Source organism: Macaca fascicularis, chromosome 13 (assembly GCF_037993035.2).
Source record: "Macaca fascicularis isolate 582-1 chromosome 13, T2T-MFA8v1.1".
Lineage (NCBI taxonomy): Eukaryota > Metazoa > Chordata > Mammalia > Primates > Cercopithecidae > Macaca > Macaca fascicularis.
In genome coordinates this window covers 118232551-118486998 of record NC_088387.1, presented here as the reverse complement: position 1 = coordinate 118486998, position 254448 = coordinate 118232551, and the positions used below count along the sequence as shown (strand labels likewise).

Here is a 254448-nt window from a genome sequence, read left to right as displayed (position 1 = left end):
CACAACACGACAGCACCTTCCTCAGAGCAGCCCAGGAGAAGAGCTGAAGAGAGAAACCGCAGCCTTTCCTCAGCTCACCTGGACATGTCCTGCCATCTGCATCCATTTGCATTGCCATAAAGGAAAACCCAAGGTTGGGCAGCAGATCAAGAAAGAGGTTTATTTGGCTCACAGTTCTGCAGGCAGCACTGGAAGCATGGTGCCAGCATCTGCTCCTGGTGAGGCCTCAGGCTGTGTCCACCCTCAGTGGAGCGGGAGGGAGAGCCGGCACTCACAGAGATCACATGGGGAGAGGGAAGCCACAAAGAGAGAGAGGGAGGTGCGGGGCTGTTCTGCATAATCAATCAGTTTAGGGAAGGAACAGAATGAGAACTCACTCACTGGGATGAAGACTGAGGACGGCACCCAAGACACTCATCAGGGTTCTGCCCCCAACCCAAATACCACCTATTAGGCCCCACCACCACTGAGGGTCACATTTCAACATGAAATCTGGAGAGGCCCAACAGCAAACCACAGCACGTGCCTTCCTTCTGCGGTGCTCCACCAGCTTGCCGCGAGGCACTGGGTGCAGCCCCTGCGTGGGGGCGAATACATACCAGCGGGTGGGGACCACTGGGGGTCAGTTCAGAAGCTGCCCGCCACAGTACCTCAGTTGTTTTTTTTTGTGTGTTTCAGAATCCCAATAAAAATAACAAATATCTTCATTTTTAAAATAGAACACACGAACACGCACATTCCATCCCAGCTGGTACTGTGGGGCGAGAGGGAGCCGTGGAGCCGGCTCCCAGGGCCTGGTGTATTTGTGCACATCCTGCGAGGGAGGCCCCGGCGGCCCTTTGTTCTAGGTTATCTATTCTGGTTGTTTGCAGAGTGAAATGCCTTGGAAGATAAAGGTAATGTCTCCCTTCCTTGTCTCCCCACCGGAGAAAAGGGCAGGTTTGCCTGCAGCCTTGGAAAATAGAGCGTCTCGTTCTGCGACAACGGGCAGGCATGGTTACTGTCCAGCATAATAAAGACGATGTCTCCCTCCAGGAAAGAGTGCAGGCATGTGTACTACCTGCTAGAGAAGAACCGGGTGCCCTAGGCTCAAGGGTCCTCCCTGTAACAGACCCACTGCATGTGCAGGTGCTGTCTGCCTTCTTCCTGAACCCCTGAAGGGGGTGGAGCCCAGGATACTGGTGCAGAAATGCCAATACCCTGGCCACAGCTGTTGATGTAAGTAACAAAGTCCTTTGTCTCTGACCCAGAAGTCTCATGTCTTCAGCCAGCACCCATGTACCTGGGGCTGTAAGTAGGGTAAAATCTTAGACCCTTCACAGTTCTTGACAGGAATTTCTTGATATCTCCTTGAATTTAATTCTCGTCTCACTGGAAGGACATAGCAAACACGTTTATTCCGGACCTGAGCGGTCCCTGGTTTGGTTGGACGGGAAGAGGAGCGCCTTGTCTCAGGAAACAGGTTCCAGGGAATGATATATAGCCAGAGAAGCAGGTGCCGCTGCCTCGCCTGCTGGAAGGGAGCCCGTCAGAGCGGCCAGGCTTTTGCTTCATTGGCGCAGACTCTGTGTTGAGAGATGGAGTCTTCCTACTGGTGCGTATATCCTTCTGGTACTTACAAGTTACTGCAGCCATTAGCTCACCCCTCTATCTGCTCACCCATGCATTCATTTACTAAGCAGTCAGTTTGAACATTTCTCCGTTTCTGACTCTGTCAGACCCATGGTTTTCTGTGTGGCAGTTCCACCGATGCCTGGAGTGTAGCTGAGGAATTGGGGGATGCTGCTGTGTGTGTGTGTTTGGGGGGCAGGCTGTGTGTGGGGAGAGCCGTCACTGAGCAGGTCATCTCACTGAATGAGCAAGTCCTCAGTGGTCCCGCTTCTGGTCTCACAGGCTGTGCTCTGCTGTCCATCATCCCCGTGAGGATGCAGAGCCGCTCCCTCAGCCCCTGCACCCCTCATCCCTCTATTGCCTCCAAACTCGCTGGTTCACTGAGGTGGCCTTGAAATATAGGGCCCCAGACAGGCTGCAGGGGTTGTGCATGTGATGACATGGGACCATGTGAATATAATTTGTAATATGTTCAACGCGACACACACATATGTCTAAGAAGTTAAAATCCTCCTCCTTTTCTTCAACTTTGCTCTAGTTGAGGGTCAGTCTTTCTAGGCCTTTTCCAAGAGCATGCACACACACACACACACACACACACACATACACACACGTGATTAAACGGACCTGGAGAATGGGTCGGGGGTGGGCATTCTTTCTCACCCTGCCTTCTTCATCAGCAACCTGTCTTGGGGCAATTCCCATGCTGTCTGTGGGGCCTGCCTGCTCCTCCCATCCTGAGGCAGAGTATTCCAGAGTGTGGCCCCTGGGGGTCACTCACCCATCCTCTCCTGATGCCCCTGGGGGTCACTAATGCATCCTCCACTGATGGACGCTAGTGTTGTCTCAGCCTTCACTCTTGCAACCCAGCTGCGGTCAGGCTCCCTGAATGCGCCTTGACGTGTGCCAGTGAGACCTTATCCGTGGGGGAGAAACAGACCTGGGAGTTGAACGGCGGCACTTACACATTTGATAACAGATCCAAGGCCAAGTCTGGACCTGGGAGTTACAGGCAGGAGAGGAGAGGCCAGGCTCTGCTGATGACGGTGCAGTGGGCAGGTGTGCGGGCAATGGGCAGTGGGCATCCTGGGGGCAGCAGCTCCAGGGAGCCCGGCAGCCCTGCCAGCCTCTCCCACTCCTCTGCTAGTGACGAGTCGGGGCCCTCAGGATGGGTGGAGGAGAGCTCTTTGGCCTAGAGAGGTTTGTCCTCTTTTCCATTTCTACCCCCCATCAAGGAGCAGAGGTGATTATTTTAATGGATGAGTCGTATTCATTATGTGGAGTGGCTTCTTCCTGACACGTCTCCCAGTCAAACAGGAAAGCATATCTCCCATCTGTCTTTAATGAGGCTTTCACATGCTCACGGCTGCTCTGCCTAGGCTGGGGGAGCCTAGACGCTCCTGACGCTGGCAAAGCTCTCGTGCACACATAGGGTGTCGGCTCTGTGCATGGGAGGCTGGCCGGCTCTTCCTCACCTGCACGGCGGCATCCACTGCCCACAACGCCTCCCTGGCTGCCCCAGGGCCACCAGTCCTGGAGGAACAGCTGGTCTTTGGGATCCTGCAGGGTCTGGGGTGCTGCCCACAGAGTGGGTGGAGACCCTGCTTCCATGTGCGGACTCCTGGCTGCAGGGAAGGCCTGCCAGCTGGGCTTCCACTCCCATAGGGCTGCGCGCAGCATCTTTGTCCAAGTGTGCACAGGGCCGTGGGCTGTCCACCACCCCCCATTCTCTGCTCCAGTACCACCCCCTGTACTCCGGCAAATCCACTCGGGCAGACGGCCGCCTCTTCCGCCAGCGCACCACACCACCCGCTGTGTCCCAGGGTGGGACACGCCTTCAGGTGACAGTGTGATCTTCACGAAGTTACTGAAACGTCCTAAGCCTCGGTTTCCTCATTGGTTGAGTGAATGATTTTCATACCTCCCACTGCGGCCTTGTGAGGATTACACGACACGATGTGTGCAGAGCGGTCGGCATGGCAGAGTTCTGGGTGTTGAGTGCTGAGTATCTGGCCCCGTAGAGAAGCCCGGGTACAAGGCAGCGGTGAACATAGCCCAGGACAGTATGTCCTCACCACAGACGGGTTCAGAGAAACGGCAACACACGTCATAGACAGGTTCTTGGAAATGGCAGGCTTAGGTGAAGTGGCGTCTAATGAAACCACTTCCACAATGGGCGCATTGAGGAGCAAGACCGAAGTGCCTAGGGCGTCATTCTGGTCACAGGGTCATCACCAGACTTTGAAAAAAGACCCCAAACAGTTTTAATATGAAATACTGAAGTAAATGTGGTCTACACATACATTTAAGAAAGATTAATAGAAATAAGATCCGTGTTACCCAGTGGTTCTGGTTCAGGGGTGTGGGTGGCCCAAGCCTGAGCTGGCAGCTCAGGGTGCAGGGTAGGCTCCAGCCCTGGGGAGGACGCTGTCCCATCGCAGGGCAGCACACCTGCACTCACACAGGGACCACGCAGACATGCCAGGGACTCACGTGCGCGTGTGTGGACACGGAGGAAACCAGAGTGCCCAGAGACACGGGGAGACCGAGCAGACGCCACAGACGGTGGCCCTGGCTGGGAATCGGTGTTTTTCCTCGTCTGAGCTACAATGAAGCAAGGTTGGTGAAACCAGATTTGAGGGCCTGCTGCCCGTAGCTTCCCCAGCCACAGCTGCTCAGCACCACCTAAGGCATCTTCCAAATTCCCTCTGTCACGAACTGGACGTGATGCATTAGTGCCCTGAAAGGCACGGAGCCGTCTGTGGGTCTTCGTCCCTTTCTCCCCTCTTATGCCCGATTCTGCCAGAAAACAAGAGCCATTTGGCACTGGCCGCACAGTGCCCTCAATTGGAAGGGCAGAGGGCAGGGCTGGCTGAGAGGGCAGAGCAAGCCAGGACACCTCCTGGAGGAGGGAACCCTCTCTGGGTTCTGCAGTTTAGGGAATTAGCAAAGCCCTGCTCCAGGTTCCTGCGGGAGCTCCCACTGCTCGTCCTGGGGGCTGGAGTGGCATCCACGGGGCTGTCACGGCAGCCAGGATTCCCTGTCTGTGACTGGCCACTGGGCTCATGGCCCCTGAATTGACCCAGGCACCCTGCCTTGCCAGGGCCAATGCTGAGCACCTTCTGCTGGCTAGCGGGTAAGAGGAACTGCACAGCATGGTTCCTGCTGGGTGGAAGCTTGGCTAGGCCTGGGCAAGGGAGGCAGATGCAGCTCCAGCCCCAGCAGCACCTTGAAGCCCCTCGGCCTGGTGAACGTGAGGGCCCTGGGAGCTGCCTGCCCTGTAGTTCTGTGGGGTCCGCAGTGCGTGAACCTCCCTTCCAGATGCTCTGCTCCTGCGGCGTCCCGCACCTGTCTAGGGTTTAGTTTCCTCCCCATACAGGCGAGGAGCTTGCACACAAACACCTCTGTGCCTCCACACTACCCTTCACATGTGGGTACCCACTGCCACGCAGTCCCCACCCACAGCCCCTCCACCGGCCTTCATGGAGGGGAGTCTATGTTAACAGCAGGCACAGTGAAGGCGCGCGGGGCCTTTCTTTGTCCCTGGTTAATTCAGCAGTGTAGGATTATGCTTGCTTTAAAGCAAACGTGAGGGGCCATAAACGGCGTGAAGTCAGAACCATTGCCCTGATTTAATTCCCATAACTTTCGAGGAGGGGACCTATTGTGTAGACTGCAGAATCTGATCTGCAAAGTAGGAGGGAAACGGTTTGGTTCAGGAGAGAGCCGGGATTTATTAGGTGCTGCATTGAGGCATGACCGGAAAGCTGGCACGCACGGATTTCTCAGCGCCCTCTCTCAAGCGTGGGCGGAGATGGATGAGCGGGAGACGCAGCCTGGGGCTGCCTGGCGCTGGCTGCGGGTCCGCGGCTCCATACTGCCATCTAGTGGGACAGGAGGGCGAGGACGGCGGCGCCCACACAGGCGCGGGGAGGTTTTGCAGAGCCAAGGAGGGCGCTCAGGCCGCGGATGCTTGCAGGAATTCTTTTGGATGAGGGGTGTGTGTGTGTGCGCGCGCGCGTGTGTGCATGCGCGTGTGTGTGCGCACATGTGTGTGCATGCATGTGTGTGTGCGCACATGTGTGTGCATGCGCGTGTGTGTGCGCACATGTGTGTGCATGCGCGTGTGTGTGCGCACATGTGTGTGCATGCGCGTGTGTGTGCATGAGGTAGGCGGGGAGACGAGTTAGAGGCATAGAAAGAACAAAGAGCAGGCGGGAGCAGGAGGCAGAGGCCGAGGTGTCAGACTCTTCAGAAAGCACCCGGCCTCGTTGCGCGTGAGTTCTCATCCTCAGTGACACCCACAGTTTGCCCCTGTGGTGACAGCAGCCACATAGACCTGACGACCAAAAGAGCAGTCAGGAGAAAGGTCACTCTGGCCGTTGATGGCAAAGACGAGCTCCAGGTGGAGGCTGGGCCCACCCCATGCAGAGCTCCATCAGCCCGGGAGGCGGGAACCATGCCCGGCGTTTCGTCAGGGGCAGACCCAGGTCCCTGACAGATGCCTCGTGGGTCTCAATCGTCCTTATTCACGGGCAGCCATTCATCTGGACGTTCCTCCTCTTTTAGGCCTGAAACTGCTCTCGCACTCTGCCCACGCTGTAGAAGGCAACTCAAGGTCACTGGCATGGACATCGTGCCTCTCGCTTCCCCCTGTGCACCCATCGGGGTCTGTGGCCGGTGAGGGCTGAGTCACCAGACACAACCCGGCTCAGTTCAGCAGTTCTGAACCAAGAACCCACACGTTTCTTAGTTGCAAGCAGAAAAATCGCAGTCTGGCTAATTTAAGCACAAAGGGAATTTGTTGAAAGCGTTTTGGGAGCTCGCAGGAATTCTGGGAGGCCCGGAGCTCCGCCTCGGTGCATGTGGAAGGGAACAAAGCCCATGGATCATGCGGCCGACCACAGCCTGCAAGGGCCCCTCCGCTGCTGGCAGCAGAGGCAGTTGGTTGCTAGGCTGCCGGCTGTTGCTGTGGAAGTGACTGTGCTGCTGTGTTTGCATTTCTCTAGCTTCCTATGCAGAGCCTGGGGGCCGGTCTGTCTGGTACCTAGAGCTTGGGGCCATTTTGTGGGCCTGCACAGGTGTGCACTGCACAAATCCAGAGCCACTATTCACAGAGCTACAATCTGCACAATTATACATGGAAGCCTTGTGTGTGTCCATGCCTTAGATACAAAGGGGGCTGGGAAGCACATATTTTTCCATTTCTATGGGAAGAAAATGTGTTTCTTAAGGATGGAGCTACCCCAAACATTGTGTATCAGTTAGCTTTTGCTGTGTAACAAACCACCTCAAAACTTCGTGATTTTGTTTTGTTTTGTTTTTTTGGAGATGGAGTCTTGCTCTGTTTACCAGGCTGGAGTGCAGTGGCCTGATCTCAGCTCACTGCAACATCCTGGTTCAAGTGATTCTCCTGCCTCAGCCTCCCGAGTACCTGGGACTACAGATGCGTGCCACACGCCTGGCTAATTTTTTGTATTTTAGTAGAGATGGGGTTTCACTGTGTTGCCAAGGCTGGTCTTGAACTCCTGAGTTCAGGCAATTGGCCTGGCTTGGCATCCCAAAACGCTAGGATTACAGGTGTGAGCCACCACGCCTGGCCAAAACTTTGTGATTTTAAATAATCATCATCCATTTAACCATTAATCTTAACTCTGTAGTCAGCAATTTGGACTGAGCTAAGCTGGGCAGTTCTTGTGGTCCTGGCTGGGCTCACTCTGGTGTCTCTGGCTATCTGGTGGGGTGGCTGGTCTCCAGTGCCTCAGCTGGGAGGCCTGACTGCAGCCTGCAGATTCTCACCTCAAGTAACTGGCCTGAGCATGTCTGCAGGCTGGGAGCATTTTGGTGCCGCTTCAAAAAGCAAGAGTGGGTGCACACGGGGCCCCCTGAAGCCTCAGCTTCAGAGCTGGAGCATCACTCTGTCTCCTTCTGTGCCCAAAGTCGGTCATGAGGTGAGCCCAGGGGGTCAGGAAATAGACTCTGCCCAGGATGGAAGAAGCTGTGGAGTTCCACTGCACAGGGGTGTGAGGGACTGTGGCCACGTCTGCAGTTTGCCACTTGTGTGAAGGAAGTTCAGATGTGGCCAGAATCAGGACAGACATCCATTGTGGCAGGATTTGGGGAGAAGAGGGAAGGGCTTTCAGGTGATCGGCAAGGGCTGGGCATGTGTTAAACTGAAGGCCTGGTGGCCCAAGTGGACCTGCCTCCTGCCAGCTACGATCCAGCCCTTGCCTCTTTCCCTGAAGGTGTGCCAGGCACTGTGAGCTGGGGTAGGTCCTTTTGCTAAAAAAATTCCATCAGGGTTAGTTGGGAGATTGTGGCACCAGTGGGTGTCAAGAAGACAGTTTCTGGCATTGCTCTTGGGCTCAAGTACCACGAGGGTGCTGCCAGGCCATACCAAGATGCTCTGCTCATCCTTGATGACCTCAAGGTCACCTCATTTCCCTCATCCCGTGGGCCATGGTGGTGTGTGGCAGAGCTGAGGGAAGACTCTGGTGACGGCCAAGCCTATTCCAACATATCCTGTGTATCTTTCCCACTCCTGCTACCCCTGCGCTGCAGCCCTCAGTCTTATTTTAAGCCTTTCTCATCCCTCATCCCCCATCAGGCTTTCCTGCCTGGGTTCATCATCTATGGGTGTGTAACGAATTATCCCACGATTAATAGATCTTAGGTTGCATAGTTTCTGTGGCCCAGTAACTTGGGAGCAGCTTGGCTGGGTGGTTCTCTCTCAAGGAGCCTCAAGAGATTACACTCAAGACATTTGCTGGTGCCACAGTCTCATCTGAAGGCTTGACTGGGCCAGAGGACCAGCTTCCGAGGTGGTCGGCTCATGTGCCTGCGAGTTACTGCTGCTGTTGGCAGGAGGGCTTGGATCCTGCCACGTGGGCCTCTCTAGAGGGCTGCTGAATGACCCTATGACAAGGCAGCTGGCTTCCCTCCATGTGAGTGATCCAAAAATCCTTGATGGGAGAAGCTGCAAAGTCACACTGCAAAGAGGTGTGGGCGTGAGGAGAGGTGGTGGACTGTGGCTGTGGCTGCATCCCCCACACGGGAGGAAAAGCAATGGCTGCAGTGGCTTTGATGGCGCAGCCTCGGAACCACACTCTGTCATTTCTGTAAGGCCCTGCTGGTTGCACTGGGTGGCCCTGCTCAGCATGGGAGGGCTTTACCACCGTGTGAGTGCCAGGAGGTGAGGATGGTGGGGCCATCTAGGAGGTTGCCCAAGCTCGATCCTTAGCATTGTGCTTTTTCTAGATGAAAGCTAGTTCATTCGACCCACATATTCAGGTTATTGTCTGATGGAAGCTGAAGAGCTCGAGACACACTCCCTGAGCACTTGTCATGAGCCAGACACTGCCAGCAGCTCTGGGGTGACACAGTCAGTGCGTGTGACTCTCAGTGAACCCTCGGGTGCGCAGCAAACGTGACTGTCTTTTCTGTGTGATGCCATTCAGCTGAGTGGAAGAAACGTATTCTCAGTCAGTTCTGGACTTCATGCCCCGTTTCCCTGGGGTCGTGTCACAGACAGGGCATTTGCAGCTCTGCCTGGAAGGCACAGAAAGAGGACCGCATGACTGTTTTCAGGCAAAGGTTGCCATGGATAAGAAGCACTTTGCATTGGCTGTGTAATGTGGAACAGCAAGCTAGCACGAGTTAGAGGCTTAAAGCAGCATCCGTGACCTCCGTGGTCAGTGCCTGAGGCGCTCCCTGGACCTTCTCTCAGCCTGCGGTCGAGGTGTCCGTGGGCTGCTCTCCTCCCTCTGCGGACAGGATCTGCTTCCTCATGCACTCCCCAGGTCACTGGTGGGGTCAGCTCTGTGCTGGCTGCTGGCCTCTCTGCAGGGCAGCTTGCGCCGACAGCCACTCCTTCAGGGCAATACAGGAGAGAAGGCGGGGGCGGTGGTGGGGGGGGGTCAAGACGTAAAGTCAGAAGCTTCCGAAACCTCACCCTGGGAAGTGACATCCATCACTTTGCTGTGTCCTATTCACTAGAAATGCTGTGTCCTATTCACTAGAAGTGCTGTGTCCTATTCACTAGAAATGCTGTGTCCTATTCACTAGAAGTGCTGTGTCCTATTCACTAGAAGTGCTGTGTCCTATTCACTAGAAATGCTGTGTCCTATTCACTAGAAGTGCTGTGTCCTATTCACTAGAAATGCTGTGTCCTATTCACTGGAAATGCTGTGTCCTATTCACTAGAAATGCTGTGTCCTATTCACTAGAAATGCTGTGTCCTATTCACTAGAAGTGAGCCACTGGGCTCCACCCACATTCGGGGAGAAGAATCGGGCATGGATGCAGGTGGACAGGGCCCAGCACCTTGAAGTCACCTTGCCCAGGCTGGCACGTGTGTCCCAAGAGTGTTGTATGAGGGTGGGCAACGTGGAAAACATGCACAGCTCATGTGACTATCAAAGGAATGACTAGTTTGTTTTTTGAGGCAGCGTCTCACTCTGCTGCCCAGGCTGCAGAGCAGTGGTGCGATAACAGCTCATTGTAGCCTTGAACTCCTGGGCTCCAGCGATCCTCCCACCTCAGCCTCCCAAGGAGCTGGGACTACAGCTGTGTGTCACCATGCTTGGCTAATTAAATTTTTTTTTCAGAGATGGGAGTCTCACTGTGTTGCCCAGGTTGGTCTCAAACCCCTGGGCTCAAGAGATCCTCCCGTCTCAGCCTTCCAAAGTGCTGGGATTATAAGCATGGCCCACTGTGCCCAGCCTTAGAATGACAAGTTTTAAGTATTTGCCTAATTAAAGGGACAGCATTAAGGAAACCACTAGCCTCTTGCAACTGGGGCCAGAAGACAAGCCCCGAGCCCTGCCCCTGAGTGCTGCCCCTGTGCTTCTGTGGGAGCGCTGCAAAGCCTGTCGCCCACTCCGGCGGGGCGTTGGGTGGCCTGCTATCAGCAGAGCCAGGGAGCTCCCACTGGAATGGGGCGGGGGGAAGAGGTGCGAGGTTGTTGTGCCTGAAGAGCGGACATTTCCCCAACATCAGGTCCCTACCTAGTGAGCGGGACATCCGCTTCAGCCAGGGGCTGCACAGGGGTTGGAGGAGCCCATCCAGGAAGCCCGCACCTGGAAGGCGGGGGGCATGTGTGGTTTTGTATGCCACGGGTCAGCCATCACTGCAGGCTGATCTCCTTGCCTCCTGGGAGCCCGGCGAGGCCATGGATGGCAGCATCCCTCTGAGGGCGCTCCAGCTCTTTCCAGGAGAATCCTCATGTCTTGGCAGGACCAAGGCGGGAATGTTGAAGCCCCTACAGAGCTCCAAGAACAGCCTCATGTCTGGCTCAGGCCCCTGCTCCAGGACCACCTCTCTGCCAGCTCTTGTTCTCCTCCCACCCCACAGATGGGTCCACAGGACGTCTGCTGTGCCACAGTGGAAATTTCTGTAGCTGTGCAGCCCAGCCTGTCGCCAGTGCTGCATGTGGCTGTTGGGTACTAGAAACTTAGCTCATGAGACAGAGTATCCAAATTTTAACTTCACTAAATTAAATTGATTTTAGTGTTAGAGTAGTATTGAATTTAGCATAGCTAGTGGCTGCCATGTCAGATGGGGCAGCTAGCGGCAGAGCCCTGTGCCCAACCTCTGGCTAAGGCCTAGCAGCCCCAGCATCGCCCTGGAGCTTAGAGAAATCTCAAGCCTCAGGCCATGTCTCAGATCTTCAGCCTCAGAATCTGCGCTTTAACCAGCTCCTAGGTGATTTGGAAGCGCATTAGATTGTAGGAGCCAGCTCGGTGTAGAGGGCAGAGGTCAGGGTGTGGAGGGCAGGGGTCAGGGTGCCATGGCTTTATCTGTGCCACAGCCTAGGCTTAGTGAAACCACAAGGAAAAAAATGGGCCCCTCTGTTCTCCGCACTGTGAGCTTTGTGACTGATCTGAGGCAGCGAGCGGGGCGCTGCGCTGCTGTGGCAGGGAGGTCACGGGTGACAAGAACTGCCAGGGACGAGGCCACATGCGTTAATTCATTAAAATACAGTCAGCTACGGAAGGCAGCGTAGGATGTGGTTCTGTTCTTAACGAATTTCATCTGGATGGGGAGACAGATGTGTAAACATGGACTCGAAGGCTGGGGGAGCTGAGATCAGACAACAGGCGCTGGACGCATCCTAACTACAGCTGGGCGGCGGGTTGGGGTTGGGGTTGGGGGTGGGGTTCCCGGAGGTGGCCTTGAGCCGGCCTTTCAAATGGCTTTGCTTTCCTCTGGGAAAGCTGGAGTTCAGGAGGAGAAGGCCAGGTCAGGCCCTGGGGAAAGAAAAGCCAGGAAGGACAGAAGGAGCCTGTGGGTGATGGGTCTCCCTGGGACTCAGGTTGTCTTCCTGGAGCCCCTGTGCCTGCCACCTGCTGGGCTGGCATTCTGCTTCCAGCTCAGCCCCTCCCTGCACAGGTGACCTCAGCCCCTCCCTGCACAGCTGACCCCAGCCCCACCCTGCACAGCTGACCCCAGCCCCACCCTGCACAGCTGACCTCAGCCCCTCCCTGCACAGGTGACCTCAGCCCCTCCCTGCACAGCTGACCTCAGCCCCTCCCTGCACAGGTGACCTCAGCCCCTCCCTGCACAGCTGACCTCCGGTGGCTTTCCTGCCTCCAGGGCTCCAGCTGATTCATCTGCGGAGTGGAGAGCTTGCCCGCAGGGTGGCTGTGGAGAAGCAAGGCAAAGTCTGTTACTGCACCTGGAAGCCAGGCTCAGATGTTTCTTTCTGCATGGAAAGTTCTTCCGTAGACAGTGGGACCTTGGAAGGGGGGGGGCGTGTGTTGTTTTGTATGCCACGGCCTAGCATCCACTTGGCAAGGTGTCCTTTCTTAAGCATTTGTGGGCTTCTTTAAATTCCATGACAATTTTGTGTGTGTTTGCTGTTTTCCGGGGTGGAGGGGCCCTCGCCAAACTCTCCCAAGGGCCCCTGTCTTCTCTAGTAGGTCAGGACCCACTGCTGGGTGTGTTTTCCGAATTAATAACGATGAGTGAATAGGTGACATCTAGAGATAAAATTTTAACTCAGGTTACTGGCCGGACCAGGAAGGTGGGGGTTTCAGGCCCAGGCCAGTGGCCGGAGGCAGCTTTGTTAGGGGCAGGGAAGGGCCCTGGGACCAGCAGGGACCAAGCCTGGCTTCGGGCCGTGTGCGAGTGTTTTGCAAAGGCCTGCTTAACTTCTCCAGTTAGGGACTGCTCCTCCTCTTACTTCCATCTCCCTGCAACCCTTGTGACATCATACAGGCACAGCCAATCTCTGGAAAGTTCCGTCTCTACCTCAGGCCTCTATACATTCTCTCTGAGCTGGCACTCAAGCACTATGGGACCTTGGCTGGCTTCTGGGGAGCAAGAGATCCATTTCTGAATACTGGATTTCTGACTCCTGGGTGAGTTGGAGTGTGGTTTTAAATACCTTGCTATCTTTAAGGTTGGCTTTGCCAAAAGAATAGGGTGACAGAGATGAATTTCAGTAATGCAATGAATGTTCGACACTTGGAAGGCGACAGAGGGTAGATGGTGGCAGATACCACTTTGTGCTGTCGAACTGTGTTGGTATCGGGTGTGGCACGAACACCCGGAGGGGCCCAGGGGCAGGTCAGGCTTCTGGGCCCCAGTCTCTGCTCTGCTTGGTTTCAAATCATGTGACTTTGGTCTTTTTTTAAAAAAAATCTAAAGAGGCTGGGCACGGTGGCTCATGCCTGTAATCCCAGCACTTTGGGAGGCTGAGGTGGGTGGATTGCTTGAGTTGAGGAGTTTGAGACCAACCTGGGCAACAAAAACACAAAAGTAGCCAGGCATGGTGGTGCGTGCCTGTGCTCCCAGCTACTTGGGAGGCTGATGTGGGAGAATTGCTTGAGCCCAGGATGGGGTTGGGGTGGAGGTTGCAATGAGCCAAGATCACGCCACTGTACTCCAGCCTGGATGACAGAGTGAGACCCTGTCTCAAAAAAAAAAAAAAAAAAAAAAAAAATCTAAAGAACTAAGGCCATGGTGAAGTAAACCTATATTCAAAAGAAGAGTCACAACGTGGAACTAAATGTAAACATATACCAACAGTTGGTGGTGGCCAGGGGTCTTGTGCTGTTGACCTCGGGCTGCTCAGAGTCCCTGCTCAAGCTCACTCTAGTTTTGTCCCAAACTTGAACAAACCGCTTCTATTATTTCACCATAAATCTCATACTTTTGGCCAAAGGCTTCTTCGGAACTTATCGACAGTGATGACAAAGTCTCTGAAGGTTTTCTTCTTTACGAGGGAGTGACTCTGCCATCAGCACAGCCTTCCCTGCTTGTCAGAGGAAGGGCTCTGTTTCCTGTGCTTCCTAGACTTGCCTGGTCATGCCTTTTCTTATTTTAAGGCTAATCCCAAAGGAAAAAACAGTGTGAGCACGACTTGACTGCATGAAATTTCATGATTCTGTTTTAGACAGTCACTGCCTCCTCGCCTTGCTGTAACTCATGATAACGCTCCTCATTTGCGGTGATTAAGTTGAAATTTGCAGGCAAAGCTTTAGCATGTTCCTCAAACATCAGAGCTGACCCTGGGTCTGGTCTCAGCCACAGCAGAAAATGTATTTAAGGGCTCCCTTGAGCAGGCAATGGGAGGGGTTGTAGCAGTGGGCTCAGCAGCAGCTGCCACAGGCCATCTGAGCGCTGTGAGCTGGTGAGCTGGTGGCCTCAGCTGAGGTTGCATGGCTCCCTCCTTTCTTGCCTAGACCTTGGCTATTTTATGAACAGAAACGGCAGAAATGTCACGGCCCTTTTCATAGCAGACACTGGTTGGGCCTGTGCTGTGGCCTGGAGGCCTCTATGGTTTGGATGTTTGTCCCCCAAAACCTCATGGTGAAATCTGATCCCCCATATTGGAGGTGGGGCCCAGTGGGAGGAGTCTGGGTCATGGGGGCGGATCCCTCGTGAATAGCTTGGTGCCCTTCTGGAGGTGTTGAGACGGTGCTTGCTCTGTTAGTCCGGTGAGAGCTGCTTGTTAGGAAGAGCCTGGCGCCCTGTCCCACGCTTCCTCTCCTGCCCTGTGGTGTCTGCAGGCCGGCTCCCCTCACCTCCCACCACGAGTGGAAGCAGCCTGAGGCCCTCGCTGGAAGCATACACTAGTGCCGTGCTGTCGGTACAGCCTGCAGAACCGTAAGCCAAGAAAACCCGTTTTCTTTGTGAGTTGTCCAGCCTCAGGCATTCCTTCACAGCAACACAAATAGGCTAAGACACTGGGAGAACACAGATAAATTTTGCAATATTTGGGGAGATGAAGCTGCCTTTACTGTTGTTATAAATAAAGTTTCAGTGCCGCAAAAGAAACAGCACTTGAATATAATTTTTTTTTTTCTTCTCAGCGAGACAATGTACTTCTATAGAAGGGTGTGCCCTCACAGATGGAGCAGTGGTGAGCGCACACCTGGACAAGGGAGGGGAAGGGGTTCTTACTCCTGATCACGTGGCCCCTGCTGCTGTGGGATTCCCCTGTTGGCTAGGGTTAGACAGCACAGGCTAAACTAATTCTGACTGGCTAATTTAAAGAGAGTGATGGGGTGAGTGGCTTGGTGGGATAAATGGTTATGGCAGAGCAGGAAATCGGAATGAGTCAGGGTGGAGAATGAGTCGGGGCCGAGCAGGTGATCAAAAAAGTTGCTTTAGGAGGAAGTTAAGTTTAAAAGTAGAAGGCAAAGAATTGAACATACTGACATATTGATTCTTTGAAGAGAAATTTAGAACTCATATCAACACTGGTTTTTTTCCCATAATACAGTGAGAGGGCCTGTGGATTCAGACAGCACAGGCCTGGGGTCCAACTCATCTGCATTCACAGCCCGTCCCGCTCCCTGTTCATTAGCTGAATGCCGCTGGGCGAGAGCCTCCGCCCCGTCTCTGAGCTTCTTAGCAATGGGTATAATCGTGTGCGACTCGAAGGCTTGGAGTACGGGAGACACCAGAACAAATACGGAGCTATAGAGTTGATGCTTAGAGACATCAGTTCTCTTCCTTCTGCTCCTGGCTCATAGTACACATGTTTTGAAAACCATGCCAGGGATCTGACCTTAACACACCCAAGCATTTAGCTGCAGGGTCATTGGCAGAAAAGCCTCAAGCGGGGATTCAGAGAAGGCTTTAATTAAACTTGGCCTGTGGGGGCTGCTGCCTGGGCTGGATCTGCTGTGAAACAAGAGCAGTTTGATGTTACTAGGAGAAATGCTTGGGGCCCAGGGCCATCTGCTGGAGGGAAAAGAATGGGTGTTTCCAGAGAAACAGACCAGCACGGGGGCTCTTCCCTGGGATTCGGGTTACGTGTCCTGGGCTTGTGAACCGGGCACAAAAGATGTTGCAAGTCTTTGCTTTGGGAAGCTGTCAAGGGTCATTGCCCCCTGAGCCCAAACCTCTTAGCACCTCCCCGACCACGCCTTTCACTTTGGTAGTGTCGATAGCTCTTCTTGGTTGTTGAGAAGTTTGGACGAAAAGCTTCAGGTGTGTGTTATAGTTTCATGTTGCTGTTATTACAGGTCCTTAGCGTCTTACAGAATGCAGATTTCTGATCTCATGGTCTCTCTGGCAGACCTCCAGGTAGGCTCATTGGATCCCTCTGCTCCGGGTTTCATGAGGCTGAAATCAAAATACAGTGGGCTGAGTTCCCCCCAGAGGCTCTGGGAGCATCCTCATCGGCCTTGCTGGGGTTGTGGGCAGAATCCAGCTCCCCGAGGTTCCCTGTCCTTGCTGGCAGCGGGAGGACCCACCCTGACCTCCCAAGGCCTCTCTTACATCTCTGCCCATGAGCCCTGAGCTTCAGAGCGCGGCCATGATGTGGCTTCTCTCTTTCGAAGCCTGATTCATAGTCAGACTTGGGCTCTTTCTGACTTCCCTTTCTGCTCCACGGTTCTCTGTTTCCAGCCAGAGAAAGTCACCTGCTTTTAAGGCGTTGTGTGATGACGCTGGGCCCACCCAGATCACCCAGAATTACCCAGGCCCATCTTAGCATCTGTGGCTTCACTGTGTCTGCAAATTCTGCTTTGCATATATGGCGAGAAATACACAGGTCTCAGGATTAGGGAGCGCGATTCCGGAGCACATCCTGCTCACCACGGGCGGAAGTGTTCACTCCAAGGCCCTGCACGCAGGTTATTTGCAATCAGCACATTCCTAGTCGCAAGTCGATGCTTTAGGAATTAATGGCTGATGAGATGTAGGGACTGATTTCAAGGCACCACCTGCAGCAGAACCTATGTTACAGCACGAAGAACCCCTGATATTCTTTATATATATATATTTTTTATTTTACAAATGTATTGGGCACATGTGAAAGTGTGTTATGTGTGTATGATGGATGGTGATCAGCCCAGGGCATTTAGGGTGTGCCTTACCTGAGTACAATCCATTCTTGTAGCTTGCAGTTACCCTACTCTTGAAAGAGAATAGTTCATGACACATAAAACTGATATGAAATCCAAATTTCAGTGTCCATAAATAAAGTTTCGCTGGAACACAGCCGCCCTTGTTCACTTATGTAACGTCTGAAGCTGCTTTGTGCTGCAGTGGCGAGGGGATGTAGACCTGCAAAGCGTTTATTACCGGGGGGCCTGGCAAGGCTGCAACTCCCAGTGTGGTGGAAGAGCACTAGCTTCGGAGTCAGAGGAAGACATGAGTTCACTTTCTGTGGGGAGTATGGAAACATGGTGCCTACACTGTAAGGTGGTTTTAGAGGCAGAAATACCATCGTACCCAGCAATCCCATTACTGTGTATATACCCAAAGGCATATAAATCATTCTATTATAAAGACACATGCAGACACCTGTTCACTGCAGTACTATCCATGATAGCAAAAACATAGAACCAACCTAAATGCTCATCAGTGATAGACGGATAAAGAAAACATGGTACATATACACCATGGAATACTACGCAGCCATAAAAAGAACGAGATCATGTCCTTTGTAGGAACATGAATGGAGCTGGAAGCCATTATCCTCAGCAAACTAACACAGGAACAGAAAACCAAACACTGCCTGTTCTCACTTATAAGTGGGAGCCGAACAAGAGCACATGGTCATGTTACGGGGAACACCACACGCTGGGGCCTGTCGGAGGATGGGAGGAGGGAGAGCAACAGGAAGAATAGCTAATGGGTGCTGGGCTTAATACCTAGGTGATGGGATGATTGTCATGTGTGTCCGTGTGAAGAGACCACCAAACAGGCTTTGGGTGAGCAATAAAGCTTTTTAATCACCTGGGTGCAGGCGGGCTGAGTCCGAAGAGAGAGTCAGCGAAGGGAGATGTGGGTGGGGCCGTTTTACAGGAGTTGGGTAGGTAAAGGAAAATTCCAGTCAAAGGGGGGTTGTTCTCTGGCGGGCAGGAGTGGAGGTCACAAGGTGCTCAGTGCGGGAACTTTTTGAGCCAGGATGAGCCTGGCACAAGATAATGTTATCGCTTAAGGCAAGGACCGGCCATTTTCACTTCTTTTGTGGTGATGTCATCAGTTAAGGCGGGGCAGGGCATTTTCACTTCGTTTGTGATTCTTCAGTTATTTCAGGCCATCTGGGCATATACGATGGCTTGACTTGGGCTCAGAGGCCTGACAATGACCTGTGCAGCAAACCACCATGGCACATGTTTACCTATGGAACAAACCTGCACACCCTGCACATGTACCCCTGAACTTAAAATAAAAGTTGGAAAAAAAGACTATGTCAGAAACAATATCTGCCTGGCGCAGGTGGGTCGTCAATGGTAATTAGCCCAATAGATGGTTTTACAGTGTGATTGAGGGTTTCCTACTTTGATGAATGGCTATTGAAGATTTCTAGGATTACTGCTAAAAATTGGTGTTACTTCTAAGGTCATTAATAAGAAAGGATATTGAAATAATGGATCCTTTTCTATAACATGCACAAGGATATGCTTTGTAAAACCACACACCTGCGCTGTCTGATAGAACTTTCTGTAATGATGGAAAATCTCTTCTGTGCCGTTCAGTACAGTGGCCATCAGCCACATGTAACTTCCTAGCATGTCAAATGTGGCTCACATGACTGAAAGAACTGGATTTTGAATGTCATTAGATTTAAATTTAAATACCACGTATGGCAAGTGGTTCCTGTGTCAGTGTGACCAGGGAACACATAGACAACCACTGCCGGCACCAAACCGCGTGAGGCTCGTGCCCAGCACCGCGTGGTGGGGCATCTCTCTTAGTTAAAGGTCTGTCTTTTTTGCCTAAAGACAAAGTAGTAGAAAAGGATATGAGTGGCTGCAGAGCAAACGGTGGCTGAATTTTATACCCCTGCCACCACTTTGCCACCCTGCAGCTTCTATTAAATGGAGGCAGTTTATTCAACCGGAGGTGAATGTGCCTTTGAAACTTATCTCTATGGTGCCTCCTCTGCAGGATTTTACAAGGGTCTGTTTGTGTTGCTTTTATCTCAAGGTGACACATTTTAAGCACTTTTGAGTAGCAGAGTCTCAACTGCAAATGGAGCTTGGCCAAGAGAATAATAAAAACAGTTTAAGGATATACTTCTTGGAAGCTGCTGCAAAGGTCCCTTTGCAACTCCCGTTCTCTAGAGAAGCTTGCAGGCACAGGGGTCAGTGAGCGGACATCGACTCGTGGGAAGCCTAGGGACAAAGGCTATGGAGAATTTTTCACCCCAATTTAAATTCATTTCTGCCAATTAAGGCAGATGTTTCTGGCCAGGTGTTGTGACTCATGCCTGTAACCCCAGCATTTTGGGAGGCTCAGGTGGGAGGATCGCTTCAAAATACGAGTTCAAGACCTGCCTGGGCAACATAATGAGACCCTGTCGCTACAAAAAATGTAAAACTGTGGTTTGGTGTGGTGGTGCCAGCTGTAATCCCAGCTACTCAGAGGCTGAGGTGGCAGGATCACTTGAGCCCGGGAGTTTGAGGCTGCAGTGAGCTATGATCGTGTCACTGCACTCCAACCTGGGCAACAAAGGAAGACTGTGTCTCCAAAAAAAAAAAAAAAAAAAAAAAAAACCCAAAAAACAACCAAAATCCCCGCAAACCAGATGTTTCCAAATGCTAGATTTCATCTGAAAAAACAAACTTAGTCTTGAAAACTGTTATGACTTTTGAGGTACCACAAACGGCACCTCAAATATATATAAATATATACTTATATATGAAAATATTTGTAATGAGGTTGAGGAGTGTGTCCACCCCGTTTGAATAACAGGTTTCATGAGTCAGCCTGCCTGCTGACCTGGGTGGCGCCTGTGGCAGCGGGACGGATCCTGGAAAGGTCCTGTCTGCTTGGCGGCATCGGCTGTAGATGGCATCACTACACTGACTAACGTTTTCTGAAGATGAGCTTTTAACTTATTTATTTCCCAAAGAGAAACATTTCCAGAGGGAGCATTCTTTTCCTTTTTTTTTTTTTTTTTTTTGAAGTACTGAGTTGAAGTGTTTTTTATTTTATTTTATTATAAGTTCTGGGATACATGTGCAGATGTGCATGTTTGCTACATAGGTAAATGTGTGCCACGGTGGTTTGCTGCACAGATGAACCCATCAGCTAGGTATTCATCCCCACATGCATTAGCTGTTTGTCCTGATGCTCTTCCTCCCCGCAGCCTGCTGATAGGCCTGAGTGTGTGATGTTCCCCTCCCTGTGTCCGTGTGTTCTCATTGTTCAGCTTCCACTTATGAGTGAGAACATGTGGTGTGTGGTTTTCTGTTCCTGCATTAGTTTGCTGAGGATAATGGCTTCCAGATCCACCCATGTTCCTGCAAAGGACATGATCTCATTCCTTTTTATGGCTGCATGCTATTCCATGGTGTATATGTACCACATTTTCTTTATCCAGTCTATCATTGATGGGCATTTGGGTTGATTCCGTGTCTTTGCTATTGTGAATAGTGCTGCAATGAACATAACGCGTGCATTTATCTTTATAGTAGAACTATTTATATTCCTTTGGGTATATACCCAGTCATGGGATTCTGGGTCAAATTGAAGTGTTTTACTAAGTTGAGTGTGAGCTTCAGTGGGGTGGGGCTACACAGAATGAAGCGTGGAGGCTGTTGGTACCTTGAGGAAGGGTGTAAATGCTTTTCTCTTCTTTTGATCTCTTTCTCTGTTGAATTTACAGCCTCTCCTACATGTGTGTGAGACGGAATGCTCTGTGTAGGTTATCGGAGGCACACCAAAGGAAAAGATGAAAGACTGTACACGCCAAAGGCCAGCCTGCACCTCCGGTGCCCTCTGCTTCCCAGGGAAGCTGGTCAATACAGACGGAGTGGGTCATGCCCCATGTTACCAGGAGCCCTGGCTTCACACATCACATGGGGATGGCTGGGAGGGAACATTACATTATTGACTTAGGCAGAATGCTTGAGCGCTCTGTACTGGGGCATAGTGAGCTTGCTGGAGCTGATGGGGAAAATGTTAAGCTGTTTCTAGAGAACCGTTGGTGTCTCCAGTGTTCCGTAATGACTCAGCGTATCACGTCGTCGGCAAGCCTCTGCTGTGTGCCCGTGACCGGCCTGGCGCTGCGTGATTTTGCATGGAACAGAGGACGATGATGAAGAGCTGTGTGCAGGGGGAGCCCGGGGCCTCGATGAGACCCACAGGCCAAAGCCAGACTGCTTAGTCTATAAGCTGCCCATGCTGCAGCCTCAGCATCTACACCCTTCAACCCACAGCCTCCCCACTGTGCTCAGCCAGGCTAGTGCTGGGACACAGCAAACAGTGCACCGCACAGTAGCATCACTCAGCCGTGATGAGTGGGCTGCAATGTTGCTAAGAGCTCTGTGAAGAAGCGATTTTAATTCCAGCCAGTCTGTAGGTTGTGTGTGTGTGTGTGGCAGTTTAGCGCTGTTTTAAATTCTGCATTGCATGGTGGGGGCGACTGTGGTGGGTGGGCTCTGCACTGTAATCTTTTTGGAGTTTTTCCAGCACAGTCCAGTAAAATTCTCTTTGATGACAGGCCTGTTCCAGACCTGTGCTGCTCAGCAGGGAGACCGCAGGCCTAGGGAGCACACGAAATATGGCCAGAGCAAAGGAGGAACTGGATTTGGAGTTGTATATAATTTCAAGTAACTGAAGTTTAAATTTGTTAAATACCCAGGTGTGGCCAGTGGCTTCCAGGTTGGACAATGTGGGTCCCAGCAAAGACACCATGAGCCCCTGTGGTTCCCTGGGCCACCGGCCTCCGTGGCCGCACCCATGGTCTCCCCTGCCTGGTTGTCTGTCCTTCCCTGCACTGCCCGGCCTGGCGTCCACTCCTAAAGGGAGGTTCCTGAGCCCGCAGAGCTCACTGAGTGTGTGTCTTCAGTTCCCCACTGCACCTCGAGGGCCCCTCTGTCACTGCATTCCCTGGGATGGTCACCACTCGTCTGTCCCCTCCACTGCACCACGAGCCACCGAAGAGCATGTGCACGCTCAGCCCTAGGCACGGCGTCTGCGCATCCGGGAGCTCTGCACACGCTGCTGAACGAATGAGCACAGAAGCAGGTGGAGTTTGTTGAACCAACACTCCCGTGACACTCGTCGTGCTCCAGTGCTCTTCTAGGGGCTTTCCGCTGTCAGTCACGTTTGGATACATCGCGGTTGGCCACATGGTTCACTTTGCAGCTGCGGGCTTTGACAATTTACTTGATCTCTCAAAGATGCTTTCCTTTTCACTTGTAGAATGTGAATGATTCCAAAATCGCAGGTTGTTCTGACGATTGAAATGAGATAAACTATGAACAGTGCACGACATTCCTGTGAACTCACGGTAAATGTTAGGGGGTTCACTAGGGACACACCAGTGAACAAAACAAAACTTACTGCTGGCGTGGAGTGTGCATCTAATCTGGAAAGGTAGTATATATATGTGTGTGTGTGTGTGTATATGTATGTATGTGTATATATATGTATGTGCATATATAGTATGTGTGTATATATGTATATGTATATATGTGTGTATATATGTACATGTGTATATATGTATATGTATGTGTGTATATATGTGTGTGTGTGTGTGTATATTTTTTTTTGAGACGGAGTTTCGCCCTTGTTGCCCAGGCTGGAGTGCAATGGCATGATCTTGGCTCACCGCAACCTCTGCCTTCCGGGTTCAAGCGATTCTCCTGCCTCAGCCTCCCAAGTAGCTGGGATTACAGGCATGCACCACCATGCCTAGCTATTCTTTGTATTTTTAGTAGAGACAGGGTTTCTCTATATCAGTCAGGCTGGTCTCAAACTCCTGACCTTGGGTGATCTGCCTGCCTAGGCCTCCCAAAGTGCTGGGATTGCAGGCGTGAGCCACTGCGTCTGGACGATAGTAAATACTATGGAGAAGCAGTAGCATGTGTGCTCGTGTTATGTGGGAACAAAGGCGGGCCGGGTAAGGCGTGTTGGGATGCCTGGGGGTGTGAGGGCTGACCTGTAAACAGGAGGTCAGGGCAGTGTTGCTGAGGAGGTGATTGTCAGGCAAAAGCTTGGAGGGAGGCAAGGAGCAGACACACAGCTGTGTGGGGAAGAGCGTTCCTGGCAGAGGGAACCACCTTTGCAAAGTCACAGAGGCAGGACAGAGGGGAAAGGGCCCTAGGTGAGGGAGGTGCTTGGGGCACAGGTGAGGAGAGCAGCTTTCATTCTGAGTGAACGGGGAATGACTTTTGTTTTTGAAAGCTTGTTCTGGGACTGGGCTAAGGAAAGCTTGTAGACAGGCAGGGGCACATATGTTGGGGATATTTCTTTACCCAGGAGAGAGACGGTGCCAGTGTCTCTCCTCTCTCTCCCTCTCTGCCTCTGTGAATGTGTAATATGCATAATGTGCATGACTTTTTTTTTTTGAGATGGAGTCTTGCTTTGTCACCCAGGCTGGAGTGCAGTGGTGCAATCTTAGCTCACTGCAACCTCCGCCTCCTGGGTTCAAGTGATTCTCCTGCCTCAGCCTCCCAAGTAGCTGGGATTACAGGCACCTGCCACCATGCCTGGTTGATTTTTTAATTTTAGTAGAGACAGAGTTTTGCCATTTTGGCCAGGGTGGTCTTGAACTCTTGACCTCAGGTGATCTGCCCACCTTGCTCTCCCAAAGTGTTGGGATTATAGGCATGAATCACTGCACCTGGCCATGTGTATGACTTTGATTGTGAAAGATTTCAAACATACCCGTGGTGGGTAAAAATACCAGATGGTCCCTGAATGTTCCCACTGTCCAGCGGTAACAATGGTCACCAGCACACGGCCCATTTCGCTTCACCTTTGCCCTCATATACTTCCTTCCTTCTCAGACAGTTTAGAAGATAATTCCGGACAGGCACAGTGGCTCACACCTATAATCCCAGCACTTTGGGAGGCCAAGGAGGGTGGATCACCTAAGGTCAGGAGTTTGAGACGAACTTGGCCACCTGGTGAAACCTCATCTTTACTAAAAATACAAAAATTATGGCCAGGCGCAGTGGCTCACGCCTGTAATCCCAGCACTTTGGGAGGCCGAGGCGGGTGGATCACGAGGTCAGGAGATGGAGACCATCCTGGCTAATGTGGTGAAACCCAGTCTCTACTAAAAATACAAAAAAATTAGCCAGGCATGGTGGTGAGCACCTGTAATCTCAGCTACTCGGGAGTCTGAGGCAGGAGAATTGCTTGAACCCAGAAGGTGGAGGTTGCAGTGAGCTGAGATCATGCTGCTGCTCTCTAGCCTGGATGACAGAGCAAGACGCCATCTCAAAAAACCACCCCCAAAACAAAAATTAGCCAGGCGTGGTGGTGGGCACCTGTAATCCCAGCTACATGGGAGACTGAGGCAGGAGAATCGCTTGAACCCGAGAGGTGGAGGTTGCATTGAGCGGAGATTGCACCACTGCACTCCAGCCTGGGCGACAGAGGGAGACTCCATCTCAAAAATAAAAATAAATAAATAAATAAATAAATAGACAAATCAATAACAAAGATAATTCCATGTTCTGGGTCCAACGGGCAGGTGGACAGGATGCTGCACAGACTGTGGGTGTGAGGAAGGGATCTGAAGGTGCCGCCAAGGCTTTTGCTGGAGCGACCAGGAGGTTGGAGCTGCTCCTCCCAGAGGTGGGAGACTGCGATGGGGCAGGCTGAGGGAGAGCCAGAGCTGAGGCTTGAACCTGTCGGCTTTGAGATTTGATTCAACATTGAAGGGGAGATGTTTTTGCAATGGGAGAGGCTGAGGGAGAGCCAGAGCTGAAGCTTGGACCTGTCGGCTTTGAGATTTGATTCAACATCCAAGGGGAGATGTTTTGAGTTGGCAGATGAAAATTCATGTTGGGAATGCGCTCTGCGTTTGGGGATAATTGGTGTGTGGATGATCTTAGGAGCCATGACTCTGGTTGACATCACCAGGGGATGAGGGCATAGGAGGAGGAGACTCCAGTGAGCTCAGGGGCTTCAGCACCAAGACTCGGGGAAGAACCAGCGAATCAGGATGTCAAGAGCACCTTCCACCCGCAAGTGTGGCCAAATCACCCTGGAGGGGCTGTTCCCGTTCATGCTCCTCACCACAGACTATGGAAGTGCCTGTTTGCTTTAAAAAAGTGTCCGTTTCATAGGCATAATGGTATTTTAGAATTAATTATATTCCTGTAATTTCAAGGAAGAGCTGACTTCTCACGTCCGTGGACTGTTTGTATTCTTTCTTTTGTGAATGAGTATAATTCTTAGTGAGGTGTTTTTGTGTAGTTTTTGTCTTTCACCATGAGGGGTAGAACAAAGGGCCAGGAACAAAGACCACCTCTTGGCTTAGGGGTGGGGAGGCCCTGGGGTCAGGCCAGACTCTCCCCGCCTCCCTCACGGTCTCTTTCCATTTCTCCAAATCTCTGCTTTCTCAACCTCAACACGAGGGTGCTGGGGAGTTGGGCTAAGTCCCATGTTAGGATCCGCCATGATCACTTGGCCCTGAATCTCCCTCGCTGGACCCGTCTCTGTGGCTCAGTCTCTGCCGGCTCCAGAGCGTGGCCTGGCCTGCGCGTCGGTGGACGTCTGTTCCCGCGTGGGGGTGCTCTTGTGGGCGGGTGGGCTCTGCTGTTTCCCACGTCTCGCCAGGGCCTGCCACCCAGGGTCTCAATACGTGTGTTTTGAATGGCTTCAAAGACTATTAAAAGCAAGTTATTCTTTTCAAAATTAAATGATCTCTCCCTTTTAAACAATAAAAGAAAACTTTGCATTTTGTGGCGATAGGGTTTGTATAGTTAGTGATATTTTATTTTTAAATGTTTTAGAAGGAAGCCATGCTCTAATTCCTTCCCCGTTTCAGTGTGTTTATGCAAAGTCCCTTTTTAGCTCAACCTCATTGTGCAGAGGGCACCTGTCAGGTCCAGTTGACAGTACGTCCAGTTCGGTCACTGCCTGACTTTTGAATGTCTCAAACCTTAGCGTCAGGAGCCTAGACGGGGCCTCACTCACTCCCACAGCCCCGAGGTTGACCGAGCTGCCCTCTCCTTTCCAGGAAGCATGGCTGATGCTCCGAAGGAGGGAAGACTGACCCGGTTTCTGGACTTCACCCAGCTGACGGACATGGCATCTGAGTCCGTAGGAGGAAAAGTAAGTGGGTCTCTCATGGCCAGAACAAGGGTTTAAGGCATCTGTGCTAAGGGCACAACTGAACAGTGCAGAGAACCTCATGCAAGAATCAACAAGAATCAGTCTGAAGGGTTGGCCTGCCCAAGGAAACCCGTTAGCGAGAAAGACTTCCAAAGAATGTATCTTAAATTGGTGACAATTCTCAGCAAGGACAACACTGCCTTAGGTTTTGTGTGTTTCACTAGAGGACAGACTGTGGTCCTCTGCTCTGGATAGGCTGACAGTCCTCTAGCTCTAGTTAGATCGGAGCTCCTCTAGATCGAATTAGATCGGAGGTCCTCTGGCTCGAGTTAGATCGGAGGTCCTCTGGCTCGAGTTAGATCGGAGGTCCCCTGGATTGAGTCAGATCGGAGGTCCTCTGGATTGAGTCAGATCGGAGGTCCTCTGGATTGAGTCAGATCGGAGGTCCTCTGGCTCGAGTCAGATCGGAGGTCCTCTGGCTCGAGTCAGATCGGAGGTCCTCTGGCTCGAGTCAGATCGGAGGTCCTCTGGCTCTAGTTAGATCGATGGTCCTCTGGCTCCAGTTAGATCGGATGTCCCCTGGCTCTAGTTAGATCAGTGATCCTCTGGCTCTAGTTAGATCGGAGGTCCTCTGGATTGAGTTAGATCGGTGGTCCTCTGACTCTAATTAGATCGGAGGTCCTCTGGCTCTAGTTAGATCGATGGTCCTCTGGCTCCAGTTAGATAGGATGTCCCCTGGCTCTAGTTAGATCGGATGTCCCCTGGCTCCAGTTAGATCAGTGGTCCTCTGGCTCTAGTTAGATCAGAGGTGCTCTGGGTCTAGTTAAATTGGAGGTCCTCTAGCTCTAGTGTGTAATGAGGGTCACCTGGATAACTCATTAAACATAATGTGCAGAGGTGCTGGGGTACAGGCTGCGCTCAGAAGTAGTGTGTCTGGTACAGAAAGGGAAGGCCCTGTGCCTGCCCCCAGGAAGCTTACACTCTAACAGGGAGACAGATGTAAGTCCAGACCAGCCCTGTGACTGGCACAAGGCCAGGGTGCTGGGGGAGCATGTGGACTCCAGCCATGGGCAGCCTGGGGGGATTGGGGTGGGAGGGGTGGGGAAGGGCCACTTGAGTGCTACTGGAGGTGACTCACTGGAGAGCAGCTGGCGGGCAGGGATGAGGTGCAGGGTGGTTCGGGCAGAGGTGTCTGTGAGGAGAGCAAGGGAGCCCACATGCTCCAGGTGGCTCAGTGTTTCAAGAACACGCCGGGCGTTTGTGAGGAGAGTTGGGAGCATGAGTCTGGAGAGGTAGGAGAGGCCCCATGTGCCCTGGGAAGGCTTCTGAGAGATCTGGAACAGGGGGACCCTGATATGTCCACCTACCTGCCATTTGAACCCTGGCACAGGTCAACCCCCGCACATCAGGTCTCCCCTCCGCTCTGCCACCCAAACAGCCGGCAGCTCTGAAACAGCTTGTCCTTCCTGCCTTTTGAACTCCTGGGCTGGAGTCAGAGCCTGGGGCAGGGTGCCCTCCAGGCTGCAGCGGCCATGGAGTCCTGGGTTGGGTGGGTGACCACCACAGCCTGTTTTGCTCAGGAAAATCTAGTTTACCTTGTTTTCTGGGTGTACAATTAGTATCACCAGCCTCACTCTCAAAATGATCCTGCTTTGGTGGACGAATGACCCGGACAGCCCACCTGCAGCGTGACCTATGGTGGCCCTTGTGGGAGAACACAGAGGCACCAACTGCATATGTGACCCAGAGCTTTTTCGGTCATTGCTCTGTTTGTAAAAGTACCACAAAACCTCTGGTTCATGAAAAAAAGAAAGTTGGTTTATTTGCTTCCTGAGTGTAAGAAGTTAGTGATCTTACCTCCAGGTGGTAAAGGAGAATCAGGAAAAAGGGTGGGAGGAGAAGATGAAGGAGGAGGCAGGCAATGAAATGGAAACATTTAAAGGCCTCGTGGCTTAACTGCAGATTCTGTGGCTTCCCCTAGGTGATTTCATGTTTTCTTTTTACTTCGTCTCATAATGTTTCACTAGGGAATGAAACAAAATGGTTTCAGATTCATGGTTACTTTATCTTGACTTCTTTCTTTCTTTGTCTAGATTTTATTTGCAACAGATGACTTTTTTGCTCCTGCAGAAAACCTCATAAAGGTATTGTAAATTGGCAACGTAAAGGGTTGATGCAGAGAAATCCACGCAGCCGTGTTGATTAAAATCTGTCTGTAGATTTGGGATGGAGTCACGTGATGTGCACTGGCCAATTAGCATATTAGAACGTTAGAAAGACATGCAAATCAGCGTGAACTCCCGCCAAAACACAGCAGAGACAGGGACTGCAAAGAATTCAGGACTGCATTGCTTCATGGGGAAAATTGTGAGGTCCTCAAATATTGCTCTTCTGGCTAAGGTGAATTTCGTCGTCTGTGCTGGGAAGAAAACAGATCTATGTCTTGAGTTTTCTGGGAAATGTTTTACCTGCCTAATTATAACAGTGCAGGACAGCTTATTAAAAAAAATAGAGAAAATGCTGACGAACATAGGGAAGAAATGGCAGCTCTGCTGTAGTCCTTCTCCTCTGTCATACCCAGTGTGGAGATGCGAGTTCTTCTGCGCGGAGAGACAAACACAGGTGCACATCGAGTTAGTGCCCACGTACAGCATGCGTGACTGTGGCTGGCGCCTCCGGGCCTCCACCGTGGGCAGCGGCCATCTGGTTACCCTGGTGAAGTGGTTGCTCTCTGTCTGGGCAGGACCTGGCTGGGTCCAGAGCAAGCTGATCTATGGCCCTGAGAGGGCACCTTATAGTGTTAACTTACAAAGGAGAAAGTGAAAATAAAACGAGAAAGGGAAATGTGAATCGAACTTTTTCTAGGTCATGCAGTTACTAAATGCCAAAGCTCTTACCATTTTACCACAGGTCCGATCTTTGAAATACTGAAATGCATGCCTGCCTTGACCTAATTGTTCCACAGATTTACATCGTTTGCACAAGTGGGCAAAAAATAGGTAGAAAACATTCATTCTGGTATTGTTTGGAGAGGAGATAACCAATCTAAATGTTCACTGATTGACAGGGAACTCAAGAAATTATAGCTTTTCCAGATATGGACTATTATGTGGCTACTAGAATGAGTTCAGCCTGGCACCGTGGCTCACACCTGTAATCCCAGCACTTTGGGAGGCCAAGGCAGGAGGATCACTTGAGCCTAGGAGTTTGGGACCAGCCTGGGCAACAAAGCAAGACCCCATTTCTGAAAATAAAAAAAATTATCCAGGCATGTCTGTGTGTACCCGTAGTCCCCACTACTCAGAAGGCTGAGCTGGGAAGATTGCTTGAGCCCACGAGATTGAGGCTGCAGTGAGCTGTCATCAAGCCACTGCACTCCAGCCTAGGTGACAGAGTAAGACCCTGTCTCAAAAAAATAAAAAATAAAAAATAAAAAAAAGCAGGCTCTCCATTCACTGGCAACAAGAGAGATCCATGTATATTTTATGAGCATAAAACAGAGTTTGAAGGTGCATACATCAAACAGTGAGATGTGATTATCTGTGAAGACAGAGGTGGGCTTGGAAGTGGTGTGGGAGAGAGAGGGTGGGGCACTCTTTCTTATATTTTATACTTGAGCATATGTATATGTGCACACATATAAACACACACACATACATATGTGTATGTATAGTCACACCATAAAATCACGAGAGAGATATATATATTTCTCCTTTTTGGAAAAAATAACATTACAGATAAATGTAAAGTTCATCTTTCACATTCAACTTGAGTGCCAGTCCACCCCCTCCCTTTCCACCATTATCACTGTTGTAGGATGGGAGAATGCATTAGTCTGTCGGGGCTGCTAACACAAAATACCGCAGATGCTACCGTGGTAGCTTAAACACAGTGATTTCTTGAAGTTCTGGGGGCTGGAAGTCTGAGACCGAGCCTGAGACAGCGGCGGCTCCAGCATCTGCTGAGGGCCCTCTTGGGATGGCCACCTGCCGGTGATAACCTCAGGTGACAAAAGAGAGGCGAAGCGGGTCACCTCCCACCTCCTCCCGATGGGCAATCATCCCATCATGGGGGCTCCACCCTTGTGACCTCATCACCTCCCAAAGTCCTCATCTCCGAATAGCATCACTTTGGGGATTAAGCTTCAACATACAAATTTTGGTGGGGGACAAACGTTCAGTCCGTTGCAGAGAATTCTAATGTATTTTATACACTTAAATACACATATATTCATAAATATATATTTTATGTTTTAAAATTTATATACATACTTTCACAAAGCACTTAACATTCTGCACTTTGTTTGGTGGGGGTGGGGCAGGATCTGGCTCTGATCAGGCTGTCAGGCTGGGGTGCAGTGGTGCGGTCATGGCTCACTGCAGCCTCGACTTCCTGGGCACAAGTGGTCCTCCTGCCTCACTGGGACTTCAGGCATGTGCCACCGTGCCCAGCTAACTTTTAAATGTTATGTAGAGATGAGATCTCTAGCTCCCGGGCTCAAGCAATCCTCCTGCCTCGGCCTCCCAAATGACTGGATTACAGGTGTGAGCCACTGTGCCCGGCCCTAAACTTGCTTTTCTCACTGCGTGTTTGTGAATTCCATCTGTGCTGATGTGTGTACACCTAGGCCACCCTCTTAGCTGCTGAACAACAACTGCCCATGTCATCGTGGCCCAATTTATGGCCCCCTTTCCCTGTTGATACACATTTAAGTTGATGACATTTTGCAGGTATTGAAAACATCCTCATACAAGTGTGTGTGCACATGTGTGGGTTATACCTGGGACTGGTGCTTGGTTTTTCTCTTTTGTTAAGAACACATCTGTCATCACGTGGCATGAGCCACTTTTACAACAGTGGTTCCTGCCACTGGTTCAGTAGCGTGTGTCTCCAACTTCCCTCACACCTTCAGTGTCAGTCCAAACACAACAGCAGCAGTAGCAGCAACACACCCGAAACAATCAACCTACCACCAAAACTAAACACCAGCAAGTTTGGGGCCTTGGACGTCTGGAGTTTAAGTGGGAGGTGTACCTTCTTTTCTCCTTCTGGGTTCAGAGCAGAATTTTGCACTTCTTGATGAGTAATGGAAAGGCTGCAGTGTGCGCTATTTTATTTTATTTTATTTTCTGAGACTGAGTCTCACTCCCTTGCCCAGGCTGGAGTGCCTTGACGCAATCTCAGCTCACTGCAACCCCCACCTCCCTGGGTTCAAGCAATTCTCCTGCCTCAGCCTCCCGAGTAGCTGAGATTACAGGCATGTGCCACCACGCCCACCTAATTTTTTTTTTTCTTTTATTTATTAGAGATGGAGTTTCACCATGTTGGCCAGGCTGATCTCGAGCTCCCGACCTCGTGATCCGCCTGCCTCAGCCTCCCAAAGTGCTGGGATTACAGGCATGAGTCACCGCGCCTGGCCAGTGTGTGCTATCTTTAAGATGTGATTTGATTGGCCGGGTGAAACATGATGAAACCCCATCTCTACTAAAATACAAATATTAGCCGGGCGCTTGTAGTCCCGCTACTTGGGAGGCTGAGGCAGGGGAAATGTTTGAACCCAGGAAGTGGACGTACCATGTGTCAGGCACACTTAAGGCTGACAATAGCTGGAGGAGGTAGATAGCACGATGGCTATTTGCCTTTGACAGAGGAGGAGCACTGAGGCACAGGAGGGTGGGTACCGTTGGCCATGGGGCCCCTGCCTGGGAGGCTGGGCGAGTTGGCACACCAGGGAGTCTGGCAGGATCCCTGGTTAGCATCTTATGCAGCAGCTCTCATCAGAGCATTCCTCCACCCCGGGCCCTGCTACGTCTAGTCCCTTCCTCTGCTCCTGCCTGGGGAGCTTCCCTAAACAGTAACGTAAGATCCTCTTTGCACGACTTGATGGAAACAGGGAAAGTATCCCCACGCTGGGCCACCCACCAAGCACAACAACTTCTGAGCATCGACACTATTCCAGGGTCTTTCATGTCGGCTGTGTCAACTTCAGGACACTCCTGCAAGGATGCGTTTACTCTCCTCGTTCTGGAAGATGAAGAAGTGCGCTCAGCTGTCTAAGGAGACTTTGTGGGCCACCAGAGACCATGCATTCCTCAGGGGTTGCAGAGTGTGCTGTGTGGGTTCAGCTGGACCCTGAGTGTCCAGCCTGCTCTTCCTATGACTTTGGATGAATTCCTTATTGAAGAGTCTACCTGGCCTGCTTGGAAATCTGACCAGCCTCTCTCACTTTAATACCCATGTAGGTTGCTGTTGGCCCAGAGAGTGCCTGGCGATGTGGTTGTTCCTGCTGCTATCAGTGGTCAATTCTGTGTGCTGAGGCCCACAAAGAAGTAACATTTCTTTTTCTGGAGATGATAAAAGTGGAGGCATCCCTCAATCTGGAAGGGGCTAGCTGGGCATGAAGGTGGTGGCAGAGGCCCCCCTAGACCCCTTTGCATCGTTCCTCTGGCCCTGTGGGACAGAAGTGGACTTGTTGGAAGCCAGGAGATCACATGAATGCTAATGATTACCTTGTTGTGTATCTTTGCCCTAGAGTGACAGCCCGTGCTTTAAAGAGCGTGAATATACTGAGTTTGGGAAATGGATGGATGGCTGGGAGACCAGAAGGAAAAGGATTCCAGGTAATAACAATGGCTAGCTCATCGCAGTGCATCTGACCCTGCAAAATTAAAAACAGGGGCTGTTGCAAAGCCAGGGTCTGCTTTGGGTCAGCTTTAACATGGGGCCCTGGAATGCTCTGTAATCTTGGATGTCCTTATCTGAACATCAGGCTCTAAGTCAGGAAGGGGTGGCCTCAGCCCGGATCACTGATGTCCCACCAGGCACAAAGGGTGAGAAGCACTTTGTTGGGAAAATGAAAACCCTGGTGAGGTCTGCGGATGGAAAAAAGAGTGGTTCTCACTGAGCACTGTGGCAGACGTTAGGCAGCGCGCATCTTCTGGGTCCTTACTACAGTCTTCTGGAGTAGGTCTCCTTATCTCCGTTTTACCGCCATGGAAACAGATTCCTGGACTCAGCCCAGGGCACACTGCTAGCAAGATAAGCTGGGGACCGGGCCAGGGTCTGTTCTCAACACTGTACCCACTGTCTTTTATGATTTTATACAATTTTTGTTCACTGCTACTACTCAGTCTCAATCAAAATATACCTCTTGAAGTTGAAGAAAAGCAAACAAATCCAGGTATTAGGTTGGTAATTGGATTTTTACTTGCTACTCTCTCAAGTATTACAGAAATATTTGATATTTCTAGTTTTCTATCTTTCTACAGTACTTGAGGCAGTATTAGTTTCTAACAAATCTGGACATTTTAAGGTGGGTTTATATCTGGCAGCAAATAACCAAGAACTGCATAGTGGCAGACTTGACGTCAAGACTCTGAAGGCTTTGGTAGACGCAGGCAGGTGTCTGACCAGTGGTGGGGCTGGAGGCTGAAGGGTGCTATGGCAATTCCTGAACTTGAGATGACAACGAACACAGTGTCTGCAGGAGAACCAGCTCTGCTTACTACCTGCTGAGCTTGGTGAGGTGCTTTCTACATCACACTACCCAGTCTAAGCTTTATGGAAGCTAATGGCATCCCTAATTTACAGTTGAGAAAACGAGATTCTCTACTGTAAGAGGTGAGTAATTTGTCAAGGACAGTCATAGGAAATGATCCATTTGGAACCAGAGTCAGGTCTTCCTGGATCCCAGCCTATGGATGTTCTGGTCTGGCTAGAACTGAGGATTTCTGTTGGGAAATGGTGGTCACATGCGGCCAGGTTATGAGAGATCCTGCAGTCATATTAGCTAGGAACCGCCCCAAACAGGTTTTCCTGTGATGGGCAGAAGTGGCCCCCGCTGTGGGTCAGGTGTGTGTGGGGTGCGCTGCCTTGCATGCGGCATCTGCTGCGTCGGCCGTAACGAGGTTGCTCTTGTCCTCTGTGTTGCTCAGGTCACGACTGGTGCGTCCTCAGGTTGGGGATCCAAGGAGTCATCCGGGCCTTCGACGTGGACGTTTCTTATTTCACGGGAGATTACGCTCCTCGAATGTCAATTCAAGCAGCAAACTTGGAAGAAGGTGCCTTAGGAACCACTGTCCCCAAAATGAGAATTATGAGGTCACATGGCTCCTCTGGCCAGCCACACCCCCACAATTGCTCCCTTTCCGTACGACCCAGACAGCTTCAGGAACTTGACTAAGGCTACTTTACTGTAACGGAGCTGTAGGATTAGGACTCCTAATAGAGCGCTCTGTGGTTTTTGATTTGTGGCTTAACAGTGTTAACAGCCGGATATAGATTTTATCATTCCCATGATCCTTCAGCTTCACGCAGAGGCAGGCCATCATCCCTGGAACGTGGGTGAGCAGGTTGCTGGGTGGGTGGGAGGGAGTGGGTTGTGCCTCAGATGACCCGGGGGATGTGGAGCCAGGTCTGGGACAGCTGTGGGGTGAGCAGCACCAGCCGTGCTTTGGGCTGTCCCGGTGTGTGTGATGGGGCAGCTGCTATGGCATTTTTGGCAAGGGTTTCTATCTGCATCTGGGAATGCTGGGCCTATGAATCCCGCAGGCTTTATAAATGAGACACATTCTGTGAAAGGGCCATGTACATAGAACAGACCCCAGGTGCCGAAGAAACCAAGAAACCAAAGAAAGAAGCCGACAAGTCCAATTTGTTGGTAATGAGTGTTTTATTGGGGGAACTTACGAACAGAAGCGTGGCCTTGGGCGGCAGCAAGATGGTAAATCTCTGCACTGTTACTCCCGAGACCCAGGGCTCACAGGCTGTAGGGAAAGGGTCTGTGTGCTCCAGTGGGACAACTGAAGGCAGCCTCCGGAACAGGGAAGAGTGCTGTGTGCGTCACAGCCTCTAATTTGTGCGATAACATCAAGGTTGACATGTTCTGGACTAAGGACAGTAAATCAAGTTGGAATCAGGACATGTTCACAGGATTGAGGCTAATCAGACATCAACATGGCAGATTTGCATCCAAGATGGAGCCACTTTGTCTCCACAGACCTGTATTTTTATTCCTTTGATATCATCTGATGTTGACTTTAGCATTAATTTTTTAAAAATATGTACAATTATGTGTGTGTTTATATACATGTACTTAGGGAAGATAAGTCAGTGTGGGTTGGCAAGTTTACAGTGAACGTGCTATGTGCACAGTACTGCATGAGGCTCTGTGGACATGAACGGGCCCTGCTCCCCGAAGATGGCTGGGGCACCTGAACAGGAAATGATGCTATGAGAGATGCTACTCTGAAAGCGGAAATGACCAATGACAAATGAGTAAGATTGTTTCGGCAAGCCCCTCAATTGCCTGTGAGTGCTTCTATTTCTGAATTGCCACATAATTAATCCTAAGGATGCCACTGAGAGAGGTCGTGTTCCTGGAATTGACCTTGTCACAGTCCAACTTTGAAAACTCTAGTGATGTGATAAACTTGTTGAAGTTTGAGCTAACTTGGAGATGACATTTACTATTTGACAAGCAAATGCAGTATCAAACATCTTGTACTATTTTTTGAAATGACTGTTAATATATTAAATATTGAGGAACTTCAACAAGTGTGTCCATTACTTTGATCATTTGATACTTTGAAATATCTTTAGTGTTATTTGCAAAGTGAGAATTACCATACAAACCACCGAGAGAGTAGATTCCCTTTGATTTTGAACCCTAATCTTAATCCCGAATGGTCATTCCGACTACAGAAAAACTACCAGAAATCCCAGAAAGAGGAATCAGGACAGGAGCCGCAGCCACTCCCGAGGAGTTTGAAGCCATTGCTGAGGTACATCTCCCCCAGATGAATTGGGTCTTGTCACCAATTATTAGGATAGTAGGGGAACTGCTCTGCACACCTGGCTGTGCAAGGCGATTCTTTGGGACACCCAACCCTGGTGCTCCCAACATCATTTGCTGACCCACTGTGGCCTTACAAATGTCTCAGTGGTTCATTCAGCCTGGGAGGAGTGAGCATCATGGCCCATGAGGGACATGGAGCCCTGCTTCTCAAAGGGTTCCACCAGCACCCACCTGCAAATGGCTGCTGGCCCCGATGAGCACACGTGTGGAAACTGATAGTAAGCCTTTAAACATTTTTTATACCAACTTGATGAAGTAACTTTTGTGTGTGGAGAATTTAATAAAAGAAACAATTGGGAAAAAACAAAACAAAACAGGGCTTGCGTTTTGGTACATTCTTGTTTTTTTACATTTATTTAGTAATTAGTTTGTATTGTTTTTTACAGAAATGTTGATCCATAACAGATAGGAAAGTAAATAGCAGCAAACTAAATAGGGCCATTAGTTTGAGAAGTGCTAATCTAGAGAAAATGGTTGCAAGGTTCAGGCCAACAGATTTCCCCAGATGTCATGGTGCATGGCAATAACCTTGGTTTTTATTTGAATGTTCACGTCACCACTCCTCTGCATGAAGACATTTGGAGGGGTCTGAGATCTTGTCCTTCATTCACAGGCCTCTGCCACCATCACCCACTGGCTATTTTGATCAGTGTGAAAACAAAACAGGCCTTTATTCTGTTTTTTATTAAACATGGGGCTTGATATGTACTGTTTATATTAAAGTGTTTCATTAGGTATCCATCATTAATTTTTATTCCAAAGTATCTCCACACCTTAAGTCCCACAGAGGCAATAGGATGACAGAATATATTGTTTTCAAGAGTAATTGCTGACATTTCTATATTTATTGCTAGCTAAAATCTGATGACTGGAGTTACTTGGTTCCCATGACAGAGCTTAAGCCAGGAAACCCTGCTTCTGGCCACAACTATTTTCTTGTCAATTCCCAGCAGAGATGGACTCATATCAGACTCAACATTTTCCCAGGTAATCATGACATGAACTTATCTCCAGTTCCATGGCTTCTTTACTTTATGTTGATATGTTTATAAAATATAAAATTACTTGGTAATTGATCTCTCCAGCATTTCAGGATTGTAATTTCCCCTTTTTAATGCTCCAGAAAATTCTTGTTTTAATCCACAAATCAATAGGTAGTTATTGAAAAATGATCAAGTAAATTAGGATGTGGTAGAACTAAGTTATATTAGATTAGATAGATCCTAACTAGATTTCACAAGTATGTTATATTAGCAGCTGAAGTGGTATGTACAAATGACTCATTTTATTTTTTAATAGCTTTACTGTGATTAACATGCAATTCACCCATTTGAAGTGTACAATCAGTGCTGTATAGCATATGCACAGACACATGCAATCATCACCATACCTTTAGAACATTTTTATCTCCTCAAAAAGAAACCCCATATCCTTTAGCTATCACCCCTCATCTTCCCTATCCCGAAGCAACCACTAATTTACTTTGTCTTGATAGTTTTGACTATTTTGGACATTTCATATAAATAGGAATTATATAATACTGGTCTTTTGTGTCTGACTTCTTCCACTTAGTATAATGTTTTCAAGATTCATCCATGTTGTAAAATGTGTTAACACTTCATTTCTTTTTGTGTAAGCCTAATATTCCATTGTATGGATAGACAGGTTGAGCATCTCAAATCTGAAGGCCCAAAATTTGAAATGTTCCAAAATCCAAAACTTTTTGAGTGCTGGCATGATGCTCAAAGGAAATGCTTACTGGAGTATTTCAGATTTTGGATTTGGAACACTCTACCAGTAAGTATAATGCAAATATTTAAAAAAAACTGAAATCCAAACACTTCTGGTCTCAAGCATTGCAGATAAGGGATACTCAACCACTACCGCATTTTGTTTATCCGTTCATTAGTTGACAGACACTTTTTTCCATCTCCTGGCTATTTTGAACAATGTTGCTGTAAACATTTGTGTACAAGATTTTGTGTGGACATATGCTTTCTTTTGTTGAGTGTATGCCTAAGATTGGACTTTCTGGGTCATATGATAACTCTGTGTTTAACTGAAGAATTACTAGGCTTTTCCAAAAGTGCTGCATATTTTACATTCTTTTTTTTTTTTTTTTTTTTTTTTGAGACGGAGTCTCGTTCTGTCACCCAGGCTGGAGGGCAGTGGCGCCATCTCGGTTCACTGCAAGCTCCGCTTCCCGGGTTCACGCCATTCTCCTGCCTCAGCCTCCCGAGTAGCTGGGACTACAGGCGCTGCCACCGCACCCGGCTAATTTTTTGCATTTTTAGTAGAGATGGGGATTCAGCATGTTAGCCAGGATGGTCTCGATCTCCTGACCTCATGATTGCCCGCCTTGGCCTCCCAAAGTGCTGGGATTACAGGCGTGAGTCACCGCGCCTGGCCGTATTTTACATTCTTACCAGCCACGTAAAGGAGTGCTGATTTCTCTCTATCTTTCCCAACACTCTCTTACTTTTTGTTTTATAGTCGTCCTAGCGGATGTGAGGTGGTGTCTCACTGTGGTTTTGATTTGCATTTCCCTGATGACTAATGAGGATGAGCATCTTTTCATATGCTTCCTGGCCATTCATGTATTTTATTTGGAAACATTTCTCTTCAGATCTCTATTCACTTGTCTTAAACAAATTTCAACAGGTTTTTGGGGGAACAGTTGATGTTTGGTTACATGGGTAAGTTCTTTAGTGGTGATTTCTGAGATTTTGGTGCACCCATCACCAGAGCAGTGTACACTGTAACCAATGTGTAGTATTTTATCCCTCACATCCTACCCTTCCCCACATTGTATCATGCTTATGTCTTTGCATCCTAATAGCTTAGCTCCCACTTGTAACTGAGAACATATGATGTTTGGTTTTCCGTTCCTGAACTGTTTCATTTAGAATAATGGTCTCCAACTCCATCCAGGTTGCTGTGAATGCCATTATTTCATTCCTTTTTATGGCTGCATAGTATTCCATGGTGTATGTATATATACCACATTTTCTTTTTAAAAATATTTTCAATTATGGGTACATAGTAGGTATATATATATTTATGGGGTACATAATACATAAAACATAAACGTTTTAATACAGGCATGCAATGCATAATATTCACATCATGGAGAATGGAGTATCCATCCCCAATCCATTGTGTATATATACCACTTTTAAAATCTATTCCTCCATTAATGGGCACTTAGTTTGATTTCATATTTTGGCTGTGACATTGTAAACAGTGTCACAGTAAACTTGGAAGTGCAGATATCTCTTCAATATATTGATTTACTTTCTTTTGGATATATACACAGTAGTGAGATTGCTGGATGAATCTATTGTTGTTCTATTTTTAGTTTTCTTCAGGAGTTTTCATAGTTTTCCATAGTGAGTGTACTAATTTACATTCTCGCCAATAATGTACATGGGCTTTACTTTCTCCACATCCTCGCTAGCATCCACTATTCCCCGTCTTTTAAAATAAAAGCTGTATTACTCTGCTCTCACGTTGCTATAAAGACACTACCTGAGACTGGGTAACTTACAAACAAAAGAGGTTTAACTGACTCACAGTTCTACATGACTGGGGAGGCCTCAGGAAACTTACAATCATGGCAGAAAGAGAAGCGGAAGCAAGGCATGTCTTACATGGCAGCAGGATTGAGAGAGAGAGAGAGAGAGAGAGAAAGGGAGAAGTGCCACCTTTAAACATCAGATCTCATGAGAACTCCCTATCACAAGAACAGCATGGGGAAAACACCCATCATCCAATCACCTCTCACCAGGTCCCTCCCTTGACATGTGGGGATTACAATTAGAGATGAGGTTTGAGTGGGGATACAGAGCCAGACCATATCAAAAGCCACTTCAACTGAGGTGGGATGACATTTCATTGTGTTTTTGAGTTGCATTTTTCTGATGATTAGAGATGTTGAACATTTAAAAAATATACCTGTTGTCCATTTGTATATCTTCTTTTGAGAAATATCTATTCAGATCTTTTGCCTATTTATAAATTATTATTATTTTTGCTACTGAGTTGTTAGCTATTGAGTTGTCCTTATATATTCTTTCTGTTAATCCCTTCTTATGTGGATAGTTTGCAAATATACATTTTTCCCATTCTATGGGTTGTCACTTCACTTTGTTATTTCCTTTGCTATACAGCAGTCTTTTAGCTTGACGTAATCCCATTTGTCTGTTTTTCCTGTTGTTGCCTTTGAGGTCTTACATACAGATATTTGCCAAGACCAGTGTCCTAGAGCATTTTTTCAAATGTTTTCTTCTAGAATTTCCTTTTACTTTCTTTTTTTTTTTTTTTTTTTTTTTTGAGACAGAGTCTCACTCTGTTACCCAGGCTGGAGTGCAGTGGCGTGATCTCGGCTCACCAGCAAGCTCTGCCTCCTGGGTTCACCCGCCATTCTCCTGCCTCAGCCTCCTGAGTAGCTGGAACTACAGGTGCCCACCACCACACCTGGCTAATTTTTTGTATTTTTAGTAGAGACGGGGTTTCACCATGTTAGCCAGGATGGTCTCGATCTCCTGACCTCGTGATCTGCCCACCTCGTCCTCCCAAAGTGCTGGGATTACAGGCATGAGCCACTGCGCCCAGCCTCTTCTAGAATTTTCATAGTTTCAGGTCTTAGATTTAAGTTTTTAATCTATTTTGACTTTATTTTGCATATGGTGAGAGATAGGGGACTAGTTTCATTCTTCTGCATGCAGTTATCTAGTTTCCCCAGCACCATTTACTGAAGAGACTGTTCCCTACTGCATGTTCTTGGTGCCTTTGTTGAAAATGAGTTGGCTGTAAATGTGTGGATTTATATCTGGGTTCTCTATTGTATGTCTATTTTTATGCCATTACTATGCTGATTTGGTTATATAGCTTCATAGTACATTTTGAAGTCAGTTAGTGTGATGCCTTCAGCTTTGTTCTTTTTGCTTTGGCTATTCAGCGTCTTTCATTTAAATTTTACTTTTTAAAAAAATATTTCTGAGAAGAATGTCATTGGTATTTTAATAGGGATTGAATTGAATCTGTAAATTTCTTTGGATAGTATTGTCATTTTAACAATATTAATTCTTTCAATCTAGGAGCATGGAACATCTTTCCATTTTTTCTGTGTCCTCTTCAATTTATTTCATCATTTTTAATAGTTTTCCTTGTATAGCTCTTTGACTTCTTAGGATAAATTGATTCCTCTGTACTTTATAGTTTTTGTAGCTATTGTATATGCAATTGCCTTCTTGTTTTATTTTGTAGATTGTTCACTGTTGGTGTGTATAAATGCTACTGATTTTTGTATGTTGAACTTGTATCCTGAAAATCTACTGAATTAGTTTATCAGTTGTAACAGTTTTTGGGTGGAGTCTTTAAGGTTTTTCTAAGATCATGTTTTCTGTGAAGAAGGCTAACTTGATTTATTTCTTTTCAATTTGGATGCCATTTATTTCTCTTGCATAGTTGCTCCAGCCAGGACTTCCAATATTATGTTATTAAAAGTGGTGAAAGTGGGCCTCTTTGTCTTGTTCCAGATCTCAGAGGAAAGGCTTTTATTTTTTATCCATTCAGTATGATGTTACCTGTGGGTTTGTCATATGTGGCTTTTGTTATTTTGAGGTACTTTTTTTTCTATACCCAATTTATTGAGTTTTTAAGTTTTTATCATGAAGTGATGTTGAATTTTATCAAATGCTTTCCAGCATTTATTGAAATGATCATATGGTTTTTGTTTTTGGTTCAGTTAGTGATGTATCATGTTTATTGATTAATGTATGTTGAGCCATCCTTGCCTTCCTTGAATGAATTCCACTTGCTCATGGTGAATGATCTGTTTACTGTGTTGTTAAATTCAGTTTGCTCGTATTTTGTTGGGTACTTTTGCATCTATGTCCATCAGTTATATTAACCTGTAGTTTTCTTTTTTTGTTGTTGTCTTTGTCTGGTTTTGGTATCAGGGTAATACTGGTCTTGTAAAATGAGTTTGGAAGTGTTCCTTCTGCTTCAATTTTCTTGAAGAGTTTGAGTAAAATTGGTATTAGTTATTCCTTTTATGTTTGATAGAATTCAGCGGTGAAGCCATCAGGTCCTGGAATTTTCTTTGATGGGAGACTTTTAAAATTTCAGCTTTGATCTCATCATTCATTATTGGTTTATTAAGGTTTTCTATTTCTTCATGGTTCAATCTTGGTAGATTGTATGTGTCCAGAAATGTGTTCATTTCTTCTAGGTTTTCCAATTTGTTGGTATATAGTTGTTCATAATAGTCTCTAATTAATCTTTGTAATTCTGTGGTCACATTTCCTTTTGGCTGAGTACAGTGGACTTTATTGATGGTACGTGACAGGGTATGGCTCCCTAGGCCCCTCTCTCTTCAGGAGGTCTGGCATGGAAACTGTGTCGGGGGAGATTCTTAGTATGGTAGGAGAGTGAGTGTGGCAGGGACTCCCTAGCAGCTGAGAACCTCTCTAATCCTCTTGTGATCTTGCTGGGGTTAGTGGTCCAGGGGCTCTTACTCTTTGGAGGTCATGTGGACCATGTTGTCAAATTCATTGTCATACCAGGAAATAAGCCTGACAAAGTGGTCATTGAGGGCAATGCCAGCCCCAGCATCAAAGGTGGAAGAGTGAATGTTAAAGTCAGAGGAGACAGCCTGGCACTCACGATAGCCCAGGATGCCCTTGAGGGGGCACTCCAATGCCTGCTTCACCACCTTCACCACCTTTTTGATGGTATCATATTTGTCAGGTTTCTCCAGGTGGCAAGTCAGGTCCAAAACGACAGAGAGGTGGGGATATGGAACACCATGCTAGTGAGCTTTCCATTCAGCTTGGGGATGACCTTTCCAACAGCTTTGGCAGTGCCAGTAGATGCAGAGATGCTGTTCTATAGAGCCCTGTGGCCATCCTGCCAACGTTTCCAAGAAAGGGCACCCATGGTCTTCTGGGTGGTAGTGATGGCATAGGCTGTGGTCATGAGTCCCTCCATGGTGCCAAAGTTGTCATGGATGACCTTGGCCAGAAGAGCTGAGCAGTACGTGGCATATGAGGCACTACTAAGGATCTTGAGGTTGTTTTCATACTTCTCATGATTCACACCCCACATAAACATAAGGGACATCAGCAGAGGGTACAGAGATGATGGCTCTTTTGGCTTACCCCTCTAAGTGAGCCCCAGCCTTCTCCATGGTAATGGAGATTCTAGTGGACCCAACAACAATCAGCACCGGTGTCATTTCACTTGATTTTGCGGGGATTCTTGCTCCTGGAAGTTAATGATGGGATTTCCATTGATGACAGGCTTCCATTCTGAGCCTTGATGATGTTATGGAACTTGCCATGGGTAGAAGCATACTGGAACATGTAGACCAGGTAGTTGAGGTCATCATTGATGATGTCAATATCCACTTTGCCAGAGCTAAAAGCAGTCTTGGTGATCAGGTGCTCAATACAGCCAAATTTGTTTATTCTGGCCTTCATTTTCATCTTGTTACCTCAGGGACACAGCTGGCACTGCATAAGAAAATGCAGGTGTCTGTCAAATGGAAAAGAGAAGAGAGTCAGTCTCATTTTTTATGTACCCTTTTCTATTTCTGATATTTTGGAGTCTTTTCTCTTTGTAATTAGTCTAGCTAAAGTTTCATCACTTTTGTTTCTTTTTAAAAAACCAGTTTTTTTGTTTTGTTGATTCTCTGTATTATTTTAGTCACCATTTATTTATCCTCTGATCTTTATTTTTTTTCTTCTACTAATTTTGGGTTTGGTTTATACTTGCTTTTCTAGTTTATTGAGATGCATTGTTAGATTAATTCAAAGTCTTTTTACTTCTTTGGTATAGGTATTTATTGCTGTAAACTTCCTTCTACTGCTTTTTTTGTATCCCATATATTTTTGTATGTTGTATTTCCATTTTCATTTGTTTCAAGCATTTTTAAAATTTCCTTCTTAATTACTGACCCATTTGTTGTTCAGGAGCATGTTGTTTAATTTACATGTGTTAATGTATTTTCCAACGTTTCTCTTATTATTGATTTCTAGTTTCATTCCATTGTGGTCAGAAAATATACTTGATATGTTTTTGTTTTTGTTTAGACTTTGTTTAGACTTGTTTTGTGGCCCAAGATATGGCCTATTCTAGAGAATGTTCCATGTACTGATGAGAAGAATGTATATTCTGCAGCAGTTGGGTAAAATGTTCTGTAATGTCAGGTCCATTAGATCTGGTGTGTAGTTCAACTTCACTGTTTCTTTGTCGATTTCCTGTCTGGACGATTTGTCCATTACTGAAAGTGAGGTGTTGAAGTCACCTACTATTATTGTATTGCAGTCTATTTATCCCTGTAGATCTATTAATGTTTGCTTTATGTAAGACTTGAAAGCTCTGGTGTTGGACATATAGATATTCATAATTGACCCATTTATCATTATACGGTGTCTTGTCTTTTTTTTTTTTTTTTAAACAGTCTTTGATTTGTAGTCTATTTTTTCTGATATAAGTGTAGCTACTCCTGCTCTTTTTTGGTCTCTGGTTGCATGAGACATCTTTTTCCATCCTTTCACTGTCAGCCTATTTGTGTCTTTATAGCTCAAGCAGGTTTCTTGTAGGCAGCATATAGTTGGGTCTTGTTTCTTAGTCCGTTAAGCAACAGTATGCCTTTGATTTGGAGCACTGAGTCCATTTAAACTCAGTATTGTCATCAGTAAGTAAGAGCTTACTGTCATTTTGTTGCTTGTTTTCTAATCCCCTCCCCTCCCTTCCCCTCCCCTCCCCTCTCCCCTCCCCTCCCCTCCCCTCCCTTCCCCTCCCCTCCCCTCTCCCCTCCCCTCCCCTTCCTTTCCTTTCTTTTCTTTCTGCCTTAGTGGTTAACTAATTTTCTCTGATAGTACATTTTAACTGACTTTTATTTTTAGCAAATCTATTATAGGTTTTTGCATTGTGGTTACCATGAGGCTTATAAAAATATCTATAGATATAACAAGTTATTTTAAAGAGATGCCAACTCATCTTAGATCACAAAGAAAAAAATAGAAATAAACAAAGAAACACTAAAAATCTCTACATTTTTAACTTTATCCCTCCTCCCACATTTTGACTTTATGTTGTCTCAGTTTGCATGTTTTTATATTGCCTATCTTTTAACACCTGTTAATGATATCAACAAAAATATTATTATTTTTGATAAGTTTGTCTTTTGGACTTCATACTAGAGTTATGAGTGAATTACACACTATAATTACAGTGTTGGGGTATTCCGAGTTTGTTAATGCACTTAATTTTACTAGTGGGTTTTATAAATTTAAATATTTTCTTTTTGCACATTAGTGTTTTTTTTCAAACTGAAGAACTTTAGCATTTCATTTAATACTGGTGGTGGTGAATTCTCTCAGCTCTTGTTTATCCAGGAAAGATTTTCTCTCTCTTTCATATTTGAAAGATAGCTTTTCTGGATACAATATTCTTGGATGGCAGTCTTTTTTTCTTTCAGCACTTTAAAATGTCATCCCACTTCTTCTTGGCCTGTATGGCTACCATTGAGAAGTCTGTTGACAGATGAATTGAAACTTCTTTATGTTATTTGCTTCTTTTCTCTTGCTGCTTTTAGGATTTTTTTTTATCCTTGACCTTTTTTTTTTTTCTTGAGACAGGGTCTCACTTTGTCACCCAGGCTGGAGTCTGATGGTATAATCACAGGTCACTGCAGTTTCAACCTCCTTTGGCTCAGATGATCCTGCCACATCAGCATCCCAAGTAGCTGGGACCACTGGTGTACACCACCATGCCTGGCTAATTTTTGTATTTTTTTTTTTTGTAGAAATAGGATTTTACCATGTTGCCCAGGCTGGTCTCAAAATCCTGGGCTCAAGCAATCCACCCATCTTGATCTCCCAAAGTGCTGGTTATAGGCATGAGTCATCATACCCACCCTGTCCTTGACCTTTAGGATTTTTGAAATGCCTTGGAGTAGTCTTATTTGGATACAATCTGTTTGGTATTCTCTGACCTTTCTGTATCAGGATATTTATGTCTTCATCAAGTTTTGAAAAGTTTTCTATTATTTCTTTGAATAAGCTTTCTACCCCTTTCTCTTGCTCAACTCCCTCCTGAACACCAATAATTCTTAGATTTGGTCTTTTGGGGTAATTTTTTTATATATTGTAAGCAATCTTAATTCTTTTTCATTTTTTTCTCCTCTGTGTATTTTTAAATTGCCCATTTTTGAGCTCACTGATTATTTCCTCTGCTTGCTTCATTGTACTCTTAAGAGCCTCTAATGAATTTTTCGGTTCAGCAAATGCATTTTTCCATTCAAAGGTTTCTGTTTGATTTAAGAAATTCTTTAAATCTCTTCATTAAATTTCTCTGATAAACTTCTAAGTTGCTTTTGTGTGTTATCTTTGAAGTCACTGAGTTTCCTTAAAACAGCTATTTTGAATTATTGATCACAGCGTTCATATATCACTGTCTTATTACGATCAGTCACTGGTTCCTTGCTTTGTCCATTTGGGGATGTCACAGTTCTTTGCTGTTGTTTCTTATGGATGTACATCAATGCCTGTGCATTGAAGCATTAGTTATTTATTCCAGCCTTTTCTGTCTGGTTTGTTTCAGTTTTTGTTGAATATGTTTGCTTAAACGTAGGGAGTGTGCAATATGTTAGCTTCCCTGGGCCACATTGGAAGAAGAATTGTCTTGGGCCACACATAAAATACACTATGATAGCTAATGAGCCAAAAAAAAAAAAACCGAAAAAATCTCATACTGTTTTTAAGAAAGTTTATGGATTTGTGTTGGGCCACATTCAAAGCCACCATGGGCCTCATAAGACCCACTGGCCATGTGTTGGACAAGCTTACCTTAGAGAATCTTTATAAATTTCCTGTTGATTTTATTTCCTGCTAGGTAGCTGCCTACTTTTCAGCACTAGATGGCACCTTAAGCCCAGGATTGCCTCATTTGTAGTAAACAATCAAATTACTGCCCATCAGAATAGGGGAGGTCCCAGAGAGCATATTCTAGTGGTGTGAGAAGGTTAGCTGGGTGTTTGTCCCCAGGGGACCCGTGGAACAAACCTCTTACAACATGGTGTTGCTGAACAGCAGCTCTGATTTGGTGTTCCCTCTGAGTTACAGGGTTTGCAGGGCTGGGGATGTCTCACCCTCAGTGTGACGCCTCCACCTTATGGACCATGAAACGGGTCACTGTGGCCCCAATATCCCAGTGGCCACGCCTAAGGTAGGACCCTGTCCCATGAGTCAGGGCTGGGTCAAATAAAGGAGCCCCTGCCTCTCAACCACACTCACCCAGGACTTAGCCTCAGCAACAGGCATATAGGGGCAGAATGAGAAGCCCTGATGTCCTGCCTGTCCTGGGAAGACACCCCGCAACTATGGGCTGCACTTGTTTGCAGTCTCCACTTTGCTGATCTGGGAGAGGGTGTGAAGGTGAGGTCTTGGTTCAGATACTGCAGACTCTCACTGCTCTTACTGAATTTTAGCAGATGTTCTTGAATAGATGTTGCTGAATTTTCCGTATGCCCTTAGGACCATTTCCAGAGACCTGAAGTGTTTTCCCATCCCCCAAACCCCTTACATTTCACCAACTCCACTGAGGAACAGGACAGCAAAGCTCCTCCTGCTGTCATGGCAGAAGTGGTTCTCTGGAACCTTATTTTAGGTGCAATGTTTCTCTGGTTATGATGCTTTAAAGTGAGACATGAAAATGGAAAGATCTAAACATGTTTACTAATATTAATTACTCACTGAAATCATCTGTTCTAAAAACAGTGCAAGACAATGAATGAGCAAAGCTTACAAGAGATTCAGGCCTTTTTCCCACTTGTTAATTTAACATACACTATGGAATAACTACTTTGAGCTACAGACTGAGCATTGGCCATATAATCATTTTCCTGACAATGTGTAGGTCAGAGCCAACAGAGTGCATGCTTCATGAAGAAAGGGCTGTGGGTCCAGATTGTCATTTTCGTATACCTGACACTTAGTACAGCATGGGGAACAGAGAAGCTCAATAACTATTAGTTGTTAGATTTAATTGACAGAGTCCTTGTCCTTATGAAGTGAATAACCCAGGGGGAGACAGATAAGAAAAATAACTTTGGGAGGCCAAGGTCAGGAGTTCGAGACCAGCCTGGCCAACATGGCGAAACCCCGTCTCTACTAAAAGTACAAAAATTAGCCAGGCGTGGTGGCGCATGCCTGTAATCCCAGCTACTGGGGAGACTGAAGCAGCAGAATCGCTTGAACCCGGGAGGCGGAGGTTGCAGTGAGCCGAGATCGTGCCACTGCACTCCAGCCTGGGTGACAAGAGCGAGACTCTGTCTCAAAAAGAAAAGAAAAGAAAGAAAAGAAAACAAAAAACTGCAAAATAGTGATACATATAACAAAAGTATTTTGGTAGAGCCATAAACATTTCTATTTGACTATTTCTGATCCACCAAAATAGCAACTTTATATGTCCAACCCAGTTTGTATAGGATTCATGAGTTGAAAGAGGGTCTAAAATAGCTTCTGACTGGGAACCCTGCTTTTCTGGGTTGAATATGAAGGACCCCTAAGCACATAAAAGCTCTTTCCTAATTGGTCAGCATTGACGACCTGAAGAGGAAAGATGGGCAATGCCTGCATGCAGATTTCATGTCCCAACTCTTAGTGGCATCTTTAATTGCTCCATGAGGATTCCACCTGGGATCCAGGTGTAAAGGGAAAGGAAGCTGTGGAAAACCAAGCTGATGTCACGGGGACACATTGGGTGGGAATGGGTTAGTTTAAATGAGATGTACTCAGAGGATGAAGAGTCATTTCTGGGATTCCTTGACAGTTGTGATTAAAAGCAACTTTGGATATTAACTCTGTAAAGAAGAATCTTATTTTTAAAAATGTGAAGTAGACTTTACTTTCAACAGATGAATATCTTCTATACCATTAAAGCCAATTATAATATTTAATGAACTAGAATGGCAGTGATACTCCTCTCACAGCCTAGCTCCTGCTGAATGACTCCTTCTAGGATGTTTTCTAGGGTTTTATGGCAATGAAGTTTTTGGTTTTATTTGTTGTAAATAGCAAGACTTCCATTGTTTTACCAAAAAATTTTCAGATCACTCATTTTCATCAAATTTGTAAAATAAAAACATATAGGGCTTGTTTTAGTACAGTATTTTGATTAAATTAATTTTCTATATTAAAAATGCTTGGTTTCCACCTTCTAGGAATTAATATTTGAAGAAACAAAACATTCATTCTACTAGAATCAGATGCTGTGAGTTGATTTTGGTAGCTATTTGCTGCTCTGCAGACCTAATTTCAGGCTGCTGTGGTTCTCAGTAGCAATTTGATTTTGTGAATATTATCTTTTGTATTCTCAATAACATTGCTAAGCAGCGTGGTGTTGTAAAAATAAAAACATAAGGTTCTCTTGTCTGAGTCTGTGAGAGTCAGCAAAGCTCATTTCTCGCACGAAATATTATTTGGATGGTGAATTTCCCAAATGCTGCTTGACCTTGGAGTTGTTTATTTAATTAAAAAAACTTTAATGCCTACCGTGTGCCCAGACCTCTTCTAGGTAGAGACGATACAAGAACGGTACAGAAGTGAACAACACAGATAACTGGTCTGGCCTCCGAGGATTTCGCCTTCTGGGTTTGAGAGACTGATTTTAGCAGGAACTTAGAAAGATAATTTCAGGCTGTAATTAGAGCTCTGGAGTAAATAAGCAAGGGGATATGATAAAATGTAACCTGGGGAGCAGGCAGTGGCTGGATGGAGCGGGGAGGAGATAACGTCAGAGGATGGAGGGAAGGCTTTTCTGAGGCCATGCCTTTAAGGTGAGGAACATAAGTAGTCTTTTGGAGAGCTGGGAAAGTTGTTCTGGTACAAGATAATATCAAATGTAAAGGCCCTGGGGCAGTGGGCTTGTTGTATTTGAGAAACAGCAGGTTGATGTGGCCAAAACCTACCAAGAGATGACACTGGAGAAGACAGGAGGGTCCTGTAGTTGATGATACACAAGCAGCCATTTTTACAAACAATAACTAAGGCACCTTTCCTTTTCAGATGGTGGAATTGCACGACTTAGAGTATTAGGTACTGGACAAAAAGACTGGACTGCAACTGACCCCAAAGAACATGCAGACCTAGTGGCCATCGCTTTTGGGGGTGTCTGTGTAGGATTTAGTAGTGCTAAGTTTGGGCACCCAAACAATATAATAGGTAAGATGATATTCTCGGAGCTGGCTTATTTAGGAAGTCTGGGTACCAGCATTAAATACCCCAATATGGTCAGAATGATTTAAAAGGAAAGGCACATCTCAAAGCATGGGAGTGGATGAGACTAATCTTCCATGTGTAGGATTTGATGCCTTTATGACATGAAATAAGTCAACATTACCAATTTCTCTACCTAATTTTGGCCTAAGTATCTGCTTTAAAAGGAAAAGTAAAATTTAACTAACGCTATGATTGTGAATTTACTGAAACATTAACTTTAATGAAAATAATTTATATAGCAATGCTCAGATGCATGAGATCTGTAATTTAATTACAGCATTGTATTTGTTCTCATAGTTAAAATCATGCAGTTTACCATTCAACAATGTTATTTTCTGTAGGAGTCGGTGGGGCAAAGTCTATGGCGGATGGTTGGGAAACGGCAAGAAGGCTGGACCGGCCACCGATATTAGAAGTAAGAAGTTAAAAATAACTATGGTGTAAAGTTTTTCTAAAAAGTATTTTTTGGAACTTTTTTCATTTAAATAAACTTTTGCATATTTTAGAAACCTCATATGCATTGTTCTAAATGCTAATTACTATGATTTACTTTTTCCAAATTTCCCACTGTTTTCATGACAATATCAGGGCAGAGACTCAGAAGGCCAAACATACCGGTCATTGCCAGCTACGCCAATGCATTTTTGGAACATTCCTCTGTTTCTTCAATAAAGAAACAAAAGGAGCTGCGATTTAATAATACAAAAGTTATGAATAAATATGTTGGGAGATCTGGGGAAGAACCACTAGTTTAGTAATGCTAAATATCTGTGTATCTCAGGATTACACCACTTATGTGAACTTGTGATGGACAGGGCGCCCTAGAGTCTATGCTGTTTAATTTGGCCAGTAACTAATTTGAGATAGAGAAACCAAGATGAAGTGAAACAAAAAATACAATGCCTTTCAATTTGCAAATCTCACTGAAAACTTGGTCAGAAAAGTGCTCTCCCCTTCTTAAATTGGATTTCATGTCACCTGATGCTTTGAGATATCAATGAACAAACTCTCCATTCTCAAAACTAAGGTTTGAATGTACATCATGTATCGGTATAGGTTTGACCAACAAAATATGTACCTTGAAAGGTCAAAACAAACTAATTAGAGAACCTATGGACTGGATTAGATAAAGATTGCTGCACGTTTAACATTTTGCAGGGATCTGTAATTGACACAGAAATTTAGAAAAACTTATCCGGGCCCCATGAACTCACAAATTGGCATGAGATATTTAAGAAATGATAGCAAAGAGGCAATTTACGTGACAGTGATCTACACATCAGGCCCCAGGAAACACTCTTCTATAGTAAGAAATAAAAGAAGCACGTCAACCTTTTTCACCTGTTGGTTTTCGGGACTGGTTTCTTGAATGACTCTAAGTTAGTTTACCATTTTCTTCTCTTCTGAATTCCAGAATGATGACAATGGCATTCTCTTGGTTCCGGGTTGTGAATGGGCAGTTTTCCGATTGGCACATCCTGGAGTAATAACGCGAATTGAAATTGACACAAAATATTTTAAAGGTAAATGCAAAGCCATAAAGTACCACCTTATAATTGGTGTGTTTATTCTAAAGATTGAGTTCTATGGAAGTGGGACTGAGGACACTGAGCTCTTGGTGTGGCTTCGCCACTTAAGCTGTGTAATTTTGAGCATGCTACTTTAACCCTTAGAACTCTATCTATCTATTATTTATTAATTTGAGATGGAGTCTTGCTGTGTCGCCCAGGCTGGAGTGCAGTGGTGCAATCTCGGCTCACTGCAACCTCCACCTCCAGGGTCTGAGCGATTCTTCTGCCTCAGTCTCCTGAGTAGCTGGGATTACAAGCACTCTACACAATACCCAGCTAATTTTTGTATTTTTAGTAGAGATGGGTTTTTGCCATGTTGGCTAGGCTGGTCTTGAACTCCTGACCTCATGTGATACGCCCATCTCAGCCTCCCAAAGTGGTGGGATTACAGGCATGAGACACTATGCCCAGCCAACCCTTTGAACTTTAGTAACCTCTCTATAAAATTCACATTTGGGCTGGATGACCCCCAAAGTCATACAAGATTCCATGACACTGTCCAGCTCTTTACTATAGAGGCTCTGCATCCCCCTTGGAAAGAGCCTGTGAGAAGCACAGGGATGGGAGGCACCTTTTTACAGAGAAGGGTCCTAAGCAGACTGACTGGGGAAGAGGAGTGACCATTTCTTCCCCAGGCTTCACTTTTAAGACAGTGATTTACACATTTTAAAAACTGTGCACCTCTATTTGTTAAAAAATATTTGGACAAACAACGCTGATATTCTGCATTTACTTTCTTATGAAATACATATGTGTATTATTAAGACAATTCAAAAGAAGTTGATACAATTTTATAATTGTTATGTGACATTTTATAAGTACTGGATTGAGCATTCCATGTTAGCCATTTTTGAATAAATAGTGGCAGTTTATATTCATGTTTTGGGTGAGTGGTTTTTAAATGTCTTGGGAATTATTGTGACTTTACTCAATTATTAACCATTATATCAAGTTCAAGGCCAGGCTCATCAACAGTAGTGCCTATAATTATTTCAGGAAGTCTTGGTAATTTTAACTTATTTTGGAAAGACGGCATTTTATCTATTTTTTCTTTTAACTATTATTTTAGGTTCAAGGGTAAATGTGCAGGTTTGTTATGTAGGTAAACCTGTGTCATGGGGTTTTGGTGTACAGATTATTTTGTCACCTTGGTATCAAGTATAGTACCCAATAAGTATTTTTTTCTGATCTCCCTCCTCCCACCCTCCACCTTCAATTAGGCCCCAGTGTCCATGTGCCGATGTGTTCCCATTATTTAGCTGCCACTTATGAAAACATATGGTATTTGGTTTTCTGTTCCTGTGTTAGTTTGCTAAGAATAATGGTCTCCAGCTGCATGCATCCATGTTGCTGCAAAGGACATTATCTCATTCTTTTTTATGGCTGCATAGTATTCCATGTTGTATATGTATCATGTTTTCTTTAGCCAGTCTACAATTGATGGACATTTAGGTTGATTCCATGTCTTTGCTATTGTGAACAGTGCTGCAGTGAACATACATGTACATGTCTTTATGGCAGAATGATTTATATTCCTTTGGTTATATACCAATAATGGGGTTGCTAAGTCAAATGGTAATTCTGTTTTTAGTTCTCTGAGGAATCGCCACAACATCTTCCATAATGGCCAAACTTACGCTCCCATCAGCAGTGTATACATGTTCCTTTTCTCCACCACCTTGTCAGCAACTGTTATTTTTTGATTTTTTCATAACAGCCATTCTGACTGGTGTGAGATTGTATCTCCCAGTGGTTTTGATGTGCATTTCTCTAATGATTAGTGATGTCGGCCATTTTTTCATATGCTTGTTGGCTGCATGTACGTCTTCTTTTGAGAAGCATCTGTTTATGTCCTTGGCCCACTTTTTAATGGGATTGTTTTTTGATTGTAAATTTGTTTAAATTCCTTATAGATTCTGGATATTTGACCTTTGTCAGAAGCATAGGATGCAAATATTTTCTCCCATTCCGTAGGTTGTCTCTTTACTCTGTTGACAGTTTATTTTGCTGTGCAGAAGCTCTTTAATCAGATCCCATTTGTCTTTTTTTTTTTTTTTTTTGCTTTTGTTGCAATTGCTTTTGGCATCTTCATCGTGAAATCTTTGCCAGTTCCTATGTCCAGAATGGTATTTCCTAAGTTATCTTCCAGGGTGTTTATAGTTTTGGGTTTTACATTTAAGTCTTTAATCCATCTTGATTTTTATATATGGTGTAAGGAAGGGGTCCTGTTTCAATCTTCTGCATATGGCTAGTCAGTTATCCCAGCACCATTTATTGAATTGGGAGTCATTTCCCCATTGCTTGTTTTTTTTAAGACTGCATTTTAGATCCGGTTATGTGGCCATGGTTTTTACTTTTCAATGTGGCTGACTGAGGGTCAGGTGAAATGGCAGTTCTGGATTTTCTTGTTCATACATACTTGCATTTTTTGTGGTATATTTAATCCACAGTTCTCTGCACGAATGGTTTAAAATAACTTACTTATTTTTGTGAGGGATGCTTTAGATAAAACTAGATAACAAACAGTATATCCACTTAAGCAGGCACCCAAAACTGCAACAGGTCATGAATCTACCACTGTCGATCATTCAGAATACCTCTGGTACATACAATATGATGACTGTAATGGAAATGAGGGATCATGGCGGTATCCACTTATAGCAATAATATAGTAAGTTATATCAAATACACAAAGCTTAATATACATTCGCATATGTATGTATATCAGACAAATAGAAATAGCAGCTCTAATGTTCTCTTCCTGCGTGTCCTTTGTGTCCGTATGTACCCCAGGGGCATGTTCGCCCACCCTGGAGACCACCGTTTTGAGAGATGGGCCACAAAGGGGGCATGTGAGCCACAGCCTCCTCTTTTCCAGGGTTCTTAATTAGCAGCTCCTACTCTGTCGATCCTAAAGAGCCCCAACAGAAGTTCTCTCTTCTCAAAGAGAGTGGGACCTTCCCCCCAAGGTCCTCTAACCCCACTGAGCACACGATTCCTATGATATTCCAAAGAGAGAAGAATCTCAGGACCATATACTCTCACCTGAAGATGACTCAGAAATTCCCAAATACATGTGTGTGGCTGGTGCCCAGCGCTAGCTAACATAAAACTCAGTATTTTCTTTTGATTGTCATGTTAAGAAATATGTCATAGGAAAATATTTTCCAGCTTCATAATAATTTCAGATGAGCCACATAGCAGTCTGCAAGTAATTAAATCTGCAATTGAGGAAGCTTATCAAATACATTCAGATTTCAAAGTGAGAACGCTATACATTCAAACTGAAATGCGCCAGCCCCTTCACATATGGTGGACTGCTTCTGAGTCTTCTGAAAAAGAAATGTCTATTTCATGAGGCAATCTGAGCATCACAAACCAGTTTGTTCCTTCTCTCACATACTTCATACCTTTGCTTTTGCTCAGGAAGAGCAGGGACTTATTCTTTGCTGGGTTTTTGATCTTATTAAAAAAGCATGATGTCCTATATGCCAAACTGAATGTAAATGAGGGCAGAAAATCATGCTGTGTTTTGCTCCAACAGGCAATGCTCCTGACAGCTGTAAAGTGGATGGATGCGTCCTGACCACTCAGGAAGAAGAAGACATGATCAAGCAAAAGTGGATTCTCCCGGCCCACAAGTGGAAACCACTGCTTCCAGTGACCAAGGTTCGTGTGGCATGTTATTAGGAGCCAGCACTCAGACTATGCTATTTCCCTAAGATTCTCTTTTGTAGGATTAGGATACACTCCAAGGTTTCTGCTCAGTTTAATGGTGAAATGAATGAGGCTTAAAACCCCTATCTGAAAACTTAAATAAGAAGAAAGGCTCTATTTCTCTCCACTTTAGTATTTCCAAATTTTGTTAGAACAAAATTGTTACGTGCTCAGAATACATACATGGAAACATGTCTCTGCATTATGTTTAACTTTGTAGAAGGGGCTACTAGCACATTTAAAGCTATAATGGACCTGCAGGTGGACGCTCTGAGATATTCCACAAGTGTCTTCTTTGATTTAGAAAGAGGGTCAGGCTGGAGGTGAGAGCTGCTCCCATGTAAAGATAGGGAATAATCTCTGGGAGAGACCAAGATGATCTCTTCTTTCATTTTCTTATCAATTTGCTTATGTATAATCAACTATGAGAAACAATTGGTGGGCATTTAGGTTGCCCATCAATTGTTTATTGGGGCCTGATTATTCATGTATTATTTGGGCATCCTATCCCTACTAGCAGATTTTCATGGAAAGCCAAATTATCATCAATTAATAACTTATTTTAAAGCCCCTTCGCTTAAGTCCAAGCCAAAGGTTTGCCTGGGGCGTGGGCTCATTCGGCCACACAAGCCCTGTTAACAGACTAGGACCTCTGCATCTGCTTGCTTTTCAGCTGTCTCCCAACCAAAGTCACCTGTTCGATAGCCTGACCCTGGAGCTCCAAGATGTCATCACTCACGCCAGGCTCACCATCGTCCCCGACGGGGGAGTGAGCCGCCTTCGGCTCCGGGGCTTCCCCAGCTCCATCTGCCTCCTGAGGCCCCGGGAGAAGCCCATGATGAAGTTCTCGGTGGGCTTCAAAGCAAACCCTTAACACACACAAAGTCCCGGTGTCAGACACACAGCAGGAATTTCCCAGTCATAGTCTTCTTTTCAAGTGTTTTGAACACCTGGTGATTTAATAAAGTGGTCATCTCATAAATGGATCTCTGTATTTAATGTTGCTATGAGGCATTTGGTAGCTTACATACTGGCTATGGCTGTGAATGGTGGTCTCTAAGGAACTACTTTTTTTTTTTTAGCATTATAAGATATTGATATTGATATTGATAGTATCAATATTCTGTACCTTCGGTGTGGACTTCCAGCTATAACATGTAGCCTACTGTCTTTGAAACTTTGTCAAGCTCATCAAAACCTTTGGGAAAATATATTTCTAGAATCACTCAAGAGGACTGGCCTATCTTTACCCAGAGTTGGAACGATTCTTCCAAAGATCCCCTCTCCCTTTGAATCATTCTTAACCACAGTGAGGGTGCGTTCTGAATGGCATACGCCTGACACTGCACACCAGTGGCTATAGCGCTGCCCCTCACAAGCTCCAGTGGCTCTGCACAGCTCCTCCTCTGGTGGAAAAGCTCAAATTCTCCACTCTGGGCCAGGAGTCCTAGAAGATTTTGGGTCTGAACCGGTCAAATTCAACCCAAGATCAAAGAAACAGAGGTTCAAAAATGTGAAGCAGCTCCCAGCACCCATCCAGTGTTGATTGTCAGTATGGTCCTGGTCCCTCCATAACGCCCCTCTCTACCGCTTCTACAGAGGAGGGCGGTGAGTGTAGGGGGAGGGGGCACAGTGGGCGTCCCAGGGAGCGCAGCACAATCATTCTGGCCTCCTCCTCCTCCTCCTCCTTTTCCTGGGCTCTGCCTTCACGCCAGTCACCTCCCCGGGCTCCGCGTTGCCCCCTCACCTGTCTCACCTGCTTGGTCTCCCCGTTACCCAATCATCTGTCCCTGCCCGGTGCCGCCCCTCACCTGCCCGGGCTCCCCGCTGCCCCCCTCCTGCCCCAGCCTCGCGCCCCTCGCCCTGGCGGCCAGGCGGTCACAATCGCCCAGGGTCGCGTCAACACGCAGCCTCCGCCCGCCTAGCAGCCCCGTCCAGTCCCCGTCCCGTCCCCGTCCCGCGCCCGCGGCTGGAGAGGACCTTCCGTCGGCGGTGCCTGGGCCTGGGCGCAGCTCTGCAGCCTCCCGGCCCCGGCGAGCGAGGAGCGGGGCGCGGCCATGGGCACCCGCGGGCCCTCCGCGCTGGTGGACACCACGCCCGCCAAGACCATCGTGGTGTACCGCAACGGGGACCCGTTCTACGTGGGCAAGAAGTTCGTGCTGTCGCGGCGCCGCGCGGCCACCTTCGAGGCGCTGCTGGAGCAGCTCACGGAGCAGGTGGACGTCCCGTTCGGCGTGCGCCGCCTCTTCACGCCCACGCGTGGGCACCGGGTGCTGGAGCTGGACGCGCTGCAGGCGGGCGGCAAGTACGTGGCGGCGGGCCGCGAGCGCTTCAAGGAGCTCGAGTAAGTGCGCCCGCGCCCCCCGCGCCCCCCGCGCCCCCCGCGCCCCCCGCGCCCCCCGCGCCCCCCGCGCCCCCCGCGCCCTCTTGGGTCTGAGCGTGGTCAGGGCCGTGCCCCCGAGGTGTCCTCTCCAGGCTTCCCTCCCGGCTCAGGCGCCCGTCTTTGGAGTGGGTCAAGCACCGCCGGAGTCAGGCCGCCCCAGGCCACGTGGTTTTCTGGGGGCGAAGCCGAGGCAGCCCTACCCCCAGGGCCCCTTCCTATGGGGCAGGGCAGGGCGAATCAGGACGGCTCCAGAGACTGCCCGGAGGGCGTGGGGGGGAGGGGCATGGGGCAGAAACGGGGGGGGGGGTGTGTGGAGAGGGGCGTAAGGGCGGGGGGAGGGACATGGGGGACGTGGGGGCAGAGCCTGGGAATGGGGCGGGTTGGGCAGTTCCCATTTGAAATCGCTCAGGGTGGCCCCTCTAACTCTGTGTTCATCACCTGGGCCTGCGTGCATTTTCAAGCTTGCCTTTAATTAATGAGACTATTGCCCTCCCTCGGTTTGTGTCTGTAATCCCGTTCTTGCAGCCTGTGTCTGCTTTCTGTGATCTCAGCTGCTTTTCTCTCCTGGTCCTTTATTTCCTTGTAGGTGTCCTTATTTTTTGACTGTGAACTACTCCTTTTGTATAGCTTTGTGTAGGGACATTCTTCGAGGGCTGAGATAAAAGTGAGATTGCCCAGAGAGGATTTCCATTTTCTTTCAAATGCTCCCAGTTCAAAAATGCTCTGAATTAAATCAGCATCTTGAGTTTTGTTTGTTGTTTTTTGAAAAAGTAGTAGGATTTAGTGTGAGGGCTGGTGTATAGTTCCAAATTCTTAGTGGTATTTGCAAAGATGAGAATTTACTATTCAGTTGTTTCTGAAGAAAAATCGTAAGTCACAGGCATCACAGTTGCTAAGAGGTAGAATCTGGATTAGCATATTTCAGAGTGAAATTTATTACTATGATAATCCTGTTATGTATGAGAATTCGTGGACAAAATTATATTCCTTTAGAGCCATGTAATTTGTGATTATTTTTTCTGGGCGAGGCAGATGATGTCAATATCTAGAACAGACATCTCACCCAGGATCCAGTGCTGAGTGTTGTTTTACAATTAAATAGTATATTTCTACAAAAACTGACTTTAAAGTCCTTTTTGATACACATATAATGAAAAGTATTTAACTTTATCCTAAGACATTTCCTTGTAAAACTGGCCTATGTTTTACATGTTAGCAAACGGGGAAGGAGACATACCAAGCGCCTGCCACGAAGCCTGGAGCATGCCTGGGAGATGTTCCTCTTTCCTCTTGCTGTGGGGCTAGGCGTTTTCCAGCAGACCCTGTTATACCTCCAGTTTTGTAGAGAGAGTCTCCAGTCTCCTAGTTTATTTAAAATGTTTTGGACATGTAGCAAAAGTATTGAGAAAAAATTGAGATGTTCTTCTTCCCAGTGCTTTTACTGTTTATGATTACTTTTTGGGAGGAAAGACATGTCACCCACTGCAGAGGGAGGGGAATTAGGGTCCGTGTGGCAGATAGCCTGGGTTATTTTGCGTTATCTATTATCCATGCATCTTCAGTACTGTAAAATAGATGAGCCGTGTCTGCATGTGAAGGTCAACACAGAGAGCACATGGGGTTCCTTTTCTTCAGTTTCTTTTAGGTCATTGAGTATGAAATTGGAATTCAGACTTTGGTGAGCAAAGCTCTGAAAAGTGTGGCTGGATTTTCACTGGTATTAGTAAAGTAAACTAGCTCTTGGAAATTTATATTCTGTAATTGCTAAACCATTGAGCAGTGCGATTAATTTTCACCGGAAGACAATATTCTAATTGTGTCACCAGCAAATGGACTTTGAAGTGAAGCCTGTTGATATGTTAGTGATCCGGGAGCTCCCCTCGTAATAGTGGTTTCGAGATGGTGCATTAAAAAGACAAACATCAACAAATCTATCCAATATCCAATCATTACTCAGACATTTCCTGGAATAAAATAATTTGAGACCCAAAGAACATAATTTTTTTCTTTATAAAACAAAATATTATAATATTTACTTTTCAAAACAATTTAAAGTGTCTAGGCTTTATAGCCTAGAATTAATATTTCTTTTGTGGAGAAAGTCATATTTACAACAAAATCTAAATCAGGGTGTTGCGTATGTGTGCACGCATGTGTGTGTGTGCGTGTATGTGTCTGTGTGTGTTTAGGGGCGGGACCCCAAAGAATTTGAATGCTTAGGAACATTACCCTGTTTACCTTAGAGCTGGTTGCTGAGACATGAGTGTGAATGTGCTATTTGAATCAAACCATCCTCATTCTTCCTCAACCCAGCTTTTTCTTCTCATCTCCCTGGCCACCCATTTGTACCTGGGAACTAGCAGATGACAGGAGAAAGAGGAAAAGTTGTGGTAGATGACAGGAATGCTGGCTTCAGAGCCTCAGAGCCAGAGACTGGTGGAATTTAATCCTGGCTTTCTCTACCTGAGTAATGTTTAACAAGTTAAATAACCTCTCCAAGACTTGGTGTCCTCATCAATAAAGCAGGCTTAACATCCATTCTGCGGTATGGTTGGGAGAATGGAATGAATGCCGTACGGTAAAGTGCCTGGCACTGGTTCTCATGGATGGTTTCTTCTCTTCCTTTGTTCTCTGGAAGTAGCCAGGAGGGAGCTTGCACCTGCTGGTCCCATCTCAGCTTCACAGACCCACTCCCTGCCCACCTCAAGGCACGCCAAGCCCACCCAGCAGGCTTCTCTAAGTGCCTGGGTTAAAGACCTCAGGTCATGGGCTCTCTGAGGAACTATTTGTCTTTTCTTTCTGTTTTTGTATGTTCTTGGGAGCGCAACATTGAAATAATAAATAGTATTTTGTGTTTTTGTAGGATCTTTTTATGTGTTTTTCTGTGTTAAATTTTATTTTTTGGTTCCATGTAATGAAAGTCAGATGTCTCATTTGGGAGATTAGTGTTCATAAACAAAGATGGAATTTGGGAATTTAGAACAAATTTAAAATATTTATTTGGAAAAGATGAAAACTAGACTAGCTAGTGAAGAGTGGCTACAAGGGCCTCCAGGCAAGTGGAGAGGCTCAGGCCGAACTCAGCCAGCAGCCATGTTTTGTTTGGTTCACACAATTTTCGAAGATTTGAGTTGGCTGCAGCATTTTATATTTGGGAGAATTCATGTAATAATATGAACTTTTGGTCTCCCTTGGAAAAAATAGAGGATTTGATTGTTCAGAGGACTTGGTTGTAGTTGCGCGCATCTCCACTATCTGGATGTGTGAGGCCCTGTCCACCCCAGAAGGGAAGGGACGCTCCCACTGGCCACAGCCCCCACCAGTCCCTGAGACCACCCTTGGCGAGTGTCATCATTTACTTGACCAGTTTCTGTGGGGATCTGCGTCTGTGACTCTTTATTGAACACTTAGTTATTTCTTCCCCTTCTATTTACCAGTATAAGTTGACCCTTCTCTAAATATTGCTAAGACTATCAAAAATAATAACAATCTCAAATACGTATTTTTTTTTAATCAGGAAGAAACCTTAGTATCACATATAAATTTAAAGGTATTATTTATTACCCTGAAAACATTTTATTTTTGAGGAACATGGAAGTCCCCGAAGTCCCCAACAGTAAAAAAACATTGCGTTAGTAGGGCTCAGACACATTTTATGCTGGTGACTCTTTTCCAGTTTGCAGTTTTGGCAAAAGGGGAACAGTGTTGAATTTCTGTGAACCAGGAGGGAGCAGTGGGGCTGCAGAGGAGCTGGAGGAGAGTCTGGGTTTCTGGTCCGACCTTAGCCTGTCATGGGAACACTGATGAGCTTGCAGTTCTGGGCCTTCAGCAACCTGGTTAAAAAATGCTGTTGAATTCGATGATTTCTCAGGTTTCTCTTTAATAAAATTACATGAGGGAAAGCAATGTCACTTAAGAGACACTTTCAAGGGGCAGTGCCAGTGGTACCCAGTGTGAAAACTGTCCTACAACAGCATTGCTATTGTATTCTGATGTGGATTCTAACACCGAGACAATTTTAGATTCTAGTTCCAAATTGCTGTGGGGTTGTATCTATTAAGCTGGAAAAGGACTCATTTCTAAAGAGTCTGGAACTTTCTGTGTAAATATCTTCCTTCTAATGATGTTTTCTTCTTTCTTCTTTTGCAGTTATATTCATATAGTTCCCCGAAAACCTGCAAAGATAAGGAAGTTGAAGGAAGTAAGTGTTCGCTTCTACCAACTAATAATGGAATAAATTGGCCAACTTGGTAAAAATGTAAATGTCGGCATAGAATAATGGAAGTTTTACAGAAGCAATGTTTAGAAGGGAATGCCTGCAGAGCTGTGTTGCTCTTGAAGTGAGAACATGCTGTGCAAGCTTTTCATACTTGTCAAAGCACTTAAGTAACCAAGTGGCGGAAGGCAGTGAAGAGAGGCTAAGATGTGCGGAGGGAGATAGTCATCTTTGAGGCACACTGTGCAATTAATTGAAGTTTTCATTTTCCTTTTGTTTTGGGGGGGTTTGAAAAGACAGGTCTCAGGAAAAGTTATTTAGAGTTATGCAATGTTGAAGCTAATTATAATGCTAAATTTAAAGATTTGTCCCAAGTTCTCAACATTTTTGTACTTGATAGACATTTATGAGGTCTACAGGACAGAACATTCCATCACACTGTTCTTATCACTTGATTCTTAGTAAAAATAACCATTTAATTTGTTTAAAGAGACATTCCTTTTTTATAAGCAATAAAAACCACAGTTTTAAGTCAGATAGTCTGTTGATATTTAGAATTCAACGTTTTTACTTAAAATGGACTTATTTTGTGGATTATTACACAAGTGAGTTATTTTGAGGGCATCTACTTCTCTGAGTTGCAATATTGCTGTTCTTAAATTTTCTCACCTGTAAAATGGAGATGATAATAGATACCTCAGAAGCTTTTTGTAAGGACTAAATGATAAAATACATAGAATGCGCCAGCACTAGTTAAGTGCTTCCCTCTACATCTGACAGAAGCTGCTCTTCTCTGTGTCTTTGGAGGGCCACCCAGAGCTCCATGCAGGACACGCCAGTAGCCCCAGCATTGTTCACAAGCACCAGCTTGCAGAATCGTTCTGCTGCTTTCTTGGAGTCTGCCCTTGAGGGCAGTTAAAATAAGTCAAATGTATTACTTTACTCACCTTAAATTGTAACTTGCCAAGGACGAGAGGGCAAGTTTCCAACTAGAAAGCAATTCTGGCAGTCACTGAATTTCAGGGCTACCTTAATAAAGAGCGTGGAAATGATTTGTGATCATCCTGACACCTTTTACCTGTTTTCCCCTCTCCATGTGGGGCTGGGAGTGGGATTAAGCAACAATTCTGAAATCACCCTTGAGAACACTTGTTAGAGTTTGAGTCTCAGTTCATCCTTTGCATATTTCAGTGATTTAAATAAGATATGACTTAAAAGGGAATATTTTAGGACAGGGAGGAAATTTCAGACTATCTTGTCAAAACTTCTTTTTTTCTAGTAGAGGAAGCCTTGGTCTACAGACATGAAATGCTGAGCAGGCGCACCAGGGTTTCCACACCCACGCTGGCCTTGTCCTCCTAGGGCAGGGATTAGGTTGCTGGGCACTCACTCTATGAGGCTATAGTTACCCAAAAAAGTTTAAAATTTTTTTTTTATTTTTGAATTTCCACTTTGTTCATTTCAAAAATGTGATTATAAACATAGTTCTCATTGAGAGAGGTGTCAAAAATACTGTGCAGAAAATCAAAACTACGGTGAGATACCATCTCACACCAGTCAGAATGGCTATTTAAAAATTATTTAATATTTTTTTCTTCAACTTTTATTTTAAGTTCAGGAGTGCATGTGCAGGATGTACAGGTTTGTTCCATAGGTAAACATGTGGCATGGTGGTTTGCTGCACAGATCATCCCATCACCTAGGTATGAATCCCAGCATCCTTTAGCTGCTCTTCCTGATGCTCTCCCTCCCCTCATTCCTCCTCTCTGACAGGCGCCAGTGTGTTTGTTCCCCTCCCTGTGTCCACGTATTCTTGTCATTCAGTTCCCACTTACAAGTGAGAACATGTGGTGATTGGTTTTCTGTTCCTGCATTAGTTTGCTGAGGATAATGGCTTCCAACTCCGTCCATGTCCCTGCATGAGTACTTGCGTGATGCTGAGGTTTGGGGTATAATTTATTCTGTCACCAAGGCAGGGAGCATAGTATCCAATAGTTAGTTTTTCAACCCTTGCCCCATTCCCTCCCTCCCCCATCTATTAATATTAGTCCCCAGTGTCTACTGTCATCACCTTTACACCCATGAGTACCTACTGTTTAGCTTATAGGTGGGAACATGGAGTATTTGGTTCTCTGTTCCTGTGTTAATTCACTTAGGACAATGGCTTCAGCTGCATCCATGTTCTTTTTTTATGGATGCATAGTATTCCATGGTGTATATGTACCACATTTTCTTTATCCAGGCCACCGCTAATGGGCACAAGGTTGATTCAGTGACTTTGCTACAGTCAATAGTGCTGCAATGAACGTATGAGTGCATGTGTCTTTTTGGTAGAATGTTTATTTTCTTTTTTGAATGGTAGTTCTGTTTTAAGTTCTTTGAGAGGCCTCCAATGGCCCTGCACAGTAGCTGAACTAATTACATTCCCAGCAATAGTGTATAAGCATTCCCTTTTCTCCGCAGTCTCACCAGCACCTTCTGTTTTTTAACTTTTTAAAAATAGCCATTCTGCTATTATTAAAAAGTCAAAAAACAACAGATGCTGGCAAGGTTGTGGAGAAAGAGAACGCTTTTACGCTGTTGGTGGTGGGGAGTGTAAATTAGTTCAACCATTGTGGAAGACAGCATGGTGACTGCTCAAAGACCTAGAGGCAGAAATAGCATGTGGCCCAGCAATCCCATTACTGGGTATATACCCAAGGGAATATAAATCATCCTGTCATAAAGATACAAGCACATGTATGTTCGCTGCAGCACTATTCACAATAGAAAAGACATGGAACCAACCTAAATGCCCATCAGTGACAGACTGGATAAAGAAAATGTGGTACATATACACCATGGAATACTATGCAGCCATAAAAAAGAATAAGACTATGTTCTTGTTTTTTTTTTTTTTTTTTCTATTATACTTTAAGTTCTAGGGTACATGTGCACAACGTGTAGGTTTGTTACATATGTATACTTGTGCCATGTTGGTGTGCTGCACCCATCAACTCGTCAGCACCCATCAACTCGTCATTTACATCAGGTATAACTCCCAATGCCATCCCTCCCCACTCCCCCTCCCCATAGTAGGCCCCGGTGTGTGATGTTCCCTTTCCAGAGTCCAAGTGATCTCATTGTTCAATTCCCAACTATGAGTGAGAACATGCAGTGTTTGGTTTTCTGTTCTTGCAATAGTTTGCTGAGAATGATGGTTTCTAGCTGCATCCATGTCCCTACAAAGGACATGAACTCATCTTTTTTTATGGCTGCATAGTATTCCATTGTGTATATGTGCTACATTTTCTTAATCCAGTCTGTCACTGATGGACATTTGGGTTGATTCCAAGTCTTTGCTATTGTGAATAGTGCCGCAATAAACATATGTGTGCATGTGTCTTTATAGCAGCATGATTTATAATCCTTTGGGTATATACCCAGTAATGGGATGGCTGGGTCATATAGTATTTTTAGTTCTAGATCCTTGAGGAATCGCCATACTGTTTTCCACAATGGTTGAACCAGTTTACAATCCCACCAACAGTGTAAAAGTGTTCCTATTTCTTCACATCCTCTCCAGCACTTGTTGTTTCCTGACTTTAATGATTGCCATTCTAACTGGTGTGAGATGGTATCTCATTGTGGTTTTGATTTGCATTTCTCTGATGGCCAGTGATGACGAGCATTTTTTCATGTGCCTGTTGGCTGTATGCGTGTCTTCTTTTGATAAATGTCTATTCATATCCTTTGCCCACTTTTTGATGGGGTTGTTTGTTTTTTTTCTCGTAAATTTGTTTGAGTTCTTTGTAGGTTCTGGATATTAGCCCTTTGTCAGATGAGTAGGTTGCAAAAATTTTCTCCCATTCTGTAGGTTGCCTGTTCACTCTGATGGTAGTTTCTTTTGCTGTGCAGAAGCTCTTTAGTTTAATTAGATCCCATTTGTCAATTATGGCTTTTGTTGCCGTTGCTTTTGGTGTCTTAGACATGAAGTCCTTGCCCATGCCTATGTCCTGAATGGTATTACCTAGGTTTTCTTCTAGGGTTTTTATGGTTTTAGGTTTAACATTTAAGTCTCTAATCCATCTTGAATTAATTTTTGTATAAGGAGTAAGGAAAGGATCCAGTTTCAGCTTTCTACTTATGGCTAGCCAATTTTCCCAGCACCATTTATTAAATAGGGAATCCTTTCCCCATTTCTTGTTTTTGTAAGGTTTGTCAAAGATCAGATGGCTGTAGATGTGTGGTATTATTTCTGAGGACTCTGTTCTGTTGCATTGGTCTATATCTCTGTTTTGGTACCAGTACCATGCTGTTTTGGTTACTGTAGCCTTGTAGTACAGTTTGAAGTCAGGTAGCGTGATGCCTCCAGCTTTGTTCTTTTGACTTAGGATTGTCTTGGCAATGTGGGGTCTTTTTTGGGTCCATATGAACTTTAAAGCAGTTTTTTCCAATTCTGTGAAGAAAGTCATTGGTAGCTTAATGGGGATGGCATTGAATCAAGACCCTGTTCTTTGCAGGGACATGGGTGGAGTTGGAAGCCATTATCCTCAGCAAAAATAATTTTTAAACTCTTTTGGGTAACTATAGCCTCATAGAATGAGTGCCCACAACCTAGTGCCTGCTGTAGGAAGACATGATTTTTAATGCCTGAAAACTATTCCACCATGTGAATTTATCATAATTATTTAGCCCATCCTCTTTGAGCAGACTTTTGCCTTTTTGCTATTTTAAACAGTGATATAATGTAACGGACCCTTTGTGGAGACACATTTGTTTACATAAATGATTATTTATAGAGAAGTAGAATTAACATGCATTATTTTAATCTCCTTACTTTTTACTTCTGGATTGGATTCCATAGTATTTCTGAAAACTGACATGGCTTCCGACAGTGCGTGAGATGCCCAACACCACCGTCTGGGGTCGTGGGGATGGAGCAGTATCATGTCAGTGTGCAGGGCCTGGAAGCGCCTGATGCTCATGATCCTGCCCCCATTTCTTTTTGTGGAAGTAGTCGCCTCTAAAAAGGGTTTGCAGTTATTATTGTTTGTTGTGTAAATGCTTGTCTTGGTGGGACAAGCGTTTGCTTGGACATAGGTCAATGGTGGAGCCAGCCACCATGAATGAGTTGGAACCACCTCCAAGAGCTTTGGCCGACACACGTGATTTACTCCAAGAACTCTGCTGTGCCTGGAGGGGACTGTAAGAGTAGCTGAGATTCAGAGCTGTGTCCTGCCGTCCCATACGAGAACACAGAGCTAACTGGTCACAGGACCTAATGGCATTAATACTACTTACTAAACCACAGTTTGCCTGCCTTGTGGCTTGTGGGGATGCACCTATGATCCCAGAGACAGTATAATACTTAATGAACTAAAAGACTTGTTGGCCAGGTGCTGTGGCTCACACCTGTAATCCCAGCACTTTGGGAGGCCAAGATGGGAGAATTACTTGAGCCCAGGAATTCTCAACCAGCAAGACCCTATCTCTACAAAAAGTAAAACAAACAAACAGTTATCCAGGCATGGTGGCATGTGGGAAGCTGAGGTGGGGGGATTGCTTGAGCCCAGGCGTTTGAGGATGCAGTGAGCTATGATTGCACAACTGCACTCCAGCCTGAGCAACAGAGTGAAATCCTGTCTCAGAAATAGAGACTTGTCTTTGCTTGTTTTCCTTGTATATTACGTTCCAGAAATAGAAATGCTTTGGTCAGATGCCAAGTGCTAGGACTTCATGGATTTCTTTGTGAGTCCCCCATGCTGCTGATTTTGTATGTGGCCATATTCACGTAGCCAGGGCTGAGATACCTGCACATCACACTGTGCATTGGAGTTGTGTCAGTCCTTGAATGCTTCATCATTGTGTTCAATGTCCAGAAGTTTCCTTTCTTTTAACGTGGAATGTTGTGTGGCTTACGTTCTCAGCATGTTTTCACACCTATAGTCTCATCTGCAAAAATGGAAAAATAGCAACCGTGTGAGTGAGGCAGAGCAGGCCTTAATACCTGCCATTTAAAAGATGAATAAATAGTTCAAGAAAGGTTAAGCACCATCTGCAGTTGGGTGGCTCGTTTGCAGTAGAGCTTGGACTAAAACCAAGCATTCTAGGAATGACTCCAGAATTTCTCCCACTCTTTTCCCAGGAAAAGACTCATGACTGCTTTTTGTACAACTTGCTAGTATTAAATGAATTTCTTCTATTTAATTCAAAGAATTAAGGCATCGTAGGAATTTTTTTTCTGATAGATGTTCAAGCACTTACATCACAGAAAGAGAACCCTGGTGTGCAGTGGCAGCGGAAGGCACCCCCCCAGTGTCTTGAGTGAAGGTGCAAAGCAGCTCCCCCAGGGAAAATGCAGGGAGCCAGCAGGATGGGGCACAGGGTTCTCCATGATCCATGCGACGGGCTGGGGGAGCTTCCGTAGGAAGAGCACCAGAATGAGAGCCTTCCCCCTCTGCTGCTCCACCTCTTTCTAGGGTGAGTTGAGAACAGCTGCATCCCAGGCACCCAGGGTCAGGGGAGCTGCCTGCCTCAGCCCTAAAAGCTCCTGGAGACCTTGTTGGAAGTTAAGGCCGTGTGCAGCCCTTCCTGCACCAGTTCCAGCTCGATAGGCCTTGGTCTATTCACACACTGGAGTTTAAGGATGTTTATAATAGCATTTTGTTTTTAAATTACAAAATGCTAGGGACAACCTGAATGTCCACCAATAGAGAAATGGCTAAATGATTCGTGTTATGTCATCCCGGGATTAGATCTGTAGGGATTGATCTAAAATGGTATCTGTCACAATGTGGGCAGGATTCAGTGAGATGATCTTTGTAAATCACTTTGCCTGGTGCTTCTGACATACAGCAAGAGCTCAATAAGTAGTTGGTGCTGTTATTATTCATAATGCCTTTAAATTGTAGTTCATCCTATCCAAATTTGAGATCCATGATTGCCTACAATTTGAATACCAGTGTAAACTGTTTTACAAATTAAATGTGGCATAAGCGTTTGCCAAGTCCAAAAATTCAATGTTTAAATGTTTTACTAAGTCATTTAGCCTTATCTTGTGATACAGTAATAATAAGCAGAAAGACCTAGCTTCTGTAAATTATTCTTTCCCAGAATTTCTGTTTTGGTCAAAATATATTAGTGGGAAAATTGAAGAAGCTTCCCAAGAGATTTTGATTTATGTAGAAATTTACTTAAAATTAATGAGAATACCATAATATACTTTTAATATTGTAATGGAAATGATTTTTAAAATACTTCAATATAATGAATTTGAAATTGCGTTTCATTAAATGGAGGGATAAGGACAATTAGATTAGAAACAAATGCTCTTGGGGTCTTGGCTTTCAATGACTGTGCCAGGTTGGTTTAATGAGAAAAGTGTCCTTGGTCTTACTTCAATGGAAGAACTTTTATTATAGTACGACATTGAGATTTCTGGTTTGTAATCTCAGGTTGTAGAGATTTAGGCAGATTTACTAGGAACAGATGAATCCCAATTCAATGTTTTTTCCCCCACGAAGAATGTGTTCCAATTCTACTCTTTCAGTGGGCCTATCCTGGACTAACAACAAGTGTACCATTCATTTAGACCACACTTTTGTCGTGGAAGAGAAGGACATGATTTACTGAGATGAATTTTTTAGATCACTGCAGCTACCAATGAATCTAACTCAAAGGTTGTTTTAAAATTAATTTCTTAATATATATTTTAATAAAGTGTTTTACATGATTTCCTGCCTTACCGAAAAGCCTGGATAATAAAATTTAACTTTGTCCAGGTGACTCAAGCTTAGGCTGCAGCACTTTGGGCTGGCTGAACCAATAGTCACTTCCACCATATTTCTTAGTGATCTTGCCAATGGCAAGACCACTGTTTGCCCTTTGCTGTTGACCTGTCAGGAGCACATTCTTTGGAAGCCTCTGCTTCCATTTTTAAAAAAGTACCCTATAATTCATGCTCACTGTAGAAAAATGAGAAAATATATGTAATTTAAAAGAAAAACATATTCATAATCCTATCATTCAGAGATTAACCACTGTTTTTCCATATGCTTTTGACATGGACACATTATACCTATACACACATGTATATACTTCTAGCTTTATAAATATATTTATTTAAGCAAAATGGGAGCATAATCTACTTTACTTTTCAAATTTGCTTTCTATTTAATGATGTATCGTGAAATCTCTACATGTCAAGAAATATATTCCTATAATACTTTTTAGTGGATTTAGAATATTGCATTAAGAGATGTAGAACATATGTTTTTGAAACCAGCCTTCTTTTGCTTGACATTTAGAGAACCTTTTTATATGTCCCACTAAACTGCTCTCCTGAGAGATTACACCAAGTTAAATCTGTGCCCACTGTGAGACTGGGTGTTTCCCACACCTCCCAAACACTGTGTGTTATCCTTAATTTTCCCAACACATTGCCGTGCTGGTGCCATAGCTTTGTGGAAATATCATGGGCTCTGTCATTTGGACAAATTAACTTCTCTGCTCAGTTAATGGGTATGGCTGTATCTATGAAATAGAGGTTAAATGTAATTATCCATGTATTCTGGTCATCACAACATCCTAAACTTTCCATCCATCCATCCATCCATCCATCCATCCATCCATCCATCCATCCATCCATCCATCCATCCAATTTAATCCTAATGCTTGTGTATTTGGAAGTGTTTGCTTTCCTGTGGCTGATTATGTCAGAGCAGGAACACAAAACCAAATAATATGTGTATGTCTACTAAGCCCAATGGTTCTTTCACTAAATATTTATTGAGCACTGGTTATGTACCAGGTACTATTTGAAGCAGTTATACAAAAAGGAAAAACATCCCTGCCCTCAAGGAGCTTGCATTTCAGGTGGTGAGACAGACAATAAACAAAATTCATACAATATAGAGTATGTGGGGGATATGAAATGTCATGCTGGGGGCTGTTCAATTTTAGATAGGATGACCAGGTAGTCTTCATTGAGAAGGTGACTTTTGAGTCCAGACTCAAAGAAGTGAGGGAGCTGCCTATTTAGATATCTTGGGCAAAAGCATCCTGAGAGGGAGAACTGATGGTGCAAAGGCCGCTGGTCTGTTGTTCAGGGAGTGACATGGACTTTGAGCGAGAGTGTTTGGGTACCATGTTGATAGCCATGAGTTAGGAGGCTGCTGCAGTGATCCAGGCGAGGGACAGTGGGGATTTATATCAATGTGGTGGCGCTGGTGATTATGAATTCATGCTGGGAGTCAGTGTGGGCAGAACAAAGTGAGTTCCAAGGACAGGGTCCTGGAGTGCTTAGAGGGCAGGGAGGTGAGAAGGAGCAGAGAGGGCTGGAGAAAGTCCAGGTGAGTGCAGGATGCTGGGTGATGAGAGTCAGGGTGGGCCATCTGTGTCAGATGCTGCTGACCAGATAAGGGAGATGAAGACTGAGATGGGACCACTGGATTTAGTAATATGGAGGTCATGGGCAGAAAAGAAGAGAAGAGAGATGGGAGATACAAACTGCCCTTTAATCGAATTTTGCTCTAAAGGAAAGAGAGAAATGTAGAGGTAACTGGAGGGGGAAACAGAGCCAAGAGAGTTTTTCTAAGAAGTGACATCATGTATGTGATGATGGGAGTAGCTATTGCAGAGGGAAAATTGATGATGTGGGACAAAATAGGGAGAATTACTTGAGAAATGGCCTTGGGTGGGTGAGGAAGATATTATAAAGAATAATAGTTGCTGTCTCTATAGGACTTGCCTATTCTGGACATTTTATGTAAATAAACTCAGACAACGTATGGCCTTTTGGATATGGTTTCTCTTAGCATAATATTTTCAAGGTTCATTCACATTGTAGCGGGTATCAGGGCTTCGTTCCTTTCTAAGGCAGAATTCCATTCTGTTGTATGGATCTACAGTATTTTGTTTACCCATCCATCAGGTGATGAACATTTGGACCTTGTTGGTCATAGCCCTGCTGATGGGGGTGAGGTGGTCCTCTTTCTCAGGAAAGAAGATGATTTATTTCCTTCTCTTCTGAAGCTCTTCTCTCTTCCTATTTTCTATGACTGTTGTTTCTTTTACTTGTGGGACTATTGTCATTTCCTGTCTTTTGAACACTGCTGTTTTGTAGAGTGCTCTCAAATTCATTTTCTCTTCGAGTTCAGGCCACCCCCACTCCATTCTCTCCATTACTTCCATAATCTTCCATGTGCCAAAGACCCCCTCTCAAAGTCAGGACCCACATCTCTAGGCCACTGTCACTTGGATGTCCCAAAGACATCTCAAACTCAGCATGTCCAAGTTTGAACTCATTGACCTCTGACCCCAAACCCAGTTGTTATTTTGTGTTTCCTATTCCAGAAGATGGAACTGTCCACCCAACTCCTAAAACCAGAAACCTGGGCATTTTTCTCAACCTTTACCTCTCCCAGCAACCCCCCGTCCCTTCCTGCCCACCCATGCCACCTCCTGATCGTCTCTTGAGTCCACTCACCTGCTGTCATCTTGGCTGCTCCTAGCCTTGTTGAGGCCGCCGAGTTTGGTCACCTGGAAGGAGTCCCGTGCCTTCCCCTGGTCTCCTTGCTTCCAAACTTGTCCCTTTGCCATGTGATCACGTTGCTCCCCTTGTTCACATACATTAAGGCACTCCTCTTGGCTCCAGGGAGGCGATGTCTGCACTACTTACCGTGATGTTTAAGGCCCTTCTTGATCTGGCCCCTGCATTCTTCTCCAGCCTCGCCTCTCACCGCTCCTCCCTCTGTGTCTGGGATCCAGTCCTTGATGGATTTTCAGTTTCCCAAAGGCCTCTCTCCATGCACCTATTCTCAAGCCAGAGTTCTGTGCATGCTGTTCCTCCTGCCCTGTTTAACTCAACTGACTGGTTTCTGCTTATAATTCAGGTCTCAACCTAAAGGCCTCTTCCTCCAGGGAGCCTCCTTTCTCCCCAGGGAGGGTCAGATGTTCCTCTCCTGTGCTTCCGTGGCACCCATGCTGGCCTCAGCAGAGCCCCTGGCACCTGGCGCTGTAATTGCTTGTTAACTTGTCCCTCTGTGCTCCCAGCCCTCTGAGGCCAGGAGTAGTGTTGGTCTTTTCCACCACTGCATTCTAACTCTTAGCACAGTTCCTACCATCAGAGGTGGGTCCTCTGTGAATGGGTCTTGAATAAATGAATGAAGCAGGGATTGAGTACTTACAGGAAGGCTGGTGACCGGCAGGATCTTAGGGGCAGGTATTCTCTCCTTGGTTGTTCTGTGGATTGGCCTAGATGAGGCCTTGCTTCTGAGTGGGGCTGACCAGGCCAATCGCAGGCTCCACAAACTGTCTGGCTGTCTGACTCTATGGGACGGCTTCTCTGGCTCTTAGAGTCAGCAATTTTGGAGGCCTGGAGAGCGTCAGTTCTCATTATATTTTTTAGCAGGGAGTGCCTCTGTGGGTGCATGATACATAAATAAGGTGTGTGGCTGTTTCTATCAATGAGATTCACATGGCCAGACCCCAGGTTGGTTCCAAGGAGTGAACCTCGCCTGTGTTCAGCTCTGGGACTTGGCTGTTGCTCTCTGGGAAAGTCCAGGGCCTTGTGGACTAGGGGGCAGCATAGGAAAGACGGGGGTCAGTTTTCATCGCCATGTAGTTAACACTGGGAACGAGCAGACCCTCACTGAGCACCCACTCTCAAACAAGCGCTGTGCTGGGTGGAGGCTTTTCCTATTGTGTCCGGAGTTGGTTCCTGCCAGTGGGTTCGTGGTCTCGCTGACTTCAAAAATGAAGCCGTGGACCTTTTGTGGTTAGTGTTACTTAAAGGTGGCATGGACTCAAAGAGTTTTACAATCCTCTTGCTAGCTACAGAGTGCTGATTGGTGCATTTTACAATCCTCTTGCTAACTACAGAGCACTGATTAGTGCACTTACGATCCTCTTGCTAGCTACAGAGTGCTGATTGATGCATTTTACAATCCTCTTGCTAGCTACAGAGCACTGATTGGTGCATTTTATAATCCTCTTGCTAGCCGCAGAGCACTGATTGGTGCATTTTACAATCCTCTTGTAAGACAGAAAAGTTATCCAAGTCCCCACTCGACCCAGGAAGTCCAGCTGGCTTCACCTCTCACTATCTCAGTGCCTTACAAAATCCTGCAGGCTTGGTGCAGCAGTTTTCATTTTCCAGGTGCTCTTTCCCACTGCATCCCAAGCCTCTGGCTGTCCACACTGGGTCTATTTCTGCTTCCTCATTCTGAGCTGGAGCTGCTGTATTTCTTTTTCGTGCATTTTCTGGTATGCTAAAGGGTCACAGTGAAGATTAGAGTTGACGTAGGTTGGAGGTCATGATAATGGGGATGGGGCAGCCGTGTCGGGCATCCCTCTGCCTCTAGAGCCCATCCCACAGGGGGTTGGATGGGGCTTTGACTGATGTCTTGGAATGTTGGTGGACACTCTCCGTGTTCTAAAGCATCAGGTGTAAAAACATGAGAGATGCTTCAGGTACCAAACCGGCCCCCACATCACCCTTAAACCTTATGTAAGGACTGTAAGTTAGTAAGTTTACTGAATGAAGAAACTATAGAAAGTAGTGAATGTTGTGGCATTTTCTCTCTCCTCCCTGTGGGTGCCTCATGCTCCTTCAAATCAGAGGTGAGGCTCCAGAGGATAGCTCAGAGTGCTGGGATGCTGTGGGAAGGACCAAGTCGGATGCTGCAGGGTAAAGCACCTCTTGAGAGGTTGAGGGTATGCTTGGGATGACCCAGCCCATGTGCCAGGGGTTTGGGTTTGCAGGTGAGTGTGGAGGTGGCAGCTGCTTCCATCATCCTCAAAGCACTTGAAGGATGGTGGGTTCTGTGCTGCCTCTGAAGACAGCATGGGGAGGCGGCAGCTGTGGAAACTGCACTTGTCCCCTCTGGGGAGCTGATGTGGCAAAGGTGTGTGCCTTTCCCTGGGAGGCAAGTGGATGCCTCAGAAGGTGGCCAGACTTGAGCTGTTTGAAAATCATTGCCAGCCATGGTAAAGGTCTGTGGGGATGTAGCAAAGGGTGTGGTTTGAAGCAAGAGTCAGCTGAGGAAGGTATCAGAAACATTCTGCATCAGGAACAGTCCAGCATGGAGTCTCTGTGAGGTTTTCAGAGGAACTCACTAAAGCCTGCATGCTCCCTGCCTCCCCAAAGAGCCACATTTGGACACCTGCCAAAGAAGAGGACATAGGAGGTCAGATGACAGTAGCTCCAGTTGTATTTGACACTCCCTTGTTCTGATGTCAAGATGAGGAGGAGGTTGGAGGCAGAGTAAAATACTATGAAACAATGAAATAACCATTCCCACATGCACCCTTCCCACATGCAGCTGGGTCAGGCTTGAGCTAAGGGGAGAAACTCTCAATGGGATATAGGATTAGGATTTAAATTGGACTGGGCAGGACATTCTCTGTGTCTGTTGAGACAATCAGATGACTTCCCATTTTTAGTTTGTTAATATTATGAATTACATGAATTGATTTTCAAACATGGAGCCAACCTTGCATTCCTGGGGCAAACCCCACTTGATCATAGAGTATTGTTTTTATATTTGTTGAATTTTATTTGCTAAAATTTTGTTTGGAAATTTTGTGTCTGTGTTCATAGAGGGATGTTGGTTTGTAGTTTTTTTCTCCTTGTAATGTCTTTCTCTGGTTTTGGTATCATTTCTTCCTTAAATGTTTGATGGAATTTACCAGTGATGCCATCCTGACCTGCAGTTGTCTTGGTGGAAAGGTATTTGGAAGAGCTTGTCTAGAATTGGCATTGTTTCTTCCTTAAATGTTTGATAGAATTTGCCAGTGGAGCTATCTGGGTCTAGAGTTGTCTTTGTGTGGAGAGTTTGAACTACAAATTCAACTCTGTAGTAAATATAGGGCTCTTCAGGTTATTTCTTCTTGAGTAAACTTTGCTAGATTTTGTCTTTTAATTTGTTCATTTCGTTTAAGTTGTTGAATCTATTGGCATGAAGTTGTTTATAACGTTCTCTTATTCTATGAATATCTGTAGACTCTGAAGTGATGTTGCCTCTCTCATTCCTGATATTATTTGTATTTTCTATTTTCCCTATATGTCCATCTACAGATTTATTAATTTTATTGAACTTCTCAAAGAGTCAGCTTTTGGCTTGTTGTTTTTCTCTATTTTTCCCCCCATTTTCTATTTCATTGCGTCTGTTCTAGTTTTTATTCTTCCTATTGTGTAGGGAGGCATGCATCTCTTTGGGGAATCTCTTCTCTCCCCCGCAACACTCTGTCCCCTTTCTCTTTGGGATGTCCTTTTCCTCCAGATGCCCTTCCTTCCCAGGGCTCAGGCTTTCATGAATGAGCCCTGCTGCTGTGTTGACAGACAGCTAACTTCCTTTCTCTGCATTTTTGTCAAAGGCATTTTGGAGACAGCATCTCAGCCCAAAGAGCAACCAGTGTTGGAGATTTCATTTTCAGTGTCAGGCTTAGAGGGAAGAGACTTTCAGTGGCGGATTGGCTGCTTCTACTGTGTCTCGCTTCCTCCCTTCTCACCTCCCTGCTAACTCCTCCATAGACCATCTTTGTCTTCCTAGGCTGGGCACAGAAACTGTCATCAGTATCTCTTCCCCATCCATAGGTCAACATTTGTCAGCAGCTTTGATCTTCTGTTGTAAGTATATGATCCAACTACCAGCAGAAAGGAGCAATTAACTTTGGCAAAATTTGTACTGATCAAGCGTAACTTGCATGGCCCTGCACTCGCCATACCTCTTCTATTCTTGGTGTTGTCTGCTCATAACTCTGATAGTTTTAATCTTCCCTCTTTCTTCCTTTTCTGTTATTTTATTTGTAGTGGCTATCATTAAAGCCTGTGCAGATAATGTAGGTGATTAACATCCAGCCAGAAGGAGTGGCTGTTCTCATTTGTTACTATTTTCTTTTTTTACAAAAGAGGTAATCGAAGGCTGTCTTCTGAATGTTGCTCACTCAAGAATACTTGTTGGTTGGTTAATTGCTTTGCATGTGCACTCCTCACTGTTTGAGAGGGGGGCTTAAGGTTGCTGGGGTGGTGATGATGGTGATGAGGAGAGAAACTTAGGGATGAGGAGCCGTTGGTAATTCAAAATACTTCAGAGAAGAGAAAGCATTTTTCAATTTGAAGAAATACATTCTGAAAAAATAAGATTTGAAATATAAAATTTCAAATTGCGTTCCATGTAGGAAGAGAAGTGAGGGGGCAAACACACTTGATCAGGAGCAGAGCTCTTGGCTTTAGCTTCCTGGCTGCTGCTGTGCTGACTTCAGAGAAGTCACTGCTCTCTGAGCCCCAGTCTTCTCATCAGAGGCATGGGATGCTGGCTTGGATGGTGCAGAGTTCCGCTAGCTCCAGCAACTTCCATTCAGGGTCTATCATCGTTCAAGTCAGGCACCATCCTAGAGGGACATCAAAGGGACTCAGACACGGACTTCCCCAGCCAGGGCATCCCAGTTAGGGGTGCAGGGCTTGGCGAGCTGGGACACCTGCTTCCTTCCCAACTTTCCAGAGGAGGCAAAATCCCAGCCTTTAAAATGATGATGGAACTTTACAAAGCACATGAAATCAGCGAAGTCAATCATAAAACCTGTGTTTTTTTTTTTTTTTTTTTTTTTAAGTAAAAGATTGCAACATTTTCTGAAAGATGGCAAACACCTCATTATCACCATGACCAAGAAGGCAGAGGTACCATTCCCCCCGACCATGTTTCAGCCACACTTGCCTGTTCTCCCACTTAGGAGCCCATGGTGCCACGTGAAACCAGAGACAGGGCTGTGGAAAGCATTGTTTGCCCAGGTTGACACATTTCTCCAGGAAGTGGTGAGGGACTGGTGGGAGGAGATTTCTGATGTCTGAGCACTCCTTACCTCAGTGTTCCAGAACGGCTAGCCTAGTAAGGCTCCTTGACATTTTGGGGAGATAGTAAAGCTGATTGTTTCTTTGACTCACAGCATCACAGAATGGGACTTGGAAGTGACCTTGGGGTGATCCAGTGCAAACTTTTTTCTTGACAAATGAGGCAAGAAACATAAAGACCACAGCACTTCCCTTGAGGTTTCCATGAATGGTGGCAGTTGTGTGTCTCTTTAAACTCCCAGGCTAAGCACCTACTGCAGGGTTGTTCAGCAGAGCCTTCTCTGTGAATTCATCCTGCACAGTGCTGAATATACGAGAGCTTCATCAGAATCATTTGCTTCAGATGAGATCCTCCTGTGGCGAAGTCTTTTCCTGATGCTAGATTCTCTCAGGTTTTTAATTGGATATTTTACGTGGAAGGGGCCATGGGGATGTTCTTGGAGGGTAGTCGGAGCAGCATTGGAGAAGTGGAGAGAGCAGGGACTTCGGAGCCCAAGATAAAACAACAACAAAGCCACAATAATTGCTGTTTGATATGGTTTTGTTATGTCCCCACCCAAATCTCATCTTGTAACTCCCACAGTTCCCATGTGCTGTGGGAGGAACTCCCACTATTGAATTGTAACTCCCACAATTCCCATGTGTCGTGCCAGTCCGAGGGATTGAATTATGGGGGCAGGTCTTTCCTGTGCTGTTCTCGTGATAGTGAATGAGTCTTACGAGATCTGATGGCTTAAAAAAAATGGGAGTTGCCCTGCACAAGCTCTCTTTGCCTGTCGCCATCTACGTAAGATGTGACTTGCTCCTCCTTGCCTTCTGCCATGATTGTGAGGCCTCCCCAGCCATGGGGAAATATAAGTCCAATTAAACCTCTTTCTTTTGTAAATTGCCGAGTCTCTGGTATGTCTTTATCAGCAGCGTGAAAACAAACTAATACACTGTTATCAACTGAATCCTCATTACAGTCATTTGCTAAGCACTTGACAATGCGTTATCTCATTTCAACAATTTTATGAGGTGTGCACTACTGCTGTTAGCACTGCATGCAGGAGGCAGCTGAGGCTCAGGGAGGTTATAAACTTGATCAAGGCCACACCACTAGTAAGTGGCAGAGCCAGTACTGGGATCCTGGATGATCCAAAGCACAGGCTCCTAAGTACTAGGCTACATGGGTAGGGATTCCAGTACTCATTTTGCTAAAAAGTAAAATAAAATGTTTTTTGATGGCTTATCATGGCCAGGACACTTAATAGCTGTGTGTTCTTGGGAAGATGATATAACCTCTCTGATTCTTTGTTACTGAGGTATTTTGCCTGGTTATGTTGAGGGTTAGGTATGAATGCAGGTAAAGAGTCTACTGCAATGCTTGATTCATGGTGGGTATTCAATAACCTGTGGTTGCTCCTTGGGGGAGACACACCTGTGGTCATCTTGAGTCTTCTATCTTTTAGATTTGGTTGAATTGCCTTGGTTGAAGAGGTCTAAAGCTCATGGCGTCCTTCAGCCTCTCAGGACAGATGAGTGGTGTGAGTCTTTGGCTCTGACAAGTGTGAATGAGGCTGTCATCACCATCAGACACATATGCTCAACATTGCTCGGGAGATTATTTTATGATGTACAGTGAAAAAAAGTCCAGAATCACATTATTTAATTGCTGGAGTTATTTAATTAGGCAGGTGATAGCAGGGTTAATGAATCGTTAACACCTCAAAAGAGCAATTAGCTCATTGTTTCCATAATTTTATGCAATGAAGCAGAAAGCTGGTTCTTAGGGTGGCTGTATTTTAACAGAATTTTGCAGAAGATAATTTCTGTTGTTTTGTTTTCAAACTAGGTCTGTAAATTCATGCTCGTTGTTGATACTCAGCATTAGTTTCTTTACCATGAGTATGCAGGTGTATATAATTTTATATATAGTATGATAATAGGGTAGAATGGATGCAGGTGGGCATTTCCACCTTCTTCCATGGCCTCTCTTTTCCTGGAATCCTTTTCAGAGCATCAGAGCTGTTTTTCCCTAGTCATGGTAGCATTCACTCATCCATTATTCATTTGGCTTCATGAAATAGTTATTGAATTCCTGTTGGGGTCACTCATCGTTCAGGCACTGGAGGTACTGGGTTGAACATGACAACCAGGGTTCCTGCTCTCAGAGGCTTCCATTCTACAAAGGAAAATGGAAACACATAAACAAACAAGAAAGCAGAGGCAGGATGAAGTGCTTGGATGAAAGTAACTGCAGGTGTGTGACTGGGCAGGGAGGGCCTCTCAGAGGAGCTGACGTCGAAGTGACTTCTTAATGTAAGAGGGGCAACCCAGGCAAAGATCCGTGAGGATGTTCCAGGCTCAGGTCCTGTGTGGGAGTGGGCTGGTGTTTCAGGAACTGCAAGATCGCAAGCGTGGCCAGAGTGCAGGGAGGCCAGGAGGGGTGCAGAGACAGGGCAGAGAGGCAGGCAGTGCCAGCTTGCGTGGCCTGAGGGTCAGTGTGAGGGGTAGGTAGGATAAGGGCGAGCCTCACTGAGGGGCGTCCGGCCGCCTTCTGATTTGTGTTTACAAAGGCTGCTTTGCTTGTCATGAGGGAAGGATTGTCTCGGGGCAGGGGAGAGATGGTGGAGGCGGCGAGGAGCCAAGAGTCTGCCGTGTGGCTTTGAAGGAGAGCTGACGGATGCACGGATGGCATAAAGGTTGAGAAGACTCGAGAACGTCTCCCAGATTTTGTAGTTGAACAAATGGGGCCAGGGTGGCACCATTTTCTGAGGTGGGGAAGCCTGGGTTCATCCACTGGCTACGGATAAAATCAGCAATTCTATTTGAGCCGTAACAAGATAGAGGTGCCTGAACAGCCCCCTTCCTCCCTTCTGTCTCTCTCTGTGTGTTTCGGTGTGTTTGTGTGTGTGGGAATCTCATATTTATTGGATTGAATATTTATTACTGTGTTATAGGTATTGTGCCTTTTATAAAATGTTACCTCATTATTATTCTCGTAAGAACTCTAACGCACGATGATCCCCATTCTAAAAACTCATCAGCTGCTGCTCAGAGAAGTGCAGTTGCTTCTCCAGACCACATGGATAGTAAGATGTAGAGCCGGGATTTGAATTCAGATTTGACTAGTTCCAAAGCCTGGGGTCTTCCCCGTCTGCCAGGCGGCTTCTGAGATTCACTGTGTTCTCACTGCCTCTCCGGCAGCTCTCTGTTCTGATGAAAGGCACCGTAGGATCCCAGGGAGGTGCCAGAGTGGCCTCTCTGCAGCAGCTGCGGCTGTCTTGGTTCCTCTCACCCTTCTCCCAAAGCCCCCATGAGACACACCTCCCTGGTCTCCTTCAGGGACAGAAGACCCAGAGTAACTTTTGTCCCTTCTCCTCTTTAAAACAAAGTTCTCACTGTTAATGAGGTGTGCAGCTCATTCTCTCTCTCACTGTGCATCTGGGGTGCATGGCTTGGGTGCTGTTCTTGGCCAAGGCACTTTTATAGATGACATTTACTCAACTTGGGGTGATGTAGTCGAGCTCCCGTAACATTAATAGGTTAAGTGGTTTGTCTCATGGTCTTGTGCTTGAGTTGTGAAACCCAGCCGGGGTCTGGGCCTCGAGGAGACAGAGTAGCAGGGCCCCAGGAGGACCCTCCCTGCTGGGCCAGGCAGGAAGAGTTATTACCACTGTGTCTGACTCAGGGAGCAGAGCCCCCCAGTTGTCGGCCTGGCATTGGAGTGGGCAAGTGGGCAGGCAGCAGGTCCCCGGCAGAGGTGAGGGTCAAGAGCTGGGTCCCCAGGCAGAGATGGGAAGTGAGGGAGGGACACGTTTGCCCAACCTGAACTCCTCATCGGGAGGGGACTCAGATGCCAGGGGACTCTGGAACCTCTTCTGTGCTAAGTTGGGTCTGGGTTGGGAAGGGAGAGGGGGCTGCGGCTTGGACAGGAGGGTGTGGATTAGCAGCGTTAGGTGTGGAAGGAGGCCCTGTTGACAGGTTCAGGCCACCCGAACTTCTGGGGGATGGGGTGCAGGTAGGGCCCGCACCATGGTGTCTGTGCTGGGAGTTTCCTGGGTGGGTGTGAAGTAGGTAGTAGGAAGGATGCTGAATGAATCCGGCTTAGTGCTGGGGTGATGATCGATTCTGATGTCAGCCTAGAGGTGGCTCCCCAGCGCTGGGCCTTGGAAGGGCAGTGAACATGGGCCCTGGAGGTAGAGAGGCTGTGGGGGCTGGAGCAGAGGCCCTCACTGTGCAGCAGAGGCTGCGGGAAGCACATGGACTGGCTGGGGGCCAGGGTGGCTGAAGGAGCATAACATGGAGGGTGTAGGGTGCAGAGAGTGACAAGGCTGGTCAGGTGGATCCCAGAGGGAGACGAGCAGAGAGTGATGAGGCGGCGGGTGGATCGCGGAGGGATGAGCAGAGAGTGAGGGGGCTGCGGATGGATCCCGGAGGGAGACGAGCAGAGAGTGAGGAGGCTGCCTGGTGGGTCGCGGAGGGAGATGAGCAGAGTGATGAGGCTGCCCGGTGGATCGCGGAGGGAGATGAGCAGAGTGATGAGGCTGCCCCGTGGATCGCGGAGGGAGATGAGCAGAGTGATGAGGCTGCCCCGTGGATCGCGGAGGGAGATGAGCAGAGTGATGAGGCTGCCCCGTGGATCGCGGAGGGAGACTGCACCCAGCGGTGTTGTCGCGAAGACGATGGTGTCCGTGGGAGGTGACAGAGTGGGACCCTGGCCAGGATCCGTTGCGTGGATGTTGCCATCGTCCAAGTGAGAGACGTCGGGGGTGGGGTTTGTGAGCCAGGCGCTGGGACTGCAGTGGAGGTGTGGGCAGAGGCAGACGGGTCTCAATCCAGGGGAAACCAGGGGTGGGAGGTGTGAAGGGACCCCACGCTTCTCATCCTGGTGGGCTGGGGATGTAGAGACGGAACACGGACAGGGGAGCAGCTCTTCAGAGGAAGGCCAGGCCTGAGGTGCTGGGGTGTCCTCCGGTGAGCCTTAGCCTTGTGGGAGGGACCAGGACCCGTCACTTGGCACGGGGTTGGGGGTTAACATCCCTTCCCAATCAGAGCTCCCCCCATTTGCTTTTCTGTACATTCTTAAACAGCAGGGCTGTGAGGATGACTGGCTTTGCTTATCTGGGACAGGTCTCAGTAGTTATTTTCCCCCATTGTGTCTTATCCGCAGTGGACCTGAGACTGATGCTGTCCCCAGGCCATAGTGGTTGGCCCGGCCTCTCAGGCTGCATTCACAGCAAACAGGAGAGAAGGCGGAGGGTCTCGCACCTCCTGGCCAGGACATTCTGGTTGGAGTCTTGTAATGAAATCAGAAGCGATATGTCCATTCTTGGGGCCCCATAACCTGACCAGCAGAGCTCCTTGGCATAGTAGGCCATCGACGCATGCTTCGTGGGGACCATGGGGAGCCTCACTCGCAGGGATGCACGGCCTTTTGTGGCACCTTTGCCCGTCAGCCCGGCCCCCGCACCCTGCACTTCCCTCCATGTGCACTGCAGAGCCCTCAGCCCCAGACCACCTCGCACTGTGCTTGCTGGGATCTTCTCCCCCAGCACCCGGTCTGCCTTTCTCTGCATCCCTCCTGGACCCGCCCTTGGGTGTTCTATTGACAAAGGGATTCCCCCCTTTTCTTATGTTTTGGGGCAGTGCTGTGCACACTGTTGAATTTAACGAGTGTTGGCTAATTTGAACTGAATTCTCAGGCGTATTTTTTCCTTTTTCAGATCAAACCGGTGGTGCATTGTGATATAAATGTGCCTTCCAAGTGGCAAACATATCATCGTATATCTCGACATATAAAGTGAGTACAATATTATGGGTGAAAAAAATCAAACTGTGTCATAGCTCCCTAAAAACAATACTTTCTATCCTGACAAATGCCCCTTAGCCCTCTTTCGCCCTGCCCTGCCGTGCCGTGCCGTGCCCGTCTCGTGCTCTCACTCCCTGACAGGTGATTTCTTTTTCCTAGACCGCTTTCTCTCTGATTTAGCTGTTCATGTGCTACCTTTTCTCTCTCCTCTTGAGCCCTGATTTTGGAAAAGAAAAACAATCCAATCACCATGCCATTGTTTGCAGAACAGTTCACCTGGGGATGCGAAGATAAGAGCATCCTACACACAGCTCAGTTTTAGGCTCTGAAGTTTTGTTTTGATATATATATATTTTTTTGAGACGGAGTCTCGCTCTGTAGCCCAGGCTGGAGTGCAGTGGCCGGATCTCAGCTCACTGCAAGCTCCGCCTCCCAGGTTTACGCCATTCTCCGGCCTCAGCCTCCCGAGTAGCTGGGACTACAGGCGGCCTGGCCCACCACCTCGCCCGGCTATTTTTTTGTATTTCTTAGTAGAGACGGGGTTTCACCGTGTTAGCCAGGATGGTCTCGATCTCCTGACCTCGTGATCCACCCGTCTCGGCCTCCCAAAGTGCTGGGATTACAGGCTTGAGCCACCGCGCCCGGCCTGTTTTGATATTTTTTTAAATGTAGCAGTTGCAGCTGCACATGTTGAAGGGAAATTTAAAAGCTGTTTCCCCCACCCCTTGACCTCTTGCTACCAAAAGGCCCTTGAGGGCGACAGCACATCCAAGTCAGGTGTTGCTACAGGAACGGAGTGCATTAGAGCCTCATTGGCCGCTGCCCTGGGATGCTGCTGGCAGTGCCAGGCACCGAGGTGCTCAGTGGGAAGCATTGAGGATAGTTGTGATCACTGTGTGCATCCATCTGCATTATGTTTTGGGGGTTGGAAAAAGACAACACACTTGACTCAAACTAAACGTTGGTTTACATCCTGGCTTTTGGTCTTCCCAGCTTGGGACCTGCGCCTGCTGCTTCGCTCTGAGGTTGAGTCTGTCTCCCACTGTGGAAAACAGGGCTGAAAATATCTGGGCCGCACACTGTGGTGAGGGTTAGCTTCAGGAATGTTTGCAGCCAGCCCCACAGTGCTTGTCACAGCGTAGCAGTTCTCTGCATGGCAGCTCTTCCCCTCATCCTTTTATTGGGATGTTTTAGTATTTTAGTGATTAAAGGCCCTGGCATGGACATCTTTCCATTTTACCATGTTCTGGTCTAAATGGAAGGAATTTCAGCGAGTTTCCAGAGAATGCTGAGCTCTTTATGTGGGGGTGCCAGCCTTGTGTGAGCCAGAGTCACCTCTACCACCTCCCCTCTCAGTCCTGAGAGGCAAGGGCTTGGAGGCTCATGAAACTGGAAACCCGCTGATTTACCCGACAGATCCCCAGGCTGGGAAGGAGGAAGATGAAGGAAGTGTGACCGTGAATTCGCCAAACTTGGCCCCTTGCACTTTTCCTTAAAATCTCAACGACCATTTATTTAAAAGACCTTACTTTAAGCTTCCGCACGGGGGCCACCTAAATACACAGATCTTTCCACACCACTTTTCATGTATCTAAGAGCTGTTCTGAAATAATAAGACACAGTATTTCTGAATTTTGTTAGTGATGTCTTTCCTGCAGAACGTACAGCAACCTCAGGGAACATCGTTGGTTTGTGGGTCCTTCTTGACGAAAACACCATTCCTAAAGCCACATTTCATGTGTGTGACCCAGGCCATCAATGATCCTCACTCATTTGACAGACATGATTATTTTTTTCAATGAGAAACCGTGCACTCCGGCAGCATTTGCCTATCCTTTGTCTTGGCGTGTTGGAAGTTCCACTAGATGGACCCAAATATCCATCTGAGTGCAGAGTCCTTCCTACCACACAAAAAAATACCTGATCGTGTACCTTGGAGTCCTTGTCACTATAAAAACACATAAACAATAGTTATGACGGCTTTCAGAGGCTTAGATGCTCAGGAGAGAAAGGCAGAGTGTGACCCTGGTCAAGAGGAGAGTTGGCGAGGGAGTGGCTTGTCGACCTGTGTTCTGCAGCAGCTGGATGCTGGAGAGAGAACCCAGGGGCTCCCCTGACGAGGTCACTGGGGAATTGAGCTGGTAGTGACTGCATGAGTTGGAAGTCACCGATTTGGAGGTCAAGGCTCAGATTGAAGCCCTGGTTCTGGCACTGACTGAGCCGTGTGGCCTGAGTCACTTCTCTTGCCTGGTGTTCTCTCTGATGTCCCTTGTCAGGGAGGGATTCACTCACTCATTCCACTTATACTGGTGTGGAAAACACCCTGAGTCGTGAATGAGCCTCGGGAGAAAAAGGGTTTAAAAGATCTTTTGTCGTTTATTTAGAAGTGAGCTGGCAAAAGTTGTCTGGGCCCTGGAGTGGTTTTACGTGGGGACTCCCTGCCCTTCACAGGGAGCCTGAGACCCCAGGGAGCAGGGGAAGAGAAGAGCCCACCCCAGGCCCCCTCTGTGGGGAGGAGGCACATTCGTGCCAGACAGAACTGGAGAAGAAGGGGCCGTTGGTCCTGGCCCCCATTGCGAGACTGATGTCAAAGATAGATACAGCTGGACATTAGTGAAAGCAGTGAAAACAGATTTTATTTAGTAACTACTGATAGTTGGGGAAAGAGCCGAGTTCCACTCTGATTTGTGTGGAAGCGATTTGGGCATTTTAAAGGAGCAATGAGAGATGGGAGCAAGCGGGGCCTCAGGAGAATCAGAGAAGTGGAAAAGTACAAAGAGTTGGCCAGTGAAGGTGGCCAGGCAGCTGGTCTGCAAGCTGGCAGTTCTAGAAGTTAGGATTCTGTCCTCCGCCAGAGACTGGGAGACAGGCCCTGCCCTGCCTGATGCTTGCAGTTCAAGGGAAGGATCTCAGGTGCGGGAAATGCGTCTGCATTGCAAGAGATGCAGATTTGTCAATGCTGTAAGAGGTCAGGTGCCTCTCTCAGGTGTTGGCTGGGATGAACAGTAAATGTTTCTGGCAGCCCTGGGTTTTCGCAGTTGGGTGTTTAGTGGTGGGGCTGGGGTCATCCTGTGGCCGTGGCTTGATGCTGCTGGGCACGGGCTAGAGTTTGGTTGTATCTTCAGCACAGGAATTGGGACAGAGTTGTCATAGGCCAGAGTTCTGCGAAACTCAGTCCCTCTTCTTGTTCATGAGGAAGAGCGGATCCATTCCTTGTAGAACCGCCACCACCTGTCATAAGGAGGACTTGAGGAGAAGGGTCCAGCCATTGCTTCCAGCTGCCATGTGTTCAGGGGGAGCTGAGAGACAGCCGAGGAGCACAACCCTCCCACGAGGGTGGTATGCATCAGGAGGTGAAGGCATGACCATCAGGACGGATACAAAGAAGCCAGAGGCCAGGCACAGTGGCTCAAGCCTGTAATCCCGGCACTTTGGGAGACTGAGGCAGAAGGATCACTGGAGCCTAGGAGTTTGAGACAATCCTGGGCAACATAGTGAGACCCCATCTCTTGGAAACAAACAAACAAACAAAGAAACTGAGCCCCTTAAGGAGCTCCCTAAACCATCCAGTAAGTGGAGGAAATTATTTAAAGGGAGATCCAAGTCAATCCTTTTCTGGAGGGTGTAAGCTGTGTTAGGTATTGTACCCGACTGCCACTGCTACTACTTGAGACAGTCACTACAGCAGTTACTACTGTTACTGCCTGAGACCGTCATTATGACTGAACGAAGGGACAAACGTAGAAATAATAAAAAACAAAAGGAACTGTTTTAACGAAAGGACCAGGGGAAGAGGAAGAGAGCTCCCTACTTCTAGTGAGCGAAGGCAGCCCCCTGACCGTCCACAGCCCTTCCTATTTATTGGGTAGAATGAGCAGGGAGGAGATAACGATTGGTCAGCTGCTTAATTGATCACAGGTTTATATTATTACTAACAGGCGTCAATGATGCCTAATCATAAGAAACACTTGTGCCTGGGTCGTGACTGTCCTCAGCGGTCCTTCTGGGTGCGTACAGTTTGTCAGTTTGCCAGCATTCTGCATTTATGAGAAACAGTTCGCTGCTTACTCGTATAGTCTCCAGTGGTATTCTGAGTTGATCATGACCCTCACTCTTTCAGCCTCCAACAAGTTATGTCTTGGGTGTGAGTCTTTGCTGTGACTGTCTCTTGACAAATTTCCTCTCGAGTGTCGACTACAAACAGGTGGCACTGAGGACTGACTCGTGCACGAACACCTCCCTGGCTTCCGTTCAGTAGTCTGAGGCTAGTCCGTTTTGTGGAGTCATTTTGCAAAGTTCTGACACTTCTGGAGTTAATGATGTAGCCGCTTGTCCTAAGTAGGAGACAGAATCTTCCAGTTCTGCAGGGGCTAGCTTTGCTGAGCCCCTTTATAACTTTATGGTGTATCGGTCACCACAGGCAAGGGTGCAGTGGGAGGAACAGATCACCCTACCAGGCTGGCTCCAGGCAGCAGGTCCTTCCAGAACCCGCTTAAGGCGGCTTCCCGTCCACGAGTGCTTGGTCCACAAGTCTCAGGACCAGGAGCTGGGGCAGCACTCACATTTCTGAGTCTCCTTTGCGAAGTTTCTCACATTTCGCCATTTGAAGGTTGGCACTGGCCACGTGACAGGAGCCATCCACTGGCTGGAAGCACTTTCTATGTCTTATGACCACACACACAACAGTAACCCTTATGAGCATAATTGGGTTGGTCATTGTCTGCACTGGTTGTGACAGAGGCTTGAAGGGCTAACCGGGAGTAGATCCCAAAGGGAGAAATGTAACATTAATCATCATCTTCTCACTGATTTTAGTCCTGTTTAACCAGCAATTCCCTTTGCCTGATTTCTTTGCCAAATAATTTCCTGTGATGTTGACATCATGGGGTGTTGAAGGAAGATGATGTCTAAAGGGAGTTTGGCCCTTACACTGAGCTCCTGTTTCATGAGAACAGAATGTGTCTTGCTACAGGGACATGGAGGATTCCCTGTGTCCCACAGACAGGCTATGTCTATTATACTGATTTCCCGTGAACTGTCATGTTCTTGAGCTCACGAGGCCATGTCATAGTCCCAGTCTTGGGGGCCTTGAAGTTACAGTTTGGTGCCACTCCAGAAGGGGACTGCTCTGGTCGTGTGTATGGGATGTTTCCTGTCAGGACCATGTCTATGAGTGTGATGAGGCCGTTATGAAGGAGGTCCCAGTTTCAGGACTGAGTAGGGTGGGGGCAGTGAGTGCAAACCCAGGAATTCACCTGTTAGTCTCATCGGCTGCTTGGTGATCCGAGAGGAGGAGGTAGTGATGACCGCACTAGGAAAGCACAAGCAGTGTGAGATGGAGGGAACCAGGGAGGGCCCAGTGGAAGGCTGGATGTGGTTCGGGGGACTGAGGAGTAGTTGATGCAATTGGGAGGAAGATACAGGAATCGTGGGAGAAGATTTAGTCTGTTGGGGAGTATGAAGAGGCAGGAGAATCTGTGGGCTCTTGTTCCATGATCTTGGAGAGAAGCCATGTCGTGGCATCACCCGCTTGTTCCACAGTTGTTGGGACAGTCGTCTGCTTCTGGCTGTCATCTGTGGCCTGAGGCTGTCAATAGAACTGTGGTTTGAGATCTCCATTTGGAATGCTTTCCAGTCAGCATCCTTATATATATTTTTCAGCCATGAGACATGGACAGAGGTTGAACACCTTGTAATTTGGCAGCAGTGAACAAAACAGCACGAGGCCTTTCTTGTGGGGTTCAAGGTTAGTTTCCTGATGGTGGCATTTCCAAAATACCAGATCTCACACTTTCAAACTGTGTAAAGGCTGATCAAGGAGTTTGAGGGGAAAGATGGCCTTGATTTGTTGATTGTAGGACTGTGTACTTAATTAACTCTCGATAGTGTCTGAGGATGTCAGACTGTGTTAAATTGGAATCTCCTGTTGGCCAGGACGTGTAGGGCATTCTCGTGGTCTTCCTGTAGTGGTTTCAAAGGGGGACCGTTTCTGAGGAGGATGGGGTGAGGATCCGGGAGTCATAAGAGGGATGGGTAACACCCATGGCCATAGACAACCCAGTTCTTCAGACAGCTTAGCCAGCTTGGACTCTGGACATGTGGGCTCTTCCTAAGATGCCTGATGACTGAGGCTGTGATGGCAATGGAGTCTTCGACTAATGTGTTGTATTTATAATTGCTTATGTAATTTTGCTAGTGAAATTTGATCTTTCATTAGAAGTTATAGAGGGGATACCCCAAGTGGGATAGATTACTTCCAGGAAAATGTTGGCAACTGACATTGTGGAGACATTTTGGCAGCAGAAAAGCCTCCAACCGTTTAGAAAACATGCAGATCAGTGTGGGGACACACTGGGGACGTACTGGCTGCTGGGCCTCTGGTAATTGGCTGAAGTGTATTTGACAGTGAAGGAAGGGTCCAGGGTAAGCTGTTCCCCTTCCTCAGCCCATGTTTAGAATTTTCCCAGGGGTATGTTTCTGGCAGAGGAAGTGAGGGGCAGCTGCTCGGTCCAGATAAAAGCTAAAGGGTTCAAGCCATTGTTTGTCCAGCATGTCCTGCATTTGTACCTTTCTGGGATGAGTCAGGTGTAAACACCAACAATGACTCTGGTGATAGATTTGAGTGGGCCGTGTGGATCTCCGGTGTTATTTCCTTGGGAGGCATCTTGAAGAAGTTGTTTCCTTCAAGGGAGGTGTCTGTTTGGGTTGCTGTAACAAAATATGTGAGACTGGGTAATTTATAAACAACAGAAATTTTTTGCCCACAGTTCTGGAGGCCGGGAAGTCCGAGACTGAGGTGCCAGCAGGCTTGGCATCTGGCGAGGGGTGCTCCCTGCTGCATAGATGTGCCTTCGTGCCGTGTCCTCACATGATGGACGGGGCAGACAAGCTCCCTGAGGTCTGTTTTATGAGGGCGCTAATCCCACTCATGAACCTAAGCTCCCTCACGATCAAATCACCTTTTAAAGGCCTCACCTCTTAATGCTTTTACATTGGGGATTTGGTTTCAACATGAACTGGGGGTTGAGGGGACACAGAATTCAGACCGTAGCAGAGGGTGAATCATCCCACCAGGGGCCCGGGACCTTGGAGTGCGAGCCAGGGCTGTGGTCCCAAGGCCTGGAAACCACGTGGGTTTCTCACGCGGTGGGGGAAGAGGCTCCTAGTTTGGCATATTTATTAGCCCACTTATTTTCCCAAGTCTCATCTGATTTCTTTATGCCGTATCCCTCAGTTTTAATAAGAGCAGTTTTTTGGGGTAACAACAGTGCCTCCAGAAGTTCTGCTGTTTGACTGGGGTGCTGGCCGCTGTCGTAAATCCCCCATTTCTGTGGCACACCAACATCAGGCACTGCCCCAAAGGCATGGCGGCTGTCAGCATAGATGTTCCACCATCATTCCTTCTGTCTTCATGCAAGCCCGAGTGAGAGTGATTCATTCAGCCACCTGGGCTGATTTAACACATGGCAGGGCTGGATAACCAAGAGGTTTGTGCTGGTTAGTGACGGCATATCCAGCCTGGAAGGACCCATCCTCCCTCCAGAGATAGGAGCCATCCACATAAAGAGTGAGATCTACTAGGGGCAGAGGGGTTTCTGATGAATCTAATCTAGGATGAGACAATCATCTCATGTTAATGACACGGGTGTCACTAACATCCACTAACTAACCATAGGTAAAGGAAGCAAGTGGCAGGGTTAAGGCTTTGATGGTGTAGTATGGTTACGTGAGGGGGAAAGCAGTAGATTTCATAAGAGAGAAGTTTAGCCTCAGAGGAATGCTGTGTTCTCGTTAAGTAGCAGGGTCTGTAGGGTCTGAACGGGATGAGGAATGTGTGTGTCCAATAGGCGACCCTGTTGCAAGTGAGACAGGCAGCCTGGACAAGACTGGTGGTTGCAGCCCTGGGTCACAGGCAGGGGACATGCCTCAATCCGAGCTCGGTGAAGCTCTCACAACCCAGGTTTTTATGTTTTGGGGAGAAGGCTCCAAGACATGATCCTCTCCTTCATGCACAAGGAAGGACAAAGGCAGGGAGTAATTGGGAAGTTCAAGGTGGGGGTGAAAGTAGAGAGCTCTTCAGGTTCTCACAAGTGTCTTTAGATAGGGAGTTTCTTACTGCTGGGTCGAGGGATGGCTCCCTCATCGTGGCCTAAAGAGAGGAGGCAATTGGAGAGAAATTAGGCATCCACATCCTACCACATCCCACAGGACCCCCACTTCCCCACGCCCAGTTGTTCTTTTGCTTCCAGGAAAGGAAAATGTTGAAGACTAGAAACTTGGTCTGTAGAGATTGTTTTTTCCTGTGACCAAGATATCATAGCTCAGATACCAGACACACGGAGAGGATAACTGAACTTTGTGTCTAGCCACTCCATGGCCCTTTTTGCTAACGCCCTAAGGAGGCATTCAACGTGCAGAAGGGAGCTGTTATCACTTTCAGAACATAGGAGGAGGTCATCCACAGTTAGATTACGGTTGAGTTTCCTGGGAATTTTGCCTCCTTCAGATTTGCACTTAGGGTGTGTGAGAAGTAGGTAGGGCCCTCAGTAAATCCTTGGGCCATAACGGTCCAGGAATATGGTTCATTTTCCCAGGTGAAGGTGACAAGCCTGGGGAATTCTCATGGTAGGGAATTCTAAAAAAGGCAGTGCACACATTGATGATGACTGTGAAATACTGTGTTAGAAGTGATCACGGCCAGGACAGTGTTAGCATTAGGCACCAAAGAAAGCCTGGGTTTGACAATTTTTTTATAGATCTCAGATCTCGGACCAGCTGATATATTTTTTTCCATTTGGCTTTTTAGTGGCCAGAATGCGAGTGTTGCATGGACTGGAAATATAGGGCAATACCTTTCAAGTCCCTCTGGTTTTAAATGATTGTTTGCAAATCTTGTGGAGGGGAATGGAAGGATCTATTTCTATCTTACAGGGTTCTGCATCTCAAATACATCTAATATCCATGGAGTTTCTTATCCACAAGGAAGGAGGAATCCTGCCTAACAGCTGATTGAAGTCCTTGGTTAAGTGAGTGCCAGGTGGAGGGAAGCAGAGGAACTTAGGGAAGTCGGACACAGTGTTGGGGAATATAGATGAGCGGGAAGGAGTCCCTGGGGACAGCGTGGATTCTAATACCCCGATTCAGGAGAAGATCCCTTCCCAGCAGATTTACAGGGTGGTAGGACTGAGAAGGAAATTGTGCTGCTTGAAGAGATCCCACAGAACTGTTTTGAGGCTGAGAAAGAGGTAAGTCACGAGACACAGGATGAAAACCCACCCCTGGTGAAGGTGGGGGACTCGGAGGAATGAAGAGGGAGAAGAGGAGACCGTAAGGGTAGGATGCGTTGCCCTGGACTGATGAGAAGTGTGGTGGAGTCCCCGTTCAGGTGGCAGAGTGACTTCTGTTGAGTTTAGTGGCAGTTAAGGGCATTGGACGTTTGTCTCCTGCAGGGCAGGCAGTGATTTTGTGACGGGCAGAGGACTCGGAATTCTTTCCTCCGCTGGAGGGCTGACCTGTTTCTCCCCACAAACCAGCAGATGTCCAGGCCCACAAGAGCCGGTGGTTTCTGAGCTTGCTGTGGGTCAAATGTTTCAGGTTTTTTCCTGATGATTTTAATTGCAGTGCATTGTGCATTGTGTATTTTCCAAATGGACGGGGTTGTTACGTGCCACGAATTCTGCAGTTCTCAATGAGAAAGTTTAGGATTAGACTGAACTGTTACTTAAATCACTCCAGTGTTTTTCAGGTTGTCTCAAAATCTTAGTTTAGAAAAACACAATAATAACCATTATGACAACTTAGTTTTTAAAAATAATGCCTCTTTATTACCCTTCTCAAATCAGAATGCCCATAACCTCCTTTTCCCTTCATTATAAGCCTGTGGAGCAGATAAGGCAGGCAGTCCTATTCCAGTTTCGGAAATGGAAGATAGAGGCCAAAAGACAGTAAGGCCCTTCGTCTGTTCATTTGATCCCTGATGCCTCCATCTCATCCGTGTACCCCTCGCCACCGCCCACCCAGAATTGACTGAGTGCCCCCAGGCGCCAGGCCCCGGGGAGATCGAGAGACTCAGATGCAGGCTTGTCCTCAGACAGCCCACAGTTCAGTCGGGGGAATGACAGGTCCAGTGATACAGCTGTTTAGTTCTGGAATCAGCCCTGGAGACCATGGCTTCTGCTTTCAAATGTGCAGAACTTTTCAATTCAACTCAGCTTGGAACTTGACCTGGTTCTTGGGAGCAAGCATTAGGCGACCTTCACCCCAGGGTGAGGGGAGGGTGCAGGCGACCAGTCTAGGATGTCACAATGTCCTCATGGCCCGTTTACTACCCGACTGCAGCGGGTCATGGCTATTTGAAGACAACGTGGCAACAGAAACAAAAACGACCCTGGCTTTCTTCCCACCTACCATCATCGATGTATTTCAGAGTGAAGCAGCACATTTCTGGTGCCTTCTACGTTGCTTTTCAACAGAGAAGACAGAAAACTGGGTGGAGGGAAGTGGATGCAGGGGAAGGAACACAGCGGGCATTAGGGTCGGGTGGAGCTGGGCTGGGTCGTTGGTTCTCCATGTGGCCTCCATGGGGCCCGGGGAAGCCCCTTAACCTCTCTGAGGCCCAGGTTCTTCATCTGTGTCACGGGGGAGCAGAACTTGCTCTACTGATTTGCTGGAAAGGTTAGAGACGACTCTATAAAGTGTGCACGGCCAGTGCTGAGCAAACGGCAGCTGTCATTGCCAACCCACCTGACCAAAACCCGTTCCTGGACCCATATGCTACTTCCCATTTTAAACAATCTGAAATATTTTCTATTTAAAATGTTTAAAATGTTTTATTTCCCCCCCCATTTACTATTAAAAATTAATTAGCAACACAGGAACAGGTGCATTGACAAAGTAATTTTATGCCTTTTGAACTTCTCTTCAGAGTTTTTATTTAAATAAACCATCTTATTTAATAGAGTGACTCGTGCCCATGGTGAATATATAGTTTTAAGAGATATACATTTAAAGTAAGTCTCCCAAAATAAAATTTTTAAAAAATAAAATTAATTTCAGCCTGCCAATACTGCTAATTTGTTAGAAAAATAAGTCGATAAGTAGTAAAATCTACATTTGAACTGATGCTATTTGTTAAGAAATAAATAATTTGGTGCACCATTGACAGTTCACATCAATGTGTTTCACATTAATGGCAGATTGGATAAATGCCTGATTTTTGAATATTCATTTTGAGCAATGAGATTGAAGTAAAGTAAAAAGAGAATTAATGTTTGTTTTTCCTCCCTTGTCAAAGGGTTTGATTTATATTACAGATAATTGTATGTGCAACTTCTCTATCAGATTGCAAGCTTTTGTTGGCAGAGAGTTGAGGAAAATTCAAAGTGTGAAGAAAGAGGAGAGATAATGAAATTAAATTGAGATGAACTATATGATGAGATGTATTCAGCATCCCACTCCAAGGGCAATAAATTTTTTCCACTGGTCTATCTGGAAAAAAAAAAAAAGTCTCTTGGTTTATATCACTAGTTCTCTAGTGATTCTCCCAGAGGGAACCAGCGTCACAGTTTCTGGTCTCTTCCTAGGATGCGCCGTGCGTGGTCAGGCGTTTATAGGTATATGTGTACTGCATGCACTGTTGTGTACCTTCATTTTTTTGTAACCACCCAATTTATCTTGGATTTTTTTTTTATCAGCATATATAAATTGTGCTTTCAAAAATGAGTACCAGGTATTCAAAAATTCACATGTACCAGTGTTTATTTACCAGTGATGGGATTTGATATGTGCCCATCTACAACCTACCACAGACTTTCAGGGAAACTGTTTTCTGGGTGTTTTAGATGGAGTTGTTCATTCAGCTACCTGGAAGATGGATCATCTCTGCCTGAACAACACGGGCCCCAAACCCAGCATGGTGATATTGGTCTAGGTTCATTCTTCAGCTCAACCAGCAAACTTTTAGAGATGTGTGAAGTCCATTTCTCCCTCTGAGCTTGCCATTTCCCAGTTTATAAATCAGAGATTATTGTTTCTTCTCTTTATCTTAAAAATTCAAAAAATTTTACAGGTTTTTGTATTTACAGGCTTATTATAAAAATGCGGAAATCTAGAAAAGCTTAAAGAATAAAATAAAAATCTGCAGTTATCCCATCCCTCAGAGACAACTGATACAGAAGTGCTGGGAAGGGAAGAGTGTGGCCCCTTTAAACGATACAGAACGGGGAAGGGAAGTGCTGGGGAGAGTAGGGCGTGGTCCCTGACTAGGGCTCCACCCAGGGGACCTGCGTGAGGACAGGCATTTTTGTTTCCCTGCCCAAATGTTGCATTTCCCAAGACCACCCTGGCCTGCCATGCCCGCATCCTGTGCCTATAAAAACTCGAGACCCTAGCAAGGCAGAGACAGAAATGGCTGGACGTCGGGAGGAGCACATCGGTGGAGGAACACACAAGTGGTGCGTCAAGAGGGACGCACCAACAGGCACCCGCACACCGGCAGGCCACCAAAGGCAGACCAGCACGGAGTTTGGCTGGGGCAGTTGGAGGAGCCTTGGGGTGCTGAGAGGCCTGATTCCAGGGAAAAACCATCTCCCTTTTGGCTCCCCCATCTGCTGAGAGCTACTTGCACTCATTGAAACCTTGCACTCATTCTCCAAGGGCACATATGGTCCAATTCTTCTGATACGCCAAGGCCGGAACCCAGGATACAAAGCCCTTTGTCTTTGCGACAAGGCAGGGGTCTAATTGAGCTGATTAACACAAGCCACCTACGGCTAAACTCAAAGAGCAGCCTGTAACACACCCTCCCTGGGGCTTCAGGAGCTGGAAACGTTTACCCCTAGACACTGCCATGGGGTCGGAGCCCCACAGCCTGCCCGTCTGTATGCCCCTCTAGAGGTTGGAGCAGTGGGGCACTGTAGAAGCGAGCCACATCCCATCGCACGCTCTGCGAGGGGGACAAGGGAACTTTCCTGTTTCACAACCACTATTAACCCTAAGGTACCTTCACTCCTAGTGCTCTTTCTGTAGCCCACTGTTGTGGTTTTTGTCTATGACATTAATTATATTTGACCCTTTTTCCCCTGTAGATATAAATTCTGCATAAACAAATTTTAATGGCTGTATACTTTATGGTGTGGCTGTGGCATAATTTATTTAACCAGTCTTCCATACTTAGACATTATATATTTTTGACTTCATACATAATTCTGTGAGAAAGACCTTCACCTCTAAATCTTTGTCCACTCTCCTGTGGGGTGGATTTCATGGTGCGGGATGAGTGGGTCAGTGGTTATTGATCCGTTATATTACATTGATCTATTTTGCCCAAGTGTTCTTCAGGAAGGCTGTGCTGATTTTCAGCTGCATCAGCAGTGGGTTGGTGTGCCTGTTTCTCAATACTCAGGATAAGACTCTAAATTAAATTTCTTAAAAATCGAGACAAAATATAGCAAGACCTTGTTTAAACATTTATTATTTTATTCCTCTTAGTAATCTATATTTAGAAAAACTCGCAGCCTAAACCAGTTAGGAAAACCAATAGTTGAAAACATTGTAGCAAATCTTTATTGTAATTGTAATAGCACATGGATAAACTCTGATATAACTTGCATAGAACATTTCTTTTTATGACTTCTTGTGGGCAGCATCTTAAATATGGAATAAGTTGGACTCTGGGTTGATTGGAAGCCTCTTTTGCCACAAAACCTTAGCAGAGAAAATAGATTCTCTTTATTGTGACAAACATATTCAATTAAGATTTATATTTACTCTAAAGAGAGATGTTTCTCAAATTCTAAGTAATTTGCATTTAAGGAAAAAGAAAAAATGGCAGTAACAGTAAATTATAATGTAAAAAAATTAACCAGAATTGCAAAGTTGAGCTTACTTATTGTTAAAGGATATCAAGGATATCATTTATTCTTTTTAGACTTAAACAATACATCTTGTATTTTACATTATTTTAATGGGAATTACAAGAGATTGAAACTGTTGCATGTGTCTTTGATTACGGCATAGTCTCATGAACACTACTAACTTTGTGTTGGGTTTTGAAAATCTTCTAAGCACTTCCTCTCCCTCAATACATAGAAACAATAAACTAACACCCCTAAGATTATACTGAAGTTGCCTTAAAACTCAGGAGTGAAATAAGCGGTTCCTATTAACTTTTCAAAGGAATACATGTTATTTTCTTTGGGAGATGATCTTGGCTCCCGAGAAAGGGAAAGCAGCTACATTATTTAAGGCAAAATTGTCTGCCTGTTTTCCAAATGGACACAATTTTCTTTCATTTTACCCATTATAGTAGTGGGAGACATGTTTTATAAAAAGTGGAGTTATGTTCTATTCATCTGGGCATTTTAGATTTTATAAAATGCCCACATTTTTATCAAGCTGCCCAGAATGTCACAACTGTGGAGTTGGAGCCCCACAGCCTGCCGGTCTGTATGCGCCCCCTAGAAGTTTGAGCAGTGGGGCACTGAAAAAGCGAGCCACACCCCCATCGCATGCTCTGCGAGGGGGACAAGGGAACTTTCCCGGTTTCACAACCACTGTTAACCTTAAGGCACCTTCACTTTCTGTAGCCCACTGTTGTGGTTTTCATCTACAACAAAACCATATATATACACACACACACACACCCCTGTCACCAGGCTCTGTGACATTCTGTACAGCTTGATAAAGTCCTCAATAGGGCATGATATGTAGTATTGGAGGCTGCTTAGTGCATCCCATTGTTTTTACAGTTCTTTAATTATATATATATTGAATTTTCAGTGTTTCCCCCTGAAACTTAACGTATTAATGGATGCTTTTCTTTTTATCCTTACAGTGTTTTTACAAATGGAAGATTATTTATTCCACCTGCAAAAATCATTATACCCAAATTTAGTCTGTCCGACTGGGACATCGTGCTGGCCACGATCGGAGAAAAAGTCTTCCCTCTAGGAGGCGTTCGGAAGTAAGGAGACTCTCGCCTATAGAGCAGCCAGGGGGCGGCAGCTTGTGTTTATTCTTTTCTATGAGAGTTTTCTGCCTGGACCAGCAAGGTCTAAAATGATTCACCATAAACTCTTAATTTTCATTCTTCAAGCAGATAGTATTTTTTCAATCTTGGTTTTATACTTACTTTTAACCAGCCTCATTCATTTATTCATTCAGCAAACCATTGAGCATCTACTGTGTGCTAGGGGTGGAGAATACAGCATTGCAAAAAGGAGTCTTGCTCCCTGAAACCCCTACTGAGTGGGCCAACCTTTCAAGTTGCTAGAATACTGCAGTTGGTGTGTGTGTCTGTATGTGTGTGTGTATATATATGTGTGTGTGTGTGTGTATATATATATATATATAATGAGGCCTCCTAGTTGGTCTGGAGGAGCCAGGCCTGTGGGAGCTGGTGTTTGGATTGAGTCTTGGCAGAGATGGGGGAAATGAATTTCATGGGACAGAAGAGCACGTGGGAGGGAGGTAGTGTGTGTAATGGCTTCTAGCATGGGCTTGGGGGTTCGACATGGAGCAAATCTCTCCGCTGTGGGTGTCTCTGTTACCTCGGGCACATTCCTAACTCCTCGATGCTTGTTTTGTCATCTGGAAAACTGGAAATAATAATACCTACTTCCAAGGGTCCTAATATGTGTAAAGTGCTTAGCATAACACTCAGTGCATAGTAGGCATGAAATGGGTTTGTGATTATGGTTGTGACCGTCGATGAGGCACAAACAAGCAGAGTGTGTTGAGGAAACACCACAGTGTCGTCACAGGAATTCAGCACTGTTGTGAGGGAAGCGGCCAGCCCCAAGGCCAGAACTTAGGTCCCATGAATACCTTACAGATCAGGCAAGGGGCTTGCTGTCTTGCAGCCAGTGGGTCCCATTTGTGTGAACGAAAGCTCACAGTGGTGGTCGTCCATCGTGATGATGGATTGAAGGTGGGAGGTGAGAGATGGGCTGCGAGCCAGGTGGCTGTGAGGATAATCTGGGTCGGCCTTCAGCTTTAACCACATGCACAGGCTGAAAGTGAAGAGATGGGAAAACTGTCCCATGCAAGTGGAAACCAAAAGAGAACAGGGGCAGCTGGACTTACCTCAGACAAAATTGACATCATGTGAAAAACTGCAGCAAGAGATAAAGAAGGTCACCACATTGTGTTAAAAGGGTCGGTCCATCAAGAATATACAACAGTTATAAATAGATATGCAACCATCACTGGAGCACCTAAATATATAATATGCAAGTATTACCAGAACTGAAGGGAGAAGTAGACAGCAATACAATAATAGGAGGCGACTTCAGTACCCCACTTTGAACAATGAATACATCATCCAGACAGAAAGTCAATAAGGAAACCGTGGGCTTGAATAACAGTATAAACCCAATGGACTTAACAGACTGCAGAACATTCTGTCCACCAGCGGCAGAATACACATTCTTCTCCCGTGTACACAGCGTTCTCCAGGATAAATCATATTAGGCCACAAATCAAGTCTTAGCAAATGTAAGATTGAAATCATATCGAGTATTTTTTCTGACCATAATGATACAAAACTAGAAATCAGTAACAGGAGGAAAATTGGAAAATTCACAAATACGTGGAAATTTAACAATGCATTCCTAAACAACCATTGGGTCAAGGAAGAAATCAAAAGGGAAATAAAAAAATATCTTGAGAGCAACAAAAATGAAAATAAATACTAGAACTTACGGGATTCAGCAAAACCAGTTCTAAGAGTGAATTTTATAAAGAAAATGCCTATATTGGTCAGGCGCGGTAGCTCACACCTGTAATCCCAGCACTTTGAGAGGCTGAGGCGGGTGGATCACCTGAGGTCAGGAGTTCAAGACCAGTCTGGCCAACATGGTGAAACCCTGTCTCTTCTAAAAATACAAAAAATTGCCAGGCATGGTGGCGGGCATCTGTAACCCCAGCTACTTGGGAGGCTAAGGCAGGAGAATCACTTGAATCTGGGAGGTGGAGGTTGCAGTGAGCTGAGATTGCGCCATTGCAATCCAGTCTGGGCAACAAGAGCAACACTCTCTCAAAAAAAAAAAAAAAAAAAAAAAAAAAAAACGAAAAATGCCTATATTAAGGAAAAAGAAAGATCTCAAACAATCTAACTTTACACCTCACTTTTATTAACAGAATGAAAGAGATCACATGATCATCTCAATAGATACAGAAAAGGCACTGGACAAAATTCAACCTTTCACGATCAAAGCTCTCAGCCAATTAGTATACAAAGAATATATCTCAACATGATAAAAGCCAAACACGACAAGCCCACAGTTAACATCATACTCAACGGTAAAATGCTGAAAGCTTTTCTTCTAAGAAACAGGATAAAGGTGCCCCACTTGTACCACTTACATTCAGCATAAGGCTGGAAGTCCTAACAAGAGGAACCAGATGAGAAAAAGAAACAAAAGGCATCCACATTGGAAAGGAAGAAGTCAAATAATCTGTTTGCAGATGATATGATTTTATATATAGAAAACCCGAGACTGTACCAAAAAACTGTTAGGATAGAAGAATTCAGTAAAGTTGCAGGTTACAAAACCAACATACAGAAATCACTTGTGTTTCCACATAATCTCAACAAGCTATCTGGAAAAGAAATTAAGAGAAAAATCCCATTTACCAAAGCACCAAAAAGAGTAAAATACTTAGGAATAAATTTAACCAAGCAAGTGAGAGCTCTCTACACTGAAAACTATAAAACATTGATGAAAGAACTTGAAAAAGATACAGTAGATGGAAAGATACCGTGTTCATGGATTGGAAGAGTTATTATTCCTCCAATATTGTACTGGAGCAACCGCACCAACGAGAGTTCTTTTCTGAGGTGGGGAGTCCTGCAGAGGAGCAGGTTTGGTTGTTGATAACAAGTTAAAGAATCAACTAAGACATGCCTGTGGGACCCGCAGGCCTGGGCTGCAGACGGAGACGGAAGCTGGAGTTTTCGAGTGGGGATGTGTGAACTCAGTAGTCGGTGGAGCTGTGTGTGGATGAGACCCCCGGGAGCTGGCCTGGAGAAGGTGGGCAGCTCAGGTGCCTGTGGGGTCTTCCATCAACTGCTTGTCACTTTGTGAGAATGTGGGGCTGTTGTGGTCAGAGTTTTCACAAGAAGGCAGAAACGTCAAACCATGTAAAACAAAGACAAGAATCCTCCTCTCATGGGTTCTTTTTATGCCCCTGTTCTGTCCGCAAGCAAGGTTTTGGGTATCCTATAAGGGCAGCTCTGTTTTCCTTGGCATCTCTCTGGCCTCAAGTTCGTGCCCTTGTGGTCCTGATGCTGGAATGGGTTTCCACCTCTATGTGGCCCTGCCCATTGGTGCCTCATCTGACCACGTGGCACTTGATCCTGCCTTTGCCCCGGATGCGGTTTCTTGAATTCTTTTTGCCTCGTGTTCTGTGGCTATGGACTCCTGGCCCTCTGCCTGTTCCCAGTCCTGGATCTGCCAACTAGCTGGGGGTGGAGTTCTTGGGGGTAGTTTGGAGTGGGAGATAAAGGGAAGCCACAGAGGGGCATGCAGAAGAGCTGCAGACTCCGGAGTGGAGGCAGCGGCCCGGGAAGGCACAACCTGGATGCCTGGGCTGGATTAGCTTCCAGCGAACACCACAGCTGAGGCCAGGGAGACGAGATCTAGAATGCGCTCTCTGCCTGCACTTAGCAGGTGGCCACCGGCACTGTGAGATGGAAGCCAGGTCCTGTGGGCAGGCTGGAGTGGTGGGTGAGAAAGCAGAGATGGGAGTGTAGGGGGTACATGTCTGTGAAACAGGGAGAGAAGGGTGATGCGGGATTGTGGCTTGAGGGGCTCAGAGCAATGACATGGTCACCGCTGAACACGAGGGGCCTGAGCACACCTCTCTCCCGAGGGAGAAGGTGGAGGAAGGAGGGGCATAGGAGCCAGACCCTGAGCAGGTGGAAGAGGGTGTGACCTGGAGGATGGGTGGATGCATAAGCCGTGCGAGGTGGGGGAGCCACCCTTCCTGCAAGGCAGGGGTGGAGGTGAGGATTGGTGCAAGTACGGAAAGCTTTAAGGTAGGAGGGAAGGAAGGTGGCAAATTAATGCCTAATGGACTCTAAAAAGGGAGAAGGCTGTGTCTTGCAAATGGACAGAAGGAGAATGGGGCAGCGGGAGGGACATGGAGTGGGAGGGTTGCCGAGCAGGGTTGAGGGCCCTGCTGGACTGCGCGCTGAAGATCTGTAGCGGAACCAGCCTGCAGTTACATGTACTTTGGGGCACTCAGAAGCTGGGGACGAGAGAGGAGAAGGCAGATGGGCGGTTGGTCCACGAGGTGAGGGCAGGGAGGGACAGGCAGGGATGGGGGCTCATGTCGCAGCAGGCGAAGCCATTGCTGGCGTGGACGTGAAGCCAGAGCCAGTTGGGTGGTGTCAGGCCCAGGGTCTGGCTGTTGGTGCAGATTAGAGAAAGGTGAAGTGGGAGAGTGGGAGGCCGGGAAGTCAAGAGGCTACAGAGGCAAGGTTGAGACATCCAGCTGGGGACGCTTCTGGGCAATAATGAGGTGTGAAGGACTGCCCTGGGATGGGCTGAGAAGGCACAGGGGAGATGAAGATCTTCCAGGCTGAAAAGTGGGAAAACGCCGTGCAGCAAGAAGAGTTAGGAGGAGCCTGCCGTGGGCAGCGATGGTCCCCTGATGGTAGCTGCTGTGGAGGAGGAGCAGAAACAGTTAATCCTGCCTTATGCTTTTGTCATTTAACTCTCCCATGGGGGTAGATTAAAAACATTCAAGAGTGATTTGCAGTCAACAGTTGTGATACCATCAATGAAAACTGATGTCCACTTTTGAGTAGGATGTAAACTGTTGAGCCGTTTAGAGCAGTGGAGCGATGAGTAACCTCATGGCAGTGGCGACGAGCAGGTGGAAGTTAGATGCTTGTGCACAAATCTGTACCGGGAATACCTCCATACTCCCAGAATGCAGCTATAAATATTAGTATATTATTCTCAAAGAAATAAGGCTCTGTGCAGTAGATAGACTTGTGTATAATTCTAGGAGAAGCCAGAAACGATAGCGGAAGAAATCTATTTTTTATTATTTACTTATTTTTTTTTTTAGACTTGCTCTGTTGCCCAGGCTGGAGTGCAATGGCACAATCTTGGCTCACTGCAACCTCAACCTCCCAGGTTCAAGTAATTCTCCTCTTTCAGCCTCCGGAGTACCTGGGATTACAGGCGCCTGCTACCATGCCTGGCTAATTTTTGTACTTTTAGTAGAGAGGAGTTTTCGCCATGTTGGCCAGGCTGCTCTTGAACTCCTGACCTCAGGTAATCTGCCCGCCTCGGCCTCCCAAAGTGCTGGGATTACCGGCATGAGCCACTGCACCCAGCCTTGGAATAAATCTTAAGTATCACATGCAAAATGATAGTAGTGAAAGTAGCAGAGAAAATTCTTGTATGGTAGAAGTAAGGAAGGGAATAGAATATTTAAAGAGTGAAAAAGACATTAGATCAATAAGCTCATTTTTTTTTCCTGGACTTAAATTAGTTTTTTATGGTTGGGTTTAGAAAAAGTGCAGAGCTTAGAAATAAAGGAAATGCTTAGAAAGTACAAATGTTAAGCTTGAAGGAGTGAAGCAATATGCACATTAACAGAGTTAAAAAAATCAATGTGCGTGTTACTTTTGAATGGGAACTACAGCTACTGTTTCTCATGCATTTGAGAAATTATTTATATTTCTCTGTATTTATCATCCTTTAGATAATGCCAATATGATTCAGCTGAGATTTCCGTCACACCTTTTCCTTGTGTGGGTTAGAAACTAAGCCTGTTCTTTTTTTAGGAGACTCTGTTGCCCGGGCTCAGTGCAGTGGCGCAGTCACAGCTCACTGCAGTCTTGACCTCCTGGGCTAAGAGGATCCTCCCACCTTAGCCTCCTGAGTAGTTGGGACTACAGGTATAAGCCACCATTCATGACTAATTTTTTTTTTTTTGGTAGTGATGAGGTCTTGCCATGTTGCCCAGGCTAATTATTTGTAGTGTATTAAAATTCCTTGATTTATTGGATAGTTTGAACTTTTGGCATAATGCATCCAAACAGCCCAGAGAAATACTTAAGTGAAATTCTGTAAGTCTCTATGTGAGACGATTGCTGATCTCGGTTGGGAAAAGGTGCTTGTAGAGGCTGTTGGCTGAACACCAGGGATGCAGCCGTGAGCAGAACAGGCTCGGTCCTCAGCCCCAGTGCAGCCCAGCAGAGAGGAAACATGTCACGTGAGCAGTCACGGCGAGGGCAGCATGTTCGTGAGAGGAAGCACACCGCTGGGGGAGCCCAGACTGAGAGACCTCCCAGAAGAGATGCGTGCTGTAAGAACTGGAGGACCTGGAGGAGTTGGGGCAGGCGGGTACCTTCTCACATCAGCACCCTGTGGGCCTCTTGTGCCTCACCTAGGCCAGGCCCTGGCCAGGGAAAGTGGGAGTGGGTGGGGACCAGCACGACCCACTCTAAGAAAGGAATGATGTTTAGCATGGAGTGGGGGCCATGGAGGGTGAAAGAGGGCAAGTTGCCTGAGGTCAACAGTTCTGAAAATTCTTCCCATGCCACCTGCTGGAAGGAAAAGGTGATGAGCTATTCTTGTGAATTTCTCTGAGACTGAAGTGGAATGATCTCCACTGTCCGTTTTCAGTTTCCCACTGTTCGTTGAGTGTATACTCTGCACCGCACACTATTCTAGGAGCTGGGAGGTGATAAAACATCTGCAAGAACATGCTCCTTGACACTCAGGATCGCACAGCCTTGCTGGGAGATGGATCCCCTAAGGGAAACAGTTGCACTGCAGTCAGAGGCAGTGCTGGGGCCTGGCCAGTGAGACAGAGGAGGACCTTGAGCTCCGTGAGAGTTCTCAGAGCAGAAGGCCCACGCAGCTGGGAGTTGAAGGAGGGTCTGTCCTGGGTTCTTAAGAAATGGGTAATGGAAGTAACAGAGGTGTTCTGGGGTGGGGGGACTGTGTGGACAATGGCCTGCCGTAGGAGCGAGGAGGCCTGAGGGCCCTGAGGGAAGCAGGGCCTGGCCGTAGTGAAACTTTTTGGAAAATGCTGGGAGACAGGTGTGGATACCCAGGGCTGCAGCACTTACAGATGGCCCTGGTGGCTACATGCAGAGTTTTACGATGTTTTAAGAGCTAATGATTAATGCCAGGGCGGGACATACATGTACACAGCACATGCACGTGTGTTCCCGTGGCCCACACCTGTGAGCTGGCCCCTGGCCCCTCTGAGACAGGGGCTTCCCGCCTCGGTTTCTGTGCAGGGCTCAGCATCAGTCATGGTGCCCTGTGTCATGGGCACAGCTGTCCCTTATCCACTAGCAGGTGTTTTGAACATCAGCATCCGTGATTTAGGTGACAGTCATTCTGGAGAGACCATGGTGACCCATGAACTTGAGTTTGCTGGTCTTGACTAGCCTGATTAGGAAAGAGAGAGGCCCCCACCCCAGAGGCAGTGAGAGGTCTGAGGGAGGCGAAGCGGACCATTGTCATGGAGCAGCCTGGCCACCACTGTTAGTGGCAGCTGCTTGCCCCAGTGGATGTCACTTCTGGCTCAGCACAGCGTGTCCTGTGCATCTTCCTGGCCCAGGCAGTAGCCCCATCCCAGCGTAGGTGCAAGGTGCAGGGCACACACTGGACACGCTGGGTGTGGCCTGACCTCGCCCATCTCAAAGTAGAAGTGAAGTCTTTGGCTGCACCACATACTGAACCTTTCTTTATTTGTTGATCGATTCAACAAATATTTATTGAGCGCTTGAGGGGTTTCCATCTAAGCCCTATGGGGATGGGGTGAGTATGGTCCTCGCAGGGCAGACGTTGTCTAGTGGAGAGACGACAGATGCACGCTCAGGAGCAGATCCCTGATGAATGCCCCACGAAGGGTGGCACAGAGGAATGAAGCAGGACCGGGCTTGGGGTGAGTGACTGGGCTGGTCAGGGCAGGCTTCTCTGAGGAGGTGACATTTGAGAACACATCTGAATGGCACAGAGAAGTAAAACACATCGTGATCTGGATGGAGATCGTCCCAATCAGAGGGACCCTCAGGCACACAGGCCCCGCAGTGGGAAGCCACCGGTGGCAGGGCAGTGCCTGGTGAGGGAGGGCGGGAGCTGCTGAGTCCGGGAGTGAAGACTGGCTTGTAGACCTCGCTGAGAGGCTTGGGCAGTGAGTGTGGTGGGAATCCATTGGCGGGTTCTGAGCAAGGAGTGTCGTCACCTGACTACGGGGTGGGATGGAAGACTTGTTTAGAGGCTCCTGCAGGTGATCCCGGGGAGACCACAGTGGCCGGGGCCAAGGCAGGCAGGCTCTGGCTGCGTTACTGTAGGTGATGGGGCTTGCTGATCAACCTCATGCAGGAAGAGTGAGCTAGAGGTGGGGGTAGGGTGGGGGTGGGGAGTGTGTGATGGGGGAGGCAACACGGGAGGGGAGAGGAGGGAGAAAGGAGGAAGACTCCCAGCCTTCTGATCAGAGCAGCTGGGTGACTGTCGGTACCATTCCTGAGAAGGGGAAGTGGGAGGAGGAACAGGTTTTGGGGGAGTTCAGAATGAATTTTTGGATGTGTCCAGTTGGCGAGGTATATTGGACGTCAGAGTGGGGATGTGCCAGGCTGGATATGTGAGTGTGAAGTCAGGGAAGAGGTCAGGCTGGAGAAACGACACACGGTCTGAGTGTTGTGGATGGTATTGGCGGTTGAGGTGCTGGGTGGGATGGAGTTAGTGTTGGAGGGGAGACCTGAAGACTGAGTCCTGGGTTCAGCTTCCTGATAAATAGCCCATCAACCTTGGACTGTGGTTATTTGTGGACTTGTCATCTCTTCTCCACTATATTTTAAGCCCCTTAAAGTTTGGGAACCTGTCTGATAAATATATATATAGTTTTTAGTCCCTTAATAGTGAGGAAACTAGCTGAACTAACAGCTGAGACTCATGGACTCGGAGTCCAGGGTTCTGGGTGCCCAGTGAGACCCTGCTTCCAGAGATTTTGAAGCCTTAGCTGAAAGTCAGGTCTGTCTTTTAATCACTACATGGTCTTGAAGCTCGTTAAACATAAATATTTTAAAATTCCTGTGAGATAGACTGTACCTTTATTTTGGGAAAACAGCCAAATTGGCTGTTTATTGGTAAAGGATTTAGAGATATTTACATTTCCTACTATATCCCCAATCTTTAAGGTTCATTAAAAATCATTTAATAGACATTTTTGTAATGTTTTCCAATTTACAAAACAATTTTGCAAATGGCTGTTTCATTTAGTCCTCAGATTTTCTGATACAAGTAATAATCGAAATACCTAGTGCTTAGCATTTTATGATGCAAAACACTTTGATTTATGTGCATGATCTCATTTGATATCCACATTCTTGCTATTCATTTCTGTGAGACTCACACTTCAGTAAAAGCCGCTGTTCTCTGTGTGTGTTCCCAGCTCACATTTGTATGTCTGTGTAGGTGTAATCTGAACATCACATACAGGCTCACATTTTCACATGGATGGATGTGTCATTTTCTATCTGGAACTTCCTTCCTGTCTTATCCCACTGAGGAATTTCTACTTACCCTTCACCCTGTGAGTAGACTTTGTACCTCTCTTAGAAGAAAATGAGGCCGAGATGAGTTTAGGGAAGAGTCCGAGGGGAGCATGCCTGAACCGTTTGTTCCTCCAGTGTGTGGGCGGCCAGGTGTCCTGTTGGCCCTGTAGGGTTTAAACCACAGTTTGGTGGCCATGGCTCTGTCTCACTCAGCAGGCACCTCCCGAGTCTTGCATTGAGCCACCCAGAGTCCTCTTCTTTGGTATCTGTGGTTCCATCCCTGAATGAAAAGAACACAACTTCCTAGAAGCAAACAAATGAACGTAAAAACAACCAGCTTCATTCCTGCAAGGCCCCTGCTGCTGGAAGGAAAACCTGAAATGCCTTTGGTTTATGCGGAGACATTCCAGTTGAGTTTTTTTCAGGTGCATTTTTTACCGTTACCCAGTTGCTGACAGCTCATTTTCCCCTCTACCCGCCTCCACCGCAAGCCATCAGCCCTACTCCTTGCCTTCCTCTGCCTGTTCCCGGCTCCATCATTCTCCTGGGCACCCAGAATCCCTGGACCCATGCTGGACACTGCACACATCTTCTCCCTCATCTGCCAGTCACCAAGCCTTGGAGATTCTGAGCTGATTGATTTCTGCGTGTTCGCTGTCCCCAGCCAAGAACATAAGCACAATTTTATGTCCCTTGGCTCCCCTCAGCATCCCCTATCTCATGGCTATGATCGAGAATTTGAAGTTTGGGTTATGATGACTATGTTTTATTTGATCTTAGCTTTTTTAAAAAAGACAAAGCAAATTGGTCCTTATATTTGGTCACCTTTACTTCACACCATTCTCATAGCAACTCCTGGATTCGCTGTCCCTCTTGTTTAACCACGTCTTCTAAAAATGTTCTTGGCGTGGGTCTCTGTGTGGCAAATCTCCTGAGGCCTTGTAAGCCTGAGGACATTTTTATCTCGTCCCTTGTGTTTACCTGAGGGTCTGGCTGGCTTTACTGTTCTTTCCTTCTAGATTCTGAAAATGTCAGCGTCTTTCCTGTCTGTGTTGCTGCCAAAAGGCCTCAGTCAGTCCTGTCCTGCCAGGCGGTGCGGCCAGGTCTTCCTCCCCAGCGCCTTGAGGATGCCGTCTGTGACCTTGGGTGTCACACCCAGGTGTCTGCCGGCGAGTTTTCCTGTACTTTCTGTTCTTTGACATCCGTGGACTCTTTTACCTGTGACTTGTCCTCTTTCCTCAATTCCGGGAAATTAGTTTTCATGATTTCTATACATATTTTCTCCTTCCACTCTTACTGTAACTTCCTTTTGGAATTCTTGTCGCTGGTGTTGGCACGTCTGCTCACCCTCATTTCTTAGCTCTTCTTTTGCGGATCCTGTTTCTTTCTTCCTCCCTCCTTTCCTCTAAGGGCATTCCTCAGTTTTACCTCCAAACAGCAGCTTGCACCTCCTCCATGTCCATTCTACGATTCACCCCTATTGTGATCTTTCTTTCCACGACTTGAGTTTCACATCAGTATTTCTACTTGCTTCTGTGTTATAGTTTCATATTCTTGTTTCATGCTGGGAATATCTGCCATCGCTTTGATGTTATTTTGCATATTTGTGTGTGAATTCTTGGTTCGTCTGTTCCCACCCTTCAGAGCCTTGCTGTTTGGCCCCCGGGAGCAGTCGCTTTGGGGACGCCCTCTCCTTAGGACCACCGTCAGTCCCCCACTTCCCTGGTGAGGCTTCTGCATGTTCCTGATTTACTCCTGGGGATTCTGGCACTGGCTGTCCAAGTCACCAGAGGGGACTGACTGTCCCCAGGTCCCGGCGGGAGGAGAACAGAATTCCAAGCATTGGGTTTATCATGGAAGCCTCCGTTCCAGGCGGGCCCCCAGGTGCAGCTCCGCCATGCCTCTCCCAGGTTCCCGTCTTGATGCCTCTAGGGTCAGTCTCAGGCAGCGGCTCTCGGGATGGGGTCCAGGAGCATCAGCAGTGTGTCAGCCAGGAGCTTGTTAGAAATGCCACACACAGGCCTTATCCAGGCCTCCTGAGCTGGGAGCTCTGCGGTGGGGCCCAGCACTCTGAAGCTAGCCTTCTGGGCAGCTCTGACGCCCAGCTCTGCGGAGGGATAGGTTCTGTAGATTCCTCCTTTCCATGCCCCCTGCATTTCTTCTCTTGTTCTGCCCCTGCATTTCCTGCCCTGATTCATTCCTTCATCTCAGGCTCTTGCAGAAGCTCTGAGCCTCCTCCCACAGGGGCAATTATTCCTCAGTCACGTCCTGGCCACAGCTGCCCGCTCACTAGTGCTAAAACATAGCCCTTATCCCCTCTTCCTTGGAAATCTTCATTCCGATGCAATTAATGATAAATGCTCCTCCCCGGAATTCAAGGCCCTTTGGAAACCGCCCCTGTCCTGCGCATTCACGGCTGTGCCTGCACCTCACCCTCAGTGACTGTCAGCTCCCCTCCCCACCCTGGCGTCTGACTTTGTGCACAGCACCCTCCTGCCGCGATGGCTTCATCCCGTCTGTAGTGATGAAATCCCACTCACCCTCCCGACCCCATTGCAAATTCCTCCAGCTCTGTGAAGCCTGCAACTGGGCTCAGCCTTTCTCCTCTTGGACCCCAACCGTTTGCACTTCTCTTGTCATATTTAGCTTTGTGGGCTTTTGTGTGCTTCTGTTTTATGGTTTCATATGACTTTGGGGAGGTAGAGACTTTCTTATGCTTATTTTTATCAATGCATTGCCTACCTCATCGTCATGCATATGGAGGCTCAGCATTGAATTAATGGAATCATTTCTAAATAAACTAGTGAAGGAGTACCTGCCGAAAAGGATTACTGAGTAAAAAGGAAACTAATATTAGTCTTTTGGTGCTTATACAAATGCATATTATTTGCTAATAAATCCTGGTTTGTTTTCCAAGTATTGTTCTAACAATATGGGCCAATTTGTATTAATTTTAGCTGTTATTAGTTAAAATTAATTGAACACTAACCAAGAGTGTAACATGTTCTCAAGAGCCTCTGAGCACTTGTATATAATTAAAAATATGCTTTAATTAAAAAATCTAAAAGTGGAAAGCAAGTCTAATCCTGGAAGAGCAGCTCCCGTCGGGTTTAATTGGCCCGTTTGGATACCACTTGCTTATGATGAGCACTGTTTGTCCAGCAGTCTGTGCACTAGTCGTAGTGTAGGCACAAATACTTGCTACTGGTCCTCAAGTCTCTATCCCATTTCTTCTTTCTGTTTTTACAGATTATTTACAATGAATGGGCATCTTTTGGGCGACTCAAAGGATTTGCAAGACAATCACTTTTATGTTGCTGCGGGACTGGAGACCTTCAAATATTTTCCTTACTGGAAGTCTCCAAGGGTGCCCAGTGAGGTCCAACAGTGAGCATGCTTTGTACCTTTCTTTGTTGAGTTTTGGGAAAAAATTAGCCTTTTCCCAAGTATCTCTCCCAAATAGGTCCAGTTCAGCTATTGGTTACTTTTCAGTAGTGAAATGTAATATTCTTATATATGATACAATTTTAGATTTTAAAAAATGAGGCGTGGGGGAACTGCTCTTGTATGATGTATTCACAAGGACAGCAAGATCTACACGGAGTCCACTGCTTTTCTCTGGGATACCAGGAGTCTTAGAGATCAAGAATTGAAATGTGCGATACCGCTTCAGAGCTAATGCTAGGCACAGTTAGGCCTGCCCATGATGCACCCAGCATGATACTTTGTTTTCTTAATTTGGCTTGCTTTCCCATATCTAAAATACACAATTTGTGCTGGATTTCCATCTCTCTTGGTGAAGAAAGCCATGATTTTTGTAGTAATCCTGAGCATGGCTAAGCGGGTGCCTCACTGTGTGTGTGTTTACGGACACAAGCAGTGACCAGGAGGGAGCTGAAGGGTGCTGAGACGGGTAGTTCCGAAGCCCATCTGTGGGATTCTTCATCCTTAATTGTTTAGCCCTGACGGGTGTGTTTGAAATGCATTTTGTGTAGGACACGACTTGAGGGCTTACTAGGAATCTTCCTGGAGCTAGCTCTTCATCAAGTTTTCAGTGATCATTATCTTGAGCAAAGAAAAAAAGCTGCCATTTTTCATCTAATTGTGGAGCAGGACAGATGGTTTGAACACCATGCAGGTGGCCAGCCTTCCTCTACCCTTTAGGTTTTGTGGCATGAGCGCCTTCTGCATTTGGAGAGCTTGAACCTCCACTGAGGGTGCAGCATCCGGGATGGCCTCCTCCCATTCTGGTTCACGTGCTGCTAGGGTTTGTACCTCAAGGCAGAGAAAGGCTCCTTTTGTCCTGTCTACCAAGGATGACCCCACAGCAGTTTGATATCCAGGCAGATGGTTAGATTAGAGTCCCACCTGCATGCCTGGCACACGTGGATGTTTCTTGATTTTATTGACTTAATTCGTGCTAACAGTCCTGATAGCACAGTGAGGAGGAACACCATGGGGCTGTGGAGCTGAGTCATTCTTTCTACCTGCCCCCCACGTGTTTCCCGTCTCTTAAAGTGTTTTGCTTTTTGCCACTGTCTGTTCATTGGGAATCCCTGACTGAGTCTGACTGGCTTAAATATCTTTCCCCTTCGCCAAAGTTGTTGAGCTTAAGGGTCAACAGGAGGCCACATGCAGTCGCTCAGAGACTGAAGTTCGTGTGACTTACACAGAATAGACCAAGGAGGTGCTCTGAATTTGCAGAGAATCCTGGGGTACAAGCATTTCCAAATTTGAGTAGCAGCTATTGGAGAAAGCCTCACTAAAGAGGAATTAGAAATGGGATGTGTGCACTTGCAAAGGCAGCCGGTGGACACGGACTCTTTGCTGTGGTAGAAGGAGGATGGGCCATCTGATCTCCAGGAAGGAAATTGAACAGATTCCTGGGGCATTTTCTGCTCCTGAGGCTGGGAAATCATTGTTGCCATGAGCCATGTCCTCTGTGGACAGCTTGCTCCTCCTCGTGGTTACTTCCCTCCTAAGGACAAGGCTGCAGACTGCATTTTATAGAGACAACTTAGGGCCGGGCTTTACATTTCAAGTTCAACATCTTTTGTCTTGCAGAAGATATGCGAATGTTGAAAAAAACTCACAGAGAAAGAAAAAAGTAAGTAACTTTTAAAAACAAGTAAGTAACTTGTTTCTGATTCTGGCGTCTTCTGGCATTAAGAAGGGCACAGTGCAGGGTGAGGGCCCAAGCTATAAACAGAGCTTTCTGGGCCAGCATCAGTGCCAGGCTTATAAAGAAAAATCAGGTGCACTTTTGAGAATGGTGTGAATAGGAGAGGAAGTTTATGTTTGGAACACAGAGTCCAGAGCTGAGAGGCACACACAGGTATTTTATAATGCAACCCAGCAGATGTGAAGACAAAAGTATATTTGAACTTTTATGGGACAGGGAGGAGAGTAACTGATTCAAGCTTGGCATGAGTGGCAGTGGGCTCTGGCGTGGGGGTGGGAGGAGGACATTCCAGGCAGATGTGACAGTAAGGCAGCAGTGGGAGAAGCAGCTCACTGCATGCACATGTGTGTGAATACATATGTGTGTGAATACATATGTGCATGTATGTACGGGTGCATGTATAAATACATGTGTGTGGAGGCATGTGTGTATGGATGCATATGTGTGTGTGAGTGCATATGAATACATATGTGTGAATGGATGCATATGTATGTGTACATGGATGCATGTGTATGTGTGGATGCATGTGTGTGCATATGAATACGTGTGTATAGGTGCACGTGCATGTATAGATGCATATGTGTATATGCATGTGTTATAGGTGCATGTGTATGTATGGATGCACATATGTATTTTTAAATACATAAGTGTTTATGGAGGCATGCATGTGTATGTATGAATGCATGTGTGTGTATGGAGGCATATGTGCATGTGTGCATTGGAGTACATGTGTGTATGAATGCACATGGATGTGCATATGTATGTGTAGGGACGTATATGTGTGTGCACATGACGTGTGTATACATATGGATGCATATGTGTGTATGCCTGTGTTAATGGATGCATATGTGTTGGCATATAAATATGTATGTTTAGAGGTGTATGTGTATGGATGCATATGTGTGCATGTGTGCATGAGTACATATGTGTATGTATAGATGCATGTGTGTGTATGGATGCATGTGTGTGCATATGACTACATGCGTGTGTACATATGGATGCATATGTGTGTGGATGTGTGTATGGATGCATATATGTTGTATGGATATGTTGCATGCATATGTTGTATGGATGTGTGTATGGATGCATATGTGTTGTATAAATATGTTTGGAGGTGTGTGTATGGATGCATATGTGTGCATATGTGCATGAGTACATATGTGTATGCATGGATGCATGTGTATGATGTGTGTGTGCACACATGCATATGAATACATATATGTGTATGTATGTATTCACATGCACATGTGTGTATGGATGCATATGCACGTGTACAGAGGCATATGTTTGTATGGATGCATGCATGGGTATTCATATGGTTACATCTGTGTATGTGGATGCACGTGTGTGTGTAGATACATTTATTTGTGTTTGTGGATGCCTGTGTACCTATGTGTATGGATGCATATGTGTGTGTGTGTGTGTGTGCTGATCACACAGTTTGAAGTTGCAGCATAAAACATGAGGAAGGATGACAAGGAGGTATCAGGATCCAGGACTAGGAAGGTTTGCAGAAGCTGGGTCCTAGAGGGGCTTACCAGTCCTTGTAACTGTTTACGTGATCCTCTATCCCTGATCATCCTACGAAAACTGACTTTTAGTGGTTCTTTTGACATTAATATTTATTCGACAAAGCTGTTGAACGTGTACTCTTTCCAGTGCCTGTCTGCCTGGCTCATTGGCTGAAGTCCCCTCCCTACTGTGACACGCTGGCTTTGAGGGTCCGTATTGTCGTTATCTGTTCTTTCCCAGTAACTTAACAGGTAGCCCTGGGCTTTGCTTTTCTGCTGTTGCAGCTCAGATTTCATGATTGCCATTTTTAATCACTCCTCTGCAGATAGGTTTGACTTTCTCACCCGTCAGCCACGGTGTGCACCTGGCAAGTGTCCAGCCCTGGGTGAGCCCAGCCTGCACTTTCTCTGCACTTGCACTAATGCAGTGTGGTGTTGCTGGAAATAACGACACTGCTGACCCGAGTGTTCACGCCGAGTTCACGACCACGGTCCTTATCCAACTTCATTCACTGATTAAGCCTGATGTTTTAAAAAATGTTTTTCTGAATATGTTTTGCCAGATTTTATTGGAGATTTCTGCATGTCTGCTCATGAGTGAGCTTAGCCTGTCTGACTTCTTTCTCATGTTGTCCTTCTCTGGCTTTTATTGCCAAGGCTTTTCTTCTGAATTGACTCTTGTTATTTTTTGTAGCTTCTTGAGTTGAATGATAGCCTTATTTATTTTGGATTTTCTTTCTCTAAGAAACACATTTTAATATTAGCTGTTTGTTGGATGGATGAATGAAGGATGATCATTGAGATTACAAAAATGATATGCCTTACTCTATTCATTGTCCCTTATATAAAGGTCTACACCTGTAAAGATGTGTTATCTTAAAACTCAGCATTAAATTTTTTGGCCTCATTTTGAAGAGTGGGTGTATTTCTAAGAATGAAAAGAATTCCACACACAGGACTTCTCTGAGGCTAGAATTTATGATGATTCACAGCAACTTAGCCATTTATGATAAATGTGTTTGTTTCTTTACTTGCTTGCCCCAGGTTTTCCATTTCTAACTTGTTAAACCTCTTTTATCTATTTTCTGTGTGAATTGCCACAACATCTTTTTGGAAAAGAAGGTACAAAATTAAAAAAAATACAGGAGTGCTCTTTCATTAAGATATTACCTTGTGGAATAGGGGGGCTGTTGGGACCCTTGGTGGTGTGCACATTCTAATGACATCAGCCAATCCAAGTATCAGCTTTCTTTAAAATTGGATGCTGGATTTTCTTTTAAATTTGCAAGCTTAAAAACAAGTATCTAGAATACAAAGCAGAAAGTCTTTCTTGATTCTTCAATGAACATATCGCAAACATGACCTGGAACTTGTGACCCACAGGATATCAGGCCTGAAAGGGGTACTTGTTGATTCATCTGGTCATCCATGAGGCCGTGGTGAGGTGTTGGCAGCCTGCTAAGCACACTCCGCTAGCACTAGAGACACAAAGATGAGTGGAGTGTAAGTTTCCACGATTGGAGAAGGCAGAGTGTCAATAAGCATGAGAGTAACCCTAGCAGACCTCATCCAGCCCTCCTGCTCAGTAACTTAAATCTTGGTAATTAAATCACCCCAGATTCCACCAGCACCAACCTCCCCACCTCCACAGTTGCAATAGATCATTGATGCTTCTCCTGTAAGCTGTTTAACTTCCACATCTGCCTATGTCTCCCCATCAACACTGCCCAATGGAGTCAGGAAGAAACACTTGATACCCATGGGGAAAAGCATTATGAGAGTGGGCAGGTAGGGGGTCAGGGGAGCTGGGCTCCCCAGGAAGACATTTTTATTTGCAGGGATCCAGATTTCAGCAAGGGAGTAAAATGGACCATATCCACTTGATACTTAATACTACTGATGGAATAAATTGTATGGACTGGAAAGGGAGCAAGATAGACAGGGAGGGGCTGGTCCTGAGCAACTGTGACATTCCCAGTGAGGTGACAGGTAGAGCAGAGCAGTGGGACTTGAGAGATGCTGTGTATCATTGATTCTGTGGAGGGCGTGTTCCCACATCCCAACATCCCTGGAACAGGTGCATCTGACGTCGACAGCGTCTCAGGACTCCTGTGGGCAGCCATGTTGCAGGTGCTGGTTGCTCATGGAGAAACTTGGCTGTAGCTGCTCATTTGTGTCTTCAATTGTGTACAGGGTTGATTCTGTACATGTTGGGTGTAAAATATCCTCAAAATGATTTTTCTATGAGATTTGAAACAAAAAGTTATTATATACGCCTAAAGGCCTAAATGTAGAACATCAAGTTGCAGATTTGCTATTGATTGAGTATATTCTTCAATTCCATTTATTCTTGCAGAGTGACAACCAGCTATTGTGTAGGACCTGAGACTGGGAGGTTGACACAAAAAGTTGCAGCTGCCAGTGTCAGTGAACTACGTGGTATAACAAGCCATCCCCAAACCCAGGGACTTCAGGCAACAAGGGTTTATGATTTCTCTTAGTCCTGTGGGTTGGCTGCACAAGTCTTGGGCGGGTTTCACCTTGGTTGCTTATGAGGCTGGGTTCAGCGGAAGTTTCGCTAGATTGGGATGTCCAAGCTGGCCTCACCAACACATCTGGCAGCTAGTGCTGGTTGTTGAGCATTTTGGTTCTCTTCCATGTGGCCTCTCATCTTCCAGCAGGATATCATAAACTAGCCTAGATTTCAGGAGGAGAAATAGGTTCTCCCTCAACAGAGGAGCAGAGAGGAGCCCATTCACTTTGCAAACCTGTGTGCCGCCTGAGAGGGGAGGGCTGTGTGGCCAGCAAGCAACTAGCCACACTCATGTGCGTTGTGTTCCTGAGAGTGGTGCAAAAGGATTGCCTCCCACTCTGCAGGGCAGAAAGCCCCAGCACCAGGATGTGCAGTTCAGGTGCCAGCGGCTTGGGGGCAATTCAGAGATGAGGGCGGGGCGTCCTTCCCACGCTGCGTGCAGAAGCACCGATGCCTTTGACTCGGAGTCAAAAAGTGGCTCAGAAGAGTCAGGCTCTGGATGTAAAATCTTGGAGGGTATTCAGGTGATTTGTTTCTGTTATTTTCTCATTTTTCTTTATGTACAAGCATGCTATGTCATAAAAATGGGTGTCTAAATGGTTCTAGAGGGGCTTTTTCAGTAAGTAGAAAATAGAACTTCTAGGAAATTAAAGCACGGGGACATGCTTTAAATAGTACTTCCTTTCTTTCTCAGTGGTACATAAAATAGCTATGTATTTTCAGTATGATTCACGGAATCTTGATTCAAAGAAGTGAGATGGAGAATAACAGACAGTAATGTGGCACCTCGAGATGACTGTGGAGGACGTGGGAGAAGTCAAGGCCGACCTCAGGATTCCAGGGATGGTGGGAGGATAGTGCATTCAGGAGCCGGGATTAGGTCCGCAGGAGGAAGAAACAGGACTTTGGGTTGCACGTTTGTGTGAGAAGTTGCTTTGCTCTTGACGAGCATATTTGTTACATGAGAGTGAAAGGAGGCATGAGAGGTGATATCCATGCGTAAAAGTGTTTCCGATGTCAAGCCGAATTCCTTGCATGTCCAGCAGAGGACACATCTGTTTCCGTGTTTGTCTGGGATTATCACTGTGGATTCTCTGTGGAGCAGAAGGATGGGCCTCCTTCGCATCTAACTGATGTCTGTGAAGTAGGTGACACCTCGTCTACGCGTGATGACATTTTTCCTTAGTAAACTAACTGCTGCCATCAAGGCAAAGCTGTAGTGTTTTAAGAGCAGGCATCTGGCCTCTGACCTCTGCACTTGGAATCTCAGCTGTACCTAACATTCGAGTGGTTTGACTGGACCTCGCCTCTGTGGGTCTTGGGGAAAGCTGACTCCCTCCTCTCTTCCCTCTTATTTTACTTTTCCTGGATCTCTGTCATCAGACTTCCTTCCAAGGCCATGAAGTTCTAAATTAAGCTGTTGGAGGTGCACTGTCCAGAATGTTTGAAAGATGTGAGAGCACAGCTCTTCACCTCTTGGTTCTCAGTTTCCATTTTGAATAGAAGAAAAGATGTTTATGTTAATTTAGCAAAAGAACTTGCATTTGTACTGTTAAAAATGCCCATTTCCCTATCAGTTGACCCAGCAATCCCATTACTGGCTATATACCCAAAGGATTATAAATCATTCTACTATAAAGGCACATGCACATATATGTTTATTGCAGCACTATTTACAATAGCAAAGACTTGGAACCAACACAAATGCCCATCAATGATAGACTGGATAAAGAAAATGTGGCACATGTTCACCATGGAATACTATGCAGTCATAAAAAAGAATGAGTTCATGTTCTTTGCAGGGACGTGGATGAAGCTGGAAACCATCATTCTCAGCAAACTAACACAGAAACAGAAAACCAAACACCGCGTGTTCTCACTCGTAAGTGGGAGTTGAACAATGAGAACACATGGGCATAGGGAGGGGAACATCACACACTGGGGCCTGTTGGGGGGTTGGGGGAAAGGGGAGGGAGAGCATTAGGACAAAGACCTAATGCATGTGGGGCTTAAAATCTAGATGACGTGTTGATAGGTGCAGCAAACCATCACAATACATGTAACAAACCTGCATGTTCAGCACGTGTGTCCCAGAACTTCAAGTAAAATTTTAAAAAGCCCATTTCCCAAGAAAATGGCAAAGAAAATCATGAATGCAGTTTTACTCATTAGCATATCTGAAATATACTTTGAAAATAGCCTTCATTATTCTATTGGTTCAGTTCACTTATTGCTTGATTCAAATATTTGAGCATTGGAAAATATGTCATTATGAGTCTGCCGGTGTCCTGTCTGGCACAATTAACTGGAGCTTTTAGTTCAATGAAAGTAATTGAATGAAGCTACTCTTATTATATAGCATTCGGTTTTACAGGAACTACATTTCCTGTGATTTTAATAGCTATTGCCTTCCAAAGAAGAAATGCTAATTTAATAAATGTTTAAAATTGCATTCACATATTAAAATGAATATTTTATAGTACAGGCTTCTGTGAAAAATCAGTAAATAGTTAATAAGCATTGTATTTATATCACATCTGCAATCAGAACATTAATATTAAATCCTCACTTGGGCATAGAGCACAAGCGTTGGTAGTGAACAATAATGAAAAGGAGATGAAGCATATAAATTAAAGAGGTGCGTGTGTGTGTGTGTGAAAACAGTTGCAGAGGCATGTGCAGTACCAGACTGAGACCCACACTTTAATAACCTGGCCTGAACAGTAAAGTTCACTGTGAAATGAGTGCTTTGGAATTGACATTTGCTGGCTAATAATGTCAAGGCTGGAGCAATATCTCACAACAGTCAAGGCTGCAATTGTTGTCATCTTTTAACAGCCTAAGGATGCAACAGCCAGGTTCAATGTTAGCTAATCTTCCACTTTAATAAATGTTCAAAGCAGGCCTGGTTCATTGATAGAAGACCTTGACCCACTTGGGATGGAGCTGGGACATTTGCATGGGAACTTTTTGCTGTTAGCATTTGTCATTTCCTACCTGAGGATGGACTGACTCTGAAATAGGTTGTTACTGTCCTTCAATTAGACAAACTGTCTGACTCATCCCAAATTACCCTGGGAGGCTGCGTTTTGTGTGCCTGAGCTAGACAATGTCTTACAATAGCATTAAAATATAGCTGGATTAATTGAAATAGGCTCTGGAGAAAAATAATAGTCTTTAAAGCACTATGGAGAAATAAAACCAACATGCCTCAGGTTCATTTTCTGAAAACATTTTCAATAGGGAGAAAGATGAATGAAGTTGAGAAGCGCTACTTGTCCACTTTGTAAGTAGAGCTCACATTGATTTTGGAGGGCTTGAGATTTGCGACAGAGAGAAATGTGGGTGTAAGATGTGAGGTTCGTGCTTCCTCATGAAAGCCATGGATTCCTGCTTGATCCATGTTTTCTTGCTTGATCCTTTTTTTTTTTTTTTTTTTTTAACCAAGTGCTGCTGTAGATCCATGTTGTTCTGACAAAAGCCATCTGGAGTACCGTGCACTTTGTCCTGCTCGGGAAGGAAGCTGTGTGTATTCATTCATTCTTACACTGCTATAAAGAAATATCTGAGATTGGGGAATTTATGAAGAAAAGAGATTTAATTGGCTGACGGTTCTGCAGGAAGCATGGGAATAGCATCTGCTTAGCTTCTGGGGAGGTCTCAGGGAGCTTCCAATCATGTCAGAAGGTGAAGGGAAGTAGGCATCTCACATGGCAAACACAGGAGCAAGAGAGAGTCGGGGGCGGGGGGAAGGTACCACACGCTTCACCTGATCTTGTGAGAACTCACTCACTGCTGTGAGGACAACATCAAGCTCTAAGGGGTCCACCCCCATGGCCCAAAGCCCTCCCACCAGGCCCCACCTCCAAGGATGGGGATCACAATTCAACATGAGATTTGAGCGGGGACAAACATCCAAATTATATCAGTGTGGGAATAAGACGACCCTTGAGTTGGGTCTTGGAGGATGTGTAGGAGAGTTCTCCAGGTGGCTGAGAGGAGGCAGCTGTTTTGGAGAGAGTAGGGCTTTGGGGGAACTGACAAGCTGCGTAACAGCAAGCGTGTGTGAGGCTGCCTGGGATGGGGATGGGGAGGCAGGCTGGGCCTGGGTGAAGGGCTGAGTGCTGGGGGAGGGTGGCAAGAGTTTGGACTTCATCCTGAGGGGACGTGGACCTTGAGTGCTCGGGTTACGTCTGCACACTACCCACTCATTCACCTGAGACAGCCCCTCCACACCCCTCCCGGGACCACCATTGATGCCCAACCTCTGCCAGTGTGTCCGGAGTCAAGTCTCACCCGCTCCACTCACTCACAGAGGTTCATTCTGGCGTTTGGATGAGCACTGGCCAACTGCCAGCCTGGCTCTGAGATCCCTCCCTGTCTGAAGTGTTGTGGTCCCCAGCACAGCCCCAGGGGGCAGGCACCGTCTCCATTCTATCGCACCTTGGAGGGACCTGAGACCACACAGCTGATGTGGCGGTCCCACGACCCAGTGCTGGTGAGTGCGGCTCGGGATGTCACCCAGCTCAGGAAGGCCCGCTGCCGGCCAGGCTCCTAGAATGGTCACGGATTTTTGTAAAAGGGAAATTTAATTAGCGCCGTAACTGAAGGCTCCTTGCCCTCGACCCTGGCTCATACCCAGGCTTTCGTTTCCTCGTCCAGCTCTGTAACTGAAGGCTCCTTGCCCTCGACCCTGGCTCATACCCAGGCTTTCGTTTCCTCGTCCAGCTCTGTGTCGTCAATGCAAGAGCACCCGCCAAGGTGGCTGTAGTCCCACCACTGCTGTGTGGGGTCTCTAGTCTCACAGCGCTTTACTGTTATCTGTTTTCTTCTCTCCCTGGAATATATGTCCTGCTGTTGACTGTTCCCGTTGTCTGACTGTAAGCACCATTTTCTCTGTAAAGCCATTTTTGGGCTTACTCCAGCATCCTTCACAGCCCACCCTTTAGAATGGACTCTGCTGTTTGGGCTGGACACAAAACCAAGTGAGGCACTTGCGCTTGGTGCTACCTGTGCGTTTCTCTCTGCTGTGCTCTCCGGGGTAGAACCGTGCCTGTGCGTTTCTTTCTCCTGCGCTCTCTGGGGTAGAACCGTGCTCTTTAGTCATATATTTTCCAGCTGGATACCTTGTAGACACTCAGTAGGCGATTACTGGGGGAATGAATGAATTCACCCACCAGAGCTCAGTGACTGTTGAGGATGCTATTGCTCAGATACGAGAAAACTGGAATAAAATTTGAATCCTGCTTTATTGCAACCTTTGCAGATGTTTAGTCTATTAGCGTGGTAGTTCACATGAGTAGACTACATTAGAATTGTAATGTTACCGGAGGAGGCATCGACTTCATCAGTTCTCGTCACTTACCTCTATTATATGCAACTAGGAAGATGTAGTCTCTGCTGTCCTCTGACCCAAGTATTGTGAACTGCTTTGAGACTCAGCGTTTAAACAACAGTCTAAACTGAGCAAAATTAAGAAAAGTAAGTGCAGTACTAGGATTGGGTGTGATTCAATGTGTAAGGTCCTCATGTAGTGTTTGGGGTTAGATTATGTTTTCCCTTTTCTGTGGAATTAAAATTTTGTTGCTTTCTTTCAGTGAGTTTTCCAACTCATATTGTAATTTATGCTGTTTAAGAAGTCAAGATCTTCCACTTAAATGAGGTTCATCAACAAGCTTTATTCTGAAGGTTGACTAGGACAGACTCAGGTTTGGACCAAAGTTTAGGGCAGGGAAGTTTGAGAGGGACGGGCATATTTGTGTGTCCTGTAGATGGCATTAGCTGGAAAGGACAGGGCACTGCTTTGTGGAGAAGGTGTGCCATGATTGTGAGGCCTCCCCTACCTTGTGGAACTGTGAGTCCATTAAACCTCTTTTTCTTCATAAATTACCCAGTCTCAGGTATTTCTTCATAGCAGTATGAAAATGGACTAACACATGGCCAACTCTAGATCTTTCTATAAAACAATGCAAGACAGGCCTGTATTCTTCAAAGATGCCAAGGTCATGAAAGACAGTCTGAGGAGCTGTTCCAGGTGAAAGGAGACTCAGGAGGTCTGACATCTAAATGTGGTGTGAATCCTGAACCGATCTTTTCTTGAGTGAAAGATGCTATAAAGCACATTTTTGGGACAATTATAAAAGTGGAATATGGATGGTAGAATAGATGAAAATACTATATCAGATGAATATCCTGAATTTGGCAATTGTCTGTGATTATGTGAGAGATGATGTTTCTGTTGTGAGGAAATACATCCTGAAGTATTAAATAGATCACATGTCTTCAGTATTAAGGACTAAAGTACTAAGAGGCAAAGGTGTATGATGTAAGACACCTTCTCCCAAATAGTTCAGAAAAAATATGTACTTAATATAGATATTGGCCTGCAGAATCTGTGTCTGTCAATGCCCTGCCTTTTCTTGTCTGAAGAAATGTCAGATTTTCAACTCTTTCAACCTCTTCTTTCCCTACTTTCTTTCCATCCTCCTGCTCAGTTCATTAAATTAGCAGAGATTTACTAAGCAACTGTTGTATGCTTGCTGAATTGAACACATGCACATATTGAGAGCTGACTTTTGGTTTAGCGCTGTGGTTAGTTATGTCAGGGTGTCATAGGAACACATCAAAGAGACCATTGAGGTAAGGCTTGAGCTGGGGTTTGGAGGATGAGCCATCATAAGAAGGTGAGGAAGGGAATTCCAGGTAGAAGGGAGCTATGGGGGCACAGGTATGGTGCAGGGAAGGATGGCTTGGACTAGGAAGGCAGGTGGGTCTTGGAGCATGAATGCCACTGTGCTGGGTTAAGGAGTTTGGATGTCTTCCCAAGGCTGTGCCTACCTCCTTAAGGGTTTCAATGGTGGGGAGTGATCAGGTGTGCTAGGATTATTCACCTGTTCAGTTAACAAATATTTACTGAGCATCTGCTATGTGCCAGGCATGGTTCTAGGCTCTGGGAATTCTTTTTTTTTTTTTTTTTTGAGATGGAGTCTCGCTCTGTCGCCCAGGCTGGAGTGCAGTGGCCGGATCTCAGCTCACTGCAAGCTCTGCCTCCCGGGTTTATGCCATTTTCCTGCCTCAGCCTCCCAAGTAGCTGGGACTACAGGCGCCCACCACCTCGCCCAGCTAGGGTTTTTTTTTTTGTATTTTTTAGTAGAGACGGGGTTTCACCGTGTTAGCCAGGATGGTCTCGATCTCCTGACCTCGTGATCCGCCCGTCTCGGCCTCCCAAAGTGCTGGGATTACAGCCTTGAGCCACCGCGCCCGGCCGGCTCTGGGAATTCTTTAATGGAGAAACAAACTGACATCCTTGCCCTTGGGTGGCTTCTAACCTTCTGCTGATGAAACAAAAACACAACAAACATCATCAATAAATTGTCTAGGGATTACATATACTGCTGTGATTAAAGTGTGAAGGGAAAGGGAAAGGACAGGACACCCCTCTTGGGAGTGACAGGGCAGAGGGACAATTTGAGCTAAGACTTGACAGGAGGCTGCACCTGTGCTGCTCCCAGTTTCACAGAAATAAGGTATTTGCAAAAACTCACATTTCCTGAGTATGCTTGGATAAGGTATGAGATGAGAAATAAATTGGTGTAATGACATGGTGCCCCTGTGTGCCTAGCCATCCTGCTGCATCCAAAGTTACTTTCGTTTTGGGCGACTTTCCAGGTCCGGGTGGAGGCTCTGCGATGTATTTCATTGCAGTGCCCCAGGATAGTGGGAGCTGGGTCATACCGTGGGCGGTTGTTTGCTGTGTGTTCTGTGTCACAATTTCTTCTGTGCCCTCATTATGAGGATGGGTCCTGTATTCTTGTCATTGTCCTTTGAGTGCTATTCCAGAGATAATGGGACACACACACAGGCGCGCGCGCGCACACGCACACACCCCCCCCACACACAGACACACACAGACACACACACACACACATACACACAGTGTCTTTATCTTAGAGGCCAAAGTTATGGAAAATGTGTCTCAACAACCAGAGTTCAGTGATACTAAAAAGAATCAACTAGACTTTCAGAATTCCAACCCCCAGACAAAATATAGGTACCATATACCGTTTTCTGTTTCCATGACCAGTTCTGCTAAGATCTCATTTCTTCTCCTTAAGAACATGATTTCAGCTCATAGGAAAACGCCTTAAAATAGGTAGAAACATTTTGTGTGGTTGCATGTATAAAGTTGGAGGGCTATTTTCATACCTTAATTTCCACAAAGATCAAAAACTTGGTAGTTTGCATCATATACAATATATTAATGGTACAAGGTAGGTGTTTTTAGTTTGACATTTCTCAAGTGACATAGAGAGCTTGGGAGAAATACCTATTTATATACTTCAGCCTGCATTCACTTCCAAATACTTGAGAAAAGATCAAAAAAAGAAAACCTAAAAAAGACATTTTTTATTATAAAGATAGTTTATGGGATATTTGTATTATAAAGATAGAATTGGAATGGTGCTAAGGGAATTACAGGCAGTTCTGACTTAGTTCGACTTAGGATTTTTGACTGTATGATGGTGCAGAAGCCTCAGGCGTTCCGTAGAAAGCCGTAGGATACTCGGAATGCTGGGCAGTGACGGCCTCAGCTCCCTGTCAGCCACGTGCCCTCTGCAGTGGACAGCGGTGCCAGATGACTTTTCCCGCCTCCAGGCCAGCGTAAGTGTCCGAGCACGTTTAAGGTAGGGCTGCGCCATGTTGTTCAGTGGGCTGGGTGTATTCAATGCATTTTCCACTTAAGACACTTTCACCTAAGGACATGTTCATCAGGATGTGACCACGTCCTAATTTGAGGAGCAGATATCTGCATGTCATCTTACTTTGTGTTCTAGTTGTGCTTTGTTGTTATTGTTTATAGATTAAAAAACATGTGAGTCCTCCTTTATTGCAACCCCAAAGTAAACCACCACAAGGCTAATTTTCATCACAGCTACTCTCATCCTGCTCAGAGGTTCCAGCAGGAACGGCTTCGTGATGCTTGTTGAATAGCAGTTTTCATTAGGCTTTAAAGAGTGTCTCCAAAAAACCAGAGGCGCCTCCTTTGACTTGTTTGTTCCTCTAAAGCAAGCCCTTATTTTGTCAAGTTTTAGGAAGGCCACCTACAGGTAGGAAGTGGATGAACCTTCTCTGCCTGCCAAGGCACTGGGAGGGAGGGAGAGAATTATTTTTGCTGCTTTTCAGAGAGGAGTGCAAGTCATAGAGTAGAAGAAGCTGCATTTGAAGTGAGGCTTCTTGGAGGTGCCTGAGTTTCCTCCTCCTGTTTCAATGAGGAGCCCGTGTTTTCCTGGCCACACTCAGAGAACCTGATCGGACTCCTTGTATCCCAGTGTTCCTAATGGATTTTCTCTTCTTCTTTTGTCCTGTAGGTGGATTCCAAAGGAAAAGAACCTTGTCACTATGATGACATACCCCCCAAAACACAGGATTCTGTTTATTATGCCAAAGAAGAAAAGAAGAAAACATTGGCAGAACCTTTAGTCCAAAGAGGAGCAGGTGACGTGCAATTTCATTCTACTGTAAGCAGTTTGGAACTTGACCAGGCTAAGAACATGGGATTTTTTTTTTTGTTAGAAAAATGTTATACTCCAGAAATATTATTTGACTTGTAACTATCTGCTTTATTAATAAAAGGTTCAGCTTGTAGGTAGGTCAGTAGTTGGCAGAGCAGAAAAACAAAATTTCACTGCTGAAGGCAATGGGATTCTCTAATTAGGGGGCCTCCAAGATAAATACAGTGTTAAAATAAGCTTACACCAGGACTGAGTATCTTCTTTCCTAAAGACTGATGACATAGAAAACAACAAATAAATCTATCTTTTGGGAGGAACATGAACATAAAAGCCACCTGGATTGTTTAGGTGTATTTTTTTTGAAGAGACATTTAAACGATGAATCTTCAGGGCTGGTTTTAAAATGAGATAATTTGGAAAGTGCTCCCACATCTGTTTTTACCACTCTGCGACCATTACTCACTCTCACTGAGCTCCTACTGGGTGCCCAGCTCCGAGTGAGGCACATTCAGGTCCCGTCTCATCGATGGGTGTGGTGGATACTTAGACTGTGAGTCGTGTGGCTGGTTGTGGAGGAGAAAGCAAGGTGGTGGGAGAGGTTTTCCTGCACTTCTCTGCAGCAGCTGAACATTTTTGGAAGTCGTTTTTCCTAAACACCCTTCCTCCCCTCTTGGCTTCTTTTCTTTTATTTTGAGATGATGCCTTGTTCTGTCGCCCAGGCTGGAGTGCAGTGGTGTGATCTCAGCTCACTGCAACCTCCGCCTCCTGGGTTCAAGTGATTTTTGTGCCTCAGCCTCCCAAGTAGCTGGGACTACAGGCACCTGCCACCACACCTGGCTAATTTTTGTATTTTTAGTAGAGACAGGGTTTTGTCATGCTGCCCAGGCTGGTCTTGAACTCTTGACCTCAAGTGATCCACCTGCCTCAGCCTCCCAAAGTGCTAGGATGATAGGCATGAGCCACTATGCCCAGCCCCCCCTTGGCTTCTGTTACCTCCTAACACCTCTCAGGTTTTGTCCTCTTTGCACTCTGATCTCTTGGCTCCCCCTGTTGCTCCTCTCTTTACTTCTCAGCTATAAATCTGGACATCCCCTAGAGCTTCCCCCTGGTCCTTTACCTTCCTGGCCCTTCCCACCCCACAATGGATGCATGGGCCATGGGGAGGCGAGGCAGGTGCCTGAGTACCCGGGCGGGAGTGTGGCCTACATGCTCATGCATGTAGGGTTAGGGTCATGGTTAGGGGTATGGGGTTATGAGGCTACGAGGCAGGTGTGTGAGCATGTAGGCAGGAGAGTGGACAGGCAGCTCTCAGACCAAAACCTGCTGAACCCACTCTACCCGACATATTACTATATATGAAGAGTAATAGAAAATTTGATCACTGTGTATAAAACCTCTTCCTTGGAGATGCACATCCCACACAAGCAGTTGGGGCTGCCCAGCACACAGGCCTTCCATCTGGGAGGCAGCCCGGTACTAGAATGTAGCTTTGGAGTTCAGATCCTAGCTGTGGCCCTCACTGAGCATGGAGCTATGGGCCAATTCCTTACTGACCACAGGCCTAGTAAGTTTGTTTGGTGATTGCCACGAGCTTTAAATATCAAATGCCTGGGACACAGTGGGTTCCCAGTGAATGTTATTTCCCCACCCCCCTCTTTCACCTTCTAACCTGTCACCCACAAGGGTAGGGACCCTTCTGGCTCAGTTCAGGACTCTGGGGACGGTTTTCCTGGGGATAAGGGCTGGGAACGGGGAGAAGGCCCAGAATGGGCCAGGTGAGGGGTGAGGTAGGTCCAGGACTCTTGGCTGAGAAATGAATGGGGCTGCGATTAGAGTTTCTGGTTTTGGACGATGGAGCTTGCCAGTGGCCACAGTTCTGCCTTCTCAGATGCTGAAGGAACCAGCTGGCCGACTTCTCTTTTTGGATTTGAAGGAACCGGCTGGCTGACTTCTTCTCTTTTTCTTCTGCTGTCACCTATTGCTTTCTTCAGGATGAGAATCAACTTTTCAAGAATCCTGGGCTTTTATAAGCATTTAATTCTTCCAGTTGTGTTGCTAATTAAAATGATTTCTAGCAATCCATTAAGCCGACTACCTCACAGTGCACAATTTTAGCACCTGGTTGTTCGAACCCTGTTGTTAAATAAGAAGCGATGAAGCTGCATTTCCTTTCTTTTTTTTTTTTAACTTTTTTGTTTTTTGAGATGCAGTTTGGCTCTTGACACCCCGGCTGGAGTGCAATGACGCGATCTCCGCTCACTGCAACCTCTGCCTTCCGGATTCAAGCAATTCTCCTGCCTCAGCTTGCTGAGTAGCTGGGATTAGAGGCGTCCACCACAAGTCTGGCTAGTTTTTGTAGTTTTAAATAGAGACGGGTTGGCCAGGTCAGTCTCGAACTCCTGACCTCAGGTGATCCACTCACCTCGGCCTCCCAAAGTGTTGGGATTACAGGCGTGAGCCACTGCACCTGACTGAAGCTGTGTTTTGTTAAAATTTACTCTATTACTTTGCTGTCCAGTGGGGTTACTTTGCATGTATTTATTTCTAACGGAATTAACTGGACACAGGCTTGGTGGACACAGGCTTTCCCTGTGCTTCATCTCGTGGTGGGCACAGTAATCGCATGACTTTCTGTGACTACTGACTACTACTGTGGTGGGCACAGTAATTGCATGACTTTCAGGGTCCGGGACCTTCATGGAGACAGAGACAAAAGCAGACGGGGCTAAAATCGAGGCCACCACACTGAACACTTTGGCAGATGCAAACAGGAAGGGTGAGAGGGAAACGGGGTGAGGCGGACAGGGTCTGGGACCCTGGGCCAGGTGACCTGCCCGAAGCTCCATGATGCCTGGCTTCATAACGTGGGTTTGGGTCAGGAAATACGCAGTGGACTCCAGCTTCTCCATGGGTTTCAAAGGTTTGTCCGTGTGATTTTCCCCCAGAAGGTGACGTGTATAAAGCACTGACTCCTAGCAAGGAAACCGAAGGGGCGCTGGACGTCAAAGAGGACCACCATGTGCAGCTGGAGGTGCCTGTGGACCAGGTGGGTATCGGGTCTGAGGTCCATGCCGCCTTCACTCCATCCCAACAGCTCCTGCCTGCCTCAGCGTCATCCTTAACCCTCTCCCTGCAAATTCTCTCTGGACTCTAGAATGTTCTGTGTTCCTCCTAGTTAGAGACTGCTCATCTCAGATCCTTTGTCAAGCATTTTCCTGTCTTCCCACCGCCCCCACAGCTTCTGCTGGAGAGACGCCTTTTAACACTTCACTGTGTGTGACTGCAAATTTGGCTTCATCATCATTTGATGATTGTGTCTGTCCCCTCACTAAGCTACTAACTCCGTAAGGAAAGCAGCTGGCTGCCTCACTCACCATTGGGCCTGTACCTTGCAGAATTCCTGGCATGGAGGAGGCCTTGGTAGTTTTTTGTGGAGTGATGACTGAATAATGGAATAAACAGTGTGATCGGACGGCATGATTGTGAAACCTTGAGCCTCTGTTTGCTTATCCACAGATGGGGATGCTGTCTCTGTGCAGGCCTGTGTGTGGCCCGAGTGTGCGACCAGCACTGGCGCATGGAGGACGCTGGGGCACTGTTCCCTCCTCCTGGCCTCAGGGAGGGGTGGGGAGCAGGGTTCTGAGAAGGGGGAGGGGTGGGGAGCAGGGTTCTGAGAAGGGGGAGGGGTGGGGAGCAGGGTTCTGAAAAGGGGTGGGGTCAGGCCAGGGTTCCAGCCCAGCTGTGCACCTGGGTGAGTCTCCAGCACTCGGGCAAATGGCAGTTTGTGCTCAATGATCTCCTAAAATGCACGCGTTGTCTTCACTACCCACCTGAAGGCCAAACATGCGTTCTCTCTTTTCTTGAGTTTTCATTTTTAAGAAATTATAATTTGTCTTCAAACTTTTTTTTATCTTTGGTTATAATAGCAGGTAATATATCCCCCTGGCATCCACCCCTCCCCCACCCTTTCCATCAGCAGAGGGAATTTGTAGATGGGCGGGGGTGCATGGCCTGTGTGCCTGCTGCCCGATAAGCTTTCATCCGTAGAGAGCAGTGAACTTTTACGTTAAAGTCTCGTCATTTTACCTCAATGTTAAGGAACAATTTTCTTATAATCTGTGCAAAAAAATGGCACCCAGATGTTAAAACATTAATGTTGAAATTCTGTTTCAAGTACTACATTTTTACAAAAGCAAAGTCGTCTTCCAGTGATAAGATTATATTTATTTTCAAAACTACTTTAAGAAGGTGGGCAAATGTGTACAATTGGAAACTCTGCCGGGCCCGGGACACTCACCTGGAATTCCTTTCTTAGGGAAATAGTCTAGAATTTACTCTGAACATGGCCAATTCCATTTTAGTAGAGCAGGCTGCTTCATCCTTCCCCAGGTGGTAAGTAGGCTGTGCAAACCCCAGGTCTTCAGCTGAGGCGCGAGAATCTTGGTTTGACTGAAATCACAAAGGATTGGGTCCATTTCTACTCTCTGAAATTCAGTTATTTTTAGAGAGTCTCAAAGAGTCAGTGCAAAAGGAGAGTATCTTTCCTTGGATTCTCAAATAGCAACTAGGGCAGTGCCCCCTGCACTGCGCCTCCCAGGGATGTGATGCATTTCCCTCCGGAGAAAGATGAGAATAAGTCACCAACCAAAGAGAAACCAAAATAATTGGGACTCATTAGGAGAAGGTCAATCTAAACTTGGGTAATCTGTGAATTGTTTAATTGGAAAAAATCTAAGGAAGCTTTAGGCTTTGGCACTTTTAGCTGTGTAGAGTAACTCAGACGGAGGCCACTTGGGTCCTTGGGGTGTTTGCTTTAATGAATAAATTAAAAGTAGAATTAGCCACTCTATTTGTAAGGATGTTTTGGCTCTAAAGAATGGGAAACTTGAAGAGAAGTGACTTCAACAATCAGGAATATTTCTCAGGCCACGTCACAGAAGGACTTGAGCCTTCTGTGTGGGAGAGGCTCTGGGGTTGGCCCCCTCGAGCCTCAGGGCGTGGCTGGGCACCCCATTCTTCCACTGCCTCCCTCCGCACCTTCGCCTTTGGCCTTGGGCTTGTCTCCTCGTGATCTCGAGGTGGCATGTCCGCTGTGGTTGGCACACTGAGACGTGGAGTGCTGGGGAAAGGAGAGAGACTGCACCGTTTAAACAGCGGGGAAAGGCTTTCCCAGGGACCCCTCTGAAAGCTGCCGCGTGTCTATGCCTGTCTTGTCCCTAGCCAGGGAGAGGTGATTGACCTCTGGTGGTTTAGAGGAATCAACCTTTACTTCTTGTGTCTGGAAAGGGGTTCAAGTTCCCCTGAAATGTATGAATAGTATTTGAAAAAAGTTTGAATTTTTGAATTTTTTTTTTTTTGAGATGGAGTTTTGCTCTTGTTGCCCAGGGTAGAGTTCAGTGGCACAATGTCAGCTCACTGCAACCTCTGCCTCCCAGTTCAAGTGATTCTCCTGCCTCAGCCTCCCACAAAGTTGGAATTACAGGCATGCGCCACCATGCCCGGGTAATTTTTTGTGTTTAGTAGAGATGGGGTTTCACCATATTGGTCAGGCTGGTCTCAAACTCCTGACCTCAGGTGATCCACCTGCTTCAGCCTCCCAAAGTGCTGGGATTACAGGCATGAAACACCACGCCTGGCCAAATGTGTTTTTTTTTTTTTTTCGGTGAGAAACAAGGTAGCGAGTGACTGTGAGCTCTGCAGCTGTGACTGTGGGCTAGGCAGCTGTGGCTGTGAGCTAGGCAGCTGTCAGGGTACAGGATAATATTTAATCTGTGCCATCTGCCCCTTCTTCATCATAGAAGGAGAGGTCCGTCCTCCCCTACCCATATCTCCCCTCCTCCCAGATGCTGGACCCTGTCCCGCTCAGAGCCTCTCAGGAACTCTGTGTCATCAACTGCTTAATAATTCTCTCTCTCTCCTTGGTGTCTTCAGCTTCTCCCATGCCCGAGTCCTTCTGGCTGGCATGTGAGCACGCTGAAAGCACTCGTGTTATGAGTAAAAACAACTCTGCCTTGGTCTCAGTCCTCTTTGAGCGTGTCTCTCTCCTTCACGCGTGGAGCTGATCTGCAGGGAGTGGCGTCTCCTCACTTTCTCCATCTTCTCCCCTCTTCTTTATCTCTTCAGGCTTCTGCCCACACTGGCACAAAACAGCTCTTCCGCCCCATGCCACCAGACCCAACATGTTCCCCAGTTCTCATCGCACAGGACCTTCACCACCCATTGGCGCTCCCGGCCACTCTCTTTGCTTGCAATGCTCTCTTCTTTGGCAAGGGAATCTTGTCAAACGAGACTCCTGACTTCCCTTTTCCCTCTGGCCACTCGTTGTCCTTCTGTTAGGCTTCTGGTCATCTCGCTGGCCATCAGATGCTGGCATTCAGCAAGGATGAGGGGTAGGGCATCTTCTCCTCTCACTCTGGACGTCCTCTCTATGTGATATAAAATTCTGTATCACCCCAGCGTCAGTGTCTGTGACCTCCAGGAATATATGCACATCTGCTGAATTAACACCTCCCATAGATGTCCTAAGACACTGAAGCTCAGCAGAGTGAGAACACAACTCACAGTCTCCTTCCCCTGTCCTCAAACCTTCTTCTCTTCCTGTATCCATGCATGAATGACACCCCCATCCATTCCGTAAGACCAAAGAGAAACTGAAGAGGTATTCCTGAGACTGACCTCTTCACCTCTCCCATATCCAGATCATCTTGGACTCTGTAGTCTTACCTCCTAAATGTGTCGGAATCTCTGCACCCCTCTCTGCCTGTGTTACCATCGCTCTGGTCCTACTTAGCATCCTCTTCTGGTTAGATTGCTGCTGTCACTCCTGCTTTTCAGGCACTGATCCCCAGCAACTCTGAAGCTCAGTGCTTCTTCCTGCAGCAGGGCTGTGCACATGCTACTCCATGCGCCAGGCATGTTTTCCCATCTGTTTTTATATATTAACTTTGTTTCATCTTTCAGATCTTACAGTAACAGTCAATTACCAGAGGATATTTTTGTTGCTCTCCCATGTATGTTAAATACTATTACAGTCTCTTTCTGTTCCATGTACCTCTCCTTGTAGCACCTGTCACGGTTCTTTTGTTTGTGTGACTGTTTAATTAATATGTCTTCCCTATAAGGCTCTCGACTTCTTGAGGGCCTTGTTTGTACTCACAATCACTCGTGTCTTCTGGCATTGTGGTGTTCAGTATGGCAGGTGTCCTCTATATACTTGCTGAATAAATGAATGAATCAGTGATTGACATCACCTCGACTATTCTTTAAAATAACATGTTTTTGATTGACATTATGTCGATTATTCTTTAAAATAATAAGTTGTTACAAAGCTTACTTTTTATGTGGTTTGAGCACTCCCTATAGAGTTTTATTCATTGTGACTGCTTTTCTACATAAGCTATAGGAAGATAATGCTCATGCAGGCTTGGTCTGAGTTTTCAGAGGGTCTGAGGTCTGGGCTGATGGGGTCGGCCATACTGAAGACATAGCCACACGTCTGCCTCACCACGGAACCCTGTTCTTGCACATTCAAGATCAGCTGGCAGGAGTCGTTGGGTCTTTATGGATCATTACTAATGGCAGTTCTTTTGCTCTGGTCACACAATGAGGATGCACTTCTCTAGCCACTTTGACTCAGGGTGGCCATGCCACCTGCCTTCCCTGATGACATGTGAGTGGTTCCAGGCAGGTGCATGAAGAGCCAGTGTGTGATTTCCCACACTGCATCTTCTCTTCCTTTGCAATCAGGAAGCAGGAGGCGCCGGGGCCTCCATCAGTGGGTTTTCTGAGTGGCTGTGGGGACGGGACGCCCCTGGCCGGCTGCAGTGCAGCACGCATACTTGGTTGGCTTGTTATTGCAGCCTCATCAGCCTGTCCTGACAGCTACAGAAATATAAAGGAAGTTTGTCCCAGAGAGTCTTTTCTTTGGCCACAGAACCACATTCTTCTCCCCAAGAGCAGAGAGAGGCTCCAGGACACAGATTAGGACAGATCCTTGTCTTCTGGCAGTGTGCCATGAAAACTAGGAAATAACCCTGGAGAGTGAGAACCCATTGCTGTATGAGGAGTGAGGGCAGGCAGGCTGTGGAGGGCGTCTGCTGACCAGGGAGCAGAGGGCCCTGGGTGGGGTCCTTACGGTGCCCCAAGAATTACAAAAGCACCTGCTGACCAGAGGCCTCTGGAGCACCCACGCCACTCCTTATAAGAAAGAGGTTTCTCCAGCAATTTTACCAAGCAGGTTGACATTTTGGTGGTGGAGCCAAACGCAAAAATGCGGAGTGGATGCCATTCTGTATTTGGAGAAACTGCAGTGACTTCCCCAGCTCTACCCGTAGAAGTGGTCTAGAAGGTCACACTATTTCACGTGCTCTCTGATTTTTTAAAGGAGTTCGACATAAGCAGTTGATAAAATGTGGTGTATTTTCTCCCCAGAGACAAGCTGAGATAGTTAAAGAAGATGAAGAGATACATGAGAACACCCCTGATTTTGAGGGCAACAAGGTGAGTTCATTTTATTTTGTGTTTAATGGCCTGGATCTAAGGCACCTAACACGCTGAACAGAGCTTACGTTTGGTGGTGAAAGGATCCGAGATCATGAGTCGGTTCCAAAGTACAAGCCAGCGTGGAATTGGAAGCGAGTGCATTTCCTAGGCAGCTGTGGACATGATCTCGTTTCCTGTGCCAGACAGTTACATGAGTCATTTTAATTGCATGTACACTTGTCCTAATTACTTTCCACTGTACTTCTAGTCACAGACCTAAAACCTTTTTCCCCAGGAAGTTTCAAGATGTACTTTTAGCAGGGAACGTCCAGGGAGGTGAAGGAAGGCAGCAGGTGTGCAGGTGGCTGTGTGGAGTGGACACCTGGGGCACCGACTGGCGTGGTTCGCAGTGTGGTGTCAGTAGCCAGTCCCTCCGGGGAGCACGAGGGTGAGGGTGTGCAGTGCTCGTGTGCAGATGGCGGTGGAAGCCAGCATGGGATGCTTGGCAGTGTGGATTCTCACTCGCTCTTCTTCCTCTTTGGATGTCCTGGAAACTTCCTCCATGCAGGGAGCGTGTGCCTGTGGTCCTCTATGAGATTATGCAACTTATTGTCCGCATAAAATACGTGGATCAGGAAAACAGAATTTACTTTAAATGCTCCATTTTTAGCTAAGAAGTAGACTTTGAGGACTTTGTTTTCAGAATTCTGTCTCTGGATCTTTATTTTTGTTTCAAGGTAATCTCTTGTTTTTAAGTTTGGCCACAGTCAGGAAGCTGTGTAAATTGATCATCACACAGGAGGCCGTGTAATGAGCTCCCGGATTCATTAAGTCTGAGAGATGCAATCTGAGTCTATCCTCCAGGGCTGTAAACAGGCGGGGACACTCGCCGCCCTGCCAGGAGTCACTTTTTTTTTTTTCTTGCTCTTAAGCTTGCCCTGCAGCTTCCTGGCTGCCACCTCGAAGAAAGGGGAGGAGTGACCCCTAGGAAGCTTGTGCGCGGGTGCTGGAGCCACGCAGGTCACCCCCGGTGCTTGACACAGCTTGGAACAGGTGTTTGTTGGAAAGGATATGGGTCCTTAGGAAGTTAGTTCAGGTTTTTTAGAAAACACCAAAGCAGCTTCTGATCTAAAACAGTCAAAGAGGATACACTTGTAAAACAGCTCATTCTTCCTTCCTTATATTCCTGGATAGTTGTGGAAAGGTATCCTGTCTGTATCTGGATGAGTAGGGAAGACTGTTAGATGAAGAGCAAAGACAGTTTTTTATTTCTTTGGCATCCTCTGTCAAGGATAAGGGTGTGTTCTGAGAGCAGGAATGAGAATGCAGATGTTTGTCTCAGCGCATTAGGCTAAGGGGGCAAACAAGCCACTGGCTTACCTTGCTTACCCTTCAGGAGAGGGTGCTGTTATGCAAATGGCATATTTCAATAGTGATATAACCTAGGCCCTCTGACTGCGGTGAGTTTATGCTCTCTCCTCAATGCCTTGTGCACACTGGTGGTTGAATTTGTCATCTGTGCTTCACTGACTTGTTATGGAAATCTACTCAGGCTGCTGAGGGGATCCATGCATATTAGTGACTTGCTAACAGCCAGTAGCAGATTTAATTTCTTAGAGTGAATCAAAATGTCTTTCTTAATGTAAGCACTATCACTGGAATTCAATGGCAAACCCAAGCACCTAGACCTTAGGTATCTGGGCCAAGGATCTAAGCTGCTGGGGAAAAAGGTGGTAGGGACAGCCAGAACTTGGCTCTTTTGCCCAAGCACTAATGACGGGAGACAGGACAGGGAGGGCTGGGGAGCACACGAAGGCATCCTGAGCTTCACCCTGCACCAGGCACTGTCCAGCCGTTCCCGTATACCTGGGCCCATCTCCACCGCACAGTCGCTCTCTAAGGAAGGCAGAATAAACAAGATTAAAAACAATGAGATGGGGAGTTTAGGTAGCTTGTCGGTGTCACGCAGGAGGTGATGGGGCTTGGATTGGAACCCTGTTTTGAGCGATTTCAAAGGCTGTGTTTTCTTCTTCCAGTGAACCATGTTGGTTATATGTAACTTCCCAGAAGAGGCATTTTCTGTATCAGGCTTCACACTGTGTCCCTCGTAGATACCGCTGCTTGGTTGGCATTACCTGCTGCTTCCAGGGGTGCAGGATGGCTCAAGTGTTTCAGTTCTAACAGCTCTGTCTTTGCTTCTAACATGACTGGAACAAAGCTTTGTTGATGTGAAGTAACCCATGGGGTTGAAGGTAATTGGCCCTAAAATTTGGCCCATGTTTTTGAGGGCTCAAGAAGAGCAAGCATTTTATATGCATTATAATAGCTGTAATAACAATTAAAAAGAAGCAGGACTCAATTAGCCCTTCCTGGCCAATAGGCCACCGTGAGCTAACCCTGCTCTCAATGAACTGTAGTTCACCTGGCATTGCATTTATACGTTCATGTGACAAATTAATCATATGACATTTATTTGATATTGATTATATTAAAATTTTTAGGCATAGGATTGCTGGCTTGACCTCCTCAAAGACCGAGGTTGTGCCCTGTCATCTTACGTGTCATTCAGTGTCTTATATACAGTAGGTGTATAATAAATATCTGTGGATTTGCTTTCAGTTGCCTATGATGAAGTTACTTAAATATGTAATCCTGGAGTAAAATGCTAATTACCTTGCAAAGTTGTAAGAAGACATATTATAAACTTTATTTATAAATATGTATTGTTCAGGCACAGCGGCTCACGCCTGTAATCCTAGCAATTTGGGCGGCTAAGGCAGGAGAATCGCTTGAGGCCAGGAGTTTGAGACCAGCCTGGGAAACATAGTGAGACCCTGTTTCTACAAAAAATTAGCAAAACAAAAAAAGGTAGCCAGATGCAGTGGTGTGCACCTGCAGTCCCAGGTCCTTGGGAGGCCGAGGTGAGAGGATCGCTTGAGCCCAGGAGGTTGAGGCTGCAGTGAGCTACAATTGTGCCACTCCACTCCAGCCTGGGTGACAGAGAGAGACCCTGTCTAGAAAGAAAAATAACTACTACTCCTAGATATAGAAAATATTTCTGATGTTTGATCACAAAGATGTGTTATTTTTGTGGTAAAATACAGATGATTTTTGTGATAACATATAAAAACACGATTTGCCATTTAACCATTTTCAATGTGCAGTTCAGTGGCATTAATCATGTTCTCCGTGTTGCACAGTCACGGCCACTGTCTAGTTGGACACCTTTTCATCTCCTCACACCGACACACTGTGCCAGCTCCCCGTCCTGCGCTAACTCCCTGTTCCATGCTTTGCCTAGCCCCAACGGTGTTGTCATTTGGAGCACTTAAAACAATCCCAGCCTGAAGGAGCTATTCAGATGCAAGTGTTATGATGGGATCCTCTTCGTGCTGCAGCCCAGGGTGCATGTATTTTACAATTATGTATGTCAATAGCATAGAAGTGGGAGCAATCAAAATCAAAAGCAAAAATAGAACTGTGCTTTTGGATGACACTTCCTCATCCTCAGAATACTTTAAACGTGTTAATTATACACACGACAATTCTGACCATACTGGGCACTGTAATAACATTTTTTCATCCTTAAAAATGGAATGTTATTAACATTAGAACACTGGGATTTTCTCCAGTTCTTTCTTTTTTATTTTTTTTGAGATGGAGTCTTGCTCTGTTGCCCAGGCTGGAGTGCAGTGGCGTGATCTCGGCTCACTGCAAGCTCCGCCTCCTGGGTTCACGCTATTCTCCTGCCTCAGCCTCCCGAGTAGCTGGGACTACAGGCGCCCACCACCACGCCTGGCCAATTTTTTTGTATTTTTAGTAGAGATGGGGTTTCATTGTGTTAGCCAGGATGGTCTCGATCTCCTGACCTCATGATCCACCCGCCTTGACTTGGCAAAGTGCTGGGATTACAGGCCTGAGCCACCTCGCCCAGCCTTCTCCAGTTCTTAGTGCTTGATTTGTTTGGACTCATTGGTTCTAAAACATCTTATGTGCAAGCAGCACTTTTTAATTTATGCTGCCTGCGAAGTTGTAAAGCAATGTGTAACGGTTTTGAAAAGGTTCGATCCCTTTCCGAAGCAATATGGAAAGTATGAATGGCAATGCCAAAAAAATATATCCATGGGCCATGTACACAGCGCTCTCTCCAAGGATGACATGAGCTTCCTATCCTTGAGAGTATCTCCGTGTGGTCTGTAGCCAGCTGTGAGGGATGCTTTAGAGAAGGGTTATGCATAGGAGTGGTCGGGCATCATGGCGCTCAGGTTTTTCTCTGATTCCTTGTTATCAACCTTTTTAATAGTATTTAGGTGTTTCCTACTTTTGAAAAAGCTGTCTAAAAATTTCATGGGTAATTTTGTGTATTCAATGAAGAGAGAGAGAGACAGGAAGAGGGAGCAGGAGATTGACTCTGATTTTGGGGTGATGATTTTCTCTTCCTCCAAGAGCATCCTGTGCACGTTCAGGCCTCTCTGGTGCTGTGCCCGATGCCTGCTGCGCCTCTGCCTTTCCAGCTCTCACCCACTTCCAGGGCTTGCTGCAGAGCCAGCCTCGTCCTTACAGCTCTCTGGATCCTTCTTCTCCAGGGAGCATCTCTTCCTCCGCTAACCTCCACTGGTATTTTGTTTGTCCTTTCTACGCCGTCCAAAGCACAATTTGGCTTTAGTTAGAGCTGTTTGTGTACGTCTACTGCCTCTTCTGAGTGATTCACATTTTCTGAAGGAAGAGTCTTGACTTAATTCATTTTGGTGTCATTTTAGTGCCTTTCATATCACCTTGCACACAGGAGACTCTGGAAGATATTAGGTGACCAGTGTGCGGCAGTGGAGGCAGCGTGGGGCATCGCAAGGCCTCTGGCCTGAGGCTGGAGTGTGGCCAAGCAGGAGCTGAGCGTGGCCCCAGTAGAGGGGACTAAAGATGAGGGTGGATATTCAGTGAGTCTCAAAAGGCTATGTCAGAAGAAGTAATTATCTCCAAAGCCTTAGTGTTTATCTACATGAAAATCAAACTTTTCTCTTTGGAAAATTTCATAAAGTCAAAAGCTAAACAAAATAAGGAAGAAAGTATTTGCAATACAAATCAAATGTTCTTGATTTACACAAGTCTCATAAATCATTAACACAAAGCCCAGTAAAAAGAAAGGCAAAGAAGACAAACAGGAAATTCACAAAGAGGAATACAGATTTCCAGAAGACATAAGGAAATATGTCCATATCATTCCTACTTAAACCAATGCAGATAATAAAAATGAGTTTTTTTTGTTGTTAAATCAAATTGACGATGTCCAGTGCTTAATAAATCCAGATTAGGGATTTGTTTTACAATATCCCTCCTGCAGGTAATTGAATACTATATTTTTATATTAATATAGATGCAGAAAAGCAGCAATGCTTCTTATTAGGGTTATGTATGAATCAATGCAGCCTTTGGAAAAGAGTTTTTTCTCTTTCTATTAAAATTAAACCTGTACTTTTCTTCAACCATTATTATCATAGCTAGGAATATCTTCTGCACATTTTTTAAACCATTATTATGATAGGAATATCTTATAAATATATTAATTAACAACTATTAATATTTGTTATATTAACATTCAATAAAGAGAGAGAGGACAGGAAGAGGGAGAGGGAGAAGGACTCTGATTTTGGGGTGATGATTTTCTCTTCCTCCAAGAGCATCCTGTGCACGTTATATTAATATACAAATATTAATATATTACAGTGTATTTATGACTATTAATAGAAACAAATGCAATGCTCATCCACAGGGTTGGTTGATTAGTGTTTTACCAATAGAATGGGATATAATACAGCTGTGAAAATAATTAGATAGACTCATACAGCTGAAGGATGGGAGCTCCAAGATGTTATATTAAGTAAAAAAAATCAAAGTGCAACAGAGGATACAGGTATGACATGCTGCCTTTTGCATAAGAATGATCAAAAAGACGTACATAAAAACAAAGAGTTTAGAATAGGAAACAAAATGGAAGGAAGTAGGAGGAACAGAGCCGCGAGTCGATAGTGAGGATGAGGCTTGAGGCTTTACACCAAGCTCCTGAATGATGTTTATGAGAAAGAATTTGACCTCCCCGAGAAGTTGAGTAGAGGCGGGGGAGATTAAGGATTTGTTTTACAACATCCTTCTTGCAATAGTTGATTCCTATATTTACTTTTTAATACTAGGATAAAGAAGATGCAAGGCTTTGTGAAGACATTGAAAGAAAGGTTTGTATCAACAACAAATACTGTAGTTTTGCGTTTTCTACTCTGAAGACAGACCTAACAGGAGAATCCACGGATCCCCAAATCTTGTCAGGTGCTTTTTAGGAATGTAACTTTTTTGCGTCTGTCATACACCGTAGCTCTGTTTTCCAGAGTTAGAAAACCAGCTTGGAGGAAAAGAAGCAAATCACGGCCTTTCACATAGGTGGATGGATCCTTGGGAAAGGCAAGTAAGAACCAGGAGTGGAAAGTGCTGTAGGGCGGTGCGTGGCTGGCGTCTGAAGGTGCAGCATTTATGACTGCCTGGAAAACCTGGAAAACATGTGTGAATTGTCTGCCAGCTACACCTGTAGTCACTCACTTAGGTTTTCCAGGCAGTCATAAAAGCTGCACCTTCAGACGCCAGCCATGAAGCTAAGGATGAATGCGCTTGCCTGGCGAGCACAAGGGAGTGGGGGACTCACAGCCCTGGGGAAAGCGGATGTGTAACTGGGCCGGGGACCCCACCTGGCAGCGGAAGGTGCTTCCCTCTAGAAGCGCTGCTCTCCCAGCAGGACTGAGTTCTCATCCTAAGTTGGTAGATGACTAAGTGATGATAGTGGTTTTTGTCTGAGTGTGTCAAGTTTCATTTATTTAGTCTTTAGTTTTCCTAGACTCCTCAGCACTCCGCAAAGGACGTGAGCCCTGAGTGATGACACTTGGGGAGGTCAACCTAACCGAAGCCAGCGTCTGCACACCTTGGGGACTTGAATCGGCTCCGCCTGGCTTTGGCTGCTGCAGTACCTGCCAGATGTGTGGCTTCGGGAACACTCCTTAAAACCTGATTGCCTCAGTTTCCTCCTCTATTCAAAGTTTATCTGTCCACTTGTTTATAACAAAATCAACCTCCAGGAGAGAATATGTGTAAAGTCTGCTTAGCGTTACTACTTTTATTCTTATTATTAGCAATAGCTGACTTGCAAAATATTCCTGACCATATTATGGGGGAGGGGAACACGTGTGAGTTGTGTCCTGCCCATGCACGGAGCCTGTGGTATGGGTGTGTCCCCATCGTGCAGTGAGACTCTCCTGCAGATGTGTCCCCCAGTGCACGGAGCCTTTCATGTGGGTGTGTCCTGCCCGGGCATGGAGCCTTTGGTGTGGGTGTGTCCTGCCCGGGCACGGAGCCTTTGGTGTGGGTGTGTCCTGCCCGGGCACGGAGCCTCTCGTGTGGGTGTGTCCTACCCAGGCACGGAGCCTTTGGTGTGGGTGTGTCCCCCCATTCACAGAGTCTCTCGTGTAGGTGTGTCCCGCCCGAGCCCGGAGCCTCTGGTATGGGTGTGTCCTGCCCATGCAGGGAGCCTCTGGTGCGGGTGTGTTCCGCCCATGTATGGAGCCTCTGTGTGGATGTACAGGCAGCCTTGTGGCTGGAAGACCACTAAATTCCTGTAATAGCTTTCCCACTAACTTGCTAGGTGTCCTTTGTTAAGTAACTTGATTGATTCAATCAACAATCATTTTACATGTTTATAGGTTTGCTTACTTTACTTTTCAAGAATCAATGAGACAATGGTTTGGAAAGTTCCTGAAAAGTATAGCATATCTATGTTGAAAATGTGTTTATATTATTTGTATTTGAGCTAGATAATGAAAGTTTTTGTTCCTCAGCTTGACATTAGACACTTGGTTTTCCCCACTCTTAACTCCCGTGTTAAAATCAGTGTAATCCATTCTGTTATGTGGCGTTCCATCCTCTGGAACTCGCTACAGCCAACCTAACCGCACATGATTGGGAATCAATAATGTGTGTTCATGGCGATGTCCCTGTAAGCATAAATCATATCTGTTTTGAATGCCAAGTAATTCTTTGGAGCATTTATCACTTGTTTGGCATACATGTTACTCTTTTAAAGGGAATATTTTACCAAACACAATGGAATGAAAAGAATGCGAATCTGGCCGCATGCAAACTGTGCGCAGATAGTTTCATTTCTCCGACCCTTGGTTTCCTTATCTGTGAAACAGATAATTTCCAACTTGCGAAGTGAGTGTAAAGATTAGAAGTATTTAAAAGTGCCTTACTCAGTGGTCTGGGGTTAAATGCTATCTACTGTTGTTGTTATTATTCTGTAATTTAATCATGACTCCAATGGAGGTCTAAAGTCTTTGAAAGTAGGAATGAGATTTTACTCATATTTGCACTTTTCTCAGCATCAGGCATGCGCAATGCCTTACAGTAGACTACATATATATATATATATATATATATGGAATCTCTCTCTGTCACCCAGGCTGGAGTGCAGTGGCACTATCTCGGCTCACTGCAAGCTCCGCCTCCCGGGTTCAAGCGATTCTCCTGCCTCAGCCTCCAAAGTAGCTGGGACTACAGGTGCCCACCACTACGCTGGCTAATTTTTAGTATTTTTAGTAGAGACGGGGTTTCACCGTGTTAGCCAGGATGGTCTCGATCTCCTGAGCTCATGATCTGCCCGCCTCGGCCTCCCAAAGTGCTGGGATTACAGGCATGAGCCACCGTGCCCAGCCTATTAATTATATTTTTAAATGAAATTTTCTCCTCTGATACCTCACACTAGTTTAAAACTTAATACTTTGTTAAACTGTAAACAATTTATGTTGGTTGTAGACTTATTAGAAAATGCAGATAAGGAAAAAATTAGAAAGTGAAAACCCTGAATTCCTCTGCTCAGAGTCTGTTCTCACTTTTGTGCATGTTCTTCAGGACTGTTTTCCATTTTAAGTTTCCTTTTTGTGTAGAGTATTAAGAAGGTCAGAACTTGTCAAATAATAGAAAATTCTATTTTAAGAAATACTATGAATCAGTATTGAGGATATTTTCAACATTTTAGGCTTTTTTCTCAGTCTACATCAGAATGTTGATTTTATTTATTTGAAATCGATTTAAATGTTTTTGAGCAGAGCTGCCATCACTTTAAAAACAGCAACAACAAAGCAACAGGCATCATGGACTTATGAGGAATTTTCCCAGAGCTGTGTTGCAAGTGTGGCTTCCTGGATGTCATCTGCTCTGAGTATTTGATCTCAAATCAGAATTTAAAAAGGAAATTTCAGTTTTTCTTCAGCAACAAATGTTCAATTTGATTTCTCATTGGCTATTTTTTTTGACACTAATGAGAAATAGATTTAAGAGAAGAAAAGTAAACAGACTGAATATTTTATCCACTAATAGATTTTAAAATGTAAACTACAATTTTAAATCATGAATCTAGGTGTTGAACTATTCTACTTCCATCCTGTATTGGGCACATAGTAACTTTCTGAAATATGACAGCAACAAAGAGCATTCAGAATACACCGGGTGTGCAGTTTGCTGTTTTCATTTTGTGTTTTTGCATCATAGATTGTAATATGAACATCTCGGTCACTTCCGACGGCCAAGCAGCACGACAGTATGCTGTAGTGACAAGTTCCAGGTGCAACGTGTATGAGAAGATAATTGTGACCTTTTTTTTCCCAAAGGCTTCAAAAATCAAGTATAATTTTGATCAACAATAAATGTGCTATTAGTTAAAAAAAAGTACCTAAGATTTTTAGTATTTATAGTCATCGATTTGTGAAATGGTCTATCACCTTTTAAAGGAGTACTTTGTAAGTTTCATGACAGTGTTATGCATGATCATATCAAAGCAAAGTCCTTTTAAATGCATATTGGAGGCAACATTCAAAGCCTGTTAACATCCTTTGTTAAATGTTTTTCTTCCTTTCTTCTGTTTCCCTTCCTTCCTTCTTTTCCTCTCTTCCTTCCCTCCCTTCCTCCCTCCCTGCCTTCCTCCCTGCCTTCCTCCCTTCCTCCCCCCAACCCTCTTCTCTCTCTCTTTCTTTTTCTGAGACAGGGTCTTCCTCTGTCACCTGCAAGCTCTGCTTCCCACGTTCAAAAGATCTCATGCTTCAGCTAACTGAGTAGCTGGGATTACAGGCATGGTACGCGTGCCACCACACACAGCTAACTTTTTTTTTTTTTTCGTAGTTTTAGTAGAGAGGGTTTCACCATGTTGGCCAGGTTGATCTCGAACTCCTGACCTCAAGTGATCCACCCACCTCGGCCTCCCAAAGTGCTGGGATTACAGACATGAGCCACTCTGCCTGGCCAAATTGTTTTCAATGTGATAGAAAAATAGTGGGTTTTGTCTGCCCTTGAAACATTTATATTTTAGCCTATTGGAGAAACAAGAGTGAAAAACTGCCAAGCACCACACAAAACTCCATGTGGAATCCAGAGACCCTTTTCCTGCCCTGATTTCCAGACTTCCTTTGAACTGAGGACTGGCTCCTATGCTTCTCTTGAAGAAATGGCTTACAGTAAATAGTACCAATTCTCATCATTGCTCAACTTTATACTGTATTTATTTATATTTATGACTTGATCCTTCATTCTTTTTCTAATGCCATGCCTCTAATTGTTCTGTGAGTCACCTCTTTCAAGAAGCAATTACCCATTCTGGTCATCTCTTAATGCTCTCAGCCTTCAGGAAGCGTGCTATTATATATAATCATGTCATTTCCAAATACTTTGCCTTTTTCCAATTATCCCCCAAGTGATTTTGTGTTTGCATTCAAGTTTTCAACAACTCTCCATTGGATGGTTAATTCTTTTCCTATTAAATGCTCATTTCTTTATGTATGGAGCACATCCTCTGCTTATATGTCTCCTCCCTCCCTGTCCAGGGGTACTCACTGCTCAAAATTTCTTAACTAACTAAGCCTGGGCCTTATAGGATTAAAGAAAGAGAGATTTGATCCTCTTGTAGCTTTTAGGCTTTGATATTTCATGTTGTTGAAAAGTAGGAAATTTTTGACTTTGGGTGGAGTCAGAATGACAAGAACATAAGAAAATAGAACACAGTGGGTAACTTTAGAACAGTAGTTATAGAACAGGAGTTATCTATGATCGATTAATGCTATGTGCTGCTGTGTGCTTGTTTTCCTACAACAAAAAGAGAATCATGTCTATTTTGCTTTTTAATCTTCTTGTCTTTATGACTGCACCCCAAATCATAGTGTGCTTAGAAATTCATTGAGGATTGAAATCCACCAGACTGACGAAGGGTCTTGAAGGAGACAGGTCTTCCCAAGGAGTCTCCTCGTGCTTCGGGTGCTCTGCGGAAGCTGAGAAACTGTGCGCCTTCTGCCAGTGTTTACCCAGAATGCCCCAGATGAGATCAGGTGAAAAAAGTGAGTAGTTGATGTGCTATTAGCTATTAGACAAGTGATAAAATAGTGCGGCCTCTTTAAATGATCAAAGTAGTGGTTTATATTGATTGACATAAACAATATTTAAATGATTTAACATGCTTAAGACATGCTAAGCTCAGAACATCAGCCGTTTTCCATCGCCTGCAGCTACTGATGAAAACACCGTTTCAGCGTCTTACCGAAGTGATGTGCATCCACAAATCCCTAACAGGCACCTCCTTTCCTTGTGTGCTTTCTCAGTCCACCAGCGGAGGGTTTTCATTTAATTAACATTGCCAGAAATGCCAATAAAATCAGGATCCAGCCTTGTCTCTGACTCAGGATTTTTGTGACAAAATGAAAATGGCATTGATTCATTAATTGATTTTTAAAATTCATTGCCTGCCCAGTATCTTTACTGTTTTTTCTCTTTATTATGTTGATACCACTCCATCACCACAGCTAAGTCTTTTATTGCTTCTTTAAGAGACAAGGTCAATAGTGATCAACATTGGAGTCTCAAAAATGAAGTGTAAGGTCATCAGTAATACTCAGTGGGGTTGTGGTGAAATATTAAGCAATGAAACTTTTAGAAAATTATGTGGTTCTAGGCCGGGCGCGGTGGCTCACGCCCATAATCCCAGCACTTTGGGAGGCCCAGGCGAGTGGATCACGAGGTAAGGAGATCGAGACCATCCTGGCTAACACTGTGAAACTCCGTCTCTACTAAAAATATAAAAAAAAATTAGACAGGCGTGGTGATGGGTGCCTGTAGTTCCAGCTACTCAGGAGGCTGAGGCAGGAGAATGGCATGAACCCAGGAGGCGGAGCTTGCAGTGAGCCGAGATCGCACCACTGCACTCCAGCCTGGGTGACAGAGCGAGACTCCATCTCAAAAAAAAAAAAAAAAAAAAATTATGTCGTTCTAGAAGTAGAAAACTTGGATCCCTCTATCCCTCTCTACATAGGAGATTCATTTGGACTCAAATAATAGAAGAAAGATTTTCACTTAAAAACAGAAAAGATGCTCTGGGCAATGCTCTTCATTAGTAAAACACAAGGTATTGCATTGGCGTTTTGTAAGGGACAGTCATGGATGAACCAGTCTGCCTTTTCATATGGTGGGCTCCATGGAAACACTTTCGTTGTATTCATGACAATTTTAGAAATCACAACTTGGGTCCTGAAGAAAGAAATGAAATGGTTCCAGTCTAGCCTGGAGAGGCAGCAAGCAAACAAAGACCAGCGGATGCAGGTCAGTTTTCGCCACCTTGCCTTCCATCTCGGAAGCTTCCCTACTTTCTTCCTGGTTGCTCGGCTGAGGACTCAAATTCTCATCCTCTTTCCCTCTCCCCAGTGGGCTTGGATTTGCTTCCCAGCTCTCCTGGGGGCCTCTCCAGCACTGTGGTGTTTGCAGTGGCCTGGGCGTCATGCCAAGGCTGGGCCAGCGCCCTTCCTCCCCTCCCACTGGCAGAATGTCTTCCCCTCCAAGCTGCCCTCTGGACAGACTGCGGGATCCAGGCAGTGCTCTCATGACACACCGCCTCAGGGCATTCTCTGCCCCTCTGATATGTTCTAACTTGTTTTTGACCTTGACAGTGAAAAGGAAAGGAGATGAGATGAAGTGGGTGTTCAGGAAGCACCCAATTCCTCATAGCCTTTGTTTGGTCATTCATTTATTAGTTCATTTTTTAAAAAATTCACCAGTTATCCACAATATTATCTGTTAAAGAAAATTGTTTTTAAGCAGATAGACAAAATTCTTACTTTGGGACATCTGCTATGACCTAGACAAAGAACAGCGATGGGATTTTGCTGTGAGCAAACTCTTAATTAAAAGTGTCAGTGTAGGTATCTCCCATGGGGTGAGAGGACATTAAAGTAGTTCCTAGAACTTGATGCCTGCCTTGTAATGCCTAAGCAGCAGGAATAGGCCCTGAAGAAAACAGAAACAGTCCCTGCTAGTTCAGCTGGATGGTCTCCTCTGAGCTGTGCATCCAGTCCCTGGCGTCTGGAGCTTCAGATTCCATTTCTTTTCTCCACGAGTGGCCCCTTGTCCCACTTCTGTTGGCCTCAGGTTGGTGGGTGTTTATTAAAATATGGCCATATAATGCACAAGCTATTGTAGTCACAAAAAGAAAGCATGTTATTGTATTTACTTGGTTTTCCCCATGAGTTACAGAGATGCTATCTGTAACTTTTAAAATATATGAATTATTTCAAATTATAATTGTACATATAGTCAATTTATGATGTTTCTGCAAGGTACCAAACAAGCTGGAGTTTAGGTTATGGTAACTTAGACATGGTTGTAAATACAAATTTTGGACACAAAAAGTAACATTTCAAATTTTCATTTCTGGGAAGGCTTAAAGAGAAATCCTTATTGGCTGCCTACACCACACTCTGTGAAGGTACTTTTAGGGGAATTTATTACTTGGTCACCCTAAATTGACAGCCATATTTTGGAGAAAAATGTGTCTTCTCCGATGAGTAATTTAAGGAAAGAAAATCAAACGTGAAGAGGAAAGGGGCTTGAAAGTCCACAGGCACTTTGAATTGACAAATGAGATTGTTCAGGGGCCTTTTTTCTTCATATCTTCAGGGAACCTGGCAGCTTTTCCCCAAGAGAAAGCCAGTGTGAGAAGCAGCTGGGATTTGTGATTCTGAACTGAGATTCACTGTTCAGATTGCGTGGAGATTCCATCCATAAGGCCATATAATTTCCGTTCATGGCAAGGCATTTGTTTCTTGTTTGTTCATCTTCAGGATTTGTCTTCATTGATCTTTGAAGGAGGGGCATCCATGGCGTTGCAAAAAAGAGTTCCATAAATACAAACTCACATTTTCTGCTTGTAAATAGAATAAGCAGAAAAAGACAGGCCTTAAAAAAAGTTGTAGAATACCCAAACACAAATTTACACCTTGACTTACACTTAAGAATACATTTCACAAATTGGTAAATATTGTAGGCACAGATTGCATGTGAACTTAACAAGCCGTCTGCATAGTTGGGATGGGCGAAAATGCTCCTAAACGTCCTTCGGTGCCGCCTTCTGCACCTGAAGCCTGTGCAGCGTTCTTGCCACATGACCTTGTCACTGCTGTCCAAATATGTGTCACATACTCCGTGCACCTGCAGCTGACAAATGCGCCTGTGCCAGAGGGGCTGGCTCCCGTCCCGCCGTCCGTCAGCAGAACGGACTGAGTCTGTGGGATCTTACAATTCTGAGCCAGAAACACCACTGGAAATTCTTCCTCTCCAGTGCTTTTGTATGAGTGGAGGGGAAATGGAAGCATCTCTTTGCTAATATCAATACTATAATTTAAAAATATTCAGTCATTTCTCTCTTACAATAGAAATGCTTTAAATGAATTCCAAATAGCAGGCATCCAGTGCCTATCAGGCATGCCACACTCTGTGCCGAGTTCAGACACAGTGAGACGCAGCAAGGTGTAGACCAGGTCACTGCATCTAGACTGCTGCTCTCCTCAGAGACAAGAGGCTGTGCAGAAAGGTGGTGGATGTGGGGGTAGAGGCCAGGTCATGGGCAAGGGGGCTTGAAGCATATTTTTAATGTAATCTTTCTATTTTTGCTTGTGATATATAAAAATCTCATGTAAACATATACTTGAAAAAGAGAGGAATATTTTCATAGACTTTGTTGATAATTGTGGATATTATTTGGTACCACACCAAAACTTGACAAGTGATAGTTTCTTAAAGGTTAGTTACAATGTGGAATCAGAACCCATATCAATGAACTTTTTATTCCCTGTTACATTAAAATCTATTATTATAGTCTGTACTTTGAATGCATTTTTACCCATGTAGTATTTTGCAACATGATGCTTTGGTCATTTGGAAAATATTGGTTCATTGAGTTATGCAAATGTTCAATGAGTTATGCAAATGTATGACACATTTAATTATACAATATTAAAAAAATCACATGCATTAATATTTTCATCAACATCTTTAGAAAAGACTTTTAGTATTGGGACACTGTCAAACACACATGCATGTTTTGAAAATTTGAAGTTTTTTGAATGCTCAAATTTGATTGCTCAACCCAAATACTCTCAGTTGCTTTTGTAAACATAACAGCCTCATTCTGAGAAAATGCCTGCCAACCACCCAAGAATTAGTAACTATAGTTTGTAGGTTACTTGTTATTTCAAGTGAAGTAGTTCCATGAAACAAGTGTCTAGTTCAGCTTGCAATGTGCACAATCACATAAGTGCTTTTTCTTGAGATAATTGTTGGCTTCAATGCATACCAGAAGTGCTTCATGAGTTCTTCTCATTTCCTTACACGGGATATTACAAAGGTCATGTGCTCAAGGTCAGTGTTGAATAACATTCATAATTTTCATTCCTTCATGAAGGACATTTGAGGTGACATTGGCATTTTCTTTTTTTTTTTTTTTTTTTTTTTTTTTTTTTTTTTTTTGAGACAGAGTCGCTCTGCCGCCCAGGCTGGAGTGCAGTGGCCGGATCTCAGCTCACTGCAAGCTCCGCCTCCTGGGTTCACGCCATTCTCCTGCCTCAGCCTCCCGAGTAGCTGGGACTACAGGCGCCCGCCACCGCGCCCGGCTAGTTTTCTGTATTTTTTAGTAGAGACGGGGTTTCACCGTGTTAGCCAGGATGGTCTCGATCTCCTGACCTCGTGATCCGCCCGTCTCGGCCTCCCAAAGTGCTGGGATTACAGGCTTGAGCCACCGCGCCCGGCCATACATTGGCATTTTCTCAAACGCTGCAAGTGTGTTGAAGTGAGTGATTTGGTGGCAGTGAGTACGGCTGGGAGCAGGGGCTTTGATTAGTCCTTAGGCGCCCATAGCTTTACCTGCCATTGTTTTTGTAGCATCAATGCAAATGCCACACAGGGAAAGAGGCAAATGACTCTTAGTACTATCATGAGCATAGTTTCGACCTCACTGATCCCTGGAAGGTTCTACAGAACCCCAGGAATGCATGACCACCTTTTGGGAAGTTGTGCATGAGATGAGGATAGTGGTGATAGCATTTACGTTCACAGAACAAAAACAGTTCACTTTCAGCAACGGTCTTGCATCCCAATAGGACTCATTGAAGGAGGAGTTCCTCAAGCTCCTGCTGATATCCTAGAGTACCAGGTTGTGGACAGAGGTATTGCAGAGCAGGGCGAGAGCAGGTCTGTGCTGCTCCTTGGCTGTGTGACCTAAGTACATAACCTGTCCCAGGCCATGGCTTTCTCAATCTTCTGCAAGGGTGACAGCACCCTGAAGGGCTACTGGGAGGGGTGCATAAGATGAATCCGTGGTGAGTGCCGGGCACAAAGGAGAACTCAGTCATCATTAACTGTTGTCATTGTTTGAGAAATGACAAGAGAAAATATTAGAAGTCGAACACAGTTCTTAATGTTTATGAATCAGAAATTAAGAAGAAAAACATCTCTAAAACTGTGACACAACAGTAGAAAAATGACAGCTGTATTTATATGTTTAGGACAAAAGGGATCAAATCCCTGTGGAAAGCTGTGTCCACTTAGCCTCAGAGTCTTGGCCTGGGTGCCTCCTGGCCCGGAGCCCAGCACACAGCCGGAGCTTGCGGGCTCCCTGTTAACTGCTCCTTGGCTTCTGCAGTGGGAGCTCATGACTCCTCTGAGGCGGAGCTGCCTCCCTTTCCCTGCAGTGTGCGTGCTGACCCAGCTCTGCTCAGTGCGTCTCCTTTTCTCATCACGGTTCTCCAGATATCCGTGCCTCCCTCAGGACTCCCGGGCGCCCAGCCCTGGGCTGACGGGACACTACTGGGTGTAGCCCACTTTGAGGTCCAGCTGTCCTTGTCAACCCTTCCTGGAAGGGGAGGCAGGAACTCTTGGGCTTCAGCTGAGCTTTTCCTACCTCAGTGTCCCCCCAACGTCATGTTCCTAAGTTCTTGATGGAAATGCTATGTGAGATCAACTCAGAAGAACTCCCCAGGAAAGATGTCATTTGTTTTTCCTGTGTGGAGATGAAGTGAGTGTGGTTTGTCCTTCATGGAAAGTCATGTTTAGTCCTCAAGCCCTTGATGCTGTTCAAGACACTTCGGTTGCATAGTTTGAATGCGATGATGTAGCCTGGATCTTAATCTGTGTGTTCTAGGATGGCCCTTTCCCACTCTTTCCAAATAAACTGCTGCCATGCCATCCCTTTCATCTCTCTTTAACCAATCCCAGTGTTGCTAGAAGTAAATAAAGGTTGTCCTTCAATGCCTGCTGGCAGTTTTTCTGAACTCTGGGGTGAAAGTCAGATACTGCACCTTTAAATGCAAACAGCGTAGGTTGGACTGTTTCAGCCTTGGAAGGACGTTGACATGGCCTCTTGCTGAGCGTTCCAGGTGTGGTTAACCTTTAAGTTAGATGGCTTCTTTGAGCCCCAGAGGTAAACAAGTTCCCCTTTGTTTTGCCCATTTAGGTTGCCATAGCAGAATACCATAGAGTTGGAGGCTTATAAACCACAGAAATGTATTCCCTCCAGTTTGGGAGGCTGGGAAGTCCGGGGTCAGGGTGCTGGGGCTCTGTCTGGGGAGGGCTTGTTTCCTGGCTAATAGATGATGGCTTCTTCCTGTGTCCTTATGTGGTGGAAGGGGCAAACCGGCTCTCTGGAGTCTCTTCTAGAAGGGACTGAGCCCCCCTCCATGATCTGATCACCTTCCAAAGGTCCAGCCTCCTAATATCATCACTTGAGGGGTTAAGATTTCAACACATACATTTTGGGGGAGCACGGACTGTTAGACCCTTCTTTCCTAAATGACCCATCTCCATTTTCCTCTCAAATGTCTTCGTTCCTCAACTCTCAAGGGTCCCTGGGCCTGTGTCTATGCTGCCTTGTTAGTGTCATGAGTCTTCCCTTCTCTCTTGGGACTTTGGTTCTACTCACCGGAAAGCAGAGGTGTCATCCACTTTGAAAAGCTGTTCCTGGCCTTTCCAGCATATGTACCTACCACCTTGTACCCCCGCCTATATTCATGTATTGACCTAAAGTAGTTACTGTCATTTGTTTTGTGACTAGTTCCATGTGAAGATTTCTTTCAGTTGCTTTTCCATGCCAATAATTGATATATAATAATTTTACTTTCTTCCTATTTTCTCATCAGCCCCTTGAGATGTGGCTCTACTCCCGATATCTCGTGTTGCCTTTCTTTCTCATAACCTTTCACCTTTAATGGTTGAATTCAGTGATGATTTCATTACTTACTCTATCCTTGTAACCTCTGGGTTTTTTTATTTGTTTGTTTTTGTACACTGCTTGTCCATCTGTTGGACTCAAACTCCTCCATTCCTCAGCGTGACAGACCCTTGTTCACATCTCAGTGCTGGCTTCTCCATCTTGGCTCCAGTCCTAAGCACAGACCTCACGTCCTGTCTTCGTGGGTTCTCCTCACAGCTTCACTTTGTAGGTGGGTTTACCCTGAAGACTCTGAACATAATCTCAGTTGTCTTGTCTGTCCCACTTCTGTTTCCAAATGCTATTTCAGTCCGTCTTCATTGAAACCTCTGCTGCCTTTGATTTTTGCAGAGCTTCTACAGCATGCAGTCTGACCTTAGGACTTTATGTGCCTCTGCATTTCCATTTCAAGATGCTGCTTCATCTCAAGTCCAGTGTGCTAAGCCAGCAGACACCATCGTCCTCTTCTCCATAAATCACTTCCTTGTTTTCTCAGCTGCTCAAGCCCTGGAGGCCTGAGCCTGATATTCAGTGCCTCCCATCACTGCACACCTGTTTCCAGCCAGCCATTCCGCAGGTTCCTCCTTCCAGTGCACCACATCCTCCCTCTCCCTTCTCATGGCCTCAGCACTGGCTGGTGCAGGTCAGCCCCGGCTTCACGCTCTTCTGACTCCATGTACCCTTGCATGCAGGTGACTCTTCCATGATTGCCTCTTTAATTGTGTCACTGCTCTGTTTGAAACCTTTATTGTCCCCACCTAAGTCTGATCTCTTCTGTGAAACTATCCAGACCACTCCAAACTTTGGTAGCTTCTGAAATCCTGAAAAACTTAGTCTGTATTAACATAATTGGAGGTATGTGTTTAAAATTTATTCATTATTCCCTCAGTGTGGCTGCAAGTTCTCTGAGTGCAGAGACCACACCTTGTATTTCCCTGGTAGCCGGTGATGCTGACCTGCAGAGCCCTGGTCATAGGGTAGGTGCTCAAAAGGTAATTGGTGATTGGCTGATAGTTGACATTTGCAGGAAATTTAAAACGAGGATCTGGATCTCTTTAGTTTTCAGCCTCTACAGTGGAAATTTTCCTCTATTTTTAGAAAAGAGGTCTATTTTCCTTTGTTCTTCCTTTGTGCCTAATGTGTTGAAGAACTATCTTCTATTCCACCTCATGCCTTGCCCATTATTTCATTTCCTGCTTTTAATTTCCTGGTTTCTGATTCTGAAGAGCTCCACTTTAAAGATGCCAGTCAATTCATAAAGGAAGGACCTAGTAGTCCTCCTTCTCAAATGTTTTTTAGAAACATTTTCTTGTCATGTTTATGCTTGATTTTTCTAGTTATTACATTATCATCAATATTTACTGAAATCTTATCATCTTACCAATAAATAATTTTGATAATCAAAAGTGCTTACTTTGATTTAAAAAGATCTCATTTCCTTTATACTATAGAAAAGGAAATGAATTCTCTGTTGAATGCATACATGATGTATAAGGAAGAGTGATTAGTTGTTATAACAGACATGGCCTTCACATAATTTCAGAGTACTTCCACCTGTGCTGCGCTAGTAACAAAGGAAGTCTTTACAGTGAACATTTTACTGTGACCAGCTCTTACCCCCATTCTGGCCTCCTAAACCGTGGTAATGCAGATTGAGAAAAAGTGCACCTTCTATTGAATTATTGGTGACATTTCCTTTCTAGAGCTATTTTGTCAAGACTAGATTTTTTACTTATACCTTAGAAATATAAACTAAAGTAGGAGATGAATGTGAACATTGATGTATGTGGAATTACCTTCTGTTTTTCCTTTATTGATAACCTGGATAACTGGAAATCAAGAAAATTGCCAGATATCCTCACCTAAGTGAAATGTTGCCTTCCCTCAGCCACAAGAATCATGTGCAGGGCCAATGACAACTGACACCTTTTACACGCTCTGTGCAGTCTCTAGAAGGCAGTGTGGTCAAGAGAAAGTGGAAGTTTCAGACAGGTAATTCAGAAACAGCATGAACGGTCCAGGTAATGTAGGGCGAACCACGGAGAGAGGTGCTATTCGAATCCAGCAGCTGCTCCCAGCTGGCACCCGGGAAAACCTGCCAGGTTGATGAGTCCGACCCCTCGTGGTGGAGAAAGGCTCAGAGTGTAATTGACAATGGATAGGATTGACAGTCGATAGGAGGAAACACCCAGCAACTTCATTCTCTCATCGCCATACTGAGTCGTGTGACAGAGGTGGATGTTTCTGGAGAATCTATTTCTTCAGTGGTAAATGAAGCAAAGTCAAAAGAAGGGCTTTATTAGTGCTGCCTCGCATCCGCTGCAGTGACCCTTGAAAAAACAGCAACAAATAATGTGTCACCTTGTGCCTGTATTTCCAGTCTAGTGCTTCTGTGAAATGTTTCGGAGAGTATTTTGTGACATTTTAAAAGAAGTAATTAGGTTTTTGCAAATACGTTTTTAGTGTTTAATTTTAGAGGTGGTGATTAGGACTTACAAATTGTTTACCACATGCTTCGGATGATGCTGCATGCCAAATTGAATGGTTTTAGTGAGAACAGCGCGATAAAATGCAAATGCGACAATGCCTCCCTTGCCTCATTTTTAAGCAACGATGTTTTGCAAAAGTGAAATTTTCATGTATCTGATGTCCCTGTGATTAATCTACAGTTACTTCATTTTTAGTTTTTGAGACAGGGTCTTGCTCTGTCAACCAGGCTGGAGTGCGGGTTGTACTGCACCCTCAGACTCCCCGGTAGCTGGTACTACCAGCCTGTGACACCATGCCTGGCAAATTTGTTGTTGTTATTGTTTTTTTTTTGTAGGGATTAGGTCTTGCCGCGTTGCCCAGGCTGGTCTTGAACTCCTGGGCTCAAGTGATCCTCCTGCCTTGGCCTCCCAAAGTGCTGAGTTTACAAGTGCGAGCCACCATGCCTGACCTTCAGTTCATTTGTAAAGCCCTGTTCCCTGATGAATCGGTCATGATTTTGCACTTCTTGACTCCCTTTGCTGCACTGTTTGATGCTTTCAAGGACGGCTGGCATCTGGGGTTTTGTCGTGTTCTAAATGGCTCCAGCCTGTTGTGCTTTCTGCAGTGTTTCGGTCTCTCTTCTCCCTGGAATCCCCACAGTTGCTATTGGTGTGCTTCTAGCAGCTTCCCTCACCCCTTTCTGACACGTGACATCTGTTCTGCAGCAGGGAGGGAAACAGCGAAGCTTGCCTGTGTTGTGTGAGTGCCCACATTGTATGAGTGCCTACAATGTGTAAGTAGAGACCCATCTCTTGAAATCCTCATTGACAAAGTGCATGAGCTTCAACACGTGGGCTTGTGATGTATCTTTGAGTTTCTTTTCTTTTCCTTTTTTTTTTTTTGAGACGGAGTCTCTCACTGTCACCCAGGCTGGAGTGCAGTGGCGTGATCTCGGCTCACTGCAACCTCCACTTCCTGGGTTCAAGTGACTCTCCTGCCTCAGCGTCCTGAGTAGCTGGGATTACAGGCACGCACCACCATGCCTAGCTAGTTTTTGTTTTGTATTTTTAGTAGAGACAGGGTTTCACCATATTGGTCAGGCTGGTCTCGAACTCCTGACCTTGTGATCCGCCCACCTCGGCCTCCCAAAGTGCTGGGATTACAGACGTGAGCCACCGCGCCCGGCCCATCTTTGAGTTTCTTTGTTGCTTGTGGCTGCTTTCTGGGCAGGTGATGCCTCCAGACATTGTGGTTTTCAGCTGGGTGAGGTGTTGCTACAGAGTGCTTGGTGAATTCCTGTACTGTGTTCTGGAGATGACTGGAGTTGGGTGGGTCTTGTATAGGCTCTGCTTGCCCCAGCCAGCACCTCGGTTGTCCAGCTCCAGAGTGTATTATCTTGGGACTTTTTTTCTTCAGAAAGCTATTTTTTTTTTTTTTTTGTAACAGCATGAGGATATAATTTACATCTGCTTGAACTTGAGGGGTTTTGGCAAATGTATGCAAATGTGTAATTGTGGTTAAGGAGAGCCAGGATCTTCCCTATCAGATTGGGCATCTCAGCCTTTCTGCACTTTCTCGTTTCCAAAATTTCCCCCTCACCGTTCTAGATGCTCAGCTGCTTACACAGTCATCTGCCGCCTTGAGCAGAAGGACTGTGGTTTTTGGCAGCTGCAGCAGGAGTGGGTGAGGTGTGCCCAGGCAGAGGGCTGGAGGCGCATAGCTCTCTGTAGAGTCTGTAAACAGTCGACTCCTCCTGTGTTGCTGTCTTCTGCTGGGAGTTTTCAAGGGCCTTCATAGGTGCTTTCAATACATGTAATAATTTTATTCCGTTTTATGATTCTCATATGCAGGAGAGTCATCCAGCCCACCACTTCATGCCACCCTTTCCTTCTTGGGCCATTTTATCTTCTTTTTAAAAATTGAGCTATACTTTATACACAGTAGAACTCATCCATCTCGGTGTCCAGTTCCAGGAGTTTTGGGAACACACAGTCATATAACTACCAGCATAGTCAAGGTATGGAACAGCCACCACCCCCAAATTCTCTTGGGCCCCTCTGTGGTCACCTGTGTATTCCCACGCCACCCCCATGCCCTGGCAGCCATTGGTCTGTTTTCTGTCCCCTGGTTTTACCCTTTCCACAATGTCATATGGCTGGAATTATGGAGCATACGCGCCTCTGTCACTTACTGTGGTTCACGGGGGGTTCACCCATCTGTGTGCACAACAGCTCATTCCTGTCAACCGCCGAGTAGTGTTCCATATTACGGTTGTACCAGGACTAGTTTATTCCTTCCCTGTTGAAGGACACTTGAGTCCAATTTTTGAATATTTAAAAAGAGCTGCTCTTCACCGATGTAAAGACTGTGTAATACCTAAGAGCGGGATCGCTGGGTCATGCAGTGAATGCAGTTTTCACTGTGTAAGAAGCTGGCAAACTTTTGCTAGGCAGCTGTATGTACAGTTTTGCACCTGTGCAGTGACTGGAAGTGAATAGAAGTTTCAGGTGATCTGCAGCCTCACCAGCAGTTTTCATTGGCAATTAAAATAACATTTTTATTTAGTAATTTGTCTTGGAGTTGCATTTCATTTGTGATTTTACTTTGTATTTCCTTAGTGACTAATAACATTGCTCATCTTTTCATATGCTTATTTGCCATTCATATATCATCTTTGGGGACCTGTTTGTTCAAATCTGTTGCCTCTGTTTTTATAATTGGATGGAACATGTCCATTTTATTGAGTTTTGAGAGTTCTGTTTGAAAATTCTTTTTTATTTTTATTTTTTTTGAGATTGGGTTTTGCTTTGTTACCAAGCCTGGACTGCAGTGGTGTGATCTCGGCTCACTGCAACCTCTGCCTCCCAGGTTCAAGCAATTCTCCTCCCTCAGCCTCCTGAGTAGCTGGGATTATAGGGGCACACCACCACACCCAGTTAATTTTTGTATTTTTAGTAGAGATGGGGTTTCACCACGTTGGCCAGGATGGTCTCGATCTCCTGACCTTGTGATCCGCCTGCCTCGGCCTCTCAAAGGAAAATTATTTGTCAGATGTTTTGCAAATGTTTTTTGCCAGTATGTGGCTTGTCTTCCCGTTCTCTTAACATTGTATTTGGAGAACAGAAGCTTTTAATTTTGAAGTCCAATTTCTCAATCTTTTCTCTCATGGATTCTGCCTTTCGTGTCCTTTCTAAAATTTCAATGCCTAACCCACAGTCTCAAAGATTTTCTACTGTTTTATTTTGGAAGTTTGGTTTTATGTTTTACATTTATGTCCAGGACCCATTTTGAGTTAATTTTTATATGTAGTGCAGTGTAGGAATGAGGATTTTAAAAAAATTTTGCATATGAATTTCTGATTGTCCTTGTACCTTTTGTTGAAAAGAACTACACTTTCTGCTTGAAAGTTACTTGCATTTTTTATAATCAGCTAACCATATATGTGTTGGTTTGTTTCTGGACTCTCTGTTTATCCCATTGATCTGTGTGTTTTTCCTTTCACCAATATGAAGCTTTCTTGATTACTGCAGTTTTGAAATCAGTTATGTGAAACCTCCAATTGTATTCTTCCTTTTCAACATTGTTTTGAGCTATTTCAGATCTTTTGCTTTTACAAATAAATCAATATTAGACGTGACTTGTCAATTTCTGTAGCAATCCTGCTAGTATTGATTGGGATTCCATTGATCTATAGATCAATTCAGGGAGAATCTACATGCTAATGATATTGGGTATAAAATACCATGAACATGGTCTATCTCTCCATTTATTCATGCCTATTTTTTAAATGAGTGTTTGGTAGCATTTAGTATCCTAACCTTTTAAAATCAGATTTGTGCATAAGTATATTGGTTTTGTAGCTATTGTACATGGCACTTAAAATTTATATTTCCTATTGTTTATTGCAAACATATAGAAAAACTATTGATGTTTTAATATTGACCTGAATCCTGAAATCTTGATTAGATAAGCTTATTGATGAGTTCTGGTCACTTTTTAAAATAAATTTCTTCTAGAAAAAACAGGATACATGTGCAGAACGTGCAGGTTTGTTCCATAGGTATAAATGTGCCATGGTGGTCTGCTGCACCTATCGACTTGTCCTCTAAGTTCCCTCCCTTTACCTCCCACCCCCAGCAGGCCCTGATGTGTGTTGTTCCCCTCTCTGTGTCCATGTGTTCTCGTTGTTCAGCTCCCACTTATGAGAACATGCGGTGCTTGGTTTTCTGTTCCTGTGTTAGTTTGCTGAGCATGATGGCTTCCAGCTTCATCTATGTCCCTGCAAAGGACATGATCTCATTCCTTTTTATGGCTGCATAGTATTCCATGGTGTATGTGTACCACAGTTTCTTTATCCACCTTATCATTGATGGGCATTTGGGTTTATTCCAAATCTTTGCTATTGTAATTAATGCTGCAATAAACATACATGTGCACATGTCGTTATAGTAGAATGGTTTATATTCCTTTGGGTATATACCCAATAATGGGATTGCTGCGTCAAATGATATTTCTGGTTCTAGATCCTTGAGGAATTGCCATACTGTCTTCCACAATGGTTGAGCTAATTTACATTCCCACCAACAGTGTAAAAGTGTTCTATTTCTCCACAACCTCACCAACATCCCTTGTTTGCTGACTTTTTAATAATTGCCATTTGGACTGGCGTGAGAGGATATCTCATTGTGGTTTTGATTTGCATTTCTGTGATCAGTGATGTTGAACTGTTTTTCATATATTTGTTAGCCACATAAATGTCGTCTTTTGAGAAGTGTCTGTTCATATCCTTTACCCACTTTTTGATGGGTTGTTTTTTTCTTGTAAATTTGTTTAAGTCCTTGTAAATTCTGGATATTAGACCTTTGTCAGACGAGAAGATTGCAAAAATTTTCTCCCATTCTGTAGGTTGCCTGTTCACTCTGATGAGTGTTTCTTTTGCTGTGCAGAAACTCTTTTAATTAGATCTCGTTTGTCAATTTTGGCTTTTGTTTCAATTGCTTTTGGTGTTTTAGTCATGAAGTCTTTGCCCATACCTGTGTCCTGAATGGTATTACCTAGGTTTTCTTCTAGGGTTTTTATGGTTTTGAGTTTTACATTTAAGTCTTTGATCCATCTTGAGTTAATTTTTGTGTAAGGTGTAATTTTTGTGTAAGGTGTTAATTTTTGTGTAAGGTGTGGAAGGGGTCCAGTTTCAGTTTTCTGCATATGGCTAGCCAGTTTTCCTACCACCATTTGCTGAATAGGAGATCCTTTCCCCATTTCTTGTTTTTGTCAGGTTTGTCAAAGATCAGATGGTTGCAGACATGTGGTGTTATTTCTGAGGTCTCTGTTCTGCTCTATTGGTCTATATGTCTGTTTTAGTACCAGTACCATGCTGTTTTGGTTACTGTGGCCTTGTAGTATAGTTTGAAGTCAGGTAGCATATGCCACCAGCTTTGTTCTTTTTGCCTAGGATTATCTTGGCTATACGGGGTTTTCTTCAATTCCATATGAAACTTAAAATAGTTTTTTTCTAATTTTGTGAAGAATGTCAATGGTAGTTTGATGAGAAGAGCATTGAATCTATAAATTACTTAGGGCAGTATGGCCATTTTCATGATACTGATTCTTCCTGTCCATGAGAATGGAATTTTTTCCATTTGTTTGCATCTTCTCTTATTTCCTTGAGAAGTTGTTTATAGTTCTCCTTGAAGAGGCCCTTCACATCCCTTGTAAGTTGTATTCCTAGGTATTTTATTATTTTTGTAGCGATTGTGAATGGGAGTTCATTTATGATTTGGCTGTCTGCTTGTATATTTTTGGTGTAAAGGAATCCTTGTGATTTTTGCACACTTATTTTGTATCTTGAGACTTTACTGAAGTTGCTTATCAGTTTATGGAGTTTTGGGGCTGAGATGATGGGGTTTTCTAAATATACAGTCATGTCATCTGCAGACAGACGCAATTTGACTTCCTCTTTTCCTATTTGAACCTACTTTATTTCTTTCTCTTGCCTGATTGTCCTGGACAGAACTTCCAATACTATGTTGAATAGGAGTGGTGAGAGAGGGCATCCTTGTCTTGTACAAGTTTTCAAAGGAAATGCTTCCAGCTTTTGTCCATTCAATATGATATTGGCTGTGGGTTTGTCATAAGTACCTCTTATTATTTTGAGATATGCTGCATCAATACCTAGTTTATTGAGAGTTTTTAACATGAAGTGATGTTGAATTTTATCAAAGGCCTTTTCTGCATCTATAGAGATAATCATATGGTTTTTATCTTTGATTTTGTTTATGCAATGGATTACATTTATTGATTTGTATACGTTGAACCAGCCTTGCATCCCAGGGTTGAAGCTGACTTGATGGTGGTGGATAAACTTTTTAATGTGTTGCTGGATTTGGCTTGGCAGTATTTTATTGAGGATTTTCACATCAATGTTCATCCCGGGTATTGGCCTGAAGTTTTCTTTTTTTGTTGTGTCTCTTCCCGGTTTTGGTATCAAAATGATGCTGGCTTCATAAAATGAGTGATGGACTCCCTCATTTTCAATTGTTTGGAATAGTTTCAGAAGGAATGGTACCAGCTCCTCTTTGTATTTCTGGTTGAATTCAGCTGTAAATCCATATGGTCCTGGGCTTTTTTTTTTTTTTTTGGTTGGTAAGCTATTAATTACTGTCTCAATTTCAGAACTTGTTATTGTCTATTCAGGGATTCAGTTTCTTCCTTGTTTAGTCTTCGGATCATGTATGTGTCTAGGAATTTATCAGTTTCTTCTAGATTTTCTAGCTTATTTGCATAGAGGTGTTTATGGTATTCTCTAATGGTAGTTTGTATTTCTGTGGGGTCAGTGGTAATATCTCCTTTATCATTTTTTTAATTGTGTCTATTTAATTCTTCTCTCTTGTCTTCTTTATTAGTATAGATAGTGTTCTATCTATTTGTTAAGTTTTTCAAAAAACCAGCTCCTGGATTCATTGATTTTTTGGAGAGTTTTTTTTTGTCTATATCTCCTTCAATTCTTCTCTGGTCTTAATTATTTCTTGTCTTCTGCTAGCTTTTGGATTGGTTTGTTCTTGCATCTCTAGCTCTTTTAACTGTGATGTTAGGGTATCGATTTGAGTTATTTCAAGCTTTCTGAAGTGAGCATTTAGTGCTATAAATTTCCCTCTTAACACTGCTGTAGCTGTGTCCCAGAGATTCTGGTACATTGTTTCTTTGTTCTCATTGGTTTCAAAGAACTTCTTGATTTCTGCCTCAATTTCATTATTTGTCCAGGAGTCATTCAGGAGCAGGTTGTTCAATTTCCATGTATTTGTGTGGTGTTGAGTGAGTTTCTTAATTCTGAGTTCTAATTTGATTGCACTGTAACCTAAGAGACTGTTTGTTATGATTTCAGTTCTTTTGCATTTGCTGAGGAGTGTTTTACATCCAATTATGTGGTTGATTTCAGAATAAGTCCTATGTGACACTGAGAAGAATATATATATATATATATATATATATATATATTTTTTTTTTTTTTCTTTTTTTTGAGATGGGGTCTTACTCTGTCACCCAGGCTGGAGTGCAGTGGCACAATCTCAGCTCACTGCAACCTCCGCCTCCTGGGTTCAAGCGATTCCCCTCCCTCAGCCTCCCAGGTAGTTGGGATTACAGGCATGTGCCACCACACCTGGCTAATTTTTTGTATTTTAATAGAGATGGGGTTTCACCATGTTGGCCAAGATGGTCTCAATCTCCTGACCTTATGATCCACCCACCTTGGCCACCCAAAGTGCTGGGATTACAGGCGTGAGCCACCGTGCCTGGCCGAAGAATGTATATTCTGCTGATTTGGGGTAGAGTGTTCTGTAGATGTCTGCTAGGTCCACTTGATCCAGAGTTGAGGTCAAGTCTTGAATATCCTTGTTAATTTTCTGTCTCGTTGATCTGTCTAATACTGACAATAGGGTGTTAAAATCTCCCATTATTATTTTGTGGGAGTCTAAGTCTCTTTGTAGGCCTCTAAGAACTTGTTTCCTGAATCTGGGTGCTCCTCTATTGGGTGCATATATATTCAGAATAGTTAACTCTCCGTGTTGAATTTTTTTTTTTTTTTTTTTTTTTTACCGTTACGTAATGCCTCTGGCTTTTGTGACCTTTGTTGGTTAGTCTGTTTTATCAGAGACTAGGATTGCAACCCCTACTTTTTTTTTTTTTTTTTTTGCTTTCCATTTGCTTGGTGAATTTTCCTCCATCCCTTTATTTTGAGCCTATGTGTGTCTTTGCACATGAGATAGGTCTTCTGAATACAACACACTGATGAGTCTTGACTCTTTATCCAAATTATCCAATGCCAGTCTGTGTCTTTTAATTAGGGCATTAGGCCATTTATATTTAAGGTTATTATTTATGTGTGAATTCGATCCTCTCATGATGCTAGCTGGTTATTTTGCAGAGTTGTTTATGTGGTTGCTTCATAGTGTCACTGGTCTGTGTACTTGTGTGTTTTTGTAGTGGGTGGTAATGTTTTTTCCTTTCCATATTTAGTGCTTTCTTTAGGAAATTCTCCTAGGTAACATCCTGAAGTGTGTTTTCCAGCTTGTTTCCATTTTCCCCACCTCTTTCTGGTACTCCAGGCAATTGTACGTTCAGTGTTTTGATGACGTCCCATATTTCCTGGAGGCTTTGTTCATCCCTTTTCATTCTTTTTTCTCTAGTCTTATCTGCATTCCTGATTTTAGCAAGGTGGTCTTCAAACCCTGATATCCTTTCTTCCACTTGGTCAGTTTGTCTATTGATACTTGTTTATGCTTCACAAAGTTCTTGTGCTGTGTTTTTCAGCTCCATCCTGTTGTTTATATTCCTCTCTAAACTGGTTATTGTAGTCAGCAATTCCTCTAACCTTTTATCAAAGTTCTTAGCTTCTTTGTGTTGGGTTAGAACATGCTCCTTTAGCTCAGTGTAGTTTTTTATTACCCATCTTCTAAAGCCTACTTCTGTCAATTCGTCCATCTGATCATCTGTCTGGTTCTGTGCCCTTGATGGAGAGACGTTGTGATCATTTGGAGGAAAGAGGCACTCTGGCCTTTTGGGTTTTCAGCATTTTTATATTGATTCTTTCTCAGAACTACCAGGAGGAAATGCTAAGTCTCCTGGTCTGCAGAGACTGTGGCTACCCCTCCCACTAGGGGATCCGGGTTCTGTCCCTGAGCCTCTGGCTGGAGTTATTGGAGTTCCTACAGGGAAGCCCTGCCCAATGAGGAAGGATGGGTAAGGGTCAGGCCTAAAGAGGCACCCTGGCCACAGACTGCCACAGCCAGTGTGTTGGGCAGTGGGGGACGAGTCTTGGGACCAAGCATCCAGCTCTCCTGGCTCCATCTGGGAAAAGCACAGCCTGGGGCTATAGAGATGGATGCCCTTCTCCCATCCAGGGAGCTTAGCATGTTAGGCAGTGGCGAGTCCCAGTGCTGGCCGCTGCCCCTCCCCGAAGGAGCTCAAATGGCTTAGACAGCAGGCAGCTGCAGCTGGAGCTGGTCGCCCCTCCTCCTGGGAGTTCAGTAGGCTTAAGCCGATTCCAGCTGAGAGGCTAAGAGTGTGTGCATTTGCACACTCTGGGGTTGGGATGCTAGGTCCCAGTGGTGTGGGTTCGTGAGTGGAATCTTCCGATCCCAGGGTTGCACAGTTCCACGGAAAAAGCACGGTTCCCCCGGCTGGGTAGCAAGCTCACTCACTGCCTCCCTTTGCTGCGGGGAGGGGACTCCCCCGCCCCGTGTGAGTCTCAGGTGGGCTGCTGCACTACATTGTTCTTCCTTCTCTTCTTCCTTTTTCCCTCCAGCTCTTAGTCGGTTCTGATGAGAGAACATGGGTACCTTGGCTGCTGATGAAGGATTCACATGCTTATTATGGTTTTCTTCAATAGGAGCCTTCGAATGCTGCCGTTTCTAGTTGACCATCTTGACCCCACCTCTTCTGGTCGCTTTTTGCAAATTCTTTGGGATTTTCTACTTAGACAATTGTGTTGTTGTCATGTGTGTCCATGTGAAGAGACCACCAAACAGGCTTTGTGTGAGCAACAAGGCTGTTTATTTTACCTGGGTGCAGGCGGGCTGAATCCGAAAAGAGAGTCAGTGAAGGAAGATAGGGATGGGGCTGTTTTATAGGATTTGGGTAGGTAGTGGAAAATTACAGTCAAAGGGGGTTGTTCTCTGGTGGGCTGGGGCAGGGGTTGCAAGGTGCTCAGTGAAGGAGCTTCTGAGCCAGGAGAAGAAATTTGACAAGGTAATGTCATCAGTGAAGGCAGGAACTGGCCATTTTCACTTCTTTTGTGATTCCTCAGTTACTTCAGGCCATCTGGATGTGTACGTGCAGGTCACAGGGGATATGTTGGCTTAGCTTGGGTTCAGAGACCTGGTAGTTGTCTGTAAATCAAGACCATATTATGTCTTTTTTTTCCTCCTATGTCAGTGCCTTACTGAACTGGCTAGGATCTCCTATGAGATGCTGAATAGGAGTGGTGAGGTCAGACATGTTTGACTTCCTCCTGATCATAAGGGGAAAACATTCAGACTTTGTATGTATAGATTAATATACATTTTTTGTAGATGCCATTTATTAGCTTGAGAAAGTTACTCTGTATCCTGGTTTGCTGAGAGTTTTACCATAAATGGACGTTGAATTTTGTAAAATGGCTTTGCTGCATCTATTAAGATAACATGTGGCTTTATTTTCCAGTGTGTTGCTTGAGATACTAGATTATTACATTGATTTTTCAAATGTTGAGGCAGACTTGCATTCCTGGGGTAAACCCCACTTGTTCATGAATCAGCTGTTTATCCAAGGAGCCCTGGTTCCTTTAATTGAAGAAAGGTATTTAGAAATCAAATCTCCTTTATATATATATACACACACACACACACGCGTGCACACACACATACACATATATACACACACACATATATATATATAACTCTATAATTCACATGCCATCAAAATGACCCTTTATAGAAGTATAATTAAATGCTTTATATTATGTTCACAGAGTTGGATGGTCATTACCACTATCTAATTACAGAATATTTTTATCACCCTAAAGGGAAACTGTGTACCCATTATCAGTTACTCCTTATTCCGTACCCCTAGTCTACTAATCGACCTTCAGTATCTGTGGATTTGCCTATTATCAGTATTCCATATAAATTGAATCAAATAATGTGTCCCTTTATGTCTGTCTTCTCTTACTCAGCATAATGTTTTCAAGGTTATTCCATGTTGTAGCATGTATCAGTACTTTATTCTTTTAATGGCTAAATAGTATTCCATTATGTGTTAATTCTTTTTTAAATGTTTAGTAGAATTCACAAGTGAAGCCACTTGTGCTTAGCTTTTTCTCTTTTCATGGGAAGTTTTTTGATTACTAATTCAGTCTCTTGTTATAGTTTTATTTGTATTTTATATTTCTTCTTGAGTTACTTTCAGTAGTTTGTGTCTTTCTAAGAATTTATAAATTTTATGTAGGTTATTTAACTCATTGGCAAACAATTGTTGATAATAGTCTCTTATCATCCACTTTGTTTCTGTGAAGTCAGTAGTGTTATTCCCTGTACATTCCTAATTTTATCAATTTTAGTATTCTCTTTCTTTCTTGATCAGTCTGGGTAAAAGTCTGTCAATTTTGCTGATTTTTTCCCAAAAAAATAGCTTTTGTTTTCACTGAATTTTCTCTAGTTTTTAAATTTTCTATTTCACTTTTTCCACTCTAATCTTTATTATTGTTTCCTTCTGCTTGCCTTGAGTTTTGTTTGCTCTTTTATTTTTGTATAGCTTCTTAAGGTGGAAGGTTCAGTAACTGATTTGAGCTCTTTCTTCCTTTTTAATATGGCATTTAAAGCTATATATTTCTGATATGGTTTGGCTGTGTCCCCACCCAAATCTCATCTTGAATTCTCATGTGTTGTAGGAGGGACCTGGTGGGAGGTAATTGAATCATGGGGGTGGGTGGGTCTTTCCCATGCTGGTCTTGTGATAGTTAGTAAGTCTCGTGAGATCTGATGGTTTTATAAGTGGGAGTTTCCCTGCACACACTCTCTTGCCTGCTGCCATCCATGTAAGGTGTGGCTTGCTCCTCCTTGCCTTCCACCATGATTGTGAGGCTTCCCCAGGCACATGGAACTGTAAGTCTATTAAACCTCTTTCTTTTGTAGATTGCCCAGTCTCGGATATGTCTTTATCAGCAGCATGAAAACAGACTAATACAGCTTCCTTCTAAGCACTGCTCTAGTTGTATCCTGTAAATTTTGTTGTGTTTCAGTTTTCATTCATCTCAAAGTATTTTCTAATTTTTCTGTGGTTTCCTCTCTGATTTTTTTCATTTAAGAGCATGTTTTTAGATTTTCACGTATTTGTAAGTTTTCCAATTTTCGTCTATTATTGATTTCTAATGTCATTCCATTGTGTTCAGAGAATATGTGATTTCAAGCCTTTTACATTTATTGAGACTTGTTTTATAGCCTAATGTTTGGTTTATCCTGAGTAATGTTCTATATGCACTTGAGAAGAATACACACACTGCTGTTGTTGGGTGGAACAGAGTATCTTATCTCTTGTTGGTTTATGTTGTTCATGTTTTTCATTTATTTGTTGATCTTACCTAGTTGTTGAAAGTAAAGTATTGAATTCTCCAACTGTTAATGTTGAATTATCTATTTCTTTTCTCAGTTCAGTCAGTTTTTGCTCCATGTATTTTGGGACTCTGATGTTAGACTTCTTCATTTATAAAGGATATTTTCATGGGTATAGAATTCTGTGTTGATAGTTTTTTTCTTTCATATCTTTATCAATGTCATTTGCATTGACTTCTGATTTTCATTGTTTCAAGTGAGAACTCAGCTGTAATTTTCATCTTTGTTTCTCTTTATATTATGTGTCTGCAGTTAATGCATGATGTTCACCTTTTCCACTAGAGCAGGATTTGGCAAACCTTTCCAGGAAGGGGGATGGTAAGTATTTTAGGCTGTGCGGCATGTAGTCTTTGTTGTAACTCATCAGCTGTGCTGCTGTAGTGAGGAAACAGCCATAGACAATAAGTAAACACATGGGTGTAGCATGTTCCACTAAAATGTTTACAGAATCAGACGGAAGCCTGGATTCGGTCCATGGACTGTAGCTTGCTCACACCTGCTCTAAAGTTGCAAATGTATTTATTAGAGTTATTTAGAATTCCCTATTTGATAGTTCCAGGATGTGGATCATATCTGTATCTGGTCCCATTGATTGTTGTATGACTTGGTGGTGAGTTACTTTTTCTCTTTTTCATGTGTTTGAAACCTTTTGGTTAAAAGCTTGACATCATATATAGCAGGGATTGGCAAACTTCTCTGCAAAGTGCCAGAGAGGCAGTATTTTAGACTTCACAGGCTATACCAACTCTATTGCAACTACTGAATTCTGTTTTATTGTAGACGTAGACAAATCTTGAATGAAAAGCCTTGACTGTGTCCCAATAAATCTGTATGTATGAAAACAGATGGTGGGCTGGATTTGATACACAGGCTGCAGAGACTGAGGTAAACAGTCTATATGCCATGAAATGTGCCTATCTCCTTTTCTGCTAGGCCTTTTTGCGGGGGCTTGAATCAGCCTAGAGAGGAGTTTAGTTGAGGTTTGCTGTTCTGACTACCTTCAATGCACCACTGGCTTCAAATTCATTGCCTTCTGCTTAGGGTTGGGGCTAGTTTCCTTCAACAGGTTTTCTCACTGCTCCTGTCCCACCTTCAGCTCTAGGTTTCTCTTGCCCCCCACCCCCGAGCAGTCCTGCTCCATGCTCTTGCCCCTTCCCTAGCTGTAGAGTTCTAATACTTGTCACTGGATGCCTGGTGCCTGCTGGGGTTTCTCTCTTTTTTTTTCTGTTTCAGCCTCATGTTTAGGCAGGATTTCTGTACCTGGGTCTTGGAAGTGGGGATTTCTCAGTGGTCCTGCCTCTTCTCTGGCAGTAGAGGGTCTGTCAAAATCTGGACCCAGAATGGTTTCTTGCCCCTTTCCCAGAAGTGGAGGGTGTTATTCTGTTCCCTTCTCCAGCCACAGTGGGTCTTCATCAGTTCCCCGGCAGTGACTGGTTTTGCTGTCTTCCTCTCAGAAGCTAAAGCTTTGTCCCCTAGTGGGAGGGTTTAGGGAGGGCCCTGAGGTTTCCTGCAGCAGTGATCTCCTTTCCAGCCTTGCATCATGGGGGACACTTTCCACCCCCTTTCCAACTGGTCTCCTTTCCAGCCTTGCATCATGGGGGACACTCCCTTACCTTCTGCCCTAGCCCCTCATCTCTCTTGTGAGCAATCGGTGAAGTCTGCAGAAAATACCCTGGGAGTGAGTGCAAGCTCTCCTGTACCCGCAGCTTCTGCAGTCACCTACATGCACCAAAACTCTTAGCGGATATCTTCTTATGCCTTTCTTTGGCAGTCTTGTCTTTCTCTTAGGCCCTGCCCTAGGGAAGCCAGGCTCAAATCCTGTGTCTTCTAGGAGGAATTTATCTTTCTTTAGATTTCAGGCTAATTGGTTGCCTTGTGACCTGAACTCCCTGATGGGTTCAAGAGAGTTATAATTTTGTAGATTATCTGGCTTTTTCTTATTGGTAAGGTGGGAGCTTGTCATTACAGTTGTTTTCTTTCCAAGTTAAAGCTGGGTCATTTTTGATATGGAAAATGTTTATGGAGACAGGATGGCAGTGGAAAGCTTGCAGTGACCCGTGGGGATTAGTATGAAACGGGTCTGTAGCTCCTGGTCTCCAGTGTGGTCATGGCACTGCCCTGATTTGAGTTCAGCAACCTGGGCTGGAGGCTGAAGGTTGACTAGCAGAGCTTATCTAGACAGTGGGGATCCTGGGGTCTTCATATATCTTGGTCTGGACTTCCAGGGCAGAATGAAGCTGATCACTGCTGTAGCCAGGAGAGGTGGGTGGCCTCCTAGCACCGGCTCTCATGTCTTGGCAAATCATCGTTGAGTGCATTCACATCTTCAGTGGACTAACCTTTGCTATAAATCCTGTGCCTCAGGATCCAGCAGTAGCTGAGGCTTCATGTCCTGAGGACTCTTGCTTATTGTTCAGAGAAAAGAGTATCATCTGCTAACACTGATGGTTTCTGTTTCAGAAAAACAATTCACGAGTGTCTTTTAACAAAAAGTTTCCCTTAAGACACACCACAAAGAAAAAAGGTATGTCAAAGAAATAGAAATTTATATATTCTCTAATAACCCAGCCATGGATGAAAATACGTGCAAGATCCTCTTATAAACAGCTGGCATAATGTGGGCTAAATTTGTTTCTTGAAATATAGTTTAAAATATGCAGAGAACACTCAGTAGAGAAAAGATCTTCCTTTCCGTCCACCACCTCCTCTTTGCACCCCATAAAAATCCCATAATAATATCATGAAATTACAAATTTTTAAAGTTTTTCATGGCTGTTTATTTGTTACCATAATTCTTTTTCCAATTGTAGTTTTAAAAGCAGTTTACAAAGAGTTTTCATGTATATGACTTTCTGGCATAACATATTAGCCATAGAGAGAAGAAAAATGGTATATCACAGTATTGATTGATATAATGCTTGGGAAAGTGCTTTGCAAATTGTAAAAATCTTTTGTAGGTATTAGCTATATGTTTTTTAATTACGTGCATCAGATATTTTATAAACGAGGAAACTGAGGCATGGAGAAGGAGGCACCCTGCCCCACAAGGTCACAGGTCATTTCCCACGGTGCTGACCTTGACGCGCGCCGGCTGGCACCGGCTCACAGGCTGCGCCTTCTGAGGTTTGAAGGTCCTCTCTCTGTGGGTGGGAATGGAAAGCCCAGCGGCTCATTCCACGGCTTTGCGTTGTGTGTAAGATCTTCATCAATAACCTTCGTGCTCCTTGGATGTGATTTAGTCCCCCAAATAAAGCACCTACAGCCCGCATTAAAAAAGTATGGTAATTAAGATCTTATGAGATAATATGTCCTATGAGATTACCTAATAGTAATGATTACCTAATGCCATGTGCATTGCATCTCTGTGGCCTTCCTCCCTCCCTGCTTCCCTCCCCTCCCTCCCCTGCCTCACTCCTTTCCCTGCCTCCCTCCCTCCCTCCTTTCTTTCTCCCTCCAATTAAGTGGACCTATGTGTGAGGACCTGAACGTTGTTCCTCTTGAAGACAGATATAGAAGGAGTCTTGGCCAAAGGAGAGGTTGAGAGAAGCTCTGCTAGCTCACAGGGAGGCAGACAAGTCACACCCCAGCCCATCGCCCATCACCCATCACGGTGGCTGACTTCTCTTAGAATTCAGACTTGGTTAAAATCAGATTAAATTAACCCTGAGGGGAGCCTGAAAAAGGAAGAGAGCATCTCAGAGCTGCCTGAAGTCTACATATGGAGTAGAGGACATCTGGGCCTTGTTGGGCACCAAGAGGCAAAGCCACGTGGAAGGGGAGGCAGCAGGGGCGGGGGTGGGGGTGGGGGTCCACTGGTGTGTTGGAAGCAGCAGCCTGGGACTGGCGAGAAAGGAACACAAGAGGGTCACATGGTTCTGAGGTCCCAAGCTGGAGTGAGAGCTCTCTGGGCCGTGATCTTCATGCTGTTCTCTTCTGTGGACTGGCAGAAAAAGGTGAAGCAACACCGGCTTACTTGGGAACCATCATATATTATGCTATTTGGAGTTTCAGTTTCAGAATTTCATTATAACTGTTGATATTCCTTCAGTCAACATCTTTCAATAATTTGTATTGAATGTTGGGGAAATATACTTTCCATTGAATCCTGGGGAATGTTTACCTTCTGATTTTCTCCTTTTGCTGGTAACTTAAGAGAAAAGACATCATTCAGTGTGATAAATGCCAACAAGATTATCAGAGAAGCTTTCTCTGCTTTCAAGAAAAGTGGTTTCTAGAGGGGTTCCCCCAGTTATTAAAATACAAAGGTGCTTTTTTCACCACATTGGAGCAGAAGCGCATTTGGGCCCCAGATCGCCACCTAGTGACCAGAAAGAACCCACTGGGCGTAACCAGTACGTCTGACGGAGTGTCCATCCAGTTTCAGAATGTGGGTCTCTTTTCTTTTTGTTATTTGATTTTTAACTGAAGGATGCTCTTCAAGTGACAGTTTGCCCCAGAAAAAAATATCAGTGGGCAAAATGTTGCTCTTTTCCCCTTTCAGCCCTTCCTCTGCCCTTTCAAGTCAAAGTTCTGAGTACTTTCAAAATTCACATGAAAGTCTGCAGACTTTTATTGAGCCTTAAGTTTATAAAAAATACATGGAACCATCTGCTGTAATAATTTTAAAATATGTGTAGATTATAAACTGCCTTTGTAGACATTTCCTTTTGATTTTTATTTTCACGGTAACAACCTTGCCAGATGGATATTATTCTCAACAGAGTGATTACCTGTCTTGTGCTTGGTGACAAAGGTGACAATAGAAACAGCAGAAATTGAAGCAGATTGCCTCCTCTTCCCACCTATACTCCATGGCCAGGAAAGTGGTGCGCTGGGTGCGGGGCGGGTGCCACTCACCCGGGGCTGCCCTCTCTCTGTGGGCTTGCCTGTGGGTTCCTCATCATGTCAGCGCTGGGCAGCCTGGGAAGGTGACTGTGAGTTATTTTATAAGCTCACTAGTTTGTTTCCAAGTGCCCAGCGACCCTTTGGGCTCTACCCAACAGCATCATAGTTCAATTACAGCCTTCAAGGTCTGCGAGCCGTTTCTCACTACGCTGCACTGCACAGGGCTGCTGTAGTCAGTCAGCCAGTCTGAGGCCACCAGAAGTTGTGGCCCAGCAGGCAGATTTATTTGGGAGGAGGGAATGAGCCCATTTCACACTTCACTTAAAAAGTGTTACCTTTCCTGCTGAATGCTTGTGGCTGTTAGTGGCCATCAATCCTACCAAATTCTGTAGAATCAGCTGCTTCAAAGTCCTGGAGTTCTTGCCACTTGCAACACCTTGTTTCCGAAACATTGCAGCGCCTTGTGATATTTTGTGAGTTTGCAAGTTTCATTTTTCTGGGAGAATAAGGCAATGTTAAGTCCTTGAAGTTTTAATTCAAGGCAGTAGTAAGTTTTTCTTTAGCTCACTGGGAATCATTTTTGGCTGTTTTATTGAAGTTATTTTTGTTTGTTTTTGAGAATTAGGAAGCAGACGGATATTCAAAAAGAGGGGACAAAAGAAACCAAAAAATACCAATTATTTTCCCTATCACTTTTCAGTCTGCTTTACTTTGCTTTGAAGTGTTCACAGTTCCAGTGGCCCCAGCACAGGAACACATGGTCACGCTGCACAGGGCCTGTGATGCTGGCTTTAGAAATCCTCTTCTTTTGCAGTGTATGTGCAATGCAACCGCTTCTTACTTCTCAGTTTCTTTGTGTGCTGTGAGCCTGAGAATCTGGATGCATAGCATTTTCAGGCTGGATTCTCATTCCATAAGGCTTCATTAGATGCCTTTTTTTTTTTTTTTTGCATTGATTTTAGTCAATCTGGCAACCAAGGAATGGTTAAAAATGAATTTTTAACTTTTTTATGATCATAAATTAGCTTGGCTCTGTGATGAACTGTTATTGATTGTTGTTCAAAACGCTGCTGGCAGTTGGTGACAGAGTTGAGCAGGCAGGGCGGGCCCTCGTGGAGAGTGGAGCACAGTTGCATGCCCGACCTGCCTTTTTGATCACATGTTCCCAGTTCAAAAGCACATCCTGGCCGTGCTGTGCGGTTCCTATAATCTTTTCCTGTCTATTTTGACAGCCTCTTTTGACTTGTGATAAAAGCCTGCTCCAAGCAAAATTAATCATAATGGTTTATTTTTTAATTCTCTTTTTATATCTTTGGGTAAAGCTACAGAGATTTACTCCCCTGAACCAGGCTTCTGTTCATTTTCCCTGCTGTTTTTATGATTTTTGTTAAAACCACTCTAAGCAGAGTCGAAAATCTCTGGGTTTCAGGGCCTTCGGTTTCTCTCACTCCTTACAGAATCCTTTCGTCCCTCCTTTTCCTCTTCCTGTTAGGTGGCCGGTGGATAAAACCTCTGCTTTTGATGGCTGTTATCAGTTATTGACACATAGTGTGAAATTAAGTCAGTGTCAGCTTCTGAAGCTTGCTGCTCTAAGTCTTAGCTACTGTTGTGGAATGGAAGTGGCTGCCCTCTGTGAAGAAGCCGTCAGAGCATCTAAATGTTAGTGCCATATAGGCTGTGAGGGCAGCCCTGGGCTGTAGATAAGGATGTTGGCCATGCAGGAAATTATTTCACTGAATATACATCTTATTTTACCCAAGGAAGAGGAGAGCTGACAGAAAACCAGATGGTTAATGTTTGCTTGGTGGTTCAGGCCCTGATATTTGAGCTGAGAATGCTTACATACCAATCAGCTTACCTAAATGCATCTCTGCAGTTTCCCAAATATTTGGTAGGTGAGAACTTAGCCACTTGGTATTTCTTGTGATCCTGGAAATAATGAGTGCTTTTATTGGAGGTTTTTTGTTGTTGTTGTTCATCCATTAGTGATGTTCTGTGATCTTTTGCTCAGGTGTAAACTGATGCCTAGGACTGCAGTGTGGTGCAGACGAGAGCAAGGCCTGGGCTTGCATCCACAAGACCTGGCAGTAGCCCTGGACCTGCTGTTGAGGGGCTGTTTCCACTCAGGCCCCCATTGCAGAGGCAGGCCCCATGTCCTCACTGGTAAGATGAGGCCAAGGAATTAGATGCTCCTTCTTGGTTCCAACTCTTGGGAAATTTGTGAACTCCACACAGGTTCAGCCCTTCCTCTTTTCTTCTTGAGCCTGTTGGGCATGAGCAGAAAGCTGCACCCCGTAGCCCCGACCCCACCCTATGTGACTGGGCAGGTTAAAGGGGAACCATGGGGCCAGAGGCTTAGTGGTCCATTTGGGCTGTGTGGTGGGACTGACCTTGACTCACTGGGGGTGGTTGTTTGAGCTCTGAATCCAGACTGTTTGCCTTTAGACAGAACAAGATCCAAACAGTTCTAGAAGAATGTTCCCTACATTTTTCTTTGCCTCAGATACTTTGCTTACTACTAAATGTAACTCTTTTCTGAGAATCTCAAATTTCTGTTTCTTTGTTGGCAGAACTCACTCACTCCTGTGTGGCATTTGATTTAAACGCAGCCTTTCTTCAGTCTCTTGGGGTAGATAATTTTAGCCTGATGAAATGATCTTTTGAGTTTTGTAAAATTGTTTCTGAGCAATTCCAAGTAGGGTTTACTTGGCGACTTTCCTCAGTAGTGATCAAAGATCGTGTGCTTTGGACACAGAGAAGGAAGATTTCCTTTGCCTTCCTGGCAGCCATAAAAATATGGGGTAGTTTTCTCCTATTTGTAGACAAGCCCTCTTCCAAATGATCTTGAAGAAGCTGTCATTGGATGCATTAAAATTGCCAAGAGGATTTTAACATGTACTTATAGTTGTCCTTTGCTCAATGATGGATGTGTTCTGAGAAATGCATTTTTAGATGATTCTGTCCTTGTGCAAACGTCAGAGAGTGACTTGCACAAACCTCGATGGCATAGCCTACTGCACACCTAGGCTATGTGGTGTAGCCCACTGCCTAGATTGCAAACCTGTACAGTAAGTGACCATACTGAATAACCATAAGCAACTGTAACACAATGGTGAGTATTTGTGTGTCTAAACATATTTAATCATAGAAAAGGTACAATCAGATATGGTATTATAATTTTAAGGAGCCACCATTGTACATATGGCCTGTTGTTGATGGAAACATGCTGCACATGATTGTGTTTAAAAAATCATTTAAAAATGCTTGAAAATGGAAAGAGGAGAAGCAAAATGTTAATCAGAGGAACCCAGCACCCAGACAAACTTTCCTAATTGAATTCAGCCGTGTGTGTCTGGTGGAACATGTAGAAGTCAGAGTCCTGGGATCAAACACCAGCCCTTCCTGCTTGACATTGGTGATGTCTAAGGCAAAGCACTCCACCTCTCTGAATGTTATTTCCTCATCTACAATAGGCACTGTTGTGATGTTGAGTGAGAAAAGGGATCTAAAGGCTGAAAATGAAAACCATGTGCAGATGGAAGGTAGCCCTGCATTCTTCACTTTCCTCTTCCGGACTTTCCCCGAGTTCCCTATGTTGGTTCTGCTGTGTCGTGTGCAGGAACCTGTATGTCCTGGCATGGCAAGGGACTCTTTCTACTTGCATATCTTCATCTGGGTCCTAATGTAATTTCCAGTCCCCTCTGCACACCTGATTTTGATTGTGCCTCTCTTTGACATTGGATGATTACTGTATGCCAAACAGTATCGAAATCGAAACATCTGCCAACATTAAATGGCTTAAGAAAGTATTCTTGTCGGCCGGGCGCGGTGGCTCAAGCCTGTAATCCCAGCACTTTGGGAGGCCGAGACGGGCGGATCACGAGGTCAGGAGATCGAGACCATCCTGGCTAACACAATGAAACCCCGTCTCTACTAAAAATACAAAAAAAAAAAATTAGCCGGGCGAGGTGGCGGGCGCCTGTAGTCCCAGCTACTCGGGAGGCTGAGGCAGGAGAATGGCGTAAACCCGGGAGGCGGAGCTTGCAGTGAGCCGAGATAGCGCCACTGCACTCCAGCCTGGGCGACAGAGCGAGACTCCGTCTCAAAAAAAAAAAAAAAAAAGAAAGTATTCTTGTCTGTTTTCACCTTTTGTGTTGAATTTCCCAGCAAATTTCATAGGAAAAATCACCTATAGCACAAGTTTTCATTCCATTCAAAGGTAGACTCCAATATGTTTTTGTCAGTGTGAATAAAGGAAGAATAAATAGCTTATCACCTGATCGAAATTCAGACTAAGAAAGAACCATCAAGATCCTGTAACAATCTACCCATCTCCTTTGCACTTTCTCTTCAGATGGGGTGGTCCAGCTGCTTCATTCTTCCTCGAAGCAACTTTTGTGTTTGCAGGAGAGTGTTGGGTACTCTGAGATTCTTGATAACATAGAACTAAAGCTGCTCGAGGCCATACACAGTGAAGCTGGCTGCTCTGCCACCCTTCCTATCAAAGCTTCGTTTCCATTAGGGCAGACCTATCTTGTATTTGAAGAGAGCTTTTATGTTCCGCTTGAGTCTTCTCTTCTCCAAACCAAGTCGAACACCCGAGTCCCTCCAATGTTAGGCAGATGACCTGATTTGTAGTCATTTTCTTCACATTTATTAAATGCCTATGATGGTGTGGCCCCAGCACTGAGCGCAGGGCTCAAGCTGAGAGTGAGCCATGCAGTTTCTCGCCCCCAGTGCCTACTGTATACTTCCCTGCACTGCACTTCTCCAGAGGACGCTGGAGATGGCAGGAGTGCTTTTATTAATTTCCAACGGCTACTGTGGCAAATTACCATGGATTTAGTGGCTTAAAACAGCCCAAGGTTATGATTTACAGTTCTGTAGGTAAGAAATTCAACACGGGTCTCACTGGGCTAAGACCAAGCTGCTGGCTGGGCTGCATTCCTTTCTGGAGGCTCTGGGGAGAATCTGTTTCTTTGCCTTTTCCAGCCCCTGGAGGCCCTCCGCATCCTTTGGCTTGCAGGCCCTTCCTCTGCCTTCAAAGGCAGCAACCCTGCCTCCCCCTGAGCATTCCTCTGCCGTCGTGTTGCCCTCTGGCTCTTCTCTTCTATCTTCCTCATCCACTCTTGTGATTATGTTGGGCACTCTGGATGATCCAGTATACTCTCTCTCTTTATTAGCAACCTTAATTTCACTGCACCCTGATTCCCCTTTGCCATGCACCCTAACATAGTCACAGGTTCTGGGCTTAGGATGTCGTCATCTTTTTTTTTTTTTTTTTTTTTTTGAGACGGAGTCTCGCTCTGTCGCCCAGGCTGGAGTGCGGTGGCCGGATCTCAGCTCACTGCAAGCTCCGCCTCCCGGGTTTACGCCATTCTCCTGCCTCAGCCTCCCGAGTAGCTGGGACTACAGGCGCCCGCCACCTCGCCCGGCTAATTTTTTTGTATTTTTTAGTAGAGACGGGGTTTCACTGTGTTAGCCAGGATGGTCTCGATCTCCTGACCTCGTGATCCGCCCATCTTGGCCTCCCAAAGTGCTGGGATTACAGGCTTGAGCCACTGCGACCGGCCAGGATGTCATCATCTTTGGGGGCCATTATTCTGCCTACCATACCCACTGAGTCTTATATGTGCTAAACATAGCTTCTGTAGCTTGTAATCACGTACATTCAGGTTTTGGGCACAAGTAGAAGGTCTTTCATTTGCTTCCGACACGTTTTGTCCTACGTGTTTTGTGTGCTGTGTGCCATACACCATCTCCATTGCCACTGTGTCATTGCCACTGTGTCAGCCTTTCGGAACTCAGAGCTTGTCTTTCAGAATATTGGCTCACCTTTAAGCCTCATTTTATAAGCACATCTACCATAACGTCCTTGGGAAGTGCACCCCAAATTGAGACTATATACTGACTGTCAGCTCAATTGAGACATGTTACTGCAGCCAAAAGATGAATATAAAGCTTGTCCAGCCATGTAGGAGGTCTAGCTTACTTAAATACTTCTTTATCATCAGGACTGATGAAAATAAATGAAATGTATATTGAAGTTTTTAATAAAAAGAAACATCGTAAGTTGCAGAAGAGAGCTGGGGTTAGCTGTTCAGAAGCCCTTTCCTATCATAAGGCATCATTGCTTAGCTGTAGTCCGTTAGCTTTAAGGAGTGGAGATAAGTAGCAGTCTTCTCTATCTGTTCAGGGTTTGCCCCATGTGACAACACTGATTTTGAGTACAGAATGTTTGGAAGAGTCTGATCTCTCTTTATTTTCGATTTGTTTTTAAAATAGCCTTTATGTTTCAGAGCAGTTTTAGTTTTATAGCAAAATTGAGTGAAAAGTACAGAGATTTCCTGTTTAGTCCCCCCCCCCCCCGCCCCCTCTACCCCTCAATCCCTGGCCCAAGCCTCCTCTGCTCTCAGCATCTCCTACCAGAGTGGTACATTTGTTACAACTGATGAACCAACACTGACCCCTCACATCATCATCACCCAAGTCCGCAGTTCACATTAGGGCTCCCTCTTGGTGTTCCGCATTCTACAAGTTTGGACAAATGTAAAATGACATACATTGCCCGTTATAGTGTCATGCAGAGTAGCTTCACTCTCCTAAAAATCCTGTGTCCCCCAATCCATTCCCCTATCCCCTCCAAACCTGTTGTAATCACTTCACAATGGTTCTCTTTACTATCTCCATGGTTTTGCCAGTTCCACAAATGTCATAGAGTTGGAATCATACGGTATGTACCTTTTCAGACTGTAAATGCTTAGCGGGGACTTCCTCCAGACATCTTTCTGCTCCACATAGCTTCAGTGTCTTTGCCTGCTCAGGGTCTGTGGGAGGAAATGCAGAGATCACCTGGGAGGTCACTTGCATTGCACATGAAGGAACTGAGGTTGGCATCATTGTGAGCTCACTCAGTTTTCCATGAAGATCTGTAACTAAACCTAGTATTTAAGATTCCCATTCCAGTGCTCTGTCAACATGTCAAAGGCTATTAAGCAAGTGACTAGTTGGCAGAGACGGGGGAGGGAGCAATCTATAAATTGGTGAATAACTTGGGCAGAATGAAAAGAGTCTGGCCCTGGGGATCATCAAATATCCATCAAGTGGGATGGAGTGAGGATGGCTGAGGAAGGGAGGGAGCATCACACATGATGTGCTGGGAACGGTGCTGAGCATCATATTTATATTCTTTCTTTTTATCCTCATGTGAGGATTGCTGTTGAAATGGTAGGTATTAGTTTTCTAAATTTGAACTAAGAGAGACTCAGAGAGGTAAATTACTTTCCCATGGCCACATAACTAGACAGTAGGTTTTAAATCCAGATTTGTCTTGCTCCAAAGCTTCTATTATTCCCATAAATTCATGAGTTTGCCTTCCCAGAGGCAATGGAAGTGCTTCTCCACTTGCCATGTAATCGATCTGTGACACCAGCCACTCTAAGGCCCACACAGGCATGATTTAGGTTGAATTTATAAAATCTTTCTAAGAAATGCGGAGCGTTCCTTTACTTTTAAGGATTGTGAAGAGGACAGCCAAGCCCACTTGGGGCGTTCTTGGGTCTCTTCTCTTTTTTTGAATTATTAAAGCAACTTTTATTTATTGTCAAGGAGATTTGAGGTGGTTTGCAATAAAAAAAGAGATAAAAGAACATGGAAATCCTTTAAAAGAAGAATACAAATATAAACACCAAGCAACAAATTAGAAAGTCAGAGAGAGGGAAAATCAGGGCATTTGTGTGAAATAAATGACATCAGGCGACGTCCTGGAGGAATCATTCAGGCGGGAGCATGGCTCTCACTTCCCATGGAAATCTCTAGTTCCCTGTGTCATTTATGTTCCTTATCTGTCCCTACATTTAATCATTTTTGAATATTTGAGTTTCTAGTTGGTGAAAAGAAGTAATAGTGAACTAGATGTCTGAAGCTATCAGAGGTTTTCGTCCCACTAATATTAATACACAGTGAAACTGTGCAGGTCATTGATTTGAGGCCTTATTTGAGTCTCTTTTTTATGTTAAAATAAAAGGTAAGGACAAGATCATTTTTTTTTCTTTTTGAGACAGCACCTTCCTCTGTCACCCAGGCTGGAGTGCAGTGGCGCCATCATTGCTCATTGCAGCTTCAGTCTCCTGGGCTCAAGTGATCCTCCTACCTTAGCCTCCTAAGTAGCTGGGACTACAGGTACACACCACCATGCCTGGCTAATTTTTTTATTTTTGTAGAGACAGAGTCTTGCTATGTTGCCCAGGGTGATCTCGAACTCCTGGCCTCACATGATCCTTTTATCTTGACCTCCCAAAATGCTGGGGTTATAGGAATAAGCCACTGTGCCTGGCCAAAATAATTGATTTTTAGTGTTTGAAAAAAAGCATCAGAAAACATGACGGTGGGGAAATCTGGCCGGCACCACCCACCTGCGGTCAAGGTTAACCTCACCAGTGATGAATTAATGTAGATATAATGTAACTCTTGGTATGATGCAGGACACTTTATTTCTGTGGAACTGTCCCCCTCCAGCCATCATTCCAATCTGTTTATGACACGATATCAGCTCTACCCAAATTGAGGGACATTTTACAAAATACCCAACCGGTACTCCTTGAAAATATCAAGGCCGTGAAAAATAAGGGAAGACTGAGAAGCTGTCACAGTTTGGAGGTAACTAGGAGACATGGTAACCAAATGCAGCATGCTGTCCTGGACTGGATCATAGTTTGGGGGAAATCCAAATAAAGTCTGTTAAATAGTATTAACAGTTAAATAGTATTGCACAAATGTTAATTTTGGTTTTGGTAAAGTACCATGATTTTGTAAGGTGTTAGCGTCAGGGGAAGCTGTGTAAAGAGTACACTAGTTTTCTCTGTACTATCTTTGCAATTATCTTATAATACTGTACTATCATAAATCTAAAATTATTTCAAAATAAAACGTTAAAAGAAGCACCAGAACTCCTCTTCCCCCAAGTGGAATATAATTAAGGACCTGCAATCTACAGAGCAGAGAAAAAAGGAATAGTTTGGTTGGAATCCTTCAGCCTTCCTTTGCGTCTCTTTGGAGTCCTCCTGCTGGACCCCTGAGACACCTCTGAGGAACATGAGGGCACCGTGGAGCACAGTAGGAACACAAGTACACTGGCCAGTCTCTTAAGGGCCTTTTCAGCTGAAAATGGTATTCTGAGTTTTGCCAGATCTGCCAAGGAGTGGCATTAGAGCAATCAGAGAAGTCAATCAATCGAGTTGAAGTTTGCTGATCAAGCAAGTGAAAGCTGAGAACCGGCTTGTATTAGGCAAAATGGAAGTTGTTCATAGCCTAACAACAGATGGTTCCTGTAGAAAGATGAGCATGAGCCTGATAGGAACTGGTCCAAAGAATGGAAGTAGTGAGGATGGAGACACCAGGCACAGGGGACACTTGGCGGGAACTTGGCCATAGGGGAGCACACACTGGGGCAGGGGCTATAGGGGAACATGGTGAAGGCTGGGTTCTTTTAGGAGGGGGCCCATGATGAAGGCCGGGTTCTTTCTGGTGGGGGGGGCGGGGCATGGCGAAGGCTGGGTTCTTTCTGGCGGGGGAGGGGGCACCCATGGCGAAGGCTGGGTTCTTTCTGGCGGGGGGGGGGGGCCCATGGTGAAGGCTGGGTTCTTTTTGGAGGGGACATGGTCAAGGCTGGGTCTTTCTGGCGGGGGGTCATGGTGAAGGCTGGGTTCTCTTTTAGGAGGGGACATGGTCAAGGCTGGGTTCTTTCTGGCGGCGGTGGGGGAGCCCATGGTGAAGGCTGGGTTCTTTTTGGAGGGGACATGGTCAAGGCTGGGTTCTTTTTGAGGAGTCATAACTATTACAGCATGTCTGTTCTCATCTAAAGGGCAAGAAACTGAGGATGCAGTATCAAGAGAGGCTGCCGGGTGGACCTTCCTCAGTTGGCCACGATGTGGAGTCCACGCGCAGTGGGAGGGTTGGTCCTATGCAGGAACAGGACAGCCCCTCCGGAGTAGTACAGGAGAGGGCAGAGGATGCAGACACAGATCCCGGGAGGCGAGGAAGTGTGGGGTAGGGCCTGTGGATGTTTTTTCTGAGTGCTCTTATTTTCATACACAGAGGCAGGGTCGTGAACTGTGAATGTGGAGGGGGGAAGTGGAGCTTTGAAGAAAAAGAAAGCAAGAAATAGTTGCTTGGAAGATTGAGCTACTGAAAGAACTGGAGAAATGACCTGGGGTTATGTCGTGGCACTAACGAGCCCTTGAAGGTGGTGATCGAGAGTGGAAGGCGTGAGTCCAGGGGCAGGCAGTGGCTCCAGAGTTGGTAAAGGAGGATGTGGACAAGTTAGGGGTGGGAGGGTGAAATGGCGGCAGGGCTGGTGGCACAGAGGTGCTGATGAGGTAGGAGAATTGGAGTGGGGCATTAGAGGGAGAGGGCTGTAAAAATGGGAAGATGGAATGAGGTGGGTCAGAATTCCTGGTAATCACAGGGTCTAGGGTGTGGTCTGTGGTAAGGAGCAGGATCATCAGATGTGATGAGGCCAAGGCACTGAGAAACCACAATTGGAAGGTTTGTATTGAGTAACTGTTGTGGTCCCCATGGCTAAAAGTAAGAGGTGTGGCCTGGAGCTCAGTAGACAACTACTCAGGAGAAAAGGGGATGGATGGTAGAGTCTGATGGCAGGAACTTCAAAGAGGCTGAAGGGTTTTAGGGAGGAGGATGGGATAAAGATCTGGAGACAGTGGTGGGTGCAAGAAGGGCCCCTACCCACTTCCGTGGCCGGTGGTTCAAGTGTGTGGAAGAGAAAGGCATCATTTGAGGGGTACTGTGGGGCTGTATCCTCAGGAGAGTCAGACTCTGAAGTACGTCTTAGAAGCCTGAAAAACACGTACGCCTTTTGAACCGCTATCCACGTCTAGAAGTTTGTTCCAAGGCTACAGAATTAGAGCTAAGTTCTTATTCCCTATTGCTAGACTAATTTAGGTTACAACTTACATCAAGTGGTGAGTTTATGATTTATATTTATTTCCATTTTTTGGCTTTGCTCTGTTTTTCAGATTTTCTATGATGAGCATGTTTGAATACAGAAAATAAAAATGTTTTTATATTTTAAGAATAAAAGAACTATAGTGGTTGCGGGAGAGATTATTAGGTTAACCTGTTAATCTAGGGCCACAGAGGGACAGGAAAGCCTTCAAGCCACCATCAGAGATTTTGCGAATTCAAACTACTTTTTGGTGTAACTTGCAATCCCCTGTGAGGACTTGGTAAGGTCCTTGCTGGTTTATTTAAAAACGTTCTACCCACAGAGAAATCAGTTGCCTAGGTAATAGTTACCAAATACAGAAAATAAATGCTATCTAACTCCGCGTTTCTAACTTTTCACAAACTAATTATACTTTCAACCAAAACATTGGATTTACTTTCACAAATTTGAGCCTGACATCTTAATTCATAACTAGCAGCTGCTGGGGCTTCTGGCGGCCACAAAAATAAGTGAAAATAAAACTAGGTTTTAAACCGACTATTGAATACGGTACTTACATAATGTTCAAATCACATAATCCTTTAAAACGTACAATTGAGGGAATTCTTTGTGGAGAAAGGCAGTGGTTTTGCTGACCTCATCCAGCTGTTATCGTAAGTCTGATCCTTGGTGGCCTCTGACCTCACACGATTGTAATCAAAACCAGCTCTTGAAACTCTTCGTTCCTCTTCGTTTTTCCCTCTGCTCCAATTTTCAGATTTCCCCAGCTGCTGCTGTTGGCAGTTTAATCTCTCCAACCAGCCCTGTGACGGCTTCTCGAATTCCTCCTTCCCCGGCTGTCAGCTCCCGCATCTGCTCCCACATGTCTTTTTCATCTCACTCGTCAAAATGTCAGGGCTGCAGAACAGCCTCAGTCTCATGATTTGGCTACTCAGTTCAGTTGAACCGAAGTGCTTATTAGCAAAAGATTTCTGTGTTAATTATGCCGATAGAAACTCTGACACACAGATACGCTTAGGGGCATATATCTAGACTAGAACAATTTTTTCCTGCTAAGTTGCTGAATTGGCAGAGAAGCCTATGGACTTCACAGTACCTGAAATCAAAGCAGAGCTGTCGGAGAAGACGTTCGATGGGGCAGATCTGTGGAAACGTTGTATTGCATTTATTTATATGATACTTGTGTGCGTTTGTGCGTTTTGTCTTGCGAGTGTTGATGTAAGTGTACTTTTGTAGTTCGGGTATTTTTCATTTTAGAGTGAGTATTCTACCTTTATTGCTATTTACTATTGAGATTTCACAAAGCTACAAAGAGCTGCTGTGTAAGCTGCGCCGGTTTACATTTGCTGGTTGTTTGCAGAGAACACCCAGCACCCGCGTTTTACTGGTCACCCGGAAAGATGCTGTCACCTCCTAAATCTCGCACAGAGCAGAGGAAACGCCACCGCGTGTGGCTGGCTGCCCGCTGTGACATCCTATGAGGAAGGGAAAGAAAACCTAATTCAAGTAAAATACGCTTTTTGGCGGGGGTTGGGGGAAGAAAAATAAGATCAAAATTCTGCCAGTGCCCTGTAATTTCAGAAGGTACAATTTGCATAATGTTGGCATGGCTTTCTGCATAATAAAAGCATAGTTATATTTTTGACTGAAATCGGCCCTAAATGCTGTCTAAACTAGTCAAATTGGTTACTTTCCAGTAATTCTTGTATGCATAGATCTTACGTTAAAATACCATGGTTTTACACTTTTTGGTCAGCTTACTAATGTCTGGGGTTTTGTTTGTTTATTTGTTTCCAGTATCTCTCAAGAACCTCAGCGTGAGTAAAAAAGTGGTTCTGTTTCCTGGTAAGAGAACCTGTGACCTGTGCTCACTCACAGATACTTCTGTGTGACGTAGGGCACGGTGCAGGTGGCTGCTCTGCGAGTTTCGAGGGGAAAGTGTCCTTAGCGAGGCCCTGTGATTCACTGCCTCGTGGGGGGTGTCGCCAAGCTTCCCACTGACAGGCAGCCTTCCCCATGTGCTCATGTGGGCTTTGAGTAAACCGCGGTCTCATGACTATGCATGGAGCCCTCAAACCGCCTTGCATATGGCAGGTTCCAGGTCAGCTGACAAACGAAGATTTTGGTGTACTGGATGGTGGCACAATCTGTCAGTCAACAATGCGGTTTTGGCAGATTTTCCATCGTTCAATTATTTTAATCTTTCACTGCATTTATTCTTATAATATTTTGTAAAGAAAAGCTCCTGAAACTTGAGATAAGAAGTACAAGTTTCAGACGGGAGACTTTAGACACACATGAGTATCCTTAGGGGAGACATTTTCAGCCGCACTCAGGTGCCTGTTGGGTAGCAGGCTGAGTTCTGAAAGAAAACCACAGATGCACTGCCAGGAATGCCTCGTAGATGATTGGATTTAAAAGGCAAGGTGAACAGAGCAGTTTTTGAAAATGTATTTTACTCTGTAGTAACACAGCACAAATATTATTTTCTATTAATATTTTATATAATTTTATATTACATAGTATTAATATTCATATACATACATTTTAATACCTTAAATCTATTTTTAATTCTGCACATTTTAATTTTATGTGTTTTTGGGAATGCTTTATGTGCGGGACTAGCAGACTGCTGGTTCATTCACTATTTATTTTTTATTCTTTTATTTATCAAACGTTTTCTGAGTTTCTTTCATGTGCCAGGCTGAGCTGAGCACTTCAGAAACAAAGATGAGTAAACGCCATCCCTGCCCTCTAGTCAGGGAGACAGACTTGACGTGGAGAATCATGCCCAGGTGTGGGAGGGCGCTGTGCTGGCGCCAGGCGTGAGCGGCCAGGCAGGTCTTCCTGTGGGATTAGCAGAGGGTCGCTTTGCCCTCAGAGCCCTCAGCCCCTGCCTTTTGCTTGGCACATAGACATACATCACCGTGTGACAGTCTTTGTATTTTCTTCTATAACCCCCCTTTTTTTTTCTATTTAAGCTTTTATGTGATGATGAGTATCATATCATGGATGTATCCATTTTTTCCATTCACAGTGTGCTTTCATTGTCATGTCATCTTAATCCTACAGTTCCTAAAGATCCATATTTTTATCCCTATTTTCTAAGAGAGAATTAACTGAAACACAGAAGGGAAGGTGCCTTGTTCAAGATGAATCTGAAAGTGGATGGAGGCAGCAGGACTCACGTGCCATTAATCATTTTTGGAACTGCTGACCTTGGGCCAAGTGCTATCCGGAATGTGAAGGAAATCCACTGGAATGAGACTCAGTTTTGTTTTTCTCAAGAAGCTCATGTGTATTGGGGTTGGGGCACAGATCTATAGACAAGAAAATCTAATAAGAGAGATAAGTGTTAAAATAGAGGTGTGTACTGGGTACCCTGGAAATATACCACAGAGAACGATTGACTGTCTGGGCCTGGGAGGGAGGCTGCAGGGATTTATAGAATGTGTTATAAAGGAGAGGATTGCGAAAATGAATTGGGAAGGGCTTGTAGGAATTTGCCAACTTGACAGGGTGAGGAAGCGGGTGGTGGGCAGAGGGGTCAGCTTAGTCAAGTGCATGGAAGAGTGAGGGTGCATTGGGGGAGTGCAACTAGTTTGGGGCAATTGGAGCAAAAAGTGAATGTTTCTGAGGAAGGAATAGTATGTGAGGAAGACAGAGATACAGACAAGGTTCAGCTTTTAAGGTCCATCAGTGGGAAAAGGCAAGGCTAATTTGTAGTAAAAAATAAATACATAAATAAATTCCAAATCTCAGTGGCTTTAGACAATAAATCCTTATTTCTTGATCACAGCAGCCTACTGTGGATTGGAGGCTTTCCTGGGTGGCTCTCTTCCACGTGGTGACTCAGGGATCCTTGATTTTGTCATGCTGCTGTCTTCAACACACAGTCTGAGTCTGCTATAGGAGGGGAAGGAAAGACGTAGGAAGCCACATTAGATACCCAGCTGTCTCAGCCCAGAAGGGACACATCCCGTTTCCCATCCCTTTGGTCTGAACTAGTCGCCTGGGCCCGTTTAGCTGTGCACTGTCTGGTAACACAGTCTTGGGCAGCTCTGCATCTCTGGTGGTCACCTGGTCATGGTCGCCATGCCCTCGTCTGTCAACATAAGGATTATGGTCTTTATCCTGTAGGTAATGCTAAAGCAGGGAGATGATGTGATCAAATATATGTTTCTAAGAAGGGGCTGTGATAGCAGGGGAAGAAGGGAGAGGGATGAGAGTATTGTGTGTGTGCATCGTATTCTCTCTTTTGGGTGTGAAGGCCTGGACCCAGGCAGGGGTGGGACCCAGGGACCCAGACAAGAAGTGACAGATTCCTGGGAGTAGACAAAATTGACCGCACTGGGCCACAAAGTGGATATGGGGGCGCGAATGAAATTAGAGTAGAGATTTCTGGTTTGAGTCTGCGCATTGCTTCTGAAAACAAGGGGATGAGCAGGTTTTGGGGAAGGAAGTGTGTGAACATGCCAAGATCTCCATGTCAGCTGAGCGACTTGATCCATCTCAGGTTCTGCAAGGCTCCCCACTGAAGACATCTTTTCAAGTGTTATTTCAAAGGGTGGTGTTTTTAGTTTTCAGGAGCATCTTTTTAATATCTTCTGCCAAATGGCATTCATCCCCGTGGGAAAGGTAGTGTTAGCACTGGGAAATGTAGTTTGGCCGGTGAAAGGTTGATGGCGGTGGGGTGTTCTTCCTGAGCTCCGAAGGTTGGTTCTCATGTGTTGGGGTGAAGGACATGGCCTCTAGATTCTCCTGCACTCTGATTTCTTTCTTTTTCATTTTACTAAAAATGCCTTTTCTGTTTCACTTACTCAGAAAAAGCAAGAATCTTCCCTGTGTCTTTTCAGTTTTTAAATGACTAATGGATTGTGTCTGTGTAATCAGCATTTGGTAACACATCTTTGATTATAGCTTCTCTGATGGTCTCCCATCATATTTTATGCTTGTTTGAGATAATGCATGCAAAACCACATTGCACATGTAATACCCTATGTGCAAAGTATTTTTGTTAGTATTATCACTGTCACTACTAAGTCAATGATATAGCAGCGATGTTTGTCTTTTTATGATTTATTTCAGTCGGTTTAGATGGCTACTATGTTTATTGGTGATTTTGTTTTGTTTACTGAAAACAAGAAAAAGAACCATTTGACCTTCTAGAGGAAAAAAATACACCTGTACTCCTAGAAACCCCAGTAGAAATAGAAGCCCACAGAGAACCACCGATGAGACAATCACAAGAGAAATCATCACCAAGACAAGAAGAACAAACACCTGAGGAACAAGAGTCCTCCGAGCAGCCATGCCGGGACAGCCACACCGAGAGCAGCACAACCATTCTCAGGTCCGTCATCCTGAGAGCAGACATCTGAGACGCCAGAGTCCCCCTACACAACCATTCTCAGGTCCGTCATCCTGAGAGCAGCCACCTGAGACGCCAGAGTCCCCCCACACAACCATTCTCAGGTCCGTCATCCTGAGAGCAGACATCTGAGACGCCAGAGTCCCCCCACACAACCATTCTCAGGTCCGTCATCCTGAGAGCAGACATCTGAGACGCCGGCGTTACCCACACAGCTGTTCTCAGGTCCGTCATCCTGAGAGCAGACATCTGAGACGCCAGAGTTGCCCATGCAGCCATCCTCAGGACAGTGATGCCAAGAGCAGCCACCCGAGATGCCGGAGTTGCCCACGTAGCCACGCCTGGCACGACCGTCTCAGAAACACATGATTCAGGGGTAACAAATAAAACAACAAATACCATGAGAACAAAATGCCAACCATGTTGTGAAGAAAACAGTCAAAAACTAGAAAGGATCACAAGACAAATGAAAATAAAAGTGGACATTTTTTCACATTATGCTGAAGAGGTATAGCTGGTGGAATATTAAAATCGTGAATTTCCTATTTTGGTGGCAAGACTTTAAGTTCTTAAACACATGTTGTAAGCTGAAATTCATGTGGAATTCCTTCCTCTATTCCCTAACTGTGCAAGTCTGGGAGGGAAGAGGGTTGTTAGCAAGACTGGGTGAATCATTGCCCATTGGGGCTGACCTTCCCTTCTTACACTGTCAACCCATACCTGGCATTCCAGAGTGACTTAGCCACCTTGCAAACGGCACGTTTACATAGTTACCTCTAACGTGTTCTCCTTTTCAAAAGTGAATTAAGGCATATTATAATAATTATACGTATCTATTTTTATCTACACGCAACATATACATCTGTGTACATGTATTTGCCCATACAGGTGTGTGTAGGTGTGTGTGTGTGTGTATATATATATATATATATATATATATATGCCATATACGTCCTAAGTGGACAGTAGCATCCTGTGTACATTTTTGGTGGCTAAGAGAATGGACTCTTAAGTCAGTATACAGATTTGGCTTCTCTCCTCATTAAGGGTGTGCACAAGGTCTGTGTCTCAGTTTAGAGCTAATAATAATAACTAACTCATAGGCTGTTGGGGAAATTACTTACCATAAGCAGAACGGTACTGGACACACAAAAGGCACTAAGAAATGTCGGCGACTCCAGTTACTCCATTCGGGTGGTTGTCTTTTTGTTTCTGTTACCAAGTGAGAGAAGACAGGCCGAGTCCCCACTGAGATGAGGCCTGCCCTTGACTCCAGGTTGGCTGAGCTTCTTGCCGGCTAGCACAAAGATGGCAACGGGGATTCTGGGATGGTCCGAGTCCTCTTAAAGATCAGACCACTTTCACACCATCTGCCAATTAGTGGTATATACAGTGTTGCACATGGAAGGAGAAAGAAAAGTTATTATTCACCATATTTGGGCTTCTTGATTTGTTCTTAGACTTGACTAGAGCATTTGTAACACTTTAAGGGGGAAATTTGTAATCCAATAGGAACCATCACCATCTCATCCCGAGCATTTTTTAGTTAATAAGTTTCTGCTAGACAGCACATCTACTTTGATTTGGTTTCATTCTAAGTATATGTTTTAGTGCTGGAAAAAGAACTTTGAAACTGCATTTCTAATTGCTTTTGTTGGTGACTTCTTGTCCAGCTGCCCTAGTGCTTGTGGTTTAGACCAGCAAGCTGCTGTGGAAGGAATGGATTAGGGCTAAGAGAGCCCGGCCCTGGCTCCACCATTTGTTGACCACAGGGTCTCGAACAATTTACTTTTCCTCGGTGAACATTAGCTGTCTTCTGTAAAATGAGAATGATAGTAGATTCATAGTTTGTTAGAGCTGGAAACAAATTTAGAGATCACAGAATTCCCAACAGACATTGTGAAGTACCCATAGGGGTTGGGTGGCTGGCTTGAAGTCACATAAGACTTGTAGCTTGGAGGGAGCAGGGACAGGACTGGAACTCATGTTTTTCTTTCCCTCCTTCCTTCGTTCCTCCCTCCCTCCTCCTCCTCTTCTTCATCCTCCTCCTCCTTCTTCTTCCTTCTTCTTTCTTCCCCACCCCGTCCTCCTGTTCTTCCCTCTTCTTCTCTCCTCCCCAACCTCCGTCCCCTCCTCCCTTCTCCTCGTCCTCTTCCTCCTCCTTCTTTTCCTTGTGACAGGGTCTCGCTCTGTCGCTCAGGCTAGAGTGCAGTGGCACAATGACAGACTCAAGCATCCTCCCACCTCAGCCTCCCATGTAACTAAGACTACAGGCATGAGCCACCACGTCTGGCTACTTTTTTTTTTGGAGAGATGGAGTCTTACTGTGTTGCCCAGGCTTCTTCTTTTATAAAATTTGATTTCAGGTCTGTTATAGTACTCTATCTTCCTTAGTATTGAATTTTTTGTATGAATCAAATGGAATTAATCACTCTGAACATTTTACTAGAGGTAAAAGAGATTCATTTTACTTAATGGATACATAATTTAAGAAATTTAGAATGTTGCCTCTAGATGATGTTCACCTTTTGGGGCTTAGTTTTAGAGTGGTCCCGGTACTAGGAGGATGACTTAAATAGCTCTTCAAGAGAGTTACTCAGCACTCTGATTGAACCAAACGATCCAGATTCAAACACTGCTGTAGACTCAACACTCAATGCTGGTTGGTCAGGATGGGGGCTGTGGAGTGAGAAGCGGGAGAAGATGAAGGAAGGGGCAGAGGAATGGTAAGGGGTGATTTAGATGAACTGAAACGGAGTGGGCACCAGCACTGCGCAAAAGCTAATTTCAAAATCAGTGTTCCGGGTTTCCTGCGGCGGCTCTGCACGGCGGCATGTTGCCGTTGGGTGTGCCGTGAGGAGCTGTGCGTGCTGCAGGTGCCAGGTCCCACCCCATGCCTTCCAGGAACAACACCCAGAATCCAGAATCCATCAGAAATGCCAGCTCCTGGGGGAACCAGAAGCAAACTGTGGCCAGGTCACAGCTTAGCGATGTTTTCTGTTAACCTGCTTTTCTGTGTCTTTCAGATGGCCCAGGAGTGGAAACCCGTAGATTAACAAAACCACCTTTATTATCTATGTGAAGTCCACTTTTCTTCAACCATGGGGCTTGCATGTCACATATGGACATTTTAACAGCAAGAAAATCACATGTGGGGTGAAACTAAAGCCACACACAGTGGTGTGTTCTCGAAAGCCAAAGATGAGGTTCCCAGTTGAGCTCCATATTCTTCTTCTTCCCTTTCTTGGTGATATTTCTTTTTAGTAAACATTTTAAAGAATGAAATATGGTTCTTTATCGTTAAGCCCCCAAAAGATCATTCAGAAAATGAGAAGAAGTTGAGAAAACCTGTGTATATTTTCCCTTCATGGTATTTTTTTCCTGGAATGTGTATGGGAAGGTATCGCATTTATGTGTAACTTGGAGGTTGTCACAAAAACAGGTACTGATAACCTTTGCTATGTAAAGTTTAAAGTGTAAAAATGTTTTACTTTCTGAATAACTAGTTCAAAGTGAAAAGGAAAAACATCCAGGGTTCGCTGGTGACAGGGTTTGGCTGTATGTCCTCACCCAAATCTCACGTTGAATTGTAATCCCCGTGTGTTGGAGGAGGGGCCGGTGGGAGGTGATTGAATCAAGAGGGTGGACTTCCCCCTTGCTGTTCTCGTGATAGTGACTGAGTGCTCCCGCGACCCAGTTGGACATGGATGCAGCTGGAAACCATCATTCTTAGCAAACTATCACAAGAACAGAAAACCAAACACCGCATGTTCTCACTCATAGGTGGGAACTGAACAATGAGATCACTTGGACTCAGGAAGGGGAACATCACACACAGGGGCCTGTCATGGGGAGGGGGGAGGGGGGAGGGATTGCATTGGGAGTTATACCTGATGTAAATGACAAGTTGATGGGTGCAGCACACCAACATGGCACAAGTATACATATGTAACAAACCTGCACGTTATGCACATGTACCCTACAACTTAAAGTATAATAATAATAAATAAATTAAAAAAAAAAAGTTTCTTCTAAATCACAAAAAAAAAAAAAAAAGTGTGTAGCGCTTCCCCCTTCACTCTCTCCTGCTCTGCCATGTGAAGAAGGTTCTTGCTTCCCCTTCACCCTTCTGCTATGATTGTAAGTTTCTTGAGGGCTCCCCAGCCATGCCTCCTATATAGCCTGCAGAACTGTGAGCCAATTAAACCTGTTTTCTTAATAAATTACCCAGTCTCGGGTAGTTCATTATAGCAGTTGAGAACAGACTTATACAGCTGGGAAAAGGATTTTATTAACTTATTTACTTATTTTTATTAAGGCAAAAAATAGTACCCATGTGGCTTCATTAGACCGTGTGTGTGCGTGTGTGTGTATGTGTATGTACACACGGCCTAATATATATATATATATCCCTCCCAGGGATGCACACACATATGTAATCTACCAGTCTGGGGAGATTTAACAGTCTTTCTTTGGCAAAGATTTTAATTTCAGCAAATTATGTGTGCCTTCAGTTTGCTCTGTTTGTCTTAGGAATTTGAAGAGTGTTTTGCTGAGACACACTTGTAGCTTTTAGCTCTCTATTTTGTTTGTATTCTAGTCATATATAAAGATGGTATAGATTGTTTACCTTTATGTTTTGGTAAAAATTTATGTGCTATCAACAAGGTTAAATGTTCACAATAGAAACTTAAATGTCTTCATCTCCAAGGCACTGAACATTGTCATATTAAAGCTTAAATGTATTTACTGTTATATTTATTGTTACAATAGTTTTAACTATTGGCAGCAGGATCAGTAGTTTCAACTTATATTTTTGCTGATGCTTAAAAGTGTTTTAGAAGTTGGTCTGCCTTACAATTTATTTTTATTTAACTCCAAGTGTTAACTGTCTAGATTGTTCTGAAACTTATATGGACTTTTGAAAACAGCCAGATTTTATGTATTGTGTGGACTCATTTCCAAAATCTTTAAAGACTTTCAATAGCTTACAACCCGTGTTCACATATTCTAAATTCAACTAGTCTATACGGGAGCTTTTTTCTCCCGTAATTTTATTTGTTGGAATTGTTCAGGATTGTTGTATTAATTCCCAAAACCTCAATCAGTAATGCCATAGCCCCAACACAAGTTGAAATTTCTTTTTTAAGTGCACCCAAGTGGCTTCAGATCTCAAGCACTTGAGAACGTTGGAAGGCTTTTAGGAATGTTTCTGTAACTTTAAAAGATACAAAGCCCCTTTTGTTTCTCTTTTAATAGGATGGTTAAAATTGGTGCATGTTTGTGTGAAAGAGATTGTTAAAATGGGAAAGTCTTTTTGTCTTCTCAAAGCCAGCCTGTGGAGCAGGTTTGAATGCTGTTGCATGTATTCCTGCTCTGGTCAGCCTACCACATGCTCACTAACAAAAACTTGCAGAGAATTAACTTTCTTTTGAGTTGCAAAAACACTGAGAACCATAGACACAATATTTCTCCCTAACGCAGCTCATTTGCTATTTTCTTCAGTTTAACGAACGTCTCTACATAATGCCTGTATCTGAAAGCATTGCTGTGTCACTTTACCGATTTCATCGAAATTATACAGATTCCACTCTGCACCGAGGAGTTGGTGGGTAAGAAACCAACTTGCAACTTTGGGTTTATACTTGAGCATGCATTTGCAATAGCGCATTTTTTGAGTCATTTTTCTGTTTCATCAACCTTTTATTTTTCATGGAAGGGCAGTTTAAAATATGGGAAATCTTATTACCATGTTAGCTTCTTACAAGATGGCCATCAGAAAGATTTCCCACAGAGAGTGAGGCTGCAGAGTGCCTGGTTTTCCAACACGATTATGTCTGGAATCTGTTACCCTCCTCCTTTCAGTTGCCTGGTATGTTTGCTAGGTGCTTTCAATTCAATGATTATCAGATAATTATTTCATTCAGATATTATTTCAATCCAATTATCTGTTAATTGAATGAATAGAAATGGAATAAGATGTAAAGCTATGTTGGTATAAACTTTTAACTAATTATTTCATAAATTATTTCAATATTTTAGTGCCCACCAGCAGGCCGTATATGAAAAACGCAATTGTATTTTCAGGAATTAACTTGATGGCTAAATTAGAGAAGGTTGGTGAAAGTCACATATAAACTGTTTTTGTTCTTGTAATTTTATATTCAGAACAATGAATGGTTTATTTTTACTGGTTGTTCACTTTTTGAAACTATAATTTGAATCAATGATCCGATTGATGTGTGCCTCTGCAGTGCCCCATGGAGTATTTTGTTTGTCCCTCAAAAGAAGAAAATGATGAGCAAGACGTATAAGAGCTCTATGTTCACAGAATTCATGTTCTAGAAGGAGAGAGAAAAGGTAGCTGGGTCTCAGGAACAGTGCAGTCCAGTTCCCTCTTGGCTTAGTTCTCAATGGGATTAAATAATCGGTCTCACTCTAGTTTATCAGAAAAGGGAGACTCCTCCCTGGAGGAAGATATCATTGTCTTAAATACAATGCCTTGCATTCAATGAAAGATTGTTAGGTATGATGAGACACAGGAATACATAACTGAAAATCAAGAGACTAAACAGACAAGAGAAACACAAGTGAGGCAGCAATCACACAGGTGTACAGATGTTAACAAAAATAATTTTAAAATGACAATAATATATTCAGGAAGATGGAAAATGTAGAGACTTTCACTGAAGAAGGAGGATATGCACAAAAGGATCAAGAAAAAATTTTAGAACAGACACATAAGATATCTGAAGATAACTATAAATGGAGGTGATGACATACCAAACACAGAAGAAAACAGATTAGTAAACTGGTAAACAGATCAATAGAAAATATCCAAACCAAACACAGAAAGAGACAATAAACAGAAAATACCCAAGTGAATATAAGGTACGTGCGAACATCGTGAAAAGGCTTAATATAGATGAAATTGGAGCCCCAGAAGGAGAGAAGAGAGAAAATGTGGCAGAAGAACAAATAAAACTTTGGGAGAAATTATCCTATGAATGTAGCAGGGAGATGGGGCAGTAGCTGGACCAAGATATGGGATCTCAAGATAGGGTTTTCAATTTCCCTTAGCTTCCTCCTCTTTCTGTCTTCTCTCAATGATTGATACTAGAACATGTTGTAGGCAATTATTAGAATGATATACCACAGAAAGAGTGAGATTTTCTATTCTTAAGAAAGCCACAGGGACAGGATATAAGAACATGTGGAGGGAGGGCTGTATGGACACTTGGTACTACTGCTGTTTGAACAGGACAGAATGAGATATACTGTTGCAGGCACGGTCATAGGTTAGATGGTGGTAATCTCTCTGGTTGCTTTCACATTTTCAAATGAAGCATACAGTAATGTCAGCAATTGAGAGTAAAGAGAGGATGTAACAGATTTTAAAAGAGAGCAAATGGTATGCAATAAAAGGTTAAGTAAACTTTTAAGAAAAATGGACAATGATGAGTGCCAATTTAAAAGTTATAGCTTAAGATTTTGTTACTGGAAAGCAATCTTGATCCAGACCCCAAGAGAGGGTTTTTGGATCTTGCACAAGAAAGAATTCAGGACCAGTCCACAGTGCAAAGTGAAAGTAAGTTTACTAAGAAAGTAAAGGAATAAAAAGAATGGCTATTCCATAGGCAGAGCAGCCCCAAAGGCTGCTGATTGCCTGCTTTTATGATTATTTCTTGATTATTCGCTATTAACAAAGGGTGAATTATTTATGCCTCCCCTTTTTAGACCATATAGGGTAACTTCTTGATGTTGCTGTGGCATTTGTAAACTATCATGGTGCTGGTGGGAGCGTAGCAATGAGGACGATCAGAGGTCACTTCACTCTTGTTGCCATCTTGGTTTTGATGGGTTTTGGCCAGCTTCTTTACTGTAAACTGTTTTATTGGCAGGATCTTTATGACCTGTATCTTGTGCCAACCTCTGATCTCATCCTGTAACTTAGAACGCCTAACCATCTGGGAATGCAGCCCAGTAGGTCTCAGCCTCATTTTACTCAGCCCCTATTCAAGATGGAGTTGTTCTTGTTTGAATGCCTCTGACAAATTGAAAAGAAAAAATGGAAGGGAAAATAAGGATGATAAGTTCATCAAGTTGGAAAATGAGAGAGCATTCTTTGAGACAAAGTTGGCAATCTTAGAGGACAGCTTAGGGAGGCATGAAAGAGAATATGTGATATTTTCAGGTCTCAGGAAATATTTTAATAATGAAGGCTAGGGTTGATAGTTATAAAATTGCTTTTAAAATATAAGACTAGGAAAAAGATTGTAAGTTGCTATTATATCAGGAAAAATGGTGGGACCTAATGAAGTACAACATATGAAGAGAAAGTTTAAGGGGATAAGATAGATTACTTCTTTAAAGGGGTTCTTGAGTGAAGAGCCTCTTGGAGGACACTCCTTGAAGCCGCTGGCGTGGAGTCAGTAGTAAGTACTGTTGGACATCATCTTTTAAAGACTTCGGATTATATCAAGTTAGACTTGAGAGGACCGAGACACTAAGAATAGAGTACTTCAAGTATTATTCCATGAATTGAACATGATACAATATTTTAGGAAGAGCATCAGATTTAGCATTTGCCCTTGGAAAATATGCATGGATAGTTAGTTTATAGACTTAGGTCTCTAAGGAAAGGTACAGACAGCAAGAGAGCTACTGAAAGAGAGGCAGGCAGGATAATGATAGGTTAAGTCTCACCTGGGGTAAAGGGAGGATTGGTGAGCAAATACTTCCTGAGTGGAATTATACAACATCAGAGTTGAGAAGGCACAAGGTTTGTTTGAATAATAGATGCTTTGGCAGAATCAAAACTCAACAATTTTTCATGTCTCACTATGGGAGATCCCATAAGGCAAAAACTATAGAAGAATGTCAAAAAACAAATACCTGTGTCAGAAATAAAAGGGAACCAAAGAAGGCACCCTGATCTGACAGTGTCAGAACCTACTTGGAGCACACAAGAGGAAGTGAGAAAGTGAGTAAAGAGGGGAATTTGAAATGTCTGCTGAGCCTTCCAAGCTGAGCAGTGGAAACAAGAAATAAAAGAAACAATGGAAACATATTTCTCTTTTACAGAAAAAAGTATGGGCAAAGAAACTGGTTTTGCTACCATAGAAGTGGCAGAGGCTATTGAAGGCTGGGAAGAAATCAAAAGCCTTCTTCCAGAGTTCTGGGAGGAGTATATGTTGTCCAAGGATTGCTGTTTGGAAGTTCTTTTTTCTTTTTTTCAGATATTTCTTATTTTCATGCTCATGGTGACTGTTTTTGTGATTGCTGTCCCAGTGGTGATTCTCTTTGAGCTTCTGCTTTTACTGTAGTGTTTAGTAACATGGGTGTGAATCTTAGTGAGATTCCCTTGTTTGTGAGGAGTTACTTCCTTCTTGCTGTTTTTGAGATTCTCACTTTGTGTTTTGATAGTTTGATAATGATGTGTCTGAGTATAGATCCCTTTGAGTGTTTATTCTACTTAGAGTTTGTTGAACTTAGTGTTAAGCTAAGGATTGAACAGAGATTTCCTGAAATGTTTTGATTCAATGTCTCCAGTCTTTCCTGAGGGGGTTCCGTATGTGTGTTGGGGCACACCTTCAATATTCCAGCAGTGAGTTTACAACTCTGCCTTAGCCTTCAATTCCTGCTTGTGCAGAGCCTCAAGCTCAGCTAGAGGTGAGGGTTTAGGGCCTTCTCAGCTCTTTCCTGGGCATGCACACAGCTATGCACATGTACATGGCCATCTCGAGTCTCAAAGATATGTCAGAACTTTGCAAAGCCCGCTGTAAACACCTTACTTCCTTGTTTTTCCTTAGTACTAAAAAGTATTGTTGGTCAGACTCTTATTAGCCCCAACTGGTATTATCATGTCAGATAGCTGTGATGTTAAACAATTGCCACTAATTGTTTTTGACAAATGTCCCAAGGATAGGGCCAGGGAGAACTCTGAGGTCAAATAAAAACAAGCTCTGAGAGTGGAGTCTTCATAACACTGCCAGACAGGTCAAATAGTGACAGTTTTCTGAGTATGAGTGCATGGGGAGCTCTAAACCCACTCTTCTTTCCCCAAGGGGTATTGAGCTTCAGTTTTCACAACTACTGTATTTATAAGGCTACCAGTTTTCAAGGCTGCCCTTGAGCTGGAGAGAGAGAGGTTGGAACAGGCAAGTTAAAATGTCATAGAACTTGCTGTTATTACTGACATTCAGTTATTTTTCTTAAATAAATTCTCCTTGGATAGCTGTAACCTTTTGATTAATTTCTAGAGTTCCGGAAAAGGTGATTTGGGCCCCTTTAGCTGGTATTCTCCTTACTTTTATGGAGGAGTGGGCTTTGGGTGGTCATTGCTCTGCTGTTTCAGAAGTGCTTCCCCATGAAATTACATGGCAAATGGTGGGAATGCAGGTTTCCTTTGTGATCTACCTGCCACATTATTTTTAATTCTGTTCTATCTTGGTTCATAGAAGTACAAGAAGTAGATTGGCAGGTCGGCTGCCCAGACAGCAGTTTCACTGGGGGTGACACATCAGATCCTCTCTCCCACAAGCCCACAGTCTCTGTGACTGATACACACGACAGCCTCCTTCCCCTGACATTGGGTGGGTATTTTCCCCCCTTGCTTATGAGAAAGAGGGAAGGGAAAGTTGAAGCACTGTCCACTGAGCCAGTCGTTAGGATGACCATATAACTTATCACTGGAGCCAGGATGCTTTTGACAGTGAGAAGAGGGTACTGAAAATAATTTATGTATGTGTGTGAAAAGCAAGACAGAGAAAGGGAGAGAGGAAAGGGAGGATAGGGAAAGAGATTTCTTGACCACCAAATCAATTTTATAACATTGGTGCCTCTGAAGATAGTTTTATTTAAAACTTTTCAAAACAAGTTTTTATTTATTTATTGACTGAGTCTCATTCTGTTACAAAGGCTGAAATGCAGTGGCGGGATCTTGGCTCTCTGTAACCTCCACCTCCTGAGTTCAAGTGATTCTCCTGCCTCAGCTTCCTGAGTAGCTGGGATTACAGGTGTGCACCACCATGCCTGGCTAATTTTTGTATTTTTAGTAGGGGCGGGGTTTCACCATGTTGGCCAGGCTGGTCTCAAACTCCTGATCTCAGGTGATCCACCTGCCTTGGCCTCCCAAAGTGCTGGGATTATAGGAGGGAGCAACTGTGCCTGGCCAAAACAAGTTTTTATATAAAGTAAATACAAAATATCTATGTTCATTAAGGCAAAACAAATAGATGTTTTAAATATGGGTTATCTAAATTTTAAAAAAGCAAAATAACTATTCTTTATACATACTCGTGTGTTTATTATATTCTTAAAATTATCTTTATTTAACACTGTGTGTCTGGTATTTTTCCCAAAGACATATGCTTTAATGTAGTCTAATTATTTTTAATTTTTAAAGAAATTTCCCAAAATCTTCTTCAAAGTAGAATTTTGTGATGAGTAAATTTGAAATGTTTCACGTCTCCCATGGACTCTCCTCTCTATGCTCTACTGTTAGATTTTTAATTTGAGGAAGTACTGTCTCTGGAAGTGCTGAGGGGCCTGGTAAGCTAAATGTATGAAACTCAATACTATTTTTAAAATATTGAAACTGTAAATATTTTAGGCAAGTATTTTTGTAGATACTGTCTTCGTGTATCCATTTAAGATGTCATTTATTGACAAATGTTTTTACAAGACAAAATTAAAGAAGTTGTTTCTATTGACATCTTTTAATTTTCTATTAAATTTATATGCTGCAAAATCATAGAGCCTCTTAGATTTATCCCATTGTGGTACAAAACATGAACTCATCCAATTAAAAATACGTGCTTCATCACAAAATTTTACAAGTTGAAATATTTCCAGGCAAGATTATAGAAGTTCAAAGTCCACTTGCGTTCTCCTCATTCTATGGATATGTTGAATGCCTCACTTGCTTTTGAAAGAATAAATTTCATTGAACTCCTATTTTCAAACTTTCCTATAATTACAAACTACCAAAACTTCAACGGTTGGAAGTTTGGTTTAATTGTTGAATAATTTGATCAAAACCTAACTGATTTTGAACAAAATGCAACCAAAATTTAGAAAACTTTAAAAAAATGTAATCCCTTGTAAAACCCTTATTTTGATTTACATAGTGTTTCTTCAAAGCGCAAACATTTTTACAATGGGACGGACAACAGGAAGCCAAGAGAGAAAAGAGCCTATTGTCATGCTGAAGTTGTTTTTTGTTTAAAACTTACTAAAACATTTTGTAGTTCATATGCTCTTTGCTATATAAAAAATATCAGTTTTGACAATGACAGTTTCTATTCTGGCTGTTAGAAATATACATGCATATCACAACCAATTCCAAGTATGTTTCTTTTCCGTAGGTTTTTTAATTTGGTAAGATTGTTATTAAACCACAGCACAGGGCTCCACTTAAATGTGACTTCATAAGATCCCTACAAAAACATACAGTTTTGTCTTAACTGAATTCACCGTATCATTCACAGTCATAATCAGGTGCTTACATTTTCAACAGAACCAAATTCTAAAAACATTCATTTTATTCCATGAGTTGAATGAAAAATCAAACCACTATTGGAATTAAGTTGATTTTCTGTTTGAAGCGCCTGGTGACACTGATCCGAAACTGGCACAGCTCAGCTCTTTCCATATACTTCCTCTGGAGCTGGGGCACCAGCAGCTGTGGCTTCACATTCTGAACTTGTGCAAGAAAGCTCAGAAGGAGAAAGATTAACTTAGCAAAGCCATCGTTTGATGGTTGAGACGCAAAAGGAGAAGATGTGATAATGTGGCCCGTTTCCATGGGGTATCAAGCGCCCCTGCAGGGCGGAGCTTTAGGGCTGGGCCACCTCATGGCTCCCTGGTCAGCCTACACACGCTACTGTCTTTGGGCTACTGTCTCACCTTTGCTCCGTGGGCTGGGTCTGGAGCAGGGGCTTCTAAGCACAGCATCCGGCCAGTGAAGCCAGCATCACAGGCAGGCACTTGGCTGGGCCTTCCAGACCATGGGGGCAGTAACGATGCCCTGTGTGTGTGTGACGCAGTCTTCCCACTTTGGCAGGAACACGAGCTATTCCAAGCCTCACGTGTGCTTTGAGAACCTACCTGCCCGCTTCTTCATGGCGGCTGACCCTTCCCGGGCGTGGTTATTTCTCGAGGATGTGCAGATCCACAAACAGCTCTGCAGAGCCTGCTTCTGGGGCAGCTGCCTCCTCCCTGCTATTCTTCCCTGAAAATTTCTGCTCCCATCACCTCCTTGATCTTCTGTCTTCTGCCTTTGCTGCTCACCAAGACGTCCGGAGTCTGTTTGGGTGTTCCCTCCCTGCCCTTTGGCCTGGAACCTCCAGGCAGCTGATGGGTAATCCTGGGTTCTCTTTTTGTTGCCCTTCGCTTAGGGCATGTGGTCCTGCAATGCCAACTGTCTGAAAACCTTATATTTTCGTCTGGTTTTCTAGTTATTTAAGCGAAGGAGTAAATCCAGTCCCTGTGACTCCATCTTTGCCTGAAACAGATGTCTTAGGTTTTGCCTTTTGATAGGTAAGTTTTAAAGAGCTTGATTTCTTGGCAAGATATCTCTGTCCAAAAGACAGAACATTTTCTTATCGTTTTGCCCTTTGGATAAGGGGATTTGGAGGATAATAGATAAGTAGGGTAAGAAATAAGAAGTAGGTGGAGAGATTTTGCCAAGTAAAGATAAACAGTTATAGAATATGTGATTTTTTTTTTTCCTGGGGTGATTTGAGTCAGTTTTTTTTTCTTCCCTGAGAAACTGACATGAGGGTATGAGAGGGGAGGATGCCTCTCCTCACTGAACCCACCCTTGCTGGAACCTGTCCGGCCGCTTTGCGGAGGCACAGCACGAGTGGCCAGGGTTTGCTTTTAATCACTCTGCAGCAGACACGTGGGACACAGAATCCCGGGTAGAGATTTATTTCTTCCCTGAGCTCCGGTCACCCCAGAGTGCACACACCTGCACACACACCTGTATGCACACGTGTACACAATGTAAACCCTTGGCATGTGAGTTTTTATAAAAAGGCATCATGCATCCTCATTAAACATAATTACCTTGACTCAGGATGAATACTAAAAGGACAAATTAATGTTTTATGGCCTGTTTCAGGTCTTTGGTCTGCTGTTTTTCAGCTGGTCTCTTTCTGGCTCTGCCCTGCCAGCCAGCTCTTCTCACCACCTGCATGGTGCTTGTCTAGATTGTCCCTCTTCCTGGCTGTAATTAGCTACGTTCAAGTCAATATGGAATAGAGACAAGATAACCAAATTTGTTACATGGACCTGCAAATCAAGAGTGCTGAAGACCAGGGTAAATGCAGGGTCGGGGCGGTGGAAGTTGGGGAGGTTCTCATTTGTCCAAAACATAGATTTTGTGTCCACTGTTGCAGCTGCTGCAGGGCGTGCCTGGTGCATCTTGGATGAGTCGTGGTAGAGCAGGAAGTTGTATGTCTTCTGTATGTGTGAAACAGGCAGCTCACTTTAGTTGGTTTCCTGGCCATTTCCTGCTGCCTTTCTGGGGCCGTCCGTAGGTGTGTCTTGTCTTTTCATGACATACCAGTAATGGCTGAATAGATTCGGAAACAGTTGGGCACAAGTTGTGTTTGGAGATGTCAAATACCAGTTGTATTTGGAGATGGTAAATTTATCACTAAGATGATGGTTAATTTTAAGTGGTCTCCGTGCTTATTATTCAAAAGGTATATCTAGAAAAATTAACAGCTGGTGACTCTGCTAAACAATTGACAAGAAAGTACGGAGAAAGCCCAGCTGTAAATGCACATCATGGATTTATCTGATGCCTTGTTTGCCCTATAATGAGCATTTCCCATTTTAAATCCTTGCATAAAATACTTAACAAGAAATATGAAGCTGGAACAGGAACTTGGGGGTTGAGAATTGTCTGCCCAGGTAACTTTTAAAAGCAATTTTAGATATGGTATGACTTTGGCATCATTTACCAGTAATATTGTGTCTGGAATTTATTCTTTCTGGTGGGTTCTTGGTCTCGCTGACTTTTAAGAATGAAGCTGCAGACCCTCACAGTGAGTGTAACAGTTCTTCAAGATGGTGTCTGGAGTTTGTTCCTTCAGATGTTCAGATGTGTCCACAGTTTCTTCCTTCTGGTGGGTTTGTGGTCTCGCTGACTTCAGGAGTGAAGCTGCAGACCTTCGCAATGAGTGTTACACCTCTTATCTGGAGTTGTTTGTTCCTCCCGGTGGGTTCATGGTCTCGCTGACTTCAGGAATGAAGCCGCAGACCCTCACAGTGAGTGTCACAGCTCACAAAGGTAGTGTAGACCCAAAGAGTGAGCAGCAGCAAGATTTATCATGAAGAGCGAAAGAACAAAGCTTCCACGGCGTGCAGTGAGACCCAAGAGGCTTGTGGCTGCTAGCTCGGGTGGCCAGCTTTTATTCCCTCATTAGGCCCCACCCACATCTTGCTGATTGGTCCATTTTACAGAGCTCTGATTGGTCCATTTTACAGAGCACTGATTGGTCCATTTTACAGAGTGCTGATTGATGTGTTTACAATCCTTTAGCTAGACACAGAGTGCTGATTGGTGCGATTTTACAGAATGCTGATTGGTGCATTTACAATCCTTTAGCTAGACACAGAGCACTGATTGGTGCGTTTACAATCCTCTAGCTAGACAGAAAAGTTCTCCAAGTCCCCACCTGACCCAGAAGCCCAGCTGGCTTTACCTCTCAATATCAACATTAGCTTAAAAGTTTCTGTCTCGTTGGGTGGATCACGAGGTCAGGAGATCGAGACCATCCTGGCTAACATGGTGAAATCCCGTCTCTACTAAAAAAGTACAAAAAAACTAGCCAGGCGAGGTGGTGGGCACCTGTAGTCCCAGCTACTCAGAAGGCTGAGGCAGGAGAATGGCGTAAACCCGGGAGGTGGAGCTTGCAGTGAGCTGAGATCCGGCCACTGTACTCCAGCCTGGGCGACAGAGCGAGACTCCGTCTCAAAAAAAAAAAAAAAAAAAAAAAAGTTTTGTCTCGTATTTTTAGGTGGGAAAACAAGTTTACATACTGGCTAAGCTGATCCCTGCCCTGAAAATTGAGAAAAAAAGGACATATAGGAAATACTCAACATTTTAAAAAACTGACAATCTTTTTTTTCTTATTTCTCATGGTGACATATTTTGACCTATTTCTGATGTTCTGCACATAGTAGGCAAATTCCCGATGGCTGTGTATATTAGTCTGTTCTCATGCTGCCAATAAAGACATACCCGAGACTGGTTAATTTATAAAGAAAAAGAGGTTTAATGCACTCACAGTTCCAAATGGCTGGGGAAGCCTCACAATCATGGCAGAAGACAAAGGAGGAAAGAGGCACGTCTTACATGACAGCAAGCAAGAGAGGGCTTGTGCAGGGGAATTCCCATTTATACAACCATCATATCTCATGAAACTTACTACCACAGGAACAGTATAGGAAAGACCTTCCCCCATGATTCACTTGCACTGGTTACCTTGCACTGGTTCCCTCCCATGACACATGGGAATTATGGGAGCTACAGTTCAAGATGAGATTTGGGTGGGGACACAGCCAAACGTTTCACTGTGGTAGAAAGGTCAGGGAACTCCAGCTCTGCCCCAGATCTGCAGAGGAGCTCCCAGCAAGGCACAGCTCCTGGATGTCATGACATCTCCCTTAAACACTTTTTAAAATTAAACCAATGAAAACATAGAATTTCTCACAAAATGCTTATTTTTGGCATGTTTTCACTTTTTCATATTCTTTAAACCTCAAAAAATAGTTTACACTTTTAATGGTAATATTAAAGTTTCAATACAGAGGTTGGGGTTGGTGGCAGACATGAGTCAATGAAAGCATGGAAAACTGACTTTGTATTTATCCTATCGACAACCTAATTTGTTAACCAAAAGTCACTGAGGCTACTCATTGTCCTTTTACAAACTTCCCTATGATAATTCCTTTTATATTGTTTTTTAATGAGTTCTGAAGTTATTTCAAAATAGTTATATCGTTGTTTCACTCCTTTCCATATGTTTCTACCCACCAAGAATATTTTGGCAAAAAACAAAAAGTAAGTGTTTAACAACCAGCTTTCGGGGGTGGGGTGGGAAGCCCTATTATAACATTTGTCTGCCTCCATAGTATAAACATCTCACCCACGTGGACACCCAGTTACCAACGTGACATCACTGACCACGCTGTTGGGAAGAGCTGTGCGCAGTCAGCTCTGTGATCCACGGAGCAGGCTCCAGCTCATCACTGCATAGATGAAAAATACAGCTTCTTGTATTTATTTCCCCAAAGGTCCATGTATTTCAAGATACAGTTTTTAAATATCTTGAATGTGGGGCAGACTCAACATTTCGGATTGAAGGCTATGTATCTTGAAATAGTTGATCTCAAACTATCTTTTTACTGTGAGTACTCATATTTCTATCATAAAGAGAGATCTTATACAGAATAGTGAAGAGTCCTACAGATTGTAGACAGTCAAGACTTTAGAGTTCTCATTCATATTTTACCACAATTAGCTTAGCAGTCAATGAGAAACAGTAACCAAATGTCTAGACTGTTTCTGGTTTCATCTGTGTATATTGAAATTTTAAAAAATGGCATAAAATCTACATATCATAATTAATCTTTTACTATGTTTTCGATTCTAATGAGTTTATAGGAGAATTGTTAATTCGAGAAATAATTTTCTAAGACTTGCTATATTTTGGATGCAGAAAAGAATAAGTATTTTGTATGTGTCATATATAAGTGGGTAAAGTTGTCTAGGAGTTTGTTTTTAATGAATGAAATATGCACATATAAGCTGTAATTTTTACGTGATTACCTAGAAGCTTAGCTATGATTTCTTTTTCTTTGACGTCTACAACAATACTGCATTTTTATTGAGTGGCCACTCTGCTGTCCGCATCCGATGAGGTGCTGTGGAACATGTTGGTTTGTGTAAGACATAATTGATGAGCAGGAATTTGTGGAACATAAGAGAGTGGGAAAAAATTTGGTTCTTGTAGCATTGTGGTGGATATCAGTTGTGGTATTAGGGTTTTTCAGAGAAATAAAACATATATATATAAATATATATACATACACATATATACACATATACATGTATATATGATATAAATGTATATATATAAACATACATGTATATATATAGGTTGCATATATGCAACCTATATAGATTTATAGAGGAATATGTATAGATACAGTACTTGGCATGTGTCTGTCTCTGAGAGAGAGAGAGATAGGTTTATATATATAGGTGTGTATATCTATAGATATCTATAGATATAGATATCTATATATGAGCTTTATTAGGGGGATTGACTCACATGATTATGGAGGCTGAGAAGTCCCACGACAGGCCTTTTGCCAGCTGGAGAACCAGGGAAGCTGGTAGTGTCGCTGAGTCCAAGTCTGAAGGCCTTGGAACCAGGACAATCTATGGTGTAATCTCAGTCCAAGGCTGAAGGCCTGAGGATGCCACTGGTGTCAGTTCCTGAGTCCCAGTGCTGAAGAGCCTGGAGTTCTGATTTCCAAGAGCAGGAGAAGAAGAGTGTCTCAGCTCCAAAAGTGAGAAGTGAGCACATTCTCTTTCCTCTGCCTTTGTGTTCTATCTGGGCCTCAGCTGACTGCATGGTGCCCTCCCATACTGGGTGAAGGTGATCTTCCCCACCTAGTCCGTTCAGTCTCACACACTAATATCCACTGGACACACCTTCACAGACACACCAAGAAATAATGCTTTGCCGCAGGGGTCCTCATCCCTCTAGCCACAGAGTGGTACTGGTCCCTGGCCAGGTAGGAACTGGGAACTGGTCCATGGCTAGTTAGGCACAGCAGCAGGTGAGCAGCAGGTGCATGGACATTCCCCTCTGAGCTCTGTGGCCTGTCACATCAGCAGCAGCATTCGATTCTCACAGGAGCACGAATCCTGTTGTGAACTGCACATGTGAGGGGTCTGGGTTGCATGCTCCTCATGAGAATTTAATGAATGCCTGACCGTCTGAGTTGGAACAGTTTAGTCCTGAAACTATCCCCCTAATTTGTCCCTAGAAAAATTGTCTTCCACACACTGGTCCCTGGTGCCAAAAAAGTTGGGGACCACTGCTTTACCAGCTATCTGGGTATCCCTTAATCCAGTCAAGCTGACACCTAAACTTAACCATGACAGTTGTCAATTCAGTTCAGTGAATTTGCTTTCATAGTGAATGTAAGTTCCTTACAGTACTTGGCACGTATCAGTGCCTCAAAAAAATGTCAGGTTATAATCTAAGAAAATAATCTGCTTGGGCAAGTAAGACATTATTCATGGGTAACATAACTGCAGAGCAACCTACCTCCGAGGGGTACAGAGAACACGTGCCACAGGATTGAGAGAAGTCTCCCATATGCATGGGCAGTTGGGAAGGTGTCACCAAGGAGGCGGCCTTGGGCTGAGAGTTGAAATGGGTGGAGTGGGCGGGAATAGCCATTGCAGATGGGCGTGGCTGTGCAATGCCTGGGCAGGAGGCCCTGGGGAAGGCCAGTCTGCTGGAGTAGAAAATTTGGGTAGAGAATGTCAAGAAGTAAGGAAGGAAAAGTAGGTTCTGGAGAAAACTGGACATTGTTGCTTGTCAGTCTGAGGAATTTGAACTAGAGACAATGGGGATATATAGAAACCTTCTAGGCCGGGCACAGTGGCTCACGCTTATAATCCCAGCACTTTGGGAGGCCGAGGCGGGTGGATCACCTGAGGTCGGGAGTTCGAGACCAGCCTGACCAACATGGAGAAACCCCGTCTCTACTAAAAATACAAAATTAGCTGGGCCTGGTGGCACATGACTATAATCCTAGCTACTAGGGAGGCTGAGGCAGGAGAATCGCTTGAACCTGGGAGGCGGAGGTTGCGGTGAGCCGAGATTGTGCTATTGCACTCCAGCCTGGGCAACAAGAGTGAAACTCCGCCTCAAAAAAAAAAAAAAAAAAAGAAACCTTCTGAATCTGGGATTTCTATGATCAAAAACCGTCTTTAAGGAAGAAAAATCTGATGTGAGTGTGCAGATTTCATCTGTGTTCATAGAGAAAACAGCCTCTGCTGCAGTTTATTACAGGCCTGCCATCGACATTGCAGGGCCTGGGATAGGGGTACAGATGGAGACTCACACACTATATATTTTTTAATCTTTAAAAGTTATAAACCAACCTATTAATGACTACAACAAAAATTCTTAACATTTGTCCATAATCAGTATTTGTTCATAAAAACCAAATAAAAATATATGTAAAAGTATATGTTTTATGACTGAAGTTGGAAACATGAAATAATTCAAATTGTGGATTTGATTAGAATAATTTTCTTGCTCATATTTAACTTGTAAAGCCGTGTTCTCAAATTTTGTGTGGGTCATGCTTGACAAAAGTCTATTCATCTTTACTATTTTCAGTTTTAAAGAAGCTAAACAGGCTGCTCTCTGCATATTTTCTGTTACTATTTCCATTTTTTCTTTAAGCCACATTTTTATAATTTCTGTTTCTAGCAAAATACCACTTTTCATCCATTCTTCAGATGTGAAGCAGGCCCTTCGCAGGGAAAGCCAACCAAACCCTAATCTTAAGCATTAGAAAGGAAAATGTAGTTACATTCATAATAGGAAATTTGAACATTTTACCAATAAAATATAAATTTAGATAAGGTTAAAAAATTAAGGTTATTTTTCATGTTTTTTAATAGCACTATTTTTCTTTTAAAATAATTAAAATTAAAAGAGAAAATTTAATGAGTATTCAAAAATCCAAATTATTCCAATAAACTAAAATTTAAAAGTTAATTTTTACAAAATTTAATGAAATACCTTTATAAAAATGAAAGCATTTCCTAATGCTACTGTTTAATGTGTATCTAGTTTTGGTTATAAAGAATCATTATCATACTTTACAAATGCTATACCTAGAATCTGTGTTATAATTCCCTCATAGTGAATTTAGACATAGAGAGAGAGATTGAAGCGTCGTATGAATTGCTTATATTACAGAGTATTACAGAGTCGCCCTCCGCCCACATGCACAGCCGTTGCTAATGCAATCCTAATTAATAACCTGAACAAGCCCCAGCAGGAGCTTGGCTTCAGGCTCTACAAGGCGGTGTGTGGCAGGTGAGCGGCCTGAACCCCGTGCAGCTCGGGGCCTGGCTCCAGTCTCCCACGTGGCAGACGCAGAACTCCCATCTTCAGGGCACTCAGGTGCGCTGCCTTTGTTTGGAGGATAAAGCGCAGTGGTGTGGGTCCTGCTTCCCTGGGCCTACGCAGCAGAGCAGCTGCCAGTGCTCTGCTGACCCGTGGGACTCAGGCTCTCTGTGCGCTGGGATACAGCTATTTTCCTGGTGCTTGTTCTCTGCGGGGCCTGCCCCGACCCCCGTCTCTCGCAAGAATGTGAGTTAACTAATTTTAAATGACCTTTTCCTCTGCATCTGGCTTAGCACCACAGATTGCTATTCGGAGTTTTAATCTGCCGTGTGACCGCGCCTGGCATGGATTGTCAATATACAATAAATTGAAGGGAGGAGGAGGCGCTGCCCTCTGGTTGGCTGGCTAACATCTCTTGAGAAACTTCTCAGAAAGGGCTTGCTGTATAGATCTTCACCAGTGCTGAATAACAAGAGCTGGTCAGTCCTTCTGTTCCAGTTCAGCCTTTTTCACCTTAGTGAGGTAATTGCAGGCAGCTCTAGAGAGGGCAAGAATATTGGGTTTCCAGAGAAAATAACAGAACAGCTCCCAGTGATTTCCCTAAATGGAATTTGGAATTATGACTCTGCCGGGCTCATTGAAGCATTGCTAGCTGTGATTCCGGGCTGCTCTGGCAAGCTGCATGTAATATTTCCGTGACTGCTACATTACATTGCAGTGAGCAAAAAGCCAGAAAGGTTTCCTTTGCAAGGGTAAACGAGCCTTTTGTCTTCGTTGCTTATATTCCAGAAACTCGCCACAAAATAAAAATAGTTAATCATTCTGGATGTTTAGAAATGTTAGATCAGAAAGACCAAGATAGAAGTCGAATTTAATGTAAGCCTAGGCTGAGCTGCTCTCTGTACATGTCCACTTGTATGAATGGAAGAGATTTTGAAACAATTCACGTTCTGACAAAATGCCAGTAGTGGTATGAAGCATGCCATTTGTGTCTGTTTGCCTCTTTTACCCTTTTACCCTTCAATTGTTTCCTGCATTTCTAATGTTCAGTGAGGCACTGTACTGAACTGCTCATGTCTTATGAAGTGAACTGAGTTTTTGTGCTGACAGGTTACATTAGTCCAGCTAGAGACAAAATCGAATATGCAGAGGTTTTGCTTGTGTTTATGATTTGCATGAGGTCACAGTGCCATGGGCACCTGAAACTAACATATTATCCAACAACATCAGTTCTCACCTTTGGACACCCACCAGCCCCTTGTCCCCCAATTCAAGTAGGACAGAGGCCTTGGGTTGGTCTTCTTGAAGTCCCGGAGTGTCATTGCTCATGGCTGTGCCTGTTGGGAGAAGATGAGTTTGGGGCTGTAGCGAGGGGAAGACTGTGGACACTCCACTCTTGATCTAGCTGTAGTGCAGCAGGGCGGGAAGGACTGACCTGGAGTCAGAGGACGTGGTTTCAGGTCTGGCTCTGTGCCTGGCTGCATGACCTTCATCAACCAGCTTGGAGTCTCTGAGCCTCAGTTTACTCATCTGAAAAAGAGGCTGTCTTTTTCCTAAGATTCTTCAACAGACTAGTAAATCTACCTTAGCCAAAGACCTTGTTGTACTAAACAACCCTCTCTATATATGCCAGACGTGAAACCACCTTTGCAAAATTATGACAGCAAGAGAAAGCTGACATGATTGACTCCATCTTGCTTCTGACCTCTAAGCTATCCTTGGTCATTCCTGGGTGTAGGCCAAACTAACTTTGGGAGGAATTTAGTTTCTAGTTTAACCTTAAAGCAAGGATAATAATAGCCCTTCCCAAAAATAAATCGCCTTTGTAAAACCAATAAAAGGCCACAAAGTAAGGATTATGAGAGGGGCCTGGACTCTGCTAAGATGTAGGCATAATTTCTGTAATCCCTTACTGCTCAGGGGGTCATGTGGCCAGAGGTCACAAGATTTGTGACTTTCTCAGTTGCTCCTATAGATGACATCACTATCATAGAAACTAAGGTTGGTGTTTGGAGCTTTCAGACTGATTGCACCTAAACTTGTGATTCATGACTCAGCTGATCCTGTAGCCCCATCCAGAGGTGTAATGAGTGCATGGGGGTGTGGACCATTTTCCACACCCTGATGATTTCATCCCCAATCAATCAGCAGCACCCATTCCTTAGCAGCCCCGCTGCCCACAAAGTTGTCCATACAAATTCCAAGCTCTGAGCCTTCAGGGAGACTGATTCGAGTGTTAACTCAGTTCTCCCATGTGGCCCAGCCTCCTGTCAATTCAATTCTTCCTCTACTGCAATGATGCAGTCCCGGTGAATTGCTTTTGTCTATGCAGTGGGCAGGAAGAACGCATTGGGAGATCAGAGACTAAGGTGGGATCTAGGGAGCCTTGCCATTTCCTTAGAAGAAGACATTGCATAGGGATGAGCAATGCATCCTTAGTGCAAGAGGCAGCGCCCAGGCCTCTTCTGGTGTCATGGGGGCTCTGGCTCCGTTGACTTCATCTGTTTCCAGAAGGCTCAGGAGGGTCTCCAGATGTTAGTGAGACCCTAGCCCCAGCCAGTGTCTACATTCTTGACACTGTCAGGAGAAAGAATTCAGGGACGAGTCAGAATGAGGCCAAAGGCAAGAAGCTTTTATTGCAAAGTGAAACACACACTTGAGAGTGAAGTGCAGGCCAGCTGGGGAGAGTGAGTCATGCACTAGGGAGATTGGGTTTCGAGTTTTATGGGATCTTTTAATTAGGGAGTGGAATAATCACGAGGTCTTCTAGGAAAAAGGCAAAGATTTCTTAGAATTCAGGTGTCACTCATTTCCAAACTAAATATGCCATGCTCCAATCTCTCTGGGTGCTGGAGGGTGTGTGATTTAGGATGGTAATGAGCATATAATTAGGTGTGGGGTAGGACATGGGTCAAACCCAATGCCATGTTGGACTCAGCCCATTTCAGCGGCTTAACGCCTTCCTGTTTGTTAGGATCCCATCAGCCCAGGCTCACCCTTGTACTGGAAGGTGATTTAACAGCTCTCATTTCTTGCTGTTGTGAGAAATCGCTGCTTGATATTTTCCTGTGTCTCCTATGAGCACCCAACATTCCTGTCTCACACCTGTTCTCTCAAAGGATTGCTGGGCAAGGGACCAGTGGTCCAGTAGTTTCGGGCACACAGCGTTCATCCTGGGGCAGGGACCTGACCTGGATCCCGTTGAGGTCCAGCTGGAAAGCCCAGGCCTGGCCCCATCCCTGTTCGCTGCTGTGCTGCTGTGCTGCTGTGCCAGGTGGCCGTTTAGGGCCAGCAACAGAATTGCAGAAACTCTGTGAGTGTTGAGGAAATAAGAGGGATTCCTACAGCATGATTTGAAAAAATCCTTTTGAATTCTAGCATGGTGTTAAAAGGAAAACCCAGACAAGAATGATATGTGAATCTGGCAGCCACCCAAACCAGGATAGGTTCAGAGGGGCTCCGGCCTGCCTCATGGTGGAAGATTTATGGACAGAAAAAGGATAGTGAGGTAAAAATGGAAGTGAGGTCAGAAATAGCTGGATTGGTTCCAGCTCAGGGTTTGCCTTATTAGAACATGGTTTGACTGGTCAGCTGCCTAGGATTTGCCAAAACTCGGTGATGGGCACAAGAGTAGGTCACAGTCTGCTTACACATCCAGCTAGGTGACAGTTCAAGCATGGAAAGTCCCTTAGGCTGAGTTTAAAATATGTAAAGTGGTAGCTTTAGGCTCAACCTAACAATGGCTACATGTAGAAAATGAAAGTCATGGCTCCAAACACGCGACAGCCTGCCTTCCCCTTCAGTGTGTGTTGTTGGATTGGGAGTCCCCGGATACCAGGGCTCACCACGCCTGTCCCAGTCAGGGGATGTGGCTTCACTTTGGCCCTTCCTGTGCACAAACCCCCACCCTGTGTCCAGGTTTACTAGGACCCCCGAATTCTGAAAGGTGGATCCTACTTATGAGAGGACAGCTTGGCAAGTGCTTTGGACTCTGGGGCAAAAATTTCTTTCAGATCTGATGCTTGGCCCCTTCCCACCTGCCTCTGTCCTCCAGGTAGCCTTTTCCAGAGGCCTCCTACTAGGGTGGCAGAGCCGGGCATGTGGGGCGGGCGCTCTGCTGCGTGACCTGATCAGCCATTTCGTGGAGCCTGCTCTGTGTTGGTGCCCGGGAGGGAGCAGCAGGAATGCAAACCTGCTCAGATGTATTTGTCCTTTGAGATCACATCTGCTGCATTTGCTGTGAGCAAAGTTCATAAAAGGAAAGGGATGAAAAAGGGCTACGGAATAAACATTCTTTTTTCTGTAGGGTATTTCAGAAAAGGCCATTAACATTTCAAAGTGGCTCAATTTACACGTTTTTAATATGTAAAACACCTGGTGACTAAAGTGAGCTATACTTATTTAAAAGTGTAAGTACTTTGAAAACATTTTACATATTAAGATAACAAGACTAGGCCAGGTGCCTTGGCTCACACTGTAATCCCAGCACTTTGGGAGGCCAAGGCAGGCGGATCCCCTGAGGTTGGGAGTTCAAGAACAGCCTGACTAACGTGGAGAAACCTTGTCTCTACTGAAAAATACAAAATTAACTGGGCATGGTGGCACCTGCCTGTAATCCCAGCTACTTGGGAGGCTGAGGCAGGAGAATTGCTTGAACCTGGGAGGCAGAGGTTGCAATGAGCTGAGATTGCACTATTGCACTTCAGCCTGGGCAACAAGAGTGGGGGGGGGGGGGGAAGGCAAGACTAAAACATAAACTTTAAAAATCTGAATTTTATAAAATCAGTAATTTGGCTTCACAATCTCAACTATTGAAGTTCTTCTATGTTTAATATTGTGGCTACTTAGCTGAGTAACTGAATATTGAGGAATGGCCCATTATCTCAAACTTGTGAATTAAAAAAATGCCGGAATATCAGACAAAATTATAACTATATTATCGAGAGCTGGATTTGAAGGAGGAGATGCCGTTCCAGGTTTGAAAGTAGTTGTAAGAATGGGAACGTGAATTCAGCACCCGGTGGGGATGGTGGGTCTGGAGGGTGTTTGGTGAGGCTGTCCTGGAGAACGATGATGCCGTCGTCTGAATGGGGGTGTAATAATACAAGGGTCACTTGCATGTCGCTTGGCTTTCAAGAGAGAAACTAGCACCTTTGCCTTTTGGCATAATTATAAGCTGTGCTGCAGGGACTTGTATCCCTTCTATGCCATTGAACACTTTTCAAATGTTAATAGACTTGTCTTCTGAAATGCCCTGTAGAAAGAGGAATGTTTATCCCATATCTGTTTTTTAAATCACCTTTCCTTTTATGAACTTTGCTCACAGGACCTCGGCATGCCTGTTGCCCCACATGACATCTGGGCTCTTGCTTTGTGTATGACGTCAGCCTGAGTGCTTTCCTGACCCCCCCGCCCAGCCACTGTGACTCATCTGCCTGTGAGTCTGAGCTCCTGTTCTTCATTCTTCAACTCTTCACACATAACCCTCCTCAACTCCTCAAGCACGTACCCTTTCTTCTCTCAGCTCTGACAACTGAAAACACTTTTTCAGTTTTACATTTTTGCTCTCCTGACCTTGATTTAAACTCCTAATTTGGGTATCCGGTTGACCCTTGAACCACACAGGTTTGAACTGCGTGGATCCACATATATGTGCATTTTTTTCCTATAAATGTAATGGAATGTTTTTTGGAGATTGTGACAATTTAGAAAAACTTATAGACAAACTGCATAGCCTAGAAATATTGAAAAAATTAAGAAAAAGTTAGAGATGTCATGAATGCATAAAATATATGTAGATACTGGTCTATTTTGTCATTTACTACCGTAAAATATGTACAAATCTATTATAAAAAGTTAAAATATCTCAAAACTTACACATAGAAACACAGACCATACAGCATGCCATTCACAGTTGAGAAAAATGTCACAAACATAAAGATGTAAAATTAAATCAAAACTGCATAAAATTAATTGTAGTGCATGCCACAGTAATTTTGTAATTCTGTTGCCGTTGCGCTGATGGGAGCATTCGCTGCAAACACCATGTGACACGCACCATCTCTGTGTGAGAAGTCTGTCTCCAGTAAGTTTCTCACTGCAGTAAGAAGTGAATCTGGCAGATCTTGCATATTTTTCTTTGTGCTTCATGCAATATCAAACACGTTGTGTAACCCTGTGGGACCCATAGGAAGTACCTCTAGTGATGCTGGAATTGGTCCCAAGAAGCAGAAACGTCATGACATTATTAGAAAACGTTGAATTGCTTGAGGTCTGTACCTCCAGTTGCCTAGCATTTCATAAAGACAATTCATCTTCTAAGCAGGAGACATAAACTTACAGGATCAATAATGACAGGACAGAACTCTAAATGTGCTTTCTTTTCCTTATCATTTTCTTAATAACATTTTCTTTTCTCTAGCTGACTTTATTGTAAGAATACAGTATATAATACATATCTAAAAACGTGTTAATCAGCTGTTTATGTTTTCTATAAGGCTTCTAGTCAACAGTGGGCGTAAGTAGTTAAGTTTTTGGGGAGTCAATAATTTATGTGGATTTTTGAGTGTGTAGGTGGTCAGTTCCTCTAACCTCCAAGTTGTTCAGTGTCGACTGTATTTCTATGGGCTCGCATAGGTAAAGCGCCCCCACTCTTTACACAGAACAGTTGGCCCTCCCCAACCTTTTTGGCACCAGGGACTGGTTTTGTGGAAGAAAATTTTTCCATGGACGGTGGGGGATGGGAATGGTTTCAGGGAGATTCGGGCACATTCCATTTATTGTGTGCTTTATTTCTATTATGATTACATTGTGATATATAATGAATTAATTTTATAACTCACCATAATGCAGAATCAGTGGGAGCCCTGAGCTTATTCTCCTGCAACTACAAGGTCCCATCTGAAGGTGTCAGAGACAGTGACAGATCATCAGGCATTAGATTCTCATAAGGAGTGCGCAACCTAGATCCCTCACATGTGCAGTTCACAGTAGGGTTTGTGCTATGAGACTGTAATGCCTGGGCTGATCTGACAGGAGGCAGAGCTCAGGGGGTAATGGGAGGGATGGGGAGTAGCTGTAAATACAGATGAAGCTTCACTCACTTGCCCTAACAGGCGAGGAACCGGTCCCAGTCTCTGGCCTGGGCTTGAGGACCCCTGTAGTAGAAGGCAGTGGTAGTGAGGGAACAGAGTACAGACTCTGACAGAAGATCTGAACTTGCTCTTTTCTTCTAGTCCAGCCATTCCTGGCCACTTTGGCAAGCTGACTAACCTCTCTAGGTTTGAGCAGGGATAATAAAACCTGTGTAACCCTGTTATTAAATGATAAACTGCAAAGTGCCTCGCAGAGTTTATAGTTGCAGCTCAGTAAATAGTGGCTATTCGATTGACTTTAATAAGCTTTTCGGGAACGGTCTTTGTCTTAGTGCCAAGCATTCAGAAAGTGCTCAATGCATAGTTTTGAATTTGGAATCTATCTCTAATATGATCTGGACCCCGGGCCTAATAGATGGATCCTTGTTCTCAGACACAGCATCCTTCCATCACCTCCCGGAGGGCAGTGATGTTGGTCTGTTTTGTTCCCTGTTGTATCTTCAGCATCCGGAACTATGTCTAGCTCATCATTAGCATTCAATAAATATTTGTTGAATGAGTCTCTGCTGACGACATCTCAGTTCTGTGGCAAAAGCTAGCTATGTTCTGTTTTGTAGTCTGTGTGTATTTCCTGGGTACACATTAATTCAGGTAAAGAAGAGATATGAGAATCTTCCTGCTGGAACTCACGATCAGGAGGAAATTTGGAATTAATCTGTGGTTTTCATAATCCTCAAAAATGGGGTGATTTATAGGTGGACTGATCCAGGTGTGCCTAATTAACCAGCACCATGGAGGCAATGTGAAGTCTTGGAAACTGCACTCATTTGTAATTTAAAACATGGAAACTGGGTTCACTCCCTGTTATGTGTGTGCAACGGTCTTCCACAAGACAAGCAGAGCAGGCTGATCCGTCTGCTTATGACGGCCACTCCACAGACCAAGCTTCCTTCTAAATGCACTTTAATCAGGGCCCCAGCCTGTTTTCCTACTCTACTCACAAGAATAGCCTCCGTTGTCTGACTTTTCAGAAAGGAAGGTTAGTTTCCCTAGATAGGGTAAGAACACATATTTCTTCCCAATTATATTTCATTCCAACCAGTTTCTGACATGATCACAGTTCCCTTGTATTTTCCCGGTACGGTGAGCTAATGAGAAAAGGAGGAGCCCCCATTTCGCAGTTGTTAACTGTGATCAAGACTCAGCTTAGCTTCCTCCCTTCCAAACACAGAAACAATGAGCTGTTCTGTCACCATTTCGTTTGTAATCTTGTTTTTTATTTCAAAAGATATTAGCGGCATCCTGCAATGACACAGTGAGAATCAGGAGAGCTCTGTGGATGGTATTACCCTGGAGAATTCCTTATGGCCAGGCTGTCAACATGATGAAGGGTAATTGCACTTCTGAGGTTGAGCCACACAGTTTTCGCAGGATAAAGATAAAACCATCAGATCAGCTTTGTTTCACCCAAGAATTTCCTTTTGTTTAGATGCTGAAGGAACTGCAGCTAGCAGTGAGAATTTTTTAAGACGATAGGTGGGCAGCTATAGCTATACTCAGAAGTCCTGTGAAATAAACGTCAGCAGCGACACAATTCTGGGCAGAGTTTTGCTTATTTGAGTAAAACTGTGAGTCACAAAGTAAAGGAGGGTAACCTATGTGTTAATGACAGGCTCTGTTTGTTAGAGCCAAAGCTGGTTAGGTTGGTTTTGTGTAGTTAGGTAAGCAAACCTACTAGGCCCTGGCAAGCCATGCCCTGTGTTCTAGGGGCTGGGGTGGTTTGAAAGTTTCAATGGTATTGGTTTCGTGGTCATTGAAAAATTAAGGCATTTTAAATATCCAGTATGATACTACTAACAGATAATTTTACTTAAAAGAATTCTGCCTTATGTGAATTCTCTTAAAAACCTGACCATAGTAATATAATGGTGACATGCACATTTTACTTTAGTATTGGGCTTGTGTAACAATAGAGTAGTTGAAATTCCATAAACACTGAAATGCATGTATAATTTTGACAATTTATGGAGCAAACAGTCATTCTATCAGTTATCAAGTAATATCTAAGTCCCACCTTCTCCCAATTTCTAATTGGTTAAGCAGTTGCAAGGTGAAATTGTGTAGTATGGAAGAAAAGACAGAAGCATGTGAATAATTTCATTGTAGATCATTACGTTTGTCAAATGTATCCTTTTACATCCAGATGTTTTCTGTTTTTTCAAAAAAAATTTTAAGGTATTTCTAACTGTGCTCATTGAAATTCCTGGATTATGATAATGTGCAGGGAGATTTTATCAATGCTTATCTGACCTTTTACAGCTTTTTTTTTTTTTTCCTTCTTTTTATTCCTGAAAGGTACCATAGCTCTTCTAGGAGCATTGGCAACAACAAAGGCTCATCATGTCAACTGATAAGTCCTGTAGATGGGGTCACTGTTTAGCTGACAGGGTGCAGGAATCTTCTTGAGATCTTATACTAGTGGCAGACAGTGTCCTTGTTGCAAAGCTAGGGGAAATTGGGTGTGTGTGTCTCACTTTGAAAAACTCCCTTGGATAACCACAATTTCATCAAAATCTGATTTTATTTAAAATTTTTTTTGCATCATTTACTTAGTCTGTTGATAAGCCGAGAACATTTACGATTAACCTCTGATTTTTAGCAGTTTTAAAAGATGAAGTATTGGTATTTTGTCATTTTTTATAACGTGACTTAAATCTGATCCATCTAGGCACGAGCTTTAAAGATGAATGAATACACTTGGTGATTTATTTGCTTATTTCCACTTGTTACTTCAAATGGATTAAAAAATCAATTGTGAAAAAAGGTTCAGAAAGTGTAAATGAAATGTTAAGTGACCTACCAGAATTATACAATACATGGTGTGAAATATTTAAACAGTGGAAAAAGTACTTATGAATATATTAAAAATGTTATTGTAAAAAATTATAACCTGAATGCGATTTTAAAAGTATGTTCTTTGTTAACAGTTTTTCACTTTCTTTCATATTATCTTCAGCATAAAAATCTTTCCTTAAATTGAAAATAATTTAAAGCTATGCCATGAGCACTGCAACTCAAGGTATAATGGTGTTCATGGCTCAGTATAGACACTGCTCTAGATGCTAAACATGTGGAAGTTATACACCTTATCGGTGCCTATGTTAATGCCAAATCATGATACTGAGTATTCTGTTGGTTTAGCATTTATTTAAAATTTATAGTATAATATCGAAGTTTATTGTAATACCATGTTTAGGTTTTTATCAACTTATCTGACAATGAACTATATTTATTTGAAAGTGTAATTTGAAGAATTTTGAAAAATGTATGTACTCATGAACCTGCCAGAAGTGTCAAAATGCAGGACATTTTCCTCAGCCCCAGATGTTCCTCCTGTTCACTTGTCATTAGTTCCTTGCTCTACGCTTGGCCCCAGGGAGCCCCTGGTCAGCTTTCTGTCCCTCAATTACATATTCATAAGTGGAACTCTACAGAATGTCCTCTTTATGTTTTGTTTTTGGCATTTTGCAATTGCTGATACAATATGTATTTTTTTTTAGAAACACTGTTACTTGGGTGTGAATCTGCAAAGTGAATTCTTTCCATTGTCTGGGAGAGCATGCTGGACTATACGTGGAGTTCTGTCCCCGGTTCTGATATATTAATGTCTCAGGGCTGCTGAATGAAGCACCCCAGGCTGAGTGCCTTCAAACAGTAGCACTTTATTTTTTCATAGATCTGAAGGCCAGAACACCCAAACTGAGGTGTCGGCAGGGCCGTGCTGCCTCTGGGACTCTGGGCAGAAGGCGTCCTTGCCTCTTCCAGCTGCTGGTGCTAGTTGTCCATTCGCTGCCTGCCTTGGCCAGGCTCTCCAGTTTCTCCAAGCTCCACTCTTGCTGTCTCTGTCTGTGTGGCGTTTCCTCTCCTTCTAAGGACAGCAGTTTGTTGGATTTAGGGTCTCCCGTAATCAATCTGACCTCATCTTAACTAACTACATCTGCAAAGACCCTTTGTTCCAATTAAGGTCTCATGCACCAATAACAGAAGTGAGAACTTAAAAACATCTTTTTGGGACACCCAATTCAACTCGTAACACTCAGTTCTGTCATCGGTTCTAAGATTCTAAATATCTCTGGGATGCTTGTTTTAAATGATACCCTCCACAGAAAGCCCAAAAATTGCCAACAAAAGTTTCAAGGACAAAACGCAAGAAAGGATGTGGCTGGATGAGTTCTTACTTCTGGGCAAGATTCCAATAACTGGAAGACTGAGGCCAAGGGTTTGACTGCCTGGTACAACCGCACACCTTGTCCCAGCGGGCCTGCTGTCTTACAGCGGGCACCACTGAAAGAGAAAATGCAGCATGACAGAGAGTTTGGGTATCCGGAAGGATGCGAGTGTGGGCACAGACACAATTTCAAATCTAGTAGCCACATTAAAAGAAATGGAATAAAATAGGTACAATCGGCTTTAATGATACATTTTCTTCAACCCGATTTATCAAAATATTGCCATTTCCATGTGTAATCAATATAAAAATATGAATGAGATATTTGACATTCTTCCTTTTGTAGTAAGCCTTCAAATCTAGTGTGTATTTCCCATTTACAGCATATCTCAGTTTGGCGCTCAGTAGGTTCACGTGGCCAACGGCTGCTGTATTGGGCAGCACCGCGCTGGGGCAGCATGGGGAGGCGGGCCTTTTGAGACAAGTGATTTGTGCTGTCTTTGAACATCAGTGACAAAATCCCCAATGACTGGAGCCCATTGGCTGAGCCGGTCTCTATGAAATGATGCAGTTTGCAGAATGTTTCGTACAAACCGTCTCTGTCTTTGCAGTGCACCTGTCGGAAAGGGGTATCATCATGAGGAGGAGGAGAGTGAGGGTGAGGAGGATGGTTTGGCAAATGGGAAAACAGACCAGGAGCATTTGTATTACTCACCCAAAGTCGTGCATTTAGGAGGTGGTAGAGTCAGGACGGAGGCTCATGTCCTCACTGCAAAATGGGTCCTCACCCACCTCATCTGCCCTCTGGCCACCAGGAAGATGAGCAGTGGGACCGGATGACCTCTCACACCCCTTCTGCTGCTAGCACTGCACAGGGTTCTCTGTTTGCACCATCTTTGGCCCAAACGGTGCACATGCAAGCATGATATTTGGCAGCCAGTCTTCAACACTTACAACAGCTGTGAGTTTGGGCTCTCTGCATTTCCGTAGCTTCAGTGTTTGGCTGGAGGAATGATTAATGATAAAAGAAGAAAAAAAAGTGGTCTGAAATCCAGATACTTCAGCCAAGTTATCATATGGCTAAGTCCCAGTTGTTATAAATAATAAAATAATGACGTCACTCTCCTCTGTGATCCAATATGGGGTGAGAGGAAAATAAATTACTTATCATTTGCGAGTTCTAGCTCCATTTTACATTGTTTTACTTCTTTTCAACGTGTTTTTCTCAGTTGTTTCAACACGATGAGCTGTATTCCTATCAGTTTTATCTCAGCATTCAGCATATAAAACATTCCTCAACTCACTTACAGATACATTTTATTTGCTTTTCCAATGGCTGAAAAAGCTCAGGACACAGTTGGAACTTAATTCCCCTGATCCCAAAGTTCTGGTGACATAAGTGGGTGGGTGCCTTTGAGGAATTAGGTGCCATTGCACATCTTAAGGGACACATCCCTGAGCCCTAAAAATGGAAATCTTTGGAATGCAAACATGGAACTTAAATGACTTAAGGAGAGTATGCAGTCTAATGAACCATATTTCACCATTTACTTTAATCTGGTTAAAAAATTTAATAAGACACATAAGCAGTTTATTTTGAAAAGGCACTAGATTAGTCTTACAGCGGGCACCACTGAAAGAGAAAATGAAAGAGAAACTATATTAGTGCCTTTTCAATGTCCTTCCCAATTGGAGATATGTGTATATACATAGCTCCAAAACCACAAACTGGGGGGCTTAGGCAGAAGACATTTCAATGTTGAGTAACAAAAGCAACATTCATTCATTCTCATTCATTCATTCAACCACATTCATTATGCATGCTGATTGTGTAAATTATTTGCAAAAGCATAACTTTTTTTTTTCTTTTTTCTTTTTTTTTTGAGAAGGAGTCTTGCTCTGTCGCCCAGGTTGGAGTGCAGTGGCGCAATCTTGGCTCACTGCAAGCTCCGCCTCCCGGGTTCATGCCATTCTCCTGCCTCAGCCTCCCGTGTGCTGGGACTACAGGCGCTCACCACCGCACCTGGCTAATTTTTTGTATTTTTTTTTTTTTTTTTAGTAGAGACGGTGTTTCACCGTCTTAGCCAGGATAGTCTCCATCTCCTGACCTCGTGATCCGCCCGTCTCGGCCTCCCAAAAGCATAACATTTTAAATGTAAAATAATCCCTCTAATCCCAGCACCCGGAGCTAGTGGTGCTATTGTTTAGATGTCATCCCCTTGAGTAAAGAGTCAGTCTGGAGGCTCCGCTTGTAAAGGTAAACAAAAAGACAAGAGTTTGCTGAGGCTAATCATCGGCATGGTCCTGCAGGAAATCTGATGTTTTACAGCCACAATATGTGTGCAGGGCTGTCTGTTCCATCATCCTCATAAACAGGAAGGTGGCATGTCTGGATGGCAGAGGAAGGAAACAAGCCCTGCTTCCCTCAGCAGGTGTTTCATCCTGAGGCCTCAGTAGGACACGCTGCCCATCCCAGGGTGAGGAGCCAAGGCCAGCCTGCTGAGCTTTGACTCCTAGCTGGGCAGGAACTGGGACATACTAGCCAGGGTTCTCTAGAGGGACAGAATCAATAGGAGATATGTGTATATACGTTAGAGGGGATTGTTAGAGGGGATTGGCTCACATGATCAGAGAGGTGAAGTCTCACTTGTGATGGCTAATATTGTCAACTTGATTGGATTGAAGGATGCAAAGTATTGATCTTGGGTGTGTCTGTGAGGGTGTTGCCAAAGGAGATTAACATTTGAGTCCATGGGTTGGGAAAGGCAGACCCACCCTTAATCTCGGTGGGCACAATCTAATCAGCTGCCATCATGGCTAGGATAAATGCAGGCAGAAGAATGTAAAAAGACTAGACTGGCTTAGCCTCCTAGCCTACATCTTTCTCCTGTGCTGGATGCTTCCTGCCCTGGAACATTGGATTTCAAGTTCTTCAGCTTTGGAATTCAGACTGGCTTCCTAGCTCCTCAGCTTGCAGGTGGCCTATTGTGGGACCTTGTAATTGTGTGAGTTTAATACTCCTTAATAAAATCCCCATTACATATCTCTCTATCCTATTAGTTCTGTCCCTTTAGAGAACCCTGACTAATATACCCACCACAGACCACCTGAATGCTGTGTCCCTGGCTCCCTAGTTCAGCTCCTGGGGAGGGAGGGAGGCTTGTGGTGTGGCTCAGTCCAAGTCCAAAAGCCTCGGAACTAGGGATGCCTGGCAGTGCAGCCGCTAGTCTGAGGTCAAACCCTGAGACCCCCCAGGAAGCTGCTGGTGCAAATCCCAGAGTCCAAAACCAAGGAACCTGGATTCTGATGTCCAAGGGCAGGAGGAGAAAAGACATCCTGCTTGGGAAGGGAGTGGCTGAGCACTCCCACTTTCCTCCTGCTTTCTCCAACCTTGGCCCTCAGTCCACAGGACAGTGCTGCCCACATTGAAGGCAGGTCTTCCTCCTCTAGTCTGTAGGCACCTGTGCAGCCCTTGCTGGAAACACCCTCATAGACACACCCAGAAGCAGAGCTTCACCAGCCATCTGGGCATCCCTCAGTGTCAGACTGACACCTGTTACCAACCATCGCCTAGAGTGAGCAGAGTCCTCTGTGGCTCGGTGATTGAAGACTCAGGGCACTGCCTGGCCTATCTTAAGCGTTCACTGCATGTTGACTGTTGTTATTAGCTTACTGGTTGATTCTTTCCTGCTCTCACAGTTTGTCTCCCTGAGACGTTGTGGGAGGCACATGGAGGAGTGTGAATGGGCACAGGTCCTGTCTCTGCCTGACCCACCAGCTGGTGCACCCTCCCCACGGTGTGTGTGCAGCTGGCACACCCTCTCCACGGTGTGTGTGCAGCTCGAGGCCAGGCAGTAAGTGCACTTTACAGCTGTACATTGCTGTGAGTATAAGGCATTTAAGAAAAATCCTTTTTTGGCCAGGCATGGTGGCTCACACCTGTAATTCCAGCACTTTGGGAGGCCGAGGCAGGAAGATTGTCTGAGACCGGGAGTTTGGGACTAGCCTGGGCAACATATCAAGACCCTGTCTCTAAAAAAAAAATTTTTTTTTAATTAGCTTGGCATGGTGGCACACACCTGTTGTTCCAGGTTATATTAGTCCATTTTCATGCTGCTGATAAAGACATACCTGAGACTGAGAAATGTAAAAAAGAAAGAAATTTAATTGGACTTACAGTTCCATGTGGTTGGGGAAGCCTCATAATCATGGCGGAAGGCAAGGAGGAGCAAGTTACATCTTACATAAATGGCAGCAGGCGAAAAATGAGAGGGTTTGTGCAGGGGAATGCTTCTTTTTAAAACCATCAAAACTCATGAGACTTATTCTCTATCATGGGAATAGCATGGGAAAAACTTGCCCCGATGATTCAGTTACCTCCCACCAGGTCTCTCCCTCAACATGTGGCAATTCAAGATAAGATTTGGGTGGGGACACGGTCAAACCATATGACAGGTACTTTGGAGGCTGCAGTGAGCTCTGGTCTTGCCACTGTGCTCCAGCTTGGGTGACAGGGCAAGACTCTTTTTTAGAGAAAAAAAAAATTCTGTCTTAGGCTGATATATGATGACCGCTTTTCAAGACATTGAGAGGACATTTTAGGGCTCTAGAGGAGGGTAGCTCTCTGGGCTATAAAAATAACTATTATTTTTCTTTAATTCTCAGTTTTCTCATCTTAAAGTTGGGGCAACTAAGTGGCCCACCCCAGGGCTTCCTTTGGATCTCATGAGGTAATACACGCATACACAAAGCACAGGTCCCTGACTTTCAGAAGGTGCTTATGGCATCTCCATCATCCTCATTAGATCTAGCACTTACCAGAGCTTTTGTCCTCTGAGAATTGGACTCACTTTGTAGGCATGGGAAGAGCCAAGAGAAATTCTTGTGTCGAGGCAACTATCCTACCATTTGTTAGGGGGTCATCATTTAGTTCAATAAAAGATGCAGAAAATCAGGGAAAAATGTCTGTTTTGTGGATGGAGGTAAAGAATAATCATTCTTTATATATTATTTCAAAATGAAAACTCTGCCCAGTGTTTACAACACACACTTTTATCCACCCTTCTAGCTGGATGAGTTTTACCAGATGTCCTCAGGCAAAGGTACTTTATGGCAGGATTGATTGTGGTAGGACTCACCTGCAGAATTTAGATATTCTCCTAAAGCAAAAATCTGTTGCTTTTTTTTTTTTTTTTCTCCTCCTGCTAATTCTGCTAATTGATAAGCTAAAGACATTTCTGGGTAGGAGGCACCATTCTGTGTTTTCTAAGCAGCTCTGGGCACTTCAATTCTTTGTTGTTTTTGGAGGATTTATGTATATACATACATATACACAGAAATAGATGCATGTATATGTGTATTCTACCGTAAACAGAGTGGGAATTATTAGTGCATATTGTTTAAAGTCTTCAGAGTTAAACCCCTTTTACAGCTCTGTACAAATACTGATGTTCAGCTCGGCAGTGGTTTTCTGAACGAGGCCTCCTAGCAAACCATTTTCACCTTTCCTCCTTTCACTTCTTCATAACAATATCTATTCAGATAATTTCGGGAACTGTAAGAAATCTCTTTATCTATGGGACTCCTATAATTAGATAATCATGTGTTTTACCCATGTGCCTTATATCTGGTTTTTAACTCACAAATGCTTGTCATGTCCATATTTCAATTTGACTTTTCTTACTTTATTTTTCTCATAAAATTTGTCAAAGAGGAGTTCTTGGCTGAACTGGATTACAGCCCTTCTAGTAAATAAAAAGTAATTTCCGTTTTCCTGCTTACAGATCCTAGACTAGAGCAGTCATTCCTCATATTATTTTAGAGTCATTGTGTTGAGTCGATGACTGTAAATTAATGTAGAGGGTGAGACATATTACAAGCTAATGATGTTGAAAGTGTATGTTAAATCGTGGAGAAAGTATAGCAATTTTGGACTAATAACCATTCTAGCTGGAGTGAAAAACGTTCTTCCTAACCATGCAAGTTCTGTCATTTTTACCTAATGAGATGAGAATAAGGAAGCTGGACGCTGAGCTTCTTATAATTAATGGGATCAGGACCGGAGCGACGCGGATCCGCTCTCAGTGTGTGCGTGTGCTGTGCGACTCCCTTCTCAAAGATGTGGGATTAATAGCTGCCGTCTGGCTGTTCCCTGAATGTGCTGTGTGTTTTCATATCCCCTACCTTTGCTTGTGCTGTTCTCTCTATTAGGAAGCTCTTTTCCCTGCTCCTTTGACTAATCAAAACCTACTTGCCCTTTGAGGTTGCCTCAGACCCTATCTCCTTTGTGCCAGTTGTGTTCTTCTGGACAATGTTGTTTGTATTTCAACCGGGTTTTCACCAGAGCCTGGCTCACTAGGAGTGTGCCCGTCTCCTGCTCCTGAACTCTTTATTTATTATTTTTAATTTCTACCCCGGCTCATTAGAGACAGGATCAGAGTTATAGCCAGGCTGTGAGTCCGTGCATGCGGGGCCTTCCTCCTCCCTGTGTGACCCAACATCAGGGCCTGGCACCCTCAGTGGTTAGGGCTCTGACGTGCATACACACCATCCCTTTCCAGAGTCTAATTTTCTGGCAAAACTGTTAAGACAGAACAGGTTGACCATCCATTTAAAACCCTATGCATAAACAACGGGTAGCTGATTCTATTTTTAAAGCCCTTCAAATATCTTTTGTTTCTAGACTAAATGAAGAATGGTTATGGATTAAATACAGGAATGGCAAGACATCAAGGAAAATTCCCTTTAAGCCAACCAGATTGTCATAGATTAATTGTTGTCATTTGGTGTAAAGTCAACTCTATAGCAATTGGGTGTGTCCACTTGGAGTAAAATTCACTGGTCTAGATTTTATGTTTGGAGAACAGACATGCCACTCCTGTTTGTTTTAGAGAAGGTTACCATCATATATCTCATGGCAGGACTTTGCCCGTGGGATCTTATTATTTTTGAAGTATTTTAGTGTTAATTTTTTTTTTTTACCCCACTAGAGATAATATCCTGAAAGGAAATAATATTTTCTCATTAAATGGCCCCAAAATGAGTAAGGATCACATGGAAGGAGGGCTATTACCTTAAAAATATTCTAAAGTTATTTTGGTTATTTGGGAAAAAATGTGAAAAGTAAAGGTATAGAAACATAATAGGTATAATAACCAGGTAATAATACAAAATAAAAACACTTTGGATTTTATCTTGTTTTGAAGCTTATCAACTATTTCCCTGGTGTGTACAGCATACAATAGCAATTAAAAAATATCTTAGTATGATTTCTTTTATAAGATACAAATTTATATCATATTCAGAAAAATGAAGAGTTTGAAATGACAATCTGTGATTTTCTATTTTTTCTTCAACTTTTATTTTAAGTTCAGGGGTACGTGTGCAGGATGTTCAGGTGTGTTTCATAGGTAAACATGTGCCACAGTGGTTTGTGGCACAGATCATCCCATCTTCTAGGTATTAAGCCCAGCACCCATTAGCTACTCTTCTTGATGCTCTCCCTTCCCTCACAGCCCCCCTCCAACAGGCCCCAATATGTATTGTTTCCCCCCATGTGTCCATGTGTTCTCGTCATTCAGCTCTGACTTATAAGTGAGAATATACGGTGTTTGGTTTTCTGGTCATGTGTTATTTTGCTGAGGATAATGGCTTCCAACTCTATCCATGTCCCTGCAAAGGACATGATCTCTTTCCTTTTTATGGCTGCATAGTATTCCATGGTGTGTATGTACCACATTTTCTTTATCCAGTCTACCATTGATGGGCATTTAAGTTGATTCCATATCTTCACTATTGTGAATAGTGCTGCAATAAACATATGTGTGCATGTATCTTTATGATCTATATTCCTTTGGGCATATACCCAGTAATGGGATTGCTGGGTCAAATGTGTTCCTGTCTCTAGGTCTTTGAGAAATCACCACAGTCATCCATAATGGCTGAACTAATTTATACTCTCACCAACGGTGTAAAAGTATTCCTTTTTTCTTGCAACCTCACCAGCATCTGTTGTTTTTTGACTTTTTAATAATAGCCATTCTGATGGCATGAGATGGTATCTCATTGTGGTTTTGCTTTTTGTTTCTCTAATGATCAGTGTTGAGTTTTTTTTCATATGTTTGTTGACTACATGTATATCTTCTTTTGAGAAGTGTCTGCTCATGTCCTTTGCCTACTTTGATGGTTTTTTTTTTCTTGTAAATTTGTTTAAGTTTCTTGTCAACTCTGGATATTCGATTTTTGTCAGATGCATAGATTGCAAAAATTTTCTCCCATTCTGTAGGTTGTCTGTTCACTCTGATGATAGTTTCTTTTTCTGTGCAGAAGCTCTTAGGTTTAATTAGATCCCATTTGTCAATTTTGGCTTTTGCTGCAACCGCTTTTGACATTTTCATCATGAAGTCTTTGCCCGTGCCTATGTCCTTAATGTTATTGCCTAGATTTTCTTCTAGGGTTTTTATGGTTTTGGGTTTTACATTTAAGTCTTTAATCCATCTTGAGTTAATTTTTGTGTAAGGTGTAAGGAAGGGGTCGACCCAGTTTCTGTTTTCTGCATATGGCTAGCCAGTTTTCCCAGTACCATTTACTGAATAGGAGATCCTTTCCCCATTGCTTGTTTTTGTCAGGTTTGTTGAAGATCAGATGTTTGTAGGTGTGTCTTTGTAGGTCTTATTTCTGAGTTCTCTATTCTGTTCCATTGGTCTGTATGTCTGTTCTTGTACCATAACCATGCTGTTTTGGTTACTGTAGCCCTGTAGTATAGCTTGAAGTCAGGTAGCGTGATGCCTCCCGCTTTGTTCTTTTTGCTTAGGATTGTCTTGGCTATTCAGGCACTTTTTTAGTTTCATATGAGTTTTAAAATAGTTTTTTTCTAATTCTGAGAAGAATGTCAATGGTAGTTTAATGGCAATAGCATTGAATCTGTAAATTACTTTGGACAGTATGGCCATTTTCACAATATTGATTCTTTCTCTCCATGAGCATGGAATATTTTTCCATTTGTTTGTGTCCTCTCTTATTTCCTTGAGCAGTGATTTGTAGTTCTCCTTGAAGAGGTCTTTCACATCCCTTGTTAGGTGTATTCCTAGATATTTTATTCTTTTTGTGGCAATTGTGAATGGGAGTTCATTCATGATTTGGCTCTTGGCTTGCCTGTTGTTGGTGTGTAGGAATGCTAGTGATTTTTGCACATTGACTTTGTATCCTGAGACTTTGCCGAAGTGCTTATCAGCTTAAGAAGCTTTTGGGTTTTCTGCAGTAGATATGGTGTCATGTTATATGCAGATAAAGATAGTTTGACTTCCTCTTTTCCTAGTTGAATATGCTTTGTGTCCTTCTGTTGCCTGATTGCCCTGGCTAGAACTTCTAATAGTATGTGGAATAGGAGTGGTGAGAGAGGGCACACTTGTCTTGTCACTGTTTTCAAGGTGAATGCTTCTAGCTTTTGCCCATTCAATATGATATTGGCTATGGGTTTGTCATATATGGCTCTTATTATTTTGAGATGTGTTCTTTCAATACTTAGTTTATTGAGGGTTTTTAATAGGAAGGGGTGTTGAATTTTACCAAAGGCCTTTTCTGCATCTATTGAGAGAATCATGTGGTTTTTGTGTTAGTTCTCTTTATGTGATTAATCACATTTATTGATTTGCATATGTTGAACCAACCTTGCATCCCAGGGATGAAGTCAACTTGATTGAGCTGGATAAGCTTTTTTTTTCCCCCCAATACTTTTTGGGGAACAGGTGACATTTGGTTACATTAAGAAGTTCTTTCACAGTGATTTCTGAGATTTTGGTGCACCCATCATCTGAGCAGTGTACACTGTACCCCATGTGTAGTCTTTTATCACTCATGCACCTCCCATGCTTCCCCCTGAGTCCCCAAAGTCTACTGTATCATTCTTAGGCTTTTGCATTCCCATAGCTTAGCCCCCTCTTATGAGTGAGAACATACGATGTTTGGTTTTTCATTCCTGAGTTACTTCACTTAGAATAATGGTCTTCAATTCCATCCAGATTCTTAAATGGTCTTCAATTCTATCCAGATTGCTGTGAATGCTATGATTTCATTCCTTTTTATGGCTGAGTAGTAGTCCATGGTATATGTATATGTGTGTATATATTATTATGGGGTACATGAAATGTTTTAATACAGGCATGCAATGCATAATAATCACATCATGGAGAATGGGGTCTCCATCCCCTCAAGCATTTATCCTTTGTGTAATTAACAATACAATTATACTTTTTAAGTTTTAAAAATTTACAGTTATTATTGACTGCATTCACCCTGTTGTGCTATCAAATAGTAGGTCTTATTCATTCCTTCTAGCTTTTTTTGGTACCTATTAACAATCCCCACTTCTCTTCCACCCTCTAATACCCTTCCTAGCTTCTGACAATTATTCTTCTATTCTCTATGTCCATGAGTTCAATTGTTTTGATTTTTAGATCCCACAAATAAGTGAGAATAGGTGATTTTTGTCTTTCTATGCCTGGTTTATTTCATTTAACATAATGACCTCCGGTTCCATCTGTGTTGTTGAAAATGACAGGATCTCATTCTTTTTTATGACTGAATAGTACTCCTTTGTGAATACATACCACCTTTTCTTTACCCATTCATCTGTTGATGGACACTTAGGTTGCTTCCAAATCTTGGCTATTGTGAACTGTGCTACAACAAACATGGGAGTAAAGACATCTCTTTGATATACTGATTTCCTTTCTTTTGAGTGTATACTCAGTAGGGAGATTGCTGGATCTTATGGTGGCTCTATTTTTAGTTTTTTGAGGAACCTCCAAACTATTCTTCCTTGTAGCTGTGCTAATTTACATTCCCACCAACAGTGTATGAGGATTCCCTTTTCTCCACATCCTTGCCAGCATTTGTTATTGCTCGTCTTTTGCATATAAGCCATTTCAACTGGGGTGAGATGATATCTCATTGTAGTTTTGACTTGCATTTCTCTGATGATCAATGATGTTCAGCACTTTTTAATATGCCTGTTTGCCATTTGTATATCTTCTTTTAAAAATGTCTATTCAGATCTTTTGCTCATTTAAAAAATTGGATTATTAGACTTTTTATAGAGTTGTTTGAGCTTCTTCTATCGTCTAGTTATTAATACCTCATCAGATGAGTTGTTTGCAAATATTTTCTACCATTCTGTGGGTTGTCTCTTCCCTTGGTTGACTGTATCCTTTGCTGTGCAGAATTTTTTACTTGATGTGACCCCATTTGTCCATTTTTGCCTTCATTGCCTATGCTTGTTGGGTATTACTCAGGAAATTTTTGCCCAGGCCAATGTCCTGGATGGAGAGTTATTCCAATGTTTTCTTGTAGCAGTGTCACAGTCTGAGGTCTTAGATTTAAGTCTTTAATCTATTTTTTCATTTCAATAGGCTTTTGGGAAACAAGTGGTGTTTGGTTACATGAATAAGTTTTTTAGTAGTGATTTCAGATATTTTGGTGCACCAGTCACCCAAGCAGTGTACACTGTACCCAGTATGTGGTCTTTTATCCCTCACACCCCTCTCATGCCTCTCCCAGAGTCCCCAGCCCATTGTATTATTCTTAGGCTTTTATTTCCTCATAGCTTAGCTCCCACTTATGAGTGAGAACATATAATGTTTGGTTTTCCATTCCTGAGTTACTTCACTTAGAATAATGGTCTCCAATTCTACCCAGGTTGCTGCAAATGCCATTATTTTATTCTTTTTTTAATGGCTGAGTGGTATTCCATGGTGTGTGTATGTGTGTGTGTGTGTGTGTGTATATATGTGTGTGTATATGTATACACCATATTTTCTTTATCCACTCATTGATTGATGGGCATTTGGCCTGGTTCCATATTTTTGCAATTGCAAGTTGTGCTGCTATAAACATGCATGTGCAAGTATCTTTTTCACATAATGACTTCTTTTCCTCTGGGTAGATACCCAGTAGTGGGATTGCTGGATCAGATGGTAGTTCTCCTTTTAGTTCTTTAACGAATCTCCACATTGTTTTTCATAGTGATTGCACTAATTTACATTCCCACCAGCAGTGTAGGAGTGTTCCCTTTTTACCACATCCATGCCAACATCTATTATTTATTGATTTTTTATTATGGCCATTCTTGCAGGAGTAAGGTGGCATTGGATTGTGGTTTTGATTTGCATTTCCCTGATAATTAGTGATGTTGAGCATTCTTTCATATGTTTGTTGGCCATTTGTATATCTTCTTTTGAGAATTGCCTATTCATGTCCTTAGCCCACTTCTTGATGGGATTATTTGTTTTTTTTCTTGCCGAATTGTTTGAGTTTTTTGTAGATTCTGGATATTAGTCCTTTGTTAGGTGTATAGATTGCAAAGATTTTCTCCCACACTGTGGGTTGTCTGTTTATTCTGCTGATTATTTCTTTTACTGTGCAGAAGCTTTTCAGTTTAATTAAGTCACATCTATTTTTCTTTGTTTTTGTTGCATTTGCTTTTGTGTTCTTGGTCAAAAAGTCTTTGCCTAAGCCAATGTTTAGAAGGGTTTTTCCAATGTTATTTTCTAGATTTTTTATGGTTTCAGGTCTTAGATTTAAGTATTTGATCTACCTTGAGTTGATTTCTTTTATAAGGTGAGAGATAAGCATCCAGCTTCATTCTTCTACATGTGGCTTGACAATTGTCCCAGCACCATTTGTTGAATAAAGTGTCCTTTCCCCACTTTGTTTTTGTTTGCTTTGTTAAAGATCAGTTGGCTGTAAGTATTTGGCTTTATTTGTGAGTTCTCTATTCTGTTCCATTAGTCTATCTGCCTATTTTTATACCAGAAACCCTGAATAGTCTTTTGTATTTCTGTGGTATTGGTTCTAATAGCTCCCATTTCATTTCTAGTTGAGCTTATTTGGATCTTCTCTCTCCTTTTTTGATTAATCGTACTACTGGTTTATCCATTTTATTTATCTTTTCAAATAACCAGCTTTTCATTTTATTTATCTTTTGTATTTTTTGTGTGTGTTAATTTCATTTAGTTTTGCTCTCATCTTGGTTATTTATTTTCTTCTGCTGAGTTTGAGTTTGGTTTGTTCTTGTTTGTCTAGCTCCTTGAGGTGTGGCCTTAGATTTTCCATCTGTGGTCTTTTAGACTTTTTGTTGAAGTCAATGCTCTAAACGTTCCTCTTAGCAACACTTCTGCTGTATCCCAGAGGTTTTGATAGGTTGTGTTACTGTCATCATTCAGTTCAAAAAATGTTTAAATTTCCATCTTGATTTCTTTTTTTATTATTATTACCAAGTTTATTTTCGTTGTCTCAAGATCTGCTGAACTCTGAATCCAGGCTGTGTCAATAGGGTAGTGTGGTGCTTCCTGTACCTGTCTCTGCTGCCTACAGTCCTTTTTATTTATTATGTTTTCTTGTTGGACTAATCCCTTTATCCTTATATAATGTCCATCTTTGTCTTTTTTAGCTGCTGTGACTTTAAAGTTTGTTTTGTCTGATATAAGAATAGCTACTCCTACTTGCTTTTGGTGTCCATTTGCATGGAATATCTTTTCCCACTTCTTTACCTTACGTTTATCTGAATCCTTATGTGTCAGGTGAGTCTCTTGAAGACAGCAGGTACTGGTTGGTGAACTCTTATCCATTTTGCCGTTCTGTATCTTTTAAGTGGGAGCATTTAGGCCATTTATGTTCAATGTTTGTATTGAGATATAAGGTACTATCCTATTCATTGTATTATTTGTTGCCTGAACACCTTAGTCTTTTTCATTGTGTTGTTTTATAGGTCCTGTGAGATTTATGTTTTAAAGAGTTTTTTTGGTGTATTTCAAGGGTTTGTTTCAATATTTGGAGCTCCTTTTAACAGTTTTTGTAGTGCTGGCTTGGTAGTGGCAAATTCTCTTAGCATTTGTTTGTCTGAAAAAGACTGTATCTTTCCTTCATTTATGAAGCTTAGTTTTGCTGGATACAAAATTCTTGACTGATACTTGTTTTGTTTAAGGAGGCTAAAGATAAAATTCCAATCCCTTCTAGCGTGTACAGTTTCTGCTAAGAAATCTGCTGTTAATCAGATAGGTTTTCCTTTATAGGTTACCTGATGCTTTTGCCTCATGGCTCTTAAGATTCTTTCCTTCATCTTGACTTTAGATAACCTGATGACTTTGTGCCTAGGCGATGATCTTTTTGTGATGAATTTCCCAGGTGTTCTTTGAGCTTCTTGTATTTGGATGTTTAGATATCCAGCAAGGCCAGGTAAGTTTTCCTCAATTATTCCCTTAAATATGTTTTTCAAGCTTTGAGATTTCTCTTCTTCCTCAGGCATACCAGTTATTCTTAGGTTTGGTTGTTTAATTTAATCCCAAACTTCTTGGAGGCTTTGTTCATTATTTTTGATTTTTTTTCCTTGTCTTTGTCAGATTGGGTTACTTTGAAAGCCTTGTCTTCAAACTCTGAAGCTCTTTATTCTGCTTGTTCAATTCTATTGCTGAGTCTTTCCAGTGCATTTTGCTGTTCTCTACATGTGTCCTTAATTTCCAGAAGTTGTGATTGTTTTTTATTTATGCTATTTTACTGGAGATTTTTCCATTCATGTCCTGTATAACCTTCTTGGTATCTTCAAGTTGGACTTCACCTTTCTCTGGTGCTTGCTTGATTAGCTTAATAGTTGACCTTCTGAATTCTTTTTCTGGTAATTTAGAGATTTCGTATTGGTTTGGATCCATTGCTGGTGAGCTAGTGTACATTTTTTGGGGCTACTAAAGAACCTTGTTTTGTCATATTACCAGAATTTTTTTTCTGGTTCCTTTTTATTTGCGTAGACTCTGTCAGAGGGATTTGGGACTCAAGGGCTGCCGTTCAGATTATTTTGTCCCATGGGACACTCCTTTGATGTGGTGCTCTCCCCTTTCCCCTAGTGATGGGGTTTACTGAGAGCCAAACTGTAGTAATTGTTATTTCTCTTCTGGATCTAGCCACCTGGCAGAGCTACTGGGCTCTGGGCTGGTACTGGGGAGTATCTGCAAAGAGTCCTGTGATGTGATCTGTCTTCAGGTCTCTCAGCTGTGGATACCAGCACCTGCTCTGGAGAAGGTAGCAGGGAGGTAAGTGGACTCCATGAAGATCTTTGGTTGTAGTTTTGTTAGGTACACTGGATTTGTGTTGGTTGGCCTTCAGCCAGGAGGTGGCATTTTCAAGAGTGTAATCAACAGGGGTTGTATAGGGAGGAAACAAGTTTGCCCTAGGTTTGCCTTTGGGTAAGTATTCAGGTTTCTCAGGTGGTGAGCAGGGCCCTAGAGCTCCCAAGGAATTATGTTTTTTTTGTGTTTAGCTATCCAGGGCGGGTAGAGAAAGACCATCAGGTAGGGGCAGGGTTAGGCATGTCTGAGCTCAGATTTTTTTAGGTTGGGGCTTGCCGCAGCTGCCATGGGAAGGTAGGGGTGTGGTTCTCAGACAATGGAGTTATGTTCCCAGGGTGATTATGGCTGCCTCTGTGGCATCACACAGGTCATCAGGGAAGTGGGAGAAAACTGGCAGCCATTGGACTCACCCTGCTCCCAGGCAGCCTGCAGCCTGAAAGGCCAGTCTCATTCTCACTGTGCTCAGCCAATATCACTTAATTTATTTCCAGACAGCTGGTGAGCAGGGCGGAGAACTTGTCCCAGGCTACCAGCCTCCCATACATCTTGGTATGTTCCTGTGGTAGTTCTTGGAGCAAAAGTTTATAGCGTGGGTCTCCACATTCTGCTGTCCATTCAAGTGGGAGCTGCAAGTTAGTCCAGTTTCCGATCTGCCATTTTCCCCACAAGTCCAACAAGCTTTTTGCTGTGCTGCTAGATTCAGTTTAGCAGTATTTTATTGAGGATTTTTGCATCAATGTTCATCAAAGATATTGCCCTGAAGTTTTCTTTTTTTTGTTGTATCTCTGTCAGATTTTGGTATCAGAATGATGCTTGCCTCATAGAATGAGTTAGGGAGGAGTCCCTCCTTTTTAATTGTTTAGAATAGTTTCAGTAGAAATGGTACCAGCTCTTACCTCTGGTAGAATTCAGTGGTGAATCCATCTGGTCCTGGGCTTTTTTTTTTTTTTTTTTTTTTTTTTTTTGGTTGGTAGGCTATTTATTACTGCCTCATTTTCAGAACTTGTTATTGGTATATTCAGGGATTCAGTTTCTTCCTGGTTCAGTCTTGGTGGGATGTACGTGTCCAGGAATTTACCAATTTCTTCTAGATTTTCTAGTTTATGTGCATAGAGGTGTTAAGAGTATTCTCTGATGGTTGTTTGTATTTCTGTGGGATCAGTGGTAATATCCCCCTTATCGTTTCTGGTTGTGTTTTTTTGATTCTTCTCTCTTTTCTTCTCTATTAGTCTAGCTAGTAATCTGTCTATTTTATCAATTTTTTTTTCAAAAATCCAGCTCCTGGATTAATTGATTTTTTTTAAAAAGGGGTTTTCATATCTCTATCTCCTTCAGTTCAGCTTCGATCTTGGTTATTTCTTGTCTTCTGCTAGTTTTGGGGTTTGTTTGCTCTTGATTCTCTAGTTCTTTTATTTGAGATGTTATGTTGTTACTTGAGATCTTTCTAGCTTTTTGATGTGGGCATTTAGAGCTATAACTTTTGCTCTTAATGCTGCTTTAGCTGCATCTAGGAGATTCTGGTACATTGTATCTTTGTTCTTATTAGTGTCAAAGAACTTCTAATTTCTGACTTAATTTTGTTACTTACCCAAGAGTCATTCAGGAGCAGGTTGTTCAATTTCCATGTAGTTGTGTGGTTGTCAGTGAATTTCTTAATCCTGAGCTCCAATTTGATTGTGCTGTGGTCTGAGAGACTGTTATAATTTCAGTCCCTTTGCACTTGCTGAAGAGTGTTACTTCCGATTATGTGATCAATTTTAGAGTAAGTGCCCTGTGGTGATGAGGAGAATGTATATTTTGTTGTTTTGGGGTGGAGAGTGCTGTTAATATCAAGTCAGGTCCACTTGATCGAGAGCTGAGCTCAGGTCCTGAATATCTTTGTTAATTTTGTGTCTCAATGATGTTTCTAATATTGTCAGTAGGGTGTAAAATCTCCCACTATTATTGTGTGGGAGTCTAAGTCTTTTTGCAGGTCTCTAAGAAATTGTTTTATGAATCCAGAAGCTCCTGTAATGGATACATATATATTTATGATAGATCTTTTGGTTGAATTGAACCCATTACTATTATGTAATGCCTTTGTCTTTTTTTTTTTTTTTTTTTTTTTTTTTTTTTTAATATTTTTTGGTTTAAAGTCTGTTTTGTCAGAAACCAGGATTTCAACCCCTGCTTTTTTCTGTTTTCCATTTGCTTGGTAAATTTTTCTCCATCCCTTTATTTTGAACCCACGTGTGTCTTTGCACATGAACTGGGTCTCTTGAAGACAGTATACCTATGGGTCTTGTCTCTTTAGCCAGCTTGCCATTCTGTGTCTTTTAATTGGTGGCATTTAGCCCATTTACATTTAAGGTTATTATTGTTATGTATAAATTTGATCCTGTCATCATGATGCTAGCTGGTTATTTTGCAGAGTTGTTTATGTGGCTGCTTCATAGTGTCACTGGTCTGTGTACTTCAGTGTGTTTTTGTAGTGGCTGGTAATGCTTTTTCCTTTTCATATTTGGTGCTTCCTTCAGGAGCTCTTGCAAGGGGAGGCCTGGTGGTAATGTAAAGGATCTTATTTCTTGTCTGTAAAGGATCTTATTTCTCCTTCACTTATAAAGCTTAGTTTGGCTGGATATGAAATTCTGGGTTGAAAATTCTTTAAGAATGTTAAATATTGGCCCCCAATCTCTTCTGGCTTGTAGGGTTTCTGCTGAGCAGTCCACTGTTAGTCTGATGGGCTTCCCTTTGTAGGTGACCTGGGCTTTATCTCTGACTGCTCTTAACATCTTTTTTTTTTTTTTCCATTTAAACCTTGGAGAATCTGATGATTATATATCTTGGGGTTGGTCTTTTCATGGAGTATCTTTCTGAGGTTCTCTGCATTTCCTGAAATTGAATATTGGACTGTCTTTCTAGGTTGGGGAAGTTCTTCTGGATGTCCTGAGGTATGTTTTCCAACTTGGTTCTGTTCTCCTTGTCTCTTTCAGGTACCCCAGTCAGTTGTAACTTTGGTCTCTGCATAATCCCGTATTTCTCAGAGGTTTTGTTCATTTCTTTTTATTCTTTTTTATCTATTCTTCTCTGCCTGTCTTATATCGGAAAGATAATCTTCAAGCTCTGAGATTCTTTCCTTCACTTGGTCTATTCTGCTCTTGGTACTTGTGATTACATTGTGAAGCTGTTGTGTTGTATTTTTCAGCTCCATCAGGTCAGTTATGTGCCTGTCTAAACTGGATATTGTTGATATCAGCTCCTGTATTGTTTTATCATGCTTCTTAGCTTCTTTGCATTGGTTTATAATGTGCTCTTTTAGCTCAGTGAAGTGTGTTATTACCCACCTTCCGGAGCCTACTTCTGTCAATTCAGCCATCTCAGGCTCAGCCCAGTTCTGTGCCCTTGCTGGAGAGGTGTTGCAGTCATTTGGAGGAGGAGAATTATTCTGGCTTTTTGAGTTCTTAGCAATTTTGCATTGATTTTTTTCTCATCTTTGTGAGCTTATCTATCTTCGATCTTTGAGGTTGCTGACCTTTGAATGGGTTTTGTGTGTGTGTGTGTGGGGGGGGCTTTTTTTGTTGATGATGTTGTTGTTCCTTTCTGTTTGTTTGTTTTTCTTTTAACAGTTAGGCTACTCTTCCATAGGGCTGCTGGTTTGCTGGGGATTTTCTCCAGACCCTAGTTGCTTCTGTTTTTCCTGTACCTGGAGGTATCACCAGTGAAGACGGAGAAACAGCAAAGATGGCAGCCTGCTCCTTCCTCTGGAAGCCCTGTCCCAGATGTGTACTGACTGGTTGCTGGCCTAAACCTGCCTGTAGGAGGTGGCTTGAGACCCCTCTTGGGAGTTCTCACCCAGTCAGGAGCCATGAGATTTCGGACCCACTTAAAGAATCAGTCTGGCTGCTTTTTGGTAGAGCAGGTAGGCTTCCTCTTCCAGACCATCTGTATTCTCCAAAGCTGGCAGGCGGGAGTGGCGGAGTCTCCTGAACCACAGAGAGGGTGGCCCCATCTCCGGAAGCTCTGTCCAAGGGAAAGATCAAAGCTCTGTCCCTAGAACCCTTGCTGGAGAGGCTGAAGCCCCCACAGGTAGGTCCTGCCCAGTGAGGAGGAATGGATCGGGGTTTTGCTTTAAGATGCAATCTGGCCACAATCAGCTAAGGCAGCTATGCTGCTTGTGGGGGATCCTTCCTCGTGTGGACCATTTGTATTCTCCAAAGCCAGCAGTCTGGAATTGCTGAGTCTACCAAACTGCAGAGATGGTGGCCGCCCCTCACCCTGGGAACTTGGTCCTTTCTCAGGAAGACTCCAGCCTGTTGGCATTGACTGGCTGGAATTCCAAACCAGTGTGTCTTAACTTGTGAGTTGCTATGGAAGTGGGTCCTGTAGAACGATGCTGCTTGGCTCCCTTGATTTAGCCCCCTTCCTAGGAATTTGCACAGACAAATTTCCCACCTTGCTGGGGTTCCTGGGGCCAGAGTATATAAAACTTCTGGGTCTCTGTGTGTGCCTGATTAGCTGCTCTGCAGACTCCACACAGCTCTGTGTATCAGGCATGGCCCTGGTGGTGTCGGCTCACAAGGGGATTTCCTGCTCCCTGGGTTGCAAGGATCTGTGGGATAAGTGTGGTTTCCTGGGCAGGGTCACCCAATCACTTACTACTTCCTTTAGCTGGGGGTGGGGGTTCCTCTGGCTCTGTGCCACTCCCGGGTGGGCTGTTGCCCGACCCCACTTTTCTTCATTCTCTGTGGGTTGAGTTGTTTGCCTAGTCAGTCCCAATGCAAGAACCTGGATATTTTAGTTGAAGGTGCTGAATTCACTCACTTCTTTCATTCCCCTCCACGAGTGCTGTGAACCACAGCTGCTTCTAATCAGCTATCTTGGCCCCTCTGCTTTTCTAGTATTTCCCATGGTCTTGTGGAATTGAAATCACATATACATGAAGCAGTCAATAGTAAGTATTTCTCCCTTTTCTGTGTGAACTAGGTATGAAAGAGGTAAGTGGGTTTGCATCTGTTTTTGAGCCCAGGAAAAATTTAGCATTGTCTAAAGATAGGCAACACAAAATTCCTGATATTGCATTGAAAGCAGGATACTATGTAAATCCACACAGAAGTTGATGGGAATTGAGGATGGAATCAGAGAGAAACTGGCAATGTTTTCTATAAATTAGCACATTTCTGTAACCAGTTGGACCACTAGGGGACAACCTTTAAAATCTGGGAAGAGAAAACATGCTTTCAGAAGACAGTTTCATGTTGGTGCAAAGAGACTCTGAGGTTAGCCCTGCCTGAAATCACTGCACTGAAATCTGTGGGGCCTGAGCCAGGGCGGGCACCACACATTGTATATTTATAGGCAAACCTACTTCAGAAACTATGCCAGCCAGAGAGGAGTCATTGCTTCTTTCATTCTGTGGCCCCAGGAGATTCCTTGAGAGGTCACCACCACCCACGCGGCCCTGGGCATGTCTAAGGATGCATTTTGCACATCGACCTGGGAATGTCCCTGGTGTAGGCACATCCATGCTGGCCCAGTTTTCACAGGGACCAACCACTCCTGTTAGAGTGGTGGAGATCTGTCTTAGCACAGTTCTGTGGGTCCCAGGAAAGGCTGATGTTTGTGGTTAAACAGAGAAGCGGGGGCCACAGAGCATTGAGTTATTGTTGGTATTGTCCGATTGTCCTCATGGTGGAGGAGAGAATGGCCCAGGTAGGGCTTCTGGAACATGAATCCATTCCTGCCTGTGGCTTCCAGCTAAGCAGGGCAGAGGACCCACTAGCGTGCCAGTGGTCCGAGTTCTGTGTATCCCCTTTCAGACCTTGCTGTGGGCACTATGCTCGCAGCCCAGCCGTTTGTCAAGGATGATACAGCACTGTGGTGCCAACTCACTCAGGACCCCACTCAAACAAGCCTTGATGAGCTGGGGCTGGAGCACCCACCGGCCTGGCAGTGCTTCCACGTGGGGCTGGCATCAAGCACGGCAGTTCCTGGTTGCAGCAGGCGCCAGTGACAGAAATTGAGGCTACTCGAGTAACGTCAAGAGGAAGCCCAACTCCAACCAAATAGTTCTCTCCCTGCAATGTTTCTGTGTCAATAGGAATGAAACAGCTAATTTCCAGGGTATAGAGAAGCTGTAAGAATGGTACAAATGGGGTCTGGTTTTGCCTGTACCCACCTGAGCTGAGCTCTGTCATGCTGTCTCCTCAGGCTTCAACTGTGTCCACTCTCAACAAGGACAGCCTGGCAGTCACATCGGAACATTTACAGAGACTTAGCACATGCACGTAAAGAGTTACGTACATGTAATAAGAGAACGTGTTACATGTTCTAGACCTATCTATCTCTGTATGTACATATTAAAAACTGGGCATTCACGCCACACCTCTAATTCTCTTCAACACCACAGGGCCATTCCTATTTTCCCGTGTTTGTGTGGGTAAGTCCCTTCTTGGGTGGTGAGGAGCCTGGCTCCTGTTTTCCTCTAGTACCACCTTTACTTGAAAATACTTGGGGCATCCTTCCATCCCAGAACTGCGTTCCTCAATTCCTCTATATGAAACCAATCTCCGCTGCCCACTGAGCTACTGCTGACCCACTTAGAATATGGATTCTTTATCGACAATTTTTTAGAACTTTTATTTTTTCTCCAAGGAGAATTGGCACCATATAGCCTACTGTTACTACACTGCTTTATCCCATTTTCTACCCATCATCAGGCTCTACTTCTGGCTGAGGCTCTAAGGGGTCAACTCCCTGAGGCGTTTGCAAATCTGTGGCTGAGACAGCAGAAGCCACTGGAGTTTTGGAATCATCCCACACAAGGCGCCCTTTCTGGGTAATGAACTTCTGCTGGTGCTTTAGGCATTCATTTAAGGGAATTTCTCATCGTCAACATTTCTGTTTATTTATTCAGTAAAGATTTATTGAGGATTTATTAATATGAACCAGTCACATAGATCAGATAATATGAAAAAATGTCTTTTTGCCAAACTCGAAGTTCCAGATGATAGACAGGGCCTGTGAATTGTTAGTTACTGTATTCTCAGCATCCATTTGGGAATAGAACAGCAACCACGATCTCATCAGTAGCTTCAGAAAGCTGATAATCTGTTGGCAGATGTGGAAGGACAAACACTCCCAATGTGATGTGAAAGAGGTGCTGCTGGCCTCCCCCCACATCCAGTGTCAGCTGGGCTTTGAGCTGTTGTTTGGAACATTTGGCAAAATATGTGATTGGCTGATGAAGTCTTCTAGTATCAGAATCTTTGCTGAAGGTCCAGTCCAATTCTGGGAAAGCAGCGAGAGCCACATCTGACATTGCACTTCCGGACTCGTAGCTGTAAACCTGGTGGTGAGCACTGCACACAACGCTTCAGTGTGGCACAGAAGTTACCACGAGAGGAAGGGTCAGCCTTCAATGCTGGAAGGCCAGTGGCTTAGCTTCCTGCGGCCACTGTTAACAAATGTTCACAAGCCTTCAAGCCCTTAACCCTGGGGTGTTAGGAGTTCAAGCTGAATTTTGGGGGACATCAACATTCAGCCTATCACATTTCTGATGTGTATCGATTAGAAAAGCACCGTTACAGATTTAGTTTTGGATATTTCTGACTTCCTGGGAAGAAACATTATCAGCTTGAGGGTCAATTTGTGAATATTTCTGCTTTGGAGATAACACTGTTCCTTTTTTTTTTTTTTTTTTTTTTTTTTTTTTTTTTTTTTTTGAGACGGAGTCTTGCTCTGCCACTGTTTTTGAAACATAATGCAGGTTTGATGCTCATGCTGACCTGACACCTTTAAGTGAGTTATCCAACACATTCACGCTGAGGGTTCAGGAAAAGTGGCTGTAGGTGGCGACCCCTGGCCTCTCATCTGTACCCTCTATGCTGCGACATTCTGGGCTGATCTAGGTTTGTGACCTGCCCTCCACTCGGTTCTGTACTTCATGCCTACTGATTGAGGCCCTTGCTTGGGGTCACTTCCCCAGCATTGACAATGACACCCTTCCCAGATGTGATTCCTGGAGTTGCCCTCCCCTGGGCTCAGACAGAATGAGCCCCTCTGCTTCCGCGTCCCATCCCCAAAGCTCTCCCAATGCCTTTGTCCAGGAACACTCTGGAGTTAAAAGACGATGTTCGAGAGAGTTAGTTGTTCAAATGAGCACAAGTAGAGATAATTTTGGGGCCCAAACACCAGCAAAAATGCCTGAACTATATTCTTGGGGGTGCCTGGCATTCATATTCCTTTTAATTAAAGCCCCCACCAAGAAATCTGGAGGAGAATATTACATAGCTCAGGGGCCCTCAACAGCAAATGATCTATAATACATCAGGAGGATGTTTTATTGGAATAAAGGGGCAAATCTTCAAACATTACATGTTTAATTTATAGGTTGGTTGAATCACCCAAGTTCAATAATGTCCCATAATTTCTCATCACCCCCAGAGGCTATTCTCTCGGATGAAGACGATTTTCTTACTGGGAGTGCACACTCAGCTCCTCCTCTCCTCCTCGTGGTCTGTTCTCTGCTTTCTGCTAATGTGCAGGTTTCCACCCTTTCTCTAGTTGTGCACGGAGCTGACTGTTTCTTCACACTGGCGTTCTCACTCTGATGTTTAAGTTTCTCGCCGCCCTAGGGAAGGCTGTCCTCATTTTCCACCAAGAAGAGCAGGAGGAACAGTTGGCTAATGGGGCACTCAGCAGGGAGGGTCGAGGCAGGTGCCCTGTGAGCAGCAGTAAGCAACGCACCGGGGAGGGAGGGCGGGCGGGTCTGCAGCATGAAGCGGCAAGATTGGGCCCTTGATTGCAATTACTTCTTGTCACAGACGTTTTAGGAGGTCGTTTCCTAGGTGACTTACTACATGGTATTCTACAAAGTGACCACTTCGAAAACAGCCTGCTTGGTTTTGAGGGTGGAGGTCATATTGAAGTGCTTACGGGGGGCTGTGAATCACACTGTTTATTATGAAGCAGGTACTTAAAACGGGTGCCCCTGCCCCCAACAACCGGGATGGCACCTTCACTATTGGAAAAGATGTTGGGTTAAATAGCAGTTTTAAACAAACAGACCCAGAGATAATGGTACACCCAAGTACACAGGCTTTAACTGGCAATCTTTTGTTGCTGAGTTGGCCTAACCTAACCCTAAAAACCAAGCAAACAACAACAGCAAACCCATATAGTCTATGATGTAAGATGCCCCCGAAGACCTGCCCTCCACCTTACCCATTTGGCGTATGTCGTAATGCAGTGAGAACAGAATAATAGAACAGAAAAACAGGAGTGGGTTAAAGTAAAAGATTTGTTTCTGTGGTAATCGAGAGGCTTCTAAAACATGTCCAGTGCCCGGCAGTGGGTGCATTCCGGTGGAAATCCATCCTGGATGGTGTGTGAGGCATCTTGGGCCTCAGGCCTCTAGAGATTTGTTGAATGAATATTACGTGAAAAGAGATACACTGAACTGTAGGCCTGATTTTTCTGAGAAATGTTGAAAATGTATTCCCAAAGAACTGCCATATAAAAGCAGGGGGCTTATAGCATTACAACAGAAGAAACAAAATATAAACAAAATGGGTCTGTCATCATTCATGACCTTCACGACTGGCTTCTGGCTTCTCAAGGTTGATTTTCCTGCTGAGACAAGCTACTATACAGTTAATGGGCTAAGACACAGTTTCAGACGCCCGTTCTGACTCAATTCTCATTACCTAGTGAGAGAAATCTGTTGTGTAAGTGGCATGGTGCTGCTTACTCTTGACCTAGAAGGGAGGTAAATGTAAATTTTTAGCTGATTACATAGAAGAGCTGGGAACACTGGAAAATGAGTTCTTTCGGAGATTGTATTTCTTAAATATAAGACTGTGCTTAAATATAACTGAAAACAACAACTTCTGTAGAATCACTTTCAGAGTACCAGAGTAAAGGCTACTCTTCTTTTTCTCTTTCTCAGTTAGAATCATTTAATTATAAAAGAAAGCACTGGCCGGGCGCGATGGCTCACGCCTGTAATCTCAGCACTTTGGGAGGCTGAGTCAGGTGGATCATGAGGTCAAGAGATCGAGACCATCCTGGCTAACATGGTGAAATCCCGTCTCTACTAAAAATACAAAAAATTGGCCAGGTATGGTGGTGGGCACCTGTAGTTGCATCTACTCGGAAGGCTGAGGCAGGAGAATGGCATGAACCCAGGAAGTGGAGCTTACAGTGAGCTGAGATGGCACCACTGCATTCCAGCCTGGGTGACAGAGCAAGACTCCGTCTCAAAAAAAAAAAAAAAAAAAAAAAAAAAAAAAAAAAAGCACCAAGCCTCTTCGGTGGACCAGGCTTACAGCCTGAAGGGAAGCCAGCCGCAGCGTGCCCGGCTGATCAGAGCAGTAACTCGGTACCTTGTTGTCACATTTCATCTTCGCCATCTACTCTCAAAGCCAAGTGCACAGAGCCTCTGCCGCTTGTGCTGAGGTTAAGACTTCTTCCCTGATTCCTCACGGCTGGGCGTCCCAGAGACATCCGTCCTCCATCAGAACTTCTCCACGGGCTGCCTGCACCGTGCTCAGAGTTAAAAAGGTGGGGCCAGGCGTGGTAGCTCACGCCTGTAATCCCAGCACTTTGGGAAGCTGAGGTGGATCACCTGAGGTCAGGAGTTCAAGACCAGCCTGGCCAACATGGCAAAACCCAGTCTCTATTAAAAATAAAAAAACTAGCCAGGTGTGGTGGTGCGCACCTGTAATCCCAGCTACTTGGGAGGCTGAGGCAGGAGAATCGCTTGAAACGGGGAGATGGAGGTTCCAGTGAGCCGAGATCGCACCACTGCACTCCAGCCTGGGCAATGAGAGTAAAACTCCATCTCAAAAACAAAACAAATAAACAAAAAAACAGGTGGAAGTTTGGTTAATCTTAATAGAGTTTTGAGCTCTTTGATCATATCCATTACTGTTGAAGTTCAGGATACAGTGCCATTATTTCAGTGACGTTTTCAGCACAGTAGCTTCAAACCGTTCACATTAGGCAGAGATAAACCTGTGTGGAACTCACTCACTGTTTTAGGGAAGAAGAAAGGTAAGTGAAATTCTGAAGGACCAGAAGGCAGGGTGATTCTGTTCTGCTAACAAGGCCAGCCTGAAAAGGGCATGAGCAGAGCCCCTGTACCAACCTCCAGAACCACCCTGGAGATGCCTGGGACAGGCAGACTCACCCCTTGCTGGTATTAAAGAGAGAGCAGTCTCGGGATTAAATTAGCAAAGAACAAAAATAAATAAACCAACCCAAGTTACCTAGAGATATTGTGCAAAAGCAGAGGGAGGGACACGGAAGTGCACTTTTTGTTTTTGCATTGCCGCTTGCTACTTCATAGAGGGTACAGTGAAGACCTCCAGGCTGGGAGATGATCCTTGCCTTGAGGGCGAGTCCACTGGGTGGGGCCTGCACAGAGCCCTGGCCCAGTGGTGCGCTCAATGACGTGAGCTTTAGCACGGTGCAAATGCAGGCCATTCTCCAAGTGATGATGTCTCATTTCACTTTCCTAGTAAGGTCTCTAAATCCGGTCAAGGTAAAACCAATGTTGTAGATTCAGGTGAAAAGATTTTGTTCAAGGAAAAGAATCTGGCCCTGTTTAGAGAGAGACGTTGCATGGAATTTATTTACTATGCAGTAATTCCACAGGAGAGCACTTCCATGACTTAGTGGGAAAAAAGAAGGCAAGCTAGCTTATTAATGATGTTTTACATTGATTGTATGTTTAAGTGATCATATTTTTGTGTATATAGGGTTAAATACAAACTATATAATTAAAATTAATTTTGACTCTTTTTACTTTCTAAGATGTGGCTATTAGAAAATTAAAAACTGTGTGGCTCACATAGTATTTCTACTGGACAGCCATGCTTTTGAGGCATTTGCTCATTGGAATCTCATTCAGAGGTTGAGGGTGGAGCTATCTGGGAGGGTTTTCCTCCTTCCCTCTCTCCGCCTGCCTGCCCTTCCTTCCTTCCTTCCTCCCTCGCTCCCTCCCTCCCTCCCTTGCTCCCTCCCTCGCTCCCTCCCTCCCTCCCTCGCTCCCTCCCTCCCTCGCTCCCTCCCTCGCTCCCTCCCTCCCTCACTCCCTCCCTCCCTCCCCTCCCTCGCTCCCTCCCTCCCTCCCCTCCCTCGCTCCCTCCCCTCCCCTCCCTCGCTCCCTCCCTCCCTCCCCTCCCCTCCCTCGCTCCCTCCCTTCCCTCCCCTCCCTCGCTCCCTCCCTCCCTCCCCTCCCTTCCTTCTGCTTCCCTTCCTCCCTTCTGCTTCCCTTCCTCCCTTAGTTTTTCTTCTCTTCTTTCTCCCCTTCTCTCTTCTTTCCTAGCCTGGTATACTGGGATAACTTGTTCATACCCACCCTAGTGCTTGCTTTCCAATTTACAGCTGAATTGGAGAATTATTGGTGCAGGAGTCACTCAAAGATTAACGTGCAATTTTTTGCAAACTGTTGAAGCTTAGCAGACAGGCTTGGCTCTGGGTACTCGGAGGACAAAGTCCCTTCCATAGTGAAGGGAATCCCCACTCTTCCCTCTTACCAGTTTTTTTACACAGTCCCATGTCTTTTGTATTAGTCCCTTTTCATGCTGCTGATAGACATAACCAAGACTGGGAAGAAAAGAAGGTTTAATTGGACCTACAGTTCCGCATGGCTGGGGAGGCCTCAGAATCACGGCAGAAAGTGAAAGGCACTTCTTACATGGTGGCAGCAAGAGAAAATGAGGAAGAATCAAAAGCAGAAATCCCTGATAAATCCATCAGATCTCATGAAACTTATTCACTATCACCAGAATAGCATGGGAAAGACCAGCCCCCATGATTCAATTACCTGTCCCTGGGTCCCTGCCACAACATGTGGGAATTCTAGGAGATATAATTCAAACTGAGATGTGGGTGGGGACACAGCCAAACCATATTATTCTGCCCCTGGCCCCTCCAAATCTCATGTCCTCACGTTTCAAAACCAATTATGCCTTCCCAACAGTCCCCAAAAGTCTTAACTCATTTCAGCATTAACCCAAAAGTCCAAGTCCAATGTCTCATTTGAGACAAGGAAAGTCCCTTCCACCTATGAGCGTGTAAAATTAAAAGCAAGCTAGTTACTTCCTAGATACAATGGGGATTCAGGTATTAGGTGAATACAGCCATTCTAAATGGAAGAAATTGGCCAAAACAAAGGGGTTACAGGGTCCATGCAAGTCCAAAATTCATCAGGGCAATCAAATTTCAAAGCTCCAAAATGATCTCCTTTGACTCCAGGTCTCACATCCAGGTCATGCTGATGCAAGAGGTGGGTGCCTATGGTCTTGGGCAGCTCCACCCCTGTGGCTTTGCAGGATACAGCCTCCCTCCTGGCTGCTTTCATGGGCTGGTGCTGAGTGTCTGTGGCTTTTCCAGGTACATGGTGCAAGCTGTCTGTGGATCTACTATTCTGGGCTCTGGAGGATGGCAGCCCTCTTCTCACAGCTCCACTAGGCAGTGCCCCAGTAGGAACTCTGTGTTGGGACTCCAACCCCACATTTCCCTTCTGCACTGCCCTAGCAGAGGTTCTCCACGAGAGCCCCGCCCTTACAGCAAACTTTTGCCTACACATCCAGGCATTTCTATACATCTTCTGAAATCTAGGTGGAGGTTCTCAAACCTCAATTCTTAACTTCTGTGGACCTACCAGCTCAACACATGTGGAAGCTGCCAAGGCTTGGGGCTTTTACCCTCTGAAGCCACAGCCTGAGCTGTATGTTGGCTCCCTTTCAGCCATGGCTGGAGTGGCTGGGACACAGGGCAGCAAGTCCCTAGGCTGCATACAGCATGGGGTCCCTGGGCCTAGCCCACGAAACCATTTTTCCTCCTGGGCCTCTGGGCCTGTGATGGGAGGGGATGCCGTGAAGGTCTCTAACATGGCCTGGAGACATTTTCCCATTGTCTTGGGAGTTAACATTAGGATCCTTGCTACTTATGTAAATTTCTGCAGCTGGCTTGAATTTCTCCCCAGAAAATGGGTTTTTCTTTTCTATTTCATAGTCAGGTTGCAAATTTTCCAAACTTTTATGCTCTGCTTCCCTTATAAAACTGAATGCCTTTAACAGTATCAAAGTCACCTCTTGAATGCTTTGCTGCTTAGAAATTTCTTCTGCCAGATACCCTAAATCATCTTTCTCAAGTTCAGAGTTTCACAAATCTCTAGGGCAGGGGCAAAATGCCACCAGCCTCTTTGATAAAACATAACGAGTCACCTTTACTCCAGTTCCCAACAAGTTCTTCTTCATCTCCATCTGAGACCACCTCAGCCTGGACCTTATTGTCCATATTGCTATCAGCATTTTGGGCAAAACCATTCAACAAGTCTCTAGGAAGTTCCAAACTTTCCCACATTTTTCCTTTCTTCTTCTGAGCCCTCCAAACTGTTTCAACCTCTGTCTGGTACCCAGTTCCAAAGTTGCTTCCACATTTTTCGGTATCTTTTCAGTAGCGCACCACTCTGCTGGTACCAATTTACTGTGTTAGTCCGTTTTCACATTGCTGATATAGACATACCCGAGACTGGGCTATTTACAAAAAAAAAAAAGAAGTTTAATTGGACTTACAGTCCCACATGGCTGGGGAGGCCTCAGAATCATGGCAGGAGGTGAAAGGCACTTACATGGCAGCGGCAAGAGAAAAATAAGAAGCAAAAGTGGAAACCCCTGATAAACCTAACGAATCTTGTGAAACTTATTCGCTATCACTATTACAGGATAGTACAGGAAAGACTGGCCCCCATGATTCAATTACCTCCTGCTGGGTCCCTCCCACAATACTTGGGAATTCTGGGAGATGCAATTCAAGTTGAGATTTGGATGGGGACACAGCCAAACTATATCATCTTTCATAAAGCCAGAAAAGACTTCTTTCCTCTGAACTCTGAACAGAATTTGCAAAGGCTATGACTTGTTCATTCATCGAGTATAAACTATTAAGTACTGCTCTGTGCCAGGCCCTGTGATGGGGCAGGTTGGGAAGGTGACAGTGGTGACAGCTCCACCTTAGAGAACTCACTGTCTAGAAAGGACAGCCAGCTTGCTCCTGAGCACACTGTGAGGTGAAAGGTCCCAGTGGCTCCAGGACTTCCACAGCAGGAGTTCTGCCTCGGAGGCCGAGAAACGCTTCTTGGAGGAGGTGACACATGGGAACGCCATGATCATTCTCGAGTATCTTCCTTATTACAACTGGAGTATAAAGAGGAGGGCAGCTCTCAGAGCAGGGCTCTGTCCTGCCCTCCATGCATCTTTACTGAGCAGGTTCCCTTCCATCCAACCTTCCTCTCCAGGCACAGAAGCAGCCACAGGAGCTGATTTTCTCAGTAAGTCATAATAGGTAGGAAAAATTGGGAAGCAAAAGCAAGTGCACGGTGGAACGTGCAGACAGAGCTGATTTGCATCAGAGGTGGAGCTCCAGGGACCAGCCAGGCGTGGCGGGGCCCGGAAAGTGAAGACTAGACTGGGAGACGTGGAGAAGACCCTCCCTCCCACCAGGTATGAGGGCACGGCTGCCTCTGTGGCAGGGGCAGGGGACATTAATGGCCAGGGAACAAAGCCACAAGCAGGGGCAGAGGGGACAGGATGGGCCAGAGGGAAGAATCAGAAACTGGGAAGGGTGGGGCTAAGTGGACAGACTTGAGTCTCTGCCATCATTTATACATTTCAGAATTTCCCAACAGGGAAGTCCCTGAGAGGGGCTGAGGAAAGACTCACAAGGGTTTGGTGACAGGGATGTGAGCTGGTGGGAGAGGCTGTCACCAGCTGTGTGAGCTGGACCCTTCCTTAAGCCCACCTGGACCTGTTGCTTCCAGGGACTGTCTGCTCTCTGCCCAAGCACCCGTCAAAGTCACCTGACCCACATGGGACTTCCTTGCCTCATAAACATTAGAGGATTTAGAAATCTCAAGGTAAAACTAAGAGTCTTAGTTATGTGTTTGAGTTTCCTGGACCAAATGTTAAGAGTTTGGCTTGGAATTTAAGGTCAAAGAAAATAAAATGCTAGTGGAAAGAATTGTGTTTGCAAACGGGAAAGTGAGTGCCCATCATCTATCAGATGGCTTTCATTATGGTGTGTAACAGTCTCTGAAGTTACTAACTTTTCAATTAGGGTCTTGATGTTCTGCAATCCCAAACTCTGTTAGAATAGAATTGTGGCTCTAAGACGTGCAATTGGTACAGACAATAGTAAACTCCATATAGGCAAAGAGAATGTATGTTTCATCCTGATATTTGCAGCCCACTTATCAACATGCCTGGTATATATTAAGTGCTAAGTAAATGTTAGTTGAAATGAAACAGTAGTTAAAATTTGAGCATCTCTTTATATTAAAACACATAAACATGCACACTTCTTTTTTTCTTTTTCTTTTTTTTTCTTTTTCTTTTTTTTTTTTTTTTTTTTGAGACAGAGTCTTGCTCTGT

At 44.6% G+C, this 254448-nt stretch overlaps 2 protein-coding genes and 1 long non-coding RNA gene across 5 annotated transcripts; 2 read left to right on the top strand and 1 right to left on the bottom strand.

Moving 5' to 3' along the window:
• The first annotated feature begins 12876 nt into the window (after nt 1–12876).
• ALLC (allantoicase) lies at nt 12877–56517 on the top strand. Of its 3 annotated transcripts, none has more exons than XM_045369857.3 (12): nt 12877–12971; nt 26006–26100; nt 28194–28244; nt 32633–32720; nt 34035–34160; nt 35803–35882; nt 36811–36943; nt 50035–50190; nt 50589–50662; nt 51662–51770; nt 55363–55487; nt 56209–56517. In XM_045369857.3, the coding sequence occupies exons 2-12, from the start codon at nt 26011–26013 to the stop codon at nt 56407–56409; spliced, it is 1233 nt and encodes a 410-aa protein (XP_045225792.1). In that variant the 5' UTR covers nt 12877–12971; nt 26006–26010; the 3' UTR covers nt 56410–56517. The 3 variants fall into 3 exon arrangements, with proteins under 3 accessions (XP_045225792.1, XP_045225793.1, XP_065383538.1); XM_045369858.3 differs by lacking the exon at nt 12877–12971 and adding an exon at nt 14590–14721; XM_065527466.2 differs by lacking the exons at nt 12877–12971; nt 28194–28244 and adding an exon at nt 14590–14721.
• Nucleotides 56518–57483: 966 nt separating this feature from the next.
• Nucleotides 57484–145572, top strand: DCDC2C (doublecortin domain containing 2C). The gene is made up of 10 exons (XM_045369856.2): nt 57484–57879; nt 62068–62119; nt 83675–83751; nt 98594–98722; nt 111545–111682; nt 113360–113402; nt 126890–127016; nt 129979–130079; nt 135464–135532; nt 141700–145572. The coding sequence occupies exons 1-10, from the start codon at nt 57593–57595 to the stop codon at nt 141841–141843; spliced, it is 1167 nt and encodes a 388-aa protein (XP_045225791.1). The 5' UTR covers nt 57484–57592; the 3' UTR covers nt 141844–145572.
• A 26436-nt stretch (nt 145573–172008) lies between these two features.
• Nucleotides 172009–185914, bottom strand: LOC123568439 (uncharacterized). The gene is made up of 3 exons (XR_006691815.2): nt 185594–185914; nt 180815–180900; nt 172009–172484 (listed from the first exon to the last, which is right to left on the bottom strand). It is a non-coding gene; the product is annotated as an uncharacterized lncRNA (long non-coding RNA).
• Nucleotides 185915–254448: the final 68534 nt, after the last annotated feature.

Bases quoted from the DNA above. Each gene is read 5' to 3' on its own strand.
- ALLC (XM_045369857.3), top strand. From the start codon at position 26,011: ATGGCTGATGCTCCGAAGGAGGGAAGACTGACCCGGTTTCTGGACTTC. The intron at 32,721-34,034 runs GTAATAACAATG...TGTGTTGCTCAG, and splicing joins CAGAAGGAAAAGGATTCCAG to GTCACGACTGGTGCGTCCTC. The intron at 55,488-56,208 runs GTTCGTGTGGCA...CTTGCTTTTCAG, and splicing joins CACTGCTTCCAGTGACCAAG to CTGTCTCCCAACCAAAGTCA.
- DCDC2C (XM_045369856.2), top strand. From the start codon at position 57,593: ATGGGCACCCGCGGGCCCTCCGCGCTGGTGGACACCACGCCCGCCAAG. The intron at 62,120-83,674 runs GTAAGTGTTCGC...TTCCTTTTTCAG, and splicing joins AGATAAGGAAGTTGAAGGAA to ATCAAACCGGTGGTGCATTG. The intron at 98,723-111,544 runs GTAAGGAGACTC...CTGTTTTTACAG, and splicing joins CCTCTAGGAGGCGTTCGGAA to ATTATTTACAATGAATGGGC.